Source organism: Protopterus annectens, chromosome 2.part1, assembly GCF_019279795.1.
Source record: "Protopterus annectens isolate FY-2018-M chromosome 2.part1, PAN1.0, whole genome shotgun sequence".
NCBI classification, from domain to species: domain Eukaryota; kingdom Metazoa; phylum Chordata; order Ceratodontiformes; family Protopteridae; genus Protopterus; species Protopterus annectens.
The window spans coordinates 339,600,710-339,889,067 of NC_056729.1; positions in this window are offsets into that span (position 1 = coordinate 339,600,710).

Below are 288,358 nucleotides of genomic sequence, written 5' to 3' on the forward strand. Positions count from 1 at the left end.
TGCCTACATTTCTTAATAGTGAAAAAGGCATCTGTATATTTTAGTATCTTGATCACATACAAGAACAACTAAAACTGCTTTGATATAAAACATTAAATTATATTGTGAAAAGTTTCATAGAAATGCTGTTAAAAAAGAGAAACTGATTTACTTACAGTTACCTTTTTCCTTCCACTTCACCTCTCTTCAGTATCCTTCCAAACATTAATGGCATGAAGTGAGGCAAATGCCTTTCACTTCCCCACAGATTTAACAAAGTTGACAAAAGTCCACATTTTCTATGTTTTCATGAACAGCCATACTTCACAAATTTGATTGATGCTCTGCTGTCTTAAGTTTAGTCACTAATTTCTGTGTTGCTGGCCTTTTTCCTATTCATCCCTATCTCCCATCTCCAGATTCCAGTTCAGTTCCAAGGTACTCCCAATTCTTTTACTCAACTCCTGTGCTTTTCACTGTCTCTCAAGCAATTTCCTCTGGAACAGTGAAAAAGGTTTCACCGACAAAGTATCTCTGTGTGCTTTATTATCAGAAGAATGAGAAGTAGAGACCCCTTCTGGCACTGTTTTGTTAAGATCATCTATTTCTGCTGGTAGATTTTCATCTTTACTGATATAGGTCTTGGCTACTTTCTCATAGCCAGATTTGGAGCATGTACACAGTGGCCCTTCAAATTAATGTTGTTTGCTGTGTAATACCAGTCTAATTGCTTATTCATTCCTTTATAAAAATAATACATTCTGTTCCTTCTAGTTTCTCTGGTATAGCAGAAAAATCTCAGATTTTCCCAATGTGTTTTGTCCTCTAATTCTACCATTTTTGCCACATCTTTTCTTGAGCAGTCTCATACTCAGCCAGCTTTTGTTTGTTTTGACCTCTGATTGTTACTGTTTTATCAGCTTATCTGAATATCCGTTTAAAGTTTCTTCCTTTTTTTTTCTAACCTTTTGTTATTTGAGTTGATTTACTCCTTCAGTGTTTTTTTTATTTTAATCAGCTCTGAGCACATTTGACTTATTCTTACTTCTAGATTACCAAAAGCCACATCGTGCACGAAAGCTGGAGCTTAAATTTCTTTTTGCTGTACAGTTACAGGATTCTTCTCAGTCAGTGTTTTCTCTTCACCTTTTCTAGCTGTTTTTCTTTCAGGCTCACTTAATTTCTTCTTTGCTGGCATCTAGGGAGTTTACTTACTAGCCAGTAACTGACTTTACTAAAAGTGACAGAAGTCATGGCCCTTGTCTTTCTGTTTCTTTTTTCTCACTGGGAGAGCTGAAATTAATATGTTAGTCATTGTGCAGCCATCTTGGAAACTTGATAAGTGCATAATATCAATATAACTATTAATAATTCAGATTAATGTAATAAGTGTGTGGGGGAGAATAGGTGAATGTATATGATGCACTTAATATAAATAATGTATCTTACAATTTCTTAGCTTTGAGGCCCCAACTGATAATCCAACCCCCTCCTTCTTATTATATGTATGATTAGAACACCTGTCCATTTATTACATTGTACATCAAATGGCAGAAGTATAATCAAAAATGATAAATACATAGTAAATGTATAACTATTGAAAACTTTTAAATAATAAGTACATGAGAAAAGGGTGGAAGGGAGGGGAAAGAGAAAAAGAAAGGGAGCAAATATTAGATACACTTCACAAAAATTAATATAGCTTGTAATTTCTTAGCATTTAAAGATCAAGTGCAACTGTTACATCTACCTTTTTTTAGCATTCTTCTTGGCATTTGCTTGTTCTAAAAGTGTTCCAATTACAGTTAATATCCTTTTTAGGTGAAATAATGCTTTTAAAATGAAAAAATATATAGCATAAACATCATAATTGCTTTCTCCCTGTCTGCAGTACATTCTTCTGGCTCATGGATTGCAAAGTGATAACATGAATGAGCCAAGATGAATTTGTGGCTCTGAAACAGAAAGTTTCTTTCTTTCCGTTTCAACTGCACAGTGAATGAGCATCACAAATGCCAGTATATGTCACAGTTGGCATATTATTTTCTCAAAAAAAGAAAAGAAAAATGAAAAAATACACCGAAAGTGTTGTAAACGTTACTTGCTCTTCTGTTCAGCATCCTAAGCAAGCTCAGTAGCAGCACCAAGTTGCATGAAATGAATTTTTTTATCCACCAGCCTAATAGATGCAAAATGTACCTGTAACAGTTAAATTGCACTACAAAAACTTGTTTATTGAAAGTACCTGTCTGCCCTTGTCCCTGTCTCATACTACTTCACTTCAGGGGGAATTTGCATATGAGGTCACTATTTTTTTTGTATGGCGTGAACATTCTCTCTCACTCCCCTTGGGGCTGGGTTTCACTGATCATACATAATTTGAATGCCATTAATACACAGACTCTATAGCCATCATTGTCACAATGTGTGTGGGTTTGTGCATGTATATGTATATGTATATATATGGGTCTACCTGACATGGTCAACAGTTCATATGGTCGACAGTTCATTTGGTCGACAGTTCATTTGATTGACAAGCATTTTAGGTGGGGCTTCCCCACACCCCAATGTGGGGCTGTGCCCCCACACCCCCCCTAACTATATATATATATCAACTCCAGGGTCGCACAACATTGGGGAAGGGGGCAAATCTGCTTGTCGACCAAATGAACTGTCGACCAAATGAGTGTCGATCATATGAACTGTGTCCATCATGTCAGGTAGACCCATATATATATATATATATATATATATATATATATATACACACACACACACACACATACACAAGTGAAGTGAAAAGAAAAACAATATACATATATATATATATATATATATATATATATATATATATATATATATATATATATATACCCTTATATACATATGTATATATGCAGGGATTCACTTCAGAAGACTGAAAACCCAGAATCTCGAATCCCATAAGACTGACACCCAAAATCCTGAAAACTCAAAAGACTAAATCGCAAAAGACTGAATCTCAAAAGACTGAAAACACACAGGATACAAACACTGACTATATTCCAGTGCAAGTACACAGAGAAACAAAGACAAGACAAAGCATATTACTTTCCAACAAGTATGAGCAGGGGGGCTGCACCCCCCACACCCCATGCTACTTAAATAGATCAGCTCTGAGACTGCACTTCACTACACTAACATGAGTTATGTTGTAGTATAGCAAGTTAGAAGGGAACATTACTAAGGTTACAATAGGCAGTCATGAAACACGTAATGGTACGTTTGCCATTTTGTTATGTGGAGTGCAATCTCGGAGTTGATATATTTAAATAGCCGGGAGTTTGGGGAGTGCAGGGCAGCTTGCTCCCCTGCTCATACTTGGTGGAAAGTAATATGCTTTGTCTTGTCTTTATTTCTCTATGTCTTTGCAGTTGAATATAGTCAGTGTTTGTATTCTGTTTATTTTCAGCCTTTTGAGATTCAGTATTTTGAGCTTTCAGTCTTTTGGGCTTTCAAGATTTTGGGTGTCAGTCTTATGGAATTCGAGATTGTGGGTTTTCAGTCTTCTAAAGTGAATCCATATGCAGACATATATTTGCACGTCACTGCCATATTCTGTCAATAAGAGTGGTCTCATTGTAGCACCATGGATCAAGACACAAAAAGATAATTAGAAATGACAATGTGGCTTAACATGATGAGCACCTGGAAGCCCTACCCTTCCTGACAAAGAGAGGGAAAGTTGGAGATAGGGATGCCTCCAGGACAGCCTTTCAGTATGAATAAATCCTCTTGTCCATACAATGTACTTTGTATTTCACAAGTTAAAAAAAGAGTGGTAAGGTGACAAGTAACATGCGACCTAATTTTAAAGCTGTAGCAAAAGAGCTACCTGATTCAGACTGCTAGCTTGAGAGTGTGCATTTAACTGTCTCACACATACATGTACACCCATGCATGTGCGCGCGAGCACATGCACACACACACACACACACACACACACACACACACACGCACACACACACATACACACACACATACACACACACACACACACACACACACACACACACACACACACACACACACACACACACACACACACACACACACACACACACACACCACTGATCAGGATTAAAATCTGCATATATTCAATATGACAGGAGTCCATGAGTCTTTAAATAATTCCAGTAAGACATTTTCGTACTACCTAACAAATCTACAGAGAGCACGGACTACAGACTAGTGGAGAGGGATGCATTCTGAGGGGACCCTAGGGCAAAACACAACCTGTTGTTTTGATGTTGGTGTTAACCAGGCACCCCAGGCTGAAACCTGCCTCTGATGGAATCCCCTTTGCCTAAGACAAGTACTAGTGTTTAAGTAAGTCTAACCTCCTGACTTGGAATCCCACCATTAGGCTAATAGATCCAGGTTCATGGGTATTTACAAAGCTATCAGCCCAATGCCCATTTTACGCCTAGCCAAAGTTAATGCAATTTTAACAAAATATTGCTGACATATGTCAGTACCTGGTTACACTATAGGCTTGCATACAGCAAGTAGCAAGTATTTACAGGCTGCATCTTTCTATTACAGACATAGGTGCCAAACCAGTGTTAAATTTGTGATTTCCCATCCACTGGTACAAGTTACATTGAATATTGTTAGGGATGATCGTTGCTTCATAGGGTGGAAAATCTGCCCCAGAGAAGCGCTAATCTTTGACACATACCTGTCCTTCTAACATATCCTGTTTATGTCACAATTTTAGATGTAGGTCCTTAGAACAGGTATTTCTGATATTATTTGCTTTGTGGATTTTGAGCAAAAAAATCTATCAGTGTGGGATCACAGCATTCCTTGTAGGCTAGGCACAGATCATCACACAGCAGTCTGTAGGAAACCTAGGGGAGGGCTTTGAAATGGTCTGCATAGGGCATGTTGTGAACTCCCCATATTATTTTAGTGAGGAACGTCTATGTCTGTAGTCTTTCAATTTGTTTCATGTGCTTGGTAAGAAACATGCCAAATGGTGAGCTGCACTCAGTGACTGGTTTGATACAAGTCAAGTTAAGTGAAATAATGATCTCCTTTAATCTGGATGCCATGCCCTTACTTATAAGTTGTGCAATGAAGAATAGTTTTCTCATCACAGTAGGCATGTGGTAGTCACAGGTGAGGTTACTGTCAACATGCATTCTCAGATCCTTGACCACTGAGTCTACTTTTAGAATATAATATCAATGTGGTAATTAACAGTGGTGGTCATTTTTGCAAAGGGTACTATTAGGCATTTTTCCCATTGAGTTTTAGTCTATGGCTCTGACAACAGTTGTTTTGCACATAAGACCCTCTTGAAGAATCTGTGTCTTTAGGGGATTCAATGACCATGCCTTGCTTCCAGGCATCTGTGAACTTGGTCAAACAGAGGCCTTTGACATTTTCCTTGACCGAAGAAAAGTAGATGCCAAAAAGGAGAGGTCCCACCACTGATCAGTGTGGAACTCTGACAGTGTCTGTACTCTTTGTGGATGTATAAGTTTATCTAGAATGCCTGAATGAGGTATTGTGTCAAATGCCTTGGCCAAGTTGACGTAGCCAGTGTTTACTCTTTTTGCCTTCATCCATAGCTTAAGTGACCTTCTCAAAGAAGTCCAGCAGGTCAAGTACCAGGTTAAGTAGACATGACCTGCTTTTGACAAAATCAGACTGGGTATGGTCCACTGTGTGTAGGTTTCCTATGTGATTGTTTATCAGATCCATGCTAATTCTTTCTATGGCACTGCTCAAGAGACTTGTCAGGTTTATGAGTGTGTAGTTTCCCATGTCCATTAAAGTCCCCTCTTGGTGTCAAGAGCTAACTGTTACAATACTCCATTTGTTTGGCATTATGGCTGTCTGGAGACTATGGTTAGATAGGTATTCTAGGTGGCCTGACAGGTCATGTTTCATGCAATTCTGGGGGCATTCTTGGTTATTATCGGGACCCCTCAAAGCAATGTTCTTGGTCTTAGCACTTTGAGGACCTTTTCCCTAGTGTTAGCTGTTGGAGAAATGGTGGGGGGTATTTCCTTGGGGGTGACTGTGGGTGATAAGGGGATAAAATTGGAGCTACATTTAATTGGACAGCAGATTTTATATTTCCTCCTGCACCATACAGGAGATTCCATTCACTATTAGTTGGGCACAGTCACAGCTCAGACTGTAGATGCAATATCTATGTGGTAAACTGTTGCATTAAGTAAGTAAATTACTTGCATGTAGCATTGCTTTTTGCATTAGTTTCATAGGTGATTAGTAGGCTAATGAAGCTGTGGGCTCATCACACATAGACATGCTGCTACAAATGTAATGATCATGTGTTCACATGTTAAGTCATCATAAAGTGTACATATATCTATTGCATGTCAGATTGGGAAGGATGTAGTTCCTTTTCTTGACTGAAGATTCACATGGCTAGGAAAAATCAAAGCTAAACATCTTGGCAAATGCCAGCAAATACCAGTGCGGCTGTCTTGTACATGGAAATAAAAACAAAAGCATGAAAGTTTTTCTCACTAAACACACTGTTCTTGAGTAACTTCTAAACCTAAAGCATCCTGTACCCAGTTTGCATATCCCTATCCTGACCAAGTGAAGACCTTTCACAAGACCCTTTGCACGAGACCTACCAAACTAGCTACACCAACAGAACTAGTGAAAATTGGTTGGAGGTTGAGGAATCTAGACAAGTCCATAAGGCAAATGATGACATGAAGTAGTTGTGTGTGAATTAAAGCACTGAAAGTCCCCCACAAGCACAATATCCACTGCAGGAGATACAAAAGTGTGACACTGAATTTCACAAAAAGCTTACATCAGAAACAAAATAAATCCACATATACAACTTCATACTTTGGTTTCCTTGTACAATATCAAAATTCTGATTGTAAAGACAACAGATATGATCAAAACTGCAATGCTTTCCCAATGTGCAAATATCAGTGGGATGAAAGTGCATAAGCTTATGCCACTACACCTGCCTAACTGACTTGTATATGGAGGGTGGCATGAATCTCAGTGCTAGTGCAGCAACAACAGGGACTGAATCATGAGGGAGATTGTGTAGCATGCCAATAGGACATGTTACATCTGGAAGGACAGTTTCAGTGAACACAAACACTTTCAGAGAAGTCAAGATAGCTGCATGCTTTACGTCAAAGATTAGGAATCGTTGACTACTGTAGACATGTACTGTTTTAGTTTTTATGCTATATATTTATTGTTTTGGCCTTACCTCAGTATGTGTCATGATGTCTGTGTCTAAGTAATAGTGCCTTCTCCGTGCATTGAACCATTCATGTTACATGGATTTCCTTGCACTACTAATTCTGTAAACTGACTCCATGACATTTCTCATTTGCCTAACAGGTCAACATGGTGAAAAGTTGTTGTGTGGTGGGTTGTATACCAATGATAGGAACTACAAGGGCAGCTTTTACCACTTCCCATGGAATGCTGAACGTCAACAACAATGGTCAGCCACTGTTAAATGTGTGGGGTGGGAGCCCATTGACCACATAGGGATATGTGCAGATTATTTTGAAAATCAGTTTGCAATACCTACACTGGTCTTGGTATCTAGAGGGTTTACCCCATGGCATGATGTCTGCCTCATGATTTTTCCTTCAAACCAAAAACTGCTCCCTGATGTTTATCCCCTATGAGCAAATTACAACAGCTTCAGGTACAATGCACACTACTGCCTTTAGTCAAACACTGCAGACACCATTGCTTGTAAATGATGCAACTGCAATCTTTTCATGGATTTTACAGATACTTCAAGAATCGGGGATCATATCACCTCCTTAGAAAATTAAGGCTATCCATCATAATGACATCAGCACCAACAGACAAGATGCTTTAATCAGAAAAAAGAGTGCAGCACATGACATGACACCTCAGTGACTAGAACAAAGTGACATGGCCACAGAAATCATAAGCAGTGACTTCAGCCACCACTACTGTGCCTCAAAAGTCAGCATGACACTTACCACCACAGTCTCTTCCTCTGCACAGACATTCAGGTTACATAAGGATGGAATTGTCTTTGAAGCCATAATATGTTTGTTTATGTTATTACAAGAACTTCAATCAAGATGCACACAGACAGATACTAGGCATACAGTGATTGGTCATCACTGAAGAAAAATTCAAACACTGCATTTTGGAGTCCAGAGAGGTGTCCAAGTGAATGTTGAGATGGACATTAAACAGAAAAGCAATGTAACCCAAACCGATATCACACAGCAAGGTTAGGACTGCAAGAGCCACAGCACTATCTAGGAATTGTTACACACCACTATAGGCATCAAGCAGTGATCTGGGATGGAATGAGGACATGACCGACACAGTGAGGTTAACAGAACACTCCTGAATGAATCCAGGTAATCATTCATGAAGCTATTGGTCGGTTTTGTTTATTCAGTGGATTTTTCTTGCAGTGAAACAGAGTTAACCCTTCATGATATTCCAGGTACTGCAAATGGAGGAGTGATGTGCTAGCGCAACCACAATGTATCTTCCTAGTGATTGAGCTGGCACTTGTAGTAAAGCTTGCCACATGCATAACCTTCATGGGCTCTTGCCAGGTGTAACTTTATAGGTTGTTTGTTTTTTTTTTGCAAACCCGCTTTAAATCTGTGTAAATGGTCACCAGCAAATAATGGAAACTCAGACACATCTCACAGCTATGAGTGATGAAAACATGCTGTTGGCGTGTGGAGTCTTTTTCAGTGGCGAGAGTGTAAAACTTGTTTTGAGCATGTTTCACATGCTGAACATGTTCACATACTCATTACACACCTATCACCTGATCCTGCTAACTGACTCCATCTGTAGTTTGTGTGTGGCAAGAATAGCAACAGAAATTGCTGGTTGCCATACTGGGACACATGTTGCACTTAAGTGGGGATACACATTGCTGTTCACCAAGACGCACAGCAAAGTATGGATCATACTCCATGATGGATCTGGTCAGAAGTAAAGTGATAGACATTCAGCTAATACAGGTATGATTACATGACTGCTCAGAATGTTTGTTAACAAGTCCCATTCTGTTCATGTTCATAGCACAACTTCCTTTGTCGCTCATTTGTCATTTCAGAGTAATAAAGTTAAAACCTCTAATGCAGTGGAATTGGAGTTACTAAAGCATTCACTATTATTGCTGATTTCCATCAATAGACACATTGCTAACGTTATGATAGACCATCATTGCACCATTGAGAAATATTTGCACATCAACATCCCCAAAGTCACTGGTTGGATTGCTGGCACATTGCAAACAATTGGACTAATGGCATGATTAAAGTTAATAACCATTTTTATTTCTGCTATGATCTGCAGACCATTTTCAATGACATTCTCCCTATTTTGTCATAGGTATTAAGAAGAAGCTCAATCAGAAAGGAAAGCAGTGTGCATGTGCCCTCCTTGGTTACTGGCCTGGCGGCTTTCAGAAATCACCTGTATTATTGTGCATCAACAAGAGATGATAATGGACCACTTGTGTAGGTGAAATAGACTTCTTTGCTTAACCAGCTCTACAATATTCATGACAATCATGACCCACTGCTACCTTGATGTGAACACAGTGATGTTGATGACAAAGCCTGGATGCAAAAAAGTAAAAAGCCTGAGTTCACAAGCACATAGTCCTGGCCATACTTTACTTCCATATCAGTGGTATCAACTTTGCACAGTGAAGTCTATACACACACTATGTATATCTTTGTCCAAGTACAGTGTATTACATATGCTGAAATAATGACTTACTCTGTTCTCTACAGGCAGCCGAGTGTTCAAGGAGATGGAGAACATTATAGTAGTAGTAGTAGTACGCAACATCATTTACAATATATGTTCATAGGTTCATAGGTTGGTACTAGGCTATCGGCCCTAGGGCCTATACAAGCCTAGCCATAACAGCTCCCTGGCTATTTCTTCATACACTATTTACTTCACTGGACCCCTGTCTAGCAGGGTGGCTGATGTGATCCTTGGGGTGAATTTCCTTTCTCCCATCCAATTGTCAAGGTTCCTTTTGAAGAGGGCCAAAGAGGCGCTCTGCTTGACATATACGGGCAGTCTATTCCAGAGTCTGGGAAGTCTCTGGGTCAGGAACCTATCCCTCAAGCATGTTTTGTTTATTGTGATGACAAGGTTTAGATCCCTGGAGCGTGTGGCTCTGAGGGATTGGGATTTCTTTAAGTGTAGAATGTCCAACAGCTCTGGGTTTGACATGGCCTTGTATGTTAAGCAGAGATCGCCTCTATATGCTACATATTTCACCTGTACTGCAAACAGCAACCCTGAAATCCTTCCATTGAGTTGTTACTTTCTTTGCACCCTAGATGATCCACTTCTTCTATTCCAGTTTGTATGGTAAGTGTATACTGCACGTTTCCTTCTAACCAAGCAGTAGAAAGCAAAACAAAGCAGTGTAAGTACCTCCACTCCTCACTTTTCCTCACAGGCTGCACTCACTTCACTGGGAACTCCAATCAAAGGCAGCAGTGAACCCCATCAGGGGATCTTCAGTAGGCCATGTCCTACCCATGTAGGAGAGGTGACTAGCTCATTTTGAAAGCAGTGAAGACACTACTCACAAATGGTAAACATGGCAAATTACATATACACATGAGCTTCATTTCATAATAGTGTGGTCCACTGCTTCATTGCTGTAAATACTGAATCATATTTCTATTAACTGTATCCTGAGTATTTCTTGAGCCCTTGCAGGTTACATCAATACACTAAAGGAGATGTCATCTGTTCGGCACAGAAGATTCCCCACATAAAAAATTTGCAAGCTCAAAAACATGAATGCAGAGCACCGCATCACCACCATCATCGGTAGCACAATTACTGGCAAGATTTTATGTGCATTATGTGAAAAAACAAGGAAAGAATATTCAGATGTTGGTGAAAGGGCCAATAACTACTACAAAGACTAGTGCTGCATAGATAGCATTGCTGACATTCAGGGTAAGAAAGTCCCTTACTTGACTAGTTATTATTTTTTAAGTAAATTATACTAGAGCAAAGATTTTAATAGGTCAAGCAAGAACTACAATTCATTACATCTATGTACCAGTTAGGCTGACCATTGGCATTGCTGTACAGAAATTTGTACAGTCACATTAGTAACATGTTCTATAGCAAATATAATACCCTAATGAGATGACCGTATTTGATGCACTATGCTACAACATTTGGGCATGCACCTGGCTATGTGTCAATCAAGACTCGCTGGCTTCACACTGTTGTGTTGCATTTCTTTCAGGTTGCGCAGAGTAATCACCCCACACAGAGGTGGAAAAGTCATTATGAAACTCCTTCACAGTGCGCTGTGTTGAGGAGTCATCAGCTGTCCATCAAATGGTGATCTACTTTACAAAGACTTAAAAATGCAATCATTGAGCAATGGCAGTTGGCAGAGACTAGCCCAACAAAGAAGTTATGGAAACAAGTTTAATTTAATTTGGGCTCTTTTAAGGGACATCCAGTGGATGTTAGCAAATGCTATGGACTTTATTAAAATAGGCACTTGATCACCACAGAAAGTTTCTTTATTGTTATGGAACACCAGTGACATGAGACATCCGTATTGCTGTTTGAAATGCACCTTTGTACGTACTTAAACAAGATACTTAAGCCTTATTTCTGTGTGGCAGTAGACCTGTCCACAGGAACACTTTTATTACGACATTTTATGTCTTGTCAAACACTGGATGTAAGCTGAATGGTATGTAATCCATCTTGATGTCAGGAATGCTTCAAGGACCTTGTGATCACTCAGAGATATTGCACAAGTAGTGGGTGGAACCATGTCTATAACTGATGTACCTGTAAAAGGTGAACAGCAATGAAAAAAATGATGTTACAGTGACGCCAAAATGGCATGTACTGAAGAATGACTGCTGAGATAATGACGAGTCACAACTTGACAACAAACTTTATTATCTAACTTTCTCTTCTACTAAGTAACACATTGAAAGTAAGGGGAGAAGCACTAAAATCACACAACATGACAGAACTGTTTCATTATCATTTGTACTATGCATTCAGCTAAATGGGAATCAAAGCAACATGGGAAGGGAACGAAAGTTACCTGTTTTGCAGAAGAATGCATTGCTTGTGCAAGTACATGTCATACTAAAGAATAGCTGTGTATGGTATTTACATTGTATGACAAATTAGTGGAGTAAACAACATAGTAACATTTCATACTGCTAAACACACATTCATTCCATACTTTGCCCAGAGGCTAGACAAGATAATGATTTTTAGGTAACCATTTGAAATGTATGGTCCAGTTACAGTGAGTCCAGAAATGAGGAAACTGAATGGTTGAAAGAATGGAGTTACATATTCTAAGTCCAAGATGCCATTTCTCAGAATATTCCCTTTTCTCCAAGGTATGGCATTCTCAGAGATGGTATATTAAAGTTCGGGTTAGGAGGTGTTGCCCCCCTTCCAAAAAGAAGTTTTAAGGTGAAGAGTGATTTTTTGAGATTTGCGCTTCTCTGGATTTTCTGCCTTTTTTTTTGGCTTATCGGCACTCAGAATTTTGAGTGCTGATATTTCAATAGGCAGCCAATTTCTTATTTAGCAAACATATTTAATGACACTTGAGGGCAGAGAGGTATTCTATGTCTCATAACATGCTACAAATGACAATGTAGCTTATGAACTGAGCAAGTACTCTTTGCAAGTGTGATACAATAGTCTGGACAAGTGGCACTCACCTGTGGTATCTCTGACGCCCGTCTATGACGCTGAAGGGAAGTGATCTTGGACAGCAGAAACCACATGCATTGGTAGACTTCAGTGATTCCCATGACCCAGTTAATGCCAAATCTAGTACACAAATTATCTGTAGCCTATGTATTGCATAAGCCCATGGAAAGAGGAAAGTAAGAATAGGAAGGATTAACTGATTAACAGAGTACCGCATAATAATGTTACCTATTGTAGTTGACTGTGATGCCCTATGCAGGTTTGGTATTTGGACTCATGTCCACAGAATGAACCTGCCTGTACCCTTCCCACATCACTAATCTGTCCACTCCCTTCATCTAATTATCTGTTGCACTGCATCAGGATCCCACCCATTACTTCATCATGAAAAGATTACTGTGTGTATAATTTCATCTACGTTGGAAATCTGTAAAAACTCTGTAGTGTCTTTAATCCTTGCACATATAAAGGTTAATAAGGCTCTGAAGTATTCTTCTAAAAATACAAAAATAGCTTCAGTCAATGATCCTTTACCAGCTGTGATAAGCCTGATGGGGGGGGGGTCCATTTTTTTGTTAATTCTGGGGAGAATATAAAATGTTTCCATTTTTAGGAAAAAATACAAACATAATTTCCAAATCTCCCCTGTGCTGCAAAAGGTCACTAGTACTTTTTGAAAAGTGGGTGTGGGATCAACATGCATATTATAATAAAATCTAGCATCCAAAAGTTATTTATGTACTTCACCTGTGTATGGAAGTCATGCCAAACAAGCACTGCTGCCCCTTACCTGCTGCACATATGTGCCAGCTGTCACTGTTTTTAAGTGTATGTAATGAATTCCTTTGTTCTCTGCTGAGATTATCTCCAAATCTCATAAAAATAAAAGCTGATTCTTTAAATATATCTCTCATGACAGATTCTTGAAATACTGTTAAACATTAGAATAGGGTGGCTGGAAGCTAGATGGCTTAAAATGGAAAGGCACTATATCACAAACTTTTCAGTAAGAATTCACTCTTGACTGCAGATACATGCCAGCTAGACCTTATGATAAGAAACATTCCTAAGTCCCAGTTCATGAGAATAAAACAGATTTTTAGCACTACAGATGAATACAATAAAGCAGCTAATGGTATAACACACAGATTGGCACATAAACGCTATAATATTAAGAATATTAGGGTCTATATTACATAATCGAACTTTCAAAACTTTGAATCCCATATATTTGACAACATATGATCAAAGTTCAAAAGTTCGAATATATAATAAAAAAAAAAAAAAAAACTTACCTTAACGGTGCAGGCAGGGGGGCCCACACCCCCCCTACTTAAATATGCCAACTCCGAGATCGCACTTCAGTGCAGAAAAGGCAAATTCTCCCATTCTGCACTGAACGGCGCCGTTATGCTTAACCTTCGAACACTTGAAATATCAATCATATGGTGCCGACCATATGACACTCGACATTTCAAGTGTTCAAAGTTCTAATAGGAACCTGAATATTACACATGCTAAACAGGATGTTGATGGTATGTAAATGAGCAGTCTAATGCAATACAGGGACAGAACAGATAAAAACAATAGTGACATTAGGTTTGCCACAACTTAAAGTAGTAACATTACTTATCTGGAAAATGATTATCAGCACCATACCTCTCAACCTTAAGCACAAAAAATCTGGATAAAGCTTTACAGAATGGGGAGACAAAGGCCCAAAATAGGGACAGAGTTTAAATATTGCTCTTATATACTTAGAAAGTTGCTAGAATAACAGAATTTGTCTTAGCATGCGTTTTTCTGGAGGATACGAAGTCTGAAACACAATTGAATATCATTATTTAGTGACTTCCATCCTCAGATCATCCCAGTTACTTGTCAGAAAATCACAAATTTTATGAGGAACAGACCAAAAATATGAGGCAAAAATCTGAACATTCTGCGAAAATCTGTACAGTTGAGAGGTATATTATTCAGCACCGGTCCATTCTGAGTAATGATGTGGTGCTTTCAGCATACATTCCTCCTGTTTGTAGATCTAGCTATAAACGAAGTAGAAATCTTAGTGAACTTTAGAAAGAGGATAAGTAAGGTTTAGACAGTTAGAGAACTGTAGCACACATAAGGGGTTGCTTTCTCTGTGGTAACTGTATTCATTGCAGCAAGGTTTTTAACAGGTACGTATTTTTCTTCTGAAAATACTATATGTAGCTTTGATATAAGATAGTTCACTTGAACTACCAAGAATTAGTTGACCATGTTTCATGCATACATGGAGCACTCTATGTGGACCAGACTAAGAGACAGCTCAAGAATATTATAAGTGCACATCTGAGTGATCCACAATATAATAAACTGGGAAGTGCTTTATTTAATCCAAAGAAACAGAATCAAGGAATATAGCAAACAAGAGTCCATGGCAAACGAACAAAACCAGAAAAGAAAGCAGTGAATTCTGAAATGCCAGCAACATTTATTCCAACAACGCTTTCGTGTTGAAACCGTTCATCAGTGTTGATAACAAGCAAAAACAATCAGTAACTTAAATACACCACTCCACTGCTTTCTTTTTCGATAAAGTGCTTTATTTAGACATGCCGTTCAACATGCCAATGCCTGTTTTGTGTTTACAGGGCTAGATGCTATTTCACCAGACTGCTAGCTTACTAATGTTGCAGATTTTTTGAACAAGGAGAAGGTTTGGATTATCAACAGGGGAGCTCTATACCATTCATGGCTGAATCAGCAGTATTAAAGATCAAGTGCAAACAGCTGGTTATATGTATTTTTCTCATGTGACGTTTTAAATGTGTTACTTATATTTCCTTCCTCAAGGTTATTCTGAAAATGAGGAAGTGTAAGCAAAACTTGTTTATAAGTGTAGCATACTTACAGAGCATCACAAAGTTTTTTTACCACTTCTACGTGCTGGTTTTCTTTTTGGAGTTTATAGATAGATAAAAAGGTATAGATTTACATATAAATTCAAAAGCTAACTTTTCAGCTTTTCTACACCCGTTGAGTGCTTACTGGAAAAATTCCCAATTTGGCGAGTTGAATCCTTGACTTTAAAGTTCACAGTCACTGTTTTTATAGGAAGTTACAGCTGGTGCCATTTGAAAGTGTGCCTTTGTTTTTGGGAGTTGGTTTAAGACTGAGGAGTCTAGGTGATTCCCTCTTGAAAAAAAAAAACTTACTTTGTTTTCTTTTTTTCCTTCGGTTGTACTCCCCACCAGTTGAACTTGGACTGTTGCATCCTCAGCAAGTTGTAACTCAGGGATTAACGGTGAAACTAACTTTTCTCTGTGCTGTTGAGACATAGGACAATACACCTAATTAAAAAATCCAATTAAATTATATTCACTTTAACTACATTGCATTAATGAATAATCTGAGAATTTTTTGACAAGTCTACCACATCTAGTTTAGGTGCCATTGTTTTGAGGTAAGGAAATACTCCACTCTTAGTAGAAGACTGGAGCTAACAGTTCCTTGACTACATTGCTTGTGGAACTAACTATAAGAAGTTTTTGAATCTGAAGGTTCATTTCTCTGATCAGCAAAGGACATTTTCATAGGCATCTTAGACATGGTTAGCTGACTCTACAGCAACTACTGTCTCAGTAGATTCAACAGCTGTCTACAATTTATTCTATACAACAGCATCTCCACAGACAAAATATGATCTTGGATTCCTCATTATTAGGCATGGTGGCTTTATATGAGATTTCTGTCCAGAATTTTTACGGTTTACCCAAATGCTACTCTGACTCTTTCCACATGTTTTAAACTAGAAGTGTTCTAGCATTTCTTAGTTATTTGTTGTTTTAGCTGCCTTATTCTAAGTAATTCTCTAGTGTGTGTTCTAATTAAAAGTACTAGCAGATGAAATTAACCTTCTTCCCATCAATAATTATGAATGAGATAAACCTATAGCTTGCAAAAGAATATTTGTACTTAAATATTATTGCAACCAGATACACGACATAAGAAGCAGCAGATTTCCAAGCCCGTCTCGTACCGATATATGTACCTTGTCAAAGCTTCTTCTGAAGTGTATGTTGGAAATGATGGCACCATTTTTCACTTCAAATATCTGGGCTGTATCCTAGGATACTGGCTGGGCTATGCATTAACATTTTTCAAGGAGACAGATAAGCCATGCTATGTGGAGAGGGAGACAGTACACCACAGTTCAAAATAAACATGAACAGCTAAGCAGAGACGTGGTGCAGACGGACAGAAAGCTGTGCTTTAAGGATCCATTTGAGTTGGAGAGTCAGTGTTAGTGAAGCTAACTGATAAAGCTAGGAGCATATAAAAAAGTGAAGGAAGTGGTCTCACATCTCACTGTATGAAACTCCTAAGAACATGTGTAAACACTAAATCAGGTAGCCTGAAGAACTCCTGTTATTGGCAAGATGCTACTCTATGCCTTAATGAAATTTTGCATTCAGTTATGGCGCTAAAAGACTCTACCAAGGAAGAGGAATTTTGCCTTTATATTCATTTGGAGTTTACACACCCCTTTTCACTGTAAGAAAAACTAGTTTCACTATAACATTACGAATTAGAGCAGCTTCGAAATCTGGTTGCGATAATGCATAAGTGCCGAATATTTATATAGTCTAGCAATGATAGATACATGTCCATTTTATCTGCTGTATCACATATCTTCAATATATATATATATATATATATATATATATATATATATATATATATATATATATATACATGTTTTTATCATACATTCCACTTGTGCATTTGATTGTGGATATCTTGGACTAGAAGTGAAATGTGGAAGCTCACAAGCTCTTGAGAAGTATTTGAATTTTTGATTGACACATTGTGGCTGTGGACCATTGTCTGACATTTACTCTGGCATTCTGTGTCTTGCAAATACCGACTTAAAGCAGTTGCTACAGTGGGGACTTTTGTACCCTTCAACTGAGCAACGTCTTAATAATTTCAGGAATAGTCTACACATAACAGAAAGCTTAAGTCTGTGTTTTGAAACAAGTCAACCTCTACTTTTATTTACGAGAATTTTGAAATTTCATGAAATTCTTCTTTCTGTTTTTTATTTCTGCACATACACACACAGCAGTTTTGCGCAATTTTCTCAATTTGTGCTATATTGTTGGGTTAACAGCTGATATCTCCATTACTTTCTTTGGGCTTAGAAATTCTCAAATGAGTCTCATGAATCTCATGGATTTTCAGAATGATTTGGTTTCTCATTTGTAATGGAATTACAACTTTTTCACTGTTAAACAGTAAATGTTTAATACACAACAGTTCATTTCTAAAAATATACCATGGCTGAATTAATGAATGTAGAGGCTTTACATTATTTACCCACTCACAAAATTATAGTTTTTCTTAGCAGCTGTATTTTGTATATTCTCTGGTTCATGTCTTCAGTTTTTGTAATTTCTCAGGAGATACTAGAACCTGTGTCACAACTCACAGAAGTTCTAAATCTTCTTCCAGCAAACCTTCCTTGTATTCATCTTAATAAGGTCTGCTTAACAATTCAACAATATGCATATCAGTTTTTCTGTTTTTTACTGTACTTCCATGTCATATTTCTGAAGTACCATCAATGGTGTTTATAGTTTTGCAGGAGCTTTGTGCAATGATTTTCTGAAAATGCTTTGTCAACCCTTCAGATGTGTCTCTACCTCCATACGTAACCCTTACACTAAATTATGGAATTTCTGACAATCAAACACTATGGCCACCATATTTTTCTCTTCCTCTGCATGGCATAATACTTGATATGTGCATCTGTTAAAGCCCTAGATGCATAAAATAGCTTTGCCCTCTTGTAGCAATATTGTTCCTAGCGCTTTCTGACTTATATTCTGTTAATGTGTTGTAGGCAGTGCTGCATTAAAATATTTAAGTTCAGCCGTAGTGGTTATCAGTCCCTTTAGTAGATCAAAACTCATCTGTTCTCTTGAAGAACTCCGGACAAAATCAGTTAGGTTGCTTTCTTTCGGGCACAATTACATCTGATACATGAGATATAAACGTAAGTACTACTCCATCCCCAAGAATCACATAAATTAAAGTTTTTGTGCTGGAGTCTACATATTTGGACATGGATGCTATACTCTTACTAATAAGCTGCATAATAAAAAATAACTTTATTACAATAGTGGATACATGGTGATTAAAGGACAGCTCTCTGTCATCTAACTGTTCCTTATCTTTAACCTCCTGCTCCCTCTTTTGTCTCAGACCTACAGACACTTTGAACAGTGGACATATTACTGGCACAGATTCCGGAAATAACTTAATGTGATATTTTGTCTTCAGGCAACCTAGACATTCAAATAAACCAGAACAATTTGTTAGAGCATTAGTTTTATTTTAATTACTTTTATGCTTTTGCACCCACAGTGATCCTGACAGAACAAACACATTTTAGTCCCTTTTTTCTATGTACCTTTTGTCTGAAGAAACTTTAGACTACTGACTTTTATTCAGTTAAAAGTTTTTTTCTATTAAATTCTGATTATTTCTGCACTGTTTTTGGCTTACCACTGCACTCATTCACAGAATGTCTACCAGCTCAAGTGTTCTGGTTGCCTCTGTAAACATGTGAGCTGTAATGGCTGTCCCTGTAAAGATGTGAGCTATAATGGCTGACTCTGTAAACATGTGAGCTATAATGGCTGACGGTAAACGTGTATATTCTGACTGTGCTGTTTGCTTGACTCATTTCCATTATACTCAATGGATTTTGTTCACAATAACCATAGTTTGCATTTTTATGACCATTTTCTATTTGCAAAGCTTGAATTCTCTTAATCATGTTAATGTACAATACTGATGTACACCCGGGCAAGAGTAAAGTAATAAGTTCAGACTTTTATCGTTTCTTCTCCCAATATGCAACTCCCTGACTGCTTTTACTTTTCTGCTGGTACAGTTTGTATTTATGCACTGGCAATAATTCAAAGTTTTTCAGCTGATGTCCTTGTCAAATATATTTTTGGGCCTTTTACCACATTTTGTTTTGTAACTCCTGCTTCTGACATTTCTTTGTACAGTATCCACAGAAATCATTTTCACAGTACTCAAAAGTATTTCAGTCTTTGCATTATTGTCTGCCTCTAGAATACCAGTAGTCTCCTTTTGCAAATTTTTTTTCTATTAAACCACATTCTTGCATAATGGCCAGTTAAGCCACACACCCTACAAACTTGACTTTTTTTGCTTTGCACTGCCTCTTTTAGGGCTTACATCCCTGACAAATACATTGGATATGGTGCTTTGTTGCATAGAAAATTTGGTGAGCTGTTGCAGAAAATACAGGTTACTTTTACAAGCCTTTACTTTTGTTTAAACGTGGTCACTTAAACCCAGTTTGCCAACTTTGCATTCATCAGACAATGTATTCTATGTCCTGATGTAAGACATACACAATCACATACATATCCAGTCATGTACAATCACTCTTTGTAATCTAAAGTGAAGTGGTAAAACACAAATAATGGGTCTGTGACTATCCTTATTATTCTAACAATAAAACTAATTATTCATGAAGAGAAATGCTGATTTTATTTGTATTAAGACATAAACAATGGCATCTCTTCTTTATTATGCAAGTAAATTAAAAAGAAAACAGTACACTAAAACACTAACATATGTTTGCACTGACAAACATATATATATATATATATATATATATGTGTGTGTGTGTGTGTGTGTGTGTATATATACATGTAGTTATATACTGGAGGTTTGTCATATAATATGGTTCCTGAATTTCACATCAAAATAATAACTTCCAGTATATAACTACATGTATTACACAACACACACACACACACACACACACACACACACACACACACACACACACACACACACACACAAACACACACACACACACACACACACATATATATATATATATATATATATATATATATATATATATATATATATATATATATTTATTTATGGGTCTACTTCGTATTATTTAATTCTCACATACCCGAAAATTACATTCATGAGGCGACTTCGCCGAAAACTTATTTTAACGAACACCCGGATCACCGAAGTTGTACTCCGGGAAACTAACCTTTTGGCCAACAAGAAAAAAAAAAAAAAAAAGAACCAAAGCAAATCAAACTCATCCAAGTGGGGAGCTTCAGTCCCCCACACCCCCCACTAACTAAATATATGAACTCTGAGATTGCACTATAGTGGGAAAAAGGGCAAAGTTCAACATGGTGGCCAAGTGGTTAGTTTCCTAGAGTACAACTTCAGTAATCTGGTGTTTGTTAAAATAAGTTTTCAATGAAAAAAAGAGAAAAAACTACCAGATGCAGAGTAAATCCAGATATGAACCAAAAAGCACAAATACAACACACCAAAGTAGCATCTGGAAGGCACAGCAGGTAGATGCAGTCGTAGGCTGAAGACCACAGCGTTCACAAATTGACAATCTTTATTAAAATGGAATAAGTGCTTTCACAGTAACACTCCAATACTGCTTCATCAGATAGATCTATCCGATGAAGCAGTATTGGAGTGTTACTGTGAAAGCGCTTATTCCATTTTAATAAAGATTGTCAATTTGTGAACGCTGTGGTCTTCAGCCTATGATTGCATCTACCTGCTGTGCCTTCCAGATACTGCTTTGGTGTATTGTATAAGTTTTCAATGAAGTCGTCTCATGAATGTAAGTTTTTGGTAAGTGAGAATTCGATAATATTAGGTTGACCCATATATATATATATATATATATATATATATATATATATATATATATATATAGATATATACCTCATTCTACCCAATACATGGAGAACATTTGAGAAGGCCAATCAGCTTAGTTTCTGCTACTCCTTTCTCTCTTTCCACTAAAAAAAAAAAAAAATCTAGTCTGGATATAGATTTGCTGTGTTCAGGACTATTTGTAGGCTTCTAGGCCCCCAAGCCTTTCTATGTTGGAGGGAAGCCTTCTAGCTTAATTTTGTTTCTTAGAACTAGCCAGTTTTTTGTTTCAGCACTCAAGTTTGTTTCTTTGAGCTCAGCACTTGTTCAGACCTTATTGTAAGCACTAAATAAGCTACAAATTACTACAGCACTCAACTTTCCTGTCTAGAGGAAAACAGTTTCTAGTAGTTAACAAATAAGCACCTATCCAGGCATGACTAAGGGTCAGCTCCCGGTGTTTTCTCCTGTCTACCTGATGAATCTGGGCATCTTGGGGCAATGCAGTAATTGCCTCATGTACACAGACAACCCTCTCCTCCTACCACCCAACACTACAACCTGTGAGAGATGCACTTATATAGCCAAACTGGAAGCAAAGCTCTCTTCACCCAAGACTGGACTAAACAGTCAAGAGGAGAAGGTAAACACTTGCACCACACCACACTCAGCACATAGTCCCTCAAAACCTACACCACCAAAACACACACATAGAAACACAAAACACACACCTACATTCGTGGAGGCTCTCAGTAAAAACCTGCACAAGCAACAGGGACCTCCAAAGCAGAAACACAAGCAACCTCCACCCCCCAACACAACTCAAATGACACATAGCCCACAAACTCAGTGTGCCACTCAACCACAGCCCATAAGGCATAACAATGTACCCAACACTCTAGTCATAGGTGACTCTATAGTCAGGCACACTGATGTTCCACTCACCAGGCTAAACAAGGAGAAAGTTACTGGCAGCTGCCTGTCAGGTGCTAGGATCCGCCACATAACGCATGCACTCAGGTCACTCCACAGCAAGTACAAATATGATTCTGTCATTGTCCATGTTGGTGTGAATGACCTGAGACGAACCTCCTTGGACTACATGAAAAGGGACATGGAGAAGCTGTCAGATCTTGTAGCCCAGGCAGGTATGACCCTAGCCTTGAGTAGCATCCTGCCATCACCCATAGTGATACCACAGTACAAGGACAAAATGATTGACTTCAACAATTGGCTAAGCTTCTGGTGTCATTCTAAGGGGATCCAGTATCTGTCTGCCTGGGATGACATGACTGACAAACCACGATGCTTTGCCAGAGATGGCCTGCAACTGCGCTCCTGGGATTCCGGATACTGGCTAAGGCTCTAGCCACCCCTATAGTGCCTTTTTTAGGCAAGGTTCAAATGACAAATTCACCACCCTAACAGGTACAGGCAAGAAGAATCTGAGGGTATTGCTACTCAATGCTAGAAGTCTAAACCTCAAAATGTACTCAATCAAGGCACTCCTTAAAATGGAGAACATCGACATCTGTGCAGTGACAGAGACCTGGTTCAAGGCTCCAGAGAGTACCCCTGCATTACCAGGCTATAATTCATACCACACCTTTCAGCCACCTAACCTGGACCGAAACACTAAAGGTGGAGGCATGTCCATATTCATTAAGGATATCCACACCTCCAGGCTAGTTGCTCAGCAAAATGCATCCGAGATTATCCAAGTGCAACTAACTCTGGGCAAGACCGCAATCCAAATTGTAGCTTGCTACAGATCCCCCACCATGCCCCAGGATTCCCACTCCTCATTTCTTAATACACTGGAAAATATTAGGTACAACCTAACACCCTAATAATGGGCGATTTCAACTACCCCACCATTAACTGGGAAAACTACTCATGTACCAACTCTTGTGCTCAACGTTTTCTGGAGTTCATAAATTCCAATGCCATGGATCAACTTATCCACACCCCCACCAGGGGCAGCAATATCCTAGACCTGGTTATTACCAACATGGGCTCCACACCAGAGGTCAATTCCTCGTTGGTCAGATCCGACCACAAGCTAATCACTCTAGACAGCCACATCCCTCCCCTACCCACCATTAGGGAAACCACAGTAAAAAATTTCTCCAAATCCAACTTCACGCTTCTTAAGACAGAAGTGGCAAACTTCATGACACCCATGCTGATGGACAATAGAGGTATGACTGCTGAATCCTACACAAATACACTTTATAAGCACTTACACGAGTGCATGGATCGTGCAATCCCTAACAGAACCAAGATGCTATCCTCCAAAAAAAGGAAGCCAATCTGGTGGTCCCCTGCCATAAACAAACTCTACAACAGAAGAAAGAAACTGTTGCAAAAAGAGTAAAATCCCATGATTGGAGAAACTACCTGGTCAGCCTCAGTAAGAAGCTGAGATCCCTCATAAAATCCTCCAAAGCTAGTTATGAAAACAAAATTGCCACTGACTCTAAAGACAACCACAAAGCATTCTATAGCTATGTCAAGAATCTCAATGGCAACACTCAGATCTGCTCTGAGTTACAGCACAATGGCACTAAATATACAGAACCAACTGATATTGCCAACATCCTAGCAGATAGGTTCGGTGCTAACTTTACCCCCCTGTCATCCCCTAAAGGGCCCATCTCTATACAAGAAGAATGCAAAGTTCCTGTAATCACAGCTGCACAGGTAAAAAACACACTATCCAAAGCCAAGAACACAGCATCCATGGGACCTGACGACATCCCAGGCTGTGTTCTACATGAACTACAGAACGAACTGCCACCCCACCTAAGTACCATGTTCAATCACAGCCTCACCTCAGGCTATGTGCCCACTGAATGGTGCACAGCGACAGTTATCCCACTCCACAAAGGGGGTAACCACCAAAGACCCCAGAAACTACTGCCCCCATTAGCCTAACGAGCCTGGTCTGCAAGGCTATGGAACGTGTCATCATGGAACTTATAAACAGTGACATTGGTAATCTCCAAACTCAGGACCCCACCCAGTTCAGGTTTGTAAAAGGCCGATCATGTCTCCTAAACCTGATAGACTTCTTTGAAGCAGTCACCAAAGCTGTAGATGAGGGTAAGGTAGTTCACACAGCCTATCTAGATCTCACCAAGGCTTTCGACACCATCCCCCACTCTGGAATTATAGATAAACTCATTAAACTAGGTATAAATCCCCATGTCACAAGATGGGTTGCCAACTGGCTCACTGACAGAACCCACACTGTGAAAGTAGCAGACTCCAAATCCAACTTCAGACTGTGACAAGTGGAGTACCACAGGGTTGAGTCCTGGGTTATCTCCTGTTTGGTATCTACTTCTCTGAAGTACAGGCCAACACAGACGGTCTTTGGCTAACAAAGTTTGCAGATGACTGCAAACTAGGAGCCATAATCAAAACTTCAAAAGATGTGGACATCCTACAAAAGGGCCTCGCTGAGACAGATGCCTGGTGTCAAAGCCATGGCCTCAAGCTCAATGCCAAAAAGTGCACTGTCATCCCTTTTGGTAAAAACTCAGTACCCATGAACTACCACATAGGCGGTAGTCTACTTAACACTGAAAGTGTGATAAGAGACCTCGGGACACATGTGGACAGCAGTCTCTCCTTTGATAATCACATCGCCACAGTAGTCAGGAAATCCTTCTACGTGGCACACCTCATCACAAAAGGTTTCTCATCCAGGAAAAAAGAGGTCATTGTTCCTCTCTACTCGTCACTCATTAGACCCATTATAGAGTACAATGCCCCTTTTGGTATGTACCTCACAAGACATCTGCAACAACTGGAAAGGCCACAGAAATACCTCACAAAGAGGATTACCAGCCTCAAACAGATGCCCTATGCAGACCGTCTCAAAAAACTGCAGCTTTACTCCGTTGCATATCGCCTACTCTGAGGCAATCTCTGCCTAACACACAAAGCTATGTCAAACCCAGAGCTTTTAGACATGCTCCACTTAAAGAAATCCCAATCCCTACGAGCTACATGGTCTAGGGACCTAAACCTTGTCACCACAATAGACAGAACATGCTGGAGGGATAGATTCCTGTCCCAGAGACTTCCCATACTCTGGAACAAACTACCTATCTATATCAAACAAAGCTCCTCATTAGCACTCTTCAAGAAAAATCTTGATGATTGGATGGGAGATAGAAAATTCACCCCGGGGATCACTTCTGTGGCTCTGCTCAACAGGGGCACAGGAAAATAATTTTCTTGGGTGGCGAAAGCCAGGGTGCCTTTGGCTAGTCTTATATAGGCCCTAGGGCCAATAGCCTAGTACCTGCCTAAGAACCTATATGTTGGAGGTTATATTTGTCATGTAATATGGTTCTTAGATTTCAAACCATAACATTTTAGAGGCACTTCTGTAAAAAGATGTAACAGATACTGTACAAGTCTGTACTAATATATTTTTGTAGATCAGTATATCATTTTTTTACTTCTGTAACTATTAATCATGAGGCCTCTTCCTACTGGTTTTGACTCCACTCATTCCCCTGGCTTTGAGAAGTCTGCAATACAATGGTGGGAGTATGACACAGTGAATGGCACCGCTGCCACCAATGTTATAGGGTGATACCACTGGCACTACCACTGGGACCTCCAGATGGCAGGGTACCACACACACTGTAATGTCAATAAGGTTGGCATCAATGGGGTGCCAAAGGGAGAGGTAACAGTGAGAAACTGCACACAAGTCTCTTTCAATAATTAATTCACAAAATACTACCTGGCCCAAGAACATAAGGGAATATGCATTGCAGTCCTGGGTATGGGCTTCCAATTTCCTCACCCAAACCAGACTACACACAGACCACTTACAGAGCTGCGTCATTGGTCAGACACCACTAGGCCTCTTAGCTGTCACTGTCTTTCTATTAACTAAGTTAATGAGTGCCACTTTATAGTAATTGTCTTTCATACAAAGTATTATTTTCAGACACACACACACACACACACACACACACACACACACACACACACACACGCACACCTTCAATTTCCCACAGCTTTCTTCCTGATATGAAAAACCCTATTGTCAAGAATCTCAATGGCAACACTCAGATCTGCTCTGAGTTACAGCACAATGGCACTAAATATACAGAACCAACTGATATTGCCAACATCCTAGCAGATAGGTTCGGTGCTAACTTTACCCCCCTGTCATCTCCTAAACGGCCCATCGCTATACAAGGAGAATGCAAAGTTCCTGTAATCACGGCTGCACAGGTAAAAAACACACTATCCAAAGCCAAGAACACAGCATCCATGGGACCTGACGACATCCCAGGCTGTGTTCTACATGAACTACAGAACGAACTGCCACCCCACCTAAGTACCATGTTCAATCACAGCCTCACCTCAGGCTATGTGCCCACTGAATGGTGCACAGCGACAGTTATCCCACTCCACAAAGGGGTAACCACCAAAGACCCCAGAAACTACCGCCCCATTAGCCTAACGAGCCTGGTCTGCAAGGCTATGGAATGTGTCATCATGGAACTTATAAACAATGACAGTGGTAATCTCCAAACTCAGGACCCCACCCAGTTCGGGTTTGTAAAAGGCCGATCATGTCTCCTAAACCTGATAGACTTCTTTGAAGCAGTCACCAAAGCTGTAGATGAGGGTAAGGTGGTTCACACAGCCTATCTAGATCTCGCCAAGGCTTTCGACACCATCCCCCACTCTGGAATTATAGATAAACTCATTAAACTAGGTATAAATCCCCATGTCACAAGATGGGTTGCCAACTGGCTCACTGACAGAGCCCACACTGTGAAAGTAGCAGACTCCAAATCCAACTTCAGACCTGTGACAAGTGGAGTACCACAGGGTTGAGTCCTGGGTTATCTCCTGTTTGGTATCTACTTCTCTGAAGTACAGGCCAACACAGACGGTCTTTGGCTAACAAAGTTTGCAGATGACTGCAAACTAGGAGCCATAATCAAAACTTCAAAAGATGTGGACATCCTACAAAAGGGCCTCGCTGAGACAGATGCCTGGTGTCAAAGCCATGGCCTCAAGCTCAATGCCAAAAAGTGCACTGTCATCCCTTTTGGTAAAAACTCAGTACCCATCAACTACCACATACGCGGTAGTCTACTTAACACTGAAAGTGTGATAAGAGACCTCGGGACACAGGTGGACAGCAGTCTCTCCTTTGATAATCACATCGCCACAGTAGTCAGGAAATCCTTCTACGTGGCACACCTCATCACAAAAGGTTTCTCATCCAGGAAAAAAGAGGTCATTGTTCCTCTCTACTCGTCACTCATTAGACCCATTATAGAGTACAATGCCCCTTTTGGTATGTACCTCACAAGACATCTGCAACAACTGGAAAGGCCACAGAAATACCTCACAAAGAGGATTACCAGCCGCAAACAGATGCCCTATGCAGACCGTCTCAAAAAACTGCAGCTTTACTCCGTTGCATATCGCCTACTCTGAGGCAATCTCTGCCTAACACACAAAGCTATGTCAAACCCAGAGCTTTTAGACATGCTCCACTTAAAGAAATCCCAATCCCTACGAGCTACATGGTCTAGGGACCTAAACCTTGTCACCACAATAGACAGAACATGCTGGAGGGATAGATTCCTGTCCCAGAGACTTCCCATACTCTGGAACAAACTACCTATCTATATCAAACAAAGCTCCTCATTAGCACTCTTCAAGAAAAATCTTGATGATTGGATGGGAGATAGAAAATTCACCCCGGGGATCACTTCTGTGGCTCTGCTCAACAGGGGCACAGGAAAATAATTTTCTTGGGTGGCAAGCCAGGGTGCCTTTGGCTAGTCTTATATAGGCCCTAGGGCCAATAGCCTAGTACCTGCCTATGAACCTATATGTTGGAGGTTATATTTGTCATGTAATATGGTTCTTAGATTTCAAACCATAACATTTTAGAGGCACTTCTGTAAAAAGATGTAACAGATACTGTACAAGTCTGTACTAATATATTTTTGTAGATCAGTATATCATTTTTTTACTTCTGTAACTATTAATCATGAGGCCTCTTCCTACTGGTTTTGAGTCCACTCATCCACTCATTCCCTGGCTTTGAGAAGTCTGCAATACAATGGTGGGAGTATGACACAGTGAATGGCACCGCTGCCACCAATGTTATAGGGTGATACCACTGGCACTACCACTGGGACCTCCAGATGGCAGGGTACCACACACACTGTAATGTCAATAAGGTTGGCATCAATGGGGTGCCAAAGGGAGAGGTAACAGTGAGAAACTACACACAAGTCTCTTTCAATAATTAATTCACAAAATACTACCTGGCCCAAGAACATAAGAGAATATGCATTGCAGTCCTGGGTATGGGCTTCCAATTTCCTCACCCAAACCAGACTACACACAGACCACTTACAGAGCTGCGTCATTGGTCAGACACCACTAGGCCTCTTAGCTGTCACTGTCTTTCTATTAACTAAGTTAATGAGTGCCACTTTATAGTAATTGTCTTTCATACAAAGTATTATTTTCAGACACACACACACACACACACACACACACACACACACACACACACACGCACACCTTCAATTTCCCACAGCTTTCTTCCTGATATGGTAAGACTACCACCAATATGGGTTAGGACCAGAGACACCCAATTACTTGTTGCTCTTCTTAATTCAGCTAAATATGAAATCATACAAATTAATCTCTTTCTGTGGAAGTAGGCCTACGAAGTCTAATGGGAGGCAAGTGCTACACAGCTTTTTAACCAACAGTACAAATAATGCTCACCCTCTTCTCAGATAAATGACACTACATCAATATACTTTTAATAATAGACATCAGCCACAACAGCTTAAAGATTAATAAATGAACTTTACTTAAATAATAAAGAAAACCATGCAAATACAGTTGGCACACCTAGAGAAATAAAGTCAAAGGTGATACAAATAGGATGCACACTGAAAGAAAAAGCTCTGAATATCTAAGTCCACTGACATTATGTTGTGCAGAAATACCATCTCTAATGATCATAGGGTAGATGTATTAATAAGTAATACTCACAGATTTGTCCACCACAAACAAGACAAAATTTTAATTTCTAGCATAACATAGTACAGTTACACATAATACTTTCCCTAGCCCCCAACTAGTCATTACATTAAATAATTTTCCTGACACAGACGAAAACGTGTTTAGACCAGTTCTGTATGAACATTTTTTCAGGAACTAAAGCTTAATAGCCAGTATATATCTAAGTCTGCTTCCTCCCAGTGGCTCCACCCTGGTGTCTTAGTGATATGTAAGCCATTAACTCCATTGTAGATTACAATTACATCTGAAAAGAAAAAAAAATCACAAGAGAAGACAGCAAGTCTAGAGATTCAACACACATTAAAATATATTTCCTGTTCTTTTATATTCAAAAGGACAACAGTCACACATTCCTAAGCTGTATGAACAACAACCTGATTACAGAAACAAGAAAGAAGAGAAATAAAAAAATACATTACATTTTTAACTGACTTACTTTAGCCTGCGTCTACCTCTGGCATCACAACTCTCCCCTTTAAGAACCTCAGCCAAGTCTTCTGGAGACATCTGCCAGGAAACAATGCTTGAGACAAGTGTGCAGTCTTTTGGCATATTACCCCATACCTTTTTGTAGACAGACCATCTGTATTACTGTTAGCACTATCACATCTGTGTTTGCTAGCCATATTACAGGACTGCAGGTTTAATTGCCGTCTAAAAAAGTTCTCCATTCTGACCACTTGCTCTATGCAACCATTTTAAAGTTTATACTCTGTAACCGCAGTGAACATTCTGTCAAACAGGTAAGGCCACAACTTTTGCAAAGCCCAAATATTACCCAGTCTTTATATGTAGCTGCATAAAACTCTTCCCTGAACTGAAATCTGCAGATCAGGTACACAATATGGTATTGCTTTTCCTCCGAAAAAATCTGGCTAGGTGCAGATCCCAACCCATAGTTAGAAGCATCTACCTGTACCATAAATTCTTGACTATAATCAGGGCAGGCTAGAAAAGAAGGTCCAGTAAAAGCTTCATTGAGCTTTTGAAATGCCTGTTCACAGACTACTGACCAGACAACCTTAACTAGTCTATTTTCCTGACAAGTTCTGTAAGAGGAGTAGCTGTCATACAACACTGTGTAATGAACTGCCTATACTATCCTGCTGTCCCAAAGAATGCCCATATCTGTTTCTTGGTAGTAGGCGTGGACCATACCCAAATAGCCACAACCTTAACAAGATCTGATCTAATTTTTCCAACAGTCACTCTGTGACACAGACAGTATACCTCTTTCACACCCACCTGACACTTAAAAGCCTTAAGCCTTAATAATCAATCTAGCTCTTCACAGTCTGCTCAACACTTCCCTGACATGTTGCACATGTGTTGGCCAGGACCAGCTGTAGATGATAATGTCATTCAGGGAGGCAAGGGAGTAATTTCCAGCTCCTGCTATGATGAAATTTACCAGCCTCTGGAAATTGCTAGGACATTTGTCTTATCAAAGGGTATTTTTGTAAACTCATACAACATGAATGGTGTCACAAACACTGATCTATCCCTGGCTGTTGTCAAAAGAGTACCTTCCAGGGACCCTTGATCAAGTCAATAGTAGTTAGATACTTAGCCCCACCTAATTGCTCTAAGGCTTCATCTGTCCTGGGCATGGGGTAGGCATCTGACTGTGTGACTTTTCATTTTCCTGAAGTCCAAACAAAACCGGGTGTTGCCATCTTTCTTTGACAACAGCATCACTGGTGAGGCACAGGGCTGCTGAACTCTTGGATTACTCCCAGTTCCAACATGTATTTCAGCTCCTCTGTCAGAGTTGGTCTAACTCTTTCAAGCATGCTTTAAGAAGTTTGTTTGATGGGTGATTGATGTCCTACATATACATGGTTCTCCACCAGGTAGATAGATCCTGGCTTACCAGTAAACATAGCACCAATTCCTGCAATCCTGCTTGGATTTCCTGAACCTGGCTAAGATTTACTTGTGAGGAGACAGTTACCCATCCACCAAAGTATCAGACCAAGCATTATTGAGAAAGTCTATCTCCGTATCCCCCTGTGGCTCTTCCTGAAACTCACTGCAGATATTGAGCAACACCGTCTCTGCAATTACAGGGCTTTACCATGTTAACATGGTAGAGTTTGTGCTTTTGTCTGTCAACTCCATCATGTAGTTGACATCACTCACCTTTTTTACAATACTGAAGTAGCTCTCCCAGGCTGTCTGCAGCTTATTGTTTCTCACAGGAATAAGTACCACAATCTATTGCCCTACAGAACACTCTTTGACTCTGGCTGTCCTGTCATACTAGAAGTTTTGCTGCTGTTGTGTCTATATTAAGTGCTCCTGGGCTATCCCCATGAGCTCAGTAAGCTTAGCCCTGTGGTTTAGAATATACTCCAATATACTCAACATACCATGTTCAATCATAGCCTCACGTCAGGCTTTGTGCCCACTGAATAGTGCACAGCAACAGTTATCCCACTCCATAAAGGAGGATCCACCACTGATCCTCAGAACTATCACCCTATTAGCCTGACGAGCCTGGTCTGCAAGGCTATGGAATGTATCATCATGGAATTCATAAACAAAGACATTGGTAACCTCCAAACTCTGGACCCCACCCAGTTCAGGTTTGTGAAAGGCAGATCTTGCCTCCTGAACCTGGTCGACTTCTTTGAGGCAGTTACCAAAGCCATAGATGAGGGTAAGTTGGTTCATGCAGCTTATCTTGACCTCCCCAAGGCTTTCGACACCATCCACCATTCTGGAATTATAGCTAAACTCACTAAACTAGGTATAAATTCCTATGTCACAAGATGGGTTGCCAACTGGCTCACTGACAGAAGCCACACCTTAAAAGTTGCAGACTCCAAATCTGACTTCAAACCAGTGACAAGTGGAGTACCACAGAGTTCAGTCCTGGGACCTCTCCTGTTTGGTAAATACTTCTTTGAAGTACAGGCTAACACAGAAGGCCTCTGGCTAATGAAGTTCACAGATGACTGAAAACTAGGAGCTATAGTCAAGTCCCCAAATGATGTGGACATCCTACAGAAGGGCCTCACTGAGACAGATACCTGGTGTCAGAGCCAAGGCCTCAAGCTCAATGATAAAAAGTGCATTGTTATCCCCTATGGTAAAAAATCTGCACCCATGAACTACCACATAGGCGGCAGTCTTCTTAACACCGAATGTGTGATAAGAGACATTGGGACCCAGGTGGACAAAAGTCTCTCCTTTGATAATCACATTGCCACAGTAGTCAGGAAAGCCTTCTACATAGCACACCTCATCACAAAAGGGTTCTCATCCAGGAAAAAAGAGGTCATTGTTCCCCTCTACTCAACAGTCATTAGACCCATTACAGAGTACAACGCCCCTTTTGGAAGGTACCTCACAAGACATCTGCAGCAGCTGGAAAGGCCACAGAAGTACCTCACAAAGAGAACTACTGGCCTCAAACAGATGCCCTACACTGATCGTCTCAAAAAACTTCAGCTACACTCTGTAGCATATCGCCTGCTCCGAGGTGATCTCTGCCTAACATATAAAGCTATGTCAATCCCAGAGCTGTTGGACATGCTACACCTAAAGAAATCCCAATCCCCCCCAGTTACACACTCTAGGAACCTAAACCTTGTCACCACAATAAACATGACTTGCTGGAGGGATAGATTTCTGTCCCAGAGACTTTCCATACACTGGAACAAGCTACCCATCTATGTCAAGCAAAGTTCCTCATTAACACTCTTTCAAGAAAAATCTTGATGAGTTAATGGGAAATAGGAAATACACCCTGGGGATCACTTCTGTGGCTCTACTCGACAGGGGCACAGGAAATTAACTTTCTTGGGTTGGCATAAGCCAGGGAGCTTTGTTGGCTAGGCTTACTTAGGCCCTTGGGCCGATAGCCTAGTACCTACGTATGAACCTATGAACCTATACTCTATGGGAACTGCACTCACCCTCCCACTCATCACAAACTAAATCCAGGGTTTCCTTTATCCTGTGATCATAAATTAGCTGAAAGGGTAAAAAGTCTGCCTTGGGTTCTTAACTGTATACAAAAAGAAAATGGAGCAGATACTTGTCCCACTCTCTCCTGAACTGGTCTGCAAATGCCCTAAACATGGTCTGCAGCATAGAGTTTTACCTTTCCACCAGACCATTTGTCTGTGGATGGTAGGAGGTAGTCTTCAGGTATTTTACCCCATGGTGCTTCCACAAGCATGCTAGCAGGTCTGATGTAAAGTGGGCAACTATAGCCATCAATATTTTCCTAGATAAATCTCCCCTACTGAAAATGTTCAGCAAAGAATTTGTTACCTTATCTGCTTCAATGGTAGACAACTCTACCACATCTGAGTACCTAGTGGCATAATCCACTACTACCAGGATATACTTCTAACCTGTATAACTTGGTGTACTCAGATGTGTTACTCTCTATCTATCTATCTATCTATCTATCTATCTATCTATCTATCTATCTATCTATTATATGTGTGTATAGCTACCCATGAAGTGCTGATATATTTAGTTGCACTTTCATCTACATTTGTTGTGTATTCTCTAAACTTCTTTCTGTACAACTCTAGGGTTGGTTTATAACAAGCAAACATTCTTTAACTTTTGCATTACTTATACAATCTATATCACTGAGTTTAGAAATTGTATGCATAGCTTTAATGTTTCATTGTTTTCACTACAAGCTGAATACCTTGAAAGACCTTTAAAGAGCTTGCCACCAAAAAAAGTAAGATCAAAATCTCTATTACCTAACCAATGATCCAAATTATTCTTCAAAGTGTTAGTCAACTCAGATTTTCTAATACTTAAAAGTTCCAAGACATACAAGCGCTTCCATTAAATGAATTATAACACACAGGAGATCGATCAGTCTTTACACTAACCAGAAATTTATTGTTCCTTGTAATTATGAAATGTTTCTTGCTATGAACACCTACACAATCTCCAAAATTACAGTCACTAACACATTTAAAATGTTTATAAAATCCCCCTAATAAACTGTATATAATGATAATGATAATGATAATAACATCAACCTTCATTTATAACTCGAGCCCCTCAAACCAGATATCCTGCTAATGAATTGCTTTCGTATTGTTTCTAATCTACATAACTGAACACTATTGTACATTAAACATGTCCCGCAGTATTCAATTGTTGGTCTAATTAAAATTGTATAATGAGGAAGTAAAGCCTATCAGTCCCTGCTAGCAACAGTCCTGAATATGTTCCTCATTTCATAATAGCAGTTCCTTAGAACCCCCATCTAATGCGATTCAAAGCTGAGGTTGATATCAAATTTAACTCCTAAGTTATAATAACAGTCACCTCTTTAATACTTTGATTATTTAAGGTATAAGGGTAGTAAGGATTACCTAAGTCAAAATATATAACACAGGTCTCTCATATCATTAGACTTTGCCCATAAATTTATATTACCAAAATAAGCTTGAACACAAAACTGATCTGATATACTTGAAATTATAGAGCCAATCTTGTCATCATGCACACATTTACTTAACCAGATCTTACTATCATTTGGAAAACTAGTCATAAAAATATCAAAGAGAAGAGGAGCCAACACAGAACCCTGGAGGAGACCGACACTACTCAGCCCCTATTCAGATAAAGAACAGCCAAATACAACTCTATCCCACAAACCAGTTATCCACCTGAGCACATAAACATCAATATAATAATCTTGTAAAAGTGAAATGATCCTATTATGTGGCATACTATCAAAAGCGTTAGACATGTCCAAATATATATTACATCCATTGCTAAGCCATCATCCAATGCCTCCCAGAAGGAATAACAGAATAGCTTTACCCATGCGCAAAAACATTAGAAACTTTACCCACTGCCTCAGTCAACTTGGTCCACGCCAAGACACTTATAAAACTATCCAAATTATCCCCCTCTTTGTAGTATGGAAAAGTGTTGTGGATTGATTTCTCCCTCCCAATGATACAAGTGTCTCTGTCGTACAAATATCATCTCCTTGTCATGCTAAAATTTCCCTTCTCATTCATCTACTTGTGCCTGCTGTCTCTGCACCTCCATCAGTTACATCTGCTCAGATTCCTCAAGTTCCAATATGCTTCATTTCAACTGAAAGTCTCTGTAATGCAAGTTGGCCCTTAAAATCTTCCTGGGATAGAACTGACTGTTTTTTGCCTGCTTCCTGAACACTTTCTCCAAGCAGAGTTGTGCACAAAGATGCCATAATTTCCTCTCTGGACATATTAGCCTGATGGATTCCTTCTGCATTGCATTCCTTTGCCAGTTGTGCCACTGACATTTTAGCACAGTTGTCAGAAGAGCTAATTTTCTGTCCATTCCTAAACCAAGCTGCCGAAAAATAAAATAACTGTTTTATACAACCAAACCCTGTATATTTTGTCTTGTGGTTGTGAGGGTTAACAAACACACTTAGACACACCTTTAGTAACAAAGCTGTTTTAGGTTAAGTAACTTCAGTTCCATTATTCTCACCACTGGCCACCAAATGAGAGTGAGAGAATGACACCACAATCACCAAAGGTAAGGGGAGATGATACCACTGTTACAAGTGCTCCCTCCATATGGCAAGATACCACCCACTGTAATGTCAAGGTAGCTGGTACCAATGGGGCTTGAATTCCAACCCTGCCAAGCAAGGGTGAAGTAATAGCAAGAAAGTACACACAATTCAGTTTCAATAATTAATTCACAAAATGCTACCATGCTCAAAGAACATAAACAGAATATGCACTGCTTTCCTGGGTTGGGTTTCAAACCTCCACATGCAAACCATTCTGCATACAGACCATTTAAATAGTTGAGTATTTCCTAAGCACACACAGGCTTCTTCCTCACTGTGCTCTTCTCTCTCTGTGAACCAGTGTCTTCCAGTGCGCCTTTATCTAGTGTACTTGCCTTTCACCCAAAGTATTATTTTCACACACACACACACACACACACACACACACACACACACACACACACACACACACACACACACACAATTCTCATAGAAGGCTGGCAGAATTCTCATATTATCTGTAAATTTTTTCCTGATATAGTAACACTGCCACCACTTCAGGTTATGGCCAGAAACACCCAATTACAACTACTTTTATTAAGCCAAATATGAAATCATATGCTTTAATCTCTTTCATTGGTAGTAGGCCTAAACAGTCAAATGGGAGATATCTGCCACACAGCTTATTAACCAGTGGTTGTAAATAATGCTCACCTTCTCAATTGAAACAATAGTACAAAAATATACTTTTAATAAATCATAGATATCTGCCACAAGAGTGTAAAGGTTAATAACTGAATTGTGCAAATATAGATTAAAATATACAAAGGGTGGCACACATAAGAGAAATAAAATAAAAGGCAATAAAAATAAAAACCTAAGCTCCAGATACCTAAGTTCTGTGCCTATATTTTGCAACACAAATACTGTCCCTAATTACCATAACTTAGATATACCAATACCTAGTACTCACAGACTGGTCCACTACAAACAAGAAAGAAATGTCTTCAACTCTAGCATAACATCATAGGATCAAGGAAGTTACTACGCTATTGGCTCTGAGGCCCTTACAAGCCTAGCCAAGAATTTAACCCATGTTCTGACAAGTCAGCACCCCATGCCCCTGTCCAGCAGGGACATAGGTGGAATCCCAGGGTTGTATTTTCTGTTACCCATCCAGTTATCCAGGTTGCACTTAAAAAAGATAATGAGGTAGTGTGCTTGACGTGGAGAGGGAATATATTTGACAGAAGGGGGAGTCTCAGGGGCACAAATCTGTCCTGCCAACAAGTCCTATCGATGTCACATACCAGATTGAGGTTGCAAGTATGGGTTACTCAAGTGGAGCTTGACTTGCAGATATGCAGTTGTCCCATGAAGGTGGGGTCTGAGATTGCTTTGTATGCCAGACAGCGGACACCTCTGAGGAGTCTGTATGAGACTGAATAAGAGGGACAGGGCTTTTACCCTACCTGTGTATGGTAGATGTTTGAGGCCTTAGATTTTCCTGGTGAAGAACCTTTGTGATCTCTCCAGCTGCTGCATGCGATTTGTGAGGTACATGCCAAAAGGGGCATTGTACTCAGTAATGGGTCTTATACGGGAAGAATACAAGGATGTTATGACCGCCTTGTCCCTGGATGAGAGGGTCTGTACTAGGATGTCAACAGGGCTGTTCATCGAACACCCTGACATCGACAATCTCCACCAAAATACCAAAACTTCGAATGGCCACAAAAGCAATTTTTTTTCCCAGGGAAAAAAATCACTGGGCCAAAAATAAACAAAACAAATCATCAAACACTATGAAGTGGGGGGGCTTCACCCCCACACCCCCAGATGTGGAGGGCTGTGCCCCCCACACAACCCCTACCTAAATGTACCAACTCTGAGATCGCACTTCAGTGGAGGAAATGGCATATTCCAGACAATGGCCAAGCGATTTTTTTTCCCCTGGAAAAAATTTGCTTATGTAGCCATTTGGAGTTTTGGTATTTCAGTGGATATGTGACGATGAAAGGGCATTCGATGAACAGCACTTTTAAAAATGTAATATAGACCCAGATGAGATAACCTTACTAATGAGGTGGGCCATGTAGAAAGCTTTCCATACAATGGAGGCAATATGGTCGCCAAAAGTCAGTTTCCTATCAAACTGGGTGTTCAAGTCCCACACGAATGATTGGATGCTTAGGACCTTGTTATTAATGTGATAATTTCTGGGGATGTCACTGTCCACAAAGGGTATTATGATGCATTATTTGGCATTTAGTTTGAGGCCATGTTTCTGGCACAAGTCATCTGTTTGGGTGAGACCCTCTTGGAGGATGTCCACATCACTAGGGGAATTGATGACAGCTCCCAGCTTGCAGTCATCTGCTAATCTGGTCAGCCATAGCTTGCTGGTTTTGGCCTGCACCTCAGAAAAGTAAATCCCAAACAACAGAGGCCCCAAAACTGACCCCTGGTACACTATTCTTTATGGGTCTACTGCTTGAGGTGGCATCCTCTATTTTGACTAGGTGGGTTCTATCAGTGAGCTAGTTTGCTACCCATCTGGTAACATATGGATTGATGCTGAGTTGCAAGAGTTTATCTATTATACCCAAGTAGAGAATAGTATTGAAAGCTTTAACCAGGTCAAGGCAGGCAGTGTGCACTGTCTTCCCCTTGTCCATGGTTTTGGTGACTGTCTCAAAGAGGTCAACCAAATTTTCCAGGCATGACCTCCCCTTGATGAAGCCAGACTGTGTGGGATCGAGTATTTGGAGGTTGCCAATGTCCTTGTTAATGAGGTCCATGATAATCCATTCCCTGGCCTTGCAGATCAGGCTAGTTAGGCTGATGGGTCTATAATTTCCAGGATTGGTGGAAGCTCCACCTTTGTGCAAAGGGTTGACAGTGGCTGTCCTCCACTCGGCTGGGATGAAGCCAGTATTCAGACTTTGGTTGAATAGGGTGCGTAATGGTGCTGCAAGTTCCTGCCTGAGTTCTTGTAAGATGCAGCCTGGGATGTTATCAGGTCCCATGGAGACTGTATTTTTTGCCTTTGAAAGGGCAGTGATGACTTGCTCCCTAGAGATAAGGGGAGTGGGGCAGGTGCTGGGGATGTCCTGGTTTACTGATGGGGGGACAGAGGAGTGAAGTTTTCACTGAACCTGTCTGCCAGCAGGTTGGCTATATCTGCAGTGTTTGTGTATGTGGTGTCCTTGACCACCAGTTCTGACCAGATCTGAGTGCTTCCTTTGAGATTACATACATACGTGAAGAAGGTCTTATGATTGTCTTTAGTATATATGGCCAGTTTGGACTCGAAGTTTGCTTTGGAGGATTTCACTAGTGGTCTTATTTTCTTGTTCAGGCCAGTTAGGCACCTGATCCATCTTGGTCCTGGGCAGCAATTTTTTCCTTTTATTATAGAGTTTATTTATTGAAGATGTCCACCAGACAGGTTTACTCTTCCTCGAGGAGGAGGATTTTGTCCTGTCGGTTATTCCTGATTTCATGTAGCTGTATAAATGCTTGTATAGTACTTTGGTGTAGGTTTGGACATATGTGCCAGTTCCTATGAAGAGGCAGAGAGAGGGGGCTGTGAAACTGTTTATACCTTCCCTCAGGAGGTTGTAATCTGCTTTGGAGACTTTTTTTTTGTTTGACCCTAGCTGGGGGATGGTCAGGGGAAATGGAGACTTCGAAAGTAACCACTTTGTGGCCGGATCTTACCAGGGAGGATGACACTGTAGGGATGCTGCAGTGGTTGCTCATGTTGGTTAATACCGAGTCCAAGACATTATCACCTCTTGTGTGGGTGTTGACCAGCTGGTCCAAGGCATTTGCATTGACGAAATCAAGGAATCTCTGGGCATTTGGGTTTTGCCATGAGGAGTTCTTCCAATCTATGGTTGGATAGTTAAAGTCGCCCAGGATCAGGGTAAAGGGTTGAATCTTGATAAATTCAATGATGTCCAGACAGGCAGAGTGGGCATCTTGAGTCAAAGTTGGGGGCCTGTAGCTAGCTATGATTTGAATATGGGTCTAGTCAATGGTTAACTGCATGTGGAGTGTGTCCTGTGTGTCAAACTATTTGACCAGACTGGAGGTGTGTATAGCTTTAATATATACTGCAACTCCACCTGCTTTTGCTTTGCTGCCCAGGGTTTGGGGTCTGAATGTATGACAGGATGAGTAACCTGGTATAGCTGGGATGCTCTCTTCAGCTTTGAACCACGTTTCTGTGACTGCACAAATGTCAGCTTCTTCCAGGGTTAAGAATGCTTGCAGTGAGTGCAGTTTCATGTTTAGACTCCTAGCATTTAGCAGCATGACCTTTAATTTGTGTTTTGATGAAATTTTCATGTTAGTAATTTTGACCTCATGGCATTGCCTAAAGAAGGCACTATGGGGGAGGCAACAGCCTTTGCCAGAAGCCTGAAGCCTAAGGGAGACAGATGCAGGCCATTTCTGTCAAAGCATCATGATCTGTCGATCATGTCTTCCCAGGCTGTCAGGTACTAGATCCCCTCGGGATGACACCAGAAACTAAGCCAATTGTTAAGGTCAGTCAATTTCTGTTTGTATTGAGACATCATTCTGGGTGATAGTAGAATGCTGCCTAAGGCTAGGACCATATCTGCCTGGGACACATATTCAGAAAGCTCAATCATGTTCCTCTTCATATAGTCCAGGGAGGTATGTTTCAAGCCATTCACACCAACATGGACTATGACAGAGTCATAACAGTATCTGTTGTTGAGAGATTTGAGTGCTTCCTTGATATGGCAAATTCTGGCACCTGACAAACAAATAACCGTGATTTTCTCCTTATCCAGCCTGGTGAGGGGCACATGTGTGTGTCTCACAATGAAGTCTCCTAACATAGCAGTTATATACAGTTTCCCCATCCCCAAAGGGACATCACATTCCTGGAATTGGAGAAAACTCTTTTACTTGTCATGACAATGTTTCTGTAGGAACAAAAGCTTAATCGCCAATACATATCCAAGTTTGCTTCCTTCCTTTGGCCCCACCTTGGTGTCTTAGTGATATGCAACTCATTAAATCTACTAGGGATTGCAGCAGTTACATCTGAAATGAAATGAAAGACAGATCCTTGCCTTTCATCTGTTTCTTTTTTCTACAATCAAAGGAGAAGACACAAGTCTAAAGGTCCAATTACCTTTAAAATATATTCCCTGTTTATATTCAAAAGGAAAAAAATATACATTCCTAAGCTATGAGAACAACTCACTGGTCATAAACAAAAGAAAAAAGAAAGAAAATACATTATATTTCAACTAAGTTTTCTTTGTCTGTCATTACCCATGGCATCACAGAGAGCTGACCAGAGGGAGCATCATGCAGGCAGTTCACTATGAATCCCTCTCCATTACCCTGGTGGCTAACATGGGCACCCACATCATCTTAGGGCCTGCTATGTATTGTGTGTGTGTGTGTGTGTGTGTGTGTGTGTGTGTGTGTGTGTGTGTGTGTGTGTGTGTGTGTGTGTGTGCGCGTGCACCCACACTTCCACCCTCATGCTAATGAACTACCATCACAATTATGTGATAGACAAGGCCATGTCCCTAGCCTTGGATGTTTTTTTGGGGTCATACAAGCCTCTTCTTGCATGATGGTAATTGGCCATCTGAAGCCATTTCTCCCTTCCCTGAGTATGGATAAGCCAGCATCTGCCAGTCACTCCCATCCTTTCCTGCCCAGCCATTTTGGCATTCCTTTTACTATTCAAACTCAGGTTGCCAGGGTCATAGGCAGGACTTTATGCATCTATATCAGAGAGAGATGGATGCTCAGTTTGAGTGATATAATGTTATGTTATTTTTTTATTATTATTTGTCTTTGTCAGTCTGTAATTGGACTGAACCTAGGGTCATTTTCAGTCACAAACTATGTTTTAAGATTACACAGAGTCATAAGCAATTACATCATAGATCATCACAAGCAAAACAGAGTCATATAGAAGTTACATTACATCCCCATGAGCAAATACGTTTAGTTTAGTAGCTGCAAATCAATTACACTGCACATTATCATAAACAAATGCTTCAGTGTATAGCACGCAATAGTTGAGTTCATTACACAACATACAACAGTTAATACATTTATAATAGCAACATGAATGCAGAAAACAGCTGATATGAATTAAAATAAGACATACTAGATTAATGTCTATATATTTAGACACAGCATACAACAAAGATAGCAAATAAATCTGTTTACATGTATACAAAGGGCATCATTCTATTTAAGAGAGAGCTGTAAGGCTTAAAGAGACATTGTGAGGCTTCCTTCCAGATGGGTAGGTGCCCATAGCTTTTATCTGTACATCATTTATATTTGTAAGATGATTCCAGGTTCTTGTGGAGTTTTTCTTGAAGTATTTGTTAGCAAGACGTCTAAAGTCTGAGGGAAGATGGTTCTGGCTGGCAGAAATAATGTTGAGAAGCTTTGAATTCCCCTATAGAGCTTCCATAGGGTGGATGCTGCAGAGTAAGTGTTTTATCATTTCATTTTCATAGAAAGTATGCTGGAGTTTACTTTTCAAGAAGGGGCAGTGACTTTTGCAAAGTGAGATGATTGGAGAACATTGGATTTTGAGGATGAAGACATTTTTCCTGGTGTCAGAGGTAAGGTGACTACTGAAAGAGTAAGATGCTTTTAATTGAGTGGTGGCTTCAACTGTACAGGCATTTGTATTGTGTTTGACAGATAGTATAGGAGCGATATTGAGGTGGAGGTGACTGTATTCTTCTACCAATTGTAGATGTTTATTGTTCAGGGTCTTTATTTGTGCAGAGTTTATTTTAGACAGTCTTTAGACTTTACCAAAGAACACAGCAACAGTTCTGATGCCATTAAGAGTGAGTAGGTTTGTTGACAGGCAGCTACAGGGATCATTGAATCCTTCCTGAAGGTCTTTTTGCACTACTGTGGTGGAGTGGCCACTTCTGTGCAGGATTATGTAAGCTACTAAGACAGAAATGTTTCAGGTAGTGACAGTAGTGCCAAAGTCACTGAAAAATAGCAATGATAAGCTTAGAGGTGGGCCCTGGGTAACACCAGAGTAAAAGATGTCAGCTTGTGGTGAAACATTTAGACTTTACTGCAAATGTTCTATTTGTAAGACAGCTGCAGAAACAGCATACTTTATTAACACTAAGTGAGGTGAGCGTATTCGGCAATTTGTTATCATTTATGCTGTCAAAGGCTTTGTAAAAATCTCTAAATATAGCTTCCATCAAATGATCTTTTTTTTCATAGATGTATATATTTTATCTTTGACTATGTATATAGCAGAGAGGATGTTGTGGCCATTTCTGATGCTATATCATAATTCATTTAGTAGGCCTTTATATAAGTAATTCAACACTTGATAATTGATTAATTTAATTGATTCAAATGTCTTAGTTAATGAACACAGAATAAACATTGTCATTGCTAAATTTATATATATATATATATATATATATATATATATATATATATATATATATACACACACACACACACACATATATATATATATATATATATATATATATATATATATATATATATCAAAAGTTTACACACCCCTGTTAACATGCCAGATTTTTGTGATATAAAAAAATGAGACCACAATAAATTATTTCAAAACTTTTCGCAAACAAATCTGTTAGGGGAAAAATGTAAAAAATAAAAAACGTACAATAGGCTGATTGCATAAGTGTGCACGCCCTTAAACTAATACTTTGTTGAAGCACCTTTTGATTTAATTATAGCATTCGGTCTTCTTGGGTGGGAGTCTATCAGTATGACACATCTTGACTTGGCAATATTTGCCCACAATTCGTTGCAAAAGTGCACCATATCTGTCAGATTGTGCACAGCCCTCTTCAGGTCACCCCACAGATTTTCTATTGGATTTAGGTCTGGGCTCTGGCTGGACCATTCCAAAACTTTAATTTTCTTCTGGTGAAGCAATTCTTTTGTTGATTTGGATGCATGTTTGGGGTCATTCTCATGTTGAAAGGTGAAATTCCTCTTCATCTTCAGCTTTCTAGCAGATGCCTGAAGGTTTTGGGCCAAAAGTGACTGGTATTTAGAACTGTTCATAATTTTCTCCACCTTGACTAAAGCCCCAGTTCCAGCTGAAGAAAAGCAACCCCAAAGCATGATACTGCCACCACCATGCTTCACTATGGGGATGGTGTTCTTTTGGTGATGTGAAGTGTTGTTTTTGCCAAACGTACCTTTTAGAATTGTGGCCAGAAAAGTTTAACCTTGGTCTCATCAGACCATAACACGTTTTCCCACATGCTTTTGGGAGACTTGATGCATTGTTTTGCAAATTTTAGCTGGGTCTGGATGTTTTTCTGTGTAAGAAAAGGCTTCCTTGTTGCAACCCTTCCCCATAGCCCAGACATATGGAGAATGCTGGAGATTGTTGTCACATGTAATACACAACCAGTTCTTGCCAGAAATTCCTGCAGCTCCTTCAGTGTTGCTGTATGTCTCTTGGAAGCCTCCCTGACCAGTTTTTGTCTTGTCATTTCATCAGTTTTGGAGGGACGTCCAGTTCTTTGCAACGTCACTGTTGTCCCATATTTTCTCCACTTTTTGATGACTGTCTTCACTGTGTTCCATGGTATATCCAATGCCATGGAAATTTTTTTGTACCCTTCTGACTGATACCTTTCAACAATGAGATCCCTTTGATGCTTTGTAAGCTCTCTGTGAACCATGGCTTTTGCTGTAGCAGGAAACTGAGTAAATGTCAGGAAAACCCTACTAGGGACAGCTGAACTTTATTTGGGGTTTATCAGAATTTCTTTAATTGATGGCAGATGTGTACCCAAGAAGACTGACTGCTGTAATTAAATCCAAAGGTGCTTCAACAAAGTATTAGTTTAAGGGGGTGCACACTTATGCAACCACTTTATTGTACGTTTTTTTTTATTTTTTATATATTTCTCCCTAACAGATTTGTTTGTTTTTCAATTGAATTGTACAGGTTATAGGTCACATTAAAGATGGGAAGAGTTTTGAAATGATTTATTGTGGTCTCATTTTTTTATATCACAAAAACCTTGCATTTTAACAGGGGGTGTGTAAACCTTTTATATCCACTGTGTATATACATACACACACACATAAGTGCCAAAGTATCTTCGCCCGGAATCTCATAACAGTTACTGGATGCAGTGCTCATTGCTGGTAGGAAATTATGCAGACTACTCCTACAGTCCACAAGAATCAGTGGATGCCATTAAAGTATTTTACACTGCTGTCTACATCCACAAAGCGGTAGGCAGACCTGATTACTAAAATGACCTTACACTAGAATGTCAGTAGTGAGCACTGTACTGGGTAAGTTAACAAACACATGCACCAGATACCTAGAAAACACATGTGACTTCCACAAATAGCATAACAGGCAACAGTGGTAGGAAATTCATGATGTAAAGAGGTGCCATAAAGTTACCCAAGCAGTGAAAACTGTTTGTTGAGAGAGAGATGCTGCATGCAAAAATATAAATAGTTCACAAAACACTACCTGTACACTACTTGTGAAACTGTAGTTTATCATGGTGGATATTTGTCATTTAATTAACAGGAAATGAAGTGAAAACCTGAACTGATGGCAAGATGAATAAGCGTTGTGTCATGTGGGTGATGTTACCGTCATTTCATGAGAGGTGCAACATCTGTCAAGTGTGCATGGAGAAAAATCTGGATCAGTATAATACAGGCACCCGCGTAGCAGAATGCTATGTATTAATTGTTTTGTCTCTAATATACAGATTATGTATAGTACAAGTCTGGATATACTAATTACACTGAAATTCTTGGAGTAATTAGCAAATCTCCTGCCGCAGAAATATTTCAGAAAAAACATTGCACAAATTACTCAGTGATTCCATGCAAAAAAGATGCTAATTAATGATCAGACAAGTGGTAATTATTCATCTGGGAAAAATGTACTATTTTATAAAAACAAATATTCAAATCAAACCAAGAAGAATGTACTACTTTATAAAAGCAAATATTCAAATAAAACTAAGTAAAGAAACAGCTACACACAATGACACAGGGATTGCTAGCAAAAATGATTTCACTTTTAAGCATCATAGTGAACAAAATGTTTACAAATGAGAATCAAAAATATGTCTCTCCTGGCTATACACTAAAAATAATTCAGATGGTTAACAGTGTTTAGAAAACATGTACTAGATTATTTAATGGCTTCGGGGACTTGGGCTATGAGGAAGGGCTACTGAGTGTGACTTTGCATTTATTATCATTCAGAATATAAAGAGAATTTATAATGTTCATGCATCACGTTGTCACAGAGATACAAAGACATGGAGAAAGGTCACAAGTGGTATTCAGAAAACTGTGTGTTAGCTGAATTGGGCACGTGTGCATAATAGCAATTAAAGATCAGTGTCAATGTAAAATATGTAAATTAGCTCACTGCTCATCACAATCAGTATAAACTGTTTGTGTTGTGCTTCCTACCCAACCCATCATAAATGAGTACTTAAAAAGAAAAAAAAAAAGCAGTGCTGGTCCAAAAGTCTAGCTTCCCTGCAAATCATCATTATTTCATACCACAATTTCCAGCACAAACCAACGGTTTTGTACATAAAGGGCATGCAAGATACAATAGTAATTTCAGTCAATCAATCCATAAGACTTAAGTTGGTGCTTACATAATTAACCACATAGCCAATTAAAATATAACATAAAAACAATTGAAAACTAAAAATGAAAGGGGTCCCTGAAGGGGTCTACTTCAAAGTATCAAATTACCAGTTCATCGAATCCCACAACATGGCATTGCCGAAACTGCAGAACATCAAACACTCGGAACATCGAAAACCAACCTTGGGAAGTCAACCACTAGCCCAGCATAACAAAAAACAAAATAAAAAAAAAAAAAACAAAGCAAACCCCCCCACACCTCCCTAACTAAATATACCAATTCCGAGATCACGCTACAGTGCGGATAAGGCAAAGTTCACCATGGTAGCCAAGTGGTTCTTTTCCTATGGAAAGTTTTTGATGTTCCAGGTATTCAATATTCTGCAGCTTTGGTAATGTCAGCTCGATGGTGTGGGATTTGATGAAGTGGTATTCGATAATTTGAAGTAGACCCCCCTGAGGAGATTAAAGATTAAAATGATCCCTAAAACTGTATGAAAGAGCTGCATCTTGAGTCATCTGATAAACTAAGCTTAAACATGCATTGACCAAACTGTCATGGTAGCAAATAACATTGGGGCCCAGTAAGATAGAGGTAGGAATCCAGATGACTCAAATCTGAACCCAGGGTTTAACTCAACTCAAAGACAGCTATGCAGAGAATATTAGAGGACTGGTAGGGTACCAAAACTCCTTAATAGGAAAGACTCTGATATTGTGGGAGTTTGAATACAATCACTAGAATTATTGGTATAATTACAGTATATCCATAGACTGTGAGCCAGTACAAAGAATGCAGAATAGGTGTCATGTGACTCTATGCAGAATTCTGCACATGATGCAACCTGCACAGTTAACTGTTAGAAATTCACATAAAAAGGGTATTGCAGTAGTACAGTTGAGAGATGATCAAGGCTTGCATAGCCATTTGTAAACTTTCTAATACAATTTTTCTGCACTTTTTCCTCATGCTTGCATACCAATCATCAGTTCCCTTTCTGCCAGCTGACCCATTAATTCGCTTATCATAAGGTTGAGAGTTGTTTGAGAGGGGACATCATTAATGTAGCCATTACAGGTGGATCAATGAATTTTGTGTTATAGCTCTACATTCCCAAAAATGCTTAGTTATGCAGACAAAGGAGGAATGCAAAGTGATGACCATGCTGGTCGCTCCTCACTATTGTAAGGTACTTTGCCATCAGATGCCTAGCCCATCAACTGTGAAGCAGAGGAAGTGGCTTCCCTGGTCTCCATCAGGAAAAACATACTCCCTTATGTGCTTACTGAGCACCATCAACCCTCACGTCCCCCTGGGAGAAGCCAGCAGGTCATGCCCCTAAATTCTTCTCCCTTCCTGCCTGGCTCCTCCAGTGTAGGAGCAGCTAATTGAACCCAGATTGCCTGGGACACAGACAGGGCTCCATCCCTCTGTGCTATGGAGTCAGACCCTGTAATGGAATAATCTGCTTAATATAGGTGATATTTCTCAAGTGGTAATAGTGAAACCAAATGAAAACTGGTGTATGGTAATGTGATGTCAAACAATCATTAAGGATCATGCTGAGATTATATACTTTGCAGAAAAACACCAACCTCTAATCCTCACAGATGATTCAAGAGACCAGAATAAGAGCTGTGAAAGAGTATTAAAAGTGCCATGAATGGCCTTGACAACAGTCTTGGATGGATTCAATTTTTCCTTTTTTTTGCCATCACTGAAATACCAGGATCTTCACAGTCAACAATTTTACTATCTCACACAGAAAAACTCTATCTGTTCACAAAAAAAATACAGCTTTAATTAACTGTGGTACAGTGGATATAAAAAGTTTACACACCCCTGTTAAAATGCCAGTTTTTTGTGATATAAAAAAAGAGACCACAATAACTAATTTCAAAACTTTTCCCACCTTTAATGTGACCTATAACCTATACAATTCAATTGAAAAACAAACAAATCTGTTAGGGGAAAAAATATAAAAAATAAAAAACATACAATAAGCTGGTTGCATAAGCGTCCACACCCTTAAACCAATACTTGGTTGAAGCACCTTTTGATTTAATTACAGCATTCAGTCTTCTTGGGTAGGTGTCTATCAGCATGGCACATCTTGACTTGGTAATATTTGCCCACTCTTCCTTGCAAAAGTGCTCCAAATCTGTCAGATTGCAAGGGCATCTCTTGTGCACAGCCCTCTTCAGGTCACCCCACAGATTTTCTATTGGATTTAGGTCTGGGCTCTGGCTGGGCCATTCCAAAAGTTTAATTTTCTTCTGGTGAAGCCATTCTTTTATTGATTTGGATGTATGATTGGGATCATTGTCGTGATGAAAGGTGAAATTCCTCTTCATCTCCAGCTTTCTAGCAGACACCAAAAGTGACTGGTATTTGGAACTGTTCATAATTCCCTCCACCTTGACTAAACCCCAAAGCATGATACTGCCACCACCATGCTTCACAGTGGGGATGGTGTTCTTTTGGTGATGTGAAGTGTTGTTTTTGCGCCAAACATACCTTTTGTAATTCTTGCCAAAAAGTTCAACATCAGACCATAACATATTTTCCCATATGCTTTTGGGAGACTTGATGTATTGTTTTGCAAATTTTAGCCGGGCCTGGATGTTTTTCTGTGTAAGAAAAGGCTTCCATCTTGCAACTCTACCCCATAGCCCAGACATATAGAGAATATGGGAGATTGTTGTCACATGTAGTACACAACCAGTACTTGCCAGAAATTCTTGCAGCTCCTTCAGTGTTGCTGTAGGTCTCTTGGCAGCCTCCCTGACCAGTTTTTGTCTTGTCTTTTCATCATTTCATCAAACGTCACTGTTGTCCCATATTTTCTCCACTTTTTGATGACTGTCTTCACTGTGTTCCTTGGTATATCCAGTGCTGTGGAAACTTTTTTGTATCCTTCTCCTGACTGATACCTTTCAACACTGAGATCCCTTTGATATTTTGTAAGCTCTCTGCGAACCATGGCTTTTGCTGTAGCAGGTGACTGAGTAAATGTCAGGAAAATCCTACTACGACAGCTGAACTTTATTTGGGATTAATCAGAGTCTATTTAATTGATGGCAGGTGTGTACCCAAGAAGACTGACTGCTGTAATTAAATCTAAAGGTGCTTCAACAAAGTATTAGTTTAAGGGGGTGCACACTTATGCAACCAGTTTATTGTACATTTTTTTTAAATATTTTTTCCCTAACAGATTTGTTTGTTTTTCAATTGAATTGTACAGGTTATAGGTCACATTTAAGGTGGGAAAAGTTTTGAAATGATTTATTGTGGTCTCATTTTTTATATCACAAAAACCTGGCATTTTAACAGGGGTGTGTATACTTTTTATATCTACTGTATACAGAGTAAGCAAGAGAAATAACCAAATTTATTCAAACACTGTGAGACTTGACTGTTCAGGATACTTTTTGAACCCCACACATCAGAAGCAGCCTTAGGTGGACTGGCAGTTTGGCACACTCAAGTAAAGAGCTCCACAGCACCCCCCCCCCCCACACACACACACAAACATACACACACTTTCCTCCCATCAGACCTCTCAACCTCTTAGTGCAAGAAATCTGGGCAAAGCTTGACAAAATGGGCAGACAAAGGCCCAAAAAGACGGGTAGAGTTGAAATATTGCTCCTATAAACTTAGGAAATGGCTAGATTAGTAGGATTTGTGTAACATACATTTTCTGAGAGAACTGAAGTCTAAATCTCAGACGTATGTCATTATTTTGTGACTTCAGTCCTTAGATCATTCTAGTGATTTGCCATAAAAAACACAAATTTTATGAGGAATAGACCAAAAATATGAGGCTAAAATCTGGACATTCTGAGAAAATCTGGACAGTTGACAGGTATGCTCCCCATTCTGACCTATCCACACCATCCACATTAATTTTTCCCCCTTTTCTCATAGTTTGCCTTACTCTTCAGGTTTTGTCATGTATTCATTCATTCATTCATTCATTCATTCAACACATCCTAACCAGACAAGACTGCACTCTGATAACTGTGAAGGAAATAACTGCATTAAGACATGGGATTTCCTAGATGCTCCAAGATACATTTCAGGGTCTTTTTAAACATCCTTTCAGTGCATCCTAACTAATTAGGACTGCTCTGTAATAACTGTGAAGGAAATAAGTGAATTAAACCAGGAGTATGAAGGATGCCAGGTACCCAACAGCCATGAGAGTTCTAGATCCTCTGTGGTGCATTTTAAAGTTTTTTAAACAACTTTTTCATCCAGTGATGGCCTAAACAATAATCCTGATTAAGGACAGAAACTCAGTGTCACTCTTCAACTTAACATTTTCCTGCATCCTTTCAACACACCTTAACTGTAATAAATGGGAAGAAATAACCAAGCTAGGCTGGTGGTCTGGGGCTCTAAGCTGTAGAGGTTCTGGATACTGGAGGTACATTTTAGACCTTTTTTCCAACATTTTGGTCAAATGATGATCTGAATGAAAGTCACGATTAAGGAAAGAATGTCAGTGTTATTCTTGAACTTTGCTGTTTCTTGCATTCTTTGAACAGACCCTAATTGACCAAGACTACACTTGGAGGAAACAAATGCATTAAGTTGGGAGTCTGGGGGGGGGCACTAGGCCTCAAGTAGCCACAAGATTTCTAGGTCCTCTGAGTTGCATTTTAGAGTTTTTTTCTTAATCTTTAATCCAATAACAGCCTGAACAAAAATCATAAGGGAAGAGATTCATTCTTATTTTTTATTTGAAGGAAGAAAAAAGTTGTATCCAAGGTTCAATGGTCAAAACTGACAAAACACCAATAAACTGAGATGGCAAATGTTTTAGACGATACACCCATCATATCTGAAAATAGTACTTGCCTCTCTGCCCCCCCCCCCAAAAAAAAAAAGCAGACACCTTGTGTATATCCCCCTCTGGTGCTAGCCCGGGATGAAAGTGAAGGCACAAATGGCCATAGTTTATAGATCTCAAACATATAAATAGCAAGCCTACTTATACTCCCACTAAAGATAGCCACCTGTATATAAATCTGATATTTGTGAGGAAAGAGAAAAGAAATATCACAGCAATGTTTCCATCTTGTTACTCCTAGACAGTACACTGCTTTTATGCAAGCTATAGTGACCCTCTGTGCACACCTCTGAAATTTGTGAGGAAAGTTAAACAATTAATGACCTAATTGCCCTCAGCCCAACAATAGCTACAGTGACCTGTGCACACCTCTGAGGTGAAAAAACTTAAAGAAATAAAGGCATTGTCCCCATCCTATCCATCACAAATTACAATGACCCCCTATGCACATCTCTGAGAAGGGCCAGTTTTAGACTAGGTGGGGTTCAGGACAGAGGCCACTACTAAGCCTGTGTCAAAATCCACTTATACAGCCTTGGAGTGTAGGGGGCCACCACGTCCCCAGAAGCTTTGATGGTCTGGATTTTCTGCAATGCATTTTACGCTTAATTTGTTTGAAAGACAATCTAAACTGAGCAAAGCACAACAGGATTGGTTACCTTCAGGAAAAAAATGTTGAATCCCCACTCAGAAATTATAGCTACTTCTGTGTGCCTTCAGATGATTGTGTAAAAACGATGACCGTGTATTGCTTTTCAGCTCTGTGAACTTCCATGCAAACAGTAGCCACATATAAAAAGTATTTCAAGTTGCTTCACAAGCAAGGACTAGCACATGAATCCTGCAAATGCATACTAGTCCTGCAAAGCAAGATAGTGACTGTTTAAACTGAGAAAAACAAGAGGGTCAGTTATTTTCTACAGACTATTGTCATCCCCACACATCAGTTATAGCCAAAACTGACAGCCATAGATTTTATTTCAGCTTTGTTCCATGGAAATAGTAGTCACACATTAAGGTATTCCAAGCTTCTTCACATAAATCACAGTAATCCTGCAAATGCACACTAGTTCTGCAAAGCCAGATTATAACTCTTTAAACTAAGAAAACACAAAAGGGTTAGTTATTTTCTACAGACCCCTCCAACCCCCACACATCAGTTACAGCCAGAAATGACAGCCATTGACTGTATTTCAGCTTTTCAGTTTTATTACATGGAAACAGCAGTCACACATTAAAGTATTCCACGTTTCTTCACACAAATCACAGCAATCCTGCAACCATTAGTCATATTCCCCCACAGACAGGTTAGCATTTTTATGTTACTTGAATTCATTTAGTTAGTAGGACAACAAGTTTTGCATTAACAAACATTTTATGAGGAAAATGAAGCATAGAACTATGTCTGGCATTTCTGATTGACTGTAATCTTCAGGGGTTTACCATGAAATTAAAAAGAAATACAAGGGACATACCTCTTAACATCTTAGCACAAGAAATATGGACAAAATAAAAAATAATAAAGGGATAAAGGCCCCAGATTAGGGGCAGATTTTAAATGTTGTTCTTATAAATGTAGAATGTTGTTATAATAACAGGTTTGTGTTAGTATGCATTTTGTGAAGGATATGAATTCTGAATCTTAAATGTCAGTCATTATTTAGTGTCTTCCATCCTCAGTGATTTGCCAGTAAACCACAAAGTTTAAGCTGAAAAGACCAAAATATGAGGCAAAAATCCAGATAGTTGAGAGTTATGCAGAGGGATGGGGCAAGAAAATTTCAGGCACATTCTGCAAAATCAGGGACAACTGAGGGCTAGTCAGGCTCCAAAAGATCTGGCTTTTGGCTAGTAAAAAAAAATACTAACCTCATGCCATCTCTAAGTTTTCTCTTCATGCTGGTTTGTCTCAGTTTTGCACTCGATGACTTATTGCTTTGTCCTGTCCTTGATTTACCTGATTCATTGTCTAGTGAGATGGGTGGGTGGGATGAGCAGGAGGCCAACAAACTAAATGGCTAAATCTGCTAAACTTCCTCCCTAGGGAGCTGCTCTTGCTTCTCTGGCAGGGACACTTTTCTGTTTTTATTTTTATTTTATAGGGACAGTAGACAGGTCTGAATGGCACTCATGTTTGTTTACATGTCCACCCTTATCAAAGTTGCAGTATTCCTTACCAAACGGATATCCTACTGAAGATAGCTATACATCAGGCTGGCATAACAAAGCCTTAGGCCCTTCCAGGCACTCTATGTCAGACATGTCTTACATCCAAGACATAAGGTACATAAGTGATGTAAGAGTGCCTAATCTTCAGAACTTCTTTGCCACCAGTCCAAGTGCTACTTTTTTTAATTTGGTCTGTGTGCTGTTCATCACGTTGTTTCAGCTACTGAGCCTAAAGCAGATACGTACCCACTGGGGACTTTTCCTTCTGTCCTTTTCTTGAGTTACCATTTTACATGTCATCCAGAAAGGGGAAATGTGAGTGTGGGAAGCAGATTCCCCATAAACATAAACATGACAAGTACCTTTTCTGCCTAGGTACAGACCACAATAACACTCAGTGTGAAATATGATGGGCTTTTGTACTCAGACTGTGTGCATCTGTTTGTCATCTCTTTTGGTGTATTTGGAGAGCCAAAGTCTGAAGTTGCTAGCCCATGGAACAATGTATTTTGAATTCACCCACCCAGATGTTCAGCATCCTTTTAAGAGGAAGTCCAAAAAGGTGTATTTAGAGACTTCTGCTGTCCAGCCTGTACTGGATGTCTCCATTGAGTCGGATGAAGAAACCGAGGACAGTTCAGTTCCAATGCCAGCTTCCTTTGTTGTGACCCAGTTGGAGGCTGATATAGGTTTTCTCACATAAACCAAAACGATTCCAGCCCAAATCACAGCCAAAATACGAGACACCAACAAGTTGTGTTAGCGCTTTCATTCACATTTAATGCCAAGTGAACTTCTTCAGAAACAACTTGCACATCCTTACAGTTCAAATATATACAATTAGCAATCAGATATTAACATATTAACATAATTGATTAGTTAATTGAGTTGATGATTTAAAGACAAAATCTAAATATCCTGCAAACATTTCTAAACAGAGAATAAACATTTAAATGAATTAAAATTACATATTTTAAATCTTTGAATATAAAAATATTATTACATATCTAAAAAATAACGTATATTTAATAAAAAAAAATAAATATATATATGTGATGTATATTAAACTATCTGTTTTCTAAGAAACATTTTAGATTAATCACTTCATTTAAACCTGGGGCACCATCTGCCCCAAGAAAAAATTGCCAGAATGACTCTTTACATTCTAGCAAAACTTTTATATTTCCATTAAATACAGTGTTCGAAACATTATCCAAGACAGAAAATGTGAACTTCTTGAACATACTACAGATTACTGAATGTCTAGCCAATGCATTATTAACATCTTTCTTTCTAATGGCTAACATATGCTCACGAATTCTAACCTTGAGTTCTCTCGTAGTCATACCCACATAATAACTGGGACATGTCTGACACTGAGCAACATAGACTACCATCGAACTTGTGCATGTAAAAAATGCTTTGGACCAATGTGTATAAGACAAATGTGGAAAATGTATAGATGAAGAATTACTTATATGTCTACACTGCTTACATGTATGACATGAATACGTTCCTTTTGTATTTATAATACTTTTGTGGTCAACAGCGTACCTATCTTTGCCTTCTAAGATGGACTTGATATTAACTACTCTCTTGAAGGTGAAGTGAGGCTTCCTACCTATAGCTTTGGTCAATTCATGATTACCTAATATTATTTTCCAATTATCAAGAATGATATCTTTTATTATCCACATTTCATTACATATAGGCAAAATGAAAGCATTCACAAACTCCTTTTCTATCACATGTTCTACTTGGTCAGAATTGTTGTCTCTAGTCAAAATTGAACCTGAATTTAAGAAAATACAAAAGGAACGTATTCATGTCATACATGTAAGCAGTGTAGACATATAGTAATTCTTCATCTATACATTTTCCACATTTGTCTTATACACATTGGTCCAAAGCATTTTTTACATGCACAAGTTCGATGGTAGTCTATGTTGCTCAGTGTCAGACATGTCCCAGTTATTATGTGGGTATGACTACGAGAGAACTCAAGGTTAGAATTCGTGAGCATATGTTAGCCATTAGAAAGAAAGATGTTAATAATGCATTGGCTAGACATTCAGTAATCTGTAGTATGTTCAAGAAGTTCACATTTTCTGTCTTGGATAATGTTTCGAACACTGTATTTAATGGACACATAAAAGTTTTGCTAGAATGTAAAGAGTCATTCTGGCAATTTTTTCTTGGGGCAGATGGTGCCCCAGGTTTAAATGAAGTGATTAATCTAAAATGTTTCTTAGAAAACAGATAGTTTAATATACATCACATATATATATATTTTTTTATTAAATATACGTTATTTTTTAGATATGTAATAACATTTTTATATTCAAAGATTTAAAATATGTAATTTTAATTCATTTAAATGTTTATTCTCTGTTTAGAAATGTTTGCAGGATATTTAGATTTTGTCTTTAAATCATCAACTCAATTAACTAATCAATTATGTTAATATGTTAATATCTGATTGCTAATTGTATATATTTGAACTGTAAGGATGTGCAAGTTGTTTCTGAAGAAGTTCACTTGGCATTAAATGTGAATGAAAGCGCTAACACAACTTGTTGGTGTCTCGTATTTTGGCTGTGATTTGGGCTGGAATCGTTTTGGTTTTTGTGTTTTTATCTGAGTTTGGCGTTACAGTTCCTTTGCGTTTGTTTTTTACGTTTCCTGTTTGAATTCGAGCCTCAATATGTCACAAGACGCCCTACTGGAGTTATCCACTCATCCGTTGCCTGAAGGTTTTTCTCAATTCCAGGAGCAACTTTCGGATGTTATCGTTTCTGCTATTAAAAAGGGTTTAGATGGTACTGTTAAAACAAGCATTCCGCTTGCTATCGACCGCAATTTAAGCGGTACTCGGAATATATTGGCCAGCACACAGGATGACGGAAGTGGAAGTAAAGCGAATGGGGTCCCTTTCGTAGGTCCGGATAGTGTGGTGGATTACCTAGTCAGAGAAACGGAGAATCCTTTCTCGACAGTCAAAGCAACTGCAGATAACGAGGCAGTAAGTACTGTTAATGACACTGAATACAATAATCAAAAGAACTGTAGGGCTTGTATTTACGAGCTAGAAAAACTAGTGCTACGCTATGTGACTTTGGACATTGAGATAGCATATTTACTTGAATGCGTGAAAAGGAAATGTGTCCCACAGGGACTTCGTTTCAACAAGTTTCCGAATTCAGTGAACTATGACGACGCCCTGTTTACCGAACTTTCGGGTTTTTTTAATGACTTTGGTATCGAAATGTTGAACATTTTGGTCAAGCATTATAAGTATCAAATTGAGACAGTTAAAGATAAACTTTTTGAATTGGATGGTAAAGTGAAGAATTTTTCATGCTTTTCTGTTTTTTCTGCTTTGTATGCTGGGATTACGGCAAAGGCTGAAAGACACAAAGCAACCATTGTTAATAGGAAACAAAAGAAACTTATTAGAGATGTCACTGCATACAATAATGAAACAGCATATGTTTTGGATGTTAAATCTTTTAATAACAACAAGGGGCTTACTAATACCAATAAAATTAAGACCCCTGGTGATAATATTGGGAAAAGAAATGTACATAAGAATGATATTAATACCAAAAATGGCTGTATACAAAGAGATGACACTGATTCCTTAGTAGTTGAAACTGAGACTGATACTAATTTAACAGATATTTTGGAAGTGATAGATCAGGATATCAGTGTAGTCTCTGCTAATGAGAACAATGCTAACCACAATAGGAACGGTGACACTAGTAAAGGTGAGGGTACTTCCCAAAGTGGACCTTTTTTAGTGGACAAACAAGGAAACAAAAGAGGCCCCACTTGGTCCAAGGTTGCGCAGAACAGACCAAAGGGGAGATTGAGAAACAAAAAGAGATGGTGAATTGTAATGTTAGTGATGAGTTTGAAATACAAATACATAACTTGTCCAATGTACATTTATCTGAAGAGGTACATAAACTATTAAAGAAAGGTTTTTCATACATTCCCTCCAACAACATCAACAAGGCTAAAACTATTATAGATTTCAGGTTGACCCTTAGGAAGCTTAATTTGAGATACATTTTGAAGGATTTAAATTGTACTGATGCAAATTTGGGTCCTAAAAAGGCAAGTACATATAATCCACCATTAATTAACACTTTACAAGTATTTCAAAATCTTAGTGAAGAAGCTATAAGGAAAATACATCCTGTTTATCATGATTATCATGCTAATAAGTCAGAACATTTGGCTTTGGAAGAGCTTAGAACCAACAAACAAGTTAGAGTTATGAAGGCAGACAAAGGGGGTAAAATTGTCATCATGGATAATTCTCATTATACCAGGTCTATGGAGAACTTATTAAAAGATGGTGATACATATCAGGTTGTGGATAGTGTACACATTCGGAACAGTTTCTCCAAACTAGACATTAGTTTGTTTGACATGTTTAGCCAGGGAGAAATTGACTTTAACACCTACCACTTTTTACTAATAGAATTTCCTAAAATGGGAAACATGTTTGGCATACCTAAACTTCAAAAGGATCTAGTGGATCCCCCTTTTAGGCCCATAATATCAGCAGCCAAATATAAAACAGAGAACATCTCAATATGGTTGGACTATATATTAAATCCAGTTGTACAAGCTTCCAAATACTATTTAAAGGATTCATGGCACTTGTTAGAACAACTGAGGGAACTTAAACTACCTGTCTCTAGATTGGTTATGGCCACTTTAGATGTACAATCACTGTATACTTGTATAGACAATAACATAGGAATTGAATATTTAAGAGAATATCTTGTCAAAAATACCAATTTTGGTGGAATAAAAATCAACACCATCTGCACACTTATGGAATTTATCCTAGATAATAATTTCTTTATATTCAACAACATTTTCTATCAACAAATTGCAGGTGTAGCAATGGGTGCACGTGTAGCACCAGCATATGCAAATTTAGTGATGTCTCAGTGGGAGACCAGGTTCATAGAAAATTGTGCTTTTTTCAACAAAATTGTCTTTTATACACGTTACATTGATGATTTGTTCTTTTTATGGCATGGAACATTTGAAGAATTTGAACATTTTGTTTCCTTTTTGAACAATAGTACCTGTTTTTTGAAATTCACCATTGGAGCTTTTGGTAAAGACATTTCTTTTTTGGATTTATCACTCAGTTATGATCATCACACACAGACTTTTTCAAGTAGAATTTTTAGGAAATCTACTTTCACAAATCAATACTTACATCAAACTAGTTTACACCCCTATCACATGAAAAAAGGAGTTATTAAAGGTCAGTATATTAGGTTGAGTAGATTAACCTCTGATACTGAGGTTTTTCTAACTGAGATGTCAATATTGAGGAAATTCTTCATTAATAGGGGATATGGAGAGTCATGGTTGTTGTTGATTGAAAAAGAAGTTTCACAACTTCGCAACACAACAATAGGACCTATTTTAAATTCAGGTTCAATTTTGACTAGAGACAACAATTCTGACCAAGTAGAACATGTGATAGAAAAGGAGTTTGTGAATGCTTTCATTTTGCCTATATGTAATGAAATGTGGATAATTAAAGATATCATTCTTGATAATTGGAAAATAATATTAGGTAATCATGAATTGACCAATGCTATAGGTAGGAAGCCTCACTTCACCTTTAAGAGAGTAGTTAATATCAAGTCCATCTTAGAAGGCAAAGATAGGTACGCTGTTGACAACAAAAGTATTATAAATACAAAAGGAACGTATTCATGTCATACATGTAAGCAGTGTAGACATATAAGTAATTCTTCATCTATACATTTTCCACATTTGTCTTATACACATTGGTCCAAAGCATTTTTTACATGCACAAGTTCGATGGTAGTCTATGTTGCTCAGTGTCAGACATGTCCCAGTTATTATGTGGGTATGACTACGAGAGAACTCAAGGTTAGAATTCGTGAGCATATGTTAGCCATTAGAAAGAAAGATGTTAATAATGCATTGGCTAGACATTCAGTAATCTGTAGTATGTTCAAGAAGTTCACATTTTCTGTCTTGGATAATGTTTCGAACACTGTATTTAAGGGAAATATAAAAGTTTTGCTAGAATGTAAAGAGTCATTCTGGCAATTTTTTCTTGGGGCAGATGGTGCCCCAGGTTTAAATGAAGTGATTAATCTAAAATGTTTCTTAGAAAACAGATAGTATAATATACATCACACATATATATTTTTTTATTAAATATACGTTATTTTTTAGATATGTAATAATATTTTTATATTCAAAGATTTAAAATATGTAATTTTAATTCATTTAAATGTTCATTCTCTGTTTAGAAATGTTTACAGGATATTTAGATTTTGTCTTTAAATCATCAACTCAATTAACTAATCAATTATGTTAATATGTTAATATCTGATTGCTAATTGTATATATTTGAACTGTAAGGATGTGCAAGTTGTTTCTGAAGAAGTTCACTTGGCATTAAATGTGAATGAAAGCGCTAACACAACTTGTTGGTGTCTCGTATTTTGGCTGTGATTTGGGCTGGAATCGTTTTGGTTTTTGTGTTTTTATCTGAGTTTGGCGTTACAGTTAGGTTTTCTCACATGTCCACTGAGGATGAGCATGTGAATGCTACAGATGAGGAGGGGGAGCCTTGGCTGATTATAGCAGAAGGGCCTAGGAGGATTCCCCAGTTACTTGTTAGGGAAGAAGTTTGTGGTTCTCTTTTTGAAGGCAGGCATGGTTCTGTCCCTCTTAAGCTTTTAGGGGAGAGATTCATCTCAAGAAAAAGCAAAAGTCTAAGCATAAATAGTGTAAGGATTTCACCTTATGGCCTTGATTCCCCCCCTCAACCCTAGATTGTCATTGCGTTCTGATGTTCCTTTTTCTTCAACTTCCTCTAAAAGGCTTTGGGAGTCTGACTCCTCTGATGAAGATCATCAACATCATCATCATCATCAACTTCTTTTTTCCCATGTTCTACATGGAGTCAGGATGTTGTGTCAATTGTTGCCATCTCTCTCTCTCTCTCTCTCCCTCTCGATTCACTAGTGCCCTACCTTGTTCAGTAGTCATGCCTGGTTGTCACAGCTCATTTCTCACACAATCCATCCACCTCTTTGATGGATGCCATCTCTTCCTTTTGTCTTCATCCTACTTGAAGTTGTTAATCTGTCCCACATCTTCTTCACAAGATTATCTTCTGCTTTTCTATGAATGTGCCCAACCCACCACAATCTGTTCTCTTTGACCTTCTCTTTAATTGTGCCTACTTTGGCTTTTGCTCTAATGTTCTCACTTCTTTGTCTGTCCCACAGTGTGACTCCTACCAACCATCTACATCATCTCTTGTTTCCTCAACTGCTCTGCCTTTACTGCCCAGGTTTTTGTACTCTACAGTAGTGCTGGTCACACCACTGTTTTGTGCAACTTGCTTTTCAGCTTCTTTGGCATTCTTCTGATATACACAATACCTGATATGCTGTACTAGTTGGCTACAACCCCTCTGATTCTAGTTTTGCCCTCCTCATTCAGAATTATCTTCTCCTCAACCCCATTCCCAGATACCTGAAGCTGTTAATCTGCTCCACTATGTTCCCTTCCATCATGATTCTCAGCTTCTTCTGATTTCTCCCATTTGCTGCCATTACAATAGTTTTGTCTGTACTCAGTTTTATCCCTTCGGTTTTCCATTCCTTTCCCCTATCCTTTGCTGAAGTTCTTGCTCAGAGTCTGCCTGTAATGCCACATTGTCTGCATACAGCAACTTTGTTGATCTGTCCCCTCTGACCTGTTTGCTAATGCAGTCCATCATCAATATGAATAGCAGTGGACTCAGAGCTGAACCCTAATGCACACCCACTCTGACTGTGAGCCCTTATGTGAGACGAAACACTGTTCAAACTTGAGTCATTGGGTTCTTGTATTTAGCCTGCACTAATTCTACCAATGTTTCTTGGACTTAAAACCACCGCAGGACTGCCTAAATCAGCCTTCTTGAGACCATGTCAAATGCTTTCCCCAAGTCTAGAAATGCCCAGTTGGTATACTTCTCAACCTCTTAGAGAAAGAAATCTGGACAAAACCATAAATAATGGGGGGACAAAGGCTCAAAAATAGGGACAAATTTTAAATATTGTTCTTACAAACAGAAAGTTGATAGAATAACAAGATTTGAATTTGCATGGATTTTCTGAATGGTATAAAGCCTAAAACTCACTTGTCTATCATATCCTGGCTTGAATCCTCAACGATTTGCCAATTATTTGCTAGAAAACCACAATTGTGTGAGAAACAGACCAAAAATATGAAGCAAAAATCTGGACATTCTTCAAAGATCTGTACAGTTGAGAGATATGTCAGCTGGACTCTTTCCTCATTTCTAGTTTCGTCTTAGCTATGTGTCTAACTGCAAACATTGGGTTGGTTTTGCTGGATCCTGATATGAATCGGAACTGCTTATCTCCCATCTTACTGTCTACTACTCTGAGTATTTGTTTATCAATCACCCTCTACAGAACTTTCAGGCAGCGTGACAGGAGTTTGAAACTTCTGTACTGTTCACAGTTGTGAATGTTCCCTTTGTTCTTGTACACTGGCACTAATATACTTATTCTCCAATCATCTCGGATGCACCTTTCTCCCCATACTGATAGAGTACATTCAAGAGCCATGTTTGACCATTTCATCTGACATCTTTATCATATCTGATGTGACCTCATCTGAGCCTACCATTTTCCCTGACATCATTTTCATTAGTGCTGTTCTTAATCCTTCTCGAGTGGGCTCCTTCTCTTCTTTCATCTTAGGGTTTCCTGGGCAGTACAGCTTCTGTGCAGTTTTCTTCATTCAGAAGCTGCTGGAAGTACTCCTTCTATCTGCCTTTGATGTCCTGTGGACTGGTGAGCAGGTTATTGCTGGCATCCTTTATGAAGGGTGACTGAATATTTTCTTTATCTTTCTGTCTTTGTCTTGCAACCTGATAGAGTTCCTTTGTGTCACTTTCTGGAAGCTGGTATAGTGCCTCTGATGCCTTGCTCTTTGGTATTGCAACTCCTCTTTTAGCTTTTTTATTTGCCAGTCAGTATTCCTTGTTAACCGGTTCCTTCTTTAATATTTCCTACTTTTTCCTGCATGCCTCCTTGTTTACGAGTTCATGGACTTCTGCATTCCACCATCAGCTTTCCTTATGTACCTTATTGTCATACCTGGCTTATAACTTGCTAATATGCTTATTCAATAAAAGTTTGACCGAACACTATCTGAAAGCACATGGATGTTGTGCTTTTTTTCAGCTGTACCTATTAAAATCTCTAAGACTTTGGCATTAGTTATTATGGTTACTGTGATGACTCTCCACTGCCAACCAGTAATCAAGAAGCACGAATTTTCTGAAGGGTATGAAGTCTAAAACTCAAATGTCTGTCATTATTTTCTAATGTCAGTCTTTAATGATTTGCCACTAATTTGCCAGAAAGATACAATTTTATTAAAAATGGACCAGAAATGTAAGGCAAAAATCTGGACATTCTGTGAAAATCTGTACAGTTGAGAGGTATGGGCTCAGCCACACATCTATTCTGTTCTATAGTCCTCATGTATGCTATTTTGAGGTGTTGCCATTCTTCTTCACCTCCACCTATTTCCTCTTCTTCCTGAGATGCTCGACACCTGAGTAATTCCTTGAACTCTTGTCTTTTCTCTCCATTCAACTTCCAGGTCTTCAGCCTTTTCTCAATTAACCTTAGTGCCGTCTCTGACCACTGCTTGCAGCTGATTGTGGCATTAGTGATTTATACTGTGGGCTGATTGTTTCAATGGGGATGACTTTACAAACACTGAGTCTACCCCAGTGCTCTTTCCTTACTACGATGAAGTCTACCTGAGTTGCATGTTGGCCACTCTTGTATGTCTTCTGACTGTCTCTCTTGCTGAACCATGTGTCGGCCACCATAAAGCCATTTGCCAGACAGAAGTCTAGAATGGCACCTTCTTTTTTACTGCTGCCCCCACTGTTAAATAAATTTGTTAGAGTCAGACTGTAAAAATCATTGAGTTATTCAAACACAATGTCAATTAATAACAAACAGTAATGCAGGAAAGCTTGGATAACTTAAAGCTCTAATGTACATTAGGAGGCAAAAAACCATACACAAAGTTTGTATAGAATTTTGACTGCTTTATTGACCAAAACACATTGGTTATATACATTTCATTATCAGTTTTGCCCACCTTACTGGTGTGGTCAGTGACAGGGTCTTTACATCATAGTAATTCATAAAAAGTGCTGAGTTTGTGTTTTCAAAAGTCCTTTTCCCATGAGAATGTTGCAGCCTTGCAAGCAGCTGGTCAGTCACGATGACCTCCTGAGGATGTAGCCAATTCAAGGTTCTCTGATTAGTTCAAATACAATAGATGTATGTCTTCCTTAAAGCCTCCCTTTGTTTCTCTTGTCCCCAGCTGCACTATCAGAGATAGTGCACAAGGCTACTTCCTGGTGGAGGCAGGAAAGAGGACATACATGCGAACAGATTTATTATTTTCTAACTTTGCAAAATAATCTTTACTTGAAAGACATGAGCCAGACTGCATCTGCAAGCTGCCAAGGTCAAATCTCTGATTACACTGCAGCTTGTGCTTCAAGCAATAATATGCAGGTTTATTTCTACTGTTATTCTAGTAAGACAGAATTAAATGCATTAAGTACATTTATTCCTAACTAAAGCACACATTTCTTTATATATTTGATCACACAACTTATATATGTTTGAATGATTAAATACACATCTTCCTAAGCAGCACACATTGTAAATATATTTTTTTAGGCAGCATGTATGTAAATATATTTTCTAAGCAGCATGTATAGATTTTTCTAACATTCTCCCTCCTGTTAATGCATTTTATTTTGTTTAAAGCATAAACAATATTATTTCATTCCTCAGCCTTTCCCTTTCAAGGGCTTTCAGCTAAGTAAGTCATTGGTTTTATATTTCAGAAAAAGCATTATTTGAAATTAATCTTTTAATTTCAACACTTTGGTAAAGAGTTTCAGTAGCAGATATATCAACAAATTTTTGATTAATCTTTTCATGCAGGGAATTTCACAGTAAACACATGTTCCTATTAGGAGTATACCCACACAAATAGCAATTAAATGTTTAATAGGATGGAACCCCCAAACAGATTCTGGAAAAGTCCGTCAGTGGGTTTGGGCCTGGTTTAGTCATTGCTGATACTTGCTGAATTACCTCTAGGTGGTCATTGATTTCATGTTGGTTGTCTGGAATGTACGCACAGCATTCTTCTTCGTGTACCACCTCTTGCCGCTAGGGTGAAGTAAAGAGCCATTCGATTTTGTAGCACAACAGTTTTTATTGCATTCAGTTCATTAGTCACCAATTCTAGGGTGGAAAAAGTTGCATTGCTCATGACTTTTTGACAGCTTCCTCAGCTCCCAGATCGATTTGACTGCTCCATAGGCTGGTGGCATTCCTGCCCTGGATATAACACTGTTGCCCAAGTTCATATGAGTCAATTTACTTTTGTCTTTTACTGAATTATGGCCTTTTCAACCAGCTTCGATTTTACCAACTGGATTCACAGGTTTTTTTTTTTACTGGACTTTCAGATTCTCGAGCTGTTTTTCTTACGTTTCGTATTTTACCCAAAGGTAATTCTGCAGTATGTCTTATTGCTGAAACCAGATAACCCAAAAACAACTGCCGGACCAATTCTCAGGTAACCATTTATATGCCTTTTTCCCACAAATAAAATCATTACTTTGGTACTGATACGTGTTATCCCTGCATGAAACATTTTCCTATTCCTAATAGACAATTGCTTAGTTAAGACTAGATTGTCACATACTGCATTTAATGTAGTTTTCATTGAACTTAGATATGAATCATGGTTTGTATTACAAACAGTACCCCCACTTTTGAGTTTAATGTAACATTTATAAGACATTGTTATATTACCATTACTCCAGCCCACCTGGAGGGTATTACTTTCATACAATTTCTTTTTGTGTGAACAGGTAAAAATAAAGCAATTTTGTCCTGTGATCTCACAGTGCCTGTGTCAAATAACAGGTTTTCCCAAGTTTCATTTATTCCCCAAGGGACAGCAGACATTAAAAGTCCTCCATATGCTGTGGGTATTGCAGTACAGACCCAGCAATTTGAAACGTTCATAGTCTCTACATAAACTCGTTTCATAGCCAGGTATGTGTTAAAGTTTGGGTGCCAGTCTGTAGCCAGTCCTTCATTACGTTTTATTAATTTTACTTCTGTAGTTATATGCAAGAAAAACCATAACAACAAAAAAGGTTACTACAAACATAGTTATTAAGTGTATGATCAGTAGGCCAGTGAACCAATGTCTCTGGGGTTGTTTTACATTTTTATTTATTCTGCCTCTGGCCATCCTGTTCCTGTGGTATGTTCAAACTGAATTTCTTAACAGGTTTGCAGTGGGTTAAATGAACCCAAGATGATCTCTCAGCAATTTTTACTGCAGTGGGTGTTGCCAACAGTACCTGGTACGGACCTTCCCACCTTGGACTCGCCCAGTTCTTTCTTTTGATGACTTTCAGCCAGATCCAGGACCCCGGGGTCAGCACGGCTTCTGGTTTTGTTTCTTGTTTATCTGAAAAAGAGTTCAACTGCAAAACAGTCTTATTTATAACAGTTTTTTTATTTAATTAGCTAGTGAACTGTCAGCCTCCAGCCCTGCAGGCATGAGAGCTTTTTACTGAGGCACATAATATGCCTTTCCAAATACTACTTTAAAGGGGATTAAACCCTTTACATTTGTTACTGTTTTTTATGCTTAGCAATGCTAGAGGTAAACAGCAAATCCAATTTTTTTGAGTCTTACTCATCAACTTTCTTAACTTGTTTTTTTTTTTTTTTTTTTAAATCCCATTGTACCTCTCCACCAGTCCTGCTGACTGTGGGTGGTAAGCACAGTGATTCCTTAAGGAAAAGCTTCTACCCATTTTGAAAACATATCTATGATCACTAAACAGTATTTTTCCCTTCACATTTATTTAACTCTATGAAGTCCATACGAATAGTATGGAATGGATATGGTGGTGTAGGGAAACTCCTTGCTTGTTTTAAATGCTCCTTGTGCATGGTGCTTGTTACAAGTATGACAAGCTGCACAAAATTTTATTGTATAATTTATGTATCCATATGTTTGGAATATTTTATTTACTAACTGTACCATCCCCCCTGTTGAGACATGGCTCTGCCCATGGCTCAACAAAGCTGCATTTGTAAATAAATTAGACGGTAATATTGTTTTTTTCCTTTGGAAATGTACAGTCCATTTTTAAAAATTGCACCTTGTTTTACCCAGTTTTGTTTTTCTGCTGTTGTAGTAAGCATTTGCATTGTTTTTAACATGTCTAAATCTAAAATCTCAAAGGGCTGTAATTTTTCATAAAAAAAAAAATAAAGTTCCTGAGTCTGAGGCTGCTTGCTTTGCAGCTGCATCAGCTCGTGCATTACCTTTTGAAATTTTATCCTGTTGTTTTGTATGAGCTACACATTTACAAATAGCTACTTTGGTAGGCAACTGAATAGATTCTAATAGCTCCAAAATAAATTGCGCATGATTAATAGGTCTTTCACTGGATGTAATCATCCCTCTATTTTCTTTATTATTGTGCAAACACATGCACTGTAGAAAAAGCATACTGATTATCAGTATATATGTTTACTTTTTTTTTGCCTTTTACTAAAATACATGCTTTTGTCAAAATTACCAGTTCTGCTGCTTGAGCATACAAGTTGTGTGGCAAAGTTTGTGCTTTTAAATTTATAGTGTCTGTAACTACTGCATACCCCACCAGATTTTTCCCTGTAGGACCCCTTCTGCATGAGTCATTTACGTAATATGTCACCTCAGCATTATTTAAGGGCATATTTGTAAGATTTTATCTAGGTAAAGCTAACTGTTTATATGAGGTTGACTCAGCAGTATGGTTATACATGAAAGATGTCTAGCAGGAGAAAGGTATGCAACTTTTTCTTGTGGCAGAATTATTGCAACTGCATGAGGCATTCTCAATGTGAGAGGGTGGAATAACACCATTGAGGCTGAAGCCTGTACTGCCATTGCTGCTGCAACTACTGCTTGTACACAGTGAGGCAAAGATTGCACCACTGGGTCTAACTGTAATGAATAGTAAGCTATGGGGCATTGCTTATCCCCATGTTGTTGCTTTAATACTGATGTCATGTACCATTGCTTACAATCTATGGTCTAAAAAAAAACGTTTGTGATAACTTGGAAGTCTTAAAACTAATGAAGAAGCTATTAACTGCTTCAACCTGCAGAAAGCCATTTTTGCTTTTGTTTTTCATTGTAAAATAATTTGGTACCCAGTTCCAACAAAAATTAGTTGTACCTAGGAAAGACATTATTTCTTTTTTAGTTGTTGGTTTGGGTGCTTGCAAAATTGCTGTTTTTTTTTCCCTTTTTTCTTTTTCCACTATTTAGTATTTTACCTTTACTGAATATCACATATTCCAGGTATTTAACCTGTGTTTTTTTCCCAAAGTTTGTAACTTACTCTTGTTTACTTTGTGTCCTTGTATTACTAAAAATTTTAACAATGCTACTGTATTTACCCTGCACTGCTGCTGGGTGCTGCTAGCAAGATGTCATTTACATAAAGTAAAATTTGACTACCTTTTGGTGGGGTAGACCCTGCCAGATTGCTAGCCATTTTTTGTGCAAATATTATTGGGCTTTCACAATATCCCTGTGGTAGTCGTGTATATGTATACCTTTTACCCTGAAATGTAAATGCAAACCAATATTGACTATTAGGATGTATAGGTATTGAAAAGAAAGCATTGCTTATATCTACCACAGTAAAATACTTTTGTTGTGGCTTTAAATAATTTAACAAGGTATGTGGGTCTGGCACCGTAGGTGCTTTAGGTATTACTGCATTATTCACAGCTTATAAATCTTGTACCATCTGCCATTCCCCGTTTGCCTTTTTTTTTTTAACAGGAAATAGGGGTGTATTACATGGTGAATCAGGAGATTCTACCAGTACTCCTTTTTTGAGTAATGCTGCTTATTATAGGCTTAATTTCTACTTTTGCATTCTTTCCCAAAATGTATTGTTTTTTTCTGTGGTCTAAAAGCTGACTTTGGGGTAATTGTAACTGGTCCTGCTGCTTGAATAAGCCCTACATTTGACTTGCCTGTTGACCACAGAGTTGTTGGAATTTTACACAAGGCCTTTTCTTTTTTTTTTAATAAAAATGCTAATCAGCTGTCCTTACTAGATTGCAAGTGTACAGCTGTATGTGTCTGTGTCAACCAATTCAGTTTTGTTTTCATATTCCTTGTCCTGACATTTTTAAATCAGTTTGTTTTCCCATTTTGTTACCTTTTTTTTTCTAAGTCTGCCCATTTAAAACTTTTGTTTTTTGTCAAGCTGACATGTGGCAGTCTATTGGACTTATACAATTTTATGAACTCCTGAGGTAATGAACAGCTTACTACACTGTTTCCCTCAGTATTCCAGCATAAAGTTTGTAATATTAATTTGTCAGCAGGATTTTTACTTATATTTTTTATTAGGTCCTGGTGTGCTACAGTAGTATGGAGTACAATGTAACAAGTGCTGTTGATCAGTGTCAAGGGAGGGTACCTTACTGATGGCTACGTTTATCAGTTCTTTGGTTACTGCCCCTGGACCAATCATAACTAGGTCCTGGCTGTACCAATAATAGGCTTCACCCTCTGATCACACCACAAGAGCATTCATTTGTCTTTGTGCTTTCATACCCTGCATGGTAGGAACTACTGCTATGCCAAATATTTGTACAAGGTCTTTTCCCAGTAAGTTTACTGGATATTTTTGCAGAAACTACAATTTTACTTTTCTGAGTCATACCTGAAACAGGGTTAGTTATTGCTATATTATGGGAAAGTGGTTCCCTGTATAGCTGTCTATTTGCTGCTTTTACTAATATATAATTAGGTGATTTAGAATGTTTTGGTAACTTGGAGGGGTGTATCAAAGTCCGTGACGCTCCTGAGTCACACAGGAATTTGACCTTTCTTCCCTCCACCAGAAGTGTTACTTCTGGTTTTGTATTTGCTAGGTAGAGCTCCAGGCTCAACAATGCTAAATCTAAAATTTTATTTTCATTTTTATTCTTTACATCTGTTTGTACTTCCTCTATTTCCTCTACTACATTCACATTTTCTTTTTGTTTATTAACCTTTCCTGATGATTTTTGGTTATTATCACTATTATATAGTCAGTCCACATCTCCTTTATTTTCTGTTATTGCTTTCTTATTTTGTTTATAGTCCCTAGCTAGATGCCCTTTTTACCTGACTGTAATACAAATACTTCAGCTCCGTCTTCAACAGTGAAGACTTGTGCCCCTTTTTTTCTTTTTACTATTAAAGTGTCTTTCAGTACGTCTAGCATACTCAAGTAAGGCTTGCAGCCTGCTTGTTCAGTGATTTATTATATGCCTTGTAATAAAACTACTAACAGAGGCAATGCAACCTTTTAAAAATGTATATATATATATTTTTTTTAATTGTTATTTTAAGCATTTTAATAATTTAGCATAATATCCATCTACTGTCTCATTTCCCTGCTGTATGCATTAATTAATGCAAGTCCAGTCTGCTCTAAGTTTTCATTTTTCAGAGATTTTGTCTGTTAGACCTTTTACTCTGTTGTCTAAAAATGTTTCAGAATTTTTAAGCTTTTGTTTTTCTTTTGCCTGACGCCCTGCATCAGATTAAAACTTGTTTAAGGAGTTTAACTAGTGAAAGTTTATTTAGTTTACTATCAAATTTATAGTTGTTAACACATTTTGCAAAATATCTCACATTATTTGCTCTCTGTAATTGCATATATTTTGCATCTTCTGTTAGGGGCGGGTCACGTGACCCTTTAGTGCATTCGTTTTCCATGTCTCTGAAAGAAAAAAGAAGAGAGAGAGAGAGAGAGAGAGAGAGAGAGAGAGAGAAAAAAACAACAACAGAACTGTTACGTAACCCTTTCTCTTGTACCACGTGGTATCTTTATTCCCCGTATTCACAGTAGTGTCTAGAATGACTGTTTACTTTGTTTTGCTTTATTTCCTGATCTATGACTCAAGATACAATACTTTGACTACCTTTCTCCCTGCTATCACAAACCTTAGCAATAGCACAGTGTAACCTGGTCCCTGATCTAAAACAAAAACAAAGAGAGGAATTCTGCTTACCCGAGCCTCCTGCTTATGTTTGATAGGCTTTTTAGGACCCAGTTTTCCGCTTTTTGGCCACAGATCAGATAAGTGGACAGCCTCTTTAGGCACGACAATTCAGTCGGAGGTCTTTCCTTCTTCTGCGCAGACTTCAATACCACCTATATATTTTGACCTGTAGCTTACCAAGGGAATTCCGGTCCGAAGGACCAAGATGTTAAATAAATTTGTTAGAGTCAGACTGTAAAAATCATTGAGTTATTCAAACACAATGTCAATTAATAACAAACAGTAATGCAGGAAAGCTTGGATAACTTAAAGCTCTAATGTACATTAGGAGGCAAAAAACCATACACAAAGTTTGTATAGAATTTTGACTGCTTTATTGACCAAAACACATTGGTTATATACATTTCATTATCAGTTTTGCCCACCTTACTGGTGTGGTCAGTGACAGGGTCTTTACATCATAGTAATTCATAAAAGTGCTGAGTTTGTGTTTTCAAAAGTCCTTTTCCCATGAGAATGTTGCAGCCTTGCAAGCAGCTGGTCAGTCACGATGACCTCCTGAGGATGTAGCCAATTCAAGGTTCTCTGATTAGTTCAAATACAATAGATGTATGTCTTCCTTAAAGCCTCCCTTTGTTTCTCTTGTCCCCAGCTGCGCACTATCAGAGATAGTGCGCACAAGGCTACTTCCCTGGTGGAGGCAGGAAAGAGGACATACATGCGAACAGATTTATTATTTTCTAACTTTGCAAAATAATCTTTACTTGAAAGACATGAGCCAGACTGCATCTGCAAGCTGCCAAGGTCAAATCTCTGATTACACTGCAGCTTGTGCTTCAAGCAATAATATGCAGGTTTATTTCTACTGTTATTCTAGTAAGACAGAATTAAATGCATTAAGTACATTTATTCCTAACTAAAGCACACATTTCTTTATATATTTAATCACACAACTTATATATGTTTGAATGATTAAATACACATCTTCCTAAGCAGCACACATTGTAAATATATTTTTTTAGGCAGCATGTATGTAAATATATTTTCTAAGCAGCATGTATAGATTTTTCTAACACCCACCCATGTGGACCCAGGCAGTATTCACATCCTGTTCTGCCTGTTCCCATATGTGCATTCAGGTCCCCTATTTTCAACACCAATTCATGTTGTCCTGCTTTATCTAGCAGGTCCTGCAACTGCAGTTTGAATGCGCTCTTTTCTTCACTAATACAACCTTGTTGTGGGACATCGGCTGAGATTGTGATTACTGCCCTATTCTTACATTAGAGTTTAATTACCATGAGTCTGTCAATAATTCTGCTGACATCCTTCACTACCTTCTGAAGCCTCACCCTCACCACAATTACCACACCATTTCCATTTTGCACACCTTCTAAGTACTAGTCTCTAGATCCCAATCCAAGTGGCTTTGCTGCAGTGCCCCTCCATCTTGTCTGCTGGATACATAGGATGATTGGTCTCCTCTTTACCATTATGCCATCCCTGTTCCCTCTGACAAAGACAGTAGGGCTGTGGGCAGGTGTGGGGGAAAATGCTAACCCGAGCCACCCTGCAATTCAGACCCATAAATTACTTGACACATATGACCGGGTTTGTGCTTGCTCTTTTTTCTAAACTTGGAGGTGTTTTGACTGACATGCCTGACTTCGAAAATCAGACTTTTGCCATTTCCTTATTAAGCTCTGTTTCTCAGGTGGCTCACTACTCAATCAAATATAGCTATGATGCTGATGATGCCTCTTCTTGGGTGGCTGCATCAGGGTCTGTTATATGAAGGTACTTCTGGCCTACATAGCAATCTCTCCCTGAAGATATAAAGGTCAATGCTGGATTTGCCCTTGGCAACTCAGAATCTGTTTAGTTATGTTGCTGCAGAACTTTTTAAAACCTTACAGGATAAATGGAAGATTATGCAGCACCTCAAAGAGATTTTATTCCTCCTATTCCTAAGTTTCAAAGAAATTACCCCTCTAAGTCTTCCTTTGTGTGAAGGCAGCAGAAACAACTCTCGAGCAGCAAGATAACTTCTAAATGGGTGTTTCCTGATAAGCTTGTTCAGGATTCTACAGGTCAAAATCCCTCTTTCCCAGACAAGTCTGACTCTATTTGACATTGATCCTCCCTGTTCCACATCCAGATTCTTCTTTCCCTCATGTTGATCCTGTCATTTTTCATCTGGCAGCAGGTCACCACGGACTCCTGGGTTCTTTCCGTAATTCAAAAAGGTCGCTTTATAGTTTGGAAATCTCTTCATCCCTTTTAAGGAATTCCGCAGCCTCCATATTGCCAGCTTCTTCACTTTCCTCCTATTTTTCAGGACCTTTTAGTTTAGGAAACCATTCAGCAAAAGGATTTGTTCTAAAATGTTCTTGATTTCAGGGAAGTAAAGCTCTTGGAGGCCCATTCTGGATCATTTCTCAACACCTTTCTAAAAGTCCCTGAAGGAGGTCACCACCTGAGAAAAAGGAAGATCCTGCTTTGTGCTGAACTAGCTGTGGATGGTACCAATTATACTGAACCTGAGGACATTGCCAAACTGCTAGTGGACAGGTTTGGTGAAAACTTCACCCCCCATCAATCATCCCCTACCAGTCCTTTGCCTAGTATCTCCAGAGAGCAGGTCATAGCCTTACTCTCCAATGTGAAAAACACAGCTTTTATGGGATGAGACAAAATCCCAGCCTGCTTATTAAATGGTCTAAAACAGGAGTTAGCGGTACCACTGAGTACAGTCTTCAATCTCAGTATAAGCTCTGGCTTTGTCCCAGCTGAGTGGGAAACAGCAACTGTAATCCCCTTGCACAAAGGCCTCAACCAACACCAACTACAGACCCACAAGCCTAACCAGACTTATCTGCAAGGCTATGCACAGAATCATCATGGATGTTATCAACAAGGATACAGGTGACCTTCAAACTCTTGACCCAACCCATTTTCTCTTTGTTAAGGGCAGATCTTGCCTGCTAAACCTGGTGGACTTCTTCAAGAGTGTCACCAAGGCCCTGAATGAAGGCAAAACAGTTCATATTGCCTATCTTGACCTAGCCAAGGCCTTTGACACAATCCCTCACTCAGGCATAATAACGAAGCTCACCCAACTGGGGATTAAAACTTATGCCATTAGATAAGTTGACAACTGGCTCACAGATGGAACAAATACAGTCAAAACTGAGGATGCCAACTCTACTAGCAGACCTGTTACCAGTGGTGTTCCACAGGGATCTGTGCTAGGCACCCTACTGTTTATCTATTTTTCAGAAGTCCAGGTGAAAATAGATGGCCTACGGCTTACCAGGTTTGCTGATGAATGCAAACTGGGTACAATCATTGAATCCCCCATAGATGTCAACATACTATAAAATGGGCTTACACAGACAAATGATTGGTGTCAAAGCCACGGACTTAAACTAAATGCAAAAAAAATGCATTATCATCCCCTTTAGCAAAGGAGAAACCCTGCTAATTACAACATTAATAATATACCCATAAGTTAAAACCCAGTGGTGAGAGATATAGGAACATAAATTGATAGCAGCCTTAATTTTGATCATCAGGTGTCTACAGTTGCAAGGAAGCCCTTCTACTTTGCATATCTCATAAGCTTGGGTATAGCATCCAAAGCTAAGGAGGTTATAACATCCCTGTACTTGTCACTCATCAAACCAATGATAGAATACAATGCTCCCTTCTGTATGTACCTCACCAAACATCTGCAGCAACTGGAGAGACCTCAGAGGTTTCTCACCAAGAAAATTCAGAGCCTACACACTTGACATACATGGACAGACTGAAGGCTCTATCACTCTATCACTTTATTATATAGACTGCTTAGAGGCGACTTGTGCCTGGCCTACACAGCAGTCGCAGACCCTGCTTTGATGAAGCTGCTGCACATCAGCAAATCCAATGGGACAAGATTCACTCACTCTACTGATCTTAACCTAGCCTGCTATATTAACAGGACATGCTAGAGAGACAGATATGTCTCCCAGATGTTGCCACTCCTCAGAGTTACGTGAGATCAACTGGACAGTAAATTTGCAGGCACATCATCAACCTGGATTAAATACTTTTGTTCCGTTGAAACCAATATTGAAAGCCAGAAGGAATGTGATTGGCTATAAATAAGAACTACACATGCTTGTAGGAAAATACTTCAAAGTAACCATTGTTATATCTTTAGAAGAAGATATGTGAAGGTAATGATTCATCTTTTATTGGCCTTGAGCAAGGAACCTTAAGGTGTGCAGCCATGCTAATATGAATAAAGAATGACTCCACGTAACAAAATATTGTAATTTGTAGAATCAAGAGCCTGTGCAAGGCTGAATCACGATTGGTTTTCATTCTATTGTTCCATTCGATGTATAGCATTCTATAACCTTGACTGCTATACAAGAGGTCTCATGGAGAATATGTGAGCGAAAGCTACATATGCAGGGGATTCTGTGGAGTATACTCTGCTTAATATGGAGTTAATGTCATTCAGATTTTATGAAGAACAACATGAAAAATTCCCTACTTTATTCCTTTCTAATGACTGAATATAGCCTATGGTCGTGATTTGTCTGAAAATTTAAAGGATTTCTACATTCATTTTTATTTTTTCTGAGCAAGTAATCTGAAACAAACAATCTTCTCAATATAAATGAAAGATGTTTCTACACAGTGAAATATTGCAGCTTATAGAAACACTGTATAAGGCTAAAATTGTGACTGGTTTTCGTCTCATTACCTGATAATGAACAGAATTTAGCCGTATTATTTATCTTTGTTGTTATTTCCAAACTACAACCAAAATAGTGCTTTATTCCACAGCTATTATAAGCAATATGCAGCCAATTTTGTATTCTCGATCGCTATGTAAGTGATCCTATGGAGACTATGTGAGCAAAGTTGAGACCTTACAGAATGCGCTGTATTCGCATTCGCATTCTGCTTAATAAGGAGCTAAAGCCGTCCACCATAGGATAGTGCTAATTAACTCCATAGTTGTCATTACTATACAAGGGACTTTGTAAAGTATAAAATGTTAATTTAACTGTTTCTTGGTTCCTAAATTGTTTATTATATTGATCGGCACGATATAAACTATTATTGGGAGAATTCTGTTTCAATAGCTATCCTAAGCCAATGCTAAGATGAACCGCATGAGGAGCAAGAGTGATTATTGGTCTATGAATACTGTTACCTGATTGGGCATATATCTGTTTTACTATCTCACCGATTTTATGAAAAATCTCTGTTCTTGGCCGTCTAGATTTACCTTTTCTTAATGATTGAATATGGCTTACTACCGTGATGGATTTGTACTGAAAAACGCCAAGGATATTTTGGTAACAGGAATAGTGATTGATTTTAAACTTCGCTATTAGCTCATTAATGAGGTGGTAGTATGATTGGAGAGATTTTTTCTATGTAACGTCCCTTTTAGACCAATGATGTGGATGAGTATGGCAGTGATTGGTGAAAAATTTCCATTCGACTGGTTGGCTATGAAAATGCACAATGCAGTTCTTTTATTTAAATCTTGACTGAATGCCCCATTTTTCACCCAATCAGTCTTTACTGTTATGGACCGATGACATGGAAGGTGCATTTAAGGAAGCAATAGTGTTTGGCGAGTATTTTCTTTCACCCAAGTGGTTTTGACTGAGGAATAATGAGGTGTATTTTGATTACCCAATCAGTTTTCACTGTTATGGACCTATGAGAGGGAAGATGCGATTAAGGATGTAATAGTGATTGGCGAGTATCTCCTTTCGCCAGATTGGCCTTGATGAATAATGAAGTGTATTTTGGTTACTTTCTCTCCATTAAGGGACCAATATTATTGCTCTAGACATTAGTTAGCTTGATTGTGAAGTCGAAAGTGGACAACTGATTGGCTAGGATTTTCTTTTTAAATGGTAAAATCCGAGAATGCTTTACGATATGAAGAAGGCTGAATAGCCGAAAGCGCTTATCGGATGCTATTTTTCTTTTTATGTTTTATGTCAGTTTTGTTTTTATTAAATTCTTGCTTTTAAAAATTTTTTTCGTATGTCTTGTAGTATTGATTTCTAAGGACAGACTCTTTGAAGTGGAGAACTGCTGTGGTGATGCTACAAAGTTTTCTTGCAATTGACATCCATGGACAGACTGAAGGCTCTATCACTTTATCACGTTATTATATATACTGCTTAGAGGCGACTTGTGCCTGGCCTACACAGCAGTCGCAGACCCTGCTTTGATGAAGCTGCTGCACATCAGCAATTCCAATGGGACAAGATTCACTCACTCTACTGATCTTAACCTAGCCTGCTATATTAACAGGACATGCTAGAGAGACAGATATGTCTCCCAGAGGTTGCCACTCCTCAGGAACAAACTCCCAATTCAAGTAAAACAGAGCTCCTCAATGACCCTATATAAGCATAACCTGGATAATTGGATGGGAAACTGTAAATTTACACCTGGGGTTTCACCTATGTCCCTCTTAGACAGGGGTAGCTTGTGCTGGTCTTAAATTTGCACGCAAACATAGACTATATATCTTGGTGCATAAGGGAATAATGGTATAACATGGCTAGACGTGTATAGACCTTAGGGCCAATAGCATAGTAACCTCTTATGATCCTATGATCCCTGTTTCAAAATATTGTCTCTCCAATCCCAGTTTCCCTTACTGATTCCTCAGACCTACTTGGTCTCTCTGGACCTGATGGATGCTTATTTCCATATTACTGTTCACCTTTGCTTCATGAAGTTTTTGGTTTTTCTACTGCACCAAGGGTCTTTACCAAATGTCTGGCTCCAGTTAAAGCCTGTTGCCAACTCTATGGTGTTCAGATTTTCCCTATATGGGCAATCTTCCAATTCAAGCCCCTTCTCAGGAGATTCTTTTACAAAACCTTGAATGTACCATGCATCTGCTTTGCAGTGTGAGGTTCACCCTCAGTTTATCAAAAATCTGTTCTAAAACCTTCACAGGATGAAGTGTCCCTGGGGTGCAAGATTCAGACCCCACCTATGATGGATTTTCTTCCTCCTCCCAATGTCATATTCTTGACAGCTTTTTTCCAGTCTCTTTTTCCTTTACAAGTGTTGCCTGCAAGAAAGTTTCTGCAAGTCCTGGGGTACATGGCTTCCACCATTCCTATAGGTTCAAAGGTGTTTACTAGGCTAATGACCACAAGGGCCTTTTTAAGTCTAGCCATGCATTCCAAATCTCTGACAAGTCCTGATACCCTTGATAAGTGTAAGCATGGGCCTGGGAGTTGAACCATTTACAGGTTACCTGTTTGCATCATGGACATAGGTGCCAAACCAGGGATGAATTTCTGGTTTCCTATCCAATTTTCCAAGTTGCACTTGAACTGGATTAGGGAGGAACTCTGCTTCACATGGATGGGAGCCAGTTCCACAGACGGGGTAGTCTCTGGGATACATACCTATCTCTCCAGCAGGTCCTATTTATATCACAGGCAAGGTTAAGTCTTTAGAATGGGTAATTCTGGCACTGTTTGTTTTGTGGATATTGAGGAGGTCCAGCAGAGTGGGGTTTGACAATGCCTTGTATGCCAGGCATAGATCTCCCCTCAAAAGTCTGAAGGAGACAGAATACAGGGATAGGGGTTGAGGCGGTCTGCATAGGACATATTACTTATGCACTGTATTCTTTTAGTGAAGAACCTCTGTGGATGTTCCATTTGTTGGATATGCTGGGTTAGGTACATACCAAAGGGGCATTGTACTCAATGATAGGTCTAATGAATGCCGAATACAGTGGAACAATGACTTCCTTGGACTTAGATGCCATACCTTTGTTTATAAGTTACGCAACATAGAATGATTTCCTCACCACTGTAGACACATGATGATCAAAGGCTAGATTACTCTCTTTGTGTGTCCTTAAGTCTCTGACTACTTGGTCACCTCTAAGGGGGTGTGTTGTCAATATGATAGTTACCAGGATACTATTATGCATTTCTTGGCATTTAGTTTTAGTTCATGACTCTGACACCAGTTGTTTGTCTGTGTCAGCCCCTCCTGGAGAACATTTGTGTCAGTGTGAGATTCAATGACAGCTCCTAATTTGCAATCATCTGCAAATTTAGTCAGCCAGAGACCACTGACATTGACCTTGACTTCTGAGAAGTAAATGCCAAAAAGGAGTGGTCCAAGGACTGATCCTTGAGGGACTCCACTTGTGACTGGCCTCTTTGTAGAGGTGGACTCCCCAATTCTAACTTCCTGGGTCCTATCTGGCTACCCACCGGGTGGATGGCTTCTTTCGCCAGACTCCACATGAGGAAGTTTTATTGATATTTCAAGACAATTTGTGCAATACACTGTCATCTTCTGGACTTTTCCATTCCTCCCTTGCCTTTTCTCAAAAAGGAGTTTCTGTGGCAGATTCATCAAATTTCTCTAAATCAATGCTTGTTTTTACAAGCTCTTTCCTTCCCTCAGGAGCTGTGCACAGACGCTTCAGATCTGGGTTGGGAGGCATCATCCAACAACATCAGTGACCAGAGAGTTTGTTATACCCAGCAAGTTAAGGGCCATATTAACATCAAAGAAATTGGAGCTCTGCTTATATCTCTTTAGGTCTTGCATTCTCTCTGGGTTCTGGGTTCTCTCAGGGTTTTCACAGGCATCACCACTGTCATGTGGCATGTAAACAAGCAGGGAAGCACAAAGTCAGACCTTCTTAGCAGACAAGCTTTTCCTGTTTAGGAAGTTGCTATCAGCCATCATCTGATCCTTCAGGTAGTTTACATTCCCTTAGAACACAATTCACTGGCAGACAATCTGAGCAAGTCCAGGGTGGATCCTCATGAATGGACACTTCACATGGAGGTATTCCAGGACATTATCCATCAGTGGGATACTCTTCAAGCAGATCTTCTTGTTTCCACGCTGAACAGACAACTTCCAGGGTTCTGTACCGGAGTGTCAAGTTCACTGGCTTGAAAAGTGGATGCCATGTCTTTTTCTTGGAAAAGGATGTTCCCATATGCTTATTCCCCCTCTTCTTCTGTTGCCAATGGTCCTACATAAGATGATGTGGAACATGCCTAAAATCTTATAGGTGACTCCTTTTTGGTCCAAGCAGCTTCATAAGTTAGTTCACAGGATGGGTCTTCTCACACAGGACAATGGCCATCTCATTCAGCCTCATCTGCTTACCTTACACTTGACTCTTTGGGTAATAAGGTTTTGATTCCTTTTCAACGCCAGTTTTCTGAAGATGTGCTTTGGCTTTTACAAGAGGCCAGAAAACCCAGTAGTAAAAACTCCAATATTGCTAAGTGGAAAAGAATTTCTATTTGGTGTCACAAATATGAATGGGACCCCTTTTAGTGGGTATTCCTACTGTTCTTTCTTATTTGTCTGAGTTACTCAGTTCTGGTGTGGTATACTCTTCTGTTAAAGCTCATTTGTCAGCCATGTCTGTTGTGTCTGTCTTTGGATCCACTACTTTCCTCTAGATTTGAAGGTAAACAGTTTTTGAAAGGCATCTTTTATATTAGATCCCAAGAAAGCCAATTCCGCCTTCTTGGGACCTTAGTTTTGTTCTAGAAAAAAATTGCAACAGTCTCCCTTTAAATATGCAGAATTTCCTCCTCTGCAATCTGTACTTGGAAGATTGTTTTGTTGGTGGCTCTTACTTCTGCAAACAGGGTCCCTGAACTTCAGGTCCACATTTAAGCCCCCCCTTTTCTGTTTTTTTTTTTACAGCGATCAGGTTTCTCTTCACACCAGTCCTTTTATTTCCGAGGTGGTCAGTTACTTGTTCTTGAATCAGTCAGTTCATCTTTCTTCCTCTTTCCCTTCAACTCAGAATAGTAGTGAGAGGATTCTGCATATTTTAGATTTGTATATACAGCTCAGATATTATTTGTATAAAACAAAAGCTGTAAGGAAACCTGAGTAACTTTTTGTTTCTTTTCATGCCAATAAATTGTGATCAGTTTCTAAGCTGGGTATCTAAAGCCACTTTGTTTTGGAATTATTTTCAAGGTAAGCAGCTTTCTTATCCAGTTGTTGCTCATTCTAACAGAATGGTGGAGTCTTCTTGTGATTTTTTGAAGGATCTGGATGATAGATCCATTTTGGAAGGAAGCTGCTACTTGGTCTTCTGTGCATACTTTTGCTAATTACTACAAGTAATACTTTGTTTCTAGGACCAGAGGTGGTTTGCCAGGGCCATGTTACATGATTTTTTAGAGGGCTCTTCTATTGCTTCTTCCGCCCATCCTCTTCAGTAGCTTTTGTACTCTGCGGCCTTTGGTAAGGAATACTGCAACAGTGACAAGCAAGGGCATAGTACAGTTGTGTAAGAACTCATCATATCAGTAGATGTCCTACTTTTCACTGTTGCAGTATTCTGTCATTTCCTCCTTCCCACTATTCTGTTCAGTTTCTTTATGCTTTGCACAGGGGTCCTTCTTTCTCCACTTTCTGGATGCAAACATTCTTACTGTTCTGTTCCTATTGGGTTGCTCTGGTTATCCTGGGGCAATTTAGTTTTGAGGATTAGGTGTTCGTATGTTACTTGTGTACCTTGTGCCTTGGACGTTGGGCACACATGTGAAGTAAGGTACCTAGAAGGGCCTAAGGCTTTGATATACTGGCTGGACATATGGATATCCTCAGCAGGATATCCCTTGGGTAAGGAATATTGCAACAGTGAAAAGTAGGACATCTACAATGGTTTAGTTCTTCCACAACTGTAATATCTAAAGACTTAAGGTTGAACTTCATATAAACCAAAAAGAATTTCATTGGTTTACTAACACGCAGTCAGTCTTTCACTGAGCTGTTGGTCCACTACTAATGAATATCTGACATTGTTAGTGACTTGTCAAAAATCCCCAGTTCCTCAAAAGCAGATCACTATCATACCTCAAGTAACTATAAACAAATATTGCCTTTATTCAAGAACATGCCATTCTTAATTCACGCCAACACAGCCTCTGTCCAGATTTTATTATCTACAAGGCACACTAGTCTTATATAGATTAATATGGATAAATGACTAACAACAGACAGCACATTTTTTGACCTTAAGACAATTCTTAGTTTTGTCAACCATTCACTATTTCTTGTTGCACTGTCTTACTTAGGGTTCATTAATGAAGCCATTCGCTGGCACAGAAATTACTTGTCCAGTTGACCCTTTCAGGAACTCATCATCAAAAATACTCACTCCTGCATGGCTACTTTCTTAATCTGAGGTTCCACAAAGTTCTGTATTTTGGGTACAGTTCTATTGTAACGTGTTATTAACATCCTTTCTCTGACTCCTCTGAATCCAGTATGATCCTTTTTACAGACATTTTCTTCATCCTTAATGGTTCAAACAGCATTCATATAATTAACATTAATTTTATAAATAATTAACATTAATTTTATAGACTTTCCTGCCAAAACACTTCAACAAGATCTTCTACTGGTTCAGCTACAAAAGACTCACAATCATTACCTCTGAAAGAGAAAGTATGTTCTTTGGTACTCCTCAAAGTTTTACATCTATCTATCCATAGGCTGAATCCCACCAATACATTGAGTGACCTATAGAAAGTAGTAAACTGAATCTGGTAGTTAGCTCAGGGGGTTAAAGAGCTGTTAATGAGCTGTTTCTTGTGGTGCAAGGTTTGATTCCCTCAGCCCCCATTGTCTAACTGTGTGATTTTGAGCAAATCACTTAACCAGACACTGCACCCAGGTTGAGACTGAAAAAGGTCCATAGAGAGCAGTGTTCTACCCTGGAAAACAACTACAATAAAACCTATTTTGTTCAACTAATACATACAAATACCTAGGTATGCTACTTTACCAATGGCTTCCTTTCCATTCACATATCTGTTATATATTTAATTCTATGTTAAAGTAACTCAGTCTTTCATACAGGCTTTCTGGGCTACTTGATTTCTATCCCTAAACTTGAGCACACCCTACCACTTTTCACTGTATATAATCCATATAACACATTAATCACTTAAGAGTTCCTAAACAAAAGCTGCTGTTTCACCAGTTTTCCTGACATCCATACTCATCATTTCACATCCTTTCCAAAACAAAGCATTCCTAATCACAAAAAGGCATACATTTTATTTGTCTCTCTAATTAAACAACAACAAAAAAAATGTCCTTACCATAAAGCTGGATCCTTTTCATCCAAGTCCATCCAATATGGCAGCTGGGTATCTTTCTGCTCCTCAGATCCAAAATGGCTATTTCCCAGTAGTCTAGTGCCTTGAGCTGCTACAATTTTCCCATAACCCCCTGTGCTCTACCAATTTAGAATGTGTTTGCTGCCTACAGACTACATGTAACAGGTGAACATCCATATGCCAAGAATTATCACATCAATGGTGGTCCACTGAACACAGAAGGCGTTATAAGAGATCTGGGAACACAGGTTGACAGCAACCTCACTTTTGATCACCACATTACCACTGTGGTCAGAAAGTCCTTCTACGTGGCACATCTCATTAATAAGGGTTTTGCATCCAGGAAGAAAGAGGTCATTGTCTCCCTCTACTTTTCCCTCATTAGGCCAATCATCTAGTACAATTCCCCATTTGGCATGTACCTCACTAGACACCTGCAACAACTGGAGAGGTTGCAAAATTACCTCACAAAGAGGATGCTAGGCCTTAAACACTTGTCCTATATGGACAGACTCAAAAAACTCCAACTATTCTCTGTCTCATATTGCCTACTTAGAGGCGATCTCTGCTTGACTTACAAAGCCATGTCTGACCCAGCTCTGTTAGAAATGCTACATCTAAAGAAATCCCAATCCCTCCATACCACACGCTCCAGAGACCTCACCCTCATTACCACAATCAACAGAACGTGCTGGAGGGACAGGTTCATAACTCAGAGACTGTCCATGCTATGGGATAGACTTCCCATACATGTCAAACAGAGCACTTCACTGGCCCTCTTCAAGAGAAATCTTGATGAGTGGATGGGAAATAGAAAATTCACCCCGGGGATCACTCCAGTGGCTCTACTCAACAGAGGCACTGGGAACTAAGGTCAAGTGGCATGATGCCACGGTAATCCTATGGGCTAGGTTTGTAAAGGCTCCAGAGCCATTAGCCTAGTAGACACCTATGACTTCCTAAATAAGTACCGTATGAGGTAATCTAGAAGGGGTATGAAAAGAAGGATGTCATATTGGCCAGACTTGGATGAAAAGATCCAGGGTTACAATAAGTACATAATTTCATATCCTATTTCATCAGCATGTCTGATTAGATAGATGGGATAGAATCCTAAGCTACTTCAAGTTTTGGGTGGAATCATGACAGGATACCTCTCAGAAGCAGACGCAGCTCTGGTTCTAGAAATTATTCCAATTTATAATATTTGGAAAACGTGTGGCATGTATCCTACATGGTTGATGCACAGATATCATCAATAGATGAGTTCCTGAAGAATGCTGTAGAAGTTGCAATTGATCTCATGGAATGGGCCTTAGACTTTGAGGTTAGGATCTTGGTAACAGAGTAAAAAGGAAATGCTGTCTGTTAGCTATCTCTGCAGTGTTTGTTTAGAAACTTTGAAGCCCAATCTGTACGGAAAAAGAGACAAACAACTGGGTGTCCTGTCTGAATGTTTTAGATCCATGTAGATAAAATATGAGAAGCCTGTGTACATCTACATATGTAGATGTAGGAGGTATACTACTGAACTGAAATAATTTGGAAACAGGATTGGAAGATTAATAGATTAGTTAATATAGTTTTCAGTAGCCAACTTTGGAATTAAAGATGGATTTGCTCTTAAGGTGACTCTGTCCTTATGAAGGACCATATAAGCTTCAGTTAAAGATAAGGGGTAAAGTTCTGAAATTTGTCTAGCTAAATTTATAGCCACCAGGAAAAATGTTATCCAAGATAAATACTTAATATTTATAGATGGACCTGGTTCAAATGGAGACTTTGTTAGTGCTTCCAAGACTAAATTCATATTTTCAGGACAGAACAGGGACTTAAATGAGGGTGGGTGAGGAAATAACACTCTTTTGCAGAAAGTCTTACACAGTTTAAGAGAGGTAAAAGTATTGTTTCAGTATCCAGGGTGGTGGTTCGAGATGGCAGCCAACTGTACTTTAATGGTGGAGTATCTCCAACCTATTTGAAACAAAGTAGATAGAAACTGTAAACCATCTGCAGAGGAGACCAGGTATGGGTCAATGACTTGACTGATTGCCCAGATTGTGAAACACGTCCATTTAATCTTTTATATTATATGAGTAGACTGCCCCTGCGGAGCAGATAAGATGTGGATTACTATCTTTGACAGGGAGTAGTGTCTGGCCATTAGAGGAACTGGAGAAACCATATGGTTAGCTGGAGGTTATGAAGGTCTGGGTGAGGCTGATCTGAGGGGTGAAAATGGAGATATGGTTGTGGATCTAGAAGCCAAGGTGGATTCTTCAGATGAAACTTGAACAGAGAGAATAAAATCTATCTGGGCTAGTATGGAGCAATGAGAATTACCTGTGATTTGCAAGATAATGCATTCTGTAGGAACCTTGTTATCATGGGAAAGAGGGAAAGGTATGCAGGGATCAGAGGGACACTGCCAGACTAGAGCATCCTTGGGTGACTATCCCTTTAGAGGACTAGAGAGAAGTAGCTTATTCACTCGGTGTTGTTTGGCGAGGCAAACAAGTTGCAGCAAGGCTGGCCTCACTGGCTGAATATTTCTTGAGCTACTGATGATTGAGAGTCCACTTGTGAGACATTAAGATGGACCTGTTTAGCCTGTCTGTTAGCCAGTTTGGCTTCCCCAGAATGTACATTGCCTCTAGAAGGTAACATGAATCTAAAGCCCATGGTGTCTCTCCAAAGAGATAAGAGCTGGTTCCTCCTTGTTTGTTGTTGCACCAGATTACTGACATACTGTCTGTTTGCATGGCTCCCAAAGGCAACTGGTCCTAAAATTCACACAATGCTAGGAGAACCTCCTTCATTGCCATGATTTTGATGTGAAGGCTGGCTCTTAATGGTTCCAAACTCCTTGGTCTGTCCTCCCCTTGAAGTGACCTTCCACCACAGAGAGGTTACAGTTATTGTCAGAGAAGGCAGAACAAATGATTGTCCTATCTGGGGGAAGGGGACATTAGTCACCAGGTTAGGTGATTCCTGCATGATTGAGTCAGACAAATGGTAGCTGGAAGTCAGTCTGTCAGTTGTGACCATTTTGGGCTTAACATCCACCAAAGAATCCTCATGTGAAATTATATTTAATGAACCATAGTAATTGTGACTTCCATTTGCCTGAAGAGTATTAGAACCAGCACTGCAGGATGTCTCTCATGATGATAAAGAATTCAAACTAAGTGATTAGGGGCAGATAGCCTTTCTGGAGTGAGAGACATCTGACATGAAGCTGTGTCTAGATGGCATCCTATAAAAACAATCTGGTATGAGGGTAGAAGCTGTGACTTTTGATAGTTTATGGAGATGTTTAAAGATAGGTAGAGTTGCAAAAAGTAATCCCTGGCTGCTATTAAGGATTCTTTGCTTGTTGAAGCTAGGAGCCAGTCATCTAGTTATGAGAATATTCATATCCCTTTCAGTCACAGGTGAGCTATAACTACCTCCATGCTCTCGGTAAACACCTGGGATGCTGTGGTGAGACCAAAGGTCAAGGCTCTGAACTGGTAATGACTGGCTCTCATCTGAAAATACAGAAACTTCCTGGACTCCTTTGCAATCGTTATGTGGAGATAGATGCTCTGGAGGTCTATGGAGCACATTCAGTCATTTACTTTGAGACAGGGCAAAATCACTGACACCATGACCACTCTAAACTGGGTCTTTTTATGAAAAGGTTTATGCCACTGAGATCCAGAATTAGCCTAAGGTTGACATTTTCCTTTGGAACAAAAAAAAAATCTTCAATAAATTCCTGACCCTCTCTGGTATGGTGGGACCTCCTGGATGACTATTTTTTGAAGGAGGACAGGCACCTCTTGAAGTACTGCATGCATTTGGTGGGGTGGAATATTTGGTAACAGTGGCTTTTGATGCCGTGGCCTTTGCAAAAATGGTATGGTATAACATGTGGATAAAATCTCTCACATACATTGTGATGGCCAACTACACAACTGTTAGGTTTCAAGATAATCACTAATGACTGGCTCCAGAGAGAGATGGCCTTCAGGGGTACTGATTTGGTCTTTCTAAGAAGGGTTCTCTGTAATCCCATTATTGTGAACCCCTCTGACAGACTCCAATATAAGGCCACCTCTGTCACTGCCATGGCAGACATCTTGTTCACACCTCATCAACTTTTCTTTAACAGTTAGTGAAGAATCACTGACTGACTAAAGTTGTCCACAAAAGTCACATAAGCAAAACAGCATAGCACCGAAGAGTTTCCTGTGCTGCTCAATCGGCTACATTATGGTACAGACAAATTGAGAGGTTTGTAATATTAGGCATGATATTCAGGGTGATCTTAAGTTACCTGGAAGAGTCCTGAGTCATGGGTTGATCCAAAGTGTTCATAGATTGTTTATCTAGGTCCAGTGTTCATGTGGATTAAATAATTTTATGCCCTTACAGCAAACATACCTAAGGTGTAGATGCTTTCTCATTCTGTCTGTTACCTTCGACTCCATGCCAGGGATGGACAGATGATGACTTCTCTGAGAATTTCTTTTTAGTAGCAGGTGCACCAATCATAAAGTTCACCAAAGGACCTTTAGACTACATTTCCATATCTTTAGGGAACTCAAAATGTATTCATCTTCCTTGTGATTGCTTCTGCTGTGTCAGGTTCCTGCCATGTTTTCTTGGCAACCAATTGAATAAGACAGTCCACAGGATGGACCACCCAAGGGGTAGAAGGGACAGAGTTGTATACCTTGAAGAACACTTCTTCATCCTCAGAAGGTGAGTCAGATGGCTAAGATCCTCTCTGTTTCATTAATTCCAGGACTTCACCAAATGTGTCATCTTTGGCAAGGAACCAGATGAGCCCTCTCTTTCAGCCATATCAATGTCTAATGTAATGGACTCTGATGGGGTGTCTACGTGTTTCATTTTACATACTTTTTTTAGGGACTTCTGGTTGTGACTGGTCAGAAGCCATGGAAGAGTGAGAGCTCACTTGCTGCAGTTCTCCAAAGGATATAACCCCGTTCTTTCCCCTGGGAACCATGATGAATAGGCTGAAGAGCTGAAGGATGGACATCCTGGGGTGAAGCCACCACCAGTGGAAGTCTTATAAACACTTTGAAAAGGGAGAAGGCAATCTCTCCATGATCTCAAATGTGAATTCAAAGTCTGTCTGCATTGAGGGACAACTCCTCAGAACCATCTCCTTCCCATCTGCCAAAGAGCAGGTGCATGATGCCAAACAGGGAACCCCTGATATTGAGGATAAGGAGGGCTTTGAGGATGAAAATCAGTACCTTAGGCTCAAACACTGTAGACCCCTACATCAAGAATGGTTCCATGTATATTGTCCCAGCAGATGGCACTGAGAACTTGGTGCCTAGTATCTAGGTTCAAGACCCACTTGACACCCAGGAAGCCAGGGTGCATACCTCTCAACATTTTAGAGCAAGAAATCTGGATGAAGGCACAAATATTGGGGGACAAAAACCCAAAAAATAAGGATACTTTTTAAATATTGCTCTTACAGGTTTTGCGTTAGCATGAATTTTCCAAAGTATGTGAAGTTTGAAACTCAAATGTGTACCATTATTTTCTGACTTCAGTCCTCAATGATTTGCCAGTGATTTGCTAGAAAACCACAGTTTTATAAGAAACAGACCAAAAATACGAGTCAAAAATCTGGCGAGTTGAGAGGTATGACAGGGTGGAGTGAGTCAGATGCAAAAGTACTGCCACCTGAACTGATAGGGTTGATAGAGCCAAAGTGCAAGATTCAGGTGAAAGACCAGCACAAAAATACTGATGAAGAAAATGGCACCAGGGAAGGAGCTAAAAGAGGTGAGACAACCCAATGGCCCAGGAATCAGAAGGGGTGCCTTCAAGAAAGCTCTCATCACTGGTCCCCAGTCTGCTTCAGGAGCACTCCTGACAGAGCAAACTGATGTTAGGGAAGTAGTAGATGAAAGTCTTGAGGGAGCAAAATGAGACAATTCCTGTTCAGATGAGTGTCTGCTAGTTGACTTTGTAGTGGGCTTGTCCCTAGTGACAATGGTTTTTAATACAGCAGACTTCCACACTGACACCAAGGAGGGGGAAGACTCTCTTGTGTGTTTTGGAGGAAGTAGAAGCCTGATCCCCATATTACTTTCTGGACACTTTGTCCTTCTTTTCTTTTTTCCTGTCAGGTTTCTCTGCCTGTTCTAGGGGCTAATGAGGGCCAAAGCCTTTGCAAATAGAGCAGTCCACACCAAGATGCTCTGCGCAACTGAGGCTAAGCAGATCACATAAAGATCATGCGAGTTTTGCAGTGGAAACTTATGTCAAGGTGACCAATGGTCCCAGTTTTTCCAGGACAGTCCCAGTTAGGAAGCCTTTGTCCCAGAATCCCAAACATTGTCTTTGGGACACAGAAATGTCCCAGTTTAGATTGCTCAGTCTGACGGATGACTTGACTTGCCAGAATGGCCAGTCCCCCTGCTTTCCTGTCCTAAGCAGCTCTGAGGACTTTGCAATTTTTCAGGGATGCCATTGGGCATGGGGTAAGGTCAGATGCCTTCGCCCTAGCAGAAGTCTTCCAAGCCCTGCCACATCAGTCAGTCACTCCCTCAAGGACTTCCATCGTGGACGGTTCTGCTTGACCCCAATCACCCAGGCAGGAGCTCTCCAGGCCCTACTCCCATCTGCCTGGTGCTCCTGTACTGACTTCTGCCAGGGCCAAACCCTACAGTCCTCCACTTCGACCTGGCCAAGAGACCTTCCCCAGTCATGGCCCCACCATGTCAGGGAACTCTCCTGCCTATTTGTCTCCTGCAGGCTGCCAAATCATGTTGGATTGGTCATGCCATCGGACTCCCTCAGGAGAGCTTCCCTATGATCCCGTCCGCTCCTCTGGAACTCCCCTCGGCTGCTGAGGGGCAGATTCTCTCTCATGAAGGCTTCAGAGTCTCCCTGCTTTCCCAACCAGAGCAGCTCTGGAGACTTTGAGATTTTTCAAGGATGCTGTTGGTTATGGAGTGAAGTTGGATGCCTTCATCCTGGCAGGAGCTCCTCAGGCCCCTCTGCCGTCCAACCTGGCACTTCCTTAAGGACTTCCATCATGAGGGCGCTGTGCCTGACCCCACTCACCAAGGCAGGAGCTCTCCAAGCCCTGCTGCTGTCTGCCCTACCACTCCCTTAAGGACTTCCATTGTGGGGAGCTCTACCTGACCCCCCCCCCCAACCAGACAGGAGTTCGCCCAGCTCCGCCACTATCTGCCTCTCTCCCCCTTCCAGGCATCCATCCCAGAGGGAGCACAGTCTGTACCCCCTCATCCAGGCAAGAGCTGTCCTATACCAGTCACTTTTCACCTCTCTCTTCCTCCCAGACTTCCATCGGACTGACCCCCTCTGGGGTTCCACTTCTACCCAGGAGAGAGAGAGAGAGCTCTTTTCCAGGGTTACATATCTCCTAACTGCTGCCAAATCATGCAGTGTCATGCGTGCTCTTGGAGCCTCTCAGGGGATCTTATTAAACTCATGGAACTTTGCTGGGCTACGAAGCCTCAGACAGTCCCTCATCCAGACTTCCATGCCACTGGTTCTCCACTTTGCCTTGCACCTAGGGCTTTCAAACTCACAGGGGAGATGGTCCTGCATCCCCCCATCTCTGCACATTTTGTGGCACACCTCAGTCTCTCACCCCCATGGAGCCAGGTGCTGACGAATGTGCCTCACTTCAAGCCTCCTGGCATGTGGCCTCTTGCCTCCTAGGTCGTGCTCTTCACAGAGTGGCATCCCCACAGTACCTGGTGAAGGACAGGAGGCTAACCTGCCTGCCCCGGTGCAAGATGACATATCTGCCCTATGTCCACTCTCAGGGGGGCTGGGAAAATGGGATTGCAGACCTGGCTTCCCACGTTGGCCCTCAGGTGTCCCAGTTTAAGTCCTGTAACAAAATGTTCACCTTGACATATGTACACATTTAAAACATTTTTAAAAATCTTATCCATATCTACCAAATAAAGTTGCAATCAACAATAACACAGATAAGAATCAAAGAACTATTCTAGACAACAACTTTTTTTTGGGTTTGAAAGTAATGATGCTAGGAAGCTGCCTTTGCATCAAGAGGCTGAGGCACCAGAAAAAAAAAAACAAAACTGCAAACAATTAAGGCTAACAAGCTGAAAATATAAGTATTCTAACTATTCTAAATAACTTCACTGTCTAACACTGTAACCCAAAGCATGCAGAAATTAGTACAAAACAATCAAGCACATAGCTAATGGCCAAAATCGAGATCCCCTTTGCTATGGCGGTAAACAAAATCTGAAGGTGTATTGAACAGGGGTTTATGAGAAAAGTATAGGTGTTTGAGGCACTAGAGCACTAATGTGTATCCCAAAAGAGATCCATGGAGTGTCTCAGTCCCCAACTGTTAGATGTGACAGACTGATGAAACAGGATCTCATTTTCGTTGATTTCTGCTTCCTGTGCACATAAAATTTCCACCCAGCACTACTACACAGAGGCCAACTGTCTGGTACCACTAAATTCCACAGACCCCAATTTGTGCTCTCCTCAGCTGAAAGGCCATTTAGCAAACTTGTTCAAGTTTGAAATTCCAAACCACCTGAGATTAGGAATATCCCTTTTCTCTAACTCTTCAGGAATCATTCTCCATAATCATGCTACTAAATTCGTCATATGTAGATACTTTAATGACCACAATTGTTAACCACTCCCACAAAAAGTAATGAGATTAGCTGAACCTGTCTGCCACTTTTTTCTATGTTCTCCATCAATCTTTCTTCTACATGCACTGTATTTCAATTTCTTTCCAATCTTAGTCTTTCTAAATTGCCCACAGCTAATGTCCTGTTTACATTTCAGTATTTATCACTACATCTTACTTTCTTAATCCTAACTGCATTTTATTTACTTCCTTTTACTCGTAAGTGTATTATAACTGAATCCTCACTATAAAGGTATATTACTGTATGTTTAATATTGTAAATTATTTGCTAATTATTTGTGTTCTGCCTCTGGCCCAGATTGTGACTGAAGAGTCTTTGGAACAGCCTATTCAAATGGCAAACAAATATTTAAATAAGTAACCATGCTAGCAAAACTTGAAAAATGCTGGCAAAGACTATCACGGGTAGCCACATTTTTAGCCGCCTTTAGAAGGCTGAACAGTTTTGTAAATATAAATAAATACAAATTTTAAATGAAGCCATTAAAGTCTTTTCAGCTTCATGACTCATGGCAGAACTATTTAATTTTACTTTATTATAAACAGGGAAGTTGGTCTGGAGGAGGAGGACCTGTAGATAGCACTGCAGTGAAGAATAAACAAAAACAGAACAAATGACAGATAGTAGAACAAACCCCCACCCTCTCTCTGTCTGCAAGCTATGACCTGTAACCATGGCTCCTTGAACCTGCACACAACCAGCAGACTCAGGTCAAACAGAAATACAAAAAAAAAAAATACACAGCAGAACAAAAAGCCAAAGAGAGGAAGAGAGAGACAGAGAGAGAAACAGTGCTAGAGAGCGAGAGAGAGTGTGTGTGTGTGTGTGTGTGTGTGTGTGTGTGTGTGTGTGTGTGTGTGTGTGTGTGTGTGTATCTGTATTTCACAATATGGCCTTGAGACAGGAGTTTGCATGTCCCAGATTATTTGCATGTTACACCAAACAGTCATCATGAACATGGTGATGTGAACGACTCAGGTGTGATGACTAAGATGGAAATTATCATGGGACAGCAAGATGATAGCACAGCACAGCACAGCAGATGACAAATTAGCAGTAGGTTGACAGACTGGGAGTATGCTGGCCAGGATCCAGAAGGATGATGAAAGAATAACATGTGAAAACTATGCATAAACAGCAAGCTAGCCTGTGGAGGAACTACAGTAATATGTATTAAGATAGTAAAGACAGGTATGAAACATCACACTAATTCAGCGTAATGAAGCTTTCATTGGCACATTCAATCAGCATTGCTTGCGTGGCTATTTATGCCACAGCTTATGCGACTGTCCTCTGTGTGCTGTTGTGACACAAAGTCAGCTTGTTGTCTCTGAATAGACGGAAAAAAAAGACTATTAGGTTCATAGGTAGGTATTAGGCTACTGGCCCTAGGGCCCATATAAGCCTAGCCAAAAAGTTACCCTGGCTTTCCCCACCCAAGAAAATTATTTTCCTGTGCCCCTGTCGAGCAGAGCCACAGAGGTGATCCCAGGGGTGAATTTCCTATTTCCCATCCAATCATCAAGATTTTTCTTGAAGAGTGCCAATGAGGAGCATTGTTTGATATAGATAGGTAGTTTGTTCCAGAGTATGGGAAGTCTCTGGGACAGGAATCTATCCCTCCAGCATGTTCTGTTTATTGTGGTGACAAGGTTTACGTCCCTAGAGCATGTATCTCGGAGGGATTGGGATTTCTTTAAGTGGAGAATGTCCAACAGCCGCCCACCTGTGTCCCAAGATCTCTTATCACACTTTCGGTGTTACGTAGACTACCACCTATGTGGTAGCTTATGGGTACAGATTTTTTACCAAAAGGGATGATAATGCACTTTTTGGCATTGAGCTTGAGGCCATGGCTTTGACACCAAGCATCTTTGTTATGAGGCCCTTTTGTAGGATGTCCACATCATTAGGAGTTTCGATTATGGCTCCTAGTTTGCAGTCATCTGCGAATTTTGTTAGCCAAAGACCTTCTGTGTTAGCCTGTACTTCAGAAAAGTAGATACCAAACAGGAGAGGACCCAGGACTGAACCCTGTGGTACTCCATTTGTCACTTGTCTGAAGTCGGATTTGGAGTCTGCTACTTTCACAGTGTGGGTTCTGTCAGTGAGCCTGTTGGCAACCCATCTTGTGACATACGGATTTATACCTAGTTTAGTGAGTTTATCTATAATTCCAGAGTGGGGGATGGTGTCAAAAGCCTTGGTGAGATCTAGATAGGCTGTGTGAACCACTTTACCCTCGTCTCCGGCTTTGGTAACTGATTCAAAAAAGTCTATCAGGTTTAGGAGACATGATCTGCCTTTTACAAACCCAAACTGAGTGGGGCCCAGAGTTTGGAGATTACCAATGTCTTTGTTTATAAGTTCCATGATGATATATTCCATGGCCTTGCAGACCAGGCTTGTTAGGCTAATGGGGTGGTAGTTCCCAGGGTCTGTGGTGGTTCCCCCTTTGTGGAGTTGGATAACGGTCTCTGTGCACCATTCAGTGGGCACAAAGTCTGAGGTGAATCTATGACTGAACATGGTGCTTAGGTGGGGTGCCAGTTCATTCTGTAGTTCATATAGAATGCACCCTGGGATGTTGTCAGGTCCCATGGATGCTGTGTTCTTGGCTTTGGAGAGTCTGGTTTTTACCTGCGCAGCCGTGATTACAGGAACTTTGCATTCTTCCAGTATAGAGATGGACACTTTAGGGGTGAGAGGAGGGTAAAGTTAGCAGTGAACCTATCTGCCAGGATGTTGGCAATATCAGCTGGTTCTGTATATTTAGTGCCATTATGCTGTAACTCAGAGCAGATCTGAGTGTTGCCATTGAGATTCTTGACATAGCTATAGAATCCTTTGTGGTTGTCTTTAGAATCAGTGGCGATTTTGTTTTCGTAACTAGCTTTGGAGGATTTTATGAGGGATCTCAGCTTCTTACTGAGGCTGACCAGGGAGTTGCTCTAATCATGGGATTTTACTCTCTTTTTTGCAAGTTTCTTTCTTCTGTTGTAGAGTTTGTTTATGGCAGGGGACCACCAGATTGGCTTCCTTTTTTTGGAGGATAGCATCTTGGTTCTGTTAGGGATAGCATGATCCATGCACTCGTGTAAGTGCTTATAAAATGCATTTGTGTAGGATTCAGCAGTTGTATCTCTATTGTCTATCTGCATGAGTGTCATGAAGTTTTCCACTTCTGTCTTAAGAAGCGTGAAGTTGGCTTTGGAGAAATTTTTTACGGTGGTTTCCCTAATGGCGGTGGGGGTGGGATGTGGATGTCTAGGGTGATTAGCTTGTGGTCGGATCTGACCAATGAGGAATTGACCTCTGATGTGGAACACCAGTCGCCCATGTTGGTAATGACCAGGTCTAGGATATTGCTGCCCCTGCTGGGGGTGGGGATAAGTTGATCCAAGGCGCTAGAATTTATGAATTCCAGAAAATGTTGAGCAAAAGAGTTTTACATGAGCAGTTTTCCCAGTTAGTGGTGGGGTAGTTGAAATCACCCATTATTACGGTGTTGGGTTGTACCCTAATATTTTCCAGTGTATCAAGAAATGAGGAGTGGGAATCCTGGGGCATGGTGGGGGATCTATAGCAAGTCACAGTCTGTCTGGATTGCGGTCTTGCCTAGAGTAAGTTGCACTTGGAGATTATCAGATGCATAATAATTAAGGTGTTTATCTCCCAAACACAAGGTACAAGGTTTGATTCTCTCTTTAGAAATCATGGCTAAGCCTTAAAAAGGCCACCTGAGGTCATTAGCCTAATAATTATCTATGAACTAATTGCATTCCCCATGCAATGCTACACAATAATATTAAGTTTCACAGCTAAGTACAAGGTTACTACTACATCAGGTCATGACACAACATTGTTTATAGTGGACTGCAATGCAGGACATATATTAAAAGGCACTCTGATACCATCTAGTGTAGTTTAACTGCATTAAGGAAGTACAGATGTACAAGGCATTACATTCTTCGTAATGCTATTGTGTCCTAAATAGTCCATCTCCTTGAGTTAGAAACAAACATACACTGTTCACTGCTGGTCCTAACAGAGATACACAGGGATATTTTATCCTATGCCATGGAATAATACTCATGGACTCTTAACTGTCCCTGAAAAGTAATTCTCACCTGTGCCATACTAGCATTTATCATACTCCTAACTGCTGTAGCTAAGCTGTCTGTCAACCATTATAACCACTGACCCACAGAGATCAGTTCTAGACATCTGCTCTGTTCTGCTCAGTGCTGCTATTCATTCTCTGGTATTGGAGACATCCAATGTATGACAGCATCAAAGCTTTCGTTAGCAACATAGGTTGATAGATGTTTACTAGGCAAATGACCACTAGGGCCTTTTTAATCCTAGCCATGCATCCAAAATCTCTAACAAGTTCTGGTACTCTTGATAAGTGTAAGCAGGGCCTTGGGAGATGAAACATTTACAAGCAGTGGCCTAGGAGATAAATCATTTACAAGTTACCTTTGTCCATAAAAGACATCGGTGCCAAACCAGGAATGAATTTCCTGTTCCCAATCCAACTGTCCAAGTGATACTTGAATTGGACTAGGGAGGAACTCTGCTTCACATGGATAAGGAGTCTGTTCCAGAGAAGCTGTAGTCCCTGGGATACCTACCTATATCTCCAGCAGGTCCTACTTATATCACAGGCAAGGTTTAAGTCTTCAGAATGGGTAAGTCTGGTGCTGTTTGTTTTGTGGCTATGCAGGAGGTCCATCAGAGTGGGGTCTGACAATGCCTTGTTTGCCAGCATAGATCTCCCCCTATCAGCCTGTAGGAGACAGAATACAGGGATAGAGCTTTCAGATGTCTGCATAGGACATGTCACTTATGCCCTGTATTCTTTTAGTGAGGAACCTCTGTGGACATTTCAACTGCTGGATGTGCCTGGGTAGGTATATACCAAAGGTGACATTGTATTTGATGATAGGTCTGATGAAGGATGACTATAGTGCAGGAATGACATCCTTGGACCTAGATGCCATACCTTTGTTTATAAGTTGCACAACACAGAATGATTTCTTCACTACTGTAGGCACATGATGGTCAAAGGCTAGATTACTATATATGTGTGTCCTCAAGTCCCTGACTACTGGGTCGACTCTTAGGGATGTGTTGTCAATATGATAGTTACCAGGTGTGGAAGACTTCCTGAAAGATACTGTTGTGCATTTCTTGGCATTAAGTTTTAGTCCATGGCACTGACACAAGTTATTTGTCTGTGTTAGCCCCTCCTGAAGAACATTAGTGGTGGTGGGGGATTTTATGATTGCTCCTAATTTGCAATCATCTGCAAATTTGGCTAGCCAATGGCCCTTGACATTGGCCCTAACTTCAGAGAAGCAAATGCCAAAAAAGAGTGGTTCCAGGACTGATCCTGAGGGACTCTGCTTGTGAGTAGCCTCTCTGTGGAAGTGGACTCTCCATGTCTAACTTCTTGGGTCCTTTTTGTGAGCCAGCTGGCATTCCACAGGGTGACATAAAGGTTTATACCTACCCTGCTGAGTATATCAACAATGCCCAAGTTGGGTATTGTGTCAGATGCCTTGGCCAGGTCAAAGTAGGCAATGTGAACCATTTGGCCCTCATCCATTGCTTTGGTGATCTTCTCAAAGAAGTCTACTGTGTTAAGTAGGCATGACCTTTCCTTGATTAAACCAAATTGGGTTGACTCCTGTAAAAGGAAAAAACTTCAAAGACCAATGCACGTTAGGTTCAAGCAAGGCACCCTTTATTACTTGCAGCAAGGAGACAAAGCATGTAGGTACAGGATTTGTCTGGCCCTTTGGTGATCAGTATGTTATTCTTATACAGTTCTCTTCATGTCACACAGAAAATGTTACTATTCTATTGCTGACATAGTTGGACACAGCTTTCTGTATGTTTCACAGAAAATGTTACCAGACTTATTGCTGACATGGTCAGATGATTTGCCGTCTTGCAAAAACATTTTGAGAAAAACAACCTGGCCTTGGGCTTATTTTAGCCCACCTTAACTTTCTTTTCAATTCTTCAATTGTACAGTTCTAATACATGTGTTACATTTTGTCTAGATTCAAGGTACATTTCTAGCTTTGGTACAAGTAATGCTGACTATGGTTTATACTTTCAAGCATCTATTGTTTTCTTTATCAAAGCTTCTAGCAGCTGCATATTTTCTCATGGCATAAGCAGAAATGAAATATCTCTTTGTTAAGTTTCATGACATTAGCAGAAATGAAATGTCTCTTGTTATTTTCATGACATTAGCAGAAATGAAATGTCTCTTGTTAAGTTTCTAATAGCTGTGCAGATTCATGCAGTGTGAACAGAATAAATGTATTAACCCTTTTAAACCTTGAATGCACTAAGCATGCATATTACTATTATATATTTTTCTAACATTTCCCCCCTTTTAATACTTTTATTCTACTTTCAAGATAAGCATAAACAGTTTTTTTCTTCCCCTAACCTCTTCCTGCTCAGGATTTGCAGTTAAGAGAGTCATTCAGTTTAAGCTCATGAAAGCATTTTCAGTTTTTTAGCAATTCTTCAAGTTCAGCATCTTGGTATAAGGTTTCTGAAACTGAAATGTCTACAAAATTTTTAATCAGTCTTTTTATGCAGGGGATGCAGCAGCACACACATACCACCAGTAGGATTATTCCTACACAGGTGGCAATCAGAATGTTCATCAGGATGCTGCCCCAACCCCCAAACAATTTCTGGAAAAAGTCCATCAATGGATTTGGTCCTGGTTTGGTCATGGCTGACACCTGCTGAATCACCTCAAGATGGTTGTCTATCTCGTGTTTGTGGTCAGGAATATATGAACAGCACTCCTCCTGGATTAAAGCGCACGTACCTCCTCTCGCCGCTAGGGTGAAGTCAAAAGCCATGCGATTTTGAAGCACCACTGTTCTCATGGCAGTCAGTTCATCAGTCACCAATTCTAGGGCAGAAAAGGTTGCATTGCTCATTATTTCGAGAAGCTTAGACAATTTTCTCAGTTCCCAGATTGATTTCGTTGCTCCATATGCTGGCAGTACACCTGCCCACGATATAACAATATCACTCAAGTCCATGTATGACAGCCCATTGTTCCCTGAGCCCACAGCATGACGGTTTTTCCAGCGCACATTGATTTGCCCCACTGGATTGACAGGCTTCTTGATTTCTCGAACATTCCAAATTTTTCCTTGAGGTAAAACTGCTGTGTGTCATATGACCGGAACCAGGTACCCCAAAAAACAACTGCCGGACCAATTCTCAGGTAGCCATTTATATGCTTTTCTACCACATATAAAGTAACAATCTTCTACTTTAGTAGTAACTTTACTATACCCTGACTCTGCATGAAACATTTTTTTGTCGATTATGGACAGTTGCTTATAGAGGTCAGCATTATGTTTTACTTCTTCAATTGTCCTATGCATCAGTTCAACAAATGTATCATAGCTCGTGTTGCAATAGGATCTGATGTTATCAGGTTTAGTGTAGCATCTATAGGGAACAGTCACATTGCAATTGCTCCAACCCACCTTGACTGTATCATTCTTATAAAAACACACAGTTCCCTTCTGTCGAACAGACAAGTGCAATGCTACTTTATCTTGTGATGTGACATCTGATGTATCATGAATTAGGTTTTCCCAGGTCTTGTTGGCTCCTAGGGGAACTGAAGTTAACAGTAACCCCCCATATGCTGTTGGTAAGGCTGTGCAAATCCAGCAATTCAAAACATTGAAGGTTTCAGCATACACATATTTGATTGCCTGGTAAGTGTTAAAGTTTGGGTGCCACTCTGCACGCTTGTTCAGTTCAATTTGTGTGGCTGAGAAAAGGAATGGCCACAACAAAAAGATTATTGTCACTAGTACAGTCAACAGGATGGTTATGCAATACTTTTGTGGAAATGGTTGTTCTGCATTTCTGTTTTCTCCGGCTCTTCCAAGTAGGTGTATTTGGATCTTACTGGATTCCGTCATTTTTACTTTGGACACGTGCTCTTACTCTCTGCCCTAATAGGACCTTCAGCACCGATGGTTTCTTCACTGGGGTTGAGACGGATCAGTCCTATTGATCTGACCCCCCTTTGTAGCCAGACTTTGTGCTGAGGGCCCCGATGGAGAGGTAAGATTTTTGTCCAACTCAAAGTTCTTAACCAGCTTGCAGTGCATCAGGTGTATCCACAAAGCTCGTTCTGCTATCTTGACTGCAGTGGGTGTCGAAAGAAGCACCTGGTAGGGACCTTCCCACCTTGGCGATGCCCAGTTTTTTCGCTTGATGATTTTGATCCACACCCAGTCTCCTGGCATCACTGCCACTTCTGATGTTTCGGTTTGTTTTCTATCTGAAACAGAATTTGACTGCAACAGATGTTTAGAACTCAACAACTTTTTCATATATTCAGCTAGTGTAAAATCAGCTTCCTGATCTGATGACATGAGAAGTTTCCACTGGGGTGTATAATAAGCCCTTCCAAATAGTTTTTCAAAAGGAGTCAATCCTTTTGCTGTAGGGACAGTTCTCATGCTCAACAGTGCCAGGGGTAAACAGTACAACCAAGTTTTTCCTGTCTCAGCTATTAATTTTCTCAATTTGTTTTTTAGTATACCATTATGCCTTTCAACTAGCCCTGCAGATTGCGGATGGTATGCACAATGATTTTTTAAAGAAATACCAAAATGCTTACTCAACTGCTGTATGGTTTGATTTACAAAGTGTGTACCATTGTCACTGTAGATTCTTTCTGGAATACCAAACCTAGGAATGATTTCCTTGACAAGTACTTTTGCCACCGTAGCTGCATCTGGATTTTTGGTTGGAAAGGCTTCCACCCATCTGGAAAACATATCTACAATGACAAGACAATACTTCTTATTTTCACATTTGTTCAATTCTATGAAATCCATACAAATAGTGTGAAATGGATATGGTGGTGTGGGGAAACTCCCTTGCTTGGGCTTTATCGCCCCCTGTGCATGATGTTTGTTACAAATCTGACACATCAAACAAAATTTTTTAGAGTAGTTTGTAAATCCGTACATTGTGAACACCTGGTTCACCAGCTGTACCATCCCCCCTGTTGAGACATGGCACTGCCCATGGCTCAACAATGCTGCATAGTGAAACAAATTAGAGGGTAGTATCGGTTTTCCCTCTCTAGAGATGTACAGCCCCTTTTCGAGGATTGCTCCTCGTTTTATCCATCGCTGTTTTTCAGCTTGCGTAGTGAGTGTCTGCATTGTTTTTAACATATCTAGATCTAAAGTTTCAGAGGGTTGTAATTCCTCATTTAAAAGAAATATTTCTGTGGCTGCTTGTTTTGCAGCTGTATCAGCTCTCGCATTACCTTTTGAAATCCTATCTTGTTGCTTGGTGTGAGCTGTGCATTTACAAATGGCTACTTTCTGAGGTAACTGAATAGATTCTAAAAGATCTAAAATAAACTGTGCATGATTTATAGGTTTGCCAGTAGATGTTATCATTCCCCGGTTTTTCCACTGTTGCGCAAAAACATGTACAGTAGAAAAAGCGTACTGGCTATCAGTAAAAATGTTTACACATTTACCCTTTGCTAAGGTACATGCCCATGTCAGGGCAATCAATTCTGCTGCCTGTGCAGATAAGTTGTGTGGTAAAGGTTTTGCTTCTATAATCCCAGTATCAGAGACTACTGCATATCCTACTAGGTTCTGTCCTGCAGGACCCCTTTTGCACGAGCCATCCACGTAGTATGTCACCTCGGCATCATCCAAGGGGACATCCGTGAGATCTTTTCTAGGTAGTGTCTTTTGCTCAATTACCTGCAGGCAGCAGTGCGGTGTGCCATCTGCAGGGGTCAGGAGCAGAGTAGAAGGGTTTAAAGTCGTGCATCGTTCAATTGTCATATGAGGTTGGCTCAATAATATAGTCATACAGGAAAGATGCCTAGCAGGGGAAAGATATGCCACCTTTTCTTGTAGTAAAATAATCGCGACTGCATGAGGTACTCTCAAAGTGAGAGGGTGGAACAAGACTACTGAGGCTGAAGCCTGTACTGCCATTGCAGCTGCAACTACTGCTTGTACACAGTGGGGTAAGGACCGTGCCACTGGGTCTAGTTGTGATGAGTAGTAAGCAATGGGGCATTGCTTATCCCCATGCTGTTGTGTTAACACTGATGTCATGTAACCCTGCTTACAATCTACAGTTTGGAAAAAATGTTTATGGTAGTTTGGCAATCCCAGAACTAATGAGGATGCTATTAACTGCTTTAGTTTACAGAAGGCAGATTCTGCCTCTGGTGTCCATTGTAACAAATCCTGCGCTGCCATAGGCTTCTTATATATAAGGTCAGTCAGAGGTGCAGATTCCAAGGCATAGTTTGGAATCCAGCTCCGGAAAAACTTAGTTGTACCCAGGAAGGACATCATTTCCTTCTTGGTAGTGGGTTTTGGTGCTTGCAAAATTGCTATTTTTCTGTCCTCATCTAATGTTCTACCTTCCTTGGATATTACATATCCTAGGTATTTGACCTGTTTTTTCCAAAGCTGCAGTTTATTTTTATTTACCTTATGTCCCTCAGCGGCTAAAAATCGTAGAAGTGCTATGGTATCTTCTCTACAATCCTGCTGGGTGGGGGCCGCCAGCAAGATGTCATCAACATAAAGTAAAATCTGACTGCCTCTTGGTGGGGTGAATCCTGCCAAGTTGCTTGCCATTTCTTGTGAGAATGTCTTTGGACTTTCACAATATCCCTGTGGTAGTAGCGTATATGTGTAACTTTTCCCCTGAAATGTAAATGCAAACCAATACTGGCTATCAGGGTGTATCGGTATTGAAAAGAACACTTTGCTGATGTCTACCACAGAAAAATATTTTTGTTGAGGTTTCAAATCATTCAACAGGGTGTGTGGGTCTGGCACCGTGGGTGCCCTTGGTATTACTGCATCATTTACGGCTTGTAAATCCTGGACCATACGCCATTCTCCATTGGCCTTTTTAACTGGAAATAAGGGTGTGTTACATGGTGAATCGGGAGATTCTACTAGTATCCCTCCTTCAAGTAAGGCTGCTATAATAGGCTTTATCCCTGCCTCTGCATCTTTTCTTAAGGGATACTGTCTTTTTTGTGGTATGAATGCTGACTTTGGCATGATAGTAACTGGTCCCGCTGTACGAATGAGTCCTACATCTGATTTCCCTGTTGACCAGAGAGTCTCTGGTATGTCTCGTAAGGCATTCTCTTCCTCCTTTAATAGGAGTGTCAATCAGCTGTCCTCGCTAGACTGCAAGTGCACAGCTGGGTTGGTCTGAGTTATCCAATTCAACTTTTGTACTTGTATTCCTTGTTCTGACAGTTCTAGTTCTGTCTGTTTCTCCCATCTCATGACTTTTTCTCCTAGGTCTGCCCATTCTATATTTCTGTTTTTGGTTAAGCTAACATGTGGTAATCGATTAGATTTATAAAGTGCAAAGAACTCCTGGGGCAATGAACAGCTGGCTACACTGTTCCCTTCTGTGTCCCAGTACAGGTTACGCAATATCAATCTGTTTGCATGATTCTTAAATAACTCTTGCTCATATTCCTTATCAGGTCCTGGTATGTTGCAATAATACAGGGTACAGTGCAACAGGTGTTGCTTATCAATGTCAAGGGAGGGGAACTTGCTGATGGCTATGTTCATTAACTCTTTGGTCATAGACCCTGGACCAGTCATAACCAAGTCCTGGCTGTACCAATAAAACATTTCACCCTCCGATTGCACTACAAAGGTGTTAATTTGTCGCTGTGCTTCCATACCCTGCATGGTTGGGACTACTGCTATACCAAATAGCTGCATGAGGTCTCTGCCCAAGAGGTTTACTGGGCATTTTGTAGAAACTACAATTTTGCTTCTTTGTGTCAATCCTGAAACTGGATCAGTTATTGCAATGTTACCGGAGAGAGGCTGCCGATACAGCTGTCCATTAGCTGCTTTGACCAGTATGTAATCAGGTGACTCTGTGTTTTCTGGCAGTTTGGAGGGGTGTATCAGGGTTTGTGATGCCAAAGTCACACAAAAATTTGACCTCCCTCCCTTCTACCAAGAGTGTAACTTCTGGTTTCGTGTCTGCTAAATAGAGCTCCAAGCTCAATAAAGCTAGGTCTAATATTTCATTTTCTTCATTGTCACTAACTTCCTGCACTTCCTCTACTCCCTCTATCACATTCTCATTTGTCCTTTCTTCACTAGCCCCTTCTAGTGATTCTTGACTACCATATAGTCAGTCCTCACCCTCCTTGTCTTCCGTTGTTGCCTTCTTGTTTTTCTTGCAATCCCTTGCCAAATGTCCCTTTTTACCGCATTTAAAACATTCTCCGCTTTTTTTCCGCCCTCCAAAGTCCTCTGATCGCTGATCAGATTGTTTGTTTCCCTGCGCGTTTTTCTTGCCCTTTTTCCCAGACTGTACTACATAAACTTCTGCTCCATCTTCTACAGAAAATACTTGAGCTTTCTTTTTCTTTTTGCTATTAAAATGCCTTTCGGCATGCCTAGCATATTCAAGTAATGATTGTAACCTGCTTGTACGATGGTCTACCATGTGTTTTGTAATAAAACTGCTTATAGGCGTGCTACTGCCAAATGCATTCTTTAACTGCTGTTCATATGGGGAATCTTGTGTTTGATCTTCAGGAACCTGCATTCCACAGTGGTTATTAAAACATTCTAACAATCTGGCATAATACCGATCAATTGTTTCACCTTCTTGTTGGATGCATTGATTAATGCAAGTCCAGTCTGCCCTAGGTTTCCATTTTTCAGAGATGCGGTCTGTAAGACCTTTTACTCTGGTGTCTAATTCTGCGCTGCTATGTGGGAGGGGTCTTTGTGCAGCGTCACAGGGATTCCAGTTCCCACTAATCATGTACCAATCTGGCCCTACAATTTGTCTAACTACTTTTTCTAGTTCTTCTCCATTTAGGTTATAACTCAACCTCATTCCTTGTAAATCTTCTGAGAATTTTCTGAAATTAACCTTTGGATGGGGAATTCCCTCAGTGGCTTTCCGGACATCTTCCGGAGTTCAAGGTCTATACACTAAGATAGTTGGGTCCTGATAGTCTTGACCTGCCTGAGGATTGGGTACTTCTATAAGCGGGCATATGTCTTCTTCTTCACCTATAGATCGTGAATTCTTAACTATTTGCCATAACTCGATACCTTCTTCTGAATTACCTGCCTTTGTTCGGGACCTGGTCCCGATGGGATCTCTAATTTTAGTCAGTTTTAATTTCACAATATCTCTATCTTCAATGACCACAGGATATAGTGGGGGTGGACTAACCTATTCACTTGCTTCATATTCTGGTAAGGGAGGTGGAGGTGCTGATGCTATTACTAAGTTATTATCCTCCTTATCTAAAAACATTGCTTTTGAATCTTTGTTTTTTTGTTCCCTACGGTTTACTTCCTCCAGCCACCTGTGTGCCTGAGGAATTCCTAATCGATGTTGCTTTTTTGCCCGACCCTTGGAATTGTTTTTGAGCTGTTTGATAAGTTTGATAAGCGAGGATTTTTCTAATTTTCCATCAAATTCGTATTTATTAACCCATTTTGAATAATATCTAATATTGTTGGCGCGCTGCAACTGCATATATTTTGCGTCTTCCGTTAACAGCGGGTTTTGGGGTCTTTTTGTGCAATTATTACCCATTTTGTTTTACCCTTTGATCGTTACGTGACTTCTCTTAATTTTTTAACGTGGTACCACGGATTTTGTTATAGTCTCTTCAGAATGTCTGTCTACTTATTCTGTTTCTCCTGATCTATGACAAGACAGTAATCTTTTTTGTACCTGACTTGCAAAAATACAATCTGACAAAAACAATACACATCTAGTCCCTGATCTAAAACAGAAAACAGAAAAAAGTAGATTCACCTTACCTGAGCCTACGTGATTGATCACCGATTCGTGGAGACCCGTCCTTCAGTCACAGATCAGAAAGTGGCTGGCCTCTTTTGAATGACAATTCAGTTGGAGGACTTTCCATATAAGAAGAACCGATTTGGTTTCTTCCCCGTATGGTTTCAACCACCTGGCCATCTGATCCGAGGTGAAGAGAGGGCTCCGGCTCGAAGGACCAATCTGTAAAAGGAAAAAAACTTCAAAGACCAATGCACGTTAGGTTCAAGCAAGGCACCCTTTATTACTTGCAGCAAGGAGACAAAGCATGTAGGTACAGGATTTGTCTGGCCCTTTGGTGATCAGTATGTTATTCTTATACAGTTCTCTTCATGTCACACAGAAAATGTTACTATTCTATTGCTGACGTAGTTGGACACAGCTTTCTGTATATTTCACAGAAAATGTTACCAGACTTATTGCTGACATGGTCAGATGATTTGCCGTCTTGCAAAAACATTTTGAGAAAAACAACCTGGCCTTGGGCTTATTTTAGCCCACCTTAACTTTTCAATTCTTCAATTGTACAGTTCTAATACATGTGTTACCTTTTGTCTAGATTCAAGGTACATTTCTAGCTTTGGTACAAGTAATGCTGACTATGGTTTATACTTTCAAGCATCTATTGTTTTCTTTATCAAAGCTTCTAGCAGCTGCATATTTTGTCATGGCATAAACAGAAATGAAAAATCTCTTTGTTAAGTTTCATGACATTAGCAGAAATGAAATGTATCTTGTTATTTTCATGACATTAGCAGAAATTAAATGTCTCTTGTTAAGTTTCTAATAGCTGTGCAGATTCATGCAGTGTGAACAGAATAAATGTATTAACACTTTTAAACCTTGAATGCACTAAGCATGCATATAACTATTATATATTTTTCTAACAACTCCAGAGTCTGGAGGTTTCTTATGTCATAATTCTTTCCATGGCTTTATATACGAGACTAGTGAGACTTATAGTTCTGCAGTTTCCAGCGTCTATAGATTGGCTACCTTTGTGCAGAGGTATGACTGTTGCTGTTCTACATTCGAGAGGCGTGAAGCCTGTTTGGAGGCTATGGTTAAATAGCAATTCCAGAGGGCCTGATAGGTCAAGTTTCATGTTATTTATAAGACATCCTGGGATATTGTCTAGGCCCATCGATGCAGTGTTTTTGGCCTTACAGAGAGCATTGAGGAGCTGATCCCTAGTAAGAGTATCAGGAGGTTATATTTGATGGTATTGGCTAAAGGGAGGTTGAGGGGGGGAGAGGTAACGTCAGAGCTGAATTTGTCAGTCAGTAGGTTTGCTATATCTTCTGGCTCAGTATAGGTAGCTCCATTAACAATGAGCTCTGCACACAATTGTGTACTACCTTTGAGGTTGGAGACATAAAGAATGCCTTGTGGTTGTTCTTGACCTGGATGACCAAATTTACCTCAAATTTGGCTTTGGTAGATTTCATTTGTCCTCTAAGCTGTTTTCTTAGTTTGATGAGAGTGCTTTTATCCTGCTGGGTGCTGCACTTCCAAATGTTTGCCATGATTTCCTTTCTTCTGTTATACCGCCTGTTGATGTTGTGATTCCACCAGAGTGCTTGCTTGGTTTTTGAGTTAGTTCTGTACTTCTTTCTGGTGAGTACAACTGCCTTTATATAGCAATTAACATGCTTGTATAGGGTTTCTGAGAACAGTTCCACATAGGCAGCAGTGTTCTCAGGGTTTATGGAAGCTTGAAAATTTGCCAGGTTATCACTTAATAGTGAGAAGTTAGCCTTAGAATAGCTCCCGAACATTACAGGGTTAGCTAAGTTTCTGGGTTATTTTTACTTCAAAGGAGACCATTTTGTTGCCTGACCTTACCAGAATGGGCATTACACAAGGTGTGTGCATGTCTCTCCTATATTAGCAAGGACCAGATCCAGTATGTTTGCACCTCTGGTCAACATATTGACAATCTAGTGCAGGGAGTTTGTATTTAAATAATCCAGTAATCTCTGTGCCTCCACATTTGATGCTGTATATGATTCAAAGCTAATTGTGGGGTAATTAAAGTTGCCCATGAGTATGGTATTGGGTGGATGGTGAGTGTTTCCAGTAAGCTTAAATACCTATTATGGGTTTTCTTCGTCATAGAAGGGGACCTGTAGCTTGCAAGAAAGTGTTATGGGATTTTGCCTGTTGTGATTTGAATGTAGAGAAGCTCAAGTGCATCATCCTAATTGACCAGCCTTGAGGTTTATTTATTTCTGATGTAAATCGAGACACCTCCAGCTTTAGTCCTTGTCTGTGTAGTAACTGGTTCAAGTGTGTGGAAGGCATTATAGCCTTGCACTATCAGTGTGCTCTCCGCAACTTTAAGCCATATCTCAGTGACTGCACAGACATCAGCATTCTTTAGGGATAGAAGAGGTTGTAGGGAGTAGAATTTCTTGTTTAGACTCCTAGCATTGAGCAGTAACACATTCAGATTTTCTTGGTTTTGATTTGCAATGTCAGACGTACGTTCAGTTTGGTATTGCCTAAAAAAGGCACTATGGGGGAGAACAATGTTTTAGCTAATATTTGAAGGACTAAAGCGAAGAGGTGCAGACCATCTCCGGCAAAGCAGCATGGTCTGTTAAACAGCTCCTTCCATGCTGACAAATATTGTACCTCGCATAAAATAAAGTACAGGTCACCGCTGAAATAATCCTTTGTTGAATCTTCTTTATTAAAAGTAAGCGCTTTCGGAATAATCCTTCATCAGACATAAATCAAAATAACAAAAGCAACCATATTTAAAACACAGATCATCCAATCACTTACTCCTAAAAGCCCGCCTTTTTTGTAAGGCAGGTTTAATTGGTAAAACATCATTAAGACCAGGTGGTCTGTGTGCTCTTAAATCTACTATCCACTTGGATTCAGCTAATGCTGTTCTGTGCTGGATGTCCCCCCCTCTCATTAGTAGCTATGTTAACAATACATCTAAACTTAAAAGTATGTGTGGGATTACTCTCTATATGTCTGTATAGAGCATTACTCATCTGACTTGTTCTAATATTACTAATATGCTGTAAGATACGAACCTTCAGCATATTGTTAGTCATACCTACATAAAAACTTTCACATTGTTCACAATTGGCCATATATACTAGATGTTTTGTCCTGCAAGTAGCCCTCCCTTTGAATATAAAAGTTTGTGTCATATCCGGATGTTTATATTCAATGTCACTATTAATATATTGGCAGGCCTTACAGTTACCACAGGGATATGTGCCTGCTCTGTTGTCCATTGTAAGTCTCCTATCCAAATATGACTCTTTACATAACAGGTCCTTGAGATTGTGGTTTCTCCTATAATTAAACATGGGACGTTCTGCCACTATGTCTTTAAGACCAATATCACTTCTTAGTATATACATATACAGCAATAAATGTTTTGGAAAGTACAAGGAGAGCTGTAGATCAACAATGCTGCTAATGTTTGGCAATGCTTTAGGCATACGACACAAAAATGTTTAAGGTACTGTGACTCCAAATTTATCATCCCTCAACTGTGTCATTACCTTTGCTTTACATCCTTTCCTTCCTTTCCTTAATACAAAGCATAATGGTTTACAGACCCAATGCTGTCTTGAAATAATGCAAACAGCACAGCCATCATATCAGTAGCATTCTTATATTAGTTATACTTTTCATGCTTAATATAGTCATACAACATGGCCAGTGCATGCTCCTGTGCATAACAGTGCATAATGCAGTAATAGGAAGTCAGCAAATTGTCCTCCACACATTTCTGCACACTCAAGACAGCACTGCAGAGGACACGCTTGCAGACAGGTGGTGTACATTTATTTACAAGCTTGCAAACATGATGCAGAAAAAAAGTACAGCCCAGCTGATAAATCCTGTGCATACAAGCAAGCAAGGACAACTCCAATGCTGGTTGGCAGCATTAATCAGGTTAACCTGCAGCTTCCCCCTTTAATGTGTGCCCTGGTGTATGCTTGTAGTGTGACGTGGTCTGTTATGGTGCCCCACATCACAGCCATCATCATCAGTCACATGGCCTACACTGAAGCACTGAAGCATGTCACTATTACACTGTGTACTGTCATAAGTACTAGTGTTCTGGGTGATAGAATATGGAGTTGCCCTCCTAAATATGGGATGAATCTGGCTGATGGTTCACAACTGTCATGCCTATTTGCAAAGGAAGCCTCCTGCACATTACAGTCCTGATAACTGAGAATGTTGAGGGTGGCACAGTGGCTAGTGTTGTCACCTCAAAGCAAGAGGTTCCCTGGTTTGGTTCTTGGCTGTGGTGTCTTTTGTGTGGAGTCTGCATGTCCTACCTGTTTGTGTGCGGGTTTCCCCTGTGTGCTCTAGTTTCATCCCACATTCCAAAGACATGCAGTAGGTGGCTTGGACACTAAACTGGCCATAGGTGTGAGTGTTAGGTGTAGAAGAACTACCATGGTGGGGCTAGCCACCTGGTGGCGTAAGCATTAGTTCTAGATGCTTGTCCCTGTTGAAATGAGACCCTGACCCCATGTGCAAAAATGGAAAAAAGGGGTTGTAGATGGATGTTTATCAATAGGAACTATCCACCATGAGCCCCCTGATCTGCATGGCAATGTGCATCTTCTTGTTTTGCAAATGCTACACAGCCGGCTATGCAAAAGTATACACTCTGATTCTATTTATCTACTTATTTGTAAAGTGGTAGAGTGGACCAATCCAGTGATCACTCATTTCAGGCACAGGCTGGACCACAGGCAAACATACAAGATTTAAAGTACAAGCATCCCTCAAGAGAAAAAAAAAACAGACTCTAAGATAAAAAAAATCAGGTCAGTTATATATGCCAGAAGTCTAAATCTCAAAATGCACTTGCTCGAAACACTCCTTAAAATGGAGAACATCGACATCTGTGCAGTGACCGAGACCTGGTTAAAGGCTCCAGAGAGCACCTCAGCACCACCAGGCTACAATATTTACCACACCTTTTGGCCCCTAAACCTGAACCGAAGCACTAAAGGTGGTGATGTCTCCATATTCATAAAGGATATGCACCCCAGACTAGTAGCCCAACATAACGCATCAGAGATACTTCAGGTACAACTAACACTGGGTCAAACTGGAATCCAGGTTGTAGCCTACTATAGATTCCCCACCATGTCACAAGACTCCCACTCCACATTCCTGAACACACCGGAAAGTATTAGGGTACAACCCAATACTCTTATACTGGGAGATTTTAACTACCCCTCCATTAAATGGGAAAATTACTCATGGACCAACACACTTGCTCAACGTTTTCTAGAATTCATTAATTCCAGTGCCCTGGACCAACTCATTCTTACCCCCACCAGGGGTGGAAACATCCTTGATCTGGTCATTACAAACATGGGCGACCGATGCTTTACACCAGTAATCAACACCTCCCTGGTCAGATTTGACCACAAGCTAATCACCATGGATATCCACATCCCACCCTCACCCCTAAAGGAAACCACCGTAAAAAAACATCTCCAAAGTCAATATTGGGCTTCTAAAAGCAGAGGTGGCTAACTTCATGATGCCCATGCTAATGGAAAATAGGTGCATGACTGCTGAATCATACACTAATGCATTGTATGAGCACATACACAAGTGCATGGAACGGGCCATACCAAACAGAACCAAGATGCTCTCCTCCAAAAAAAGGAACCCAATCTGGTGGTCCCCCACCATAAACAAACTGTACAACAGAAGGAAAAAACTGTTGCAGAAAAGGGTGAAGTCCCAAGACCCAAAAACTCCCTTGTTAGCCTCAGCAAAAAACTGAGATCTCTCATCAAATCCTCTAAAGCTAGCTACGAAAACAAAATTGCTGCACATTCTAAAGACAACCACAAGGCATTCTATAGTTATGTCAAGAATCTACATGGCAATACTCAGATCTGCTCTGAGTTACAACACAATGGCAATACATATACAGAACCTTCAGAAATTGCCAACATATTGGTGACAGGTTCAGTGGGAACTTTACCGCCCTTTCACCCCCTAAAGGGCCTATCACAATACCTGAGGAATGCCAAGTCCCTATTATCATGGCTACATAAGTAAAAACCACACTGTCCAAAGCCAAGAATACAGCCTCCATGGGAACTGATAATATCCCTGGCTGTGTTCTACATGAATTACAAAGTGAGCTGGCACCACACCTGAGCACTCTGTTCAATTACAGCCTCATCTCAGGCTTTGTTCCTACCGAATGGTGCACTGCCACGGTCATCCCACTCCACAAAGGGGGGGTGACTACAGACCCTGGGAACTACCTCCCCATTAGCCTGACGAGTCTGATATGTAAAGCTATGGAGCGCTTCGTCATGGACCTTATAAATAGGGACATAGGGAATCTCCAAACTCTGCACCCCACGCAGTTTGGGTTTGTGAGGTAGATCATGCCTGCTCAATCTGATAGACTTCTTCGAGTCTGTCACTATAGCTGTGGATGAGGGCAAAGTAGTTGAGTAGATATCCAAAAAGAGCCAGCACCACCAAAGACACAAACTTCAAATAAAAATTATTTAATGAGTATATGTATCAGACCGGTTTCGGCATATAGCCTTCATCAGTGACAAACCATACTGACAAATGGTGTCTTATATACAAAAGAAAACGCATAACTTCCTGTGATCTCATTTCCCCTCAACAACATTATTACTACATTTTATCATTATTATTAGATTTATTATTATGAATGTGACTAAAATGCTCAGACATCTGATGCCGTAAAGGCCTAGAAGTCTGCCCCACATAGAAGGCAGAACTTGTACAGCTAGCCAAGTATACTACCCAGTCTGACCCCAATTTGCATAGATACGAATATCAAAAATCCGATCAGTATTTTTGCTGTAATAAATGGATAACTAATGCCTTGTTTAGATATATCCAGTCTCATACTACTGCTAGATTTTCTTTTGTTGTGATTGATAAAATTATGGGTGACAGATATAAGGAAAGAAAGTGGATTGTGAAATTGGGAGGATTATTTGCACTTGGTCTCAATGATAAAATGTAGTAATAATGTTGTTGCTCTGGTTCTACTGCTTACCAGTGGGAGTGGTGAGCACTGTACTGCCTATCTAACACTAGAGAAATGGTTTCCAGCTCTGAAATTGTAATTTTATTAGCTTTTTTGGGCTGATTTCTATCCCTTTCAACTTTCTGGCTTGAAAATGTGTGTGTTTGCTCATTTTTCGCATTGTGCAGCACTGTGGGGCTACGGTTAAACTATTCCAGGTGCCAGAAAGTCTGCTCTTCAAATTTTCCCTTAAAACTAGCTGGTTTCTCAGTAGTAGCACTAAAATCTGAACCCCTGTGACTAGCACCTGCTCTAGAACCTGCTGGAAAGCACTAGGAAGCCTTAAACTGATATAACCACTCAACTCTCCTTCTCAATAAGGAGAAATTAATCGTAGGCACACAAAGTACCTTGCAAAGGTAAGGGAAAGCAGCTCTTGCACTTTACAAAAAAAAGCACTTAAACAGGCCTATCCAAGGGTCAGCTTCCGGTGATTTCTCCTGTCCACCTGGTGAATCTAGGCATACTGGGGCAATGCAGCAACTGTACACAGACAACCCTTTCCTCCTACCACCCAACACTACAACCTGCGAGAGATGCACTTACATAGACAAACTGGAAGCAAAGCTCTCTCCAGCCAAGACTGTGTAGACAGCCAAGAGGAGAAGGTTAACACCTGCACTACACCTCAAGCAACACATAGCCCTTCAAAACCCACACCCTCAACACACACACATAGCAACAATAAACCCACATATGCGGAGGCCCTTAACATTAACCTGCCCAAGCGACAAAGACCTCGGAAGCTGAAATGCAAACAAATACCAGCCACAACCAAAGTGACACATAGCTCACAACACCAGTGTGCCACCCAACAACAGCCTCTAAGGCAAGACAATGTACCCAACACTTTAGTCATATGTGACTCTACAGTCAGGCACACTGATGTCCCACTCACCAGGCTGAACAAGGAGAAAATTACAGTCAGCTGCCTGTCGGGTGCCAGGATCCGCCACATAACACATGCACTCAAGTCACTCCACAACAAGTACAAATATGACTCTGACATTGTCCATGTTAGAGTGAATGACTTGAGATGTACCTCCCTGGACTACATGAAAAGAGACATGGAAGAGCTCTCGGATCATGTGGCCCTGGCAGGTATGACCCTAGCCCTGAGTAGCATCCTGCCTTTGCCCAGAATACCACAGTATAAGGACAAAATGATTGACTTCAACAATTGGCTAAGCTTCTGGTGTCATTCAAAGGGGAATACAGTATCTGTCTGCTTGGGAAGACATGATTGAAAAACCACGATGGTTTGCCAGAGATGGTCTGCACCTGTCACCCCTGGGATTTAGGTTACTGGTTAAAGCTCTTGCCACCCCTATAGTGCCTTTTTTAGGCAAGGTTCAAAGGACAAAACCACCACCGTAACAGATACAAGCATGCAAAATCTGAAGGTAATGCTACTCAATGCTAGAAGTCTAAACCTCAAAATGCACTCTCTCGAGGCACTCCTAAATATGGAGGACATCAATATCTGTGCAGTAACTGAGACCTGGTTCAAGGCTCCAGAGAGCACCCCTGCAATACCAGGCTGCAACTCTTACCACACCTTTCAGCCACCAAACCAAGACCAAAACACTAAAGGTGGAGGAGTGTCCATATTCACCAAGGATATTCATACCTCCAGGCTAGTTGAGCAGCACAATGAATCTTAAATTCTCCAGGTGTAACTAACACTAGGTAAGACTGCAATCCAAATTGTAGTATGCTACAAATCCCCCACCATGCCCCAAGATTCTCACTACACCTTTCTAAACTTACTGGAAAATATTAAGATACAACCAAACACCTTAATATTGGGTGATTTCAACACTTTTTCCCAACGGTTCTTGAAATTCATAAATTCTAACGCACTGGATCAACTAATCCATTGTCCCACCAAGGGCTCCAATATTCTAGACCTAGTCATTACCAACATGGGAGATAAATGCTCCACACCAGTGGTCACCCCCTCATTGGTCAGGTCTGATCATAAGCAAATCACCCTTGACATCCACATCCCACCCCCACCCCCCAGTAAGGAAACCTCTGTAAAAAACTTCTCCAAAGCCAACTTCATGCTACTCAAGTCAGAAATGACAAACTTCATGACACCCATGCAGATGGGATCTGAAAGTTCGACTGCTGAATCCTACACTAAGGCACTGTACAAGCACATCCACTCGTGCATGAATTGTGCCATCCCAAATAGAACCAAGACGCTTTCCTCCAACAAAAGGAAGCCAATCTGGTGGTCCTCTGCCATAAACAAACTATACAACAGAAGGAAGAAACTATTGCAGAAAAGAGGAAAATCCCAGGATGTAAAAAACTCCCTTACCAGCCTCAGTAAGAAGCTGAGATCCCTCATAAAATCCTCCAAAGCTAGTTACAAAAATAAAATTGCCAAGATTCCAAAGTCAACCACAAGGCATTCTATATTTATGTCAAGAATCTAAATGGCAATTTTCAGATCTGCTTTGAGCTACAACAGAATGGCATTAAATATGCTGATCCCAAGGATATTGCCAATGTCTTGCCAGATCGATTTAGTGCCAACTTCACCCCCTCTCACCCCCTAAAAGGTCCATCTCAATACCAAAAGATTGCCAAATTCCGGTAATCACGGCCACACAGGTAGAAACTGCACTCTCCAAAGCTAAGAATACAGCATCCATGGGACCAGATGACATCCCTGGCTGTGTACTACATGAACTACAAAATGAACTGGCGCCTCACCTAAGTGTCATGTTTAATCATAGCCTCACCTCAGGCTTTGTGCCCACTGAGTGGCGCACAGCTACAGTTATTCCACTCCACAAGGGGGAATCCACCTTGGATCCCAGGAACTACCGTCCCATCAGTCTGACCAGCCTGATCTGCAAGGGCATGGAATGCATTATCATGGATCTTATAAACAAAGACATTGGCAACCTTCAAACACTGGAGCCCACCCAGTTTGGGTTCGTGAAGGGCTGATCTTGTCTCCTGAACCTGACTGACTTCTTCGAATCAGTCTCCAGAGTTCTGGACGAGGGTAAGGCAGTTCACACAGCCTATCTGGACCTCATCAAGGCCTTCAACACCATCCCCCATTCTGGAATCATAGATAAACTTACTAAGCTGGGCATAAATCCCTACTTCACTCAATGGGTTGCCAACTAGCTTACTGACAGAACCCAGACTGTAAAAGTAGCCGACTCCAAGTCCAGCTCCAGACAAGTGACAAGTGGAGTACCTCAGGGTTCAGTCCTGGGACCGCTCTTGTTTGGCATCTACTTCTCTGAAGTACAGGCCAACACTACGGGACTTTGGCTAACAAAGTTTGCAGATGACTGCAAACTGGGAGCCATTATTGAATCCCCAAATGATGCAGATATTCTACAATAGGGCCTTACAGAAACAGATGCGTGGTGCCAGAGCCATGGGCTCAAGCTAAATACCAAAAAATGTATAGTTATCCCCTTTGGGAAAAACCACGCACCCATGAATTACCACATAGGTGGCAGTACACTAAACACTGAAAGTATGATGAGAGACTTAGGGACACAGGTGGACAGTGGTCTCACCTTCGATAACTACATCACCACAACAGTCAGGAAATCCTTCTATGTGGCACACCTCATCACCAAGGGCTTTTCATCCAGAAAAAAGGTGGTCATTGTCCCACTGTACTCATCCCTCATTAGACTCATTATAGTGTACAACTCCCCATTTGGTATGTACCTCACAAGACATCTGCAACAGCTGGAAAGACCACAGCAATACCTCACTAAAAGAATCACAGGCCTAAAGCAGATGCCCTATGTTGACCATCTAAAAAAACTCCAGCTATATGCTGTGTCATATTGTATACTCAGAGGCGATCTCTGCTTAACATACAAGGCCATGTCAAACCCTGAGCTGTTGGACATGCTCCACTTAAAGAAATCCCAATCCCTCAGAGCCACACGCTCCAGGGATCTAAACCTTGTCATCACAATGAACAAAACATGCTGGAGGGATAGGTTCCTGACGCAGAGACTCCCCATACTCTGAAATAGACTGCCCATACATGTCACGCAGAGCACCTCCTTGGCCCTCTTCAAAAGGAACCTTGACGATTGGATAGGAGATATCCTGGGTATCATGTCAGTCACCCTGCTAGACAGGGGTCCAGGGAAGTAAATATTGTGGGAAGAAATATCCAGGGAATTGTTATGGCTGGGCTTGTATAGGCCCTAGGGCCGATAGCCTAGTACCAACCTATGAACCTATGAACCTAAATGAGATCACAGGAAGTTATGTGTTTTCTTTTGTATATAAGACACTATTTGTCAGTATGGTTTGCACTGATGAAGGCTATATGCTGAAACTGGTCTTATACATATACTCATTAAATAATTTTTAATTGAAGTTTGTATCCTTGGTGGTGCTGGCTCTTTTTGGATATCTATAGAATTGCTTTGGCCGTTTGCACCTGCCGTACTTGCTAGCTCGTTTTGGGTGTGACGAGGTAGTTCACACAGCCTACCTAAACTTGCCAAGGCCTTCGACACCATCCCTCATTCAAGAATCATAGACAGACTCACTAAACTAGGCATAAACCCCTATGTCATAAGATGAGTTGCTAACTGGCTCACTGATAGAACCCACACTGTGAAAGTAGCGGACTCCAAATCTGACGATTGACCAGTTACAAGTGGTGTCCCACAGGAATCAGTCCTGGGTCCTCTCCTGTTTGGCATCTACTTCGCTGAAGTTCAAGCCAACACAAAGGGACTCTGGTTGACCAAATCTGCAGATGATTGCAAACTGAGAGCCATTATTGACTCTTCAACTGATGTGGACATCCTACAAAAGGGCCTCACTGAGACCAATGACTGGTGCCAGAACCATGGCTTTAAGCTCAATGCCAAAAAGTGAATTGTCATTCCCTTTGGGAAAAACTCGATGCCCATGAACTACCACATAGGCAGTAGTCCACTAAACACTGAAGGTGTGATAAGAGACCTGGGGACACAGGTTGACAGCAACCTCTCCTTTGATAACTACATCACCACCATAGTCAGAAAGTCCTTCTATGTGGCACATCTCATTACAAAAGGTTTCTCATCCAGGAAGAAAGAGATTATAATCCCACTCTACTCATCCCTCATTACACTTATTATAGAATACAACACCCCGTTTGGAATGTACCTCACTAGATACCTGCAACAGCTGGAAAGGCCACAAAAATACCTCACTAAGAGGATCTTGGGCCTTAGACACATGCCCTATATGGACAGACTCAAAAAACTCCAGCTAAACTCTGTCTCATATCACCTACTTAGAGGTGATCTCTACTTGACCTACAAAGCCATGTCTGACCCAGAGCTGTTAGATATGCTACAAGTAAAGAAATCCCAATCCCTCCATGCCACATGCTCCAGGGACCTGAACCTTATCACCACACTAAACAGAACATGCTGGAGGGACATGTTCCTAACCTAGAGACTTCCCATACTCTGGAACAAACTCCCCATTCACGTCAAGCAGAGCACTTCACTGGCCCTCTTTAAGAGAAATCTTGACGAGTGGCTGGGCGATAGGAAGTTCACCCCGTGGATCACTTCAGTGGCCTTGCTTGACATGGGCACTGAGAACTAGCTTTGGGCGGCATGATGCCAGGGAATCTTCTTGGGCTAAGCTTATATAGGCTCCAGGGCCGTTAGCCTAGTACACACCTATGAACCTATGGCTCTATAAGATAATATGTGAAATATCTTATGCAGACAGTTTTAGGTAGTACAGTATGTTTCAGAGCTATGTGAAACTCTTGTAATCAGTAACCATAGCCCTCTCCCCTCATTGTTTATACATGTTCAATGCCGGAAAGTTTCTAACTTACTGAAGAATGCAACTGCTTTAGCTATTGCTGTTATGTTCATGCAAACCTACTAATACTATGTAATTCCATTCAGCAGCAATGATAAGTGAAGTTTTTTTTCATTTCTTGATCTGTTTTTAAGTTCATTCTAACAATCTGTATCTGCTTTAGCTAAGGTTTTTAAGCATTTATTAGCAATTCCAGTGAATAGTTGTGCTGCATTTTGCCATTTAGGTGGAGTAACTGTTAGTATTAAAGATCAAGTTTAAAGTGGTGAGCTGACATAGTGGGAATGATTACCATGGCATCTTTGTGGTTGCAACTGTGATGCTCGTGCACCGGCCCAGTAATCAAGGATCCTCAGTCCTCACCACTAACACCAGTGAGGGGCATCCACATTGGGAAGGATAACAAACACACACACACACACACACACACACACACACACACACACACACACACACACACACACACACACACACACAGTAAAGTAAAATTTCCCTTAAGAGCACACAGAGATCACAGTCAGTCTGGGGCTGGTTTCTCCCTTTCTCTCCAGATCCCCAATAAGACTCCCCACTGGCACAGCTATAGGGTACAGGTCTCAGTCTAGGGGTCAAGGTAAAACCTCCAGCACCCTCTGTGTCCAACCAGTGCTTTGTGTCCCTGATGCCCAAGTAGCTTACACACACACACACACACACATGCACACACACACACACACACACACACACACACACACACACACACACACACACACACACACACACACACACACACACACACAGTTTGAGATATGAGTTATATATAAACACACAGACACTCCTGAGAAAGGCTGGCACAGGTTCTCCAGCCATGCCTCCTTCTCTGCCAGGCTTTAAGGTAGAAATCACAGCCCCCAACCACTAATATTAGCTACTAATAAGGCCCTTACTAAAGGGTGTCCAATTATTACTGTGCAATATTATTATCCAAATAGTAAGTGTGACTGAGTAGCAAGACTATTGGAGTGGCATTGTACAGTATCACTATGTACATGCAATGTACTCTAGAGCTTAAATTATCTCTACACAAAACAGCCACAGTTGAAAGTTTTAAAATATTTAATAATAAATAATAAAAACACAAGACAATACTTCTTACTACACAGTGCTAGTCAAGAGTTCAGAGATCACAGGAAAATGCTTAAAATAATACAGTAGAATAGTTCTGACATCAATACAGAAAAACAGCTAGACTAAACTTACTATTTTCTATCTATATCTAAGAGCAATCACAGTTCTAAATAAACTTACATATAGAGCAAAGCAGAGTACTGGTGAGTTGTTGTCAGCTTTAGACAAAATCCAAAAATGCTCTCTCTCTGTCTCTGAGAAAGTCCTTTAAATTGATAATACATCCTGCTGACTCATTTTAGATTACATCATTCTTAACAATTCTCTGGTTTCCCAGGCTAACAGAAACTCAGAGTTTAACATAGCTTTGATCTTGCACCTGGTTAGGAAACCACAGTAATTAAAGACATTATAGATGTAAAATCTAGCAATTAACTCTGGTCAAAAAAACAATAGAAAGAATCTGCTGGATCAGACACCATGGCTCCGAGTTTGAGATCAAACAGTCATACAAGCCTTGACTTATCAGCTTTCTTCCAGCAGAGTGCACTGTTGTTACATCTTTGACATTCAACATTTAACACAATTTTCTTCCATTTAAGAGAACAAGTCTGTGGCTTATATTAATATTTATAAATGATAGAATTATCTACAAAATTCTATCTAGCTAGGCTGGCAGCCTTCACATATCTTCACAGCAACCACTAACCTTTTGAAAAAGAAAATCCTTGTCATTTTATTTTCAGCAAAATATTAGTTTTAAAATTTCTGCAAATACCAGAAAATGGAGAAAAGAACGTCTGTGGTTGCATCCTCTCCAGGTGGACATTCATGTCTCACTGATGATGGCTTTTAGTGGCCATATAGAAAGCAATTAAGCTTTCTATAAGTGGTTGTAAATCCCAGTGTCTCCATCCCTACTCCAAAACCTATGAAGCAGTAGACACCTATAATTTAGGGTCTATGTTCGCTTGTCAAATGGTAATTCCAGCAAACACCTATTCCACTAACACTATCCAGCAAAATTCCTTTTCATCAAAAACACACATCATTGGAAAGAAAATCATTGCATAGCCATAGCTGGCCAACATACACACAACGGAAGGCAGTACATTATTATACGTATGCTAGGGATAAGGAAATCTGCCCTTTCCCTACTGTAGTGCGATCTCAGAGTTAGTATATATAATTAGGAGTCCACTTCAAATTCTCAAAAGCTGAAAATCTCAAAATTCAAAAGACAGAGTCCAAAATCCTGAAAGTTCAGAATACTGAAAACTCAGAATACCGAATCTCATAATATCGAAAGAACACAGTACACCAACACTTACTATATTCCAGCACAAGTACATACAGAAACATATAAGCAGGGGGGCAAGCACTCCTGCACCCCCCATGTGGGGGGGGGGGCTGCACCCCTCACACCCCCTGTTACTTAAATATAGCAGCTCTGAGATCACACTCCACAGAAGAAAATGGCAACCATACCATTATGTGCTTCATGACTGCCTGTTGTAACCTTAGTCATGTTCCCTTTTAATTTGCTATACTACAACATAACTCATTCATAACTCATCTTAGTGTAGTGAAGTGCAATCTAGGAGTTGATATATTTAAGTAGCAGGGAGTGGGAGGGCAGCCCCCCACATGGGGGGGTGCAAGGGGGCTTGCCCTCTGCTTATAGCTGGAGTAGACTAATATGGTTTGTCTTTTATTTGTTTCTGTATGCACTTGTGCTGGAGTATAGTAAGTGTTGGTGTCCTGTATTTTTTTTCGATGTTATGAGATTCAGTATTTTAAGTTTTCAGTATTTTGAACTTTCGAGATTTTGGAATCAGTCTTTTGAATTTCGAGATTTTGAGCTTTCTAGATTTGAAAGTGGACCCATAATTAGCAGAGGGGTGTGGGGGCACAGCCCCCACATTAGGATAATCTTGTTAACACCAGATCTTCCTCATGTGGGGGGTTGTGCCCCCACACCCCCGCTAATTATATACACCAACTCTGAGATCACACTACAGTAGGGAAAAGGCAGATTTCCTTATCCCTAGTATACCTGTAAGTCCTATGGCTATGCAATGATTTTCTTTCTGATGATTTGCATTTTCATTGAAAAGGAGTTTCACTGGATAGTGTTCGAGGATAAGCGGTTCGCTGGAATTACCATTGGATGAGCGAACATAGACCCTATAATTTCCTAATCATTTTTAAAGCCCTAATCGTTTTTTAAAGTACTTACTTTTCTGCCAAAATGATAACCTAATTAGCAGTTTGGCAGATAACTATTTACAGTTGTGAGGTAATTTCAAATTAAAACAATTAAAACATGATCCTATAATGATATCAGTAAGTCCTGACAAATGTAATAATTGAGCAAGTAAGCCAATCAGCGTTCAGGCTTCAGTTTCCGGTATTCGCAGGAATTTTAAAACTTATTATTATTTTTTTTTTTTTTGCTGAAAACACAATGATAAGAATTTCCTTTTATGAAAGGTTGGTGGTCATAACCACAAAGATGCCATCAGGAGAATGGTAATTGTTTCTATTATATCAGTTTGCTGCTTTAAACTTGATCTAGTTTCTTTCTTATGTTGTGAGTGTGCGTCAGGCTACTTCAAGACTTGTGTGCATTATGACAGTTCCAGGTCAGTCAGCTACTGAATTAAGTGTCTAGTAGTTTTTGCTATGATTAGTTCCTTCTGGTGACAGAAGATTTCTAAGCCTTTTGGGGGCATTACTGCTAAAGATGCTAAATTCATGTGTCTTGCTATTGGTTGGTGTGTTCTTTTGAGCTTTTTGTCGCTTATTTTCTGTATTATAGATAAAGCAATTTAATGTGATGCTGCCCGTCATGCAGTGGCGTAGCTGACAGTATTGCACAGATGGAGGCATTTAGAGCCTTACACATTTCTCTATATAACCTGTTTTCCCACTCTGAATTGTACTTGAAATACTCCCTAGTTGAGCAAAGAGACTCTGGTTTATGCTAGGGTGTGGGTTGCTCCTTGTGTGTAGACTTAGATTGTGTGTTTTAGATAAGTAGCATCTCCAGTAAGTCAACCCCAAACCTATAGGCACAATCCCCCTTCAGCTCATGTTTCTAAGCACCTGGAATGAGCAATTAACACTTTCCAACCACCTCTGTAGCCAGCCTGGTTGAAATGTACATCCTGATACAGTTTTGCAACTGTCTCATGTTTACTGACAACCACCTATTATTTGAACCAGCTGATACATCACGTGAAAGATGTAGTTATACAGTGTTATTGCAGGTGAAGCTCTCTCACAAAGCCATTACAAATAATAAGCAGGTTGTCAGTACCACACAATCCAGCACTAAATAAACCACACACAGCTCAGACCAAACACATAGACTTAACATATGCTGAGCCTCTTAAAAATAACCTTCCTAAGCTAAAAAGCCCTCCTAAATGTAACCTACAAAACAAGCACCCTCAACAACCTCACAAAAACACATTACAGGTAGCACCCACCATGAAGCATATACCTAAAAGTCACATTGTTGCAGTTCAAAAGCCCATAAGACAAATCTCCAAACAATCCAAATATCTTAGTCATAGGTGACTCCAAAGTGAGACACACTGATGCACCACTCACCAGGTGCTGCAAAGAGAGGATCATGCTCATTTGCATATCACGCACCAGGATTTATCACATCACACAAGCACTCAAGTCTTTGCACCACAAGTACACATATGACACAGTCATAGTACAGGTGGGTGTAAATGACTTGAGATCCACCTCCCTGGACTATACAAAGAGAGACATGATGAAGCTTTCAGAATATGTGTCTAATGTTGGTATGAACCTAGCCTAGAACAGCATTCTACCATCAGCAAGAATTATACAGCAATATAAACAAATTATTATTCATTTCAACAACTGGCTTAGCTTCTGGTGTCCGTCAAAGGGGTTACAATATACAGCAGACTGGGATGACATGGCAGATAGTCTCAATTTCCTCTTCAAATGATTTTCTGTATTAACCTGAATTGTCAGTGTATATACTACTGTAAATTTTTATATTTGTTTGCAATTTTTATGTTATCTGTGTGTCATGGAGCTTATCTCCCTGGGCCTCTACTGAAAATGGACATATAGCCAGTTAGACTAGCCCGGCCAACAAATGTAAAATAAAATAAAATAAAAAAAAATGTCTTTGTCAAGGATGAGTTACACCCCCAAGGCTTTCATATATTAGCAAAATCCTTGTCTGCCCCCATAATGCCTTTTTTAGGCAATGTCAGTCTTTTAAAGCTTCCAACATAACTAAAGAGAATCCAGACAGCATTAAGGTATTGTTGCTCAACACTATGAGCTTTGACAAAAAATCAACACCCTACAAGCTCTTCTTACCCTGGAAAACATTGATATATGCATCAGCACACAGACCTGATTTAAGACCATTGAAAGCACTCCATCAGTGCAGAGTTTTAATGCCTATCACATGTTCAGGCCCAACACGTTAGACAAAACACTAATCGCCAGACTCATTGGACAAGATAATAGCCTGGATCTCCTCCATATCCAGCTTACTATTAACAAAACCCCCTTATGATAACAGCTAACTACAGACCCCCCCATGCCCCCTTGGCCCATACCTCCTACATAACTAGTATGGAGTCCCTAAGCATTAAGCCAAAAACCTTTCTCCTAGGAGACTAACTGGGAGACATATACATTCTCAAGCATGCATGCCTAGAGATTTCATAGGTTCATAGGTTCATAGATTAGTACTAGGCTAACTGCCCTTGCGAGCCATTTTAAACCTAGCCAATTATCCCTTGTGAGACTCAAACCCTGCACCTTGTGTTTATAAGGCAAACACCTTAACCATTAGGCCACTCTCCCTACCTACCTAGTGGTGATAAAATCCTGAAATTGGTCCTTACCAATATGGGTCAGCTTTGTTCCCCACCAACTGTAACTTCCTCCCTGGTCAACTCTGGCCACAGGTTAATCAGATTCACCATAAGACTGAAGCCTGCAGCATCTTCCAATACCACTGTATCCAGATTATGTGAAATCTAATCTACTAAAACTAAGTGATGACCTGGCGAAATTTAAACGCCCTTTCCATCTTGATGACACTAGTGCTTATTTGGAGTCTTTCACTGACAAATTCTAAGCACATGTAAAAAGCTGCATTGGTGTATCTAAACCCCTGTGATGGACCCAAATATAAACAAGGTTTATAATAAAAGAAAAAAAAAATCATTGCATGCAAAAATAAATCTAACTCTCGAGATGCCAAAAATGCTGTCGCTAAACTAAACAAGGAACTCTGGGCCCAGATCAAGTCAACCAAAGCCTTATATGAGGTAAAAAATAGGCACTCAGGTGAAGGATAAACACAAGGCCTTCTTTAATTATGTTATAAATCTCAGAAACAATGTCCAACACTGTGTAGACTAGAGCTAATAGTAAATTATATCACATATTCAGAGTCAAAGGATTTAGCCAATCTGCTAGTGGAAAAATTTAGCTCAAATTTCATCTTCTCTCTCACCCCTCCAATATCCTCAGATCACATATTCACCTACATCCTCCTCAAATCTCCCAAGAGCAAATTATCAAGGAGCCATCTAAAACCAAAGACACAACTATGGGGACAGGTAACATTTTAGGCTACTTTCTGGTCAGCCTGAAACATGACTTCTCTGATTTCCCATAAAAACTATTCAATATCTGCCTCAAACTATGTTTAATGCCATATGAATGGAAGACAGCAACAGTCATTCTCTTGCGCAAAGGTGGGGCTTCAATGGTCCCGGGTAATTACATACTCATAATACTGGCCAGTCTCATCTGAAAGGATATGGAAAGGTTCATTATGAAATTAATAAATAAGGATATACTTAACCTACAGATTCTTGACCCAATCCAGACTGGATTTGTCAAGAGTAGGACTTGCCTACTTAATCTGGTTGACTTTTCTGAAAATGTTATTGAAGCAATGGACGAGGAGAAAAACAGTGTGCATTGCATATCTAGATGTCTTAAGTGTTCAGCACCATCCTAGACTCAGGTATCACAGATAAACTCTCCCAGTTATTAATCTCCCAGTTATTATTATTTATAAAACAGCAATGGATGATACGGGGTGAAACTGAAGAGAATGGGCCACAGGTAGATGCTGTGGAACTACCTATAGAATGCCCACAGGAACTGGAGAACAAAGAATATGCCCTCAGTTTAGAGGAAAATGACCAACTAGAAGATTTACTTGATTTAATAAAGATGGGCAGACATATTAAGATCAGTGAAAGAAACAGATTATAGAAAGTCAATAAAACCCAAAAGGTTAGAAGTCTGATAAAACAAATGAACATATAGAACATAAAAACAAGAAGGCTCCACGTGTAAGAACAGGACAGTTATTTAATATCAATCTTCCAAAACCAGGTTAAGTGCTTTCGCCCGAGAATCTCCCAAGCTTTATCAGAACAATGTAATCAAAAAACATGTTACTTTTATATGTCAAACAACCAATCACTAAAGCCTTAAAAACCTCCCCCTCATTTTAATTAAAAGGGGAGTTAACCCTTATATGTGCATAAAAATGTTTCTAAACATTGCGTACAATTCATAAAAATACAAAACAGTCATAAAACTCTGTTTAATGTTTGAGATAGGCTTATCTTCAACCTCTTATAATAAGAAATCTGGATAAAGCCAAAAATAATTGGGGGAAAAAGACCCAAAAATAGGGACAAGTTGCTTGAATAAAAGGATTTGTGTTACCATGCATTTTCTGAAGGATATGAAGCCTGAAACTCAAATGTTTGTCATTGTTTACTGGTTTCAGTCCACACTAACCTGCCAGAAAAACACATTTTGTGAGGAACAGACCAAAAATATGAGGCAAAATCAGACAAAAATCTGGACATTCTCGAAAATCTGGATAGTTGAGCGGTATATGTAATTTACTTTTACCCCCTCCTAAGGATCCTACTTTCCATTCTTTTATCTCTTTTACAATATTCATTAGTTCAGGTATAGCTGGTTTAGATATTAATTTCCATTTTCCAGTAATTGCTTTTTTGGAAGCCATGAGAATTAAACTTAACAAGGCTTTACTGCGTCTAGACAATTCAGATCCACATTGGTCCACATCTATCAATTTTTGCATTACTTTTGCTATTCCTTTAGACATTATAGACATAAACATAGGTTCCTAGGTAGGTACTAGGCTATCTGCCCTAGGGCCTATGTAAGCCTAGCCAACAAGGTTCCCTGGCTTTCACCACCCCTGGATGCTATTTACCTGTGCCCCTGTCTAGCAGGGCCACCAGTGTGATGCCTGGGGTGAATTTCCTATTGCCCATCCACTCATCATGATTTTTCTTGAAGAGTGCTAGTGACGAACTCTGTTTGACATAGATAGGTAGTTTGTTCCAGAGTACGGGAAGTCTCTGGGACAGGAATCTATCCCTCCAGCATGTTCTGTTAATTGTGGTGATGAGGTTTAGGTCCCTAATGCATGTGGCTCTGAGGGATTGCGATTTCTTTAGGTGTAGCATGTCCAGTAGCTCAGGGTTTGACATAGCTTTGCATGTTAGGCAGAGATCACCTCAGAGTAGGCGATATGCTACGGAGTAAAGCCTGAGTTTTTTGAGGCGATCAGCATAGGGTAACTGTTTGAATCCCATAATCCTCTTTGTGAGGAATTTTTGTGGCCTTTCTAGCTGCTGCAGATGCCTTGTAAGGTACATTCCATATAGAGTGTTGTACTCTATAATGGGTCTGATGAGAGCCGAGAAGAGGGGGACAATGACTTCTTTTTTCCTGGATGAGAACCCTTTCATGATGAGATGTGCTACATAAAACGATTTCCTGACTACTGTGGCGATGTGATTATCAAGGAGAGGCTAGTGTCCACTAGAGTCCCGAGGTCTTAAGTGGGCTGCCGCTAGTCCATGGGTACAGGGTTTTTACCAAAGGGGATGACAGTGCATTTTTTGGTGTTGAGCTTGAGGCTGTGGCTCCGACACGAGGCATCAGTCTTGGTGAGGCCCTTTTGCAGGATGTCCACGTCGTTTGGGGACTCGATTATGGCACCCAATTTGCAGTCATCTGCGAACTTGGTCAGCCAGAGGCCCTCTATGTTGGCCTGCACTTCAGAGAAGTAGATCCCAAACGGGACAGGACCCAAGACTGAACCCTGTGGTACTCCACTTGTCACAGGTTTGGAGTCAGATTTGGAGTCCGCAATTTTTACAGTGTGGGTTCTGTCTGTGAGCCATTTGGTGACCCATCTTGTGATGTACGGATTTATACCCAGCTTGGTGAGTTTATTTATGATACTAGAATGGGGGATGGTAGCAAAAGCCTTGGTGAGGTCGGGATAGGCTGTGTGGACTGCCTTACACTTGTCCACGGCTCTGGTGATTGTTTCAAAGAAGTCGACCAAGTTCAGGAGACATGATCTGCCCTTCACAAATCTGAACTGGGTGGGATCCAGAGTTTGGACGTTACCAATATCCTTGTTTATGAGTTCCATGATAATATATTCCATGGCCTTGCAGACCAGGCTCGTCAGGCTAATAGGGAGATAGTTCCCGGGGTCCGTGGTGGCTCCCCCTTTGTGGAGGGGTACAACTGTTGCTGTGCACCATTCAGTGGGTACAAAGCCTGTTGAGAGGCTATGATTGAACATGGTGCTTAGGTGGGGGGCTAGTTCGTTCTGAAGCTCATGTAGAATGCAGCCAGGGATATTGTCTGGTCCCATGGAGGCTATATTCTTGGCTTTTCATAGCGCAGTTTTCACCTGTTCAGTTGTGATTTCAGGGACACTGCATTCTTCCGGTATGGATATGGGCCCTTTAGGATGTGAGGTGGGGGGGATAAAGTTGGCACTGAACATATCAGCCAGGATGTTGGCGGTAACGGTTGGTTCTGTGAATTTTGTGCCATTGTGCTGTAGCTCAGAACAAATCTGGGTGTTGCCATTGAGATTCTTGACATAGCTGTAAAATGCTCTGTGGTTGTCCTTAGAGTCAGTGGCAATCTTAGTTTCATAGTTTGCTTTGGAGGATTTTATGAGAGATCTCAGCTTCTTGCTGAGGCTGACCAGGGAGCTCCTCCACTCGTGGGATTTTATTCTCTTTTGCAACAGTTTCTTCCTTCTGTTGTAGAGTTTGTTAACAGCAGAGGACCACCAGATTGGTTTCCTTTTTTAGTAGACTGCGTCTTGGTTCTATTAGAGATGGCACGATCCATGCACCCATGTAGGTGCTTATAGAGTGCATTTGTATAAGATTTGGCAGTGGTAACTGTATTGTCCATCTGCAGGGGTGTTGTGAAATTGGTCACTTCTGCCTTAAGTAGCACAAAGTTGGCTTTGGAGATGTTTTTTACAGTGATTTCCTTAGTGGGGGGTTGGAGGTGTGGATATCTAGAGTGATTAATTTATGGTTGGATCTGACCCACGAGGAGCTGACTTCAGGTGTGGAGCACCTGTCACTCATGTTGGTAAGTACTAGATCTAGGATATTTTTGCATCTGGTGGGGGAGTGGACCAGTTGATCCAGGGCATTGGAGTTTACGAATTCTAGGAAGCGTTAAGGAAAGGAGTTAGTACAAGAATAGTTTTCCCAGTTAATGGGGGGTAGTTGAAATCTTCCAATATTAGGGTTTTTGATTGGACCTGATATTCTCTATTATGTCAAGAAACATGGAGTGGGAATCCTGGGGCATGGTGGGGATCTGTAGCAAGCTAAAATATGCATTGCAGTTTTGCACAGAGTTAGCTGCACTTGTATAACTTTGGATGAATTATTTTGGGCAACTAGCTTGGAAGTGTGGTTGTCCTTAATGAATATGTACACACCTCCACTCTTGGTATTCCAGTCCTGGTTTGATGGCCGAAAAGTATGGTATGAGTTATATCCTGGTAATGCAGGAGTGGTCTCTGGAGCCTTGAACCAGGTTTCAGTCACTGCACAGATATAAATATTCTCCATTTTAAGGAGTGCCTCGAGTAAGTGCATTTTGAGGTTTAGATTTCTAGCGTTGAGTAGTATTACCCTCAGTTTTTGCTTGCCTGTATCAGTTACAGTGGTGGTTTTGTTTTTTGAGCTTTGCCTAAAAAAGGCACTATGGGGGTGGCAAGAGCCTTAGCCAGTATCTGGAATCCCAGGGGTGATAGGTGCAGGCCATCTCTGGCAAATCATCATGGCCTGTTAACCATGTAATCCCAAGCAGACAAATACTGGATCCCCTTTGAATGACGCCAGAAGTTTAGCCAATTGTTGAAGTCAATCATTTTGTCCTTGTACTGCAGTATCATTCTGGGCGAAGGTAAGATGCTACTCAGGGCTAGGGTCATACCTGCCTAGATTATAAGATCAGAGAGCTCCTCCATGTCTCTTTTCATGTAATCCAGGAGGTACATCTCAGGTCATTCACACCAACATGGACAATGACTGAGTCATATTTGTACTTGTTGTGGAGAGACCTGAGTGCATGGGTTATGTGGTGGATCCTGGCACCTGACAAACAGCTAACAGTAACCTTCTCCTTGTCTAGTCTGGTGAGTGGAACATCAGTGTGCCTGACTATAGAGTCACATATGACCAATGTGTTTGGTACTGTAGTTTTGCCTTATGGGCAGTGGTTGAGTGGTACACTGAGTCTGTGTGTTATGTGTCTTTTGGGTTGTGGTGAGGGCTGGAGGTTGCTTGCATTTCTGCTTTGGAGGTCTCTGTTGTTTGGGTAGATTCTTATTGAGACCATCCGAGAATGATTTTGTGTATCTATGTGTGGGTCTTAGTGGTGTAAATGTACTGGGACTATGGGGTGTGTGCGGTGTGGAGTGGGTGTTTGCCTTCTCCTCCAGACTGACAAGTTCAGTCTTGGGTTGAGAGAGCTTTGCCTCCAGTTTGGCTAGATAAATGCATCTCTCACAGGTTGTAGTGTTGGGTGGTAGGAGGAGAGGGTTGTTGGTGTACATGAGGCAATTGCTACATTGCCCCAAGGTGCCCAGATTTATCAGGTAGACAGGAGAGAACACAGGGAGCTGTCCCTTAGACATGCCTGAATAGACACTATTTACCTCTAGACAAGTGAGGAAAGTAAGTACAAGAGCTGTTTTCCTCTAAGCAAATGAGAAAAATACGTACAAAAACTGTTTTCCTCTAGGTAATGAGGAAGATTAAGTACTGTAGTAGTTTATAACTTATATAGTGCTTACAAGTTCTGAACTAGTGCTGAGCACAATGAAACAGATTCATGTGCTAAAATTAAGAATCTGGCTAGTTCCAAGGAAAAACTGAAGAGGAGATTTTATGGTGCCGAGAATAGTTTAATCCTAGTTAAGCAGTGCTGCACGATGCACAAAACTGTGCAAACATAGGTTTTTAAGCAGAAAGATGAAAGGGATAGAAATAGCCCAAAATGGCCAATAAAACTACAGTTTCTGGGTTGAAACCACTCCTCCAGCAACAGATAGGCTGTTTCAAATCTCACCACTCGAACTGATGAACAGAGAAGCTTCCCTCTATCTTAGAAAGGTCTGGACAACACAGGAACTTACATACAGCCCAGAATTCAACAAACTCTGAAAACCAGACTTTACTAGATCTGGAAAGGTGGGGAACGAGTATATGGATAGGATTGTTTTTTTTTCAAAAAAGTCAAAAACAGCAAGTAAACACTTTTAACATGGAAAATAGGCTATCATGCTTGAGTCTGTAGCCTTTTACAGTTAAAGAGATGAAAAAAACACTTAAAAAATGAATACTTTAAAGTGCAAACAGTATTTGGTAAAAAAAAAAACAGTTCAGATAAGTAGCAAAGTTAACAAAAAAAGGGGTCAGAACAATGCAGCTAGCAATATTAAGCAATGAAAAGCAAAACAGAGGTAGTTAATCCACTCAAAGTCTCCATTTTGGTCTCTGCTGCTGTAGAACTCTGCAGGACACCCAGGCAGGCTCTTGCTGGGGTACTATAAGTGCAAAAACCACACAAACATGGGTTTTTAAACACTTTATAATTGTGGTTTAAAATTGAAATGGGGCTGTATGAAGCTGGATCAGATGGGTGTTTAGTGTCTTTAGGTATTACAGCACCACAATTTTTTCCAGGATATTGGTAAATCCCCTCCTTTTTACATATTGTTAAACAAAACCTTTCAGATTTTTATCACTTTCTTCTCTCCTTACATCCAAGCTTCCATAGGATTACCATCTGTCCCTGGAGACTTTCCTGTAGATTAGTTATACATCATAATTTTTATCTAATCTCCTCCTGTATTAACTGTCATTTGTTGAGCCTCATCTACCTCTAATCTTGGCATATTTAAGTCTTTCATAAATATTTGCATTTGTGCTTTTTTATTGATTTCTCCACTTCTCTGCTTCATACAAACTTTCATAAAATTTTGAAAATATCTTTCTAAGTTCTATTGCCAAAGTTGTGCCAAACGTTTTTGTGCTCTGAAGTTATTGTAAAACAAAAACAGTTGCTTAGCAACAATCATTCTAAACTCATGTATATTATCCAGGTACACTCTTATTTTCTCTTTAGGACTCTTCAATTGTGCCTCGTCTTGTCATGTGGGATTCCCCTTATTTTGTAATACTTTAATCTTTGTCATTCCCTCTAAATAATTCTTATTTCTTCTTAACCAGATCTCCTTTTCCTCTCTTTCTACTCTATTTTTAAACCCCACTTTCATGTTATCCCACTCACTAGCTATAACTTCTGGAGTACTTTATATATTCTCTGATAACTCCTGGATCATTTCCACTACCCATTCCTTAAACCCCTCTCTTTTATAACAGGTAGGTGGGAAGTACCAGTATCTCATCTTTACTTCATTACCTTATCTTTGTATCTTTGTAATTATTGCTGCATGGTCTGAAATAATTGCATATGTATCAAAGTTGTCAATTAAATGGACACGTTCATGTAAAATATAATTTCTGTCAAGTCTAGCCCAATTATTGTACCTTGGGGAATAATGTTTAAATTCTCTGAGTTCCTGCTACTGATTGCAAATCTTTCATACCAAATATTTTCATAAATTTGTTCAGAAATCTACTATCTTTTGTTATATTTCCCCTTCTCGGTCCCTCCAGATACATCCTTATTTTGGAAAGTCAAATTCCAGTCCCCAGTCCCTGCTGAAAACTGATTATTTCTCCCAAAATTCTTTTAATCTCCAAAACAGCAGTTTTAGGTGGAATATAAAATACATGCAAGTGTAATCTTCATCCCTTGTCAGTAGAACATTACTACTATAAATCTTGCATTATTATATTTTTCCCCTCTTCTGTCACTTCAAGCCAGCTCCTCTGGCAATTAATATAAGTATTCCCCTTTTCCTTTGATCCTGATATTCTACAAGACGTACTTCTTGGAATCCTTTTTTTATCAATCTCACATGCTCAGTTCTTTCTAAATGTGTCTTCTGTAGCACTGTTATTTGCACTCCGCATTTCTTAATATAATTAAGTCTCCTTTCCTTTTTGTCTATATCTGTGAGGCCACTGACATTCAAAGATAATATGGAAAGAGTTGACATTGTGGAAAGAAGCTATTATTTCTACCTATTATTTATGGCAACTTTCTTAGGTGTATAATTCCAGTTTTTTGATGCATGCACCCATTAATGTTTTGCAGGTTAATTCTTTTTACATTTTTTTCTTATCATTAACATAGGAACCTATGTAACATTTTACAAGACTTTTTGTTTTAATAAAAATCCTCAAATAAGAAACCAAACACACCCCCAGAACATTTTAATTTAATGCAAACACAGAAAACTATGTACATTTTCAAATAATGAAGTTTAAACCTCCTAATAGGAACATTTGTGCCAAATAGTCAGCTGCTAATACAGTCCATAATTAACCTGAAATTGAGGTTCTCTATGCTAGGATGCATGTTATTGCCTGTGCTTTTTCTTACACTAATTGGTGTCTGTTCTTTTTTATCTTCATTCCTCTCCCCAGATGTGAATACTACTTGTATGCTTTAAGTAATCATTACATTTAAGATGCTGAAATTTGTTGTCATTTCTAACTGTTACTGTGGAGCTTTTCTCCCCGAGCCTCCACTGAAAATGGGCTAGCATGGCCCAGTGGACTTTCCTAGCAAGCAAATGTCAATAAATGAATAAATAATAAATAAAGTGTTCTGTCTTTTATTGCCATATTAACAGCTTGCCTCCATGGAAAAAGTAAGAGAAAAAAAAAAAGATGAAGATAGTCCTCTGTTGCAGCCTGAAAGTCAAGTTGAAACATTTATGCTAAAGGAAAACTCATTATATTTGGTGTTCTCATATTTACTTGTTTCCACTTAAAATTTATTAGACTAAGCCAAAGGTCTTAATCCAGACATTCACCAATGCAGAAGTAAAATAATACATATCAGCTCTAGTGCGGCCACGGTGGTGCAGTGGTTAGCATTGCCACTTCACAGCAAGAGGTTCTCTGGTTCGATTCTCGGCTGGGGTGTCTTCTGTGCGAAGTTTGCATGTCCTCCCTGTGGTCGCGTGGGTTTCCTCTGGGTGCTCCGGTTTCCTCCCACATCCCAAAGACATGCTGTAGGTGGATTGGATACTCTAAATTGGCCCTAGGTGTGAGTGTGCGCCTTCTGTGGAAGGTTGAGCGCCAGGCTGGCAACTCGACACTGTAAAACTCCACTGCCAATCATGAGCGGACAGTTGATCCGTTGTGGCGACCCCTAACCGGGAAAAAGACAAAAGAGGAAGAAGCTCTAGTACATCCATCCCAGCAAATCAGGGTTACAGCCTATTAACTTAAATATGCTTTTGTCTAGCTTTTCTTATTTGTATTGTAATGCCTTCATTTCTTAAAAACAAAAAAAGTTGAAAGAAAGAAAGAGAAGATGAAGGAAAAAAAGGCATCAGTGTACTTTAAGAACTTTATCACATACAGAAACTAAAAATAATTTACTACAAAATATGCAATTTATATTATGAAATGTTTCATAGAAATGCTAGTAAGAAAAAAATATTTTACTTATGGTTACCTCTTTCCTTCCTTCTACCCTCCCCTTAGAGTCTTTCCAAACAATAATTACATGAAGTGAGGTAAATGCCATTCAGCTTCAGACAAGTTTAACAAAGTCAACAAATGTCCACTCTTTCCACTTATTCTTAAACAGCCATTTGTCACAAATGTGATTAATGCTTCACAGTCACACATTCATTCACTAATTTCCTTCTTGCTGATCTTCTTCTTGCCATCTCCTTCTCCCAAGTCCATATTCTGGTTCAGTTCCATTGTACTTCTGATTCTTCTGGTCAACTCCTGTACTTTTATCTTTCTCTCAAACATTTTTCTTTTGAACAGGGGAAAAGGTTTCACTGGCAAAGTCTTTCTGTGTGCTTTATTATCAGAAAAATGAGAAGCAGAGTTCCATTCTGCTTGGTGGCTCAATTTTTGTTGGACAAACTTTTGCATTGCCTCCTTATTCTGCTTTGCATCAAAAAATGACTTTGATCCCCCAGGAAAAATATGCTGAAGATACCTGGATACAGCAGTTTGAATCTCACACCCGTCTCTAGACATTCTGTGATTACTGGAATATATTTTTCTTCTGACTGATGTACAGTGAATAATCAATTTCGACAACCACTCAACTGTATCCACCTTTTAATACTTTGTCCTTTTACCACAGTTTTGTCAGTATAAACTCTTTCTGCTGGTAGGTTTGCATCTTTATTAATAAAGGTCTTGGCCGCATTCTCATGGCCATATTTCGAACATACACATGGTGAGCCTTTCAATTAACAGTTCCTGCTGTGGAATACCAGTCCAGTTGCTTATTTGTGCTTTCATAAACTTAATACAGTCTGTTCCATCTAATTTCTGTGGTACAGGAGAAAATCTCAGAGTTTCCCTATGTGTTGTTGTGTCTTTCGGCTTTTCCCTGGTTAGGGGTCGCCACAGCGGAACTCCAGTCCGCTAATGATTGGTAGTTGATTTTTACATGCCGAGTTACCAGCCCTGATGCACAACCTTCAATGAAGGTACACCCATTCACACATGTCTCCACGCAGAAGACGCTATAGCTGAGAATTGAACTGGACAGCATCTTACTGTGAGGCGACAACGCTACCACAGCACCACCACCGCGGATAGTTTCCCTATGTGTTCTATCCTCTAATTTTACCACTTTTTGAAACATCTCTTCTTGAGCTGTCTCATACTCACAAAGCATTTTCTTCATTTCAACCTCTGATTTTTGCAGTTTTGTCAGCTCAGCTGAATATCTGTTTAAAGCTTCTTCCATTATATAGGTTCATAGGACGATACTAAGCTATTGGTCCAGAGGCCCTTATAAGCCTAGCCAAGAATTTCACCCATGTTCCCACAAAGTCAGCACCTGTTTTCCCTGTCCAGCAGGGACACAGGTTGGATTCCAGGGGTATATTTTCTGTTTCCCATCCAGTCATCTAGGTTCCTCTTAAAGAGGGCTAGTGAGGTACTCTGCTTGACATGGAGAGGGAGTCTATTCCACAGATGGGGGAGTCGTTGGGACACAACTCTATCCTGCCAGCAAGTTCTATTAATGTCACAGACCAAGTTGAGACCTTGCATGCAGGTTGCGTGAGTGGAGTCTGACTTACGGATATGCAGCAACTCCATCAAGGCTGAGTTTGAGATGGCCTTGTATGCCAGACACAGGTCACCTCTGAGCAGTCAGTATGAGACTGAGTAGAGGGTCCGGGTTTTAGCCTATCTGTATAGGATAGGTGTTTGAGACCCTGGATTTTCCTGGTCAGAAACCTCTGTGGTCTCTCCAGCTGCTGCATGTGCTTGGCAATGTGCATGCCGAAGGGGGCATTGTACTCGGTAATGGGTCTGATAAGGGAGGAGTACAGGGATGTCATGACCTCCTTGTTCTTGGATGAAATACCCTTATTTATGAGGTGGTGCATGTAGAAAGCCTTCTGTACAACGGAGGTAATGTGGTGGTCAAAAGTATGGTTGCTATTAACCTGGGTGCCCAAGTCCCTCACGAGTGATTACATGCTTAGTACATTGTTATTAATGTAATAATTAGTGGGGATGCCATTTTTCTCAAAGGGGATAGTGATGCATTTCTTGGCATTTAGTTTGACACCATGCTTCTGGCACCAGTCATTAGTTTGGGTAAGGCCCTCTTGGAGGATGTTTACATCACTAAGAGAATTTAAGACAGGGCCTAGCTTGCAATCATCTGCAAATTTGGTCAGCCACAGATCACTGGTTTTGGCTTGCACCTCAGAAAAGTATATCCCAAACAATAGAGGCCCCAAGACCAATTCTTGGGGTACGCTGCTTGTTACGGGTCTACAACTAGAGGTGGCTTCCCCTATTTTGACTGAGTGGGTTCTATCAGTGAGCCAGTTAGCTACCCATCTGGTAACATATGGGTTGATGCCTAGCTGGGAGAGTTTATCTATTATGCCTGAGTGGGGAATAGTGTCAAAGGCTTTGGCGAGGTCAAGGTAGGTGGTGTGCACTGTCTTCCCCTCATCCATGGCTTTGGTGACTGTTTTGAAGAAGGCAACCAAGTTTAACAGGCATGGTCTTTCTTTGACAAAACTAAACTGTATGGGATTAAGGGTTTGGAAATTGCCAATGTCCTTGTTTATAAGGTCCATGATAGTGCATTCCATGGCCTTGCAGATCAGGCTAGTTAGGCTGATAGGCCTATAATTCCCTGGGTTGGTGGACCCTCCACCTTTGCACAGAGGGATGACAGTGGCTATCCTCCATTCTGCTGGGATGAAGCTGGTGCACAGGCTTTGGCTGAATAGGATGCCTAGTGGTGCTGAGAGCTCTTGCCTGAGTTCATGTAGGACACAGCCAGAAATGTTGTCTGGTCCCATGGAGGGTGTATGTTTTGCCTTTGAGAGGGCATTAATAACCTGTTCCCTGGTGATGAGGGGAGGGGGGCAGGTGTGGGGATGTCCTGGTTTACTGATGGGGGGACATGGAGGTAAAATTTTCAGTAGTATAAACTCTTAAATAATTTTCCACTTGTTGCAGCACAACAAAAAAAAGAAGTTATATTTTACCATAACGTTCCATCTGTATTGTTGATCCTCGTTCAGTCATTACGCATGGGTATCAGTTCCGACCTCTGAACCGAGCCGGCCATTTTCCAAGCTCGTGTCAGCTTCAAACTTTCGAGCTAAACTCTTACTCACAATCCACCTCTCCCTGTTACCTCAGATTGAGTTTGCAAGTCAAAAGAAGGTAGAGGCTACCTCTGGTCAAATAACCTAAGAGAACCAGATGGTGAGATCCACTAGAAACCACAGGAGGGGGAAGGAGGGAGGGTCATAATGACTGAACGAGGTTCAACAATACAGATGGAATGTTATGGTAAGACATAACTGCTTTATCTGATATTGTTAATCCTCATTCATTCCTTATGCATTGGGACAGTGTCCCCAGCTACCTCTATTCCTGGGAGGCTCTCATGGAAGGACATTCCTGAGCACCATAGAACTGAAAGATGCTTTGCCCCAGGAGGCCAAATCCAATTTGTAATGATTGATGAAGGTATGAGGCGTAGCCCAAGTTGCAGCTGCACAGATGTCATGTAAAGATGCTCTGGCATGGAAGGCAGCAGAAGTTGCCACCGGCCTTGTTGAATGAGCTTTCATGGTAGTAGGCAACGAGATATTACGTTGTGTATAAATGAAGGTGACACATTCCTTCAACCATCTAGCTAATATGACCTTAGCAACAGCAGATCCTAATCTAGGTCCAGAAAAGACCAAAAATAACTGGTCAGATTTACGAAAGGACCTAGTCCTGTTTAAGTAAACGGATTTGCCTGTAGATATCTAGGGTATGTAGGCAATACTCTCCTCTGTTCAAATGATTGGGAAAGAAAACTGGCAATTCAATGGTTTGATTAATGGACATTTCAGAGATCACTTTTGGCAGAAAGGATGGATTAGTTCTCAGAGACACTCTATCTCTATGAAAAATCAAACTTGGGAACGCATACACAAACTCACAAAGTTCTCCAGTTCAGGATGGTGCTGGTAAGTTGACACACACTGGTGAAGAATGGTAAATCCCGCTATGCAGCTTTGGAATAAATAAGTCCTTTCTTGTTCAAAGGTTATCCAAACAATTGCCACGTTCAAGCATCCAAATATAAACAGTGGACAAAAGGTAGAACTAAAACCAAACTGGACCAAACAGGGCCAGAAATTTATTAAAACATTTAAGCAACACGGTACAAAAATACTGCTTTTCGTCCTTTCACCATACAAAGACTTCTTCAGACAAATGGTTCTACACAAGAAACCAGCCTATGTTATAAAGGCAATTTCAAATTCAAATTGTGCCCCTCCCTTGCTACAATCCGAATGACCTCATTTCCTGATCACAAAACATTTGTCATTTCCTCTTCCTAGTTATACACCCATTCAGTAATATACACAATTCACTTGTAAAAACAAGAATAAGGTTAAAACATGAAATGAAATGAGTAAGAGTACAATGGGTAAAAGTACACAAAAGTAAATCCCCATTTCAAGTATAAAATCACTAAACAAGTATGAGTAATATGAACTACAAGAATAACAAGTCCAAACAAACACATTTAAGCATTTAAACATTATGTCATTATGGAATAAAGGAAAGGGGGGGAGGGGGGGGGAGTTTGCAACATAATAATGACATAATGATGGATAACTCTGCTTTCTGTTGTCTTCTAACAGAATTTAGTACTATAATGTATGAGAACCAGTCGATCATAGAACAATAAAAAGTAAAACTTAAAATAAACATTTTGTGACAACATATACCAAAAATAAAATGATGAAGTAGTAATATAAATGTCACAAGTATATATTGTGTATATATATTGAACATTGAAAATGAAGTGCATATTCAAACATTATATGCTCTACCATTTCTGCATGTGTCACAATGAATGTCGGAAATAAAATAGTCTATCTATTCAATGCTTTCAATTTCAAAATACTAGAACTAGAATATTGCTCATTAAGCCCTGGTACTGAGCAGGCTCTTGTTGCCACAACAATTCTAGTCTCTCTAGAAGCAGGGGGGGTCGGTCCCCCTCTATCATTGTGGACACATTCACCTATTACTCTAAAGCCAAAGGTATGATTTGAAAATGTCGCTGTGTGTCTAGCTAAAGCATTGGTCATGTTTCCAGTTCGCATACTATATAGGTGTTCATACACCCTTTCCCTCAGTCTCCTCTCAGTTTTACCAATATAGAATGAGGGGCATGCTTTACAAATAGCTACATATACCACCTGTTTGGTCCAGTTTGGTTTTAGTTCTACCTTTTGTCCACTGTTTATATTTGGATGCTTGAACGTGGCAATTGTTTGGATAACCTTTGAACAAGAAAGGACTTATTTATTCCAGAGCTGCATAGCGGGATTTACCATTCTTCACCAGTGTGTGTCAACTTACCAGCACCATCCTGAATTGGAGAACTCTATGAAAAATCAAGTATGGACTCTTGATACATAAAGCTTGAAGCTCCAAAATACATCTGGCAGAAGTAATGGCAACCAAAAACAAGGTTTTCCATGACAAATGCTTGAGGTCACAGGAAGAGGCTGGTTCGAAGGGTGGCATTGTCAGAGCTTGTAGAACTAATGATAAATCCCATGGTTGAATAGGTTCTCTAAAAGGTGGCTTCAGATGATTCACACCTTTTATGAAGGTCTTGCACAATTTGTGGGACATAAGAGAGGAATCTTGGACACCATCATGAAAATTAGAAATTGCAGCCAAATGAACTCTAATGGTAGAGGCCGATAGACCCGATTGGAAAAGATCAGCCAGACAGTCTAGTATTATCGACAGTGGTGCTGAGAAGGGATCTACTTGTTTATCTTTCAGCCAACAGGTAAATCTTTTCCACTTGTTCAGATAAGTAATTCTAGTGGAAGACTTAAGCGATGCAATGAGAATGTCATGTACCGGTAAAGAAAGATCCTTCTGCCTGGCGATCAAGGGAACTGGAGTAGCCAAGCTGTGAGCTTCAGGCTGTTCAAGTTGGGATGAATCAGGTTCTGTGGATGTGAGATCAACTCCGGGGTTGGATGGAGAATCCATGGTCGATCTAGTAGGTGAGGCCAAAGGAAGGGGAACCAAATCTGTCGAGGCCAATATGGTGCTATGAGGATCACCTTGCTCTTCAACCGAAGGGCTTTCTTTAGAAACTGGGGAATGAGTGAAAGGGTGGGAATGGGTAAAGAAGACCCGAGGGCCAATCATGGACTAGAGCATCCCTGGGTGACTGTCCCGGAGGGGGAATCAGGGTGAAGTAGTTGCTGCATTTGTGGTTGGTCGGGGATGCAAAGAGGTCGCAGCAAGGACGACCCCAGCGATGGAAGATCGCCGCTATCAAGGGATTCAGGGACCACTCGTGAGGTTGAAGAATGCACCTGCTGAGTCTGTGTGCTATCACGTTGGAACTCCTGGGAATGTGCGTTGCTAGAAGAAAATGGTTGGTAGCCATTGCCCATTGCCATATCCTCATGGCCTCTCGACAAAGGGGGTAAGATTTGGTTTTGCCTTGCTTGTTGATGTACCAGACCACCGCCATGCTGTCTGATTGAATCGCAATTGTCCCAGATGGCAGCAGGGGATGGAATGCTTGCAACACCAGAAGCACTGCCCTCAGCTCTAGAACATTTATATGCAGATGGGCCTCCAGCTCGGACCAAGTGTCTTGGACTGTCTGTCCTTGACATAGCCTCCCCCACCCCATCAGGGAGGCGTCAGTGGTCACTGTGGCCTTGGGTTGCTGGGGGGAGAAGGGGCGAGACCACTGTGACAGATTGTGTGTCATCCACCAATTTAAATCCTGTTTGCACCTGTGGGTTACACGAATCATGGCTGAAAGAGGATGCTGAAAGGGATACCATTGGGTGAGCAGTATCCATTGTAGAAGCCTCATGTGAAACCTGGCCAGGGGGACAATGGTGATGGAGGTTACCATGCAACCCAACAGCTGTAGAACTGAGTGGGCCGTGGATTTCTCCCTTGAAAGGATTGGAATCAGTTGTTGCTTTATCCTTAAAATTTTGTGCTCTGGAATGGCAGTTCTGCAGTTCTTTGTGTCCAAGATAACCCCTATGAATTCTGTCGACTGAGATGGGGTGAGATTGGATTTTTGCCAGTTTATGGTTATGCCTAGCCTTTGTGCAGCGAGGAAAGAGTATGCCAGGGCTTCTTCCAGTAGATGTCTGGTGGGGGCGGAAATGAGTCAGTCATCTAGGTATGGAAACACCTGGAATCCTTGAAGTCGCAAGTGAGCTGTGACAACTGCCATGCACTTTGTGAACACTCTGGGGGCTGTACAGAGTCTGAAGGGCAGTACTCTGAACTGGTAGTGACTGGCTCCTGCATGGAAGCGCAGAAATATTCTTGATGGCCTGTCCACTTTTATGTGGTAGTACACATCTTGAAGATCTATCGAGCACATCCAATCGTCTTTTTCCAAAAGCAGGAGGATAGACTGTATTGTGACCATCCGGAATTTTTGTACTCTCACAAACTTGTTCAATACACTGAGAACCAAAATTGGTCTCCAGTCCTCAGTTTTCTTTGGCACCAAAAATCATCTTGAGTAGAATCCGGATCCTATCTGGTCTGGAGGGACTATTTGGATGACTCTCTTTCTTAGCAGCTTTTCTAGCTCTAGTGCTGCTTCTTCCCTTTGACTGGGTGGAACGTCTGGAAGTTTTTTTGAAGGGACAGGAGAAATATCAAAGGGGATATGATGACCTCTGGTTATAATCCTTTGTATCCAAGAATCGGTGGTGATGGTTAGCCAGGCAGAAGGGTACAAGGAGAAGCGACCCCCAACCACCTCCAGAGGAAAGGAGTTGGGCCGCTCTTCAGGAGCGCTGGTAGGGTTGGCCAGGGAAAGAGTCCCTGGAACCCTGGTTACACGGACCCCCTCTGCCCCGAAAGGAGTGTCTTCCCTGTGAGTTTCCCCCTCTGCCTCTAGGGGAGAACTCGGCCTGTGTGTCACAGAAAGGACTCTAAGATTTCTTGAACCATATCTTCCCACTCTTTTGGTTTTGGAAGAAAGCACGTTGAGGGGAAGAATAACGGACACCTATGGCAGAAATGGTCTTACCGTCCTGTTCACATCTGGCCAGTGTGCTTTTAACTTTGGGTCCAAACAACGAAGAGGCTTCAATGGGAGCATTAAGAAAGGAAGCCTTAATGGGTTCCGCGAAATTGCACAAGCGCATCCAGGTGTATCGTCTCAAGACCGCAGCCAAACCCGCTGCTCCTTCTGATGCATGAGATATCAGTCGCATAGAGGAGTTAGATATTGACTCAATGGTGGCCAGCTGAGAGGCCACTTTGTCACGGACCTCATCAGACGGCACCAGCCAAGGTTTCAGAGAGCTCAGAAATCAGATCCCTTTGAAGCCTGGTAAAGTGTGCCATATAATTCAGGGACCTGATAGTAAAGGTCGCTGATGCAAAGGTATGCTTCCCTATCCTGTCCATGGCCCGGGACTCTTTGTTAGGCAGATGGACGGTCTGGCTTTCTTCTTCTGCCAGATCCTTTTTTGTTGCGGCCGCCACCACCAAAGCATCCACAGGAAGACCTTTTGACCAATGTGGATCCATAGCAGGAGGGGACAAATGTTATCTGGCCTCCGGGGAATAGCTTTGATGATGTCAGGAGCCTTCCAAGCATGCAGCACGATAAGCCGTACAAGTTCATTTGTAGGTGGAGTAACCCGGGAGGTAGGGGGCTGGGCGTGAAAAGCCTGCAGGAACACAGATTCCTCAGAGGTTGGATTACAGGACTGCCAGTCACCTCTCTGTTTCAGGATTTCAAGGATATCAACAAAGGATACCTCAGGGGGTGACTGAGGGGATCCTTCCCCCTCATCAAAATCTGTGTCTTCAGTGAGGGACTCCTCTGTGGAGTCCATGTGCTTCCTCTTACACAAACTTTTCTGGTGGACTTCCTCAGCGGGAGAAGCTGGGGAAGACAGCAGAAAAGGGGTTTCCTGTGGGAATATGTCCTGAGGCCGTTGCACACAGTGTCTGCTCGGTGCGACTTGTGAAACCAGTGTACCAGAGGAGGGCGGAGGGATAGACAGTCGAGTATCAGCAGCGAAAGCCTCCTCCATCAGTTGGAAGGCTGGTTCACCTAAAGAGGAGTGAATGTCCAGGACAGGGGTCACCCCTCCACTAAGTGGCTTGGCCTGCCGACCTAGAGTCCCTGGATGGCTGTGGAGCAGCAAACTATGCATGTCACAACTGACATACTGGGTTGTAGCAAAACTTTCCTGCCACTAAGGCAACTGCGGTTCCTTAGTGAGATCCATAAAGGGAACCACAGAAGGGGAAGACTGTGCTATATCCATGGACTTCAAAGGCAATGAAGGAGGAGAATAAGACAGGGTCTTTGGAGATGGGTGATCACCTCCCAAGGAAGGATAGTTTCTGGGGGGTGGGATACCTCTGGCCAAGAGCACCTGATCCACAAGATGCAACACATCATGTTCAGAAAGGCTTCTAGTGGACCTCACGGAGACTGAGGGAGAAACAGGTCTGTCCACAGAAGAGGCAAACTCGGTGCTCATCTCACCAGTTCACACTGAGAACAACAGTGCCGAGAGAAACTGGACTATGTGTGTCTGCATCGAAGAAGTAATTGGTGCCGAGATCATGGTCTGCACTGACACAGGGATCGGTGCCAAAGTGGTTGTCAGTACCGAAGCTGGAACCGACAAAACTGGAGTCAACAATAAAGGCGTCAGTTCTGAGTAAGATGTCAGAACCAACGTGGTCAAGGTCTGCACCGACTGAGCGGTCGGTGCCGATACAGTGGTAATAGTCTGAACCGAGAAGCCCCTCGGTGCCGATATAGTGAAGGCTGCAGGAGAAGATGGAGCCGAGATCACTAATGGAGCCAAAGGTCTCAGTGTCAAAGGTCTAGACACCGAAAGCACTGGTGCTGACTGAGTAAGCTCCGGGGCTGAAAATTTAGCCTTTTTAGGTTTTGGCTGGTGGGAGTCCCCAGCCGGGGACGAAGGCAAAACTTTAGCTTTGGTAGGAACATCCAAGATTTTCTTATGGGCTCTAGGAGGGGTTGAGGCCTCCGACCCAGAAATAGCCTCTGAAAAGGGAGATTTAAGAAGTCCCTTCAACAACAACTTGTTTTTACTTTCCAACAAAGTTCTATTAGAAAAATTTTCACAGATAGTACAGGGCGGGCCAACAGATAAGTGGGATGCCCCCAAACAATAAACGCACAAAGAGTGTACATCAGATGTTTAAACCCCGGACTAACTTTCTTATCTGCCATGATAGTAAAAATAGATAGTAGAAAAGGGTACCAGCAGTGGTACAAAAGAATACCCGAAGGTATGAAAAAAAGGAAAGATTACCAACGATGGTAAGGGGAGAAATATCTTGTGGTAAAAAAGTAGAGAAAAGAGAAGAAAACCTCAAGAAAATATGGTCGCTAGATGTGATAGTGTAAGAGACGACGAAATAGAAACTTTTCTGACAGAAAAGTAATATAAATGACTATTATACAACAAATAACTGTACTTAGCTCAAGAGAAGCAGCTTGACATGACCGAATGGCAACGCAGCAAACAAAATCTGAGGTAACAGGGAGAGGGGGATTGTGGGTAAGAGTTTAGCTCAAGAGTTTGAAGCTGACGCGAGCTTGGAAAATGGCCGGCTCGGTTCTAAGGTCGGAACCGATACCCATACATAAGGAATGAACGAGGATTAACAATATCAGATCTAAATTTATGATTATTGTCCATCTGTATATGAGGTATATGGTGAAGAGATAGGTGGCGAAGGCTAAGGATAAGGTGTATGGTGAGTTGTATGAAAGACTGGGCACTGTGGGGGGAAAAGGGACTTGTACTGATTGGTGAGAGAGAGGGACTGAGCTGGGAAAGATGTGCAGCAGGCTAGGGTGATAAAGGATAATGAGAGAAATGTACTCACAAGTGAGGACAGCATGTTGAGCAGATAGAAAGAGAACTTTGATGGGCTGCTGAATGAAGAGAATGGCAGAGAAAGAAAGTTAGATGATGTCGGGATAGTGAATCAGGAAGTGCAACAGATTAGCAAGGAGGAAGCAAGGGCAGCTATGAAGAGGATGAAGAATGGAAAGGCTGTTGGTCCAGATAACATACTGTGGAAGCATGGAGGGGTTTAGGAGAGATGGCAGTGAGGTTTTTAACCAGATTGTTTAACGGAATCTTGGAAAGTGAGAGGATGCCTGAGGAGTGGAGAAGAAGTGTATTAGTACTGATTTTTAAGAATAATGATGTGCACAGCTGTACTAACTACAGAGGGATAAAACTGATCAGCTACAGCCTGAAGTTATGGGAAAGAGTAGTGGAAGCTAGGTTAAGAAGGGAGGTGATGATTACTGAGCAGCAGTATGGTTTCATGCCAGGAAAGAGCACTACAGATATGATGTTTGCTCTGGGGGTGTTGATTGAGAAGTATAAAGAAGGTCAGAAGGAGTTGCATTGTGTCTTTGTCGAGCATATGACAGGGTGCCTAGAGAGGAGTTGCAGTATTGTATGATGAAGATGGGAGTGGCAGAGAAGTATGTAAGACTGGTACAGGATGTGTATGAGGGCAGTGTGACAGTGGTGATATCTGCAGTAGGAGTGATGGATGCATTCAAAGTGGAGGTGGGATTACATCAAGGATCAGCTCTCAGCCTTTTTTTATTTGCAGTGGTGATGGATAGGTTGACAGACGAGATCAGACAGGAGTCCCCGTGGACTATGACATTTGTGGATGACATTGTGATTTGTAGCAACAGTAGAGAACAGGTTGAGGAGACCCTGGAGAGGTGGAGATATGTTCTATAGAGGACAGCAATGAAGGTCAGCAGGACTAAGACAGAATATATGTGTGTGAATGAGAAGGAGGACAGGGGAATGGTGACGATGCAGGGAGTACAGCTGGCAAAGTTGGACAAGTTAAATACTTGGGATCAACAGTTTAGAGTAACAGTGAGTGTAGAAGAGAGGTGAAATAGAGAGTGCAGGCAGGATGGAGTGGGTTGAGAAGAGTGTCAGGAGTGATATGTAACAGACGGGTACCAGTAAGAGTGAAAGGGAAGGTCTGCAAGATGGAGGAGCGTCCATATTCACCAAGTATATTCACACCTCCAGGCTAGTTGCCCAACACAATGCATCTGAAATTCTCCAGGTGCAACTAACACTAGGTAAGACTGCAATCCAAATTGTAGCTTGCTACAGATCCCCCACCATAGCCCAAGATTCTCACTACACCTTCCTAAACATACTGGAAAATATTAAGATACAACCAAACACCCTAATACTGTGGGATTTCAACTACCCTGCCATTAATTGGGAAAACTACTCAGGTACCAAATTCTATTCCCAACGGTTCTTGGAATTCATAAATTCCAACACCCTGGATCAACTAATCCATTGTCCCACCAGGGGCTCCAATATCCTAGACCTGGTCATTACCAACATGGGAGACAGATGCTCCACACCAGTGGTCACCCCCTCATTGGTCAGGTCTGACCATAAGCAAATCACCCTTGACATCCACATCCCACCCCCACCCCCCAGTAAGGAAACCTCCTTAAAAAACTTCTCCAAAGCCAACTTCATGCTACTGAAGTCAGAAGTGACAAACTTCACAACATCCACGCAGAAGGGATCTGGAAGTTCGACTGCAGAATCCTACACTAAGGCACTGTACGAGCACATCCACTCGTGCATGAATTGTGCCATCCCAAATAGAACCAAGATGCTCTTCTCCAAAAAAAGGAAGCCAATCTGGTGGTCCCCTGCTATAAACAAACTATACAACAAAAGGAAGAAACTGTTGCAGAAAAGAGGAAAATCCCAGGATGCAAAAACTCCCTCACCAGCCTTAGTAAGAAGCTGAGATCCCTCATAAAATCCTCAAAAGCTACTTATGAAAATAAAATTGCCAAAGATTCCAAAGACAACCACAAGGCATTCTATAGTTATGTCAAGAATCTAAATGGCAATGCTCAGATCTGCTCTGAGCTACAACAGAATGGCATTAAATATACTGATCCCAAGGATATTGCCAATATCCTGGCAGATCGATTTAGTGCCAACTTCACTCCCCTCTCACCCCCTAAAGGGCCCATCTCAATACCAAAAGATTGCCAAATTCCAATAATCACAGCCACACAGATAGAAACAGCACTCTCCAAAGCTAAGAATACAGCATCCATGGGACCAGATGACATCCCAGGCTGTGTACTACATGAACTACAAAATGAACTGGCACCCAACCTAAGTGTCATATTTAATCATAGCCTCACCTCAGGCTTCGTGCCCACTGAGTGGCGCACAGCTACAGTTATCCCACTCCACAAGGGAGGATTCTCCTTGGATCCCGTGAACTACCGTCCCATCAGTCTGACAAGCCTGATCTGCAAGGGCATGGAACACATTATCATGGAAATTTTAAACAAAGACATTGGCAACCTCCAGACACTGGACCCCACCCAGTTTGGGTTTGTGAAGGGCCGATCTTGTCTCCTGAATCTGATTGACTTCTTTGAATTGGTCTCTAGAGCTGTGGATGAGAGTCAGGCGGTCCACATAGCCTATCTGGACCTAGCCAAGGCCTTCGACACCATCCCCCACTCTGGAATCATAGATAAACTTACTAAGCTGGGCATAAATCCCTACGTCACTCAATGAGTTGCCAACTGGCTTACTGACAGAACCCAGACTATAAAAGTAGCCGACTCCAAATCCAGCTCCAGAAAAGTGACAAGTGGAGTACCTCAGGGTTCAGTCCTGGGACCACTCTTGTTTGGCATCTACTTTGCTGAAGTACAGGCCAACACTAAGGGACTCTGGTGAACAAAGTTTGCAGATGACTGCAAACTGGGAGCCATTACTGAATCCCCAAATGATTTGGATATTCTACAAAAGGGCCTTACAGAAAAAGATGCCTGGTGCCAGAGCCATGGGCTCAAGCTTAATGCTAAGAAATGTATAGTTATCCCCTTTGGAAAAAAACATGTACCCATGAACTACCACATAGGTGGCAGGACACTAAACATCAAAAGTGTGATGAGAGACTTAGGGACACAAGTGGACAGTGGTCTCACTTTCGATAACCACATCGCCATAACAGTCAGGAAATCCTTCTACGTGGCACACCTCATCACTAAGGGCTTTTCATCCAGAAAAAAGGAGGTCATTGTCCCACTGTACTCATCCCTCATTAGACCCATTATAGAGTATAATGCCCCATTTGGTATGTACCTCACAAGACATCTGCAACAGCTGGAAAGGCCACAGAAATACCTCACTAAAAGAATCACAGGCCTAAAGCAGATGCCATATGCTGACCATCTAAAAAAACTCCAGCTATACTCTGTGGCATATCGTCTACTCAGAGGCGATCTCTGCTTAACATACAAGGCCATGTCAAACCCTGAGCTGTTGGACATGCTCCTTTAAAAGAAATCCCAATCCCTCAGAGCCACACGCTCCAGGGATCTAAACCTTATCATCACAATGAACAAAACATGCTGGAGGGATAGGTTCCTGACCCAGAGACTCCCCATACTCTGGAATAGACTGCCCATACATGTCAAGCAGAGCGCCTCATTGGCCCTCTTCAAAAGGAACCTTGATGATTGGATGGGAGATAGGAAATTCACCCCGGGGATCATGTCAGTCGCCCTGCTAGACAGGGGCCTAGAGAAGTAAATATTGTGAGAAAAAATTTCCAGGGAATTGTTATGGCTAGGCTTGCACAGGCCTTAGGGCTGATAGCCTAGTACCAACCTATGAACCTATGGTAGTGAGACCAGCTATGTTATATGGGTTGGAGATGGTGGCACTGACAAAAAAGACAGGAGTCAAAGCTGGAGGTGGCAGAGTTAAAGATGTTAAGATTTGCATTGGGTGTGACGAGGATGGATAGGATTAGAAATTAGTACATTAGAGGGTCAACTCAGGTTGGATGGTTTGGAGACAAACCAGAGAGACGAGATTGTGTAAGTTTGGACATGTGCTGAGGAGGGATGCTGGATATATTGGGAGGAGGATGTTAAGGATGGAGCTGCCAGGTAAGAGGAAAAGAGAAAGGCATAAGATAAGGTTTATGGATGTGGTGAGAGAGCATATGGAGGTGGTTGGTGTGACAGAGCAAGATGCAGAGGACAGGAAGAAATGGAAACAAATGTTCCGCTATGGTTAGCCCCTAATGGGAGCAGGCAAAAGAAAAAGAAGAAGGAGACTTGTCTTTGCATTTCTAATATCATTTAAATATTCATATATAATATTTTTTAACTTTCTGTTTGTCTTTCCAATATAAAATGCTGGCAAAACTCACAGATCGCTACATATACTACTTGTATAGTGTTACAAGAATAATGCTTAACAATATCATACTCTTTGCCTCTTATGCTCACTACATCAGTCCTTTTGACATTGGGACATTGTTGACAAAAGCCGCATCTGAATATTCCCCTTGTTTTGTTACTTATGACAACAACTTGATTTACCTTTAATTTCCATTCTGAAAATATTCTAATTGCAAATTAAACAATCTCCTATTGTCTTACTATCTAAAGTATAAGGATTGATAAAATAATCTATTAAAATCACTTGAATTTTTGATATATAATTCATTATTGATATTATTAGTTTGTGATGTCACTAAGATTGAATTAACTTGTGATGGATTTAAAATCGGAACATACACCCCATTCTTCCTCTTATTATACACTTCATTCTTAATTTCAGTAACAAAGTGTAAAGAGTAGCCTCTTCTTAAAAACATATAAACTAATAATTCTATTTCCATAGAAAATGTCTCAAAATCAGAAACCATTCTTGCAGTACAGACCATTTGTCCTTTGACAACTGCTTTTTTTTTACTTAATGGATGGCAGTGTCAGAGTGTAAATACATATTTGAAAGTGTTCTTTTCCTATATATATTAGACAAATAACACTGCCTCATAATATCCTTAAGCAATTCTATATCCACATAACAAACTTTGTCCGCATTGCTAATAGACCTACATTTTTAAAAAAATATTGTATTAATATACACCAAAAATTTCCGCAAAGTAAATATATCATCCAGAAAGTGCATATATATAATCCTTGAGTCCTTAAACGTACTATTAAATAAATACTTATGCTCCCAATATGACATCACAAAATTGGCAAAGCTGGGGGCACACGCTGCTCCCATCCCTACACCTGCGATTTGTTTAAAATAATGTTTATCAAAATACAAAAAAATATTTCCTAAAACTGTTTCCATCAGGGTCACTACTGCATTAATTTTGCCCATGTTTAAAACATTCAACATGACCAGTTCTTCTTCTTCAAACCATACTGACCATTGATCATGGGGAATTACATAATACAAAATACAATTGTATTAATATTCTATAAAAATTTAGTTATGTGTGAAAATGATTTAAGAGGTTATACTACTGAAGATCACTTGACAAAAGCAGAATTAATCTGGCAAATTAGTACCGATGCTAGCACTTACTCCTGGATTAAATGAGACTAATACCGTTAACCCGGTATTGAAGATTAAATATTATAACACTTAATTTTGGGTTTGAAATGTTTTTGGTTACAATGTGTTACGTATGACTTAAGATGTATTTCATTGGGTTTAACCTGACACGTGATTTTTGAAATTGAGTATTTAAAGTTTGTTTTAATTAATTGTAATTAATTCTGAAGAAGTTCCTTAACTTTACAATTGTTTCATTCATTTTTTTAATGGTCTTATTTATATTAAATGGTCGAACAACAATCAAGAGTTGTTCTTTGTACTACAGGTCTTGACTCTTGATATGAAAGACCCAGTCCTATATGATCCTATTTCCTCACAAAACTAGTGACTCTACAAACATCTGCACTACGAACCTAAACCTACACCAGGAAATATGAAAGACTTTCTATAGGGATAGGTTCCTAACACAGTGTCTTCACTGTTTATGGAATAAGTTACACTACAGGTCAAACAAAGTACTATTTTGGCAACCTTTAAGGTTAATATTGACAACTTGATGGGTAAACACAAATTTACACCAGCGCTATGTACAGCCTTGCTTGATTTAGGAGCATTATTAAGTGCTTGGGCAGGATGTCAGGAACTTTTATGTGAGTCTGCTTAGAGGTTTATATGTCTAGGCATATTATGGCTCCCATGATCTCTTGCCTGATATTGTTCCCTTATTCTTATGTTCCTAAAGTTTATACATATAATATTTATATACACTTACAAGGATATGCATAGGGACAATGTTCACAGATCTTTGATAAATAGACTCAGTTGACTATACACAGATCAACTAGACAGAATGTTTCTAAGTTTTCTGTAAAAGAAATTGAAAGGTTTTAGGTATTCTGAAGGAAGAGAAAATTCTAGGTCCTGATGAATTACCATAAAAACCATTAAAAGCACTTCAATGTATTTTGTTTAATTTTATTACTAAAATTCATGTTTTTTTATATTTCCAAGTTATAAACCTTGAGCCTTGATGAGCTTGGCCCATATGGTTCTAATACAAAAGGATAGCAAATCAGCTATGGCCATTTTAAATTATAGACTGAACTCCTGAACTCCATGTTAAAAATTGACTATAACATTATTGCCAAGACATTACAATAACATTAAATGTACTGGGAGATATACAGTAGGTCCATAGATAAGGAGGTATCTGGTTCATCTATAGCCTGGTGGTGCCTGGTGCTCTGCTAAGTGAAGAGGGAAAAAAAGTCCTCTTTTAAAACCTGTGGTAAACCACTCATTTGTAGCAAGCAGATTGCTACAACTTAGACTACTTGCAAAGTAATGAAGTTGTGACTGCACAGGCAGTATCAGAATTCATATCTGTATCGGCATTCAAAATTTCTGGTAAGGAAATGAATGCCAGTAATATACTACCGACTGATTGGCATCTACCAATGATGCCCCCAAACACCTTGCACCAAGGGCAGCTGCCCCCTTTACCCCACCCTAGCTACACGTCTGTAGGTAAGTATTCGGCAATCCATTTGCCGATCTGTACAAGCCTAGCCAAAAACACATATTCAGAATTTCCCTCCATCCTCAAGGAGGGCAACATAAGATAGGCCACTGGAGAATTTGAGGCTGCCCATCCAGTTTGTTTAGGCCTTTGTTATACGTAGCAAGGTTGCTACTCTACTTGACAGTTAGTGGAAGTTTGCTTTACAGGTGGGGATACATTGGGATGTTAATCTGTCATGCCAGTGTGCCCTATTTATCTGTTGACTTAATTCCTTTATTTGGGTATTGAGGAACCAATTGTTCTGAGAAGGATTAGGAAGCCAAAGAGGGTTGTGTCCTTCATAGTTTCATAGGAGGTTACTAGGCTAGTGACTCTAGAGCCTCTATAAGCCTAGACATGTTAATCCTGGGTTGCCCCAATTGTCCTTGGTTAAAAGGAGGGACATGGGTGCCACCCCCGGGATGAATTTCTGGTCACCCATCCATTGGTCCTGGTGGCACTTGACGAGGATCATTGAGGAGCTCTGCTTCACATGAATTGGAAGTTTATTCCAAAGCAACAGCAATCTCTGGGAGACATACCTCTCTCTCCAGCATGTTCTGCTAATGTCACTGGCAAGGTTGAAATCCCTAGACTGAGTGACTCTAGTGCCAATTGATTTGCAGATGTGCAGCATTTCCATCAGGCTGTGGTCAGAGACTGCCCTGTTGGCCAGGCACAAGTCATCTCTCAGTAGCCTATATGATACAGAGTACAGTGACAGGGCTTTCAGTCTATCCACATAGGTCATGTTTGGTGGCCCTGTATCTTCTTAGTGAGAAACCTATGTGGTCTCTCCAGTTGCTGCAGGTATTTGGTGAGGGTTCTACTTCAGAAACCCTAATGCTCACTTACCCGATTTCCAAAACGTCGAAACGAAAAGGTGGACGGCTGCACAACACTGAAGTCCCAAAACATCGACTCTCCACTCTAGGTAAGTAACCGCTTGGCAATCCTGACAAAAAAGTAAAACCAAAGGAAACAAACCCACCCATGTGGGGGACTTTGCCCCCCCACATCCCCATGTGGGGGGGGGGCTGCACACCCTCCTAATTGCACCAACTTCAAGATCACACTACCATGGGGGTAAGGGGCAAAGTTCAATAGGATGACCAAGCAGTTACTTAACTGGAGTGGAAAGTTGGTGTTCCGGGATGTTCTGCAGTTGTCGGCCTTTTCATCTTTGCGTTTTGGAAGTCGGGTAAGTGAGCATTCAGGTTTCTGAAGGGGACCTCTGGTGAGATACATGCAGAAGGGAGCATTGTACTCTATTAATGGTCTGATTACTGTCCAGTAAAGTGGGGTTATAACATCCTTAGACCTCAGTGCAATGCCTTAACATATGAAATGCGCAATGTTGAAGGCTTTTCTTACCACCGCGGAAACCTGGTGGTCAAAGTTCAGATTGCTATCAACTTGTGTTCCCGGATCTTGCACCACTGGGTTTGAACTTAGAGGGATGTTGTCAATATTGTAATTAGTGGGGAATTCTGCTTTGCCAAATGGGATAGTAGTGCACTTTTTTGTGTTTAGTTTTAGACTGTGACTTTGGCACCAGTCATTTGTTTGTCTTAGCCCCTCCTGCAATACGTTAATATTGTTGGGGGACTCAGTGACTGCGCCTAGTTTGCAATCAACAATCAACTTAATAAGTCAAAGGCCATCTATTTTAGATTGGACTTCAGAGAAATAGATTCCAAATAGTAAAGGGTCCAGTACAGATCCTTATGGTATGCCACTGGTGACGGGTCTACTGGTAGAGGTGGAATCACTGGCTTTGACAGTATGTGTTCTGTTGGTGAGCCATTTAGCTACCCATCTAGTAATGTCAGGGTTAACACCTAGCTGGGAGAGTTTTTCAATGATACCCAAGTGGGGCATTGTGTCAAAGGTTTTGGCTAGGTCCAGATAGGTGGTATGCACTGTCTTACCTTTATCCAAGGCTTTGGTGACTTTCTCAAAGAAATCCACCAGGTTCAGTAAGCACAATCTATTCTTAATGAAGTCAAACTGGGTTGAGTCTAGAGTCTGAAGGTTGGCTATTTTCTTGTTGATAAGGTCCATGATGATCCTTTCCATGGCCTTGCAGATGACGCTGGTTAGACTTATGGGTCTATAGCTCCCAGGGTCGGTTGATGGCCCCCCTTTATGGGGGGATTACTGCTGCTGTTCTCCATTCTGCTGGTACAAAGCCAGTTCTCAGGATATGGTTAAAGGAAAACTCCACCCTAGAACTAAAAAAAAAATTTTTTTTTCACTCTATCTTTGTTTTCTGACCTATCTTAACACCTCTAAATCACTCTACATGCTTTATTGTAATTTAGCCTGTTTTTCACAACATGGCTACTAATGGGGCTTGATGTATCCATGTGATCGTGTTCTTCCCCAACCCTTTCTATTTCCCATAATGCTTTGAATGACTCATGCCAGACATAAGGAGAGTAACTGTGAATTCCCATGTCATTGACATATAATGGGATTTGTGTTAGTAACTGTCATCTTCTATACCTTCTGTAAAAGGACTGCTTCTTTTCTTGTCTCTAATCATTCTCATTTATGATTTGCTCAGAGCTTGTTTTACACGGTACTTGGAAAGTATCCAGCTACAGCCAGAAAAGTACCTAAATTGCAGGCCTTTGTTTAGGGTTTTCTTTTGCAGTCCAAGAGGAACTGACAGTTCCCTCATCCCATACTACTGCAGAGGTGTTAAAACTGTCACTGCACTGAGATACCCTTGCTGAATCAATTCTCTTGGACTACAGAAGAAAACGCTGAACAAAGGCCTGCAATTTAGTTACTTTTCTGGCTGTAGATGGATAACTTCTAAGTATAGTGTAAACCAAGGTCTGAGCCAAATGTAAATGAGAGTGACTAGAGACAGAAAAGAAGCAGTTCTTTTACAGAGGGTAAATAAATAACAGTGACTCACACAAATCTCATTATATGCCAATGATATGGGAATTCAGTTACTTCCAGATGTCTGGCATGAGTCATACAAAGTATTATGGAAAAGAAAAAGGGTTGAGGGAGAACAAGATCACATTGATACATCAAGCCCCATTGGTAGCCATGTTGTGGAGAACAGGCTAAAATTACACATAAAGCACTTAGAGTGATTTGAGATGTTAAAATAGGTCAAGAAACAAAGATAGAGTGAAAAAAAATGATTTTTTAGTTCTAGGGTAGAGTTTTCCTTTAATTTAAATATTAGGGATATGACAGAAAGCTTAACGGGATAGGTGAAAAGGTGGTTGGCCAGATAAGGATTGATAGTGATAGCATGTGAGAAGTGAGAAGTAGCTAAGAGTTTTAGAGTTACTTGGGTATAGGGAGAAGAGATAAGCTATGATGGGTTATGAAGCAAAGTAGTAGGTGTTGGTGGGAAAAGAAGATCTGGGAGGAAGGTTAGCCAGGACAGCAGGAGGAATAGGGCCATCTTTACGTAGGTTTAAGTAAGGCTTTGAAACAGTTAAACTTTTCCATCTGTTTTAAGTGTGTGGGGATGTCGCTTCTGAGTTTTGACCTATTATATTATTGAAATCTTTATCAAAAATCAAACTAAGAAAAATGAAATAATTGAAACTGTATATTTCTATGTAAACACAGTTTTGTCAGATGCACAAGAAAAGCTGTTGTAAGAATGTTTTATGAAGGCAAGTCCTCCTGTACCCACATGTTCCTCTGTATATAAATATACTAACTCCATAGTCACACAACAATGGACAAAGGGCAAAGCCCACCTACATGGAAAGCCTATTTTGTTCTGCTGCAGTGACATACTCCATAGCCACAACTCAGGTGAAATGCAAAAACAGCAGCTGTTTGGAAACTCACATCACAGATCAAAAATTCACAGAATAGTCTTACCTTTCCAATGATTTTTGCATCTGTTTTCCACAAAAGACATCCTAAGTTAACCTTTGGAGTAAATCATCATTTGATAATGACAGTTCCCCCCAAAACACATCTCAGGCACCTCTAGGTAAACCATCATTTGATATAATGGACTTGAGCAAAACTAATGCAATGAAACAGACTCTGATATCAGGGGATTGCTCCTATAAATATAAATTACATTATTTATAGCGTAGTACAGTATGTGACAGCAATTACGCCACAGACTTTCATACAAAGGCAAGTTAGCCTTATAGGTTTAAATCATTTAACTGACTGTATCAGTGTTTTTCTGTTGTACAGTGTGAAGATTGGGTGAAGATAGATGACGGCTGCCAGCCTAGCCAGATAGAATTTTGGAGATAATTCTGTCATCTGTAAATATTAATGTAACCCACAGGCTTGTTGTCTTAAATGGTAAAAATAGTGTTACATGTGGAACTGGATAAAAATGTAACAGTGAACTCTACTGACCAAGTAAAGCATGTTGTGACCCTTTGATGTTAGGACTCGGAGCCAATGAGTCTAGAGTGGGGCACCCTGCCTATTGTTTTAAGGCCAGAGTTAATGGCCAGAATTTGCATGCATAAATGTCCTTTATTGCTCTGGTTTCTGTCCAGAGGTGAAGAATGTAAACATAGTTTCTGTTAGCCTGGGAACCCAGGGAAGTGTAAAAATTATGGAATGTGAACCTGGAATGTGATTTTAAAAACTGAGAGAATCAGAGAGCATTAAGCATTTTTGTCTTGACCATCCAACTCTCCAGCACTGTCTTGCTCTATATGTAAGTTTTTCTAGTTTCTAGCTATTTCTAAATGTTTTTCTGTGATGTCAGAACTGTACTACTGAATTATTTTAAGTATTTCTCTGTGATCTTTGAACTCTTGACTAGCACTGTGTAGTAAAAAGTATTGTCTTGTGTTTTGACTATTTATTAAATATTTTTAAACCCTTTCAATTGTGGCTGTGTTTGTAGAGATAATTTAAGCTCATTAGAGTACTTGCATGCCTTTGGTAAAATTGTACAAAGCCACTTCAGTAGCTTTAGCCCTGGCCTGTACTACCAATTGGATAATAATACTGCACAGTAATAATTGGACACCCTTTTAAGGGCCTTTGAGTAGCTGATAAATATTAGTGGGTGGTGGCAGCTGGTACTACCATATAGTCTCGGAAAAAGGGGCACAGCTCCCCAGGTGTGTCTGTGTGGTTGTATAAACTCTTCTTAAAGTGTGTGTGTGTGTGTGTGTGTGTGTGTGTGTGTGTGTGTGTGTGTGTGTGTGTGTGTGTGTGTGTGTGTGTGTGAGAGAGCTACTTGGGCAGGGACATGAAGCACTGGTTGGACAGAGAGGGTGCTGGAGGTTTTAGCTTGCCCACTAGGCTGAGATCTGGACCCTATAGCTGTGCCAGTGGGGCATCTTATTGGGGACCTGGAGAGCAAGGGAATGACCAGTCCCAGAATGTGATCTCTGTGTGCTCTTAAGGGAAATTGCACTTTAATGTGTGTATTTGTTATCCTTTCCTCCTATATGAGAAGCCCCTCACTGGTGTTAGTGGTGAGGAGTGAGGCTCCTTGATTGCTGGGCCAGGGCACGGGCGTCACATACAATACTGAAGCCCTTACAATCTTTAAGTACTTCTACTGTGTCTAAATAGTATCAAATAGAGATACCATGTGACCTGATAGCTCTTCCTTGAACACTTGCATACCTTTGCATTTTTATTTCATTTTTACCAATGCCTTGCCCAGTCTTAATTAAGTTATAGTTTATATTACTGCTTTATTTTCAGCTGGTTATTTCCTTATAATACTTTCAAACATAACCTCAGTTTCTTCTAACTTTCCTAATTAGTTATTACTGTCTCTATTCTTTGCTGATCTAATGTTGTTCCCAAGCCATTCATCAGGCTTAATCCCCACATCTGCTGATCTAAACACTATTGCATCCCCCTATGATTCTCATTTCCCACCATTATAGTCTCAAGAGTAAACATCTCTGTTTTTATCCCTTTTCCTCAACATTATCTACTTATATGGTGAAAATGCCTCCAGCTTCAAATATAGTATGACCCTTCACCACATAAATACATTCTCTCATGATGAGGTTCATGTGCTTGCCATCTGTGATAAGCTTTTTATCTCACATTTTCAAGCTCTTGATTTCAGTCCTGACCTCTGGTCTGGTGACTTTATGAAAATTACATCTCTCTGTTGCATCTAATCTTCTTCTGGATACTTTAGTTTCTCCCTAACTACTAAAACCAAGCTGTGCTCTGGCATAATAAGCTCTCCAACCTACTACCCAATTCCATAGGGGTCCCGGGTCCCCCAAGGTTCCATACTGGGACCTCTTCTCTTTTCCATCTTTATTAATGATCTTTACAAAGTCATTCCAGAGTCCACATGTATTCAATACGCTGATGACTCGACATTAATTTGCTCAGATAAATCGCCAATTAATCTACTATCCAAAACTCAAGACTGTTTCACTGCAGTTGAGAACTGGTTATTGGGACGCCAACTGATCCTTAACCCAAAAAAAACTAAAATGCTCCTCTTCCATCCTACCCATTAAACACCTACCATTCCCTTTTGTGTACAATCCAATAATGGAACCATCATCTACCCTGACTCCCACACCAAGCTACTAGGAGTTACCATCGATAACAAACTCAGATTTGATGTACACATCAACCAAACTATCAAAACTGTCAATAAGAAACTGGGGTCCCTGTATAGAATAAAATCCTTTCTGACTCCCATGGCAAAAGTGGCTATTGCTCGCACCTACCTTCTATCTACCCTCTTATATGCCTCCCCCATACTTACTAACCCCAACAAATTGGATCTATCTAAACTCTCTTGTTGTTATAATCATATTGCTAGATTTGCTACGGGCTTGCCCTACAAAACCCATCACTGTACTAACCTTCAGAATCTCGGTTGGATAGAACTACCAAACCTACTCCTACAGAAGCAACTTATAGTTGCTTATAAAATACTCACTCAACCTGACAACATTCCTGGTCTGAGTGGATTAATTACCCCTTACACAAATCTAAATAGTCTAAGATCATCACATAGGTTACTTGCACAGACGCTCAAATCCTGTAACTCAGGAGGCGACTCTTTGTTTTCCAACACTGTGGGTAAAATATGGAATTCTCTTCCACCTAGACTCACCAATTCCACCTCCCTAAATACATTCAAAAAAGGCCTCTTCCACCACTTCAAATCCCATTGGCTTTGCCAATGTTCTAATCCAGACTAATCCATATTTCCCCTCCATTACTTCTGTAATTACTTTCCAACTAGGCATTAAGCCGTCCTCTCTCTACCTGAAACTAGCAATATGAAGGTTTTTTCTTTTTTACAATTGTTATTGTACATACTAGTATAGCTTTTTTTTTTCATCTGTGTATTAATTGTATAACTTCAATCTTATGTAATCTGTCGCATATTGTTGTAACCTACTTTCCTATTGGAGCTTTTCTCCCCGGGCCTCCGCTGAAAATGGACATGTGTCCAGTCGGACTATCCCGGTCAACAAATGTAAAATAAAATAAAATAAAAATAAAATAAAAATAAAAATGGTTGAATGTTTACTCTAAATTTACAATTTTAACTGCTTTTTTCTCTTCTTCTTTTTACAGCCCAGACTTTAGCTGAAAAGAATCAAGAAGGAAAATTTCTCTTCCCAATTAACAAATAAGTAAACATATAAATATATGACTTCCGCTGTGAGCAGTGTGGTTAGCTGGCTTATCCCCCCAGCCCCTAGACCCATAACTCACTTTCGCTCATCCCATCCTGCTACGATACATTGCATTTCTCCCTCTGTCTCATTACAGAAACCTGCCAATTGCCAGAATGTTACTTTAAATGGACTTTGATTGTGAATGTCAGTTAAAAGGGACTTTGATTATGTTACTGCTGTCAGATCCTGCCTTCAGCATCTATTTTTCCATAATTATAAAACAGACACAATCCCCAGTATATACAATTCCTTCTTACATATGTATTTCCCCAGTCTTCCAGCAATCCAAGCCCTTTCTTCTTGTATCATCACCTCAGCCACTCATTATATCCTCCCATCCATCCATCCATCCATCCATCCATCCATCCATCCATCCATCCATCCATCCACAACCCTTTCTCCCATTTTTGCACATGGGGTTGGGGTGTTACTTTAACAGTGACAATCATCTAGAATCTAGAGCCAAGGTTCACACCACTTGGTGGCTAGCAGTGCAGTGACCAGCCACTCTTTTATTCATTTCTTGCCCTTTGGTATACTGGACTAGCAACTCTAGTAGAAATATCACTAAGTATCCTAACATTCCAAACATGTCATTCAGTTGTGTAGTTTTTTTTTCTTTTTTTTTCATTTAAAGTATCTCTGCCTCATCAGATCAGCTGTTCCAAGAGGCATAACTCACATGAGGCTTGCCTCTCACTTTACAGCTTGACTTTAGCAGTACCTATTCTGCTTTTTGTAAGTTCAGTCCAGACACTGTTTCTCCCAAACTAGTATCTTAGCCCTTGTTACTTCACCTAGTCAATGTTAAAGGCTCAACAGGTAGCACTGAATATCAGAAGGGTGTAAATTCTATTTGTACACCAGATGTTTGGACACTGCAATATTGCATAGATGGAGAGGGTGCTGTACTACAAAGTGTGTCATCCTTCAAATGAGAAGGTAAACTAAGGTCCCGTCTGCTTGGGTTGATGGCAGCTCAACTGGATGTAAAACATTCCATAACACTTATCAAAAAAGAGCGGGAGAATTTCTCCAGTGCTCTAGGCAAATTTGCACTTGTTAATACACATATCACCTTGGGTTTCCACTGAAAAGAGGTTGCTGTCCTACTGGAACTAACCTAGTCAATAAAGTGTAAATAAATAATAAATTCTCCATCTTGTAGTTGAGTCTTTTCTACTATTAGAACTTCATCTGGTACTTTGTTGTGAATGTCAGTTAAAAGGGACTTTGATTATGTTACTGCTGTCAGATCCTGCCTTCAGCATCTATTTTTCCATAATTATAAAACAGACACAATCCCAGTAAAAATTCCTTTACATATGTTTTCCCAATTTCTGAATGATATGAAGTCTGAAACTGAAATGCATGTCATTATTTATTAACCAACTATATTCAGATATAGTTAGTTGTCTCAGTACTCACCGTGGCTTGCATTTTCTCCTCTCTTGAAAGGCTCGGCCACTCTGCTTAACCTGTGTATTATTTCCTCAGTCACTTCACCGTGGGTTGCAAGGCAGCTTCATCACTAGTGTGTGCACAAAATATAATGCCTTCAATGAGTCTTTCAAGAAATCACATGCACTCATCATGGCACAAAGGTTCTACTGAAGACGATTCCAATTTTTCTAATACACGAACATGACAGAAGCCAGAAACAGCTGTTATTCCACAGCTAGATGCAGCAGTAGCAAAACAAATTGCAGAGAACCAAAATAAATTGGAACCAATTGTATCTACCATTATTTACTGTGCAACCCATGACATTCTTCTCTGTGGAAAAGGCGGCTCTGGTGGAAATTTGTGTTACTTGTTAGATTTTTGTATTGAAGCTGGTGAGACAATACTGAAACAGCACAGTGAAACAGCTGCAGAAAATGCTTGGTACACATCCCATAGGGTGCAAATGAGCTGTTGGCAGAATACGAACACGCATTTCAAAGGAGATTGTTTGTGCAGCAAACAGGGCAGTTGGATTTAATGTATTGGCAGATGAAACTGCAGATATCTCAGACATTGAGCAGTTGTCATTGGGCATTTGATTTGTTGATGATTGTATTTGAGAAGAGTTTGTGGTTTTTGTTCCGATTGTTGTGAGAGATGCACAGTCTGTATCAAATGTCATTGTCAGTGATTGCATAAAGTGCGGTCTAGACCTGGAAAAATTACTCAGACAGGCTATGATGGCTGCTCCATAAAGGCAAGCATCCAGAATGGTGGTCAGGCAAAGATTTGTGAAAAGTATCCAAAAACAGCCTTTATCCACTGCGCATCTTACAGACTAAACCTTGTAGTCAGTGATCTGAATGATGTTACTGAAATACATAGTGCTGTTGATGTTATCAAGATTATTTTTTCCATGACAGTCCAAAACGACAAGCATTGGCACCAAATATACCTCTTCTGTGTGAGACACGATGGACTGGGAAATATAAATCCATTTGTGTGTTTAGTCAGAACTTTGAGAAAATATTTGACTGCCTGGCTGATATTCAGAAAAGCACTCCTGGTGAAACCAGACAAAATGCACATATGTTACTCAGCACTTGCTCTTCGTACACGTTTCTTATTTTCTCTTCATTATTGCAAATTACTCATCAGTTCTTGAGCCTGTTGCCCAGATGTTTCAGTCTGTTCAACTTGATATAGTAGAGGCTTAACAACACATCAACAGACTCATTGAAATATTCAAAGAGCATTGCAACCATGCTGAAGAACACTTTAGGAATGACATTCTCAGTAAGGCAAGATCACTAGCAGATAAATTTAGTATTGAGTTAGTGTTGTCAAGGATTTGCAATCGACACACCGAGCAAACACAGTAGTCATGGATTTTGAGAGTTATTACAGAACAAGTATTTCTATTCCCTATCCTGACTCCTTAGTTTCTTCACTGGCGCCTCGCTTCCACCATTAACACTGCTCAGTTCAACTTATTTTATCTGCATCTTAAAATGATGCAAAACCTGCAACGTGAAGAATTCTGAAAACAAATTGCTGTCAGTAATGAACTATATCATATTGCTACTATATCTGAATGATTGCTTCTTGTCTGATGCATTGGCTTTGAAGTTATAAGACAACCTAAAGAATCCAATGGGCTACTACTACCTTTGTAGTCAATATCTTGCAGATCTTCTATTGATGTTACTGAACAAAAACAAACAAAAAAAAGTGTCAGGTATGGGATTAAAAAAAAACATTTTCTGATGTGTTTCAGCTACACCAATGATTAACATGTGCATCATGCTAACCTGGACAACAAAAAATAAATACATAAAACTAGTTGATTTTTGCTTGTGTACATGTTTATGCAAAGAAAACTTAATACTGCAGTAAGCACCATTATACCTCTCAACTGAACAGATTTTCACAGAATGTCCAGATTTTTGCCTCATATTTTTTGTGTTCTTCCTAAAATCTGTACTTTTATGGCAAATAGATGAGGATTGAAGTCATTAAATAATGATAAACATTTGAGTTGAAGACTCATCCTTCAGCAATTTCATGCTAATGCAAAACCTATTATTCTATCAACTTTCTAAGTGTGTAAGAGCAATATTTAAAATCTTTCCCTACTTGTTCCCCCATCATTTTAATCTTTGTCCAGATTTTTTGCTCTAAGAGGTTGAGACTGAGGTTTGAATTCTGGATAGGAATATGCGTTTTATGCAGAGTCTTCACAGTTTCCCTTAAAATGTCAATGAATCTCACATGAACTTGTGTATATTCTCCTGCTTTGACAATCTGGCTAGTGCTTTTTTAGTTTTTCCTTTCTTGTCTTATTTTTAGTACATTTTCAACATTATGTCTACTAAACATACTGTATGAACAATCATATGTTACAACATACTATACTTTTAGTTCATAGTTCATAGGTTAGTACTAGGCTAACTGCCCTTGTGAGCCATTTTAAGCCTAGCCAGTTATCCCCTGTGAGATTCAAACCCTGTACCTTGTGTTTGTAAGGCAAACACCTTAACCATTAGGCCACCCTCCCAACCCCTTAATTGTATGTCTAAACCATTATGCTTATGTAAATATCTTATGCAATCATATATCTACAATTCAGTGCCTACTGCCCCTAAAGAATAAATTGACCATGCTACATTAAACAAAAGTGGTAAGCTAGTATATTGCAATAGGGAATGGGTGGCAAGCTGAAAAACAGGTTCATAGTTGCTAGGCATTTCCTCCAAAGGAGGACATACTCAGGACTGCAGCACCCCATCTCCTTAAAATACAAATCTACATGCTGTGGAAGTAGAACCTATAGCCTACTACTACATCAAGATGCAAGTATGCTACCTGCTGTGCTACTAACACTGCTTTAAAATTCTATATGACAATAGTGATACCATTTGCTGAACTAAACAGTTGCACATTTTAAGCAGACTTAGCATGAGCAGCAGTAAATTTCTCTTCCCTTGAAGCTCACAATTCCTTAAAAATGCACTTGAAAATAAATTCCACCTGTTAACTCTAACTAGGACATTACACACTCACACACTCACCTCAACCTCTTAGTGCAAGAAATATGGCCAAAGCTTAACACAAATAGGGACAGATTACAAATATTTCTCTCATGAACTTAGAAAATTACTAGACTAACAGGATTTGTGTTAGTATGCATTTTTCTAAAGGATATGATGTCTAAAACCCAAATGTCTGTCATTATTTAGCAACTTCAAACCTTTTTAGGAGGAATATGGGGCAAAAATCTGGACATTCTGTAAAAACCTGGGCAGCTGAGGGGTGTGCTACCTCTCTTTTATACATACATATACACACACACAGACACCTACTACTTACACACATACCTCTCAGCCACTCCGAGACAAATTTCAACAGAATCAGGGACAAATGTAGAACAAATCAGGCACACAAACTATTACATCTATTAACTTGAGACATTATTAGAATAACAGTATGTGAATTAATATACATGTCCTACAGGAACAAAATCAGTACCTCTTAATCATTGTCATTATTAAGTATAATGCAGCACCTTTCCGCCAAAAGGCACTAGTGTTAAGAGGGATTCATTTCAGAGGGACAGAGCTAAAATTTGAGTTAAAATCAAGGACAGTTGAGAGGTATGCTTACACACACACACAGACACACACACACCCACCCCTACCTACTACTTAAACACACATGCTTACCGTTACCTACCTACTTCTTACATACAGTGCATATCTATTTTTGTTCCAAGTGAATGGCCCTTACTGGTGTCAGTGGGGAGGATTCAGGCTCTTTGATTACTGGTCCAGAGGGGGACTTCACTACATCAACAGACAGTATTACACAAGCCTGTATTTTTGTGGTGGACACCTCTATGTAAGGTCTTCAATAGAAATGGAAATATGGAATCTGTTGGTTGACAGCTTATGTGGAAGATGGAATGAAACATGACAAAGATGTCCCAAGAATGAGAAATTATATATAGCCTGATCCAGAGAGGATCCATTTCAGCCAAAGTCAAAGTAGAGCTTCTGGCACAACTGTACAAGCGGCAATGTCTTATAACAGAAAAAGCAAACATAATACATACAAAGACAAGCCTCAATAAATCAGAAAGTTGACCAGATCATCTGTAGATATGTACAATATGAGAGAGAGAAAGACAGCGAGATTACTGACAGGGGTGTTAATGCTGGGTAGAGATTAGGTTAGGCTGGTGTATTAGTGTGGTGGGGTTGGTTAGTGCAAAAGGGGTGGGAGCAGGAGGCAAATATGTTTTTTAGCAATGACCTGTGATTAGGGAATGTGTACATTAATGCCAAAGAGCAAACTCAGGTTATTTAATGCTACTGGTGGGTTACTGAAACATGTGCAGGTGGCCCCTGGATTATGCTGAACAAATCTCTTAACTACAACATTAAAACTGATTCACCCAAAACAGCCACAGGTGCTCAGTAAATGCAAACCAGCTTCTCATTTAAAATACTGTGAAGTAAGAACATTACACTTCCAAACTCCTAATGCATACAAACCCCTATCTAATTCTTACATCCACACATAGGGTTACCACCTGTCCCACTTTGCGAGGAACAGTCCCTCTTTGGACAGTTGTGTCCTGCAAAGAATTTGTAAAAATGGCAAATGTCCTGAGATTTTAGAGCAAAATTATTTCCTATATTTTATGTAAACGTTGTATAAAACAGTTGATCTGTATCTGAAACACCTAAATATTATAAGAAACAGAATAAGCAACTAAAATGCTACAAGAATAAGCTTTTATTTAGAAAAAAAGTGAAGTTTTGCCCTTTGTACTGGCCGTGGGTATGTTTTGGCCTGTAAAATCTGACGTCTGTACCAAAAATGTCCCACTTTGGACACTTGAAAAGTTGGCAACCTCATGAGTAATCCTCAAGTCTGTAATTCTCTGTACAAACTGAAAAGGGGAACAGTTTTACTTTTTCTTGTCAGAGTTTGAATACGACCTGAAAATCAGAAATAGCGTCTATGCCTAGAAAGAGCAAAACTGCTAGATATAATTCAGTCAGCGATCCAACAAAGTGGAAAAAGCTGTTTCCCAATGTTGCTCAAACTTTCCCAGGATGGTAAATACTTAATTTTCTTCATGAAGGTTCTGGTCTAATTTGTATACAGTCCCAAGTAAGAAGTTAAACAGGACTTTGACAGATTAACAAATACAAAACTCATATTACCCACACACTAATTTTGCCATTTTAATTTTGTTTGTTTCTGTTTCATTTTGCTGTACTGCACTTATTAGAAGAGAAAATAAAAATACTTTAACTGGGTATCACATCTATAGGACAACATATTATTGAAATAACGTTTGCAACTTTAACTAGCAGATGTTGTGTGGAAACAATCTTGGGAAGCATAAAAATGAATGCTGAGAACCAAGGAACCAACGCCGTACAAACTGTTGTGAAAAAACGAGGACTGATAGGCAACCTGGAAAGGACCGCCAAATATTCGTTTGTTCACAATAAATGGATTTGTATTTTACAACATTTTTGGAGTCGACATTGCCTTTCTGAAAATCGTTGGGTTGTATCCTGCTCTTGTTGGTGGTCCTTTCCAGGTTGCCTATCAGTCCTCGTTTTTTCGTGGGTTGGACATGAATGTCAGCACACACAGTGCAGCCACTTTCACAGTAAATGAACTAATAGTTATCATACTAAGCAAGCACATCTGCTACAGGTCTTAGTTGCACAGGGAATACATTGCATAATGAAAGTACCTTAGCTATAATTAGACAATCTGTAATGAAAATCGTTGGGTTGTATCCTGCTCTTGTTGGTGGTCCTTTCCAGGTTGCCTATCAGTCCTCATTTTTTCACAACATAAAAATGAATGCTGCTATGGTATGATTGCGATGGATGGCTCTCCACACATCCCGACCCTAACTACCTATGTTTTACTTGCACACACCTCTCAAACACTTAAAAACACACACGCACACACGCACACACTTACCTTTCACTTATACGCTCGTCCCAACAGCTTCTGGATTTCAAATTCAGCGGGTGGAGGCGGAAGCTAAAGACGTAAGCCAACAGTCGTCGTACAGACGGAGAAGACGAATTCAGGTCGCAAACACCTGTTCCGTCTTTGCGACTTGACGCAAAGAAAAAAAAAAACATTTTTTTTTAAATTAAAAGAAAATGAAGTCTCCGGTCCAGCCAAATCCAGGGGGGTGCAAGTGCACCCCCTTGCACCTGCCTGCGGGTGCCCTTGGGGGTCCCCCAAGGTTCCATACTGGGACCTCTTCTCTTTTCCATCTTTATTAATGATCTTTACAAAGTCATTCCAGAGTCCACATGTATTCAATACGCTGATGACTCGACATTAATTTGCTCAAATAAATCGCCAATTAATCTACTATCCAAAACTCAAGACTGTTTCACTGCAGTTGAGAACTGGTTATTGGGACGCCAACTGATCCTTAACCCAAAAAAAACTAAAATGCTCCTCTTCCATCCTACCCATAAAACACCTACCATTCCCTTTTGTGTACAATCCAATAATGGAACCATCATCTACCCTGACTCCCACACCAAGCTACTAGGAGTTACCATCGATAACAAACTCAGATTTGATGTACACATCAACCAAACTATCAAAACTGTCAATAAGAAACTGGGGTCCCTGTATAGAATAAAATCCTTTCTGACTCCCATGGCAAAAGTGGCTATTGCTCGCACCTACCTTCTATCTACCCTCTTATATGCCTCCCCCATACTTACTAACCCCAACAAATTGGATCTATCTAAACTCTCTTGTTGTTATAATCATATTGCTAGATTTGCTACGGGCTTGCCCTACAAAACCCATCACTGTACTAACCTTCAGAATCTCGGTTGGATAGAACTACCAAACCTACTCCTACAGAAGCAACTTATAGTTGCTTATAAAATACTCACTCAACCTGACAACATTCCTGGTCTGAGTGGATTAATTACCCCTTACACAAATCTAAATAGTCTAAGATCATCACATAGGTTACTTGCACAGACGCTCAAATCCTGTAACTCAGGAGGCGACTCTTTGTTTTCCAACACTGTGGGTAAAATATGGAATTCTCTTCCACCTAGACTCACCAATTCCACCTGCCTAAATACATTCAAAAAAGGCCTCTTCCACCACTTCAAATCCCATTGGCTTTGCCAATGTTCTAATCCAGACTAATCCATATTTCCCCTCCATTACTTCTGTAATTACTTTCCAACTAGGCATTAAGCCGTCCTCTCTCTACCTGAAACTAGCAATATGAAAGTTTTTTTTTTCTTTTTTACAATTGTTATTGTACATACTAGTGTAGCTTTTTTTTCTCATCTGTGTATTAATTGTATAGCTTCAATCTTATGTAATCTGTCGCATATTGTTGTAACCTACTTTCCTATTGGAGCTTTTCTCCCCGGGCCTCCGCTGAAAATGGACATGTGTCCAGTCGGACTATCCCGGTCAACAAATGTAAAATAAAATAAAATAAAAATAAAATAAAAATAAAAATGGTTGAATGTTTACTCTAAATTTACAATTTTAACTGCTTTTTTCTCTTCTTCTTTTTACAGCCCAGACTTTAGCTGAAAAGAATCAAGAAGGAAAATTTCTCTTCCCAATTAACAAAGAAGTAAACATATAAATATATGACTTCCGCTGTGAGCAGTGTGGTTAGCTGGCTTATCCCCCCAGCCCCTAGACCCATAACTCACTTTCACTCATCCCATCCTGCTACGATACATTGCATTTCTCCCTCTGTCTCATTACAGAAACCTGCCAATTGCCAGAATGTTACTTTAAATGGACTTTGATTGTGAATGTCAGTTAAAAGGGACTTTGATTATGTTACTGCTGTCAGATCCTGCCTTCAGCATCTATTTTTCCATAATTATAAAACAGACACAATCCCCAGTATATACAATTCCTTCTTACATATGTATTTCCCCAGTCTTCCAGCAATCCAAGCCCTTTCTTCTTGTATCATCACCTCAGCCACTCATTATATCCTCCCATCCATCCATCCATCCATCCATCCATCCATCCATCCATCCATCCATCCACAACCCTTTCTCCCATTTTTGCACATGGGGTTGGGGTGTTACTTTAACAGTGACAATCATCTAGAATCTAGAGCCAAGGTTCACACCACTTGGTGGCTAGCAGTGCAGTGACCAGCCACTCTTTTATTCATTTCTTGCCCTTTGGTATACTGGACTAGCAACTCTAGTAGAAATATCACTAAGTATCCTAACATTCCAAACATGTCATTCAGTTGTGTAGTTTTTTTTTTTCTTTTTTTTTTCATTTAAAGTATCTCTGCCTCATCAGATCAGCTGTTCCAAGAGGCATAACTCACATGAGGCTTGCCTCTCACTTTACAGCTTGACTTTAGCAGTACCTATTTTGCTTTTTGTAAGTTCAGTCCAGACACTGTTTCTCCCAAACTAGTATCTTAGCCCTTGTTACTTCACCTAGTCAATGTTAAAGGCTCAACAGGTAGCACTGAATATCAGAAGGGTGTAAATTCTATTTGTACACCAGATGTTTGGACACTGCAATATTGCATAGATGGAGAGGGTGCTGTACTACAAAGTGTGTCATCCTTCAAATGAGAAGGTAAACTAAGGTCCCGTCTGCTTGGGTTGATGGCAGCTCAACTGGATGTAAAACATTCCATAACACTTATCAAAAAAGAGCGGGAGAATTTCTCCAGTGCTCTAGGCAAATTTGCACTTATTAATACACATATCACCTTGGGTTTCCACTGAAAAGAGGTTGCTGTCCTACTGGAACTAACCTAGTCAATAAAGTGTAAATAAATAATAAATTCTCCATCTTGTAGTTGAGTCTTTTCTACTATTAGAACTTCATCTGGTTCATTTCCAACACACTCTCGATTCTTCTAGTCAACTCTTGTGCTCCCTTCCTTCTCCAACATTTTCCATTGAAACAGTGGAAAAGGTTTCACACATACATTCTCTCTGTGATCTTTATTACCAGAAGAACAACAAGCAGAATTTTCTTCTGTTTCACAGCTCACTTTTTGTTGGACAAACTTTTGTATTTTTCAACCACCAATAAATGAAAAAATCAACGTCCACAACCAAAAGACCGGGCATCAAGTCACCACAAAGCAGTATTCTTTTTTATTCATACAAACAAATAAGTTCTCCTAGCGCCTTGGCTAACAGATAGCCTTTACAGAGTAACCCCTTTGCTCAAACAAATTCCTTTTTATACAAAAACTTTTAACAATTATTCAGTTATAAAACAATTAAACAATTAAATACTTAAATGCTTAAAATTCTCATAAGAAACTTTTCCAATTGCACTACTTATTCATGCCTCTTGGATGGAGTGTATTTATTTATTTATTTATTTATTTCAGTTTGATTACCGGGGAGGTCCACTGGGCTTGGGGGCCCGTTTTCAGTGGAGGCCCGGGGAGAAAAGCTCCATGTGTTTAGTTACATACAGTTACATACAATTTATAAAAGAAATTACATAAAAAATTGAATAAAAAGTAACAATAAAAGGTTCATAGACTATAGTATTACAAATAACAGTAATCAGAGACTGAGAAGTAAAAGAAAAAATCCTAAATATTCAAGGGGAAAAATCCTGGTGTAGGCAAGAAATCAGGAAGTATTAATTAAGAATATAAGCTGAGTATATTAAAGAGGTTAGGTAGGTAAGTGAGGTTAGCCAGGAGAGAAGTGGGAGGATAGCTTCAGAGGTAAAGGCTGAGGAGTGCAATTGCATTTCCTGTTTTGGTAGAGGTAGGAATGAAGCTGTTTTTTGAAGATGTTTGGGTTGGTATAGGTCCTAAGTGAGGAGGGCAGAGCATTCCATTTTTTGGCTAGGGTAAAGGATAAGAGCAGTTGGCCTGCAGGGCGTTTAGGTTTTTGAACTGTGATTAGGTTTTGGTGAGAGGATCTAAGTTATCTAAGGGGGGTATAAGGCTGTAGAATATTAGAAAGAGCAGGGCAGTTTGAGGGGTGGAAGAATAATTTGTGGGCTGTTGAAATTTGGAGAAAGTCAAAGTGATTGGGGAGTTCCAGCCAGTTTAAGGAGTGGAGGGAGGTGCAATGATGAGAGGAGGATTTGGCATTTGTGGCAAATCTAGAGATTTTGTTGTAGCATTGTTCCAATTTGGAGGTAAGTGTAGAAGATAAATTAGTGAGGAGGGGAGCCAGACAGGAGGGAGGGAAGAAGTAAAGTAGAGGCAAGCGTAAGTCTGGTGTGAGGAGAGAGGAAGTGGTTGTTTCTATACAGTAGTCCAAGTTTTATGTGAGTTTTTTTATGTTTAGTTGGATATGGTCATTAAATTTTAGTTGGTCATCAATTATAACGCTTAGAAGCTTGGTGGAGGAGACAATCTCAATGGCGGAGGTGTTGTGACTGGTAATTAAAAATGAGTTCTTATCTAGAGAGGATGATTTAGATGGGGTAAAAAGGAGGATCTTAGTTTTGTTTGCATTTAGGGCAAGATGATTTTGGAGCATCCAGTTTTCTGTGGTAGAAAAGGCAATCTGTGTTTGGGTCTTTAGTTCTGCTAGATTTGGGGCACAACAGATTAAAGTGGAATCATCGGCATATTGCACAACTTTGGTGTTGGGAATAGCTTTATGGAAGTCATTAATAAAGATGTTAAATAGTAATGGGCCTAGAATGGAACCTTGTGGTACACCAGTAGGGGTAGGAAGGAAGGAAGAGGTAGCTTGGCCCCATTTCACAGCTTGGGACCTGTTTGAAAGGTAGCTGGAGAACCAAGAGAGAGTTTTTTGGCAGATGTTGAGATTAGAGAGGTGGTTTAGAAGGAGTGAATGAGAGATGGTATCAAAGGCTTTGGATAAATCTAGAAGAACAGAGGAGACTAAGTTACCGGAGTCACATGCTGAGTTGACAGAGTGTAAGAAGGAGAGAAGGGCAGTGGTAGTTAATATAAAAATAGACTCCTTTTTCCTTAGAAAATATTTAATACTGTCATCACTCAGAAAACTTTAAGGTTTATTTGCTCTAGAACCATTACTTGGACACTATTAAGGTCTCTTCCATGAAATGTGTTAAAATGTTCAGCTACTGGGCTTGTGGATTTATTATTTTTAACATCACTAACATGTTCCTTAATACTTTCTGCTAGACTTTTTTTTACTTTCACCAATGTAATGTTTGCCACAGGGGCACCTTGAACTATAAGTAATCCTTGCATTCTTACATGAAAAGGACCCTTGTGCTTGAAATTTCTTACCATTTTTAGTTGAAAAGGTCTCCACTACATATTTACAAATGGAGCAGCCCCCACAGGGCAAAGTGCCTTTCACACTAATCCCCTTTGTTCTTTGTTCAAGTGGTCTTCTGTAAACCCCATGTACTAAAAAGTTTCTAAGACCTCACCCTCTCTGATAAGAGAACTTTAATTTGATATCTCTTAAAGATGTTACTTCTTTTGTCATTATATTCCAGTAGTTTTTCATTATTTTTTCTATTTTAGCAGAAAACAAAGTATACCTAGAGCCAAAAAAAAAGTTTTTTTGTCCACTTTCAACTTGTTAGAAGCTTGACTGTTTCTCCTACTGCACCTGTTAACATTGCCTTTCTGTTCTTAACCTTCTCATAACTTTCTCTTATCAAGTGTTCATCATAACCCCTGTCCAAGAACATTGTAACTGTCTTTTGCATTTCCACTTCACAATCCTGTTTGTCACTGCATAATGTACCAATCCTTAATATTTCCCCATAAGGGATAGACAATAAAGTATGCTCAGGGTGACAACTAGAGGCATGTAACATTTGATTCTGATGACCAAACTTCTTAAATATTTTGGTCTTTATCTTTCCATCACTCATACCTTCAACAGTGATGTGTAGATAATTAATCTTAGTACCTCTCTATAGACTCTGGAGTTAGAGTATACAAAGATAACAAGGGGATTGAGGCAAAGACCAGCTTGCCTTGATATATATATATATATATATATATATATATATATATATATATATATATATATATAACTTGTATATTTCTTTTTATGGTGTCCACAGTCTGGGCCCTATGTACCTTGCTTGGCCATGTTCCAAACTGCCAGTAACTAAGCAGATGATAGAGCAGTATATATACATGGGTGGATACTGGTGCATATGCATGACTGCCCATAATATTTGCACTCTTGTTTAGTGTACAGCATAATGCAATTCTGCAACATTCACTTGTGCTACACCGACTGCAGTATGTCCCTGCAACACACTCATCAGCACTTTCTATTCTAACAAGTAGCTGTACCTGCTGAACTCATTTAGATGGTTACCACAAAAAATTCAAATAATAGCTAGTATAATCTCCCAGTGTTTCTGAATCATACTATTTTTCCCTAGCCTAGTGTAACTGCTTATTTACAGTAAGCTATTTGCCGCCTGTACAGCTTTGCCTCAGAATCATACAGTGGAGTCATTTTAAATTTATCAGGCATGTATTTTTCTGAATGATTTCACAAAATCAAAAACAAGTTCATTGTTACTTTACCTTCAAATAGATGAAGGATTTAGAAGGTTTTATTTGGAACTGACTACAGAATGATGTGAAGGTCAAAAGAGGGAATCTCCATGGTAACAAGTCTCACTGTTACAAGGTTTATGAAATGATTACATAGTCCTAACGCAGGAAAAAAGAAATATTAATTCTGAGCATGTATTTCTTGTTATTTCTATGAGACTGAAGGTGTCGCAAGTTTAAAAATAGCAGTCTGCTAAAAAAACGCACACAGGAAGCTAGAATGTCATAAGGTAATAGTGTCTGAACAACAAAGCTGTGACTTTCTGAGCAGAACAAATTATGTTTTCTTAGAAAATATTTAAGTAAAAACACTTAACCGTCTAAAAGAAGTTTCATCTTAGGGGGTTCATTCTACAGCTGATATCTAGTAAAATTCAAGTGACTGTGCTTGCTTGAGGTAACTGATATATATAGGCATGTTCTTTTAATTGCTAAACAAAAAGAAATTTAAACATTGCAGTTGTCACCCCACCACCTGTCCTGTTTCACGTAAGTTTGTAATTAGTCTGATAAAATATTTTGTAATTTAAAATATTAGAACCTTTACATCACGATCAATATTTTGTATCTATCTGTATAGTTTTATTTCTCTCGCTATATATATATATATATATATATATATATATATATATATATATATACACACACACACACACACACACACACACACACACACACACACACGTGTGTGTGTGTTAACAAAGTAAAGGTGGACAAGACTATTGCTTCATATATTTTTGTTTCTCTGGTTTGATTATCAGTTGAGGTGCCTTCTCTGAAAGTGTGCATGTCTCTCCAGTATCTGTACTATTTGTTGGACTCTCTGTTTTTTTTTTCAGATCTCAAGGATATGCCGATAGAGAACTGGCTAGCCTTCAAACTGCCAGTAGATACTTATGTAGGCATGTGTGTGTAGCCGTCATGCACTTGCACACATTTGTGTGTGTGTGTGTGTGTGTGTGTGTGTGTGTGTGTGTGTGTGTGTGTGTGTGTGTGTGCATGTTCATGTGTGCAGATAATTTGAAATACTATCTTATCTAGGACTGTTCTTATGTCCACTACTTGCTGGAATAGGCTTTATCCATCTATCCATGCATCTATCCATCCACAACTTGTTTTTCCCATTTTTGCACATGGGGTCAAGTTGTCACTTCTTCAGTGACAATCATCTAGAGCCAAGGTTTACACCACCAGGTGGCTAGCCCTGCCACAGTAGTTCTTCCACACCACACACTTGCATGCACACTAACACCTATGGCCAGTTTAAAGTGACCAATCTACCTACTGCATGTCTTTGGAATGTGGGAGGAAGCATTTGCACCCGGAGGAAATCCACACAAACACAGGGGGGATATGCAGACTCTGCACAGAACGTACTCCAGCCAAGAATTGAACTAGGAACCCTCTTGCTGTGAGGCAACAACACTAACTGCTGCGCCACTGTGCCAACCAATATTTTTCCAATAATCATGAACAGGATAAATCAGGTGTAGCAAATAAATAAATGCCATGAATGAGCTTACTTATTAACAGATATAAGCACTTCATATACTTTCACTTCTCAAGCCCGTTTCTGTGATTAAGTCAGTCTCCTCTACCAGCTGTGTGTTTGAACAGTTGTTAATATTTATTATTTTTGTAAAACAGCCAGAGTGAAAAGAAAATAACAGGACTGCCATCTGCTGGCAGAATTATTTCACAATATTAACTACTTCACAGCAATAAACCTTTAACATTTTGTATATTTACATATTTTGATCTACACACTATTTTGCACTTCATATAATGTTTCATTTTTCCAGCAGTGTAATATTTCCTAGGATTATCTATACTAGGAGTATATGACCTCTGCAAGTTGAGGTCTTAATCCTCCAGCAATAACGGGCTTCAGAACACAGTTTACAACTGACATTTTAAAGCATGCAGCACACACACTTGATGGTTTAGTTTTCCTTAACAGACACTGGTGCTTTCAGACAAGCTTTCTAATGGATTATTTGACACAGAACTACCCAGTTTCAAACAACCACAACTTCATTAAGCAGATAAAACTTATTAAAAATACAATGCTTTCATAAAACCATTTGCCTGGCAGCAAAATGTGTAGAGCAGACTTGAAGACACTGTGACACATATTCAAATATTTGTTGCATTTATTATGCTCATTAATGGTGTGCATGGCACAGGATGCCTCTAATGGAAGTTGCTGGATGTATCTTCTTTATTACATCCTATCTATAACAATGCACTTTTCAATACAATACTTACTGGACAGCTTATAAAATAATACAAAAAAGGTCAGTGAAACAAAACCACATTAAGTTGGATGTGCTATTCAAATTAGACGGAATAAAATAAGGTCTCAGGCTTAAATATTAGATGCCTGCCTCAGCAAGTAGTTTTGAGCTGAGTCAAGCAACTACTTGCAGTTCAAATAAAATTGAAATTTCCATGTATTAACCTGTAAGGTGGATTGTGCCAAAGAACATAAGCACAAAAATACACTCCACCCCTCTAGAGGATTCTAATCTTAATGTTATACTTGCTAGAAACTACTTGATCTGCTGTTTTGGATGGGGTTAAACTGCACCATAGAGGGAGCAGTAGCCCTGAATGAGATGGCTCTTTACAGCAATATCATTCCTTTACTATTAAAACTCCACAGTTGTTTTCTAACATCTGTCAGGGGACAGAACCCACACAGCCCATAGAAGAAATTCAGATGGGCTAGTGAAGTCTCATATGCTAAGTGTCAAATTCTGATGGGCAATCAGGAAGTACTAAGAATGAGCATTTTTTTCAGATCTCATGATACTAGGCCGAAGAACACCCAAACTGGATTCATCATCATCAGCTACTCCCTTTTCCCATTTTCTACATGGGGTTGGGATGTCATATCAACCTCTCTTGATTCAGTGTCACTCTCCTACCTCCTTTGATATGCTTATCACAGGTCTCTCACACAATCCATTCTTTTGCTGAACATCCTCTTTGGTTCTTGCCTTCTTGTCTTCCCCATACCTTCTTCACTGAATTATATTCTGCTTAACCGCCTAAGTGCCCAGACCACCTAAATCTATTCTCTTCGACATTCTCAGTTATTGGATCTACTTTGACTTCTGTTCTGGTGTCATTATTTCTTTATCTGTCCCACAGTGTGCATTCTGCCACCTTTCTCAGGCATTTCATCTCCGTCACCTGTAGCTTCCTCAGGTGTTCTGCCCAGGTTTCTGTGCCACAAACATGTACTGGTTGCACCTTATTTTTCAGCTTCTTTGTCATTCTTCTGTCACACACTATGCCTGACACCCTGTGCCAATTGGCTGCAGCCCCTCTCATTCTAGCTATGAACTCCTCATTCAGAGTTCTCTTCTCCTCAATTACTCCTCTCGGTTACTTGAAGCTGTTAACCTTTTCTACTATTTTTCCTTCTATCTCATTAATTTAATTTTCTTCTGCTTCCCCTCATTTGCTGTCATGACAACTAATTTGTTGTCTGTACGCAGTTTCATCACGTGTGCCTTCAGTTTTGCATTCCATTCCACTATCAATTGCTGAAGTTCAAGTTCAAAGTCTGATTGTAATGCCACATCATCTGCGTACAGCAGCTTTACTGCCCATCACTCCATTTGCTAATGTAGTCCATCACCAGTATGAACAGCAGGGGGCTCATAGATGCACCTGATTTGTCAGTCTGAACATTGTACTTGTGTCACTGCGTCCTTGTACTTAGCCTGCATTAATTTTACCAATGTTTCTGGGACTTTGAAGCATTGCAGGAATGTCCAAATCAGCTTTTTTGTGACCTTATCATTTGCTTCCTTCAAGTCTAAGAATACCCAGTTGTACTCCTTCCTCATCTCTAGCTTCTTCTCCACTATCTGTCTCACTGCAAACATCAGATTGGTTGTGCTGCATCCTGATCTGAATCCGAAACATACCTCTCTCCACTAATAATGGGGTGCCATGAATTCCTGAGTGGTCCCTTAATTCCCGAATTTTCCATTTTTTTTTGGCATTATTATGCTGACATCATCACATGCAGGAGTGTGTGCAATGATATCAACTTCGTGATCAGCCTGCCATCCTGTTGGAATTCAGTTGAGGACTTAAAGGGTGTGACTGACTGCACTGTTTATGTTTACGGTCGGCAACGTGTTGCACTTGCACTGCAGCAGCAGCCAGTTCAGACAGAGACAGGGATATGGATGACTGAGAGAGCAGCTGACAACAACACTGTTTTTTGTTTTTAATTTAGATAGAGGCTTTAGTAGCTTAGACAGAGCAAGGCAAGGCAGGCAACCGCAAGCCGTTCGTTTTACTGTGTCAGACTAGTGCAGCAGCAGTCTTGTGGGACTCAGAGCTTTCAGTGGCAGCGGTCATGAGAAAATATATCACTTCTACTTCTTCCCTCGGCTCCTCCTCCACCTCCAGGTAAAATAAAGAAAAAAAGAAAATGAAAGAGTCATGAATCATGATGATGACAGTGCAGTGTGCCATTATGCCAATGCTGCTTCTAGTTCTATATTCTAGCTAGGTCTGGTCGTACTACTTTCAACCATTTGAAAGCATACTGAGTTCAGCAATAAATCTTCCAAGATTTGATATGATATGTTACGTTAGTAGTTTCTGTTATATTTTTTACTGCTAGGGTAGTTTGGAAAGCTTAGTAGTACTGTGTCTGTGATGCATGTTGTACTGTTTGTTGTAAGTTTAGTTATTTCATTAGCCTGTGTGTAAGTGTATGTGTGCATACTCGCATGCATGAGTGTGTGTGTGCTTGTATACGAATCAGAATGTTATATGACCAGATAGTGATGAAGGCTGCAGTTTCATTAGCAGAATGCTGACTGTTAGTTTCTACACATTCTTTGTGAAACAAGCCATCTGTTGTAAGTATTTATTTATTTATTTGCATTTGCTGTGAAAATCTGACTGAGCAGATGCCCTTTTCAAATCAAGCTCATGGAGGAAAGCATCATACAACATGCATTACACATATTTTGTGTTAGTAACGTAGTGTTTACATAGATTCATACAAAGATACACACGCATAGAGAATTTCTAAATAAGACAGGTGATGTGTTAGCTTTTGAAGACAGACATGTTAACATGCACAGGATAATAATTTGTCACAGTTAATCTCTGAAAATCAGGAAATATCACAGGTAATCCATGTTTGGGCAAGAGGTGTGTGACGCCCATGCCCTAGCCCAGCAATCAAGGAGCCTCAATCCTCACCACTAACACCAGTGAGGGGCGTCTCATATAGGAGGAAAGGATAACAAATACACACAGTAAAGTGCAATTTCCCTTAAGAGCACACAGAGATCACAATCAGTTTGGGGCTGGTCGTACCCTCACTCTCCAGGTCCTCAATAAGACTCCCCATTGGCACAGCTATAGGGTCCAGATCTCAGACGAGTGAGCAAGGTAAAACCTCCAGCACCCTCTCTGTCCAACCAGTGCTTTGTGTCCCTGCCCAGGTAGTTGACACACACACACACACACACACACACACACACACACACACACACACACACACACACACACACACACACACTTTCAGAAGAGTTTATACAACCACAGAGACACTCCTGGGAAAGACTGGCACAGGTTCTCTAGCTGTGCCCCTTTTTTCCAGACTGTACGGTAGTACCAGCTGCCACCACCCACTAATATTTATCAGCTACTCAAAGGCCCTTAAAAGGGTGTCCAATTATTACTGTGCAGTATTATTATCCAATTGGTAGTATAGCCCAGGGTTAAAGCTATTGGAGTGGTTTTGTACAATTTTACCAAAGGCATGCAAGTACTCTAAAGAGCTTAAATTCTCTCTACAAAAACAGCCACAGTTGAAAGGGTTTAAAAAATATTTAATAACAAATAGTCAACACACAAGACAATACTTTTTACTACACAGTGCTAGTCAAGAGTTCAGAGATCACAGAGAAATACTTAAAATAATTCAGCAGTACAGTTCTGACAGCACAGAAAAACAGTCTAATCTTTCTAGTTTCTAGCTATTTCTAAGAGAAAACACAACTCTAAGATTAACTTACATATAGAGCAAGACAGTGCTGGTGAGTTGGATGGTCAAGACAAAAATGCTTAATGCTCTCTGATTCTCTCTGTTTTTAAAATCACATTCCTGGTTCACATTACATCATTCTTCACACTTCCCTGGGTTCCCAAGCTAACAGAAACTACATTTACATTCTTCACCTCTGGGCAGAAACCAGAGCAATAAAGGACATTTATGCATGCAAATTCTGGCCATTAACTCTGGCCTTAAAACAATAGGCAGGATGCCTCACTCTAGACTTACTGGCTCCAAGTTTTAACATCAGAGGATCACAACATGCTTTACTTGGTCAGAAGAGTGCACTGTTGTTACATTATTTTCCAGTACCACATGTAACACTATTTTTACCATTTAAGACAACAGCCTGTGGTTTACATTAATATTTACAGATGACAGAATTATCTCCAAAATTCTATCTGGCTATGCTGGCAGCCTTCACCCATCTTCACCAAATCTTCACAAGGTGGACATGAAATAATCATAAGAGGGTATAATAGGAATAAGTAAGATAAATGTGGCACAATATTTGAGGAAGTGAAGAAGTTAATGGGGTTTGGAGGTTTACTGGTTGCAGGGAAGAGCAAGAAGCTTAAGTTCCAACGACTGCAGAATAAAAAGATTTCTGGAAGTGCTGAAAAAGGCATCTAACATCAATCATCTGGAGATGGAAACAAGTGCTTGTGCATACATACTTGAAACTACTGAGGGGAATGGGGATGGATCACTTGGGGAAATGTTTCCTTTTGGTGCTAGTGCTTACATACTTGGGTACTTACGTATTATCGCAACCAGATCTGCAAGGGGCAGAAATTCATAATGGGTGTCGTAGCCTTAAAATGGCTGTGTTTACTACTAAGTATTGCTGTCCCACATTGTGTCTGACTCAGGAAGAGGAATAACACATTTTGGGTTTATCATGGAGTCACTGGGACAGTGCAAAAGGCTGACAGCTGATTCTCAGTGTTCGTAATGCAATAGATTCCTTGCATGCCACTGTGACTATTTATGCTCTGTTGTTTTAACACAGTAACACTCTTGGTTTTACCTTGTTTTTTGCACGCCGTGCTATGTACATGCACAGACTTTCTCGTAGTACTTCCAAGCAGTGAAAAAAGTACATTTGGTGTACAGCATTCACTTACGAAACAGTCTTATTTACATGCAATATTACTTTGATTTATTCCTGTACTGCCTACGTTTCCGCCATGAAGTGTATTTTAGGAGATGCTTCCTAAAAATGTGGATGAAATGTACAAAAGAAAGTAGTCCTTCTTCACATGGCTGACAAGCAGCAGGCATGTTTACTGAATGGCTCATTAACTTTGGTGGGGATTTAATGCAAGCCAGGAAGACAAATTTTTCCGTTATTCCTCTTACACATTTATAAAGACCGTGTGGGAGTAGTAATTAACACTTCATCCGACCCTTTTCAGGTTAGCAGTCATAGTTTCACAAAAACATTGCACATTTCTGGCCCTTGTAAATCTAGGTACAACAGAAACAGTTAATTGTCTTGAGCTCTTGCTACGACTACTTTACTGTACTGCTCATCTTTTAAAAGTCTAAGTCGTGAACAAAAAATAAGCGACATGCTGTCAGTAAAGTGCCTAAACATTCAATAACACAATGTTTTTAACATTTTATGGATAACACTGCAGAAAAGAAACTGTCCTGGTAAAGAAAACAGACTATACGACATTTTAACAACATTAATGAACCGATTTCATGATCGGGAAGCAACCAGTAGTGGTGTCAAAAATCTGGTTGCGATAATACGTAAGGACCCATACTTGAAAATACTGAGAGGAATGGGGATGATTTGCTGGGGGAAATGTTTCCTTTTGGTGCTTGTACATACTTGGAGACATACCGCTAAAGGGATTAGTGGGGATCTGGTATCTATGGGAAATGTTTCATTTTGGTGCTTGCTTGTGCATAGTTGAAACTACTGAGGGGTTATGGATCATTTGGGGAAATGTCTCATTTTGTTGCTTGTACATACTTGAAACTACTAAAGGGAATTAAGCTTTTGGCTTTTTGCTATGGGTCTGTTTCTCATAAAATTGTAGTTTTCTGGCAAATCACTGGCAGTGGCAGATCTTTGAGGATTGAAGTCAGAAATTAATGGCAGGCAGCAGACATTACATTTGATTTTCAGACTTCATCCTTCATAAAATTCATGCTTTGCAAAATCTGTTATCCTGTCAACAGTCTTAAGTCTAGAAGAGCAGTATTTAAGCAGTCACTAACGATTTCTGTGCCTTTGTTTGGTTCCCCATTATCTGTGGCTTTGTCCAAATTTCTTGCTCTAAGAAATTAAGAGGTATGGCCGTAATATCTGCAGTCATATAACTAAATAATTAATTCTATGGAGCTGTATTTGTACCTTCTGCCGATTTTAATTTCGGTTTACTCATTACTTACTTTTGATGCAATGCATGACTTTGTATCTCACATATCTCACTGACTACCATGGGGTGCCGGGTTGTGATTAATAGAATAATGAATAAGAAACTGCAATGTAATGTTAGCTTTCAAGATGACTTTTGAAACTATATTATGACATAGAACTAAGAACATGTAGTGTTTCTTATTGAAGCAGGCCTACCACCCTACAAGTTTTTATAAGTATATTCATGGAAAAGAATATTGACTTTTATATTAAGTCATCAAAAGAACTTTTTTGCAAGTATAAAGCACAAGACTTTAACCATCCTGTGAGCTTTGTAGCTAAAATTGTTAGTAAGCTGATAGTAATTGTTTCATATTTTACCCATAGCTAATAATATAATATTGCACCTGTGTTAGGATATGGTGTAATGTCAGTTTGTGTATGCACTGTGCACTTTTATTCAGCATAGGGCTTGCTGCCCTAGAATAATAGTTAATAGTCCTAAAGTGCTTTGCCTTGTGAAATGTACATTTCATGACAGACTGTCGACTGCAGTTAAGCAAAGTAATGATAAGTGCTTTTAGTGTCAGGTTTAGACTTCATATGCTAAGTGTATTATTGTACCAACATCATAAAGGCAATATTTATGAAACTAAAGTATCTCCCTGGCTTCTGGCCACCATACACCACACCCCTTACATTTTTGGCTTTATCACTAACTGCTGACTGTTGTGCAAACAGATTGAGAGATATGCTGTCTGCACTTGTTTTTTTCTTGAAAGCAATTAACCAGCTGATAGCCTCTAATCCGTGCCTTGTGGTTATGTGCAATTACAGAGAGTTATCTGTGCAGGTTAGCTGGAGGAGGGGAATGATGGGGAGGCCTAAATTGTAAAAAGACCTGTCCTGCGCTGATTCAATTAGTCTTCGCTCCCTCCTCCACTCTGTTCTTTAAAAAATGGATGAAGGTGTTTAATCACAACAGAAAACTTTGTGACAGGTTTACAGATCCCATAAGTAACAGCGTATGGGAAGAGGGATTCACAGACGTTGAGCTTTGACAATACAAGTCTATTAGACTGGAAAGCATGTTATACACTGTACATGTCTGTTAAATATCTGAAAAGCAGAAGTTAAAGATTCACTAGCTACAGTGATTTTGTTAATTGGGTAGTTTGTCTGGATGTGTGCAGTCCATAATATGTGCTCAAAAATGAATAATCTCATTTTCAGGTTAATTTTGGATTGTATGCACACTGTAGAGTAACTGTCTTTTGCTTTTTACAAAGTACATACACTAACACTATCACATTATATAGCTGAAAAAAGTAGAACAGGTGGTGATGGTACATGTCTTGCATATATGTTAGCTGTCAGTGCTTCTGTAAGCCTAATTCAGGTTTCTCTGTTGTGTTTCTGTGACACTGCACACTGTGCCTATCAAGCATATACAGCTGTCTTTTTTAGTTATGAAGAACATATGAATTATAAACCATTCATATAAATGCTTAATAGGTGTGTGTGTGTGTGTGTGTGTGTGTGTGTGTGTGTGTGTGTGTGTGTGTGTGTGTGTGTGTGTGTGTGTGTACTTCATTGCTGTGCTTGTCTGAGTGACTATCTGTGTTTGTCATAAATCCTTTCTATTTAATGAACTTGACTGAGGAGTAAAGATGCCAAAATTCACCATGCCCCCCCAAGTCAACTAGCTCACCTAAACTGTTTCATGTCTCTGTCTTACACTGACTGGTTGCTGCATGATACCACTTTTTGATTTTGCAGGAGTTCACAAAGTACTTGTGCCACACCTGCTGTAGCTGCACATGTAGCACAAGGCTCAACAGGCATTACAAAAAAAAAAAAAAAAGCACAACTCCCATCAAACAGTCTGAGGGACAACTTGGACAAGAAGAGACGGCTGAAGGTGAAAAAGGTGAGACCTGTTGTCAGTAATCACTCTGTTAGTAATATAATGTGACTTTCGGCATAATTTCTGTTGTCATACTTAGAGGGGGTTAAGTAGTTTTTCTTTCATTTTACAAATAGATTAGGTCACGGAAAAAAATAATGTCTTCATTTCAAGCTGCACCTGCAGTAGTAACAGTACCAATCACAAGCTGTGCAACTGAGGACTCGGTGATCACCCATGCAGAGTAATCAGAGGCAGAGACGTCTAAAGATGGAAAAGGTATTAGGTGTTCTCTCAGTCATTTATCGCTTTATTATTATTAGTAAAATGATTTGCAAGATAATCAATGTCTTCATGCTTAGCGGAGGTTTTTGTGCTTACTTAACAGGTCATGTTGACAAAAAAAGAAGACTGTCTTCATTCCAAACAGCTTGGAAGATGTCATTTGATTGGCTAAGTGAGAGCAAGCTTTGGCTAGGGCATGCATTCTGTAAAGTGTGTCACTGTAATGTTAGTAATGGCCATGGGGGACACCATGATTTGCACAGGCACATGGACACAGAGAAACACAAGACATATGCAAAGCAGGTCGCATCTGGAAGGAAAGTGACAGACATGTTTGCCACCCAAGCCAGACAAGCAGTACAGCTCAGAAAGTATTAATAGCTGAAGTGAGATTTGCTGGCTTACTTGCACAACTGGGGATCATCTGCTGAAGTACATGAAAAAACACTTAAGTGATCCTGAAGTGCTGAAGAAGATAAGCTGTGGGGTCACTAAGTTTGCATGCATTATATGTGATGTCCTAGGTCTAAAATATCAGGAAGATGCAGCAGCAGTTTGTCGGAAGCAGCCTTACTGCATTTTTTAGATCAAAGCACTGATATGGGGGATAATAAACTACTTGTGATTCTGGTTGGATTTTTTTTGACCAGGCAAAGTGTGGAAATGTTGTTCGGCTCTTGGACATGCCCATTTGTGTGGCAGGTACAGATGAAGCGATATATAACTGCCTTATGGAAAGTCTTCACAGATTCAATATTCCACAAATAATATGGCTGCATAGTCATCAGATAATGCTGCATTCATGGTTAGTAAAAACAATTCTGTACTGTCACAATTAAAGACTGTCAGTCCTGATCTCTTCAGTATGGGTTGCCTGTGCCATATAGCAGACCTTTGCATCAAATCAGGTTCGAAAACAATGAAATCACATATAGAAGACTTAATATTAGACATTTATAATCACTTTTCACATAGTGCACAGAGGCAACAGAAGCTAAATGAATTTGCATTATTTGTTGATTGCGCCACTTGTACTTATCCGACATACCCCCATTCGTTGTCCGAGTCTTCATAAAGTTATAAAGTGAAAACTGGACCTGTGGCCTGCACTTTTATCGTACTTCCAATCGTATGAGCCCCAGTCGCACAGATTAGACCTCACAACAGAATGGCTGAATAGTCAGGAGGTAAAACTTGTATTCCTTTTCCTTAAGTATGTATGGAGTCTCTCCTTAAGTTCAATGTGCAATTACAGGCCAGAAGCAGTCAATTTTTAACTCTGTACAGTGATATCACAAGTCTTTTACAAGAGTACGCAAACAGGTTACTGAAGACATGTGCTGCTGTAGAATTTCTAGGTGATAGTACCACCAGTAATTCTTTTTTTGAGGATGACAATAATACTTTGCAGCAGTGACACCTTCATGTTGGACATGATGTTGAAAAATTTCTGCATGAAAATGGTGATGACATTGGTAATATAAATAAGCAAACCTTCTATAAGCAAGTAAAAGCATTTTATGTTACAGTCCTTCTGAAAATGAGAAAGCATTTGCCTGTTTGTGATGTCCTACTGCATAATATTGGCAGTTTATTGAACCCTTCTTTGAAATTAAATATTGACACTGAAGTTGTAACGAACATTGCCATGTCGGGGAGATACCTCCAGGCTGGAGGGGGTTGCAAAAAGGGAATAAAATAACCCCTGGAAATGATGGTTAACACCCACTGATTGGAGGTACTGTTTGTCCAGGCTAGTGGGTGAAGGGAAATGTGACCCCTGGCTGCCTACAAGGTAGAACAGTCAGGCAACGCCTCAGGAGCTCTGAAAGGCTGCTCAGAGAAGGGTTCCCCTTTGCCTCTAGATCAGTATCTGCCACTGAATCCTCTCCCTTGCCTCTGGAACAGCAATCATCTGGAACATCCTGAAAGGAAGACTGAGACTTCCGGAACCACATCTTCACTTCTCATTGGGTCTTTCAGAAAGACCTCTTAGGAGTAGAAAACCTGATCCAGACCTTGGACAAAGTCTTCCCTTCCTGCTCACTATGGGTCAAAGTGTCCTTGATGGACGGCACAAAGAGAGTGGACCCATCAAAGGGAGTGTTGGTAAAGGACACTTTGAAGGGTTCCGCAAACCTGCATAGTCGTAGCCAAGCATGCCACCTTATAGTTATGCTGGGACCTGTCGCTTGAGAGGTAGCTTCCGCAGCATTGGAAATTAACCTCAATAAGGAATTAGCTAAGAATGTCAGAGTAGTAGGCTTGGGAGACACCTTCTTAAAGTCCTCCACCGGCATTAACTCTGTAAGGGAAGTGTTGAGTTCTTTGATCAAGTCCCTTTGAAGGCGGGTGAAGTGTGCCAAATAATTAACTGCCCTCAGTCCAAACGTATCCAAGGCAAACACATGCTTTCCATGCAGGTCTATTGCCCAAGACTCCCTCTTCGGGGGATATACCATGGAGCTGTGCTCTGGCAGGTCCTTCTTGGTGGCCACGGCCACCACGATGGCTCATTTGGACACTGGTTCCACAGTGTTGGGCTCCTTCCATGCTCTGCTGGTGATAAGGTCAACCAACTCGTCAGCAGGGGGAAACACCCAGGAAGTAGACGGGTCCATCTCAAAAGCCTTCATGAACACGGACTCCTCTGAAGACGGGGGGTTGAGGAGACCATCCACCCTTCTGCTTCAGAATCTCAAGGATGTCCCTAAAAGAGACATCATCAGGCGGAGATCCAGGGGACCTGTCTCCTTCATTGAGGTCCATGTCCTCTGTGAGGGACTCCATGGGTGAGTCCAAGTGCCTCCTCTTGCACTTTCTCTTACGAGGTACTTCCTCTCTGAAGGATTCTGGAAGGACTCGGAAGATGCAAGGAGGAAACATCCTGAAGGCTCAAATGGGAAGGCTGATCCTGGACAGGATGGGAGGTCTCACCACCCAAGGCAGAGAGAGGCAAGGCTGGACCCAGAGGGGCAGGAGATGTAGCTCCAGTCCTGGAGAAGGTCCCCTCTACTACCCGGAAGGTGGAGGGGCTAGAATTGGTCCAGTCCCCAATATCGGAGTGCAAAGAGGAATGAGCACCGATACAGCACTATGACCCCTGGATGATACAGATCTGGAGCTACTGAGGGCCGAGGCCCCCAGGGGAAGAGATCAGTCCAAAAAGACCAGAACTGACCCTGCCCCTGGGAGCTGGTGCTGACAACTGCAGCACGGGGCCCACTTTGGTCCGAGGGTGAAGGAACAGAGCAGGCCAGGGACCCTGACGGGGTTGAGAAAAAGGGAATACTCAACCTTGCCAGGATCTAACCACTGGTGTCCAGGTCCCAACATTCCAAAGCCCTTGGGGTGGAAGAAGAGAATAGCAGACTGGGATTAGAGAAGCCCCCTGTCTGATGGGCTGGGAACACCAGAAGCCCCAACTCTATTTGGGCTTTAAGAAAGCTCCCCATCATCCTTTCCATGTTGGAAGGCAACAAACTTCTGGAAGATCTGGAGGAAGTGGAGGAGTGGGCAGACTTGACTGAAGACCCTAAGGATCTAAGTCAGTGTTCTGGAGTTTGGCTCCTGGATCTAGGAGCTGACTGGGATAAATGCCTGGAGGAAGTAGGTGAAGCTGTATCTTCAATAATTATGAGTGGACCTGACAAGCCTGTTGGATCTGACTGCCAAGCAGAAGGAGCAACCAGATCTGATGAACTGGTCGGATCCAAGACTGTCCTAACCTTGGCCATATCTGAGGGCCTCTGATCTGAGGAGGCCTTGGATCTGGAAGAAAATTCCAAAGATTTCAGATCTGAAGACCTCGGATCCAAGATTGTCTGGGCTGAAGGCAGATCTGGGGATCTGTGATCCAACAACCGTTGCTTTTTGGAAGCCACATAGGGCATGAATGGAGTCTTCCTCTTGGGATTTGAAGAGGAAGCCTTAGAAGGGGAAACATAACATCCCCCCTGAGCCATGCTTTTAAGGAGAAACTTGTTGCGGCGCTCTGCCAAGGCCCTGGGGTTGAATGTGGCACAAATGTCGCAGCCAGCCTCCAGGTGTGGAGCTAGCAAAACAATATAAACACTCCTTGTGTGAGTCAGAATTGGGCATCTTCTGACTGTACGAGGAGCACTTTTTAAACCCAGATGGTTTTTCAGACATACCAGCTTTAACAAGACACACTACAACCTACAACTGCAAAAAACACTACAATACAACCAACTTAATGGCTAACAAAAAAAGGCTGCCAAATCCCAACTACTGTAAAAAACTACCCAAACTAGGAAAAACTAAGGGACAGGAGGAGAACTACTAATAAGACAACTAAATACAGCTAAAATAGTTTAGCCCGCTAAGTTAAACTAAGCTAAAAGTCAAAGAGACTAAAACAAGTCACTTATCTGGAGGCAAAAGCCAAGGATTGCATCCATAGCAAAAAATGGCAAATGAGATCTGGAGGTTAGAGAGCAGCAGGAGATTATGGGAGAGGGAGGAGCTTGAGCCTTGGATCTGTCTATGCTAAAAGTTGCTGGCTCGGATCAGATATCAGATTCAAGACCCTGCTGTGAGGAATAATGATATAGATAACATCAGACCTTACAGTTTAAATTAAATGTTATCAAGTTAAACTGTGACCAACTAATTATATATTGATCCAACCCACTACTGCCCACCCCAGTAACTTTAACATCATCAGCGACTTTCCAACTCAGACATGTTGACTAACGTGGAAAGTAAACATAAATATATGGAAAGGTTAGGGCCCTAAAACTGATCCCTGAGGTACAATCTTTAGAATTTTAAATGCTTTTGACCTACAACCCTTAACAGATACCCTTGTCCCCCTACCCCCACCTTATTCGTGTGTGCTACCCTAACCATAACCCTAATCCTGCCTGTAACCCTAACCTTACATATTACATTATTAAAACACTTTCCCTAACAGTAGGACAGAGGATACAAAATCATGCACAGCACTGAATCTATTCTCTCACATAATCCTAACTCAAACTCTAATCTGTGAACACCTGCACATACAAAACCAGCTGCTATATATAAGACGGTCTTGCACATCTTCACAACCTTGACTTCTTCATTCCAACATTAATTTTCTTACACACTCCTACTTACCTAGTTACCCTACATAAAACTAAACAAACCATATGCCAGTCACACAAATAAGCATTCACTCGTGTCATTCTGTCTTTTATTTTTACACCCACAAAAACTTTTCAATCAAATGAGTATTCCACCTTCTGAGTTACAACCATTTATGAATGTAGGAAATGCTGACTAAGCAAGAGAAAGCACCTCAAACGGTTGAACACAAAAGAGTGAATGTACAAAACACTGAATCATAAAAGTAAGAGTGAATCATAAAAGAGTGAATAATTTTCTCCCACTAAAACTTCTCTTTACCAGTAAACCACAGGTATAAAATCCAGATCTGTCATCATATGAACATGATACTGTCAGGGAAAGCAGTGTGTAAATATCTTGTCATGGGCAGATGTTTCTTTCATTGTTATTTTCACTACCTTATGTCCGAAGAGGTGCAGGGATGGGCTTTGCCCCCCCCCCACCCCGTAACCCAGTCAGAGAATTAATGAATGATTGAATGAATGAATGAATGAATGGAAAACTTTAAGGCTGAAGTAGTCACTAGAGGGTGTCCTGCAACTGAAAATAGAAAGATGTCCCCAGAAATAATACATGAAGGAGATAAACATGAAATGACATAAATAGAACTGGAGGCATTCAGGCTCCAAAGTACATGTACCAGCAATGAAACAGTTTTAGGTATCAATATTACATGTATTCTTTACTTTTCAATGTCCTAAATGTAAATGCAGTGACTTTCAGGGCACTTGCACTATTTCATCAAAAACTATTCAACAAATGATGACTATGAAACAGACAACTTTTAATACCCTAAGTGAAAATGAATTAACTGCCAGGGCACTTACATAATTTTATTAAAGACTATTCCGGCTGTAGTCAGGGAAAGAATAGCATAAATGAAGGTGAGGATGTTCATCACTTTTTAAATGTAAATTCAGTAATTGCCAGGACACTGTCAAGGCATTTATACAGTTTATTGTTATTGTTCTTATCTCGTGTTGTGTCATATTTATTGCAGCCAACTGTTTTAACCTTGTGTTGGGTCTTACTGATTGCTGTTATTGGCATTTTATTGGGTGCCGAGTCGAACTGACCGCACCGGGATTAAAGGTTGCTGCTTCCAGCCTTGGAGTCTTGATTATTTATACAGTTTTACTGTAGATGTTTTAGGCTGTAGCTAAGAAACCAGTAGCACAAATTGAGATTGCAGAAATAGGTTGTCTTGGGAACCTTGGTGGGAGAAGTATATAACTAGCGTTACCACCTGTCCCACTTTGCAAGGGACAGTCCCTCTTTAGGCAGTTGTGTCCTGCGAAAAAAATTAAAAAAATAACAAATGTCCTAAGATTTCAGGACAAAAATATTTCCTAAGTTTTCTTTAATTATTGCATAAAACAGTTATTTTATATATGAAACTTCTATGTTATGTGAAGTAGCATATGCAATTCAAATGTTACTAGAATAAGCTTTTATTTGTGCAAAAAAGTAAAGTTCTGTACTATGCACGGCTGTAGGTATGTTTTGTCCTGGAAAATCTGATATTTCTACAGAACATGTCCCACTGTGGGCATTTGAAAAGGTGGCAACCCTAGTATATATCATTTCTAGAGTGGTGACTGAATAATTAAAGCATGCAGTGGCTTATGTGCCTGAAAGTACTCTGATACAATAGGTAATCGGGACAATTGTGTAGCTGTAGCTTGAACATGTTATAGACAGATTTAGGGTCACCCCAAGAAAAGGTGCAAAGAAGTAAAACTGTACCTTCAAAGAATCATTCCATAACATGGCAGTTGCACATCACCAGGGAAAAGATAAACGGTGAGTTACTTTACAGAGAGGCAGAAGTGAAACTACTTCTGCAGTACATAAGTCGTAGCCACTCAGGAACTTCAAATAAGAGTATTCCAAAAGTGGCAGGAGAAGGGCTATCACTTATGTTTCAGGCAATAGCAGGCAAATGCCCAATAACTGTTAACCTCTGGAAGCAGAAGTTTGAAATAAGAAGGAAAAGATGAGAAATGAGTTGTATAGTTAAGGAAATAATGAGCAAAAATAGGAACAACTCTGTCAAGCATAAAAAGGAAAACAAAGGGTTGGACTTCGCTACTACCTTGGAGTAACACAGAAGGGAACAGTAACTAAAGTATACAATGCTTTTTTAAAATGCACAGAAATGCATACAATGCTTTATTAAAAATGCACAGAAATGCAGATACCTGATATGGGAAAATGTCAGAAATAAGTTGTTGTTGTTTGTCTTTCGGCTTTTCCCGGTAAGGGGTCACCACAGCGGAACTCTGGTCCGCTAATGATTGGCAGTAGATTTTTACGAAATGCCGAGGTGCCAGCTCGAGGCCCAACCTTCAACGAAGACACGCCTATTTACACATGCATGTCTTTCGAACACTACCCAACCATGGGGAGGACATGCAGACTCCACACAGAAGGCACTCCCAAGCCCAGCTGAGAATCGAACGGGAGAACCTCTTGCTGTGAGGTAACAATGCTACCGCCGTACCACCGCAGCATAAAATGTCAGAAATAAGTACTAGGTATAAAAAGGGAGGAACAGAGGGGCAGTCAAATCAAGGATGGTTGGAAGATTTTGCATCTGTCTTTTGTGCCACATTTACATGGAAGATCACATGCCATAAGTAAACTAGCTTTCTTTCCAAACGGCCTACAGATGTATATGAAATGCCACAGTGAGTAAGTGTGTATGATTACGCAAATACCTCTTAAATTCTTTGCTCAATAATTCAGGACAAAACCAAAATTAGTTGGGGGGGGGATGTTACAAAATCAGGGACAATTTTGAAACATTTCTCTAATTCACCTAAAAGTTTAATAGAACAACATGTATTGCATTAAAGTGCATTGTTTGAACAACAAGAAGCATGAAACTCTAACGTCTGGCATTAATGGGTAATTGATTAGCAGAATATCAAAAATGTTATTAGGAACAGGGTAAAAAATATGAGGAAAAATTGAAGACATTCTGCAAAATCTGTACAATTGAGAAGTATGCATGAGATGTGCTGGCACCCTCTTTTTAATTAGATCCTCTGCCTTGCACACAGTGAGGGCTATAATAGACTCAAACTTCCCCACAACCCTAAATTAGATTAAGCAGGTGATGGGAGAATGCATGAATTTAATATTTTATAACCTCAGACAAATATACCTGGAAGTGAGAAAGGAAGGTCAGGCACCAGGAGTAGTATAATGTGGTGTATAATGGTCATCAATAAGGCCTTTTAAGTAACACGTGTTGAATGCATATGTTTAGATAAAAGGTAAATGACATTGAATAACAAGGATGGACAACAAATATCAACAGCAATTAATTTTGCCAAAATGATTAATTCACAAAATGGGCAGAGGACCTTTGGAAAAAATAAAAATGCTACAGGCACATTTACATTAAGGTATGAGGGAGGGAGGGACTAAAGAAAGAAGATGTGTATTATTGCAGAGGGATACCAAATACTTGAGATGGAGGTTTAACCAAACACAATCCAGGTACTGCAAACAATGGGAGTGGTCAGGTATTAACAGTACAGAGAAGGGAGAAAGCACTTGGCTTGAGGTTGGCTGCTTTTTGAATATTAAACATGTATAATGTAAAGGAAGCAACAAATCAATCAACTCAGTCATTCAGGTAAATGTGTTAAACTACATAAAATGCAAAAACAAAGAGTACGTTGACAAAATAAGAATACCTTTGTGGGGAAGTTAAAATGGAATGAAGGCTGTGGAAAAAAAATACAAGTGTCAGGTGAAGAAGATAATAAGTGATAGGCCAATGTGGAATTGTTTAAAATAACATGAAGTGTCATAAAAGAAGTCATTACTTGGTAAGGTACCTGATGTACTAGGTATGATAGTAGAAGACATGCATATCTACTGGCTGAAGAGGTCAACTCATTACAATTCTTTATCAGATGGCAAAGACCTCAAATGCAGAAACCAGCATGAATGGGAATATACAGACAAAATAACTACTGATTTAACTGTTAGTATGCTGTGCATCCAATATGCCTATCTGAGGGCAGGAACACTGGAGCTGAGGTGACCAGCCTATGTTTGTGGTATTTTAAAAACAATTCACATACTGTCAGGTCTCCTTGGTATCAAACAGCCCAGCTAGTCTCCACTGTGAGGACCTTTACTCTTCAGTGGACCAACCCATAGCAGATGAAAGGGCTCTTTGGAAAGTGGGATGACAGAACACAATGAACTTTGAACTGTTTCTCTCTTTACTTCCTTAGAAGAAAGTAAAGCATCACATCAGCCTCCTGGTGTCAATGGAAACGTAGACAGCTGCTTAGTCTTAGGTTCTACTAAACCTATTTCTAGCTAACACATGGCAGGAATATATACGAACCAAAAATGTGATAACTGCAGTTATCTACCACTGAACAATGAACAGATCCACAATGCACATGGTGAGGATAAGGGGTGGCATGAACTGGATGGGAAGTCTAGTTGTTCTCAAAAACAGCAGCTGATACATTCAAAACATTAGACCTAAAGGAGGACAGAAACATTGCTGTGTTTGTCACCATGGCCTGGCAGTAGTAAACCAACAGAGCTGAAGACAAAGATTCATCACTCAATGAATGCTTTGAAGCTTGGTCCAGATAAGCACAATGGCCTGTTTCTGATCAAAACCACTGAGTAGGTGGGCAGCTGGGCAGGTCCTTTATCTGAGAATACTAATCACAGCTTCACAGTTGTGGGCTAAGCTAAAAAATGACCAGTGTAGTATACAGAGCTTATGAAATTCAAACTCCCACTACTACTTCTGAAGCAGCCAAGTGACATGGAGGAAGAGAGACCATCAATACTATTAGGTGGGGGAAACAGTACTATTCACTCAGAAAATGGAAGTGAACACCCTTTGTTTCAATCCATTTCAACATAGGGTAGTGCTGTTTGTTTGTCAAAGTGTATGTAGAGTGCAAATAAAACTCATCTTTTGGTGATAAAACATAAGTTATTTACTTACTATAATGTCAGATTCAGTTGGTCTCTGTCAGCACACTGTAATTGTTGGACTGGTCATCCATAATACTTCTGTCTTACCTAGCCTCTTCAGATTAGATGCAGCCATTAGAATCAAGGTAGAAATTATTAATTTCGGATGTTGAACATAAAACCACCTGTATTGTAACAGGAAAAAGTACTTTGATAACATATTCTGAGGTCTGTGGTGCTCTTCCAGGTCTCTGCAAACAATGACAATTTGAAAGAGAATAGGTGAGTGGGATAGTTAGAGTTTAAGGACAAAGACCAAATTAATCCATGTTATGATAAGTACATTACTTTCTTATTCAAGTTGGTCTCAATCATACACTGTAACTGTTGGACTGATACCCCAGCAGACATTTGGAGGAATTAAGATAATATCCCTTTACAAACAATAGCCCCAGAAGATGCTCTGGACCTTGAGAACATATCCAGACTATAATGTTTTTCAAAAGTATGTAATGAGGACCATGTGGCAGCTGCACATACATAACCCAGTGGTAGATTTCTGAGAATGCTCAAGTGTTGCCTGGGCTTTGACAGTGTGTGCACTAGGCTTGTGTGGTAATGCCATTTGACTAGAAGCACAGCAAAAAAGAATGCAATCCAAAACCCATCTAGGCAGCGATAATTTAGTTATAACACAACGCTGCTCCGGCACAATAAAGGCTGTCCCTTTACCCACGAACCAAACTGCTGTTATAGTCCCAAAAAGAACAATGTCAAACGGATATTTTAAATGTGTTTAATGTAAAATAAAAATAAAAAACATAAAGACAAAAGTAACTGATTGAGCGCTTTCGTCTCCTTGACGGAGACTTCTTCAGAATCCAGTTACCCTTAACAATCCATACATTATGTATCACAGTATTAGTAACCCATTGGCTGAAATTTAACAATTTCCTTAATTATACAATCAATTAGTAACAAAATTAAAGGGGTAGCTTCAATTAAAAGTCTATGCAACACTGCGTGGGACATTACATTTTATAAAACTGTAATAAACTGTAATGCAAGTTCAAAACACCATAAATAACACAATATGCAACACCAAATGACTCAAAAATACATAAATACCTATAATTTTAAACCATAAAGCAGCAATTGATATTAATTATAAATATTATTTTATTGTTGTTATTACTAAAATATTCTGTACATCTGTAAAAATGTATATGAAAGAATCGAATTATGTACAGATAAATATGAAAAATATATATATATAAATAAATTTTATATATATATATATATATATATATATATAAAACATATAATTTATACAATATAAAAATATAATAAATATATATATATATATATATATATATATATATATATATATGTGTGTGTGTGTGTAATGTACTGATAGTATTAAAAGACCTATGTATAAATAAATAATTATTAAAATATCTAAATTAAATTAAATGAACAAGAAGGCTGTATAATTAATCAATAGGAATTTATATATATATATAACTATAAATATTAAATGTTAAAACTCAATATATTGTTCAAAATATTAAAATATTAAAAATGTTTTGTTAATTATTAAAATTAGGAATAAAAACTAAACTGTTTATTTATTTATTCATTCATTAAACTTCCCTATATCGTTATTCGTTCTACATTTTACATTTCTTCGGGTCCATTGCCAATAATTTTAATGCCGGGATTATGGATATGTGATCATTTAGTCCCTTTTCACTACATGCATCTAGCCTTAATTGCCGGATCATTTCCCTATACTCTAACCTTGTCTCCCAATCACCTCCTCTATCTATGGGCTCAATCTCCTCTAACACCCAAAATTTGAAATCTGCTTGTTTACATACCAATGCATGCCTGTATAATGCATTATTATCATTATGTTTGTTGATGTCCCTGGTATGTTCGTATATTCTATTTCTGAGGTGGCGTTCAGTTTTACCTATGTAGTAACTCCAACAGGCCTTACAAAATACTAGGTATACTACTCCTTTTGAGTAGCAACTATTATATCTTTTGGCTTTTAAAGTTATGTCTAGACTCGGTATTCTTACTTCTTTTAATCCAGCAATGTAGGAACATTGTGCACACCTACCACATTTAAAAGTACCATGTCTTTTGTTGGCTCCACCATCTATAGTTTTTTTTTTTCTCAATAATGTTCTTGATGTTTTTGTTCCTTCTAAAACTATATTTTATATCACATTGAAATACATCTGTTTTAGTTGCCATGTTCCTAAACATTTCCCAGGTATCATTAATACTTTTTCTCAACCATCCTACCCCCTGGTAATATGTAACAGTCAAATACGGTGTAGAACTTACTGCTGATGTATTCTGGGTATTAAAACACTTATTCATATTATTAAACCTAACCATGGTCTCCGAAGAACCACCTTTTGTTAAAAGAGGGTTGTATTTATTACCTCTTCCTAAGATTACATATTCTTTTATAGGACTAATAAAATCCATAGGATAACCTCTTTCAAAAAACATTTTTTCTACATTGTTGATTTCATTCAAAAACTCTGCATCATCAGAAATCATTCTGGCCATCCTAATCATTTGTCCTTTTACAATATTCTTCTTAAGTTGATATGGATGGTCACTACTGAAATGTAAATAGGCATTAGATTGGTGTTCCTTTCTAAATATATTCGACCTATAGCATTTATTCTGACTGTCTTTACTTAATTTTATATCCAAAAAATGTATTTCTTCTATGCCTATTTGATGGGTAAAATGCAAAAAAAGTGGTTGTATGATTAATGTACTGTATAAATTCTTCAATGTGATCATAGGACCCAGTTCAAAGAACAAAAATATCATCCAAAAAACGAAAATACTTAGCAATATATTGACTGTATATAGAATTAAACACATATTTCCTTTCCCAAAACAACATTATAATATTGGCATATATGGGAGCACAGGCAGAGCCCATAGCCACTCCCTCTTTTTGATGGTAATAATCGCCTTCAAAATAAACATAATTATATTTTAAAATCAATTCCATACTCTCCAGAACAATTCTAAACTCAGCAGCTGTCAACAAATTCATTTCAATTAACGTTTTTTCAAACCATTCCAAGCCAATGGCTTGAGGTATAACCGAAAACAATTCTTTAACATCAATAGTAATGAACAACATAATATCCATATAAGTACTCCCACCAATTTTCTTCAAAAAATCCCATGAGTCCACTAAGATATGATCATATTTTTTGTAAAATTCTTTTATCGTAGTGTCCACATAAATAGCCAAAGGTTGGGTTTTAGACCCTTGTGATGAAACTATGGGTCTCATGGGTGGATTGTGCAGTGATTTATGAATTTTTGGTATACCAAAAATAGCCGGTATAACAGGTTTTGGTACTTTTAAGAACCTATATAGTTCAATGTCTATTATTCCTGTAAGCAAGTTGTCCTCCAGAATGAGGTCTTTCTTCCTATATGATATATTGATCTCATTCTTCGTTACTAGACCATACTGTTCCTCTTTGTCCAAGATATCCTTCATCCTCTTGATATAATCCCATCTATCCATAATAACCACCCTCCACCTTTATCAGGTTCCATTACATGAATTTTATCATTACTACTTAAATCTTTTAGTAGTTTCTCTTCAGCCTTTGTCAAATAACTTTTCATTTTATTGCCATTCTTATATTCATTTCATACCTTGTTGATAACACACTTTTCAAAATTCAAAATTTCATGTTGTGAGGGCGGATTGTATGTACTATGTCTAGTTAATAAATTCTCCTTATCTTGAACTACTCTATCCTTATACACATGCCTGAAATTTAATTTTCGTGTAAACAACTTGATGTCCAGTATTATATTTTCAATTCTAGGTTTGTTCACAGGAACAAAGGTAAACCCTTTTGTAAACAAATTAAAAAACCTTGGTTAATCGAAACGTCAGCGTAATTGAATATATTAAAATTATTATACGTATTAATAATAATATCCAATTGTTCCTGTACATCCAGTATTAGTTCAGTGCTGCTATCTCCTATTACATCTTGATACAAAATTGTTTCTAAGTCTTCTACCTGTAAACCCTCCCTGTATCCATATTGTTGTTCATTGTGACATGTGCATATGATGTTTTCTGGGTTCGATTCCTCAGCCTCTCTGATCTCCTTGGTTCGTCCATCCCTAAAGGGACATTGGTTCTAACATTATTTTCATCTTCCTTTGTATTGGAATATTGTTCTTGTACATATTGATTATAATCGTGTTGATTATAATCCGGTTGCCCTTGCTCCCAGTGTCTATCCCTTCCTGCCCCTCTATAATTGTTATTCCTATGATGTCTATCCTGGTAACGGATATACGGGCCGTTATCATGCCTATAGTTTTTAACTGTACTTTCACCAAGGTATGCACAACCTTTTTCATATTCATTTAGGTCCCTTTCAAACTTCTTTAATTTTCTATTAATATTCGTATTAGTAGCAGAATCTATGTCATACAAAACTCTAAAATACAAATGTTTGTACTCATCTACTAAAAACAGTAGATCTGTATTAATTTCACCATACAACTTGTCTATTTCTTTTTTAGTTATCTTTTGTCCCTTTCTGGAGTGTGAGAAAGACACAGAGTTGGTCATCTTTTTTAATATCCTTAGTTCAATCCGAGTAAAATCTGAGTTGTCTATGGATGTACAGACAATGGAGTTTGTATTCCCCTTAGGTGGAATATTATGGAAAAAACATAGGCAGGTTAGCAGATTGGGTCAACTACATTGAGTGACTATATTTGCCACAAAGGAAAGATTAATACAAAAAGAAAAAAAAAACACTGTAGTCTTCACATAATCTTTGTCATATTTTATATAGTACTGACACCCTCAGTTGTCCAAAGACTTCATAAGAGTAAATTACATTATGTAGCAATCAACCAGAATTAAATAACCCATCTAGACATGTGATCCAGGTCCAATGGGTACAGTCATTCTAAACCATTCAACACAAAACTATAAAATTAGTAATGATGCTTCTAAATTCTACATTTGGTTATAAAGAGTCCCAATGATGATTAATGAAGGGGCAAAAGATGGTTTAAGAAGGAATAGTACTTTCAATCACCTCTGAATCCAGTTTTGCAATTGTTTGAAAAACACTGCAAAAGAGACATTAGAAACTTGCACAAAGAATTAAATTGTAGAAAAAAGTTTCATAATCTTGCTTGGGGAGAGAATCACTTATTAAATGAATTGCATTAGGATAAAGGTTTGAGAATCATGAAACCGGACAAAGGTAGGGGATTATTTTGATGCTTACACATGATTATGTATGGAGCATGATGGTTAAATACATAACAATGTGGCTTTAAATGAAATGCATGCTTCATACAGGAAAATTGATTTATGGCGTTATGAACTGTTATTTTCAGAATACATTTACAAAAATGGGTATGAATACATGGAAGTCACTAGACCAAAACTGCCAAATATTTTTAGCATTCCAAAGATAAGTAAGAATGTGAACAATCCCCCTTTGGGACCAAAAGTGGGGGTGGGTGGTTAAAAAAACTGAATCACTCGTAAACTTTGTGAATTCTAAACTAAAGAAAGCCACTTATGAGTTTACTCATATTCTAAAAGATGTGGCATTTTTTTTAAAACTGTCTTAGATACAGTATGTTGCTTTTTCAGAAAATGCTTTGCTGGTCAATGTGGAAGTTAAAATGTTTTCAACAGTACCACAATTATATAGGGTTGAGCTGGTTTAAGGAAATTCTTAGTGAATTCACTGAATTCACTAATAGAAATTTGAATGTGATGGAAGAGGCCATGGTTTTGAAAAACAATTTCCTTATGTTTGAGTGTGAATACTACCATCAAATAATGGAGTAGCAATGGGGACAGCATGAGCCCCCATTTACATCAATCTGGTATTATTATATTATGAAAAACTTTAGTTTTTACTTTAGAGTTTGTAAAATATGTAAGAGTTACTTCTGATATTTGTATGATATTTTCATCATTTGGAAGGGAACAACTGATCTGTTAATGAATTTTAAGGGCCTCTTTAACAATAACCCTAGATGTTATGTAGTCATATCTTGCCTACATTCTTAACAATGGGTTCGGAGCTGAATATCGGCTTGGACTCGGCCTATTTACTAGCTCAAAAGTCTCTGATTGGCTGGGCTAAAAGGGTATCCCATAGTGCAGTGCTTCGCATCCCCAGATCTCGTCGCTCGGACGTGGTCTCGCTTGGCTGTGGCTAAGTACCCTTTTTTTACTTATTTCTCTTCAGAAATTGGTTGCTTTATACCTAAAAAGCTATTTTAATAGCTAGTCTTGCTGCGGTAGTTGTGTTTGTGTGTTTATTGGTGTATTTTTGTGGTATCCCTAACTGTTCCCACAGGCTAGGACCATTTTAGTTAGAGGATCTAGTTCTCCCTTGGTTGAGTGGTTCGTCTGTTTCTTATTGTTGTTTTTTTTGGAGAACTGTTTAAGTTAGAGGTTCTCTCTGTCGTGTTTTGGGCTAACTGTGTTGTTGATTAAGAGCTTCTGCTCTCCTCTGTGGTACTGTCTCCTGTCTAAATTGTAGGCTTCCCGCCCTTTTTGATAGTTGTTATCTGTAGTTACACTGTGCTTTGCACCCGTTGGCAATTGTTAAAATCTTCGGATATGTCTAAAGATCAGAAAGAACATAAGCCTTCTGGCTTTAAAAAGTGTTCAAAGTGCGGATACAAAATGTCCATCATGGATGGACACTCTGTCTGTGTTTACTGTCTTGGAGCCATCCATTTACAGGAGTCATGTAGCTTTTGCCATGCCTTCAGTCCTAGGGTGCTCCAAGAGAGGAAAAACAAATTGATTCTAAAGGGACTGCTTAAACCATCCTTTGAGGAGGCTATAGATTCGGCTCCCAGCTCCCAGTCGAAATCTAAGTCCTCCAGGTCCAAGAAAAGGTCTCCGGCTCCATCGGTATCTTCGGAGCCTCCGGAGAAGATTACTATATTGGATACTGCTTCCTCGGCTCCACTGTCTTCGGGGCCGCAGGAGGTATCTGTGTTAAGTGAATCAGCGTCCGCTCCGATCATTCTCGAACCTATTCGGAGCCGATCGCCGAGTGTGAGGCATGGTTCACCTGATAAGAGGTCTCAGTCTCCATCCATCTCCTCCAAATCCTCCAGGCTTTCTGATTTGGATCTGAATAGGGTGGTGCAGAGGCTCCTGCAGTCGCCGGTGTTGGCTAAATTGTTTTCGGCTCCGACCCAGTCGGCTCCGGAGCCAATTCCTATGGTTGTTTCATCGATTCCTCCTCCGGGCACATCCTTGCTGTAGGAGCCAGTAAATTCCGCTCTGAGTGATGTTCCTGCACCGGCTCCGATACCCCCTTTGGGTTTATCGGTGCCAACCTCTATACCGACCATGTCGGTTCCGTCCACAGGGTTTGAGACTCGGGTCTCCTCTGTCAGGCCTGAAGGGGATGCCTCGGGACATCTTTCAGTTCCGAGTCTCCCACTCGGTGCATCGGCTAGGACGACCCCAATCCCGGTCATGGCCTTGGAGGCCGGTCGGTCCTCGGACTCGGGGGGGGGCCCGCCTTCGAGGCCATGTGGAGCCCGCTGGCCAGGTCATCAGCTACGTCACTCGGGTCGGTCATTCCATCCCCTACCACTCCGACGAGAGTTTCTGACACCCACCTATCCCTGGACAGCAGAGCGCCAGGCCCTAAGGATACCTCCACGAGTTGTCCCACACTTTCTGAAGGTCCCTCAGAGCCTGTGCCTGAGGAACCTCCCAGAAAGAAATTGTGTAAGAGGAAGCACATAGACTCTCAGGACGAGTCTCTCACTTCTGATACTGACCTCGAGGAATTGGAAGGATCCCCCAAGTCTTCCTCTGATGATGTTTCCTTCTCCGATATCCTGGAGATACTGAAACAAAGAGGAGACTGGCCTTCCCAAACCCCTTCCAAGGAGGAGTCAGTATTCCTTAAGGCTTTCGGTGCTCAACCTTTCGCCTCCTGAGTGTCTCTACCCTTCGATGAACTTCTAGACCTTATTTGTCGAACGGTGTGGGAAAACCCTGATTCTGTGGAGCCAGTACCTCGGCACCCCAACAAATTTCTCTCCGCCCCTCATGGAAAATAATTTCTGACAAAGGGAGTCCCGGTAGATGCCATGGTGGTGGCGGCAGCCACCCAGAAGGAAGTTGCAGAGTCTTCCTCTTAGTTCCATCCTCCTAACATGGAGTCTAGGACTATGGACCAGTACGGGAAGTGTACCTTGTCTTCAGCCACCTTCACCTTAAGGTCGCTGAATTACTTATCTCATTTCACTCGGCTCCAGAGAGATCTCCTTAAGGAGTTGGGAGATACTCTTGCGGGTAACATACCTGAAGCGGTGGCTCAGACAGTCAACACACAGGTTTCTACCCTCAACTTCATCGCAAACTCATCCATGCGACTTATTTCATATGTGGCCAAGGGAGCGAGTAGGGCAGCCAGCTCAGGTGTAGCCTTTAGAAGGCAAGCCTGGCTCCGTCTGTGTCACTTTGCGGAGGCCTTCAAGTCTTCCTTCACTGATGCCCCGTTTGATGGTACCTCCTTGTTTGGGACCAAAGTGAAAGACACCCTCACCAGGTGCGAGCAAGAGGGAAAGACCCTATCTGCCGTAGGGGTCTGTTTTTCCCTCCCATCTAGGCTTTATCCCAAGGCTCAGTGAGGGGGAAAGATGTGGTTCAAGAAATCACACAGGTTTTTTCCTGCTGCACAAGGTGAAACCCCCTCCCGGGGCAGGGGAGGGGAGAGTTATTCAGGGAGACATCACCCCAGAGGCAGAGGGGGCCCTGCAATTCTGGGGACCATGATTCTTTTCGTGGCTTCCCATACCCTCATTCCTGAGGGTGTGCCCGACTGTGCTTATCCAGAGCCAGTCGTTGATCGAATTTCCTTGTATCCGGAAGCCTGGGAAAACATCACCCAGGACCGATGGGTATTATGGACAATTTCCGGAGGTTACACCATTCCATTCTCTTCAGTACCCCCTCCCATAAAAAAAATCCCAGGCATTCCACCCAGTCAAAGGGGTCAGTCAGCCTCAGAGGTATCTCAGCTGCTAGAAAAAGGAGTCATCCAACCAGTCCCCGCAGACCAAATCAGGTTAGGGACTTATTCAAGATTCTTTTTGGTGCTGAAAAGACCAGGGGACCTGAGACACATACTAGATCTCAGTCAACTCAACCATTATGTATACAAGTCTAAATTCCATATGGTCACCCTTCAATCTATTCTCCCATTGTTGGGAAAGGAAGTATGGATGTGCTCCATCGACCTGAAGGATGCTTACTACCATATCAAAATGGACAGAGCATCTAGGTGTCATCTACACTTCTGGCTGGAAGCCAGACATTTCCAGTTTCGAGCCCTGCCCTTTGGTCTCACCACAGCCCCCAGGGTGTTCACCAAGTGTATGGCAGTGTTGATGGCTCACTTGAGACGTCAAGGATTCCAGGTGTTTCCGTACCTGGACAACTGGCTCCTCACCGCCCCCACCAGGCATCTACTAATTCACACCAGGGACACTACCATCAGTCTATGTCACCAATTAGGCATCATGATAAACTGGAAAAAATCTGCCTTGTTGCCCTTACAGTGTGTCACCTTTATAGGAGCAGAGCTGGACACCCTTCAAATGCGAGCGTTCCTACCACAAGAAAAAATCACAGGGTTGCGACAACAAATTCTCACGATAATGCCTCTGAGACATGCGAAGGCAAGACTGATTCTTCAACTCCTAGGGACCATGGCAGCTACTATCATGTTGGTCCCGTTAGCGAGATTACACATGAGAATTCTTCAATGGCTTCTCTTTGTCCAATGGTCTCTCCAAAGACTTCCGCTACCCCATCCAATCCTAATGACAGACAAATGCAAGCAGGACCTCCGTTGGTGGCTGTGCACCAACAACTTGAACGTAGGAAAACTCTTTGTTCCACCCATCCCTGTGGCCACAGTGACCACGGACGCCTCCCAGATAGGGTGGGGGGACATTATCTCAGCAGGATGGTCCAAGGCATGTGGCAGGAGCATGAGATACATTTGCATATAAATGTCCTGGATATGAGAGCAGTGCTTCTTGTGTTGCAGGCACTTCAAGAAATCCTCCCCCTAGGGACTATTGTGATACACTCAGACAACATGTCAGTAGTGTGGTATCTCAACAAGCAAGAAGGAACCCGTTCTTATCCACTATGCAGGGAGGCCATGCGCGTGTGACATTGGGCAATAGCTTCCCAATGGTTTCTAGAGGCAACGCACATCCCGGGGAAGACCAATGTGATAGCAGACAAGCTAAGCAGGGCAATTCTTATGCCCTACGAGTGGTCCCTGAATCGCCTGGTGGCAGAGCGAATCTTCAGCAGATGGGGTCGACCTTGCTGTGATCTTTTTGCCAGCCCTCTCAATGCGAAATGCAGCAACTACTTCTTGCTGATCCCCCCACCGGGGGAATCACCCAGGGAAGCTCTAGCTCACAACTGGCCCTCCGGTCTGCTTTATGCTTTCCCTCCGTTTCCCCTTCTCTCAAGGGTGATTCAGAAAGCACAATCCTTGGGAAGCAGGATGATTCTGATTGCCCCACACTGGCCTCGTCAAGTATGGTTCCCCTTCCTTCAACCCTACCTTGTGGATACTCCTTGGATTCTGGAACCCCTTCCAGACTTACTGACACACATGTTGGGACAGTTCCACCCCTCTCTGGGGACACGCCGGCTGACAGCCTGGCTACTCCACTTCCATCCTTAGTCAGATGCCATAATTTTTCGCCAGATGTAGTCCATATTTTGTCCTCCTCTCATAAGCCATCCACTAGAAAAATCTACTTTAGCAAATGGAAAAATTCTCTATTTGGGCTCATTCCAGAGGCATTGATCCCTACACGGCTCCAATTGATTCCGTTTTGGAATTTTTGTCTATATTGTTCTATCAGGGGTCCACTTCAGCCACTATCAAAGTTCAGCTGGCGGCTATATCAAACTTCCACGTGGCCAATGAGCCTAGCCTTATGGCACACAGACTATGCAAAGCATTCCTTAAAGGTACCCTATTGCTTCATCCCCCAGTATCACAACCTGTTATGCCCTGGGACCTCAGTTTTGTTCTTCAAGCCCTTACTCTTCCACCCTTTGAGCCCGCAGCTACCTGCAAGTTAAAGTTTCTAACATGGGAAACAGCTTTTTTAATAGCTATGACTTCAGCGAGGCGTGTCTCCGAAATCCAAGCCCTTTCCATTAAACCCCCATATTTGGTCTTCCATAAAGATAGAGTCTCCCTTAGACCAAACCCGTCCTTTCTTCCCAAAGTGGCTTCTCTGTCTAATATAAATCAGTCTATTGAGCTGCCAGTCTTCTTCCCCAATTTTTCCAACAAAGCAGAATTCAGATTTCACCAATTAGATGTACATAGACAGTTACGCTTCTATCTCCATCGGACAAAAGATACTCGGAAATCTGACCAACTCTTTGTCTCCTTTTCCGAAAACCGGCTTGGTTCTCCGGTATCCAAGGTCACACTCTCTAGATGGATAACCAGCTGTATTTCCTTCATTTATCACACAGCAGGTAAAACTTTACCCTTTCCACCTAAAGCCCACTCCACAAGAGCTGTCTCCACATCCACAGCCTATCAAGCTAGATTGTCGATGGATGACATATGTGCTGCGGCCACTTGGGCTTCTCCTCACACTTTTTTCTCTCATTATAAATTGGACGTGCTTTCCAGGGGCAGATCTTCATTTGGCTCCATAGTTCTCAGGAGTATTTTCCTATGAGTCACCCAGGTTGTAGGTGCTAGGGATGCTGTCCCACGGGTAAGAATGTAGGCGAGATAGGACTACATAACATTAAAAAGTTATGTATTCACCATAACGTTCGATGTATGCAGTCCATCTCGCCTCACATTCTTACTTACTCTCCTGCCTTCCCCCTGCCTGGAGGATTTGGAGGTTAAAATTTACCATGCAGAATCCCTTTGATTAATTTGTTGGGATAATTTGTGTGTATGGATGTGTGTTATGTATGCAATAACTGAGTTGTTTGCAGCAAACTAGATCTGGGGATGCAAAGCAGTGTACTATGGGATACCCTCTTAGCCCAGCCAATCAGAGACTTTTGAGCTAGTAAATAGGCTGAGTTGGAGCCGATATTCGGCTCCGAACCCATGGGTAAGAATGTGAGGCGAGATGGACTACATACATCGAACGTTATGGTGAGTACATAACTTCTTGTTTTCTAAGGTTTACTCACAAGACTTCCCCAGATATAACTGATTACCTGTATGTGTCTATTTATAAAAATCTTGACAAAAGAAGTTTTGAATTGAGATTGTTTAGAAAAGAAACTTTTTAAAATTTGTACCTGCATTTTCAGAGTTGTCACCGCCTTAAATAAAAGTTCAGTATTGTAAAACGGCAACTGGTATGTCTATCTAAGTTAATATCCAAGGACAGGGTCCTTATAAAGGAACTAGAAGCTCTGGTAAAATTATTTAAGGAATGGGGGTATCCTAAATATATTTTAAATAATAAAAGAAGAGACATATTTGAAGGAAGGGGATGAAATGTATGCCAATCCTAAAGGCTGGTTATTCAGCAAAAAAAAAAAAAAAACACATAAAACCGGCTACCATGACTTGGAATGCTTTTAGTTTCAGTGGGAATGTTTCTTTTGTTATTCATCAAAAGAGAACATAACATCTAATGAAGGAAGGTTTTCAAAAGCTATGGTGACAATATTTTCTATTAGTAGTGGAAAAGTTAAGGATGTCGTTAGCAAAAATGGAATATTTTGATGCATTTTGAACAAACCGTAGTTTTACTTATAAGAAGGGTTTTAGTATTAAAATTGGTTGGAAAAAAGGGAACAATAAACCCATTATTAACAGCACATCAAGATGTGGGAAATGTAACTGTCACTAAATTTCATGTATTGCTCAAAGGCCAACTGTGAGAGTAAAGCAGTTATTTACTTAGTGGTCTGTTCAAGCTGTGGGACATATGTTGGAAAAACAGAATGCACTCTTTGTGGGAGAATTTATTAACATAATTATTGTATAAAGAAAGGACAAATAAAGAATTCCTTTAGTAAATGTCTATGGCATGTATCATTTTTTCAAATGTTTTATTTACTGTGATGGAAAATTGGGATGTCACTGGGAAGTGTATTTGGAGTGCTGTGAATTATGCTGGCAGCTTAGATTAGAAACAAACAGCTTTTCAGGTTTAAATGATATGTTAAACATCAGCAGTATAAAATTCAATATGACATTTCAAGGTACTAATAATTGTTAATTTAATTGATACATGAATTTTAGAAGCATCATTACTAATTTTATTGTTTTGTGTTTAATGGTTTTGAATGACTGTGCCTTTTTAAACTGTGTTATTAATTTTGGCTGACTGCCATGTCATTTAATTTATTCTGATGAAGTCTTTGAATGGGTGAAGACAAAAATGCTAACTAAAATAACAAAAAGATTATGTGAAAACGATGGTGTTTTTTTGGGTACAGTTTATTTGGACTCTGGAGAGGTGGAGATATGCTCTAGAGAGCAGAGGAATGAAGGTCAGCAGGGCTAAGACAGAATATATGTGTGTAAATGAGAGGGAGGGTAGAGGAATGGTGGGGATGCAGGGAGTAGAGTTGGTTGGTAAAGGTGGACGAGTTTAAGTACTTGGGATCAACAGTTCAGAGTAATGGTGAATGTGGAAGAGAGGTGAAGAAGAGAGTACAGGCAGGGTAGAATGGGTGGAGAAGAGTGTCAGGAGTGATTTGTGACAGACGGGTACCAGTAAGAGTGAAAGGGAAGGTCTACAAGAGGGTAGTGAGACCAGCTATGTTATATGGGTTGGAGACAGTGGCATTGACAAAAAGGCAGGAGTCAGAGCTGGATGTGGCAGAGTTAAAGATGTTAAGATTTGCACTCTGTGTGACTAGGATGGATAGGATTAGGAATCAGTATATTAGAGGGTCAGCTCATGTTGGACAGTTTGGAGACAAAGCAAGAGAGATGAGATTGCGTTGGTTTGGACATGTGCTGAGGAGGGATGATGGGTATATTGGGAAAAAGATGATAAAGATGGAGCTGCCAGGTAAGAGGAAAAGAGGAAGGCCTAAGATAAGGTTTATGGATGTGGTGAGAGAGGACATGCAGGCGGTTGGTGTGACAGAGCAAGATGCAGAGGACAGGAAGAAATGGAAAGAGATGATCCACTGTGGCGACCCCTAACGGGAAAAGCCGAAAGATGATGATGATCCTTTGGAGTGGTTTGTTGTAGTTTTTGATGAAGGAAAGATTATCTTTTAGAGTGACACAATCCTTATATAAAATGATTTATAGAAACATGAAAGGATAGTGCATGCAATCTTGATACTCTTCTTGCTGAAGTAATATCAACTAAGAATAAAGTCTAAAACAAAAGTGTGTTAAACTGGCTATACTTAGAACTAACTAAACAAAACAAAATACAATAACATTAAAAGAAAAAAATGTAAAATCAACAGCTTGGAACACCAACCCCTGGATTCTCAAAATCTTGCACAGAGTGCAAGATCGGTGCAGGAGCTCAAGCAGGCAATATGTCTGCCGCGCAATCCAGGAACAGCCCTCAGGGGGTGCACAAATGCTCCTGCATTAATCCTGCATGGACGAAGCCCTTGTATGCAACTCACCCCATTTGCAGGAGATATCTATTCAGGAAGCTTGCAACTGCCCTTGCAAAACTAGTGCTATCTGCTGAAATGTACATTTCTGCAAAATCAAAAACGGAGCTGTGACAGCTCCAAATAAAGGCTGCATATCATGTAGTAAGCATGCCAATGGCCAAGTATAAGGCCATTGGCATTGCAAACATAAAAAAAATACAAAAAGCAACTTTTATTTTTTTAGCTGGTCTCAGCTGTTTAAGCATAGGGCAGCGGAGTGCAAACGGGATCGGGGGAAAAATAACAAAATGAACCTAAATTAAGCATGCTAACTAAAATCAGTATTCTACCATGCAAGTTAATGGCAGGTAGAAGACAACATGGCCTGTGAGTAGTGGTTGCTAAGGGGGGAGGCTCAGTGTGAGACATATAACTATGCATTAACAGGCAATCCTATGCAAATGAGGGGAAGGATAGTGAATCCCAGTTTTCTCCAGCATGTGAGTCAGGTCCCAACAGTGTAAGAGTAGGAATAGCTTGGTGCAAGCCTAGGAGTTAAGTGACATCATAGGGGGTGTGTGTCAGGCATACTGTAAGCGGATTGGAGCCCTCTGGCTCGGGTGTGCTCCTAGCTTAGCACAGCTAAGCTAGCACTCTTTACAAAGCTTAAGCAGGTGTGCGCACAATGCACTGGGTTTTACAGGAAGAAAAAAGAAGTTAAACCAGGAAATAGCAGCAGTCTGCACATTTGAGCAGTCTGTTTGCACTGCATGCATACAGGCTTAAACAGGAAGGCAATGGGAAGGGGAAAACAGCAGTAGGAAGGTAATCAAGGAGTTCTAGCTTAGCTGGCAGGTGAAATGTATCAGAATCAGCCAATTACACAGGCAGCAGCCCAGCCCAGCCCAGAACACTATTATAACTATGCAAACACCTACCCCTCTGATTTTTCCCACACTCTACACCACCGGTGCATACAAGCAGGGAAATTTTAACAAACAAACCTACAAAAATTAGAAGGGCTGCAGCAGGCAACATAGAACAACATGTGCAAGAGGCTGAGGGTTGTGAGGATGTGAATGCTGCCGATCAATCCACAGTGAGGAAATATAGAAAAGTGTACAGACCCAGGGTAACCTACCAGGGGCTACATGAGCTGGAGATAGTGGAGCGCTATAGGGTGGACAGAGACCTGTGCTGCCCACATCTAACACACCAAACTGACCGAGAGGAACCAATCTCAGTGGATAACAAGGTATGTGTAGGCCTAGGAATACTATCCACAAGTATCTCCCAAAGCTCAAATGGGGATATCATGGGGATCTCACAGGCATCAGCACCCAGAGTATTTTACCAGTTCCTGGACGCCATGTCAGCACATGCCAGTGAGCACGTATATTTCCTCAACACCCGTGAGGTGTTGGCCAGCAATGTGCATCTCTTCCACCAAATAGCAGAACACCCTAAGGTACTGGGTGCTATAGACTGCACGCACATTTGCATCAAAGCACCACCTTGTAATCAGGGTAGGGCCTACATCAACCACAGGGGAATCCCTCCATCAACTGCCAAGTTGTCTGTGATGCCCAGGGCATTATAATGAATGTGTGTGCTGGCTGCCCTGGAAGCTATGACGATTCCCACATTCAGCATCTGACGTAGCTGTACCAGAGATTTGCCATTGGGGACATCCCCTACGGTCACCTAGTGAGGATGCTGGTTACACACTGGAGCTGTGTCTGATGACATCCATCAGAAATGCACAAACACCTGAACAAGAACGCCATAATGAGGCACATGCACAGACCAGACTTATAACACAACGTGTGTTTGTGATGCTCAGGTCATGGTTCCGGTGTCTGGACACATCCGGTGGAGCCTTGCAGTACTTACCAGCTACATGTACCCAAATTGTTATGGTATGCGCCATGCTACACAATATGATCCTGTGGAAACAGCTGCAGCAGGAACAGCACGGGGCAGGCCCACACAGCCCCTCACCAATGCCAAGGCCTGCATAGGCACAGAGTGACTCGGAGAAAGGACAACCTGAGCCTGCCCCAGTAGACAGATGGAGGCATGCCCAGTATGCTGAGGCTGCGGCAAAGAGACAATGCATAGCACATACACTGACACAGTAGGGACCCGGGGAATGACATCTCTCTCTGACTCGCACATACAGTAAAAGGGATGCCAAACATGACACTACCTGTGCTCAACCATGTACAGGGAGTGTACTATGTGCATCCGACATAGGCAGCCCTCCAGCACCATCCGCAAGTCTGACACATCCTCAAGGTAAGTCAATCAACCTACCAATTGCCAAATGGAGTAGAATGTGACGTTGCCTGTATCTATGGTATGGATGTGAGCATGCAAGGGAACTGGGTGGCTGAATGTGATGGCAGCAGACAGTAGACAGCCATAGTGGCACCATGACATCTGTAACACATACTGGACTCACCATAGTAGGCAGTAGTACACAGGGTGACAAAACCCACTGCAGGGAGTGTACTATGTGCATCCGACATAGGTGGCCTTCCAGCGCCATCCGCAAGTCTGACACACCCTCAAGGTAAATCAATCAACCTACCAATTGCCAAATGGAGTAGAATGTGACGTTACCTGTATCTATGGTATGGATGTGAGCATGCAAGGGAATTGGGTGGCCGAATTTGATGGCAGCAGACAGCAGACACCCATAGTGGCACCATGACATCTGTAACACATACTGGACTCACCATAGTAGGCAGTAGTACACAGGGTGACAAAACCCACTGCAGGAAATGTGCTGAGCAACACATGTGTCCATATGACTCACACATGCCAGTCAGGGTGGTTCACATACCAACAACAGTCTCAGCCAGCAGGACAGGTATAGACAAACACAAACAGAGCCTGTGCTATGACCCTTGAATGATGGCTATGGTTAACCTCCCCCCCCAGGCCTACACAGACAGACTACAGCAGGTCAGGCAGTGGGATGTTAGTTCTGAAGGGTAGGAAGTCAGACATTAATATGTAGGACAACCAAAGCTACGATCTGTAGTACACTAATATGCCTCTAGTCAGCATGATAGGTAAGAATACAGAAAGAAATGGAGTACCTGACATACCAGTACAGTCATAGCAGATGTGTACAAGTGTCAGATGTGCCCTCCAATCCGACATAGTAGCGTAATAACAGTCAGGTGTGCCCCCCCAATCCTGTGTAGAAATGTAGTAATATGTGTGCCCCCCACCCTACATAGACATGTAGTAACAGTCAGGTGTGCCCCCCCCATCCTACGCAGAAATGTAGCAACAGTCAGATGTGCCCCCCCACTCCTGTGTAGAAATGTAGAAATAGTCAGGTGTGCCCCCACCGCTATGCAGAACTGTAGTAACAGTCAATGCCAAATGATCGATGGATACCCTGCAGAGACAACATGCCACCTGTCGGTGTACAACACAAAGGTCAGCACTGCAGTACAAACCACCTGGACTCGATCCACACAATCAATACAGATGGCCATACTGGGCATGCTCGCACACAAACACATGAAGGTCATGTCTGCAAACACCAGTGAACCAGACATATCTGGCAGTCGCAGCTGTTAGTGCAGACACTCGTCAGTATGCACCACTCATGCCTTGCACACACAATGGATAGGAATACAGACATATATGTAAGGACAACACACTATAATAAGCCAAAGGTAGATGTACATAGATGTGTGGTGTGGAAGAGGGTGACTGTGACAAGGAGCCGTCCCACCCAGCACACAGCCAAAGGGCCCCAAACACATGAGATGCAGATGTCACTCACTGAAGATACTAGCCACCAGTATCTGTCAGCATTACAGACTATGTGGTGCACGTGCCAGCTGTGCAACATGACTGTACAAGAAAGTAGGCATCTAGCAGCTGTATACACGTACCTGTGAAATATGACCCTGTGTGTGCCCATATGTGGCGTGTCAACCCCTAGATGAATGGGTTATGGCCCATGCACACACACTGCCCTCCCCATAGCCCTACTATGACAAGCCTGCTGAGGTCATCCACTATGAAATACACCTTTGGGAGAGTTGTATCCCAGTAATCTCTGTGCAGTGTCCCATAACTGCGCACTGCTATAGTGTAATAAACTAGTTAGGTAGGAGTTCTAATACCAGACTTGGCAACTGTGTGTGTGTGTGTGTGTGTGTGTGTGTGTGTGTGTGTGTGTGTGTGTGCCTGTGTGTGTGTCTGTCTATCTCTGACTGTGTAGAGAGCAATGCTTTTTAGGGTAGTCACACTCCCTACAATTCAAGTGCTCAACTTTGGCAAGGCTGCAGATGTCATGCACCTAGAAATACACCTGTGGGAAGGCTGTAGCCCAGTAATCTCTGTAGTGTGTCCTGTAACTGTGTACTGCTGTAGTGTGATAAAGTAGTTAGGTAGGTGTTCTATTCCCAAACATGGCAAGCGTGTGCCTGTCTGTGTAGAGAGCAATGCTTTTTATGGTAGTCACACTCCCTACAATTCATATGCTCAACTTTGGCAAGGCTGCTGATGTCATCCACCTAGAAATACACCTGTGGGAAGGTTGTAGCCCAGTAATCTCTGCAGCGCGTCCTGTAACTTTGTACGGCTGTAGTGTGATAAAGTAGTTAGGTAGGTGTTCTATTCCCAGACATGGCAAGTGTGTCTGTCTGACTCTGTGTAGAGAGCAAAGTTTTTAGGGTAGTCACACTCCCTACAATTCATATGCTCAACTTTGGCAAGGCTGCTGATGTCATCCACCTAGAAATACACCTCTGGGAAGGTTGTAGCCCTGTAATCTCCATAGAGCGTGCCATAACTGCATACTGCTGTACTGTGATTTAGAACTCTGGTAGGGTTACATCCCACTGATTGCAGTTCTGGATGTTTTGTGTGTGTTTCAATGTCTGTGTACGGAGCAATGCATTATAGGCTAGTCACACTCAGTACATTTCAAATGCCCTACTTTGGCAATCCTGCTGATTTCATTCATTGTGAAATACACCTTTGGGGAAGGAGTTCTCCAGTAATCCCTGTGGTGGGTCCTATAACAGCTCCATGCTGTAGTGTGATACAGACCTCTGCTAGGGGTTCTATACCCACACATGCCGCTTGTGGATGTTTTCTGTGTGTGCCACTGTCTGTGTAGGGAGCAATGCATTTTAGGCTAGTCACACTCACTACAATTTGAATGTCCTACTTTGGCAATCCTGCTGATGTCATCCAATGTGATATACACCTTGGAGGAAAGAATACTCCAGTAATCTCCATGTCGCATACTATAACTGCGTAGTGCTGTAGTGTAATAAACTAGTTAGGTAGGGGTTCTACTCACAGACATGACAGGTGTGTGTGCATGTGTGCTTGTACCTTGTATCCTGTGTGGAGGTGGGTGTGAGTGTGTGACACCTGTGCCCAATGGAGAGTGGGTTTTGCATATTTCTTATATGGTGGCCCTACTGTATATCACAATGTCCATCGTACAGGGATAACAGATGGGAAATAGCTGAGAGGCTGGGGTGCAAAGCCATACCTATACATGTGACATCAAGGCCAGGCAATCAGAGTTAGCAACCCCAGTATTACCCAGAACACACTCTCAACCTATGTCTCATACATACACACATCCCTAGGCAACAGCCAATATGTGGGTAGTACACTGCATACTGGCCACTGATAGTAACTATGGAGTGATTGCAGTGGGCTACAGAGGGCATGGCACCCTGTCCATCTGTCCAATATGCATGCACATGCAGACAGTGCACCTTCCCCATGTTCCCCAGTGGACACCTGCAACACCTGTGGTGCCATCACATGTGACCCACAAAGGGCATACCATGCCTGACAACATGCCCTGTATGAAAATAACTGGAACAACAAACTCTTCAAAATGAAAAAAACAACACAGGCTCCGATCTGGCTAGAATAACTCCAAAAAAGTTTAATGTGAAGTACTTTTCGTCTTCCACCTTTGGAAGACTTCATCAGACAAAAGAAAAAAAAACTTCATACACAGTTTTAAAATGAAAAAGGCACCAAAGCAAAGCCCAGTAATTGGATTCAGCCACCATTCAATTAACTAATTAAATACTAAGTTACATAATTAAAAGTGTTCTGCATCAAAAACATTTTTCTTGTGTTAAAAAAGCTCATGTCAGCAAAGTAAAATCATTCATTTAAAACTCTTATTTTAGAAAAAACAAAATGCAAAACTGTACTCTAACATAAAGTACAGAAATACTGAATGAAAAGCATAAATGTAGGAAAACAAAGTTTTAAATATATGCTTGGAGTGTAAAAGAAGAAAGAACGTAATAATAATAATAAGTATAACATGAGTACAAATATAACAACAGACTACTGCTCACAACACCAAGAGGTGACAGTGTCTGAAGCAAAAATGTCAATAACTAAGGACAGGGTGTCAAATATCTAAAAGTACAAATACATACAGTATCGCCTATAAACAGAGGCAGTGGCGAAGGCTCTGTCCATTTAAACTCAACAACCGAGTCCTCCTCGGGGCTTACAGGGCTCCCTAATGTTGCAGAATGGTGAAAAACACAACCAGCTTTTGGATTTAACTGCAAAGATGTCATTAGTGAACGCTCGGCTGGAGGAGGTGAGTCTTTATCTCTTAAGTTAAAAGAGATTGATTGGAAAATGTTAAAACTAGAAAAGTTACAATTGGAAGTAAATTATTTTGGAGAGTGTAAGAAACAGGGTGTAGTACCAAAAGGTTTGCGATCCTGGCAATACCCTTCGGGGTTACAGGCGGGGACAGTGTTTTACAATTAACGTTTAATGTTGTTTGACAAGCAAGGTACTGAATTAATGGACATGATGTGCAAACATTATTCTATTTCTATTGAGGCTTTAACTAATGAAATCACAGTTTTAAATAATGACATTAAAACACACCCTGAGTTCATAAGGTACCATTATGATTATAAAAGGGTGTTTTCTTCTATTGACCAACAATTACTCAAGAACACAGAAGTGAAACTCAAGAAACTGAGAAGGGACATCAGTGACAATAAGAATGGGGTTGCATACCCAAAACCACCACCCTCTCAAGGTAAGGGTATATTTGGTCATGCCCTTGCACAACGTACAAATGTTGTGAACACGGTCAGTGGGAATGATCCTGAGGTACCTGTGAGGGTAGGACCAGGAGTCAGTGATCTAGATATGTTTGAGGGCAGCTGGAGGGACAACATTGCTGACAAGCATCCTGTTACCAACGCGGTTGGCAACAACCACTGCAACAGTAATGAAATGAATGATTCTTTTTCCAACAGGGGCCAGAACCACCCACGGAGATACAACACGAGGGGCAAGAAGGAGAATCACAAGTACAACAGATAACTAACGCACCTGTCATTTTGTTGAATGGTAGTGGTGACTTCAAGGTGTACAATTTCTCAAGTTACACCATTTGCCAGGAGTTGTGTGAACTTTTCAGTAAGGGGTTGACATTCGTACCCCAGGAACATTTTGACTTACCAGTGGTTTTGACTGATTTGAAATTATATATTCAAATATTGAACTTGTCTGTAATTTTTGGAGGTATGGGTTACATCAATGACCCTTTAAGAGTGGCTAGTATGCAACCCACCCGTGTGCCCCACTCTATCTTTGTTCGAGCACATGTGTGAGTCCGATTTGAGGTCTCTACGTAGGAGTGCTAGAAAAAAATTTATTAAGAACATAACTGAGGATGAAGCTAAAGCTTTGAGATTGGTCAGAGCCTTACCGGTCCGTTTTTTGAAACCGGACAAAGGTGGAGGTTTGGTGATCATATACAATGATGACTATGACAACAGAATGTTTGACATGCTACATAGTAAGATCTACGTGAGGTCCAGCCTTAATGAAATGAATATTGCTTATAAAAGAATATTTTCCTTCCTTAGGGATTGGTTGATAGAAGGGTTGATCAGTGTTGACGTTTATAATTACCTTGTGATTTTGAAGCCAACACCCAATTTGTTTGGTTTACCTAAACTACATAAAAACATTGAAAACCCTGCTATGAGGGCTTTGGTGAATGCAAGGTCTTCTATTACATATGCATGCTCTAAGTTTGTGGATGACTTATTAAAGAAATATGTAGTGAGGGAGGAACAGATATGCAAAGACTCTTGGGCTTTTATGAAAAATTTAGAAAAATTTATATTCCATGACAACATTTTTTTCTTAACAATAGACATGGTGGAGCTTTATTTCTCCATCCCACATGACATAGGGTTAGAATATATCACTAAGAAACTTATTTCTTATGGAGCAGAGAGTGATGAAATACATTTGATTCAAGAATTACTGGATGTGATTTTGAACAACTACATCAGTTTCAATGGCAACATCTACAAGCAAGTGGTAGGGGTAGCGATGGGTTCCCCATGTGGGGCAAGTTATGCTAATTTAGTTCTAGCACAGTGGGAACATGAACACATATTTAGTAAAGACATCCACAAGAAAGTAAAGCTTTACAATAGATTTTTGGATGATATTTTCATCATGTTTCAAGGGAGTGCAGATGACGCATGTAGCTTTGTGGAGGCATTAAACAGCAGTACTTCTTTCTTAAGATTCACACACACATACAAAGAGGACACTATCAGTTATTTAGATGTGAAATTGGCAAGGGACACTGTACGTAAAGTCTATTTAGCTAACATTTTCAGGAAGCCTACGTATTCCAACACGTTGTTGCACTTTTCCAGTTGTCACCCGTACCATCAGAAGAAATCTGTCCTAAAGGGACAGTTGGTAAGAGCAGCTTGAATGACATCTGAAGACACGTCATTTGACGATGAATGTATCTTGTTGAAGCACATGTTTATGAGTCGTGGTTACCCAGAGTCATTAGTTGATGAGGTGGTAAGAGAGGTTTGTAGTAAGAGACTGTCAGGTATTTTTAATCCCATCCTTACTGTAAAAGAAGGAGATTTTGTTTTGGATGTGGAAGACGAAATGAGTGTGGTGGTGCCCAGTACAAGTTCACCACCAGTAGTCGTGGGCTCAACAGATACAGACTTGGTTTGTTAAAAGAAGAGTTTTATTACCCCTTTTACTTTGGAAGTGAAGTTCATTAGCAACATCCTTAGAAGAAATTGGCACTTATTGACCTTTGGGAAGGATTTAGTAGAGAAATTAGGTGACGAACCAGTTATTATTTTTAGAAAAGGTAGAAATCTAAAAAGTATCATGGAAAGTATGATTATGAAACCCACTAGAACAGAGGGCACATACAAATGTGAGGCATGTAATTATTGTAAATTCCTTTCTATGGGGTCTAGTTTCACAGTGAATCAACAAATGTTTAAAGCCAGAGGCCGGTACAGTTGTAGTTCTAAATCAGTGGTTTACCTGGCTTCATGTCAGTCATGTCCGGCTTTTTATATCGGCAAAACTGACAAGAAATTAAAAGAAAGGATTTATGAACACACATATCATATAATTAAGAAGAGCAGTACCAATGCCCTAGTGAGACACTGTAACGTGAATCCTTCCCATGCTTTTTTGTTTAAAGTGATAGATCAGGTAGTGGTTGATGAAAAAGGTGGACAACATCAGTTACTGTTAGAGAAACTTGAACTTGTTTGGCAGCTTAGGCTGAATTCCTACACCCCCCCAGTTTAAACAAGGTCACATCTTTGACTTGTATTTTGAAGTTGAGAAGTCTATTGAGGTGACACATACAGTATTTCATTTCATGTTAGCAAAAGGTAGCAACTGTTGTAATTTATTCCTGTCCTTCGTCTTGAGTTCCTTTGCACATTTTTATAGTCTAGTACTAAAAATTTGTTTTTAAATTTTTCAACATTTTTAGGACACAGACCTTCTAAAATCTTAGAACACAGTTTACTGTATGTATTTGTACTTTTAGGTATTTGACACCCTCCCCATAGTTATTGACATTTTCGCTTCAGACACTGTCACCTCTTGGTGTTGTGAGCGGTAGTCTGTTGTTATATTTGTACTCATTTTATACTTATTATTATTATTATTATTATTATTATTACGTTCTTTTCTTCTTTTACACTCCAAGCATATATTTAAAACTATGTTTTCCTACATTTATGCTTTTCATTCAGTATTTCTGTACTTTATGTTAAAGTAAAGTTTTGCATTTTGTTTTTTCTAAAATCAAAGTTTTAAATGAATGATTTTACTTTGCTGACATGAGCTTTTCTAACACAAGAAAAAGGTTTTTGATGCAGAACACTTTTAATTATTTAACTTAGTATTTAATCAGTTAATTGAATGGTGATTGAATCCAATTACTGTGCTTTGCTTTGGCGCCTTTTTCATTCAAAACTGTGTATGAAGTTTTTCTTTTGTCTGATGAAGTCTTCCAAAGGTGGAAGACGAAAAGCACTTCACATTAAACTTTTTTGGAGTTATTCTAGCCAGATCGGAGCCTGTGTTGTTTTTAACATGCCCTGTATGGACAGATGCCACTGACACCAGGGAATGCTGTTAGCATGCTATCAATGTAGGTGCAGGGTAAACCTACTGCCCATTACCAGTTCCCACCATAGGTGGGCAAGACTGGCACATCTGATGATAATCTGCGTTCACAACATGGGCCAGACACCCCAGGTACAGTTCCACATGTCACTGTTCATGCATGTGGGAGGTGTGTACATCCCAGACACCGTCCATGTCATGGACTAAGGAACACATACAAGGAAAGCGATGCATAGCATTGGCCACACACAACAGTCACCCAGGTGACTGGATGGGGGATACAATACCTACCTGTGTGTGAAAATGCAGAAGCTACAGCCCTGAGCCACAATGCAGACCATTGTCATGTGGCCTAATTCCAAGGTATACCCATCACCTAGCCCTGTATTGCCGTCTGGCACAGTCGACCACCACACACCCGTGCAGACATGCACCTATGCATGTCAGTACTGGCACCCTTTGTGTTTGTGTGTGTGTTGTATGATGCATATGATTACATCCACACTCACTACAACCCCACTGGCATACTGAAGTATGCTGTCTTATGTCAGACATCTCCCCATACCCTTTGCCCATACAACCTCCATATGACCCATGTGGTGCATGTGATACCTGCACAGTGATGTGTTGTGGCAATCCCACTACTGATGAGTTGTAATCCATGCCCTGCTGAGTGTGTCAAGATGTGTGCGTTCTTGTGAGAATGTGGCTGTGCTGACGCTGGCACCTGCTCTTGCAGATAGGCACGTGTACATGACCTACCGCATAACTACCATAGCCCTGTTGCAGATGTCACTCACCATCACATATATGTTCTGAGGGCTCCACGACAGGTAACCCATGCGGCACATCCAATAACTGCACAGCATTGTGATAGCACTACATAGTCATCAGGGTTTTGATACCCTGTACTGGTAGGTGTGTGACACAAACATGCTTAAGTTTTACTCTCCCACCCCTCCCTGACTTGTCTTTGCCTCTGTCTGCCTCTCTCACTCGCTCTCTGGTGGATGTGGAGACCTACACCTGCTTTGCTTAGGCAGTAGCATGTGTATTTTAAGTGATGCTCATGATCAGCTGATGGCCTCTGCACAAAATGCAGTCCTCCCCTAGCTGATTGCATGTGGAACAGCTGTGGTAACAATCCCATAACCAATTGCATGGAAGCACATTCCAATATCTAGGAACATCATGTTGATGTTGGCCATTTTCATTCACTGTGAGCAGGAACTAGATCTGTTGTTTGGCAAACAGCATCTCAGATAGATTGGGGATTTACCTCTAACAACATACACTGTGGAAACAAGGCAACACATAGGAGGGGGATGTGCCTGACCTGACTACAGACTGTAAGTGCTGCTATACTGCATTTGGAGTAATGTTGGTTTAACAGTGTGTGTGTGGATATGGCTGTCCTACATGTCTCAATACCTGCCATGTCAGTTCTATGTTTATGAGGAATCTCCATCTGCAAGGTTATCTGCAGACTGGGCAGTGTGTTGTGCCTTTGGTGTCATGTGTTACCCACAGAGCATCTATCTGAGGACTGCAGAAGGTAGTGTGAGGATTTCAGTCTGTAGAAGGTGAAAGCCATGACAGTTACTGACTTTATATCCCTCATAGAACATATACTGCAACAAACCCTGTTACAACAGTAAATGTATGAGGTAATCACAGCAGCGTGCCAATATTGGCCCTGTACATGTGCTTCCAGCCACAACTCAGTCAACCTTTGTACGTATGTCATGCATTAAGAAGTGCATATGTGCTGTATACCATAATTAGTATCATCATATCTGATAACAAGCCAGTGAGATATCAGATTGCTAGACATGTTATGTACAGTAGGGGTTATATTTGATGACATAACCTGGACATACTGTGGTTGTTTGTACAGTACTGAGGTCTGTGTACTTATGGTGAATGTCAACAGTATGTGCATTGTTCATATGTACCTTGGCCTGTGTACAGACTGTGGTAGTTGTCATCGTCCTAGGTCCCGTCCTATCTGATGTTACATGCTGCTCCACTGTATGTTACCGTATTGGCTTAAATGTTTGAAGGGCCATACACACACATGTCCCATAACAGTCAGCCATCAGACCAAACTGTGTAGTGGACCAGTATATGTAGGGTTAGTGTGTGGGTGGCACATATGAGTATGGTGTTGTACAGATAGTCCATATACTGTAATATTATGCTAACTTGCCATATGTGGCTGTGGCTCTGTTCTCATTGGTTGTGGTTATGTACTTTCACACAGGTGTATCTTACCCTGTGCTGTGACATGCCTGTACAGCCTGCTATATATGCAGGTACATGTGCATTCCCCCATAGGAGATGTAGGCCAGTGTTGAGCCAGTCCACCTGTAGCCTGCACAGTGCACTTACATGCCTAGCTGCTTAGTGTACTTACCCAGTGAGATGTCATGTGCAGATACTTGCCAGATGTACTGCTGCTGGGCCTCCCATAACAGTCATGTATGTCAGACAGAGCAGTGGGATGCTGAACAGATGCATTTCAATATCTAGTGGGTAGTATGTGGCCATGGCACCCCCGTAGCAGTGGTTATTACGTGTCAGGCCAGACATGGGGTGTGTGAATGCATAACATATGGTGGCATATGTATACCAGTCATTATGTGTTATACCCATCTACATGGCTGTTAACATCCATATTGTCAGACATGGTACACATGTTTTGCACTAAGTGGTTCTGTGTATACCTCTGGACTGTACAGAGTGTGTTAGAATGTCCACACATATTGGCCAATATCTCTGCTGCAGTCGACAGGGGCAGTTCATGCTAGCAGCGGTACTTTACTATGATGTCCACAGGATGTCTGTCAGTAGCCAATGGCACACATGTGGAATGCAGATGTGACCTCCCGCACACACCATGTCTGTGAAGACAATCCCAATTACAGTGGCAATAGTATATAGAACTGTAATAGTACACAAATAAAGGTTTTCCATTCCTGCAAACCTGTGAGTGGTGTTTTTCCTATGGCCTCTCTGTGGGTATATGTTGCATGCAATGACTGTCATTTGTATGGGTGGCCCATACAGTGTCCAGTTGTTCAGGTGTGAACTGTAGACATAGTGGCTGTTCCATATTTTGTGCACCTTCTACATATGTATCTTTCTGTACATATTTCTGCGTGTGTATGTGTAGTCACATGTATATCTACATATATGTAAATACATACATACATATATATATATATATATATATATATATATATGTATAGCTGTATCTGCGTATATGTATCTATGTATATGTAACCTAGGGATGTTGATAGCTTCCACATTTTACATTTCCTATGGGAGCTAGACTGTACTGCATGATATGTTACCAATACCAGCCTGACATCATATAGGTGGGATGTATTACTGCTAACATTTTGTGTCCATGTCATGTCAGGTCCTAGTTATGGGATCTGCAAAACTTGGTAGTGTATTGCAGGGTGGATATGTTTGGCTGTGGGGGGTATTCCTATTCGTACAAGATATATATTGTTTGGGGCCTCTCAACCCCATTAACGGTGCATGTGGACATATTTGTTTTTGTTAATCTACCATTGCTATATAACTGCTTACATATATATGACTATGTCCGTATATACCTACATAGATACATATCTGCGTACATATATGTACCTTGTTGTGTATATGTAGACATATAGGTGTAGGCATATATATGTGTCGGTGTAGGCATTTGCATATATATATGTTCATTATATATGTATATATTTATAAATATACATATATATATATATATATATATCTACATATATAGATATGTTGTATCTGTTTAGATATTAATATATTTATATACACATACATCTAGATGTTGGTATACATTCTCTGTACTGTTGCATGACTGGGCTGGATGATGTGTTTCTGAAAACATCTAATTAATGTATATCTGTCATGGCTTAGTGGTAAATCACTTTGTCTATGGTGTGCAGGGTCCTGGGTTTGAGCCTTGCAGAGGCTGTTTATTTTGTTGCTGGGCAGAACACGGGCTGTTGGATACAGAGTGATTAAGGCACTTTAAAGCAGTTGTAAGCGGGTTTGCATGGGTTTGGGTGGAGGTAAGCACTGCTAAAATCCGGTTACAGTTTCTTATACTCAGTTAGCTTCTAAATTGCTTAACCTGTGTAGGCAGTGCTTACCCCCACACACACAGGCTTAAACCCGTTTACTGCTGCTTAAAAGTACTTAAAAGTATATGACATGGCATGTAATTCTGTAATAGTATACATATAAAGGTATTCCATTTCTGCAAACCTGTGTGCAGTGTTTATCCTATGACATCTCTGTGGGTATATGTTGCAGGCAATGAATGCCATTTGTATGGGTGGGCATCCAGTGTCCAGTTGTTAGGGTGTTTACTGTAGGCATAGTGGGTGTACCATATTGTGTACGTCTACTACATAAGTATGTTACTGTACATATGTCTGCGTGTGTATGTGTAGTCACATGTATATCTATATATATGTATATATTATATATATATCTATATATATATATATATATATATTACCAGATTGCAAGAAAAAACAAAGATAATTATCACTAAAAACGAACAAACTCCGTGACACAAAAGCATTCTAAACGAATTCAAACTGACTTGAAGTGAAAACACCCGAGACTCCTGTATTATTTAGCGCATTCATCTTCTTTATTATCAAGACTTCTTCAGAAAGACGTGTCATTATTAAACGCAACCATTTAATCATTGTTTCAATACAACATTTCGAGCTGTTTACTTAAATTACCAACACAGTTCTTAACCAATAATACTGTGAGACCAGTGGTCCTGCAAGTTGCTGTGTGCATCTTCATTATCATTATAATAAAGAGGTGATTCAGTGTCCAGTAGTCCTGCAAGGTGCTGTGTGCATCTTCATTAGACAATAATTTAGTTATCAGGAGGGGAACCTGTAGTGCCGTGTGTATACAAGGGTCGTGTGTTCCCGTATACCTGAATTAGACAGTCCTATTAGGTATTGTGTGCATACTGGGCAACCTTCTGTACCACGTATGCTTTGCGATAACTGAAAATAAAACCATCGGTGTAAACAAAGTCACCCGTGAAGTCTATTGTTATTACCAGGAAAACATTCGTCCCATGCGGGACGACCCAAAAATTGGGTGACTTTCTTTGCGGTAATACCATGTCTACACAGGTAAGCATGGCTGTGTTCATATGTGCATGGACTACAGTGTGTGGAGGACCGAAGATACTTGGGCTGGGACAATGTACAAGATGAGTCCCGAGGGGAGGAGGAGTGGAGGGTGGGCAAAGTGTGGTGGTGTGGTAGCTATGGGCTGGTAACCAGAGAAAGGATGGTGGCTACGTGTGTGCATCGGGGACTATAGGTAAAGAAAATATGGGTCGAGGAGAGACTGGGTTGGATGGGTCTGTACTGGTCGGTCCGCCTAGTGGGGAGGGGAGAGGGAAATGAAATATTAAAAAATAACAAATAAATAAAATACATTTAAATCCCTATTTAAATAAAACAAATAAAATACACTAAACTTGGTAGTGTATTGTAGGGCGGACATGTTTGGCTGTGGGGGGGTATGCCAATTTGTACACGACATATACTGTTTAGGGCCTCCCAGCCCCATTAACAGTGCATGTGGACATATATGTTTCTGTTGATCTACCACTGCTAGCTACAGATGTATGCCCATATATACCTATATAGGTATATATATTTGCTTACATATTTATAACTATGTCCGTATATCCCTATGGAGATATATATCTGCGTACATATGTATAACTTACTGTGTATATGTGGACATCTAGGTGTTGACATATATATGTGTAGATGTCAGCATTTGCATGTATATATGTTCATATATATTTATATTTATTTCTGATTTTATATATATATATATATATATATATATATATATATATCTACATATATAGATACATAGTATCTGTTTAGATATTAATATATTTACCCACACACACACACACACACACACACACACACACACACACACACACACACACACAGACACACACACACACACACACACATACACACACATACATCTAGATGTTGGTATACATTCTCTGTACTGTTGCATGACTGGGCTGGATGTTATGTTACTGAAAACATCAGATTTATGTATATCTGGCAAGGCTTAGTGGTAAATCATTTTGTCTACGGTGTGCATGGTCCTGAGTTCAAGCCTTGCAGAGGCTGTTAATTTTGTTGCTGGGCAGAACACAGGCTGTTGGGTACAGCGTGATTAAGGCACTTTAAAGCAGTTGTAATCAGGTTTGCAAGGGTTTGCGCGAAGGCAAGCACTGCTAACTTCTGGTTACAGTTTCTTACGCTCAGCTTCTAAATTGCTTAATCTGTGTAGGCAGTGCTTACCCCCACGGAAATGCACTTAAACATGCTTACTAGTGCTTAAATATGCTTACTACTGCTTATTTGTGCTTAAACCTGCTTACTAGTGCCTTATTCATTCTGACATTGATACGTCACATGTGCATTTCCTGCAGAACTCCAGTTCATAAACATGTGTTATTTAGTGAGTATTGTAACAAAAATATTGGTTATAACATGCTTTGCCATGTAAAATAGACTGCTGCAGTGGGACTCGAACTGGGAATACCTACTCGTTAGGTGAATGCTCGGCCCACTACACTATTGGTGTGCTGCTTCATTTGCATATATCTTCCTTGTTATCCTCTTCAGCCTTTTAAGCTGCTATAACCATAGCTAAGCAATGGGCACACCCGCACACCTACTGTTAGCTGTACTCAGATTTTTAAAAGAAAAATTAATGTGTTTCTTCATTTAATTTATATGTACTGTGGCTATTGTACACATGGGGGACTATTGGTGAGGAAATGCGGACACCTATGAGCGGTGTCGCTCATTTCTTACCACTTTCTGCTATTCTACATTGCAGGGCTGTGTTTATTCTGAGAGCTTTGATCTCAGACATGCCCCCTGCACTTGTACATGCTCCATGTAAGCCTAGGAGCTCGCAGCTCGCTGTATTAATATGCATGGCGTGCTGCCATCCTGCTCCTAAGCGGGTGTTTCCATGCAGGACTAAGTTGTCCTGCATGGAAGTTTAGTAAATCTGGGGTAATGGTTGTTAACACCATTGTATCTCTCTCTCGTGGAGTCTTGCAAGAGGTATCATAAGACTCATGGATGCCATGAGACCTAGAGAAGAAAAGCTGTTTGCACTAAGATGTCTAGTAGGAACCCCAGAAGCACAATCCTGTGTCATGGAGTCAGAAAAGACTTTTGGATGTTCTCCTGGAATCCCAGCCTGCATAGGAGATCTCTTAACCTAAGTGAGATATTCGTGACACTTTGAAAAATACTCTGCAGAGATAAGCAAGTTTTCTATGGAAAATGTGGATACCCTGTAGCCTGCAATGGGTTATGACAGGAGCTAGACACTTTGTGAACACTCTTGGAGTGGTGGATAGCACAGAGTGTAAGAAAGAGAACTGATAATGTCATCCAGACACAATATCTTAAGAAACATCTGAAACCTGGACGAATAGGAATGTGATGACATATCTTTTAAATCTAGAGGTACTAAAACTCTCAAATGAGGAAGAAGGGGTAACAGGTTGTGAAGTGAAAGCATTTTGAACTTGGGCACTATCACAAACTGATTAAGGAAGGAAATATCTAGAACTGGTCTCCAGGAATTTTCTTTCACTGGCACTAAAAACATTCTTGAATAAAATCCTTTTCCCAACTGGGAAGGAGGAACTGCTTTTATTATCTTGAGACAACATGTGGTGAAGGATAGGAAGGAAGAGTAGGGGTTTGTCTAGTGGATGAGGAGGAATCTCCTGGAAAGGAAGAATTTCTTCATACCTACTCTAGGTGGATCAGCTTCAGAACCCATTTATCTGAACCAATCTGTTACCAAAGAGAGAAATGGAGATTCTGACTTTATGGAAGGTATAGGGGGCTGCCAGAGTGGCAGAAGGAACAAGGTCCCTTAAATAGTCATTCTGCCTTATTTGACTGTCCTTTGTTCTGAAGGGTTCTGACTTACTTTTTGGAACCTCCCTGCTCTTGCTTTTAAAATGCCTGCTTACCAACATTCTGCTAAGACTCTTTACTTTGTTTCTTGACAAAACTGGAGAAGGGTTTAGAAAATCCCCTTGAAAATGTATAGAAGCAGGGATGAAAAATACAAGAGAGTCCCTGAATCATCTTACCTCCTTCTTCACACTTTTTGATAACCTCTACAGCTGAGAGTCCAAAAACTAAATCTATACCCAAAGAAGAATTAAAATTTTCATTTCTAACATTTTCTGGGTTCTGAGAATGTAGCCAGACAAACCTCCTTAAAACAGTACCAGTAGCAACAGCCCTGGCAGCTGTATCTGCAGAGAACAAAAAACAGATGTCCTAAGAAAACGAAAAACAGATGTCCTAAACCAGGAAACACACCATAAGTTCCACACAGCAGGAAAGTGCACTTGTAGGATTTTGTAAAATCATTTATTCGTAAAACACCATCATTTAAAATCAAACAAACCAGGCTGTATCTACAGAGTCATAAATAATTCAAACAATGAGTAGTGTCTTGACAAACAGAAGAAACTAAACCAGTCAAAACATTCTCCATACTTTCACAATTAGCTACTGGCAACCTCCCATCAGAATTCCTCAAAGCTGCCTCCGAAGTCATAGCCTACCCCATTTCTATCCTCATCAACCACTCTATCTCCAAGAACTATGTCCCACTAATCAGGAAAGTCTCCTATATCACCCCACTGCATAAAGGTGGCAACTCTACTGAGCTTACTAATTGCAGACCCATTGCCATTCTTTCACCTCTCTCTAAATACTAGAAAAATGTATTCACACCCAGCTTCTAAACTACCTTCTCTCCAATAATCTCCAATCAAACACACAGCATGGTTTTCAGCCCCACCACAGCACCACAACCTCCCTCCTCAGTTTTACTAACACAATAAATAAACGTAGAAATCAGAATAACTATGTCTCATTCATCTTTCTAGACTCTCAAAGGCATTCAACACAGTTTCACACAAAAAACTGCTGTCAGACATAGCCACATTACATCTCATTCATTCTTCCCTAGCTTGGTTCCATAGCTATCTAACCAAATGCCAGCAGGCTGTTAGATGTCAACAGGAGCTATCATCTTTGCTCCCTGTTAACATAGGAGTTCCACAAGGCTCTATATTAGGCCCCCTACTTTTTACCATCTTCACAAATCAACTTCATAAATCCACATCTCTCGTCTCTGTCATCCAATATGCAGATGACTCTACCCTGATATGCTCTGCCCCCACTCTAATACAGCTACAGGCTACAACACAACAATCCTTCCTAGAAGTAGAATCTTGGCTAACTAACACTAACCTCATACTGAACCCAGACAAGACCAAACTAATGCTCTTTCTCCCCACCAAAACACCTAATCCTCAGCCACTTTTCAAATCCAGTCCTCCAACAATACAATCAAAAACACCAGCTCGCATACCAAATTACTAGGTGTCACAACTGACAGCAAATTAAAATTCGACCTACATCTCTCTCAAACCATTAAAAAACACAAATCAAACTAGGCTTTCTTTACCAAATTAATGCTTTCCTAACTAGCCAATGTAGACTAAGCATTGCCAGGACTCATCTCTTATCTACTGTTCTCGATGTTTCTCCCATCTTTACAAACCTTAACAAAACTGACCTTGACAAACTTGAATCAGCCTACAATAAAATAGTCAAGTTTGCCACTAGTTCCCCATATAGGTCCCACTACTGCTCTGCCCTACAACAAATAAATTGACTAGAACTCCCACAACAACTAGGGTTGACACCTTTCTATTGTGCCATTTCCTGGGAAACAAGCCCCGCCCCTTGCATAATCAAGCCACACCCATTCCCTTTGATAGCCACGCCCCTTTTATCTAGCACCCTTCAGCACAAGTCTTGAATATTACATACAATTACCACTAAATAGAAAAATATGCAACGAGTCAGAAGTAAATCAAAAAACTTTATTTAGCAGTACTTCATTCAATGGTTCACTACACTCAACAGTACATCACTACACTTGTTGTTTGTCTTTTGGCTTTTTCCAGATAAGGGGTCACCACAGCAGAACTCTGGTCCGCTAATGATTGGCAGTAGATTTTTACGAAACGCCGAGGTGCCAGCTTGATGCCCAACCTTCAAAGAAGGCACGCCCATTTATGCACGCATATCTTTCGAACACTACCCAACCACCGGGAGGACATGCAGACTCCACACAGAAGGCACGCCCAAGCCACACCGAGAATCGAACGGGAGAACCTCTTGCTGTGAGGTAACAACTCTACCGCCATACTACCGCGGCAAACAGTACATCATATCACTACACAATGCATCAAAATGACCACTAGATGAAACAAACATGGGAAAGCTAACCCTTTAGCACAAGTCTAACATCACATGTAGGTAGTACTAAAATGGAAAAAATACAATTACTTAGATATAAATAAATTAGCAGTAATTAATTCAAAGCAGTACATTAAGGGTTCACTACAAACACAACAGTACATCAAAAATGATACCACTGGATGAAAAAGAAAAGCAATTGTATGAAGTGTCTTCACAATTTTGCCAGAAATCATAGGTTCATAGGTTGGTACTAGGCTATTGGCCCTAGGGCCTATACAAGCCTAGCCATAACAATTCCCTGGATATTTCTTCCCACAGTATTTATTTCCCTGGACCCCTGTCTAGCAGGGCAACTGACGTGATCCCCGGGGTGAATTTCCTATCTCCCATCCAATCGTCAAGGTTCCTTTTGAAGAAGGTCAAAGAGGCACTCTGCTTGACATGTATGGGCAGTCTATTCCAGAGTATGGGGAGTCTCTGAGTCAAAATCCTATCCCTCCAGCATGTTTTGTTCATTGTGATGACAAGGTTTAGATCCCTGGAGCGTGTGGCTCTGAGGGATTGGGATTTCTTTAAGTGGAGCATGTCCAACATCTCAGGGTTTGACATGACCTTGTATGTTAAGCAGAGATTGCCTCAGAGTATAGCTGGAGTTTTTTTAGATGGTCAGTATAGGGAATCTGTTTTAGGCCAGTGATTCTTTTAGTGAGGTATTTCTGCGGCCTTTCCAGCTGTTGTAGATGACTTGTGAGGTACATACCAAATGGGGTGTTGTACTCTATAATGGATCTAAAGAGGGATGAGTACAGTGGGACAATGACCTCCTTTTTTCTGGATGAAAAGCCCTTAGTGATGAGCCACACAGAAGGATTTCCTGACTGTTGTGGTGATGTGGTTACTGAAGGTGAGACCACTGTCCACCTGTGTCCCTAAGTCTCTCATCACACTTTCGGTGTTTAGTGTACTGCCACCTATGTGGTAATTCATGGGTACATGTTTTTTCCCAAAGGGGATAACTATACATTTCTTGGCATTAAGCTTGAGCTCATGGCTCTGGGCACCAAGCATCTGTTTCTGTAAGGCCCTTTTGTAGAATATCCACATCATTTGGGGATTCAATAATGGCTCCCAGTTTGCAGTAATCTGCGAATTTTGTTAGCCAGAGTCCCTTAGTGTTAGCCTGTACTTCAGAGAAGTAGATGCCAAACAAGAGCGGTCCCAGGACTGAACCCTGAGGTACTCCACTTGTCACTTGTGTGGAGATGGATTTGGTGTCGGCTACTTTTACAGTCTGGGTTCTGTCAGTAAGCCAGTTGGCAACCCATCGAGTAACATACGGATTTATGTCCAGCTTAGTAAGTTTATCTATGATTCCAGAGTGAGGGATGGTGTTGAAGGCCTTGGCGAGGTCCAGATAGTCTGTGTGTACTGCCTTACCCTTGTCCACAGCACTGGAGACTGATTCGAAGAAGTCAACCAGGTTCAGGAGACAAGATCGGCCCTTCACGAACCCAAACTGGGTGGGGTCCAGTATTTGAAGGTTGCCAATGTCTTTGTTTATAAGTTCCATTATAATGAGATCCATGCCCTTGAAAATCAGGCTCGTCAGACTGATGGGACGGTATTTCCTGGGATCCAAGGTGGATCCCCCCTTGTGGAGTGGGATAAATGTAGCTGTGCGCCACTCAGTGGGCATGAAGCCTGAGGTGAGGCTATGATTAAATATGACACTTAGGTGAGGTGCCAGTTCATTTTGTAGTTCATGTAGGACACAGCCTGGGATGTCATCTGGTCCCATGGATGCTGTATTCTTAGCTTTGGAGAGTGCAGTTTCTACCTGTGTGGCCATAATTACTGGAATTTGGCAATCTTTTGGTATTGAGATGGGCCCTTTAGGGGATGGGGGGGTGAAGTTGGCATTAAATCGATCTGCCAGGATATTGGCAATATCCTTGGGATCAGTATATTTAATGCAATTCGAATGTAGCATATCTGAGCATTTCCATTTAGATTCTTGACATAACTATAGAATGCCTTGTGGTTGTCTTTGGTATCTTTGGTAACTTTATTTTCATAACTAGCTTTAGAGGATTTTATGAGGGATCTCAGCTTCTTACTGAGGCTGGTTCGGGAGTTTTTTGCATCCTGAGATTTTCCTCTTTTCTGCAACAGTTTCTTTCTTCTGTTGCATAGTTTGTTATGACAAGGGACCACCAGATTGTCTTCCTTTTTTTGGAGGAGAGCGTCTTGGTTCTATTTGGGATGGCACAATTTGTGCACAAGTGGATGCGCTCATACAGTGCCTTAGTGTAGGAATCAGCAGTCGAACTTTCAGCTCCTGTCTGCATGGGTATCATGAAGTTTGTCACTTCTAATGTGAGTAGCATGAAGTTGGCTTTGGAGAAGTTTTTTACGGAGGTTTCCTTACTGGGGAGTGGGGGGTGGGATGTGGATGTGAAGGGTAATTTGCTTATGGTCAGACCTGACCAATGAGAGGGTGACCACTGGTGTGGAGCATCTATCTCCCATGTTGGTAATGACCATGTCTAGGATATTGGAGTCCCTGGTGGGACAATGGATTAGTTGATCAAGGGCATTGGAATTTATGAATTGCTTATACTTGAAGCTATATTTTGCATTTGCTCTAGCAGCCTCAAGTAATGGCTGGTTATTTTTCACAAATGAATAAAACTGCGAACAACTCATGTTAAAATTTAGCTTGACCTGCAACTCTGCCTTCACAAGAGATACAAGCATTCTATTTCCTGGATTAGCCCATGCATTCCCCATATGTGAAAAAACCCTTTCCACAAAGCTATTGTTGGGGGGATTGAAAGGTCAAACTTCACTAGTTTGTAAAGCGTTTTGCACTCTGGAGCTTTACTAAAAACGGCCACCCAGCGATAACTTACAGATGCCTCTGTCATCTGTAACAGGGCTGGCAATGCAGCAGTTTAAGTGCAGTAGCCTGAGTAAAGTGCTTCAATGTCCACGTCCATTTTAAAAACGTCTGCAACTGTACACAGTTCTGGCCAAGTTACAGGATGTTGGAGGCTGAGGACCTGCATAGCTTTAAAGGGACTATTATCAAAGTCAAACCACTTCTATAGGTAACAAAGTGCTTTACTGTAAAAATCACAGAAGTTCCTACAGGCCTGCTGTGCAACAGCTGGAGTAAAGTGCTGTAAGGCAGATGAAACTTTAGCACCAAAGAATTGATCATCTAGCCTTCTCTGCAACTCATCTTTAAGATTTTTCATCACTGTCTACAACTCAGGAGCAAACAAAGTGTTACTTTCAAGCTTTGCTATAGACTTGTGGAATACCTGCAGGATGTAGTGCATGAAATGTATGTAGCACTCTGCCTCCAAGATATCCCCACTGATGCCATCCTCAACGGCCTCCACAAATCTCCATATAAGGGGGTGACAGTCCTCAGGCCCTTGACTAACAGAATAACTTTTAATAGCAGGCCTGCGGTAGCATTGTCGCCTCACAGTAAGACGCTGTCTGGTTCGATTCTTAGCTAGAGCGTCTTCTGCGTGCAGACATGCGTGAATGGGCGTACCTTTGTTGAAGGTTATGCATCAGAGCTGGTAACTCGGCACGTAAAAATCAACTACCAATCATTAGCAGACCGGAGTTCCGCTGTGGCGACCCCTAACTGGGAAAAGCCGAAAGACACAAACAAACAAAAAGCAGGCCAGCATTCTACCAGCCTTGCCACAGCTGTGAACAAAGACAGCCACCTTGTTACAACATGCTGCATGATTTCCTTAAAGTCCTGGTCTAGGAAAGAATAGATGTCTTTCAACAGTGCCATTTTTTTAGCAGATGTTGAAAACTCACTATATACTTTCAAAACCAGAGTCTCCACATCAAACCTTGCAAGGGTCTTGCTTGCATGCTTGGCACAGTTATGTATTACATGGCATAAACAGTTTGTTGCAATGATGTGAGGCACCTCAGATCTCAAACTTTAAAAAACAGACCTGTGTTTCCCATAATTAACAGAGGCATTGTCTGCAGCATAGCTAGCACTGTTTTGTACTTTAAATCCTTTCTGCACAAGGATGTCCTTTATTCTTGTAAAGATGCATTCAGCACTTTTGTTATGATACTCATAGAAATCCAGAAGTTTCTGTTGTGTACCATGGGTATGAGTGAAGTACTGAAAATCAAAGGGAACATTTTTCTGTTCCCTTTACTGGATGCATCTGATCCCATTGAGAAATAGGAACTGCCAAGTTCCTGCAGAAGGAGCTCCTCTGAATGAGGTGCAAGTACATTCATGACAACACTCTCAGATTTTGTCTTCCCACAATTGAATTTTGACGCCAAAGTAGAATCAGGGAAAACTGTCGGTACCAGCTTACCTCCACAGTCCATGGATACATATGAGTGACCGTGTTTCACTCCATGATAGACTGCTGTCACTTCAACTGCAGTCATTTTGGAAGGTTCACTGGTTGCACTCTGTGGCTGAATAAACTTTGTCATTACAAGGTTCTGCCTCTGAAGCTGAAGGCTTTTCTGATGTTTGTCTGACTTCTGATGGCTTTTCAATGTCTTTTCCCCATCCCATTTTACAGTGAAAGTTGTTCCACAGGATGTGCACTTTGCCATGGCATCTGCATTTGGAACAGGTCGCACCCACGAGTAGCTTTGCTCCCACACCTTATTATAACTGCAGAGAAACTTCTTAGGAGACACGCTTTCAGCCTCTTGCTGATCCACTGACCTTTTCCCGAGCATGGTTCATGCAGGATCCTTGCTCACCACTACTATAAACCGAAACAGCTGTTAATACAAAATCAAAACACTTATGTGACCAAAACCAGTGCTTGGTGGGGCCTGTGTCAGTCACTAGCCAGTAGCCAGAGTTGCTCACATTCACATGTGAATCTCCAGACCTTTACACCTTTGTAATACCAAGTTGGTATAAGGATAAAAAAACGTGAAAAACAGAGACCCCACACGAAAAATTAACAGTGAAGGTCAAGCAATGAAAGGCAGAAGCAACTCCTGTCTGAGGGACATTCTGCAGCTGTTACACACATGAACCTGGTGTGACAGCACAATATGCACAGAAGGCATTCAGCTGTGTGTAAAACCTATGGGTCAGACACTAAAGCAATTTCCCAGGTTAAGACCCTTTACTGTTATGCAGAACCCAATGCAAAGTTATCCAGCTGAGTTTGGACACAGCAACAAAGTTCAGGCATACCGTGGACTGACAAGATAAAGACAAAATACATGGTAGCTTAGCAATCATACCCTCTGGCTACAACTGTAATAACTTGCGTAGAGACAAACCAGACATAGTGTGGGCCGACATGATGATAAAGATGAAATATGTAGCTTGGCAATCATAACACCCTCTGGCTGCAACAGTAATAACTTGTGTAGAGACAGCTCAAAAATCAGATTTTAAAATACTGCAATCCTAGAACAGGGCATGCATTTTCTTAAAGATAGAAGCCTAACAAATGTTTAGTGACTTCAACCCTCTATCATTTGGTAGAAATCCACACAGTATGAGAACGAGGCAAAATCTGTCCATTTCGTTCTAAACATCGCAATACCTTTCAACCTAGCCAATAAATCTTCACTAGGCTGTGCTAGAGACCCAGAAATGTTACAGTCTTAGGTGTTAGAATAACAGTTTTTACTCTGTGCATTTCCTTAAAGATATAAAGTTTAATATCCACAAATGCTTTTAAGCTATACCTTAGGACAAGAAACCGGAAAGAAAAAAAGACAGTTAAAATGACACTATGAATCACACACTATTTTGAAAGACAACAGTCGGTGCTATATTCAAACATAGGGGTTAGAATAAAACATTTCCATGATATACGGCTTAAAATTATGCAACTGTAATTGCTTGCAGCAAGCACACTTGGCCTGTTATCAATATCGGATCACAATAAATACAGGAGCATCTGCAGACTAAACATTGCAAGACGGTTGACAATGCATCAATAGCTATTCATTTAAAACTTACTCTATGTGGTGACCCACCACTACAGGAAAAGTCAAAAAAAGAGTAGAGCAAGCATACAGTGTTCCAATTGTTCTTTATTAATATGAATCCATAAAAACAACAAAAAATCAGACCGGTTTTGGCCGGAAAGTATCACAGCCTTCTTCAGTGTGAACCAAATACAGCTTTTGTTGTAATTTAAATACACCCATCACAAAGATCATTGGTCCATACTAGAATTGTTCATTTAAACCAGGTGGGAACAATCAACCTAGTTTGACAATCCACTTTTTTTCTTCATTATTTAAAATAGAGTGCCACCCAGTTTTATTGGATTTATTGCCCTTAATGATGTCAATAATCATAAAAGTAAATCTGGCAGTGGTGTGTACTAAATGGTGTTTATAAAGTGCATTGGTTGCCTTTTTGTTTTTGATGTTGCTAATGTGTTCAGAAATTCATTCTAATTCTGAATGAGCGAGAGGTCTGACCAATATAAAAGGAACCACAAGTACATGTAGCCTGATAAACTAACCAATCAGTACTACAGTTAGCAAAAAATTAAAATCATAAACAATGGCACTATTACGACTAGAAAATTGTTTAGAAAAAAAGTGGATTGTCAAACTAGGTGGATTGTTCCCACCTGGTTTAAATGAACAATTCTAGTATGGACCAATGATCTTTGTGATGGGTGTATTTAAATTACAACAAAAGCTGTATTTGGTTCACACTGAAGAAGGCTGTGATACTTTCCGGCCGAAACCGGTCTGATTTTTTGTTGTTTTTATGGATTCATATTAATAAAGAACAATTGGAACACTGTATGCTGGCTCTACTCTTTTTTAACTTTTCCTATTTCATATTGAGCTGTGCATTTGCCTCTCGCACAGGAGTTCTTTTTTGACTGTTCCACCACTACAGGAGCCTCAATCCTCACCACTAGCAACAATGGGGGATGTTCACAGAGAATGACAAATACCCACAGTATTCCCAGATGTAACATCCCGCATTAAGTACAATTTCCCTTAACAGCACAGAGACCACAGTCAAGTCAGGACTGGTTTCTCCCCCTTTCTCCACTCCAGACACCCAATAACACTCCCCATTGGCACAGTTATTGAATTGAGCAGAGTGGCCAGGTGAAGACCTCCAGCACCCTACCGTTGAACAGAGTGGCCAGGTGAAGACCTCCAGCACCCTACCGCTGAAGCAGTTGACACACACACACACACACACACACACACACACACACACACACACACACACACACACACACACACACACACACGCGCACACACGCACACACACACACACCTGGCACAAGTTTACTCATTGCCACTCACTCCTTATCAGCTACTTTAAGGCCCAAAATGTGTCCAATCGTACTGTGCAATAGTAATACTACCACAAATTGGTAGGTTGACCAACGGCAAGCTAGAGTGGCCCACATAGTCGCTAAATAAATATGCAAGTACTCTCAAAACTTAAATATCTCTACACCACAATGAAATGTTTAAATATATTTAATAACAAAAGAAAATATTCAGTATATATTCACTGTGACATCAAAGTTCAAAACCACATGAAATATTTCAAACACTGACAGGCTCAAAGAAAAACAGCTAAACTAAGCCTTACTATATACCCAAGACAGTACACCCTAGTAAGAAAAACACAGATCAAGGTAAACATCATGGTGATGACAAACTAGAAACGACAGCTCTACAGTCATAGCAAGCATCTTATACAAATCATGTACTCATATATTCACTGCAACATCAAAGTACAAAACCACATGAAAGATATTTAAAATAACATTGCAGTAAAAACAACCAAACTAAACCTTGGTATAGAGCATAGATCAAAGTAAACATTGCAGTGATGACAAACTAGAGAAATGACAGTTCTGCAGACATAACAAGCATCTTATACAAATCACATACTCTGTATGTATTCACTGTAACAACAAAGTGCAAAACCACATGAAAAATAATAAAAAATAATTAAAATAACTTCGCAGTAAAAACAGCCAAACCGACCCTTGCTATATATCTCAGTCTGCAAACAGTATCCTAGAAACTATAGATCAAGGTAGATGTTGTGGTGATTACAATATAGAAATAATATAGATCATATCACTTCTAGTTAATAATCACCACAACATCTAGTTTGATACTGTTATAACACAAGCATCTTATACAAATCACTTGCTGTCACTATCAATGAATGAGATACTGCCAGCACAGCTAGTGGATTAATCTACATCTTTTCCACATTAAATTCCACTTACCTCTGAGAAAACCAGCAGGGTTCCTTGGACAATCTCACAGGCAGAACAGGGCAGGCAGGACACAGGCTAACACGGCACACAGCAAACAGCAGGCAGGGAAAAAAGGGCTCCCAAATACCACCCTATGCAGCAGAGCAGTAAAAGTACACACCACCACCACAGCACCGTCCATCCCTTCTGGCAAGCAAGCAGCAGGTCTCCCGAGTCCCGAATCCCAAAGAAGCAAGACCACCAGCCCACTGAACAAGTTGAAGTTCCAAATCAATATCGTCAAAATCAATAGAGTATCAATATTCGTCAAAGATACCCAAACCTCCAGGTTGGTGGCACAGCACAAAGCATCAGAGACTATCCATGTGCAACTAACAGTAGGTAAAACTGCCTTCCAGTTTATAGCCTGCTACAGACCACCCTCCCAAACCCAGGAACCCGCTCGGCTTTCCTGAGAACACTGGAAAATATGAAGGTCTCTCCAAACACCATTATATTGGGCGACTTCAGCTACCCTAACATAGACTGGGAGCATTACTCTAGCTCTAACACCCTAGCCCAAAGGTTCCTAGAATTTATAAACTCAAACGCTATGGAACAACTTGTTGCCACTCCCACAAGAGGGGAAAACATACTGGACTTGATCATCACCAACATGGGGACTCTATGCTCCAGACCAGAAGTGTATCCCTCACTGGTAAGATCAGACCATAAATTAATCTCACTAGATACTCACATCCCAACCCCAGCCCCTGCCCAGAAAACCACAGTGACAAACTTCTCTAAAGCAAATTTCACACTCCTCAAAACCAAGGTCTAATCCTTCAAAGCCCCATGGCCTGTGGAAAATACGGCCCAGACCGCAGAATCCTTTATAAACGCATTCTATGAACACCTTCAGGAATGCATGGATCATGCAATCCCAAATAAAACCAAGACCCAATCCTCCAAGGTTAGGCATCCTGTCTGGTGGACCCCAGCCATAAACAAACTATACAATAGAAGGAGGAAGCTACTACATGATAGAGCAAAATCCCAAAAAGGGAAGGCATCTCTGATCAGTATTAGCAAAAAACTACGGACACTCATAAAATCGTCTAAGGCCAGCTTCGAGAGAAAAACTGCACAGGACACTAAGGATAATCACAAGGCTTTCTTTAGTTATGTTAGGAACCTGGGTGGGAATTCCCAGATATGCTCAGAATTAGTCCAAAATGACAAAAAATACACCGAACCCACATACATTGCCAACATCCTAGCTGACAGGTTCAGCGCAAACTCCCCCCCTCTCCCCACCAAAAGGGAAAATATCTATCCAGCAGAGTGCTGCCCCCCTGACATCTCAGATGCTCAGGTAAGAGCCGCCCTCTCCAAAGCAAAAAACACAGCAACAATGGGACCAGACAGTGTCCTGGGCTGCATCCTACATGAACTCCAAGAAGAGCTAAACCCAAACATAAAACTACTGTTCAATCTCAGAGTGGAGTACAGCAACAGTGGTCCCTCTCCACAAAGGTGGTGCCTCAATGGATCCTGGAAACTATCACCACATAAGCCTGACTAGCTTGGTCTGCAAAGCTATGGAAGGATCATCATGGACCTCATAAATAAAGATATTGGGGACCTACAGACACTGGATCCTACCCAGTTTGGCTTTGTTAAGGGCAGATCCTGCCTCTTAAACCTGGTTGATTTCTTTGAAACAGTCACCAAGGCCCTTGACGAGGGGAAGGTGGTCCACACAGCCTACCTGGACCTCGCAAAAGCCTTCGATACAATACCCCACTCGGGCATTATAGATAAGCTCACCAGCTTAAATATAAACCCCTATGTCACTAGATGGGTTGCAAACTGGCTCAAGGACAGAACCCACATGGTTAGAATTGCTGGAGCCATGTCAGACTCCAAACCAGTTACAAGTGGCGTCCCACAAGGCTCAGTCCTGGGACCTCTCTTGTTCGGTATATATTTCTCTGAGGTACAGGCTAACACGGAAGGACTGTGGCTGACCAAGTTCGCAGCTGACTGCAAACTGGGCACCATAATCGACTCTCCAGCCCACTGAAGCATCCTACAAAAGGGCCTCATAGAAAAAGACAACTGGTGCCAGAGCCATGGCCTCAAGCTAAACGCCAAAAAAGTGTATAGTCATCCCCTTTGGCGAAAACAAAGTGCCCACAAATTACCACATAGGTGGTAATCCATTAAGTACGGAAGAAGTAATTAGGGACCTGGGTACCTAAGTTGATAGCAATCTCTCATTTGACAACCACGTGGCCAAAGTGGTTAGAAAAACATTTTATATAGCCCACCTAATCATGAAGGGATTCACATCTAGATCAGGGGAGGTCATCGTGCCTCTTTACTCATCCCTCATCAAACCCATAATTGAGTACAATGCCCCTTTTGGGATGCACCTTACCAGACACCTGCAGCAATTGGAAAGACCCCAAAAGTACCTCACCAAGAGGATCAAAGGGCTCAAACAGATGCCATATGCTGCCCGGTTAAAGAAACTCCAGCTCTACTCAGTGGCATACCGCCTGCTCAGAGGCGATCTGTGCCTGACATATAAAGCCATGTCCAACCCGGAATTAATGGACATGCTGCACCTCAGAAAATCCAAATCCCATCGAGCTACGCGCTTGAGAGACTTGAACCTCAGCACTGAAATGAATAGGACATGCTGGAGGGACAGATTCATAACCCAGAGGCTCCCTTCACTCTGGAATAAAATCCCAGTCCAGGTTAGGCAGAGTCCCTCATTGACTCTCTTCAAGAGGAATCTTGATGAGTGGATGGGAGATTGTAGGTTTACCCCAGGTATCACTTCTGTGTCACTGTTAGACAGAGGCAGAGTATACTAACCTCGAAAAAGGGCATAGCAAAATTCATTTAAAATGGGTGGCGAAAGCCAAACACATTCTGGCTAGGCTTATAAATGCCCTAGGGCAGATAGCCTAGTATGAACCTATGAACCTAAATCCGAACAGAGCTGGAGAGCAGTACAATCCAAGCCAGCAAAGAAAATCTCAGTCCTTCACCTTTTTTGAAAAAAAGGCAACACATAGCTCAATGACCCGCTTTTTATTCTTTAATTTTCATGGGCATCTACTAGTTAGTCTAATTACTGATTGGTTGCTTGCTGCATGAGCTTGTTGATTGGCTGTTTCCCAATGCAGCAAACAGCCAATCAACCAAGATGGCAATGTCATGTTTTACGTCAGCATACAGACACACTGACGAAGCACTTCAATACGGAATCTCAGAGCGAGAACCGGAGTGCTGTACTGATTTCCGGACACTCCAGGAAAAAAATGGAAAGCTGGCAATGCTTATAACAACTAACCTATACCCAACTTGTCTTTACCCATCAACCAATATACCAGCCAAACAGAACCCCAGCCCTCCAACAATTACTCCAACCATATGCCAACGCTCAGTAACTCGAACCTGACACAAAACACTCCTCCAAGTATCCAAAAGCAACAACAAAGCCGGGGACACCCTCTATTCCCACCACATTTCTAAACTTTGTAACTTAGTCCCCACAGTACATCCTCAATGATACCAACCTACACAAATTCAAAACTCTGTTCAAATATCACCTCACTAAGAACTGGCTCTGCTCCTGCACCATGCCAGGCTAATACCACATAAGCCCACATCAAATTTCATCCCCTGCATTTTATAGTCTCCACGTATACTCCACTCCCACTTGTTAACACCACCTATCAGATACCTACAATAAGAGTATAATTTGATAATTCCTTTTCCTTTTCTTGTGTAAGGCTATACATATGTACATGTATTATAGTATATTCAAATGATCAACTAAAGATGGACCCCTGGCCTCAAAAAAAAAAAAAAAAAAAAATATATATATATATATATATATATATATATATATATATATATATATACACATACACACACACACACACACACACACATATATATATATATATATATATATATATATATATATATATATATACATACACACAAACACAACTTTAATATATTGTAACAACTTTCTCATTTTCACTAAAGTGCCTATTGTATATTGTACTTTCTTTGTTGTCTCTAAATATTTCTGTTAAATTCTATGTAAAACCCATACTGTACCTGTCAATGTTATTCTTGTTTTATTGGAGCTTTTCTCCCCAGCCCTCCGCTGAAAATGGGCTCACACCCAGATGGACTATCCTGGTCAACAATGTAAAATAAATAAATAATCAGTATAAAAGTAAATGTATGAGCCTGATAATTCTAAACTCTAAAAATCACAGTTGCAGAAGCATACATTTTACCCCCAAATTTATCAGTAGTTTTATCCTCCTTGTCAGAAGGAGAAGGATTACAGTTAAAGTGCTTGGCAGCAGCTGGATTTACTAAAACTATAGATTCTGGGTTAGGTCTGGATTAGTGTATAAATACTTGAAAGACTGAGGAACTTTGTCCATTCTATAAAAGAGCATTGTACTGTCTCCAGAAGTAACAAATTAGAAACATTACTGTAGTATTTTTTTTTGTTTACTTTCCTTACAATCAAACATCTGATGCATATACAGGTGGCTATTTTTGGGAAGAGTAAATAAGCATACTGTTTATGTATGCCTGACAGTTAACATATTGTGTTCTATTTGTTTATTCAGGCTAGTCTCAGTCTGACATCAGTATACACAGAAGGTGGATGCATTTTTGAGAGTAGGGAGTGAGGAGATAACAGCAGCAGTAGCAGCTTAAAATATGACTGGGAATTTGTGCCTTAATTTTAATCCTAATTTAACATCAGAGGGGGATACACAGAAAGTGATTACCTATTTTGAGTTGGGGGGGGGCAGATACTCTTCCCATATGTGATATATGTATCCTCACAAGCATTTGTCTTCACAGTTTATTGTGAACTGTTGTTTGGTCAGCTTTGTGCATTAAAAGTTGGATACAATGTCTGTTATATAAAATCTAGCGATTGTTTAGGACACATCAGAATGCACAGTTGCAAGCATCGCAGCCTGTGTGATGTGGGCCAAGACAAAGCTGCAAAGATTCAGGAGGATTGCCGCCCACTTAAAGGGCAGTTTATTCCAAGAATTATTATTATTATTTGTGCTTTGACCGCAGTGGTGTAGTGGTAGCGTTGTTGTCTCACAGCAAGAGGTTCTCCCGTTCCATTCTCAGCTGGAGTGCCTTCTGTGTGGGGTCTGCATGTCCTCCCCGCGGTTGAGTGGCGTTCGAAAGATGTGTGAATGGGCGTGCCTTCGTTGAAGGTTGGGCATCGGGCTGGCACCTCGGCACCATAAAAATCTACTGCCAGTCATTAGCGGACCGGAGTTCTGCTGTGGCAACACCTAACCGGGAAAAGCCGAAAAAGAAGAAGAACATTATTATTTGTGCTTTAGAAGAAGAAAGGTTAAAAAGGCAGTATAACATACATCAGGAGGCTTCTTCCCTCAACCCCCACTAAAATATAACCACATTTCATTTAAAATTATGTACAGCAGGCAGTGCAGCAGTCCCTGTGGTTGATGTGGGTAGTTGTCTTGGCAACTGTTTTCTTTAAGACACCTTACTGTAAAAAGAGTTAGATTAATGAATCATCCTACAGGCAAACACACATAACCAACAGCCCTATCAGGATGTCAGTCAAGTCAGCAGCATCAACACATGTGCAAACTTCAGTGGTATGCCCTAATATAAAGAATCACCAAATTTCTTTTCTATATATATGATTCTTGTTCAGGCCATCACTGGATCAAAAGATTGGGAAAAAAGCTTTAAAATGTACCATATAAAATTTGTAACTGCATGGCTTGTGGGTACCTAGCAGCCCTCAGACCCCCCAGCTTAATTTGATTACATGGTAGTTTTGCAGCATTAGGGTGTTTTAAAATGATTCAGGCAAGAGCAAAGCTGAAGAGGAAGACTGCATTTCTTTCCTTAATCATGGTTTTCTTTCAGGCCATTGCTGGATGAAAAGGTTGTTAACTTCATTGCAGAGCATCTAGAAACCTGATGGCTTACTACAGTTGCTTCCTTTGCAGGTAGTCACTACAGTGTGGTATTGGTCTATTAGGAATGCTGAAAGGAAGCAGGAAAAGCAGAGATGAAGAGTAAGACTAAATTTCTTTTTTGATCATGTTTTTTGTTCAGGCAATCATTGGACAAAAGTTGTTCAAAACTCTTAAAATGCAACTCAGAGCAACTAGGAACTTCACGGCTTCTGGGGGCCTAGCTGCCCACAGACCCTTGACTTAATACAGTTATTTCCACTGCAATTATTACTGTGTAGACTTGATTAGTTAGGATGTGCTGAAAGGATGCTAAAAAAAAAAACAAAGTTGAAACTATGATTTAATTTCTTTCTTTTAGTAAGTTTTTGTTCAGGAAATGACTGGATGAAGGTTGTTTAAAAAACTCTAAAATCCTCCTCAGACCACCTAGAAAACCCCATGGTTTCCAGAGCATGTGCAGTCTCAGTAAAGCATAAGTGAGTCAGCAAACTCAAAGAATGGGTCCCCACCCATTTTTATTCCCAACTGTCACAATTGTGGTGGAAGCCACGAACCTAAAAGGGAGAAATATTTAGCTTTTGGTAAGCAATGTCACAAATGCAATAACTGGAATAATTTCAAAAGGTTTTGTAAATCAAAAGGGGCATTCTTTTATTAAAAGGGAACATTCAGACAACTTCAATCTATGACCCTACTTTTTATGTTGATGATGTGTCAGTGCTTCATGAAACAATCACTGCAGTAGATTTATGGGAAAAGAATGAAGTCTTTTGTACTGTTCGGATAACTGTGATACCCACAGAGCTAAAAGTTGACACAGGTTCAAAGTGCAATATTATGTCAGCAGAAACATTTGCTAGAGTATGCTCTGGTGAGGAGCTTCATTTGGCAAAGTATGAGAAGCTTGTTGCTTATGGTGGTGAAGAGATTCAAACTGAAGGCTCAGTAGTACTTTCATGTTGCTCTGCTGGGAGAAGCTACAACTTATTTTATGTGGTTAAAATGCATGTGCAGTCATTATTAGTGCTCAGAGACAGTTTAAAAATGGGACTGATTTCATTTAATAAGGAAGTCCATCATGTTAGTTTAAAAGACCACTGTTCTAATTTCACCCAGTATATTTTCTCTACCTATGCTGATCTTTTCAAAGACAAACTAGGCAAGCTTCCAGTTGTGCACTCCATGACGTTAGACCAAGATGTCAGCCCAGTTGTCAGGCCAGCCCGGAAAGTTCCAGTACCTATGCAGAACAGAGTCAAAGCCAAGCTAGATAAAATGGTGCAGCAAGGTGTAATTTGTCGAGTTGAAGGACCTACTGAATGGGTATCCTCCATGGTGGTTGCTCATAAGAAAAGCTCAGATGATATCAGAATATGTACTGATCCATGAGATCTGGAGCATTTCTCCCCGGGCCTCCGCTGAAAACAGGCTCTGTGGAACCTAGTCGGACTTTCCCGGTCAACAAATGATAAATAAATAAAATAAAATAAATAATAAATTTGAACAAAGCACTGAAAAGACCTCATCATCCAATGTGTACAGTTGAAGAAGTTGCAGCACTGATGCCAAATGCCACTGTTTTTTCTGTCTTAGATGCAAAGAGTTCCTTTTGGCAAATTTTGCTTGACATGAAATCCTCGTTGCTAACTACATTTAGTACTCCTTTTGGCAGGTACAGATTTTTGAGAATGCCATTTGGGATAAATTTTGACAGTGAAGTCTTCCAGTGTGCAATGGAACAATTTTTTTCTGGGTATCCGTGTGCTATTATAGTAGATGATCTTTTAGTAGGAGGTAATAGTGAAGATGGGCATGACAGAAACTCCAAGAAAGTTCTGGAAAGAGCAAGTCAAATGAATCTTAAGCTGAATCCTCAGAAGTGTAAGTTCAGGTTATGAGAAGTTACTTATGTTGGTCATTTCAACAAGTGAAAACGAAAAGGTGGAAGTCCATAACACCAAAAACACAATAACCACCTTCTGGGAGTAAGAGGAAGACAAGAATCAGTCCATAGTTGTAACCACACAAGTTTGTTAACGATTCCAACCAGAAGCCAAGGCTCAAACGAAATCACGGTAAGTGCTTTTGTCCGACCACAGGCAGGACTTTATCAAAATCAAAGTGCTTACTCAGGTACAACATTTATAAGGCATCAGGTGTCATCATTTAACTACCTTACACCACTTAATGCTACAATACAAAAAATACAAAATACATGACATTGTGTGTAAATAGGTCTTAAAAATAGATAAAATGTTGAAAATAGATAAAACATACATAAGAAAAACAGTAAAATACCTTAAAGGTATATGTGACCAAGTATCACAAAATTAAAGCTATTTCTTTTAAAATAGGAGTCAATTAGAGGTGTTCATTCATACCAGGGGGGCTATTTGCATTAAGTTTGATCTGCCACGTAAATTCACATCTCCCTATATCATTAGACCATTGCCTCCGCTGATGTTGGTACCAATAATTTCCACTATAGCAAACTTAAACTCTTTGTATGTGGAACATGTCTGTGTGTCTGTACAGGGCGTTGTTGACATTCTTTGTCTCTATAGCATATAGATGTTCATATATACATTTATGTAAGGTCCTCTTGGTCTTCCCTATATAAAACCCATTACAGCCCTGACAGGTACTCACATAAACTAAAGCCTTACTATCACAGTTACCCCCAGCAAGTTTTACCAATTGAGGGGGTCTACCAACCCAAATTTGTGTCTCATTCAACACGTAAGGGCAATACTTACGTGCCCCACATCTCCTAGTTCCTTTCATGAAATTTTTCCTTAAAGGTGGGTGTTCTAATAAATATTTAATATTGTGTCCCACTTTATAAGTAAACAAGGGTTTGCTCCCTAAGTGATGGAAAACTCTCATCATTCCCTTCTAAAATCACCCAATGTTTAGCAACTATGTCCCACACTTTGTGGCCAAAAGAGCCAAATGAAGTAACCAAAGAACGTGTGAAATTACCATCACTCTTTTTGAGTATTTTATTCTCTATCTAAGTTCTATCCTAACAGAGGGACAAATTTAGTTCCCCATCCTTCTAGTACTTCCAAACCAATTTGTTGTACCAATTCCTCAGGGTAACCTCTAACTACAAACATATGTAGTAAAGTACCTAGTTCTCTTTTAAGATCTACAAGTGAGGAACACATTCTAACCCCTCTGATCATCTGCCCCTTTACAATATTTCTCTTTACATATGGGGGGGGGGTTACTGTCATAGGACAAAAAGCTGTCAAAGTGCGTAGGTTTCCAAAATACTCTAGAAGTGAAGACACCATTGGACAAATTTTCAGTGATGGTGACATCTAGATAGCCAATGGTCTCAGTGGAAAAACTGGGTAAACTTAAAATAGTCACTTACACTATTAAGGTAACCCACGGAATTATCCACCAATACAATATCACCTTGTGGTTATTGTGTTTTTATGTTGGTCATTTGTTTACCAGTTCATGCTTACGACCAGACTCTTCCAAGCAAACAGTTATTCTTGAGATGCCAGCTCCAGACTACTTTCAAGCTTTTCAACACTTTCTTGGCATGAACAAAAACGGACTTCACAAACTTTTAAAGCACAAAAAGTTGAAGCACGGAGCCAAACTGCCACAAAAGACTTATTTATTTAAGCGCTTTCGGAAAGATAAATTTCCTTCCTTCCTCAGAAACTGAAACAATTAAAACAGGACTACCATCATTTAAAAACTTTTTCAAAAGTCATGTGATGTGTTAATTTAATCAAAGGACTAATAATTCAATTATTCAAACCAAAGTCAAAATTAAAGTGACATGTCAAACCTTATGTATACAATAAAACAGACTGAGTATTTCCTATATAAACTGTATTAAAAAGTATATTTAAAAATATATATATTTAGTATATTTAAAGAACATACTTATTTAACTTAAACAGTTCGGCAACAGCTATAAAAATAAAAATAAAGATAAATAATGCAACCAGCGTACACTCTACCCAATCTACACACTGACCCATACTATTGTTAATTCCTATAAATATATTTCTTATAGGTATAAAGGAATCAAATGATTTAATCGTTGATGTTATAATCGATTATTTATATCAAAATAACTAAAAATTATTTCTCATAAGCTAATCAATTAACTAGCTCTATTAATGTATATTATGAATATAAAATCCTTAATCTTTTATGATATTGTTTTATTCATAAAAGCATTGCAAAATTTTATCTCTTCATAGCCAAATGCTTTAAAACACAAGTGATAGAAATATGCTCATTGAGCCCTGGATAAAAACAGGCAGCTGTTTTTATTTGCCGTTCTTCGTCCACTATTTGGGTCATCAATAATTTGTTTTAGAACTGTAAATCTAAATAGATGGTCCGGGCATTCCATTAGTTAGTTCCTTTTGGAAATGGCATATGCGATTTGTTGTTTCAATTCAGTTTTCCAATATAGAAAGCCTGTACGTAAACAACATACATAAACCACTGCTTTAGTCTGGCAATTATATTTACCTCTTATTTTGTATTCAACATTGTTAATTTTAACAGTGGTACTCTCCCTAACAAATTTACACTTCTTCATGCTCGATCTAGATTTTCCAGTCTCTAAAAGGGTTTTCAAATTAACTCCCCTTCTAAAGGTAATCTCCAGTTGCGTACCAAACATGTTTCGTGCATTTGTGTCATCCAAAATCAGTGTCCAATTTTTACAAAGGATATTCCTAATGAAGTAATGGTCTATCGAAAAAGTACATAAAAATCTTGATTTAAATTTAGTTTGGCTGGTAGAGTTCTTGTCCAACCTATTTTCGCCTACATCCATGTGTTGGGTAGAAACTTGTCTCCCTAAAATAGGCCTAAAATAACCAATATTACGTTTATGTACTACTTCTAATATAACCTCATTAACCAAATTAGGTGGATAACCTCTATTACAAAACATATCATTAAGGTTTTCACATTCTGTCAAGAAATCATCTTCATCTGTCACCATCCTAGTGCCCTTTAATGACTGCTTTCTTTTGATGGTACGGGTGACAGCTAGAATAATGCAAAAAACCATTAGAATATGTTGGTTTTCTAAAAATGCTGCTTTTAAATCTATGCTGCAGCCTGTCCTTTTGCAACCAAATATCCAAAAAACTAATATGAGCATCATGGACCTCATAAGTAAACTCCAAAAATTCAGTCAAATTTGAAATTTTTGAAATGAACAAGGGAATATCATCGGCACTACTTTTCCATAACAAAAACATGTCGTCCTGGTATCTAGTATACCAGGCCACATGATTTTTGAACATTAGATCTTGAAACAATAGTGTATTTTCCCATTGTGCCATAATGCAATTTGCATAGGCCCCCCCCCACAAGGTGAACCCATCGCCACCCCTGAGGTTTGTAAGTATGTGCGCCCTTCAAATTCAAAAAAATTAGATGTGAGGACTAGTTCTAACAATGTTTGAACTAAGTATCTCCTTCTAACTATCGATGTGAAGGACCTTTACACCGTGATCCCACATAAGGTAGGATTAGAATGGATTAGAGAATTCCTTTTAGTCAGGAAGGCCAGTGATAACATCATATACTTAGTTGAAACATTGTTAGAACTAGTCCTCACATCTAATTTTTTTGAATTTGACTACAAACCTCAATTATGGCACAATGGGAAAATACACTATTGTTTCAAGATCTAATGTTCAAAAATCATGTGGCCTGGTATACTAGATACCAGGACAACATGTTTTTGTTATGGAAAAGATATTCCTTGTTCATTTCAAAATTTCAAATTTGACTGAATTTTGAGTTTACAAATTAGTTTTTTGGATATTTGGTTGCAAAAGGACAGGCTGCATGGTTTTGCATTATTCTAGCTGTCACCATCAAAAGAAAGCAGTCATTAAAGGCACTAGGATGGTGACAGATGAAGATGATTTCTTGACAGAATGTGAAACCTTAATGATATGTTTTGTAATAGAGGTTATCCACCTAATTTGGTTAATGAGGTTATATTAGAAGTAGTACATAATATTGGTTATTTTAGGCCTATTTTAGGAGACAAGTTTCACCAGTTTCTACCCAACACATGGATGTAGGCGAAAATAGGTTGGACAAGAACTCTACCAGCCAAACTAAATTTAAATCAAGACCATTACTTCATTAGGAATATCCTTTGTAAAAATGACACTGATTTTGGATGACACAAATGCACGAACATGTTTGGTATGCAACGGAGATTACCTTTAGAAGAGTTAATTTGAAAACCCTTTAGAGGCTGGAAAATCTAGATCGAAAGCACAAGTATGGGGCATGAAGAAATGTGTCATGCCGAGAGTGTGTAAATTTGTTAGAGTACCACTGTTAAAATTAACAATGTTGAATAGAAAATAAGAGGTAAATATAATTGCCAGAGTGGTTTATGTGGCAAGCTGTTTGGCAAAACTGTAATTGAAACAACGAATCTACGGCATGCCATTTCAAGGAACTAACTAATTGGACCATCTATTTAGATTTACAGTTCTAAAACAAATTATTGATGACCCAAATAAATTCTCCTTGAAAAAGAACTTTTGGCTATGAAGAGATAAAATTTTATAATGTTTTTATGAATAAAACAATATCATAAAAGATTAAGGATTTTACATTCATAATAGACATTAATAGAGCTAGTTAATTGATTAGAAATAATTTTAGTTATTTTGATATAAATAATCGTTATAACATCAACGATTAATCATTTGATTCCTATACCTATAAGAAATATATTTACAGGAATTAACAATAGTATGGGTCAGTGTGTAGACTGTAGAGTGTACGCTTGCTGCATGTTATTTATCTTTATTTTATAGCTGCCGAACTGTTTAAGTTAAATAAGTATGTTCTTTAAATATACTAAATATATATATTTTAAATATACTTTTAATACAGTTTATACAGGAAATACTCAGTCTGTTTTATTGTATACATAAGGTTTGACATGTCACTGACTTTGGTTTGAATTATTAGTCCTGATTAAATTAACACATCACATGACTTTGTTTAAATGATGGTAGTCCTGTTTTAATTGTTTCAGTTTCTTATCTTTCAGCAAATAAATAAGTCTTTTGTGCAGTAATGGCGGTCAACTTTCTTGACATGGTTAACTGTCTAGGCAAGTTCATTTCAGACTTAAACCAACTCGCAGCAACACTTAGAGAGCGACACTTAAAGATGCATCCTTGTCACTGTTGGAACAACACCAAACAGCATTTGATGTCCTGAAGCAGAGAACTGCCAGTCTACCAAATCTCAGATACTATGATGTTCACGAACCAGTTACTCTTTCCTGTGATGCTTCGAAATTTGGTCTTGGTGCAGTAATTCTTCAAGAGGGTCAACCTGTTTGTTGTGCATCTAGATCTCTAAACCAAACTGAGATGCAGTATGCTCAGACAGAGAAAGAGCTCTTGGCAATTGTGTTTGCCTGTTCGAAGTGCCATGATTATATTTATGATCGACCTATCCAGATCGAAACTGATCACCAGCCTAGTCACTATTTTGAGAAGGTTTATGCATACAGCTCCAGCCAGACTACAACTTATGATATTGAGATTACAGAAGTATAATTTCAATTTGATCTACACAAAGGCAAACTTTTTTATCTTGCTGATACTTTATCCAGATCACCCAGAAATACCACTGAACAGCAGGAGAATGCGCAATTTGATTTTCAAATCATGGAAGTATGAAATTCTCTTCTAGTTTCAGCTCCCAAGGACCTCCCCGAGCATTATGTTTTTGCTGATGAAGAATAGTAAATAGAAACTTGTGACTGGGATTTTCTATTTCTAAGGTATATCTAACTAAAGCATTTGTGGTTGTTTTTTACTTATGTTATATATATGCTCATAGATTCTCTGTTTCAATTTTATTTCTGTTTTTCCTATGTAGAAAGATTGGTACTGCTGACATAATGCAACGTAGACAATCCCTTTAGATTCACAATTAGTGAGAGGGAATTATAATTGTGAATCTAAAGGGATTGTCTATGTTGCACTATGTCAGCAGCCACAAATGCTTTAGCTAGACAGAAGAAAATGAACCTTTGTGGCAGATTCGTACATATGCTCATATTCCCCCAGGCCTTAATGAATATGCTTCAATTAAATGTATTTTGAAGCTGAAAGCATTAGATAGGTGAAAGTTATATGTTTACTGAATATTGCTTTGTATTTTGTATAAGCTTTAGATTATTTTAAATGCATATTAGTCTGTTAATGTCTTATTTTAATGTTCATGTAATCTAGGTATAATGTGTTCCAGTTTTTAAAAAGGAAACGGCTTTTAAGCAAGGTTTTATGTGTATGACAACTTCAGTGTTTGTTTTTATGAGTCCCTGCTTGGTTGGACTTATCTAGTTTAAAATATTTACATACTTCATTGTTTAATTAAATCAGTGATTAACTAATTAATGAATATATAAAAACTATAGCATTCTTCCGAGAGGGATGTCTGAAAAAGTCTAAGCATTATTTTAGATGAAAGCGCTAACATTAAAGTCTTGAGAAGATTATAGCTACTTCGTTTTTTGTGTTTATACATTTTTGAAACTGTGCCTAGTCGAAATCCTATGAAATCTAATGTTTGAGTGAGCTGTAAGTTTGATTTTCTGTAATTCACAAAAGGACTGACACAACTGAAGCAAATAATCTCTTATTTGGGTTAAGGACTCTCTTGTTCTTGGAGTTAGGAGCCAGTCATGGGTTTATAGGTTTATACTAGGCTAACTACCACTGGGGTCTTTATTAGCCAACCCAAGCAACCCAAATGTATCCCACAAGTTATTGTGCCTTAGAGCTTATTTTATGGGATGTATGTTATGTAATGATTTAACAGCTACCTCTGTCCATCAGAGACATAGGTGTTATACCAGTAGTGAATTTCTGATTTCCTATCCACTGGCCCAGACTGCACTTGAATACACTTAGTGAAGGAATCTGCTTCACATGGATGGGAAGCCTATTACAGAGAATGATGATTCTCTGAGATAAATACCTGTCCCTCTAACTTGCCCAGTTTAAGTTGCAAGCAAGGTTTAAGTCCTTAGATCTAGTAGTTCTGGCATTCAGTTTGTGGATACGCAAAAGGTCCATAAGAGTAAGGTTCAAGGATGCCTTGTATGACAAGCATAAATCCCTTCTCAGAAGTCTGTGGGAAGACCAGCACAGGGCTTTGAGGTGATCTGAATAGGACACTACGTTTATGCCCTTATTTGTTATGTGAGGAGTCTCTGCAGATGTTCCAGTTGTTGCACATGTGTTGTATGTGCCCGGTCAGGTTGAGTACAGTGGCACAATGACTTCCCTTGACCTAGATGCCATGCCCTTATTTACAAGTTGAGTGACACAGAATGATTTTCTTACCATCTTAGACACATGTTGGCTGAAAACTATGTTACTATCTACATGAGCTTTCAAATCCCTGACTACTGTGTCTAGTTTTAGGGGTGTTTTATCAATGAGATAGTTTCCCTGGGTGCCGACTTCTCAAAAGGCACTGTTATGCATTTCTTGGCAATGAGTTTTGGTTTTGGTACCAGCCATTTATCAGTGTTAGACCTCCCTGTAAGATGTTAGTATCTTAGGAGATTTCTATGATTGCTCCTGGCTTGCAATCATTTGCAAACCTGGTACGCTAGAGGCCTATGACCTTGGCCTTGACTTCTGAAAAATAAATGCCAAAGAGGAGTGGACCCAGCACAGAGCCTTGGGGGACTCCACTGGAGACCAGAATTTATGAAGGTGGTCTCTCCAATCCCAACTTCCTGAGTACTGTCTGTGAGCCAGCTGGCTATCCAACAAGTTAGATAGGGTTTTATGCCTAATTCCATGAGTTGTTTGCAATGCCAGGTAGGCAGTATGCACCTCTCTTCCAAAAGAAGTCCACCAGGTTCAATAGGCATGACCTGCCTTTGACAAAACCAAACTGGGTTGGGTCCAGTGATTGAAGGTTTCTATTGCCATTGCTAATCATTTCCATGATAATTCTTTCCATGGCTTTGCATATGAGACTGGTCAGACAAATGGGTCTGTAGTTCCCCGAATAAGTTGATAGTCCGCCCTTGTGCAGAAGGCTGACTGTTGCAGTCCTCCATTAATGTGGAATGAAGCCTGTGTGGGGGCATTGGTTGAATATTGACTCCAGTGGACCTGATAGGTCATATCGCAGGCTATTTAGGAGGTATCCTAGGGTATTATCAGGGCCCAGAGAAGCTTCAAAACACAGGAAAAAGACAATCATCTTAATATGGGAAAATCTGGACTCCTTGTAGCCTGGGCCATGCTATCATCCCCATCAAACATTTGGTAAAAACCCAAGGGGCTGAGATGAAACCAAATGACAGAGCCCTGAAATAATAGTGACAAACTGCCAGCCAGAACAACAGATATCTTCTGGACTGCTTAGCAATCTTCACATGATAACAGGCATCCTGAAGATCTATGAAGCACATTGAGTCCCCCTTTTCCAGAAGAGGAAGAATGGAGTGCTCCATGACTAGCTGGAATGTTGTGTTTCTGCAAACATGTTTAGACTGCTGAGGTCCAACATGGGTCTGAGATCTTTGTAACTTTTTGGAACTACAAAGAATCTGGAGGAGACTCCTGATCCTTTGTAGTCTGATGAAACCTCCTGGATGACTCTTTTCTCTAGCAGGTGGGAAATTTCTTGGCCTGTAGTCCTTTTTTTGGAGTGGAGCTTCTGGAAGGGACTCGTAAGAGGGAACTTGTTTTGATTCAAACAGAATTATGTAGCCTCTGGATATTATTCTCTTCCCCCATGCATCCTTTGTACTGGCTACCTGATTGTCTATATGAAGACAAAGATATTTCCTGACTGCCTCCAGACGGGAGCAGGTGGATAAGATTTCAGGAATGCTGAAAGGGTTTATCAGTGAAAGAACCTCTAAAACCTTGATTTTGGACACCTATGCCTCTGGAGTAGCGTAAAAAAGAAGTTATGTACTTATCATAACGTTCCATGTGAGTTGTTCATCTCGCCTTCATTCTTTACTGATGGTTCGGAGCTGATCCCTCGGCTCCAAGTCGGCACCTACTGCAAAGCTCGAGGATTTCAAATACCTTGAGGCAAAGTCCCTATCCCATGATGCACCCTGAGTTACCTCAGATCTTGTTTGCTGCGTAAAATAATACTATATGTCATTCTATAACTCCAGAAGAGAGAAGTGTAGAAGGGTTGAGTGACCAGGAAGGATCTAGCATCTCGGTCTTCTGAAAGCCCAGGAGGTGGTAGGAGGGAGGGACGTAAAAATGAAGGTGAGATGAACAACTCACATGGAACATTATGGTAAGTACATAACTTCTTTATGTGAAGTTGTTCTATCTCACCATTCATTCTTTACTGATGGGTAGCGTCGCAAGCACCATCAACCTCGGGTGGCTCATGGGAGTATATTTCTCAGGACCGTGGATCCAAAGGATGCTCTGTCCCTCGAGGCCCTGTCAGTTTTGTAATGAGTGATAAAGGTATGAGGTTTTGACCAAGTGGCTGCTGCGCAAATGTTATCAATAGGAAGTCTGGCAGAAAAAGCAGATGATGCAGAAACTGCTCTTGTTGAGTGAGCTTTAATTTTATGCTGCAAGGGCATATTGGCAGCTGAATAAGCAAAGGTGATACAATCAGATAACCATTTAGACAGAGTTGTTTTAGCTGCTGGCACACCCTTTCTGGAATCTGAGAATGAAACAAAAAGCTGGTCTGATTTCCTGAAATCTTTTGTTCTATCCAAATAAAATCTGAGCTGTCTGTGAACATCAAGTTTGTGCAGCCTGTACTTTAAATTGTTGGAATGGTTGGGAAAGAAAACTGGCAAATCAATAATTTGGTTGAGATTAGTTTCAGTGCAAATTTTGGGTAAGAAAGAGGGGTTAGTTTGAAGTGAGAGACTGTCAGCATGGAAAATTAAAGAAGGAGGCTTGATGGATAAGGCCTGAAGCTCTGACACTCTGTGGGCAGAAGTAATAGCCACTAAAAAGATGGTTTTCCATGTCAACATTTTGAGGTCACATGATGAAGTTGGTTCAAATGGCGGAAGAATTATGTGGGAAAGCATAAAATTTAGATTCCATGGAGAATAGGGAGATTTCACAGGTGATCTAATATGAAAGGTCCCTTTGAGAAAGGCTTTGGATAATTTGTGTGACATATTATTCAATCCTTCAAATCCCAGATGAAAGTTAGAAATGGCAGCAAGTTGAACACGGTCTGTTGCTGCTGCAGCTCCTTTATTAAATATCAATGTTAAGAATTCTAGAATAGAGGCATAGGGGCTTGGTAAGGATCAATATTGTTTTTAGAGGCCCATATAGAAAATTTTTCCCAATTGCTGAGGTACAGCTTCCTCGTAGAGGATTTATGAGAGGATAGGAGAATTTGCTTCATCTCATTGGAAAGTTTATGGAACCTGGCTATGATGGGAATTGGAGCAGCCAAGCTGTCAGCTTCAGGGACTGCAGAGAGGGATGAAGTTCCCCCAATGAGTGCATCAGAAGGTCTGGAATTGGGTTTAGAATCCAGGGGTCCTCCAAAAGATGAAGTTGAAGGAAGGGGAAACAAATTTGACGAGGCCAATAGGGGCTATTAGAATGATGGTCCTTCCCAGGGCTTTGGCTTTCTGTAATACCTTGGGTATCAACGGGATTGGTGAGAATGCATAGAGGAGACCCGGGGGCCAATTGTGAATGAGTGCATCCCTTGGGGCTTCTCCCGAAGGGGGAATCAGGGCGAAGTAGCTTCTGCATTTGGAGTTCATATGACTGGCAAAAAGGTCGCAGCAAGGCTGGCCCCATCTGTTGGATATCCCGTCCGCTATTTCTGTCTTGAGAGACCACTCATGGGGCAACAAAATTGCTCTGCCCAACTTGTCTGCTATCACGTTGGATTTCCCCTGGGATGTGCATTGCTAACAGAAAGCGCTAGATGGAAATAGCCCACTGCCAAACTCTGAGCGCCTTGCGACAAAAGGGATATCATCTGGTTCCTCCTTGTTTGTTCATATACCAGACCACTAACATGTTGTCCATCTGAATCACAATTGTACCTAGACGAAGAGAGTCCTGGAAGTACTGCAATGCCAAAAGTACCACTCTCATCTCTAGAACATTGATATGCAGATGTGTCTTTTGATTGGTCCATGTGCCTTGGCCTGTCTTTCCCTAAAAATGCCCCCCACCCTATCAGGGAAGCGTTCATGGTCACTGTGGCCGCTGGAGGGGGTAGCACAAATGTGCGTCCTACTGTAACATGAAGCGAGGTCAACCACCACTGAAGGTCCTTTTTGCAGGAATTTGTGATCATTGTCATGTGAGACATGGGGAGCTTTTGGTAATACCACTGAGTGAACAACAGCTACTGAAGTATCCGCATGTGCATACGACCCAGTGGTATGGCTAGAATTGCTGCTGCCATCATACCTAACAATTTCAGTACTTCTGATGCTGCTGTTTTGTTTTTGATATTAGAATGCAGACATGATGGCGGAGAAGTAAGACTCTTTCTACTGGAAGTCTTAGCGTGGTGATGGTGGTGTCCAGTTCTGCTCTGATAAAGATGATATGCTGCGATGGTGACAAGGCAGATTTTTCTGAATTTATTGTAATGCCCAGCTGAGTGTAGAGTGACAAAGTGGACTCCCTGGCCTGAATGAGTTGATGCCTGGTGGTGGCGGTAAGGAGCCAATTGTCTAGGTACGGAAACACCTGGAATCCTAAATGTCTCAGGTGAACCATGACCACTGCCATGCATTTGATGAACACTCTGGGGGCTGTAGTGAGACCAAACAGCAGGGCTCGAAACTGGTAATGACTGGCTCCCAGCCAGAAGCGCAGATGATCCCTGGATGGCCTGGCCATTTTTTGTGGTAGTACGCATCCTGGAGATCTACTGAGCACATCCAGTTGTCTTTCCCTAAGAAGGGAAACATTGACTGAAGCGTGACCATCCAAAGCTTTTCTTTCTTTACAGATTTGTTTAGTCTGCTGAGGTCCAATATAGGTCTCCAGTCCCATGTCTTTTTTGGAACTAAAAAGAATCTTGAGTAAGTTCCGGATCCTGTCTGGTCTGCTGGGACTGGTTGGATGACTCTTTTTCTTAACAACATCTGGACCTCTGCTGTTGCTTGTTCCCTGTAACTGGGTGGAACATCCGGGATTTTTCTTGTCAGTGGAGGGGGTGTGGCAAATGGGGTGAAGTATCCTCTGAAAATGATACTTTGTACCCAGTTGTCATTTGTTATTTTGAGCCAGGCATCTGGGTACAAATATAAGTGACCCCTGACTGCCTCCAGAGCAGGACAGTCGGGCCTCCTTTCAGGAGCGCTGGTAGGGCTTCCCAAAGAAGTGATCTCTGTCACCCTGTTGTTGCGGACCCCCACTGCCGTGAGGGCGGCGTCTTTCATTATTGACCCCTCCTCTGCCCCTGGAAGTGTGTCCTGAAAGGCTCCTTGGGCTTTTTGTAACCACATTTTTCCTCCCCTTTGACCCTTGGGGTAGGGTCTGGTAGGGGTGGAAAAATAGACCCCGATGGCAGACAGAGTCTTTCCGACCTGTTCACACCTGGTTAAAGTTTCCTTGACTTTGGGCTCGAAAAGGGACAAGCCATCAAAGGGGGTATTCACGTAGTATAACTTGAAGGGCTCCGCGAAGGAACACAAGCACATCCAGGAGTGTCTCCTAAGAACAACTCCTGTACCCGCTGCCCTACTTGTTCCATCAGCTGTATATGAAATGAGGCGCATGGACGAGTTCACTATAGAACTGTAGGTAGCAAGCTGGATGGCAACTTTGTCTGTAGCTCCAGCAGCTACTGTACCCTGAAGAGTATCTCCCAGCTCTTTAAGGAGATCTCTTTGAAGTTTCGTAAAATGGGTTAAATAGTTAAGCGAGTGAAATGCAAAAGTTGCTGAACTAAACATGCGCTTCCCATATTTATCCATGATGCTGAAGTCTCTGTTAGGAGGATGGACAGACGAGGAAATTTCAGACATTTCCTTTTTGTTGGCTGCCGCCACCACCATGGCATCAAATGGCACACCTTTGGTCAAGAATGATTAATCTAGGGGGGCAGATATGAACTTATTAGGCCTCCTAGGGACAGGCTGCATAGTATCCGGAGACTCCCACTTCCTTCATGAGACCAGCTGCTTAAGCTCATCGAAGGGCGGAGACACCCAAGAGGTGGAGGGCTGAGATCCAAAAGCCTTCAGAAGGACCAACTCATCCTCAGTAGGGTTGGTGGACTGCCAGTCACCCCTCTGCCTAAGGATTTCCAGTATCTCAGCAAATGAGATATCCTCAGAGGGGGACCATGGGGACCCTTCTGGTTCATCCAAGCCAGTGTCAGATGTTAACGACTCCTGAGGGGAGTCCAAGTGTTTCCTCTTACACAATCTCTTCCTGAGAACCTCATCAGTGGGAGCTTCTGGGGAGGTCTCGGAAGAGCATGGGCCACCCAGTGGGGCTTCCTGAGACTCTAGGTCTCTGTGCTTAGCAGGGATCTGTGTGGCAGAAGCAGACACAGGCGCTTTAGGGGATGAAGAAGCAGGACCCGAAATTGAGGATGTCTTGGGAGACATAACTCTTCTCATGGCTTCAAAGGCACCTCTGCTCTGATGCGAAGGGACCGACGGATTTGAGGAAACCATTGATACCCCCAGCACCGGGACAGTGGGCTCCAAGCCTGAGGTAGGAGCCGAGTTCATCTGAGCCAAAGCCCCGAGAGGCAAAGTCGGAACCAACAAGTCGGTTTGACTATCCTCCCTGGACCCAACCAGACAGTGTCAGCTTCCAGAGTCCGTGATGTGAACGTCAGAGTGAATGGAGCCGAAGACACTGAAGCAAGCGTTGGCTCCGAAGGCTCCACAATCAGCAAGTCTGACTCCTCCGGCTCCGAAGGACTGCTATGGCTCGGAGGAGGAAGAGATATAGCTGGTAAACGGGTCTTCAGCTCCGAAGCCGCATGGGTTGGAGCCAATAACAATTTGGCAAAGGCCAATGCCTGTAGAAGCTTCTGCGCCACCCGATCCACATCCAAATCAGAAAGGCTAACAGAAGACCGGGATGATCGGACTGATGGTACCGACTGAAGTACTGGTGATTTTGGCATTTCAGATACCAGTTCCAAAACCGGGGACCAGCTCCAAAAAGAAAAGTCAGCCGGCTCTGAGACCTGTTGAGCCGATGTCACAGACTCTTTTGATTTCTTTGATTTCTTTGAATCCACAGAACTCTTGGAGGACTTTGAGGACTTGCTAGATCCATCCTGGTCACTCAAAGCCTCCTGAAAAGAGGGTTTTAACAAACCCCTGTCCTAAGCTTTCTTTTTCTCTCTTGGAGAACTCTAGAGGAAAAAGAATGGCATATAAAGCATGTCTCTTGTAGATGCAAAGCACCCAAGCAATATACACAACTCACATGGCAGTCAGTAACCAACATCTTCTGCCCACATTTAGGGCATTTTTAAACCCTGACATAGGCTGTTTTTCCTTGTCATCAGCCATGACAGAAATGGACACACACAACAAACAGCAATATCAGTTAGCCTTCTAATAAAAAACAGGCTAACTATAAGCACAAAGACACACGCACAAGCCTTTCAAAATAAGGCTAACTATAAGTAGTACAAAACCTTCTAATAAAAAACAGGCTAACTATCAGCACAAACACACACACAAGCCTCTTAAACTAAGGCTAACTATAACTACTAATAAGCCTTATAAAAATAGGCTAAATATGTGCACACAGTTTAAAGTTAAAACTAACAAGCACACACACAGAAACTTTTAACAAGTAAGTTAATTCTAAGTAATCACACAATAGTACTTTAACAATATATATGTGACAAAAGGTCACTGAATAAAGAATTTGTTTGTCAAAGAAGTCAAATAAGCCTATAAGAAAAAAGAGGCCAAATATAAAGCTAATAAACAGCACACGGGGAAGGGAACTATGTAGAGAAAGCTTTAAGAGCTTATCTAACCTAAATATCTAAGTACTATAGAGAAAAAATTAATAATTTTTGAAATAGAAAGTATTTAAAGTTTTACTGGCCCGAGCTACCAGGAACCTCCTATCAGTTGCAGCGGCAAACTAGATCTGAGGTAACTCAGGGTGCATCATGGGATAGGGACTTGGCCTCGAGCTACTTGAAATCCTCGAGCTTTGCAGTAGGTGCCAACTTGGAGCCGAGGGATCAGCTCCGAACCATCAGTAAAGAATGAACGGCGAGATAGAACAACTTCACATTTAGGGTTTGCCACTCTGTCCCGGGGGGGGGGGGGTTGTCAGAACAGGAGTCAGTGGAAAGTTATTGGGACTTCCTGAACCAGAGATAATTTCCTCCCCTCTGATTACTAGAAAAAGGTCTATGAGGATTACAGAAGTGAACTCCGACAACATTTAACCTCTTGCTCATTTTTAGACAAAGCTCCTTTTACTTTACGTCTGAAAAGAAAAGACCCATTAAAGGGAGCATTAAGAAAGGAAGCTTTAAAGTTGTTTGTGGAATTGCATAATTGCAGCCAAACATGATGACCTATAGCAATGCCAGCATCTGCTGCTCTAGATGCCCCATCTGTTGCACTGGAAACAAGATACACAGTGGCATTAGAGGTAAACATGCTAACCAGTTGAACCTCCATGACCTTTTTGTCTCAGTTGTCTGAGGTCTCTTGAGGGATTGTAACAGTTCATTAGTTAAGTCCCTTTGGAATCTGGTGATGTGAGAGATGTAATTCATTGCTGAAGAGGAAATGGTTTTGGATGCATATACTAAATTCCTATAATGGTCTATCACCCTAGACTCTTGGATGGGAGGATGAGCCACAGAGCTCTCCTCTGAAAGCTCTTTCTTTTTTTTTTCCCTAGCTGCGACAGTAACAACTGAATCCGCAGGAGGGCCTTTGCTCCAGTGTAGTTGATCTTTGGGAGGGACTAGCACCTTATCTGGCTTTCAAGGAATACATTCTGTGACATTCAGATCCCACCATCCTCTCTGCAATACAATGTCAGTAAGCTTATTTGGCATGAGGGACCACCTAGGAAGTAGATGGGCCTTCTCCAAAAGCCTTGAAGAACACATCCTCATCAGAGGAAGGAGAATATGTGGTCCAATGCCCCCATATCTTAATATTTCCATTAATTTACCAAATGAAGTGTCTATAGGGTGACATCTGGGGCACTCTTCTCCTTCATCAAGGTCAGCGTCTTCAGTGATAGACTCCTGAGAGGAATCCATGTGTCTTCTCTTATACCTAATCTTTCTGTACTCTTCTCATAGGAAGAGAAGAGTCAGAAGTGTTTTGGGCACCCTGGGTAAGGGTTGGGTCAAGGTTAGCTGAAGTAGGCTGTCCCTAGGAAGGATGATGAGATGCAATAGACACAGCTACAGTAGGAGGTCAGGTAGGATTTGAGGTTAGCAGCAAAAACATCAAGGCTATTCCACCACGGAGAGGAGGTATGACAAATGGCCTAGTAGCAAAATAATCCCAAAATATAATATTTAAGACTTCTTTATTCCAAAAAATAAAAAATGTGTAAACGACATCTAAATGATAAGCGCTTTTGGCCTAAGCCTTCATCAGATCATATTATAAAAATGTCCATACTTCATTTAAATTCAGATAAACAACCAATCAAACTTTGATACATGCAAAATAAGCCAATCACAAAATGAATAAAAACATTCTGATTTGTGCTCAACATTACGTCCAATCAAAAGGCTCCCCTACTTAATATTTTTAGATCATTGCATTAGTAGGCATTAAATAAATAAGAACAGCTAGAAACTGTAAAATTTAAGATATTGTATAGTTTTTAAAACATTATTCTGTGCATGTAGAGTATAAGACATAAGCCTGTGTCATCAGATTACAATCGTTCAAAAGTACCAAATATATAAATGAAAACATAGTGGTAGATCTTTAATAACCAATCAACATGGAATACAGAATTTCTGATGGCCAGAATACCTCAAATTCAAACTTTGGACTCTGTCTTTCACGTGTATTACAAATTAATATCATGGTATAAATGTGGAACATATTTATTATTATAAGAACTGTCAATAAATACTTGCAACCCAAATCGCCACTTTTTCAGCATACAAAAATAGTAAATAAATCAATAACACCTCTTTATACATCTGACTTGAAGTGATATCTTTCAACCACGATGTAAAAGAAAATTATACCATTTACTTCCATAATAACTGATCTACAATTATAATTGAATTTCTGATGGAAAATATACCTTCTAATACAGTATATGGTACAGTGTGTGTTTTTGCTGCATTTTTGGTGTACTTGGCTGTCTCTTTGTCCTACTCTGTGATTTTTTACAAGGATTTGAGGTTAAGGAAACATTCCCTTCCCAAGATGATTGTTAAGCCAAAATCTTCTCAAAGCCCTTGAACCCCAAGGATGGAGCCACCAGCACAGAGGAACATGATGTCTGATCTGGGTGGTCGGAAAGCAGAGTCAAAGCAGCAACAGATTCACCCCCCAATGCTGATGACCCAGTCATATCCAAGGCTGAGACAGGAGCTAAGTGGTTAAGGGCTGAGGCACCCAAAGCTAAGGATGCCTTGAAACCAACAGAGTCAAACCTGACTCTGGGTGATTGTCATCTACCTCCAAATACAGGGAAGCCATTGGCTCTGAAAACTTCAGAATTGAATGGACCGGAGAAATAGTTGATGTCAAAGATCCCAAGGTTATGGAGGGATCTAGGGGAAGCTCAGCCACAAAGCAACTGGATCCAACACAGGAACCATTGAAGGACTTATTGAAAGGGGAGTATGTGGACCAACTATCTCTGTCCTCAGGGTTGAGGGAGAGGAAATGACTCCCATTGCCTATCTAGACCTTCACAAAGGCTTTCATCATCTCATTCCTGTTGATATCCACAATGCTTCTGGAGGACTTATTGGATTAAATAAATGTGGCTGAAGCAAGATGCAAAGTCAAAATTTTCAATTGTTCCCTGTTAGAAGATCTAGACCCTGGAGAAGCAATTCTCCTCAGGGGCCAATCTGGAATGACTATTGTTTTAGACTCACTCAAGGAAGGTATGGCGGTCAGGGTCAAAAAGTCACAAGAATCATACCTGAGGATGGGGAGGGTCCCAGGGATTTAGCAGCTTTCAAAGCCAGGGAGTCTATAAGAGAAGAGTCTGAACATCTCTTCCTTTTCTCTTTTTCTTTACTTTTACAGCCATTTTCTTTATCTTAAGATTTTTCTTTAGCTCCATCTCTGCCTTTGTTTCTGTCTAAAATTTTAGTAATCTGTCTCTAAGCATCTTTGGGCAGCTGAGGAAGGTGTGATTCCAGAGAAGATCCATCTGATTCTACAGTAGAACTGGGGAAAGGCCTCTAAGTATCACATTTAACCTAAAAGTGATCACAGCCAGGCAATAAACACACTGAATATGCAGGTCCTGAGGTAGGACTCTATTCATGGCAATGCTTAAAACATGAAGACTTTCCACGATTTCCACAAAAGCACCAACATGGATGACATCCCTAAGACAAAGTAATTTCTATGAAGTAGTAAGGTTTAGAGAAGGAAGGGAGGAATATATTTTCATATGAAAAGTACTGAAAATAGAATGAGGAAAGGTCCTGATAACATAATTCACTATATAGATAGATACAGTGGATATAAAAAGTTTACACACCCTTGTTAAAATGTCAGGTTTTTGTGATATAACAAAATTAGACCACACTAAATCATTTCAAAACTTTTCCCACCTTTAATGTGACCTATAACCTGTACAATTCAATTGAAAAACAAATCTGTTAAGGGAAAAAATATAAAAAATTTAAAAAGTACAATACGCTGGTTGCATAAGTGTGCACACCCTTAAACTAATACTTTGTTGAAGCACCTTTTGATTTAATTACAGCATTCAGTTTTCGAGGGTAGGAGTCTATCAGCACGGCACATCTTGACTTGGCAATATTTGCCCACTCTTCCTTGCAAAAGCACTCCAAATCTGTTCGATTGTGAGGGCATCTCTTGTGCACAGCCCTCTCACAGTCACCCCACAGATTTTCTAGTGAATTTAGGTGTGCGCTCTGGCTGGGCCATTCCAAAACTTTAATTTTCTTCTGGTGAAGCCATTCTTTTGTTGATTTGGATGTATGTTTGGGGTCATTGTCGTGTTAAAAGGTGAAATTCCTCTTCATCTTCAGCTTTCTGAAGGTTTTGGGCAAAAGTGACTGGTATTTGGAACTGTTCATAATTTCCTCCACCTTGACTAAAGCCTCAGTGCTAGCCGAAGAAAAGCAACCCCAAAGCATGATACTGTCACCATCATGCTTCACCGTGGGGATGGTGTTCTTTTGGTGATGTGAAGTGTTGTTTCTGTGCCAAACGTACCTTTTGGAATTGTGGCCAAAAAGTTCAACTATGGTCTCATCAGATCATAACACATTTTCCCACATGCTTTTGGGAGACAATGTATTATTTTGCAAATTTTAGCGGGGCTTGGATGTTTTTCTGTGTAAGAAAAGGTTTCCATCTTGCAACCCTACCCCATAGCCCAAACATATGGAGAATACAGGAGATTGTTGTCACACGTAGTACACAACCAGTACTTTCCAGAAATTCCTGCACCTCCTTCAGTGTTGCTGCAGGTCTCTTGGCAGCCTCCCTGACCAGTTTTCATCTTGTCTTTTCATCAATTTTGGAGGGACGTCCAGTTCTTTGCAACGTCACTGTTGTCCCATATTTTCTCTACTTATTGATGACTGTCTTCACTGTGTTCCATGGTATATCCAATGCTGTGGAAAATTTTTTGTACCCTTCTCCTGACTGATACCTTTCAACAATGAGATCCCTTTGATGCTCTGTAAACTCTTTGCGAACCATGGCTTTTGCTGTAGCATGCAACTGAGTAAATGTCAGGAAAATCTTACTAGGATAGCTGAACTTTATTTGGGGTTAATCAGAGTCTCTTTAATTGATGGCAGGTGTGTACCCAAGAAGACTGAATGTTGTAATTAAATGAAAGGGTACTTCAACAAAGTATTAGTTTAAGGGCATGCACACTTATGCAACCAGCTGAATGTACATTTTTTATTGTACAGGTTATAGGTCACATTAAAGGTGGGAAAAGTTTTGAAATGATTTATTGTGGTCTCATTTTTTATATCACAAAAACCTGGCATTTTAACAGGGATGTGTAAACTTTTTATATCCACTGTAGATATATGTGAAGGAAATGATAATGCTGGAGACTTCATCTGGAAAAGAAAAGCAGCAAAGGTTATGGGACAGAGCAGCTTGAACCCTGGGGAACCTCTGAAATTATTTCTCATCTCGGACCCATCTCCTATGTAACAGGCTTTCCATCCATATGAAGCTAGGTTTGTTTATTACCCAATTTAAGCACAGCCTAGACCAGTGGATGGGGAATAGGAAATGTACACCAGGCCTGGCACCCATGCCCCTTATAAACAGAGGTAGCTTATAAATGCTTTGCCCTCAGTCTCCTATTGGGATACAGGATGTCATTATTCTTTTGGAAAATCTTGGCTAAGCTTAGAAAGGCTTCCCAGGTCATTAGCCTAGCAACAATTTATGAATCTATGAACTTATGAGGCAGTTACCACAAAATATTTGGCAATAAGTGGAATGCTGGAGACTTCTGGCAATAAAAGCAGCAAGGAATTATGGGGCAGAGGAGCTTGAGCATTGGAGAAGCTCTGAAATTATTTCTCATCTCAGATCCACCGTGAGGCAGACCTCCCAAATGTTGAAATGAAAGGATGGGGCTAGGAGTTGGCATACTGGTTAAGATGTTTACCTCACAAACACAAGTTATATGGTTTGAGTCTCACCTTTAAAGGAAATTGGCTAGACTTAAAATGGCCCATGAGGGCAGCTGGCCTTGTACTTAGCTATGAATCTATGAGCACAGGATCAGTAGATATTCAAACAGATCACTAATGCAGTAGCCTAGGCTATAAAGGACATACCCTGCCAAGAACCATATGACTGGATGTACCCTGACAAAAAACAAGGAGGTTAGAGCTCTGCCTGCTAGGTATGTGCTAAGAAAATAAGGCAATGATAACAAAACACAACCTGGCATTTAAAAAGAAACCTAAAGTAGGGGGAATGAAGGTAGGGCACTTGTACTGCAGCAGTGATCAATTTAAATATCTTGTGTTATGGTATGTTTACTTACACAACTGTAATATGTTCATCATTAGATCTCTGTTGCTGTAGCCAATGATATACTGAGTAAATACCAGAGCTTAGAAAGAAAGGGAGGCTAGAGAAGGATCAGAGTCTTTTGTGCCCTTGGAGAATAGTCATAGCAAAGCCTGCTGTGGCCCTGGAGAAAGAATCCAGTTTGTAATACTTGGCAAATGTGTAAACACAAGACCAAGTTACTGCCTCTAGAAGATTTCTAGAGTCCAATCTTTTCTAAAAAGCCACAAAAGTAGCCACAGCCCAGCTAGAATTGGTCCTGACTTTGCCTTGAAGTGAATTGTTATGGTATACATAAAAATATTAAATAGAGAGATAGCTTTTTAGAAATTGTATGTTTTGACACTGATTGTTCCCTTTTATTGCCATCATAAGAAATAAAAAGCTGATTAGAATTTCTGAACGTTTTTGTTCAGTCAATGTAGCATCTGAGTTGTGTGTGGACATCTAGAGTGTGAATAATTCTTTCTCCCTTACCTTTTGGTTTTGAAAAGAAACAAGTGAGATAAACTACCTGGCTCAGTGTAAACTCTGAAACCACTTTAGGTATAAAAGAAGGATTATTTCTCAATGTTAAACTATTTTTTGTGAAAGATGAAACAGGCTGAATTACTATAGGGGCTTGTAATTGAGACACTCTTCTTCCAAAAGTCAGAGCAATGGGTACTGCTGTTATCCAAGTTAGGAACTTTAAATCAGCCTTTTGAGCAGGTTTGAAATATATAAGTTTAGCCATTACAAACTTAAGATCTAAATTAGAAGACATCTGTTTTTGGATATGCAAAACCCCTTTCAGAAACTGTTTTATTTGAGATAGGCTAGAAAGGAGGACTCCATGGGCAGACAAGCAGAGATGGCAGAAAGGTAAATCTTAATAAAAAAGTAACAAAAAAGCAGAGGATTACAACTCACACGAATACTGCAGAACCAAAGGTATATGAGCCTTAAAAGGGTCTGTAAAACATTTTCCACACTAGATCTGAATGGGTGCTGCTTCTTTTGTTGACTCTAAACCTTTCCCATTTGTTCATATATGATTTTCTAATAGCAGGCTTCTTTGCCTCCTTTAATAACTGCTGTACGTCCACAGGAAAAAGGTGCCCTAAAGGTATTAAAATTCTATCATCCAGGCAGTAAGTTGAAATTTAAGGTTTGGGGGGAAGCTTCTGGTAATTGCCCTTGGCCATTCTTAAATGAAAGAAGAACTACTGCTGCCTGGGTTAAAATGAGGATACCAAAATGATGTTTGAGAGAGTCCTTCTGAATCTTTAGAAGTACCCTGGTTATCAGAGAAAAGGGTCAAAAGGCATGCAGAAACTTTCCAGTCTATGGAAATGAAAAGGCATCTGCCTTCCAGGCCTTTGTTCCAGAGACCTGGAACAGAACTTATTTAATTGTCCTTTGTGAGCTGAGGCAAACATAACTACTTGAAGAGTCCCCCCCTCACTTGGATTAATTTCTGGAAGACTCCTGGGTGCAACTTCCATTCAGTGGGGTTTGCCCTTATCCTGTGTATTTTGCCTGCTAGAATGTTCTTCTCTGACAGAATATAAGTAGCCTGAGAGATCGACTGTGCTGACTTGCTAGTTCCCAGACTTCAATAGCTAATCTGCAAAGGGGGCATGACCTGGTGTTCCCTTTTTTCTTTCTGTACCACATCACTATGGTGCTGTCTGTGATTACTAGAAGAGGGCATAGAATCCAAAGATGGTTTAGAGATCTCAATGCATTTATGAGTGCCAACATTTTTTTGACATTTATGTGTTTTAATTCATCCTGCTTGTTCCACAGACCATGGATTTTCACTCCACTGGATATAGCTTCCCAAGCAAGGTCTGAGACATCTTTGGTTACAGACTGAGATGGGGCAGGAGGGCATACCTCTCAAGTGTACCTCATTAAGAAGAACGTACCTCATTTGGGGTCTTAAAAAGTTCATGTTCCTCAGAGTTCCACATTGGAAGGCTCTGTCTGTCACACATTCATTATTATGATTTTTTTTAACTGATATCCATGGTAAATAGAAAATAATCATATTAATTCATTAAAAGATCTTTTGTATGAGTAAAATAAGCATATTTTAATCACTGTATGACCTTCCTAGCTGAAGTTGTTAGTAAGCTGTTAGTATGTGTTCCACATTTTGCCCATTTGTTCCACTTTATGAGGGCTAGTGTTCCTCATTTCAGAGATGGAAGGTTGAGAGCTATGCAGGAGGGGTAAAAGGGACATCTGAGTTGAGAGAAAACTGATCCGCCCACTAGAAGATCTACCTTTTGACAACTCCCAGCACCAGGATCTGAAAAGATAGGGGTGATTGTGTTAGATTTAAACAGACTTGAGGAACCATTGGACTTTTTTTTCATGTGAAATCTTGCCAAAGGAATCATGCAGATTGTAGAGGTCATGAAATGAGACATTCCATGGCAGATGTCATAGTCTGGCTGGAAAACATCAGAAATTGTTCTTTGTAAAATTTCACTTTGTCTTTCTGAAGAAAAGTCATCATGAGGGATGCATCTAGGAGACATCTTATAAATACTATTCTCTGGGACAGAAGGTTCACTTGAAATCTCAAATCGAGAAAAAAAGTATTTTACCCAAGAAGGAGATTCCTGTCAACTTATAAAAGAGTCTGCAAAAATAAGGCAGTCATCTTTAGGTGGAAAAACATGTGAATGCCTTGTAACCTACAATGGGCTATTACAGGAACTGGGCATTTTGTAAATGGTCTTCAAGCTGTTGACAACCCAAAGGATAAAGCAGAAAAGTGAAAATGTACGCCAGACACAGAAAAATCTTAAAAAGTGTGTCTGAAATCTTTGTGAAATGAAATGTGATAATAAGCATCTTTTAAATCCAAAGTTACTAGAAATTTGTGAGATTAAATGAAAGATAACAGAAACTGAAGATAAAGCATTTTAATTTTTGGAATCTTGATTTGAAAGTTTAGAAAAAAGTCTAGGGCACGCCTGTAAGTTCCTTCTTTTATTAGCACCAGAAATATTAGTGAATAAAACCTTCCTCTGTTTGATCTAGGGGAACAGGCTCTATAACCATCTGAGACAGCATTTGATCCTATAAGAGGAAACAAGGAGGTTTTACTGGTTGGATGTGGAAGAATCCCTTGGAAAGGAGAAAAAAAAAATATATATATATATATATATATATATATATATATATATATATATATATATATATATGGTTTACTTTCAAAATGTTGACAGAATGTTGAACCCGCTTCCGCGAACTCTGAACTGCGCCTTCTCAAAAGCTCAAATGCCAATGTTCTGAACCGCAAAATCTCACCCCCTTTTTGCTTTGTTAGCACTTGTTTGTAGGTGTGGCATGGTTGGAAATGTCAACGTTTGATATTTTTTTTTTTGGGGTTTGTTATGTTTCAGCAGTACGGGTTTCACGGAAACGTTTTGGTGGTGCGGCCGTTCGACTGTGTATAGTTGACATTTTAAAAGTAAACCTATATATATATATATATATATACATGCACACACACACACACACACACACACACACACACACACACACACACACACTGTCCTTGGTTTTGGGAGGACCTTCCCCTTTTTTTGTTTTCTGAATGTCTGCCTGTGCTTTGCTGGGATTGCTTATTTTGTTTCCTACAAAAGGAACCTGAGCTAGAATGTTTTCACTATATTTAGACATGATGGGATGAAAAATGTGAGCAACCCCTAATCATCTTTCAACTTTCATTAAAATTTTTAAGGACTTCAGCAGAGGAAGGGACAGATAATACCTCTTTATCCAGACCTCAACTTTCACATCCTCTAGTAAATTCTAGGAACAGTGACAGGTAAATTTTCTCACCAGTGACCCACGTTACTTGAGACACAGAAGAAAGTATTTAGATTTGTCTTAATATCTGAAGAAGGTAGGTCAACAGTAAACTGTCAAAGGAAGCCAGCAAAAACTTAACATGTGAGCCTGACAATTTGATGTTCTGAAGGCCAAGGAAGAAGAAATATAAACTTTCTTATAAAAACTATCAGAAATTCTCCCATTTTTATCAGAGGGTCCGAGGAAAAGGGTTGGCTACCAAAAGGTTTTGGGCAAAAATAGTTTAGAAAGAGAAATCACCATAGAGTCTATTCTAGGGTCTGAAAACAGAAATTTGTGAGTCTGGGGAACCTTATAACATTTATCAGATTTTTTGGGGGCTGGTGGCTGACTGTTAGGGGAACTGTTAGTTGCAAGGAAGGCAGTTTCTAAGGCTGGCAAGACAGGTGGAATAAAGGCAGGTTGAGGGAAATCTACCTGTAGCAAATCATAACATCTTTCCTGGGACTCTGATATTTGTTTTTGTTTCCACTAAAATAACTCCCTCATTCTGGTAACAGTGTCAGAAAAACACAATCTTCAGGAGGAGAATCTGAAGAAAAACTTTCCTCAGACTCAGATTCCTCGTTATCTGGAGTAGAAACTCGAGAATTATTATCTAAGCCTGATTCCTGTACCTCAGATGGTGAGCCAGAAACTGAGAGAGAAGGAAACTGTTTCTTTTTAAAAGAAGGGAAGACTCAAATTGTAATGCCTGGAAGGTTTTAAATAAGCCTTTGGACAACCCAGCCAATCATTTTTGTCTGTTTTAGCCAAAGGGGGCACAGGTGAAGAAAAGTGCTTAATTTTATGTTTCCTTTCCCTAAGGATCTCATCTGAAAAAAGCATCCAGAAGTACAATCTTTTCCCCTCAGAAAAAGAGCTCCTCAGTGCAGTCCTGTAAAGAAATAGTATTTGCTTCCTTCTTTGATGATGGCAAGAGTAATTCTACCTTGCCTGAAGATGACAGCCGAAAGGCTGAGAAAGACATTCCTGCTTCTCAGTCCTTAGCAGTTTCCTGATGAGCAACACCAGAAGGCACTGAGAGAAACTGATGAACATTCTGATATGGCCATAGCAGAATCACTCATCAATGGCTGAGGCAAACAAGAAGCCAGAGTCAAGGCCAAAGCCTCTCTAGCAACTTTTCTTTTCTTGCAGATTGGGGACGGAACATCTGAAGAGCTGGGAACCAAGTCCATTACTCTACAGAAAAAAAGTGACTTACAATTAGTCATTAATTAGTGGCAATTAGTAGAGCCTTATTTATGCACTCTTATCCTGACTAAAAGGTAAAAGTTGAAGTAATTATGATAGGAACCTGTCAACCACCATAACACTTGTCCCTGGACAAAAAAAACTGACAGACATATAACCTTTTCTCACAGATAATGGAAGGTAGTCCCCAATGGGATACGTACCTGTCCAACTTTATGAAGTGCTAGCCAGCTGCTGAACCCTATGTAGCCACAGCAACGTAGATGCTTCAATGGCAAGAAACTTTTGAAATTTGTTGCTCCAACTGCCATCTTTATACTAGAGGAAGAGGGGCTTTCAACCAGGGAAATATTTATTTGCCAAGTGATTATAACATCTGCAGTTTAAATAATAGAAGTTGCCAAAGATGGACCTCTTCTTGCCAGATCATAATTTTTAAAACTGGTTATTAAAACCTTAGCTCAGTACTGACAAAAATCTTTACAATTGTCGACTATGAAGTATCCTACAGTATAAATATTTTGCTGGCTAATGCTCTTTATTTAATTATTTGTTAATATTTCTTACATCTTAGATAATGCTTTTCCTTATATCTAACTTATGATAATGAGAGTTCTCATCCACTGGATGTATGTTACTAGTACATCTACACATCAGTTTCAAACTAGCTCCCTTTTCCAGCTGCCTTACATTGATATTGCTATTGTTTTACTCCTCTAGTTATTTGTAATCAAATACTCAGTTGTATAATTTATTGTAAAGCATTTAACTAAAACATCTCTCAATGGAACTCTACTATAAATGAGCTTTGGCCAACTGAAATTCTCCCATTGCAAACAAAATGCTGCGGTAGCGTTGTCGCCTCACAGTAAGACGCTGTCCGGTTCGACTCTCTAGAGACGTGCGTGAATGGGCGTACCTTTGTTGAAGGTTGTGCGTCAGAGCTGGCAACTCGGTACGTAAAAATCAACTGCCAATCATTAGCAGACCGGAATTCCGCTGTGGCGACCCCTAACCGGGAAAAGCCGAAAGTCACAACAACAACAACATTATATAACCTGAATGCTAAAAGGGGGCTTGAAAATCTGTTTTACTTTCTAAGAAAAGTTCTAAAAATCACAGATGTCCCACACCCTTCAGAGACAGCATTTTTACTCCCACAAAAGCACTATTTTTACCTGTAATTTGAAATTAAGAGAGGTGCCAGAAAGATGTGTTCCCATTCTCATACTGCTGTCTGCTTTACTGAACTATGATGTAAGCCACTAGACCAAGTATCCTAACACAAAGCATGATATCAAGCTCTTTGCCTCTTTGCACATAATCGCCTGACAGTTCTGACTAACCCCATCATATATTTCTTAGAATTTGGGATATAATGGTGGGAGGCACAGATGTATCATGGTTAAATGAATCACTAGGCAGGGTAATGGATCCCCCCACAGCCATTTCAGTGTCCCGTTACTTGGCTATTTCTCTCCAGTTACCATGCACACTGTTCCAACCTGTCAGTGTACATACTATTTTCGTCTTTACTTCTCTACAGATATTTGGATTTAATTTAAAACTTTTATTTCAAATTTTATAGCACAAACACTGATAGACATTTGCTAAACAAAACAATACAGCCTCACAATGAAAACAGACTTAGCACTGACAGTAAACTTCTCTGCCCTTGAAATTCACATTCATCAAAATGGCATTGAAACCCACATTCAAAGAAAATGCATCTGGCCAGTGGCAGATTAAGTTTACCTTTGTGCTGTTGACAAACAATAGGCCATCTGCACACATTTTTAGGCCTTGCATACATGCATGTGTTCTTTGATTCGCCTTCCTGACTGTATTAAGTTACATTCTTTGTTTAATACAGTACCACCTGTTAGAATGTTTTAAATTTCTAGTTTTGAACATTTTTCCAGTAAGCAATGAAACAAAACATATGAACTAATAATGACAAAACTCCCCATATCAGAACATGTCAACCATAAAAGGGCATGCATACTTCTGTCATTACAATCCACCAATATCAGTCAATATGCATAATCTCTGCAGAAGTAAATGTCATCTGAATAATTGCACATTAAAGACATCTATAACTAATGAAGAGATTGCTACTAGCAGACAACTTTATATTTCAGTGTGTTTAATCTACAAATTCAGTGCCTGCTGCCCTTGAAGAAAATACTGCCTATGTTACATAAAAAAAATGGTAAGCTGGTAATATTGCAATAAAGAATGGATGGTAAACTGACAACGTGTTCATAGTTACAAGGCATCTTATCCAAAGGAGGACACACTCATGAATGCAGCTCCCCCACCCCCCTTAAATACAACACAATATCAACAATCCATCTACATAGGGTGGGAGTTGAACCTACAACATTTTGCATCAAAAGCAGATATACTACCTGTTGTGCTGCAAACACTGCTTTCAAAGTCTTTAGCACAAACAGTGATGACCATTTGCTAAACAAAACAGTTGCACATTGAAAACAGACAGCATGAGCAGCCATACACTTCCTCTTCCATTGAAGCTCACAGTTCTTTGAAAATGACCTGCAGCTCACAATTCTTTGAAAATGCACTGAAACTCACAATTCTTTGAAAATGCAGTGAAACTCATAGTAGGTAGTTGGTACAGTGGATTCAAGCTCTTGTCTTCTGTAAACAATGTACAAGGTTTCAGTCTGAGTAAATGAAACCTGCCAGCCAACCCAATCTAGGGTATTACACACATACATACACACACACACACACACACACACACACACACACACACACACACACACACACACACACACACACACACATTCCAGAAGCAAAGCACCTTACCATTTGTGCTTTATTTCAATAACAGTTTGCACTTTATCCTGCAGACATACAGAAAAAGCAGGCAGCAGGAACGAATTCCATGCACGGATGCAAAATAGAAACAATCAACAGCAGGTGTGTGCATCATGCATCAACACAATCAACAGCAGGTGTGTGTGGAATGGTCATGTGTTTAAATTTTATGCATGGACAATGAATAGAAGCAATCAACAGCAGGTGTGTGCATCATGCGTCAATGCAATCAACGGCAGGTATGAGCAAAACATGATGGGATATGTGTTGCACACAGATGGTTTTCTAAAAGACCAACACCTTTAAAGAAGACATGTATTTTTTCTTTATTTTAATTAAAAAGTAAATGCTGTGGCAGCACCCCTAACCATTGGGCTCCTCCCAGCCAGCAGGCCCTAAGTGACTGCCTAGGTCTTGTGGTGCTGGATATGGCTCTGTGGGGAGGGGGGGGTTCTATCAGCAAATATCAGACTACAAAGTCAACCAACAAAGATAAAAAGAAGTTATGTACTCACCATAACATTCCATCTGAGTAGGTACTTCATTTGTCTGCAACCTGTGGGTTACAGATCCGACTTCGGATCCGAGCCGGCAGCTTCACAAGCTAAAGGATCCGAGCTCCTAGCTCCTCCCCCTACCCATAAAACCCTGCTGCCTACTGCTTTACATCAGATCGAGTTTGCTTAATCTTAAACACCTCACACCCTTGACAGAGGATCAAGCCCTACTTCATGCTATGACAAAAAGACATTTTACAGTTGGCCAGTTATCCCGATACGGTTAGGGGGAATAGAGGGGGGGTTGGTTGCAGACACATGAAGTACCTACTCAGATGGAACGTTATGGTGAGTACATAACTTCTTTATCTGAAGTAGTTACTTCATTTGTTCTGCAACCTGTGGGACAGAGACCCCAGCTACCTCTAGAATTAACCCTGGGTGGCCTTACGGAAGAATATTCCGAAGCACCGCAGAGCCAAAGGAAGCCCTACTCCTTGAAATCATACCCAATTTATAATGGGAGATGAACATATGAGAAGTGGACCAAGTAGCTGCTGAACATATGTAGTCTAGAGGAACCCTGGACCAGAAGGCTGCTGATGTAGCAATGAAGCGGGTTGAGTGAACGTGAATTCCCGTAGGAACTGGTTTACCTGAGGATGTATATGCATGCGTTATGCACTGGGAAATCCAATTTGCCAAGTTACTTTGGAAATTGCCTTTCCCTTAGCTGATCTGGTGAAAGACAAAAACAACTGATCAGACCTACGAAAATCCTTAGTCCTGTGCAGATAGAAACGTAATTGTCTGTTTACGTCCAGTTTGTGCAATGTGTACTCCCCCTTGTTCTGAAAATTTGGGAAAAACACTGGTAAGTTAATTGATTGGTTAATATTTGACTCGGAAGCCACCTTCGGTAGGAAAGAGGGGTTAGTCCTGAGAGACACTCTATCCTTATGAAAAATGAGGTAGGGAGATTTCATGCACAAGGCTTGGAGTTCTGAGACCCTCCTGGCTGATGTAATAGCGACTAAAAAGGCTGTTTTCCAAGACAAGAATTTCAAAGAAACTGAAGAGGCGGGCTCGAAAGGTGGACTTGTCAAGGCTTGCAACACTAAGGTTAAGTCCCATGGAGGTACTACAGATTTGACCGGTGGTTTTAGGAGAAAAACGCCCTTGAGGAAGGTTTTGCATATCTTTGAGGATGCTATTGATCCTAGTCCATCCCCCACATGAAAGTGGGAAATAGCTGCTAACTGTACCTTAACTGTGGAAGCGCTTGCTCCCTGCTGAAAGATTAGTGACAGGAAATCCAGAATTGTAGGAATAGGGACCGTAAATGGGTCCATGCCTTTGCTTTTGGCCCAAATGGAAAAACGTTTCCATTTACTATAGTAAATTTTTCTGGTGGCTGGTTTATGGGCCGCCACCAGAATGGCCTTCACTGGTGATGAGATACCGGGAGTCCTAGCCATCAGAGGAACTGGATCAACCAAGCGGTCAGCTTGAGGTTTAGCAGATTCAGGGTTTGGAATCCCGCAGGATGCGATATCAAATCTGGAATGGGATCCAGGATCCATGGAGGAACAACACTGTGAGACCGTAGGTAAGGGAACCAGATCTGACGAGGCCAGAATGGGGCTATGAGGATCACTCTGCTCCCCAACCGACGTGCTTTCTGAATGGATTTCACCATAAGCAGGAGGGAGGGTAAGCATAGAGAAGACCGGGCAGCCAAGCATGAACCAGAGCGTCTCTTGGGGCCTCCCCTGGAGGGGGAAGTATTGCGAAGTACTCGCTGCACTTTGTGTTTGACGGAGAGGCAAAAAGATTGCAGCGAGGCCAACCCCATGCGCGGAAGATCTGCTTCGCAACTGAAGGATTGAGAGACCACTCGTATGGAGTGAGAATCACCCGACTCAGTTTGTCTGCCAAAATGTTGGACCGACCCGGAATGTGCGTTGCTATCAGAAAGTGGTTGGTGGATATTGCCCATTTCCACACTCTCATGGCTTCTCGGCAAAGGGGGTAAGACCTGGTTCCTCCCTGTTTGTTTATGTACCAGACTACCGCCATGTTGTCTGTCTGAATCACAATAGTCCCTAGAGGGAGAAGGTCGTGGAGAGCTTGCAACACCAAAAGCACCGCCCTCATCTCTAGGACATTGATATGCAAAGCGGTCTCCAAGGGGGTCCACGTGCCTTGGATGGTTCTGCCTGAACAATGCCCCCCCACCCGAGGGGAGAAGCATCCGTGGTCAACGTGGCTTGGGGTGGGGGAATTACAAAGGGTCTCCCTTCTTGCAGCTCCTGTGAGCGAAGCCACCAAAGGAGGGAGTCCCTCCAGATTCTGCTCAGTGAAATTGGGGAATTGATCGGGTGAAGCACTAATGACCATTGAACTTGAAGAGTCCACTGTAAGATCCTCATCCAGAGGCGTGCATGCAGACAGAGACCGATGGCAGCTGCCATCGACCCCAGTGCTCTCAGGACTAACTCCGCCGCAGGAGCCGGATTTCGAAGGAGGGCTAAAACTTGATGTGATAGGCTGTTCAGTCTGTCCGGAGTCAGCAGAGCTCGACAGATGCGTGTGTTCAACTTGGCCCCATTAAACTCCAAGACCTGTACTGGCTGAAGGGAGAACTTTGGAAGATTCACTGAAATGCCCATTTCCTGGGCAAGAAAAAGAGTGTAATCCCTTGCCACTCCAAGTTGATGCCTGCTGGGGGCGACGAGGAGCCAGTCGTCCAGGTATGGGAAGACCTGAATTCCCTGGAGTCTCAGGTGGGCCGCGACCACTGCCATGACCTTGGTGAATACCCTGGGGGCTGAGGTAAGGCCAAATGGGAGGACCCGGAATTGATAAAGACTGGCCCCTAGCCGGAAGCGGAGAAACCTCCTGGATTGTCTGTCCATCAGGATGTGGTATTACGCATCCTGGAGGTCTATCGAGCACATCCAGTTGTTCTCCCGAAGAAGGGGGAGAATAGACTGAAGAGTGACCATCCGGAACTTTTCCTTGGGGACGAACAGGTTCAGAGCAGAAAGATCTAGAATCGGTCTTAAGTCCCCCGTCTTTTTTGGCACCAAAAAGAACCTGGAGTAGTAGCCCAATCCGGACTGGTCTGGGAGGACGGGCTGGATGGCTCTTTTCCCTAGTAGCTTTGCTACTTCTAAGGCTGCTGCCTCCCTTTGATCGGGTGGGACATCTGGAAGGCGCCTAACTTTGGGGGGTAGGTGTATGAAGGGAATGGAGTAACCTCTGGATATGTTTCGGAGCACCCATCGATCTGTCGTGATGGACTCCCAATTTGACAGGTGCTCCGATAAACGCCCCCCGACTGCCTCCAGAGAGGGACAGTCGGGTAAGCCCTCAGGGCTGCTGTGCGGGCCTGTCCGAGAAAGGTTCCCTAGACCCGAAGTTACGCGGCCCCCCCTCTGCCTCTGGGCCGGCGTACGCCTTGTCCTCCTCCTCTGCCTCTAGAGGACGAGGGGTCCGAAGCCGGGTGGGACTGCTGAGACTTGCGGAACCACAACTTCTTTTGTCCCCTCTGATTCCTAGAAAAGAAAAGGATCGTTGGGGAGTCGAGAAGCAGACCCCGACGGCAGACAGCATCTTCCCATCCTTCTCGCTTTGGACCAGCGTCTCGCGTACGGTCTTGCCAAAAAGTGAAGATCCGTCATAGAGCGCATTCGCGAAGGACGCCTTGAAGGGATCCACAAAATCACAAAGGCGGAGCCAGGCGTGATGCCGCAAGATGACCCCGGTTCCACTAGCCCTAGCGGCTCCCTCCATAGTGTGAGAGAGTAACCGCATGGACGTGTTAGAGATGGACTTTAGAATGGCCATACGAGTTGCAAATGTGTCCTTATCCACGACTGTCATGGACTCTGGAGGGCTGCAGCGTAATCAAGTCTCGCTGTAGCCTGATAATGTATGCCATGTATTTCAGCGCCCTTATGGAAATCATGGCATCAACAGGAGACCCCCTAGCCCAGGACTGCCTATCTGCAGGGGGGCTAAGAACTTTGTCAGGACGTCTCGGGATTGGCTCCACGGTGTCGGGTTCTTTCCACACCCTGGTGGTAATTAAGTCCACCAGGGGGTCAGCCGGGGGGGACACCCATGAGGTAGATAGGCCCGCCTCAAATGCCTCCAGGAACACCGATTCGTTAGAGGAAGGTTTTTGGGCAGACCACCCCCCTCTAATACGCAACATTTCCATGATGTCTCCAAAGGAGACATCCTCGGGGGGTGACCTTGGGGAACCTTCCCCTTCATCCAAATCAGTGTCTGTGGTGATAGACTCAGGGGAGTCCAAGTGCCTCCTTTTACACTGCCGTTTGCGAGGCACCTCCTCAGTGGGACTGTCCGAGGAGGGCTCGCCCACGGGGTCCTGTTCCTCCAAGGGAACTGACTGGAGGGTTTGAGCGGGCTGTCCCATAGGACGGATGATGGAGGACAGACCCATATGCAAAGGGGGGGGGCAGGAGGATCCGAGGCCTGGACCGGGGATCTGGAAAACCTCGACATAACCCTCTCCACTACCTCAAAAGCTGAAGGGGAGCTACTTTCTCCAGGCTCCGAAAGCAGTCTCCTCGGCTCCGAAGCAGGGATCAAGCAGTTGGATCCAAGAGGGAGGTGTGCTCCGACCTACCCTGAGCCGAAGGTACACCAATCTCCACGGATCCGATGCTTGGTCCTCGGCCCCGAGAGCTAGGATCCGACATGCTCGAGGGTAACGTCGGCATTGAAGATACCAGAGCTATCGGTGCCGACGAAACCCCGGCTCCGAAAGGGCCTGGATCCAATGACTCCAAAACCCTGAACCGGGTCGGAGAAGGAGTGATCGAAGCAAAAAGAGGGACTGAGCTCCCCCCCTGAGGGGGAGAGGCAAGAGCACTCCCATCTGCATTTGGGTCTGCAGGAATTGACGCATCATCCGATCCATGTCCGCGTCGGTAAGACTCCTTGTAGACCAAGAGGAAGTCATCGAAGCGGGCTGGGATGGCCACCTCGACGACCTCGAAGGAGACCGGTACTCCTCCTCTGGCTCCGGCGAGAAATGAGGCGAACAGAGCCGAGAGGTTGAGGATCCGGGAACCTTCGAAGGAGGACTAGTAGTTTTAGCAGGGGGGGGCTGAGGGGTGAGCCTCAGCCCACCTTTTGTGAGACTTGTGTCTGTCTTTCTCCCTGTGCCTTTTTTCCCCAGAGAAAGAAGCACTAGAGTCCCCTGAGCTCTGCACAGTAGAGGGAGTTTGAGTCCCAGGCAGAGCGGGGAGAACTGAAGGCGTCGGGGCTACGGTAGTAGCCTGACCCTTCGAGGGAGAGGAAGAAGAAGCAGAGACCTGGGGGAGAAGGCCCGCCAGGATCAGCTTATTCTTCCTGTCCCTGATTGCCCGAGGATTAAAGGCTGCAGAGATTTGGCAAGCCGTTGATAAATGGGCCATCCCCAGGCACAAGACACACTGAGTGTGGCCATCAGCTGGGGAAAGCTTATGGCCACACTCAGTGCACTTGGAAAAAATGGCTTTGGGCCCTTCCGCCATTATGAAAAACTCACACACACACCCAAACACTAAGGGGGAAGGGAGAGAAAAGAAAGCTAATGACCACGATAACTAGGAGTAGGTAACTAACTCTATGTGACTGAAAATAATACTAACTGTACCTAAAAATCACTTCAACAATTCTCTCAATTAGAAAAAAATCTAAACGATCTCACCCAGCTTAAGGAGCTCTTCATGAGTAGCTGTCTTCAGCCGCGGCAAACTCAATCTGAGGTAAAGCAGTAGGCAGCAGGGGATTATAGGTAGGGGGAGGAGCTAGGAGCTTTAGCTTGTGAAGCTGCTGGCTCGGATCCGAAGTCGGATCCGTAACCCACAGGTTGCAGAACAAATGAAGTAACTACTTCAGATCTCTTGTTAACAGCTAACTGCACCCTGTGCAGAAACTCAACTTCCTTTTTTAGTAGACAGTTATCCACGTTAAGTACTGAGGGAAAGGTCAGCTCACTGTCACAAAGGTAGGATATCTGATTAAACTTCCACTAAGCTAGGCAGCATGGCAGAAGAGATCTCAGTACCACAGTGCCAGAGTAGAGTCAAGCTCAACAGGGTCTTCTTTCACCACTTATTCTGCCAAGCCTATTCCCTTGGCTGTGGTTTCGCTAGATAGTAGGTAGGGACAGTGGTAATCTCATTCATCCATTCATGCGCATCACTAATTAGATTGCAAGGCATTTTGCTACCTTAAGAGAGTCATAGTTACTCCCGCCGTTTACCCGTGCTTCATTGAATTTCTTCACTTTGACATTCAGAGCACTGTGCAGAAATCACATTGCGTCAACACCCATCTATGGCCTTCAAGATAATTTGTTTTTAATAAACAGTCGGATTCTCCTGGTCTGCACCAGGTCTAAGTCAGCTGCTAGCTGATGGTCTTGTTTCACTTATGGTGGAATTGACTGGCAAGTAATGCTGTATACAACACTCCCAGGGAAGACCAATAATTCTGTACATACAGGCAACATGAGACAAGGCATGCTCATATATGTGTCTTCATACATAAGCAAAGTTGCTCATTTCACTGCATTTATACGTCTCGGGGAGGAGTAGGTCTCTTTGGTGGTAGCTGCTGATGTCTACAATCCAGTACTATGCCAATAATTAATAACTGAAAGTTGAAGACAAGGAACTGATAATTTTCTGACTCACTACATCACGGCTAGATGGTATAAAATCAGGTAACCTGTTTGCTAATAGGGAGGCAAACTAGGAGCTGCAAACACTCATGCCATCCTGGGAGGACTGCAGGAATAAAAAATAGAAGAAATCCAAAATCTGTTCTATACAAGGCTTCTTCTAGAAGACGATCATGATATAATTTTGTTCTGCCTTTTTCCCATTTGATAAGTCTGTCAGGACTAAGTTAGACTCTAATGTATCTTCTTTCTTAACAGTTCTGGAGGTAACAGTTGGTGTATCTTTTTAAATGCTATTATTTTTTCTACCTGTAAGTTCCTGAAAATATAAAGAAAAAAACTTTATTTTACTTACGGAAGAAGTGTACTGAGTACCTACTGAAACTGGAGAACAAGGAACCTGTGTAAATTTGGCTATAATCACTGACACACTGGTTGCTGTACTTACGTAAGCATTTATATAATTTAGTGAAGTTACGTATTTAAAAATAAAGAAATTATGTTTCCTACAACAAATAAATCATTCACGAGTCGTGTGATGCTTTTGTCATCAGATTTGCAACTGTTACTGTATTCAGTATTTCCTGACGTCTGCACACACAGAGAGGTGCAGCATCAGTGACAGTGTAGGGTCAGTGCCGGTGGTGTGATGGGAAAGAGGGAGACAGAGGTAATTCAGAACATAGTTCTGGGGAGTGTAAAAAGCTGGCAAATTTTAAAAATCCCCTACAGAGTACTTTGTCAGAAGAATTGGGGGAGCAACTGGTCATAACTAACAGAATGACTTTTTGACCCAGGACATAGGCTCTGAATTATAGGCATTGTAAGGCCTTCCTAAGTTTAATGCTACTGGCTGCCAAAACAAGTGAATACTAGAATACATAATTCAAAACCTAAACCAGCTGTAATTGATGTACTAAATACTATAAAAGAGACCTTTACAAAAGGAAAAAAGGAATCTGCATAGAAATAAAAAGAATGTGTGAGAACGATGCATGCAGAATAATGTTTAAGAGGAGGAGTGAGGTTTAAGGAATGGCAGGAACTGGGCAATTAAGTAATGTTGGAGTGAATTAAAATTGTTAAAAAGACATATGGGCCGGATTCACGTATGGCTTGCATGGAGTCTAAGAGCAGAGTAAGCCGGCAGACAGCCAATATGTCTGCCGAGCTATACAGCAACAGCCGGCAGGGGCGTGCATGAGAGCTCCTAAAACTACTCTTGCACGGACAGCCTCATGGTATGCAAATTACCTCATTTGCTGCTGAAAGCTATACAAATTAGGTAATTTTGCGATCCAGAAAACACTAACCTGTCCGTGGAAGAGTAGAGTTACTTGCAGAAATGTACTCCGTTGGTAACAGAGTACCATTCTGCAAACAGCAAAATGGAACTATGACAGCTCCAAATAAAGGATGCATCCAGTTGAGGAAGCATGCCAATGGCCAAATATAAGGCCATTGGCATTTATATCTGTTGCAAAATAATAAAAATGAAAATATTTTTTTTCCCCAATCTCCGATGTTTAAGAGTAGTGCAGTGCCACGCATAAGTGTGGCGCTATAAAAACAAGAAAATAAAAAAAGGCAAAAATAGGCATTTTATTAAAAATATTCTTCTGCCATGCAGGTGAATGGCAGGCTAAAGACAACATGGCTACTGAGTAGTGGTTGCTAAGGGGGAAAGCTCATTTTGAGAGATGTAACCAAGCATTAGTAGGCAATCCTATGCAAATGAGGATAAGGACAGTGAATCCCAATTTTCCCTGCCATGTGAACCATGTCCCTAGAGTGTAAGTGTAGGATTAGGGGAGTAGTAGAGTAGAAGATAGGTGACATCATGAGGAGGTATGTATGAAAGACTGTAAGCTTATTGGAGCACAGTGGCATGTGTTTGCTGTGAGTTACTCAGGACTGGAAGAGGCGTGTCTACAGTTGTCTTAACTGAAACCCAGAAACTGAAGGATATCACCAAAGTTTCTTGCAAAGATGCTTACACTGTGCACGCGTGTGCACGCCTGTAAACCCGTCTAAGCCTGTGTGCGCATGTCTGCATCCGTGTAAACCTGTGTAAGGCTGGCTAAGCCTGTGTGCGTGGATGTGCACCCACCAAAGCCTGTGTAACCCTGTGTGCGCACGTGTGCGTGTGTTTGCGCTTGTTTGCGCGGCGCTGTGCCCTGTGGAAACAGAAAGGGAAAAGGAAGGAAAAGAAGTAGTAGGAAGTTAACCAAGGAGAACTAGCAGAGCTGCCAGGTGAAATCAATCAGAATCAGCCAATTACACAGGCAGTACACTAGCCCAGCCCACCCCAGCACTTAAAACTCTGCAAACAACATTCCCCCATGTTTTACTCAGAAGCACTGCAACACTGCAGTGTACAAACAGAAGTGAAAACTTAAAAAGCTTAACTGAGACAAAAAATGTTAGGGGCTGCCATTGCTATTATAAGGTAACATGTGCAAGATGCTGAGGGTGGTGCCATTCCGAATGCTGCTGAGCAACCCACAGTGAGGAGCTGGAGAAGAGTGTACAGACCCAGGGTAACCTACCAGGGGCTACATGAGCTGGAGATAGTGGAGCGCTACAGAGTGGACAGAGACATCATGCAGCAAACTGTTGAGCTGTGCAGGCCACGCCTCACCAACAGAACCAACAGAGGGGAACCCATCCCAGTGGAAACCAAGGTATGTGTTGGCCTAAGAATACTAGTAACAGGTACCTTCCAGAGACCAACTGGTGATATGATGGGGATTTCATGGGCATCAGCATCCAGGATACTGCACCAGTTCCTGAATGCCATGTCAGCACATGTCGGTGATCATGTATATTTCCCCAATTCCCGTGAGGCATTGGCCAGCAATATGCGTCTCTTCCAGCAAATAGCGGAATACCCTGAGGTAGTGGGTGCAACTGACTGCACACACATACACATCAAAGCACCAGCCGGTGAGCGGGGTAGGGCCTACATCAACCGCAAGGGCTTCCACTCCATCAACTGCCAGGCTGTGTGCGATGCCCAGGGCATAATACTGAATGTGTGTGCTGACTGCCCTGGAAGCTACCACGATTCCCATATCTGGCATCTGACACAGCTGTACCACACATTTGCCAATGGGGACATCCCTGACTGTCACGTAGTGGGGGATGCTGGATATGCACTGGAGCCGTGGCTGATGACACCCATCAGAAATGTACACACACCTGAACAAGAACACCATAATGAGGCACACGCACAAACACGAAATGTAATCGAGCGTGTGTTTGGGATGCTCAAGTCACGGTTCCGGTGCCTGGACACATCTGGTGGAGCCTTGCAGTACTCACCAACTAAATGTACCCAAATTGTCATGGTATGTGCCATGCTACACAATATGATCCTGCGAAAACAGCTGCAGCAGGAACATCATGGGGCAGAGCCAAACAGCCCCCCACCATTGCCAAGGCCTGCACAGGCACAGCGTGACTCAGAGGATGAACAACCTGAGCCTGCCCCAGTAGGCAGAAGGAGGCGTGCCCAGTATGCCTTGGCCTTGGCAAAGAGGCAACGCATAGCATACATACACTGGCTCAGTAGGAACCTTAGAAATGATACCTCTCTCTGACTCGCATATAAAATAAAAGTGATGCCTAACTTGACACTACCTGTTTTCAAACATGTATAGGGAGTGTACTATGTGCATCCGACATAGGCAGCCCTGCAGCACCACCTGAGGCATGATTGTCATGTTTTAAGCAATATAAAGCAGTGCTAGGCAGCTTTTACCACTATTTAGTATACGTAAACAAAATTGCCCGTGCTAACTAGTGCAACGTCGGGCAATGTTGAGCAATGTTGGGCAAGGTTGGGTAAAGTTGAGCAAAGTCAGGTAAACATGCTCATATTTGCTTTACTGTTCCTTAAACAGTCTGGTCTGCTCAGCATGAAAATAAAAAGCAGTGACACGGCTCGAACCCAGGATACTGTGCACTATAGTCACAGTACTGAACCACTAAGCCATGACAGCATTATACTGGCACAGACACAGCAGGGCAATTGTACACTAATGCAAACACAAAGAAATGCTGTATCATGACCCTAAAGAGGCATATGGGTAACTTCCCCCACAGGCCTATGCAGACAGATCATACTGGGCATGCTCACACACTTAGGCCATGTCTGAGTACAGCAGTGGGTCACACATATCTGGCAGTTGCATGTTTCACCCCAGGAACCTGTCACTACTCACCAATCCTGCCTTTTGCACACAGTTATATGAAAACAGACACATATAATATACTGGAACCCTATCATAACCAAACTATGTACCACAAGTACTTAAGTTGTTCACAGAAAGTGAAAAAGCAAAGAAGATCAATACACCTGCAATCAGTATCATCAACAAACAATGTGCACTCCAAATATTATCCAATCCATGTTCTGGCAAAAGAATGTGTGAAGGAGTCCATAAAGAACCATGAGGCTTCCTTCCGCTATGTCATAAATAGCAATGTACACTCATATATTTCCTGAGTCAGTGCAAACCGTAAATGACTTGCATTGCCAA